Source organism: Sorghum bicolor, chromosome 2 (genome assembly GCF_000003195.3).
Source record: "Sorghum bicolor cultivar BTx623 chromosome 2, Sorghum_bicolor_NCBIv3, whole genome shotgun sequence".
NCBI classification, from domain to species: Eukaryota; Viridiplantae; Streptophyta; class Magnoliopsida; order Poales; family Poaceae; genus Sorghum; species Sorghum bicolor.
In genome coordinates, this window is record NC_012871.2 from 64,624,013 (window position 1) to 64,900,455 (window position 276,443).

The window sequence follows — 276,443 nt, forward strand, 5'->3', positions numbered from 1 at the left end:
CATGTTTCTTTCATGCTTCTAGGTACCAACGGTTTTTAATTTTAAAAAAAATGCTACAAAAGTCGATCTTGACATGACCACCAAAAAAGTTGCAAAACTTGCACAAGTTCAGTACTAATAAGCTAGCTCCACTGCCTATAAGAACCCCCATGGGGCTTCGAGACAAGACCCATGCCTCTGAAATCTACAAGCAGCTTGTCTCATCTATAGAGCTACAAACAGCTTGTCTCATCTCTAGAGCTCGCAGATATAGCATATACTATCCACTCATACAAAGCTTCAGGCCACAGCAACTCCGGATCCTAAGTAAATCCTTTTGACAACCAGCTTCATATAAGCTTTCCAAACATCAAATATGAGGATCAGCAAAAGTGCCCCAGATCTCCTGAAGAAGGCGGTGACTTCTGTTAAGAGCAAGACTGACGCTCTAAGAACAAAGCTCATCATTCTGGCCTCTGTGCGCCGAAGGTTAGCGATGGTCCATGCGATGTCTCGCCAGATCCATGAGCTTGTCGCGTCGGACCGCCGGGAGAAGCCGGCTAGTAGGGTGGAGCACCGCAGCAAGGCTCTCATGATGCCCATGGCAATGGTGAAGAGCGAGGAGCCAACTGGTGATCATGGTGCTAGGGCTCGTCCTGGTCTGTTTGAGGTGGCCACGTTTGAGGAAGATTGCCATGGTCACCCTGACTGGATCAATTCCCTCTTGGAAGATGACAACTGTTACAGGGATGAGGAGGATGGCCACCCTGACGATGACCATGACGATCTTGATATTCTTGATCCGCTTGAAGAGCCATCGGTCATCGAGATCATAAGGAGCAAACGGGAGGTTGAAGGTTTGGAGTTCAACATGGACCATGACATCGACGAGGCTTGTGACTTGTTCATTAGGAGGTTCCGAAGCCGGATGAACCGGAGCTTTAGTGATCTTTGTATTAGCGAATAGTACTGACAAAATTGAGTGACTATTATATAGAAGGGTGGATGAGATACTTGAGATTTACTCCTACGTAGAAGTGGTTAACTGGGGAAGCATGGAAATAAACTTGAATTGGTTGTTTTTTTTAACTCAGTACATAAGCTTATTCTGGAGGGAGCATGTGCTTCACCGTTTTTAGGGGGGGTGTTTGGCACTGCTCCACGAACTCTGCTCCATAAACTCCACTATGGAGCAGCTCCACAAAAAACTGGAGTTCGTGGAGTACCTCTTTAGGTGCTCTCACAACTCCACCCTTTTTCTCGAACTGAGTGCGTGGAGCTGAAACCGTTTGGCTAAAAAACTTGGAGCGGAGCTGAAAAACGTGGAGCAGAGCAGTCCCATACACCTCCTTAGTCTTCAGCTACCAGTCGTTCCATCAGTATCATAACTGCTACTCCGTGTTCCAAATTGTAAATTGTGTTAGCCTAGAGTCAAATTTCATAAAATTTCATAACTGCTACTCCATATGTTCCAAGTTGTAAATTGTGCCTTGCTCTAAATAAAACTTCTATAATTTTAACTAAGTTAAAAGATATGTATATTAACACCTAAAATATAGAATAAATACATCTCATGCTGTACCTAATAAATTTGTTTGAAATTGTAGACGTTTATTATGTATTTTTTCTATAAACTTAGTTAAACTAAAGAAATTTGACTTATGATAAAACTAAAATGACTTATAATTTAAAACAACAGAGTGGTTATCTTAATACATGTGGACCTGATGACTATATACAAATAAGCATTTTTTATGTGGTTTGTTCCTACATTAATATATCTGTGCTAACATAAAAAGAGTCCTCTGTATCTATTTTAATTGTTAGAAGTGATAGTACCCGAAAAATGTAGAAGCATTAGACACCATAAAAAGGAAATACACAAGCGCAAATGTTATAACAACAACTACATCATCATCTAGGTGTTCACGTGGCCTCACCGCCATCAAAAGCAGCAGCTAAGTCATCTCATGGTTACAAAGATTCTCGTATTTATGTCTCTCTATGATATAGAGTTCGGTTATAACTATATCTTAATTGCTAACCCCTAAATTTTTTTTCTCGACCATACCACGAGGTACGTATTTCAGTAAGAGGATGGCTAACCCCTAATAATACAATTTAAATCCAACTATATGTACACATATTCGGCACATATCTAACACTAATAGCTCTAACATTAATTAACAGCTCTAGTGCACTTCTACAAATATGGTTTTAAAGCCCTCAAATTTAAGTTTCCAAATCCCAAAATACTACAAAACTTGAGTACTTTTTTCATTTAAGAAAAGTTGAACTATAAAGAATGCATTTATCGTGAGAAACGTGGTCTCACTTTCCATATATATACTACTGGCGTATTTATGTCTTAATTAACCTTGCGGCGCCGTCCCTGTAGCTTTCCCGGCCGTCAGTAATATGGTGTTCACCACCAGTGATTATTCCCTTTCAATAGTCTAGCATTGGGTGTCGCAGTCAGCTGCCACAGTATCCGCGCTCGTGTATAGTGAGTCGCCTCCACAAAGATACTTTGAGAGTGCAAGGGCAGGAAGCAACGGCCGGCATGATGACGACGCTCAGCTCCTATCCTAACCATGCATCTCTCCATCGACGCGATTTGATTTTCTTTTTCTGTTGACGAGAACAACCAAAGCGCCCACTCACGGAGAAGCACAACCACATCAAGCATAGTATCATTACAAAGCTACGTCTAAAAGCTAAGGGCACTTGTAGTTGTAGCCTCTCTTTGTGTATGAATCACACGGAAGCGACCACGAAAAGCGTTTTGGTTAATTGTGGGGATGCACATCACCATTCACCAGCCGGCTACTTTTTTTTTTAGATTTTCACCAGCCGGTTACTGATGCAAAACCAACGACGGATTTGGAACTTGAGAGCCGGGAGAGCCAATCATCACCATGCGGCAGGTGTTGATTGGAGTTTTCTTCAAGGTAGAAACCTAAGTTCTAGAAAACTTAAATTAAGAGTAAAATGCACTGGCTGCCCCTAAACTTGGTAGAGAGAGTCATCTACCTAGGTCCTCAAACTCCTAAAATATACATCCATATCCATAAACTAGGCACATGATACGCCACAGGTCCAAATGGGTTCAGGCTAACATGGCGGTCCATGCTAACACGAGCGATGCTAGACCGGCCTTTAAACTTGGCAGAGTGTGTCATCAACGTCACTAAACTTTGAAAATACACAACCACATACATGAACTAGGCCTACACTATGTCGCTGGTATAAATAAATACTTCATTTCGCTCTATAATATTTTTCGAAAATACTACATCAGATCAAATGAAAACCACGACGGAGGCTCCGATGAACATCAGTAAGTTGGTCTCACTTGTTGATGCTTCATTATTTATGTCGTATCTTTTCGCTCTAGACTCTAACTTTGATGTTCCTGGACTTCTACGAAAGCTTTTGAAAATATTCACATGTTTAACCTAATGTAATAGCAATTTAATCAATATAAAGTAGTGGGACAAGTCCAATTCAATCCTCTCTTTGTCTCGTCTATAATTCCTTTCCTTTTGATTCCTGGCATCCTGGCACGCTCGGTTTTGATGACAAAATCAAATATAAAATTATGTGTGTACTCAGGAATTAGTCACACACATAAGATGATAAATTGCATTATATCATCACAAGTGCTTACTATATCATGAATAATAACCCATTACAAAAGTGGAAAATGAGATAATTAATCCTTAGGAAACTCAGCATAACAATCATAATCTGTTACTCATCTAGAATTTTTGTCTAAGTAATAAAAATAAACAAGTATAAGTATATCTCGTACTCCACAAGGATAACATGGGGTTCATGAGGCTCAAAAGGTAGACACTGATTTAACTGCAGTTAGCTTTTATGAGTCAAAATTTTAAGCAACTCAGTAGCAACAAATTTACCAGAAGCCTATATGAACAAATGATTAGGTAAACATAAATAATGAATAGCATAAACAAAATTATCATTAATGATCATCTATTCCATAATAAGTCCAAGGCCGCTCATGTCCGTGAGCACGATTGATATACCAACTTTACACTATGTATATAGGTTTTATACTTTCACCATGAGCCGTGATTTACCCTTTCGCCCAAGGTCACAAGCTTCTTGACCCACTTCCAAGGAAGGTCGGTAGGGTTCATTGTGAAGTCTTTCATAGGTTTGTCTAACTAGTAAGTAGCCATTGTAGGTTTCAACGACAAGCAGATACATAAAACCTCTTTGGAATGCCACAATTCCATCTCGACTATACTCATAGGAACACAAGTTTTCTTCATTGCAATATATTGTGCTTGTGTTGTTAAGTTTGTAGTTGTTATTTACCGCTTTATCACTAGTATATGTAGGAGCTCCGTTGCGCTTGCTCTTGTTCTAGTTGCTTAGATTGTTTAATCTTGCCAACTAGACTTGTGTACGCGAGCTCCCTTTAGCTCGGTACCCTTAGTTGCTCTCTAGCTTAATCTTTTATAAGGGTGCTAGCAAATTTAGATAGAGAGATATAGTCGAGGCTGCACTGTTATTTTACTTCTGCATTTAAATTAGCTAGCTCTTGCGATTAATTTGTAGAAATGACTATTCACCCCCCTCTAATCGGCCATCTCGATCCTACATTAGGGCGGTTGCACGGACTGAGATGAGTCGACGAAGGCATGGGGCTCGGTGAAGCGACAATGACCTTCCTGTAATGGTCTGACAGTTAGACATGAGCAAAAGCGAGAAAAAGGGGGAAACGACGCATAGAACTTCACTACCACACGGAGAAACTTGACAATGGGTCGAAGACAATAGAGAAATGCCGAAATGGTGGACCGTGTAGCAATGTCGCTGGCTAGGGTTGTGAGCGGCACTGCGAGGAGTAGGTGAGTCGGCGGTGGCTTGAAGATGGAAAAAGGGAGAGCGTAGGAGGCAGCAGCTTAAATAGAGTGTCCTAGCGTGGCGAACATGCCCAATCTCTAGAATCAGGATTAGGGATGCTGGATTTGTCCCAGTCGAGTCTGGCTTGGGCATGAATTGAGAAAGGAGGCGTTGACATGTGGGCCAAGCGTGGCAACGAGAGAGAGAGAGAGAGAGAGAGAGAGAGAGAGAGAGAGAGAGAGAGAGAGAGAGAGAGAGATGCGGGACCTGTCTGGTAGTCAGGCAGAGAGGAAGCAAGGGGAGTGGCGTCCGTGTGGTTTGGGTGCTGGGCTGGCTCACTCAAGTGGGCCTACGGACTGGAGCGCGGGCTGCAGAAGGAGCAAGCCAGGCTTCTTTGGACGAGAGGGGAAGAATGGCTGGCTGGCCAAAATGGAGCAGAGAAGGAGACATGAAAAATAATTCCTTTTTTTATAAAGCTATTTTTCAAATGGATTTTGAATTAATTTGATTTTAGAACAAAAACCAATTCGTAAAGTAAAACAAATGCACCTGCATGTATGCATCAACATGTATCTAGCCTTATGATTGATTTTAATTTAACAAAAATTATTGTTTTCCTACAATAGAATGCTTACATAATTGCATAATTAATTCAATTTAGACTTTTTTAAAGAGATACAGAATTGAGGGTGTTACACATCCCTATAACGTGTGAATGCATCTTAACGCACATGTTAGTCCTATTGTCATCTAAATCACTTACAACAAACTTGATCATGTGTATAGGCCACATAATCCTTACAAGCTTTTATCTCATCAGCATTAGACATCCAATTTAAATCACTATTAAAACCCTCTAGTACTCGGGTATAGTGAATACCAAAATCATAGTCCTTTTATATAGAGTATCATTCTCTCAATAATTCACCAATGATCACTCTTGGGTAAGAAACAAGCCGACTTACTTTGCTCAAATAATGAGATAGACCTCATATAGCTAGCCAAATGCATAAGTGAGCCAATTATATGGGAGTTTCTCAATTGACCCCTTGTCGTTTTTAGTGGTCCTCAATAACAGTAGGATCATATAGTGTTGGAGTAGGTTTGCAATCACTATATCGAAAGCAATACAAAAACATTTTGCACGTAGTGCGATTGCAGGAGTATCCTGACCATCACCTTCTCTTAGAGTAGCTTAATGTGAAGAATAATACTAGCCACACCAAAATCTTTCATTTCAAAATTTTGATAAAAAATCCTTGACTTCCTTAATGCCATTAAGTTTTGTATCAATATGTCATCAACATACAAGCGCATAAGATCAATCCCCTCCCCAGCGTAGCAATATACACATATTTTTACCAAATTCTCATGGCATTACTTAAGTTCTTGCTGAAGACATACAATGATTTTGGTAACTTACACACTGTAATACCTAAAATTTGATTTTCAAGTAATAGGATTTAATTTGATTTATTTGAATATTTTGTGAGCATTTAAGTTAGTAAACAAACAAATTTTGTTGAAATTAAAATTCATCATAATTTAGAAACATGAATTTGCATTCATGCTGGAGCATCTTTGTTTGATTGAGCTGTTGTCATTTGTTGGAATTTATTTGCTCTCAAACTTTATTCAAAAAGCCTTTTGGAAATGGTCTTGGAAAAAAAAAAAAGAAACCCCGGCCGAACCCCCCCTCTCACCCCTCGGCCCAGTCTCTTCCCCGGCCCAGCAAGCCCACGCGCGCCTCATCCTTCTCCCCTCTCTCCGTCTTTGGCTGACACCCGGGCCCCGTCCCACTCACCCGCTGACACCAGGGGCCCACATGGCAGCGCCGTCACCCTCCTCGCGCGTGACCGAGAAGGATTTCCTTCTTCCCCGACCGACTCAATCCCGTAATCCGCGGGATATTCCTTGCCTAATGCGTCAACCGAGCGCTATAAAACGTCCTCCCCAATCTTGCAGCTTCCCCTTTGCATCTCCGCACGGTCTAGCAACCTTAGCCGCCGTTTTTTTTCAAGGACGCGATCTCGCCGAGAGCTCGGAGCTCGCCAACCCTCTCTGCTCCTTCCCAGGCCGAGCAACGACCCCAGACGTGTTCGCGGTGAGCCCCTCTTTCGCCTGATGTCATCCTTTTGTTCCCTAGTGCACGGAATCGCGCGACCCGCGGTCTCCGACGAGTCCTGGGCGGCGCCCATGGCGCACCGCCGCGGGAGGCTCTGTCCCGGCGGCCGGTCGGCCGGGCTCGGCCCTGGAAGGAACACCAACCGCCCGATCGGCGATCAAGGGCTCAGAAAGAAGCGTACCCCTTCGGCTGAAACTCTTCATAAAGAGTCCCTGGATAATTCTACAAATTGCCCCGCGGTCCTTGGCGCCCCGAGCGGGTTTACGCTTTCCAAATTCAGAAAGCGTATTCTCTGTCGGTTAAACGAAAATACGTTTTCAGCTAATTACAGAACTGCCACTGAACTTAGATTGCTCATAAAATATTCATTTTAACTCCGTTTTGGTCCATTCAAATTCCGTTGGATTCGTATTTACGATCTCTACATGTTAGAAATATTAGATTACTGTTTTGAAACTTTTAATTCTGCAGTAGCATTTAATTAATTATTCCTTTATAGGAAATCTTAGAAAATTCATATCTTTCACGTTTTAATTCCGATTTTCGTGAACTTTACGTTTGTGTGATCGTAGCGCTGCGTAGAATATTTTGATAAACTTTTATATTTGTTTTACCACTGTTTGGTGTAATGTTCTAATTATACCTTGTTTGCTTGGTGTATGATTGTCTCCATTGGATTGCGTGTTGTTGATTGATGTTTGGGAAATAGACGGTGAGCCGTACGTTGGTGATCAAGACCAGGCTTTTGAGGACCAGCAGGCTCAGGAGAGCTTTAGTCAAGGCAAGTATAACTTGGGACCATCCTTGTTACCTATTCACTTATAACTACATATATATATCATATACATGCTATCACCTTGTCGACCTTAGCAAAATCATAGATGATTGTTACCTGTATTCCTTGCTACCTACTTGATATGCATTTGGTATAGATGTGCTAGTGCTTGATATAATCCATGATCTTGTAAGATGATTAATAGCTATGCAATGAACATAAAAGAATGACAAATAACTGTATGAGATCTTGTCTGTAAGTGATCACCGGGACAACAGTGCAACCATGAGGGCTATAATGGCTCTGGCTTTAGCTCAGTATGAAGCACTTTTCTAGCTTGTTAGAGGTTACCCGAAAGGGCGGAGGGGCTGAACCGTTTTGGGTATAGTGTGGCCTCTGTCTGTATGAGTATAGGCTGCGAGTCATTGTGCCATCGGAAGGGGGGCTCTATATCTGCGCGCAAAGGAAACCTTGCGGCCCTAACATGTTAGACGAACTTTTGAAAGGCTTCATAGTGATCCCTGCCGACCTCCCTAGGAAGGGGGTTAAGAGATTAGCTACCTCGGGCGAAAGGGTAAATCATGACTCATGGGTAAAGATGTACAACCTCTGCAGAGTGTAAAACTGGTATACTAGCCGTGCTCACGGTTATGAGCGGCCTTGGGGGTTCTTGCTGCGCCGACGATGAGCTTATTAAGTTGTTATGTTCATTTGATTATCGTTTATGCTATGGGTTAATTATGCTTACACTCGATCATGTGATTAACGGATTATTTCTTCTACCTTGACATTTGCTATTTAACTCTGAACATGCTATCCACCATTAAAAGCTAAATGCAGTTAAACCAGTATCAGCTTTTTGAGCCTCATGAACCCCTGGTTATACTTGTTGAGTACGATATGTGCTCACTCTTGCAATTTCCCAACACCTCAGGATATGATATTGAAGATGAATGGAATGAGGATTACCGTAATGAGTACTAGGTTTGGAGTCAACCAGTCAACAGTGTCCCTGTGTGGAGCTTCCGTCGAGAGCGTTGTTTACATCTTGCTATCATTTATGTATAAGACTATGTGATTTCTTATGTTTCGCTATGTAATAAACACTGCAATGGTACATTTGAGATTTGTCTACTTATTTGTGCGACTATTCCTGGGGCACATATGAGTCTTTTATGCATCCTATTTTGTTCTTAAAATATGGGTGTGACAAATTGGTATCAAAGCTTTGTTGACTGTAGGATGCAAACCTAGTTAGCAATGGTTGAAAATTTAGGCCCTTATTTTACCTACTTCATGCTTTCCACTACGGCCTTGTTATTTGCTAAAAGTTTTATGCTTCTCTATCTTGCTCTGTTGTGAAATTATTGCATCCATCTGATCTATGTCTAAAAACTTTTTGTAGATGCCGCCCCGCACCCGTAGTGCTGCACGCATGGCTGCTGAGGAGTACCGTGCCATGTTCAACCTAGGAGGACAGCATGTGGATGGAGTTCCTGAGCTGGAAGATGAGGAATCAAGGGTGGAAGCTCAGGAGGAAGTGCCTGAAGATGAGGAGATGCAAGATCCACCTCCATCACAGTCTGCTAAGGCAAGGATGGGATGGACTACTGAGCTGTGGATTCCAGAAGCAGATCCCAAGGCCTTCTTCCATGAGAATTTGGTGTTAACATTGAAATACCATTACCCGGATTTGCAGGCCACACTGGAGTATAACTGCACTGAGCACAAACACCCGCTGAGGAGATCACTTTGGGTTGCAGAGCTGATAGTCAAGACACTGGATGCCACCAAGGGGATTCGAAAGGTGGAATCAAAACACATCGCTCGAATCAGCCGGGACACGATGGGAGAGAGCATGGCAGATGCAGCTTACCAGGCCTTGATCTTTTACCGTGGTAGACGCTTTGAGGATGTTCAGTACAATGCAACATACCACTATCCTCGCTTTGTACCAGAGAAGATGACTTGGGCCATAGAAGTTGCAGATGCTTCACAACCAAAGCTTCAAGCACAAGTGGAGTTGACTTATGAGCTGACACTCAAGGTGATAGAGTTGGAGAATGAACTACACCGTGAGAGGAAGCTGCTGGAGAAAGAGCAAAGGGAAGCGGATGACCTCCGAGCAGAGTTAGGCCGCCCCAAACTTCATAAGAGGCTGCATGTTGAACCCATCTTGAAGGATGCTGCACCCGAGGAATAGAAAAAAAAACCCATATGTAATAGTAACGTTAGTAGTTGCGAGTTATTTCGAGTCTTTTGCTAGTGTGGTGTGAACATGGTGTGCTTGCTGATTTGTTATTCTGAATATGTGTGATTTGGATTTTTGTAATGAGTGCTGGGAAGTTGTGGGCATGTCCACAAGTTCTCTAATTAAGAACCTTAAGTAAGAACATGAATAGATAGTAGTTTGGGGTCATATCCTGTTTCTGTCTTGTGCTGTTTTCTGGAGCAGTCTGCAATAATTCTGGAATAAATCAAATTCTGCTCGTGCAATGTCCATCAAATTTTTCTGGGAACAAGTAGACTTCCATATCTTTCCAATGCCGCAAGAATGACCATATCATCGATTATGAGCTGAGAGTTATGACTGTTTCAAGTTGGGGTTTCTGCGCAGTCTGGAATTCTGGAACAGTTTCGGTTGTACCCAGTTTTTGGTTAACCTCACGTTGGAATCTGGTAATATTATCTAAATGAAAGTTGTAGACAATTTCTTTATCTTTCCAACGGTGTACAGCATGTATCCTTTTGAATTCTGGAACTCGAGATATTACTGATTTTCTGATCTGCTGATGTTGGATGTTACCTAGAAAATTTCAGATTCGGTTAACTCTTGTAATTGTCATGTTGGACATTACTAAGATGTGTTTATATACCTTGGAATGCAGATGGCAGCAAGGGGAAGAGGCAGAGGCAGAGGCCGTGGCAATAGTGACAATGCCCCAATTACTGTGGAGGAACTTATGCAAACTCAGAATCAGATGATGCACGTCTTCATGCAACATCTACAACAACAACCTCCACCAACACCACCACCTGTTCATGTGAGAGATAAGCGGGGGGAATTCATGAAGGGAAGACCTCCAGTATTTACACACTCAGCGGATCCCATGGAGGCGGATGATTGGTTACGTGCTGTGGAGAGGCAACTAAACATAGCACAGTGCAATGACTTAGAGAAGGTGTTGTATGCTTCTGGACAACTTCAGGGAGCAGCTCAGACCTGGTGGGAGTCATATCAAGCTGCTCGTCCCAACAATGCTCCTCCTGTCACTTGGTTGGAATTTTGCAGAGACTTTAGAGCTCGACATATAAATGAGGGAATGATGGAGCTCAAACAAGAAGAATTCAGATCACTCCGGATGGGCTCCATGACTGTGGCAGAATACCATGACACCTTCGAACAGTTGGCTCGCTATGCTCCAAACGAGGTCAGAGAAGATGCTGACAAACAACGTCTCTTCATGAAAGGTCTTTACTATGAACTCAGATTGCAACTAGCTGGAAATACCTACCCTACCTTCCAGGCTCTGGTGAACCGTGCCATTGTGTTGGATAACATGCGCAAAGGTCAGGATAAGAAGAGGAGGATGCTAGCACAAGGGTCTGGAGGCAACAACCGCCAACGTTTCAATTCTCAGCAGAGCAATCAACAGAGGTTCCAGGGACCAGTTAGTCAATGGGATCGCAACCAACAATCTCAACGTAATCCTAATCATCAACAGAGTGGACAGCAGACTTCCCGCTCCGGAGATTCAAATGCCACCTCTATGAAGAGAAGTGCTTCCAACACCCCGACTAGGTGTTTTCGCTGTGGGAAAGAAGGTCATATGTCATACGATTGTCCGGAGAGATTCAACCAGCAGAACAACAATCAAAAGTCTAATTCTCATGGAGCAAAGGTGAACCATGTGGCTGCAGAGACAGTACAAGAGGGACCGGAGATTATGATGGGTACGTTCAGTATCAACTCCATCCCCGCTACAGTTTTATTTGATTCTGGAGCTTCGCATACATTCATATCACAAGCATTTGTTAGAGTTCATAGCATACCACCAGTTGCCATGAAAACCCATATGCTAGTAAACTCACCGGGAGGGACTATACCAGTTTCATATTGTTGCCCCTCAGCAAGTCTTTCTTTAAGGGGGGTAGATTTCCCGGTTAGTCCCATGGTTATGAGAACCTCAGGCATAGATGTGATATTGGGTTTGGATTGGATGAAGAAATATGCTACGGAAATTAAGTGCAAAGAGAAAGTAGTAGTGGTGACAACACCCAAGGGAGAGAGAATCAGTGTGGATGTAGCAGTGCAGGCTCCACCCACCGCCACAGTGAATCATTTAGAGGATGATGGTGTTGATCTTCAGGACTGTGTAGGGAATAAATTTTCAGATAAGTTACGAGGTATGTTACCTGGTTAGAGACATTGAAGTTGCTAGTACAATGGAATTGGTATTTAGAGACACAAGCAACTTGAAAAAAAAAGAATGTTTAGAGAAGGACATATCCATAGTGGTTTGTTTATGCACCGTTCTATCTCGAGGACGAGATTCTCCTAAGGGGGGTAGAGTTTGTAATACCTAAAATTTGATTTTCAAGTAATAGGATTTAATTTGATTTATTTGAATATTTTGTGAGCATTTAAGTTAGTAAACAAACAAATTTTGTTGAAATTAAAATTCATCATAATTTAGAAACATGAATTTGCATTCATGCTGGAGCATCTTTGTTTGATTGAGCTGTTGTCATTTGTTGGAATTTATTTGCTCTCAAACTTTATTCAAAAAGCCTTTTGGAAATGGTCTTGGAAAAAAAAAAGAAACCCCGGCCGAACCCCCCCTCTCACCCCTCGGCCCAGTCTCTTCCCCGGCCCAGCAAGCCCACGCGCGCCTCATCCTTCTCCCCTCTCTCCGTCTTTGGCTGACACCCGGGCCCCGTCCCACTCACCCGCTGACACCAGGGGCCCACATGGCAGCGCCGTCACCCTCCTCGCGCGTGACCGAGAAGGATTTCCTTCTTCCCCGACCGACTCAATCCCGTAATCCGCGGGATATTCCTTGCCTAATGCGTCAACCGAGCGCTATAAAACGTCCTCCCCAATCTTGCAGCTTCTTCTTTGCATCTCCGCACGGTCTAGCAACCTTAGCCGCCGTTTTTTTTCAAGGACGCGATCTCGCCGAGAGCTCGGAGCTCGCCAACCCTCTCTGCTCCTTCCCAGGCCGAGCAACGACCCCAGACGTGTTCGCGGTGAGCCCCTCTTTCGCCTGATGTCATCCTTTTGTTCCCTAGTGCACGGAATCGCGCGACCCGCGGTCTCCGACGAGTCCTGGGCGGCGCCCACGGCGCACCGCCGCGGGAGGCTCTGTCCCGGCGGCCGGTCGGCCGGGCTCGGCCCTGGAAGGAACACCAACCGCCCGATCGGCGATCAAGGGCTCAGAAAGAAGCGTACCCCTTCGGCTGAAACTCTTCATAAAGAGTCCCTGGATAATTCTACAAATTGCCCCGCGGTCCTTGGCGCCCCGAGCGGGTTTACGCTTTCCAAATTCAGAAAGCGTATTCTCTGTCGGTTAAACGAAAATACGTTTTCAGCTAATTACAGAACTGCCACTGAACTTAGATTGCTCATAAAATATTCATTTTAACTCCGTTTTGGTCCATTCAAATTCCGTTGGATTCGTATTTACGATCTCTACATGTTAGAAATATTAGTTTACTGTTTTGAAACTTTTAATTCTGCAGTAGCATTTAATTAATTATTCCTTTATAGGAAATCTTAGAAAATTCATATCTTTCACGTTTTAATTCCGATTTTCGTGAACTTTACGTTTGTGTGATCGTAGCGCTGCGTAGAATATTTTGATAAACTTTTATATTTGTTTTACCACTGTTTGGTGTAATGTTCTAATTATACCTTGTTTGCTTGGTGTATGATTGTCTCCATTGGATTGCGTGTTGTTGATTGATGTTTGGGAAATAGACGGTGAGCCGTACGTTGGTGATCAAGACCAGGCTTTTGAGGACCAGCAGGCTCAGGAGAGCTTTAGTCAAGGCAAGTATAACTTGGGACCATCCTTGTTACCTATTCACTTATAACTACATATATATATCATATACATGCTATCACCTTGTCGACCTTAGCAAAATCATAGATGATTGTTACCTGTATTCCTTGCTACCTACTTGATATGCATTTGGTATAGATGTGCTAGTGCTTGATATAATCCATGATCTTGTAAGATGATTAATAGCTATGCAATGAACATAAAAGAATGACAAATAACTGTATGAGATCTTGTCTGTAAGTGATCACCGGGACAACAGTGCAACCATGAGGGCTATAATGGCTCTGGCTTTAGCTCAGTATGAAGCACTTTTCTAGCTTGTTAGAGGTTACCCGAAAGGGCGGAGGGGCTGAACCGTTTTGGGTATAGTGTGGCCTCTGTCTGTATGAGTATAGGCTGCGAGTCATTGTGCCATCGGAAGGGGGGCTCTATATCTGCGCGCAAAGGAAACATTGCGGCCCTAACATGTTAGACGAACTTTTGAAAGACTTCATAGTGATCCCTGCCGACCTCCCTAGGAAGGGGGTTAAGAGATTAGCTACCTCGGGCGAAAGGGTAAATCATGACTCATGGGTAAAGATGTACAACCTCTGCAGAGTGTAAAACTGGTATACTAGCCGTGCTCACGGTTATGAGCGGCCTTGGGGGTTCTTGCTGCGCCGACGATGAGCTTATTAAGTTGTTATGTTCATTTGATTATCGTTTATGCTATGGGTTAATTATGCTTACACTCGATCATGTGATTAACGGATTATTTCTTCTACCTTGACATTTGCTATTTAACTCTGAACATGCTATCCACCATTAAAAGCTAAATGCAGTTAAACCAGTATCAGCTTTTTGAGCCTCATGAACCCCTGGTTATACTTGTTGAGTACGATATGTGCTCACTCTTGCAATTTCCCAACACCTCAGGATATGATATTGAAGATGACTGGAATGAGGATTACCGTAATGAGTACTAGGTTTGGAGTCAACCAGTCAACAGTGTCCCTGTGTGGAGCTTCCGTCGAGAGCGTTGTTTACATCTTGCTATCATTTATGTATAAGACTATGTGATTTCTTATGTTTCGCTATGTAATAAACACTGCAATGGTACATTTGAGATTTGTCTACTTATTTGTGCGACTATTCCTGGGGCACATATGAGTCTTTTATGCATCCTATTTTGTTCTTAAAATATGGGTGTGACACACACAATTTCTTTTTAACCTGGCACTATAAATCCATCTAGTTTATCTATATAGAACTCCTCTCTAACTCTCCATTTTGAAAAGTTGCCTTAACATCCATATAATGAACGAAAAGATTGGCTATGTGAGGCATCCAAGGAAAATAGTACTCAAATTGTGATCAACTGGACAACTAGTGAGTAAGTATCTAAAAAATATTTCCTCTCTTTTTGGGTATAACCATTGGCCACAGACCTAATAAGATCAAAAGTAGAAGCACTAGGGTTTGAGGTTAACACATCGATAAACAACAAATAAGATTAGAAGCTTAAAGCTAAAATACAGATTCATTAAAACAAAAAGATATTAAAAAGGCTACAATATAATTTAAGCTAAGTTCTGACTCTTTATATTAAATACCCATACAGATGCAATGAATAGAACTAAAATACATATAGAGTAATTGGTAAATTATCACGATTGGATATAAATTGTGGAGTATCTAAATGAGTATTGTGTTGAAAATGAAGAGAGGGAGAGAGAGGATGACTAACTTTAGTTGTGCATACTAAGGTCTTGTTTAGTTCGTGAAAATTTTTGGGTTCAGCTAAAGTAGCACTTTCGTTTGTATTTGATAATTATTGTCCAACTATGTACTACCTCTATCCCAAAAAGGATGTAATTCTCACATCCTGAGAAGTCAAAGATTTTTAATTTTGACCAAATATAACTTGAAAAATATTAATATTTATAATGTATAATAAATATCATTAGATTAGTCATGAAATATATTTTCATAATAAACTTGATTGGAGATGTAACTGTATATAATATTTTATATAAACTTGGTTAAACTTAAAGATCTTTTGACTTCTCGGAAAACGAGATTTACATTCTTTTTGGGATGGAGGGAGTACTAACTCGGCTTAAAAGATTTGTCTCGTAAATTATAGGCAAACTGTGGAATTAGTTATTTTTTATCTATATTTAATGTTCTATGCATGCGTCTAAAGATTTGATCGGATGAGAAATCTTAAAAAAATTAAGAACTAAACAAGGCCTAAATCCATCAAAAAAAACTTTTAATACTTATTATGTGATGTAATAGCAGCACAAGTTGATAGGTTAGTTATAACGGTAAAATAAGATGCAGCGACAAGAAGACATTTTTTTAGAACTAAGAAGCCAAAACTAGGTCTTGTTTGTCACGGCTCCAAACGGCTTCGGTCCCAAGCCAAAGAAAATGATTTTATTGACTAGATAGTTTATTTTGAGAGAAGAGATCAAAACAGTTATTTATGACACTCAGTCATGCTTCTCATGTTGCTTACGTCAGCTCAGCAGCAAAATGCAGCAGACGGAGGAGGAGCATGAGGTGAAACCAGCCTTTAACTCCCCTGCATGCCGAACCGCCAATTTGCCATAGGAAGACACAAAAGTTTCCATCTTGCACACAAGCTGATTTACTTTTGGTGCTGACAAGCAGCAAAGCACACGCGCACACAGACACATAGAGGAGCCGTTGTCAGTCTAGTGTACACCACTGCAGTCTACACTATAGGGCCTTGTTTAGTTCCGAAATTTTTTGCAAAATCGACACTGTAGCACTTTCGTTTGTATTTGACAAATATTGTCCAATCATAGACTAACTAGGCTCAAAAGATTCGTTTCGTCAATTTCGACCAAACTGTGCAATTAGTTTTTATTTTCGTCTATATTTAATACTCCATGCATGCGTCTAAAGATTCGATGTGACAGGGAATGTGAAAAATTTTGCAAAATTTTCTGGGAACTAAACAAGGCCTAGAGAAAAAGCTAACGGCACCGAAGACAACTTTGAGCTAGCCTTCCCCATTGGGCATGAATCACACGGCCGCTTGTCCGTTAATTTACAAAGAATTTGATTTTTTTTTTAATCATAGGGAGCCAATCTTCACCCTGGGGCATGTGCACTTTCATTCGGTAGCTTGAGTACACTTTTTTCTTCATGTCCTTTTTTAAAAACCTTTTTCTTAGGAACGCAGTACATATGCTCACTTAGAAGTGCAGGCCTTCATGGCATCGGCACATATGAACTCATGTCGTACATATGCATGAACTTAGGTGCAGTTTGGTTTAACTTTTGGGATTGCAACGGTAATGCAATCAACTCACATACTGCTACCTTTTTTTTGTGCGAACACACCGCTACCTGTTACACTGCAATATTTAGCAGCTTTTGTTTGGGCCTTGTTTAGTTCCAAAAAATTTTGCAAAATCGACACTGTAGCATTTTCGTTTGTATTTGATAAAAATTGTCCAATTATAGACTAACTAGGCTCAAAAGATTCGTCTCGTCAATTTCGACCAAACTGTGCAATTAGTTTTTATTTTTATCTATATTTAATACTCCATGCATGCATCTAAAGATTCGATGTGACGGAAAATCTGAAAAATTTTACAAAATTTTTTGGAAACTAAACAAGACCTTGGTTGGGACGCCAGCTTTTGGCCTTGTTTAGTTCCGAAATTATTTCAGATTTTGGTACTGTAGCATTTTCGTTTTTATTTGACAAATATTATCCAATCATGGACTAACTAGGTTCAAAAGATTCATCTCGTGATTTACAGTCAAACTGTGTGATTAGTTTTTGTTTTCGTCTATATTTAATGCTTCATGCATGTGCCGTAAGATTCGATGTGACAGAGAATCTTGAAAACTTTTTGGATTTCAGGGTGAACTAAACAAGGCCAAATGTCATGGAGCGCATCGTAATCATTAACTCCGGGAGATGGGCAGTATCGAAATTCTACGAATTAGAGCTTTATTTAGGCCTTATTTAGTTCTGAAAATTTTTAGTTTTCGATATTGTAACATTTTTGTTTTTATTTGATAATTTATTGTCCAATTATGGACTAACTAGACTCAAAAGATTTATCTCGTAATTTACAGATAAACTGTGCAATTAGTTTTTATTTTTGTCTATACATGCATGTGCCTTGAAAAGTTTTTTGATTTTGGAGTGAACTAAACAAGACCTTAGTTCGCTTCAAAATTTAAAACTTTCAAGATTCTCCATCATATCAATCTTGTGGCATATGCATAAAGCATTAAATATAAACGAAAACAATAACTAATTACATAGTTTATCTATAATTTATGAGATAAATCTTTTGATCCTAATTAGTCTACAATTAAATAATAATTATCAAATATAAATGAAAGTGCTATAATATTAAAATTCAAAAAAAATTCATAACTAAACAAGGCCTAGGTACTACAGCAACCGGATACAGGACGTCTGAACCAAACAACAAATAAAGTGATGAGGTGCCGGTGCCGCTCTGAATCGATAATCTCACTCCTAAAAAGATAAAACAGGAGACGGCAACACCAATTCAACGTGCCCTTAGCTTCCGTGTCCCCGTCTAGCAAGCTACGCCGACAGGTGGGCTCCACGCACTCAACTGCGTACGTAAGTTTTCTTTTCTCTTTCTTTTTTCTTTTTTCTTATTTTCTTTTCTCTTTCTTTTTTCTTTTTTTCTTATTCTTCTCATGTACATAAGTTTTCTTATTTTTTCAACTTTATTCTTCTTTTTTTTTCATATTTTCTCATTTCCTTCTTTTTTTTTCTCTCTCTTTTCCTTTCTTTTCCTATCTCTTTTTTCTTTCCGTGCTTCATTTTTTTCCTTTTGTTTTATTTGATTTTTTATTATTCTTTTGATTTTGTATATTTCTTTTATTTCCTTTTATTTCTTTCATTTTCTTTTCATATTATTTTGTATTTCCTTTTGTTAATTTATTTTAGTTTTTTTGTTTCATGTGAATTTTTTATTTTTCTTTCCAACTTTTATATCTTTATTTATCTTATTTTATTTTTGCTCGTACTTTAATTATTTATTTGTATTTTTTGTTTATTTTTTATTTTACATTATTCCCTTCATTTTTTATATATCTTTTTTGTTTATTTGTATCTTTTTTACATTATTCCCTTCATTAATTAATTGTTTGTATATTTTATTATTTTTCCTTTTCTTTCTTTACCCTTTTTATCTTTGTCTTTATGTATTTTATAGTTATTTTTATTTTATATTTTATATTACTTAATTATTTATTTATTAAATGTTTATTTTTAAATTTTTGTATTTTATGAGATGTTATGTTCATATACTATACATGATGATGTTTTATGGTGTTTTTTTGCGATGTTCGCGTAATATACAGATGATGTTTTATGATGTATTTAGTGATGTTCGCTTAATATATACAATGTTCTCTAATTTATTTAGCGATGTTACAACATCACTGACTGATAATGGGGAACTCGCAGTTATTGACTCATCAATGATAGTATTGCATCACCCACTTTCTTCACCCAAACACGTTGAACCATTTCACATAATTCCAATTCGTTTCAGAAGGTCTCTATAAGTTTCAGCAAACGGCAATTAGCACACAGCCCAGCTACCGAAACAACACGCAAAGCAAATGTTACAGACCTTCTCGACAGTGGAGCTGGTAGCGTCTGACTGTAGCAGCGTGACGGTGAGCGAGCGGGTGCCCGGGCCAAACTCGAGCACGACGTCTCCAGCGCGGTGGGCGTTGGCGAGACGCAATGAGACACCGGGGTGGGCCAGGGCAGGCGGCGGCCAAGAAAAAATAAAAAAAGTACATATTGATAATACATATGGCGAATTGATGATTTTTTTAGTATGTTGATAATACATATGGCGGTGCCTTTTTATTTGCAAGTAGATCAGAATAGTATGTTAGTCTATATATTTTGACTCGGCATAGTTTTTTATATTATTGTGCATTGAAATTTTACTCCCGTAGCAACGCACGGGCATATGCTAGTGCAGGAAAACATCTGAACCACACGCTAGGTTAATTTTGTGATATTTCGATGGACCCACTCAACTTTGTTTGTGCCGGTGAATATCATTCAAATATGGTCATTTAATTTGTTGCAGGACACATAATTATTTACTAAAACAATATTTTTTTCCAATTATGGATGAGGAAGGGAACTAGTGAAAATACGAACTTTCCATTGTAGTCACATGCTATGTATCATTAGACTGTCTCCAAACAAAGGAAACCCAAATATGATACCCAAAACATACTTTCTCCAACAACCAAGGCAAAAGTAGAGCGAACGCAAAAGCAGTAGCTGACCTACTACGCCGCGCCGGTCTCTCCTCGTCGAGCTGGCTACTGTCGTGGATCTGCCTCGTCATGCCGACCGCATCTCGCCGTGGATCCTCCTCGCCACGCTGACCTCTCCACCTACGACGAGCTCGACCTCCAGCCACACAGCACGGCCTCTGCCCCTACCGCCGCCAGCCAAGAAGAGGGGAGAAGAGAGAAGCGCACGGGCGAGCCTGAAAGGAGAGGGCGCAGGATTTGGGTTGAGGAGAGAGATAACGGAAAGAGGACCCATAGGTTCTCTTTCCTATCCAAAATAGGTACTCTCTTTACCTATTCTATTGGAGGGTATTTTTTCACTGTGTATGATGCAAAATAGGTTTGGGTAATCATATACATAGCTTGTTGGAGACAGTTATTGGCAGGATCCGGTGATCGGCCCAAAGCGACGACCAAATTTGAATAGCCTGGCCTGGGTATCCTACAGGAAATTATCAGTTTTTAAGAATATTCATTAGCAAAGACAATTTTAAGTTGTGTCCATCGACAAATGCTACAATTAAATGGTTTCCACCAGTAAATTTATCCATGAACTTACACATATATGCTAGCCTTATGAGCCCTAGCTTGCTTCCACTATCGATATATTGTTCTTAATTCGATCCAGTGCTTACTCCACATACCAATTAATTTCTCCAAGTGTTCTTTTCATGCTTTGAGCTAGCTGCCAAAAGGAGTAAAGTCCACCACCGGTCCCTAAACTTGTACTGTCGTGTCATCCCGATCCCTAAACTTACAAATCGATCGTTTAGGTCCTCGAATTTGTTCGTCTGTGTCATCTCGGTCCCTAAACTTGTTCAGTTGTGTCATTCCGGTCCCTAAACTTAGAAATCACCCATTTAGGTCATTAAATTTGTTCAGCTGTGTCATCCCGGTCCTTGTGGGGGTATAAACCCCTATACCCTCATGGGCCTATATGGGCCGCACCATCAGAGGTGGCTCGGCCCACATGATGAATACGTGCGGCGCACGACTGGTCGGCGTGCACCGCAAGGCTACAAGATATTGTACCAAATAGGATACTTTGCTTGTAACTCTGTCCCTTCACGATATATAAGGAGGGGCAGGGGTCCCCTAGAGGACAGGTCATACACATGATTATTCTCAATCCAATACAATCAGACGCAGGACGTAGGTATTACGCCCACCCGGCGGCCGAACCTGGATAAAAAGCTTGTCCGTGTCTTGCGTCACCATCGAGTTCGTAGTTTGCGAACCGTCTACCGATAAACTACTACCGTGGGTACACTCCAAGGTAGACTGCCGACTAGCTTTCGTCGACAGTCCCTAAACTTGGTTTTGAATCTCTTGGGTCAAAACAAAGCGATTTAAAATCTCTATATCAAAAAATAACTCGAATAAAGACAAACTTTATACCAAAGTTATAGTCCTCAGCACAATCTACAACTTTGTAGTTGAAAAGTTTTTTAGTTGAAGTCGTTTAGTGTTATAAAATTTAATTTTAAATTTTAAATTTCAAAATCTATAAACTTATAAAAAATATTTTAGGACCCTAAATGATTTTAATTTAAAAACTTTTCAACTGCAAAGTTGTAGATCACGTCGCTGCCTACAATTTTGATATAAAGTTTATCTTTATTTGAGTTCATATGAAAAAGTTATGAGTTATTTTTCAATATAAAGTTTTTAGATTCGTCCTGTTTTGACCCAGATGAGACTTAAAAACAAGTTTAGGGACCGGGATGACACAATTGAACAAGTTTGAGGATCTATATGGGAGATTTTTAAGTTTAGGGACCAGAATGATACAACCGAACAAGTTTAGGTACCTAAACAGTCGTTTTGCGAGTTTAAGAACCGAAATGACACACACAAACAAGTTTAGAGACCGCTGATGGACTTTACTCCTGCCAAAAGCCTGATCTTGACATGAAGAGAGAGCAGCACAGTTCGGCGTTTAGTGACCACCTAACTAGCTCTTGGCTATAAGTACACCTCATTTGGCATCAAGGCAAGGCCCGTGCCTCTAAAACCTAATATACTATCCCCATACAAGTCCTTTCTCTGCAACTCACTACTACTCATGCAAAGCTTCAGCCACAACAGAGCCATAGAAATCATCCTTGATAAGCAGCAGCATTGTTATTAGCTCTCCACCAACTCTAAGATGAGGATGTGCAAGGCCCCCGAGCTGCTGAAGAAGGCGGCGACTGTGTTCAAGAGCAAGACTGACACCCTAAGAACAAAGCTCTTCATCCTAGCCTCGCTCCGCCGCAAGATGGCAACTGTCCGGACAATCTCTCGCAGGATACATGCGCTGGTGTCATCAGACCGGGAGAATCAGGCCAGGTTGGAGTATGGCGACAAGACGCTTGTCTTGCACAAGGTGGCTGCTGGCATCCAGGAGCCAGCTAGTAATACTGATCATGATCAACAAGATGGTATGATTGATCTCTCTGAGGTGGCCATGTTTGTAGAAGATGATTATGATGACTACCCTGACTGGACACACTCATTGTTCAATGACGAATATTGTAACGATGACGATGATGAAGAAGAAGGCCACTGTGATGATCACGGTACTCTTGATGCGCTCGACGAACCCTCCGTCATGGATATCATCAGGAGCAACCGGGAGGTGGAAGGTTTGGAGTTCAACCTGGATGATGAGATTGACCAGGCTTGTGACATGTTCATAAAGAGGTTTCGGAAGAGGATGAACAGGAGCTTCTAGTGATCTTATTTTCTGTAAGGACACAAAGAGAGTGCTACTGACAAATTGAGTGACAATAGAAGGTGGATGAAATATATACTGTGATGTAGTAATAACTTGATATGAGTGAACATGAAGTTCTGGTGAATGCAAGCATCGCCGTTTGGTGTAACAGAGAGTGTTTTTTCTCAAATGAAAGTATGAAATACATGAATGCTTCTTCCATTTAAGCTTAGAATGGTTGCTGACTTGCTGTTCACTTGTACTACCTTACCTGACTTCACTTCGTTTCTCATTCAGTACCTAGAGTATAGAACCATAAATAAACTTTGCACACACAAATGAGAAAATCTCATGATTTTAGCTAATTTTTTCGTTTAAGGACTAAGGATGTATTTAGTTTACAATGCTGACGTGGCTGTCCATCTAGCTATTTTCTTGACTGAATATATCTGCAGCATTCTACCATTTATACCATAAATTCTGCGGAGATGTATCTTCTAGTTCTGTGATGGTTCATATGTTCAACATTATCTCTTTGTGCTTCAGTTGCATGTGAAAACTACCTTCATTCAGTCCTCAGGTATACAATAGGTTAGGCAAAATAGCGGCTCATTTTCATTTCATAAAAACATAGTTCTGAGCGTCCTTTTGCTGCACCGAAATGCGTATGCAATTATCAGCTAGTTCGTGAAATGTGATGATGCTTCATATATTTGTACTTTAAAAGTCTGATTTGACTACTTGCTGGTCAGCTCTAAACTTCCAGTGGCCCTATGATGGTACTGCAGATCAACCCAAGCAGGAAGTGCTTGCCACACTACTTATGTAGTGATGGGTAAGTTGCTCCAACCGTCACTTACATTTATTTAGTTCAAAAGGCTTATAAAGTTTGATATACAGCCTTACACGGACGATTAGCACTAAATGGGACAACTTCGGTAAAAGATTTAGTACTATATTATATGAATACTGAAAGTAAAGTTCTTTAGCGAACCAAAGAGTATAGTAACGCAGGGTGCCATATAAAATAATGATTAACATAATTCAAGTGCCCGTCAAAATCACAAATAAATCAAACATATAGTGCTTCGAGTTTTCCACAACACATTTTCTGGAGACTTCGTTTTGTCGCATTTCATATTTCAATATTAGGTCGACATATACACTAGTAGTAGTAACTAAAATCAAAGTAGAGGAACAAGGAAGTGCATGCTCAATTCAAAGCCAAAGCAAATCCTTTATGTAGCTTCGTTGGGCCATCGTTTTTCTCTCAACAAATATTAAAGCCGGCCGTTGCTATCGACTGTGTGCATTTCTTTACTTCCCGGTAGCAAGTTCCTCTCAGCTATACTATAAGTCGAAAGCAGTGTTTATGTGCGCCATGGACTAAGAGCAACTTGAGCAGGACCTCTTACTTAAGTCCCAATAGTTAAATTTGGGTGTCTAGGCCAAAAATATTACTCCAGCAGGCTCCTACTCCAGACCTCATATTTGGTTGGCATCAGTGGCGGACCTAGGATTCCCTCAAGACTAGGGCCAAATTCTCCTAGCGAAAAGTTAAAAACTACTCCCTCCATTCTATTAAAAGTGTCGTTTTAAACTTTTAGAATTCTTATTTGACTGATCCTTTTATTCAAATTTTTTATACAAATAGTAAAATAAATAAATATTATTAAAATATTTTTATTGACAAAACACTTCATAACAAAATAAATAATATTATGTAAAAATTTTAAATAAGAGAACGGTCAAATAAGAAACCTTAAAATAGAAAACGATACTTTCAATGGTTAGAGGGAGTACACCGTAATCTTTATATATGTGTGGTCCTATAGTCTGCGCATAGATGAATCTTAGAATTTTACGCTCATTTCTTTGTCTAAGGATAACCAATACACCATCAGATGAAGCAGTCATCTTGTGGCCATGACGTAGGGATGGATTCATTAGCTAATAGGCGTTGGTTGTCGCCTACTCATAGGACAATGACACAATGAGGCACTACAGGCAATGGGCACCTGCTACGAGCGGCGACGTGAGTGAGCAAGCATCAAAACGAGAGGGTTGAGATTAAGACTAGGACGAAACAATGAGAGAGGCATCAGTTCCTTATCTATTTGGGCTGGTTGCTAGCTTGAAAGTTGTTAGAATGCACTCTGATAAAATAATAATAATAATTTTTTAGAAACAAATGATAACTATTATTAAAGTGTACCTAGATTATATGGATCATGACTAGGGCCTTGGCCCTAGTGGCCTTACGCCTAGATCCGCCAATGGTTGGCATCCAATTCATGGACGAAGCTAGTGGTGAGGCTAGGGGGGCTCTAGCCCCCCCTACCGCTGCTGATTCAGTGGAGCTTCTAGTGTTTTTCTTCTAATTTTAGACACAAATTTATAAAGTAGGGTGGGCTGAGACCTTTATTTTTAGATATATTTTGTGAATTAATATATGACTACTTCAAGCTAATATATTTTTTCTATTGTGAGAGGTTATAGTAAAATTAGGTCGATGTAGCAATTTTGTTCAGCCCCTCCTACAATTTTTTCTGGCTTCATCCCTGATCCAATTAGTTCCTCCCCTAGGCCCCATTTTCGTTGGCCCACTAGGATAGCTCCATCCTCTATCGCGTGTCCTAGCCACATCGCACGTGCTCTCTCTCTCTCTCTCTCTCTCTCTCTCTCTCTCTCTCTCTCTCTCTCTTCTCCTGCATAACAGTGAGCTCCAGTGGTACCCTCCCCTCTAGCCACGCGACAACAATCTCCAATGGTGTCCTACTCTTTGCTGGCGCGCTGCTCCAACTCACGGGCCTAGTCCGCCATGCAGGCGCTGCTCCAGCGTGCTCGCATGGAACCAACACAGATCCTGTCATCCCTCTCATCCCCTCCTTTCCTGGCGACTGTCCCCATCGACAGTGCTTGCAGCGACCACGGGGTGCAGGGCCCGCGTGGGCGCGACACTCGAAGGTGCGGCCTGCCATGGATCCCGTCTCCCCTCCTCTCCCCTCCCCTCCCCTCCCAGCGCTTCACCCAGCAACCCTACACTCCGGCAATGACCGCAGCGACCGTGGTGGTGCAAGGCCCTGCACGTGCACAACACCCTACGGTCACCGGCTTGATCCTCCAATTGCGTCCTTGTCCAAAGGAGAAGAACGAGGAAGAAGAAAGACACAATGACAAGTGGGTCTCATCTGTCATTCTCTACCGGAATAGGTTTGGAGACCCAAATTTGGGTTCTATTGTTGGAGTTGAAGAAAAAAATGAGCCCTAAGAAGTAGGAAGAGCACCCAAATTTAAAATAAGGGGTCTTGTTTTCGGAGCTACCGCTGGAGTTGCTCTAAGAAAATTAAGAAAATAGGCCTGCACCACTCCAGTCTTGGGGGCACGACTCTGACTTGGGTAGCGACTCCAACACACTGCCTCCCCCACTCTATCGTCTTTGTCTCACCTTACTATCGCTTGAGCAGGCCGTCGAAGGCCTGTGAGGATATCAAACATAGACAAAGCTAGCTAGGTAGACATGTGGTCTATAGACCATTCTAAAATTTAGCTCAAAATCAAACTATGATAGACGAGCTCTTTGAAATTATAAAATTTGCACATGAACAATTTTATAATGTGGCTTTACATTTAAGGTGGACCATCCCTTGCTCTAGATCCTATAGCTACACTACTGTTGGCAAAGGCATAGCTACTCACTCCTTCTCCCATGCATGTGGTCTCCAGCAATCGGGAAGGTGGCAACGATGTGGCGGGCCAGATTCTTATCATGGGATGGTGGATCTAGTGAATCGGCACTCATATCTTTCAGTTTTGGAGTAGACGTGCACCCACTTGGTGGCAATACACGAAATAAATTTTGGCGTCTCCAGTGGTTGATGTGAGGAGATGAGACCCTCGTGTGTTCTCCTTTGAGTTGACAAGAGCAAGGTGTGGATTCCATGAGTTGTTTTCCTAGTTTTCTTAGGGTGTGGTGCTACAATAACACTGTTGTGAAGAGTCACATACAGCATACAGCATGGCTTTCTCTGTGTGTTTCAGTTTACTTCATTCAGATTTTTTTTACAATAAAGAGTTTCGACTGAAGCCTTTGCTGACCACTTGCACTAACCTTGAGAAGGACATCGACTTAGTGTCATGGTGGTGTCGGCCTTGCATAGCGGTGGCTATTTCAGCATGCATATAGACATTTTGGCGTTGGTGTCGCTAGGATATGGACCGAAGGATGATGGAATGTAAAAATCTATACATACAGTAGCAGGTTATATTACTAACTTGCTCTAGGACGTCCACAATAGCAATTTACAAATAGTTAGCTAGGTGAAATATAAAAATAATAAAAAAATAAGTATTGTAGTGGAGAATTATGTGAGCTATGAGAGAGATATTTCTAAGAGATCGAATTAGACTAGCTATTTGGGAGTCGTTATATATTTGATCTCTCTTTAATAGCTAAGAAAATTCTTAGACTAGTAGTTATTTGGAAATCATTGGGAATGTCCTAGGAGCCTAGGGATCTAAACCTATACTGTCTGCCATGCTCGATGAAGGTATCCTGCACATCCAAAGTCCGAAACTGGCCACTTTAGGCCGTCCCTAGTTATTAGGTCATTTTCAATGGAAGTTTTAGTCCAGTCTCAATGGAATTTCATTAGAGTTTCATGCACATTAAATATACTGATGTAGCACTATATTAATAAAGAGAGAGATAATAAGAATTTTATGTGAGTAGAGAGAGTTTCATCCCCATGAAACTCCTATGCACTATTTCCAAAATATTGATGTGTTGGAAAATGTGTCATGAAACTCCCATTGAGGATGGCCTTATGATCTAGTTTCCAACATATTTATATTTTGAAAATAGTGCATAAGAGTTTTACGAGGATGAAACTCTCTCTACTCACATGAAACTCTTATCATCTCTTTCTTCACTAATATAGTGTCACGTCACCATATTTAATGTGTATGAAACTCTAATAAAACACCATTGAGACTAGCCTGACATGGATAGTGAAAAGGTAGGAGAGAGAATATGCACTAATAACGAACAAATAGTTGATCTATTTCATGCAATTCAAGAATCTATAAGAACATATGGGTTCAATAGTCCATAGAAAAATGAGATTATATAAAATAGTCTTTGTTTTTGTCTCTCACCTCCGCATCAGCTAGCTACTTTCTCTGTCCCTTTAAAAAAGTCATTCAGGGATTCAAATGTTGTCCTAAAAAAACGTCATTGGGTTGTGTTACAGGTCCTAGACACAAAGTATCATACGAGCAGTAGTCTATGTCCACTGACAAGCGGCCAGCTCCCAGCCTATCCCTTGGCTCCTGCCATTCAAATCCTAGTGTTGCTTGTACTACTAGTACTACTTTTTACCGGCTATAATCATGGATAGTAGGGGTATGCAGGTACTTTGCCATCTTCCTTAGTACAAGAGCTTTGCTCCCAAATAACCATATTTATAGGACAAAGGGAGTACATAGCTAGCACGGGGCGGTGCTTCCACCAGTAATGGTCGATGACCTTGCTGGCTATTTCTTCGAATCGGACGACTTCTCAGACAATTGAGCATCTTATGTGATCTACTAGTTGATTATTATTAGTATACCTTGCTCAGGTTCCATTTTCCCTAGTCCTTGTTTAGTTCCTCAAAAATTTTGCAAAATTTTTCAGATTCCTCGTCACATCGAGTCTTTAGACATATGCATGGAATATTAAATATAGATAAAAATAAAAACTAATTACACAGTTTGGTCGGAATTGACGAGACGAATCTTTTAAGCCTAGTTAGCTTATAATTTGACAATATTTGTCAAATACAAACGAAAGTGCTATTATTCCTATTTTGCAAAAAAATTTGAAAGTAAACAAGGCCTAGCTAGTGAGAGTGCTGTTCTTGATTATCTACTATATGGATATGACTTAAGTTATCTATCTGCATCAGGATGATGTCAGACTTTTAGTTAATATTACCTGTAGCATTGCCATCCATGGCATGGTAAGCAGTGCAATCTTGTCCGCTGCAGTTCAAAAATGTTGCTCTTTTTATTATGTTTCCTCTTATTTTGTAATTTTCTTTGCATCCGCTATGCACGGTACGGCATGACGACAAGGTCTTTGTACTTTACGATGGGCAATATTTCTTGAGTTTAAAATGTTGGTCGAGCACTAATAGTGAAGCATGGATTCCGATTGTCACTTGTACGGCTAGATAGCTGGATTGGAGGGGTCTCTATCAGGGCCATGGCGCCGACGCTGATGAATTTCGTTCCCAAGTGCATCGCCAATCGACTGACAGTTGCGGAGGCCATGCCCGGACACCACTGGATACAGACCATCTCTGGCGGGATCACCGTCCCAGCAGCAGAAGAATATCTGCGGGTCTGGCACGCCACCCGCGACGTCGAGCTCAACAATGACCCGGACCTCCTGGTATGGCGATGGAGTCCAGACGGGAGCTTCTCCGTCAGGTCAGCATATCAGGCGCTGCACATCGGCTCACACCCCATCCCGGGCTGCGTGCGTGTCTGGGAAGTGTGGGCGCCGCTTCGCGTCAAGCTATTCCTCTGGCTGACCTTGCGCAGACGCCACTGGACAGCGGATAGACGCCGTCGCCACGGACTCGAAGCTCATGACGCCTGCTTCCTGTGTGACCAGCAGGCAGAAACGATTGATCACATCATTGTCCAATGTCCCTTCGCGCGACAGCTTTGGGTCGAAGCAGCGGCGGCTCTGGGAGGTCAGGTACAGCAACAGCCAGATGGGACCATGGTCGAGTGGTGGGGAACTTGGCGGGTGCTATGGCCGACGGCCTACGTCAAGGGAGCGGACACCATGTTTGCGCTAATAGCATGGGAGCTCTGGAAGGAACGCAACGCGAGGTGTTTCCGCGGAGCAACGACTCAGCTAGACGCGCTCAAGGCACTGATTAAGCATCAAGCGGAGCTTTGGATCACGGCCGGCGCTAAGCACTTAGGGAGGTTCCTACGGCGAGTAATAGCCTAAGTCTTTGTAAGGGGGGGACAGGGCGTGCTCTTGTTCAAACCGCCCACTTGTACTTCAACTGCTTTCTCCTTAATGAAAATACGCGCAAGCCTTTTGCGTGATTGAGAAATAAATAATTAGGCGGGAGCACTATCGTCATACTTCAGACACTCAACATATTGCAGTCGCCAAAGTTTGAGGCCGCTTGATTGACCGGTGATAAAGGGAGATGAATTTGGGAGGACTGCTCCCTCCCGCGTGTGCTCGAACATCGTGTGCGCGCAATTAGCTTGTCTAATTTTCATTGTTTTTCTCTATTAGAAGCTTTTTAGTGGTGAAATTTTTATTGCAGTGTAAAATTAAAATGAGTAACTTACTAAATTTTGTAGGATTTTACTGAGCACATCATTTTCTACAAAAATGCACTAGAGGTTCCACAAAATAAAATATACTGTACATGGAACATTCAAATTGTAACATGTGTTTGGTCAATTCTATGCTATATTTCTAGTCGAAAGGAGCCTAACAAATTTGAATCATGATTTTCTGATTTGATAAGAAAAAAAAGAAGCTAATAAACAATTTTATGTTGGGAACCCTGAACATTTATGTAAAATCATTTGAACAACTTTTACTATTTATTTCTCTTATATTACATTTTTCACTTGGATCCATTTACTTCGTATTCTTGTCATTAGCTCCTTGCTAAAATAAACCAAAATGAACATGGGTGCCGGATGCAGCGCCGTTGCCGCGCCGATCACCTTCATTCTCGTGTGCCAACAAACGACGAGCTATGGCCAGCCGCAGCTGCTATGGCGGGACGCAGCGCAGCGCCGCGCCTCTCGTCCTCACCTTCCCGTGCTGGTACGCATCGGACTCCGATGCACGCGCGCATAGCGGACCGTTGGTGAAGGTGCTCTGAGTCGATAGCTCTTCTACAACGTGAGACGATGTCGTCAATAAACGTTGGAGCACGAGCCAGCATCACCATCCTTTCGTGAAGCGACGAGAGGCTGCTGTCTCTAAGCTTTGGCAGAGGGTTTCGTGAAAAAAAAAAAACAACGCATATACAGACGAGATGAAAAGACTCGTTGTTCATGCTCTAATAACGCACTGGGCAGTCTAGCCCATATAACCGTGCCCCGATCTCCTCAGAGTCCTCTCCATGACCTCCAGCCCCACCACAATCGCGAGCTCGACCACTTGGAGTAGCTGAGTTGTTGACGCTCAAATTTGGCTGTTTAGATCAAAAAAGTTTTTAGATTTTGACACTGTAGCACTTTCATTTTTACTTGACAAACATTGTCCAATTATAGAGTAACTAGGCTTAAAAGATTCGTTTCGCGATTTACAGTCAAACTGTACAATTAGTTGATTTGATATGACGGGAAATCTTAAAAAGTTTTTAGTTTTTGAGGTCAGACGTAAGTTTGCATTTAACGTGGACACACGAACACGAGTGTGCACGAGCATTTTTTTTTTCTAAATAAAAACATGTTCTATACCACCCAACGATGCCCATGATTATTCGTGCTCTGATCACTAGGAATCCTTCTCGATCGTACAGTCTGATCACCGGTAGTACGCTACGCCCTGTCCAGCAGAGCCACCGGCCTGAGCTCTCCACCGTGGAGGAAGCTGGAGTACCACCGCGCTGAATGCCTCTGGTACCTAGTTCTCGCCGACGAGCTGAAGTCAACACCGTAGAGGCCGAACCGGAGGCGGTAACCGAACAAGAACTCGAACATGTCCAGGAACGACCAGACGAAGTAGCCACGCACGTTTGATCCGTCCCTGGGTGCAGAAAGTAGAGTTGGTTATATTTCAGACGACCAAGGATGCCAACCTTTTTCAGAAATTGCCTGCCTGACACAATTGTGACGAAAACTTCAAAAAAAAAAAAAAAAAAAGAATCCCGAATGCAGAGTTGACTGAATGAATAGTATTTCTAGTTTGGTACCTGATGGATTCAAGAGTGGCTTCGATGTAATCCTGCAAGAACTGCGACCTGAACTCGTCGTCGTAGCTGTTTCCACCTGAAGGATCAGGTCGGTCGGCAGCTCCTGATAGGAACAAGGGAAATGCACAAGATGAATACAATACCTCATGATGTGCATCTGCTGCGAAACGTTGTTCATTTCTTGTGAGGGAGATTCATTACAGAATTGTGGCCAAGTTACCATTTTCATGAATCATGACTGGTGGGTTCTTGTATTTCACTCGAATATGCCTCAGCAATTTCTTCAGAGCCCAGGGTTTCGATGTCTTGAAATCGATCGTCAAACTGTTCAACCTGATCGGGAACTGATTGCCTGGCATCAAGAATCCTACTGCAAAAGTTCAGTTCATCCATGATTCTGGCCTACTGTAGTTAAGTACTTCGAAGCATTATAAAAATTTTATAAGGTCTTTGGGTTCTTACTATCAAATTTCACAGCTGCATCACCCATGTAATCTCTCAGTTTCTGTTTCAGCCGATTAAGATCGGCTCTCACATGGACGACAATGTAGTGGTTAAATCCAACGAAATCGAATGAGCCCTTTACTTTTTTCCTTTCTTCATCAGTGAAAGATGGCAGCCTTGGCCCGACATTCTTCTGCATCACTGGAGGGTAGTCACCGTAGACTATAGGATGCATGAACCTAAATCATAAACAGACATTTCACATGCAGTTACACAGTAAGTTGTCTGCCTGAAACCTGAGAATAATAATGCAACGTAACTAACCATCCAATGTGGAATTCCTTCATCCTTTCAGCTGCTGCTGCATCATCCGGAGTTTGTGTTGCGGGCTCAAACTACCAAGCAAGCAAAGTCAGTCCAATTTGTCCTCCTTGCTCTGCCTGGTAAGCAAGCAAAATGTCATATCTGTGAGAATGACTCATCCAGCAATGTCAGGTTTGATTTGAAAAGAGATGGTAACATATCAAACCTGGTACTTCTCTCTATACAATGACACTGCTGAGGCATGTGCAAGCAAGAGGTGGTGGGCAGCTATGTATGGCTCTGTGGTGGAGTTGCCACCGTTGCAAGGGAAGCCGAATGGCGATGAACACCGCCGTGGCGGCAGAATTCCTTCATCGTATCCACCAACCGTTTCAATGTTAGGCTCATTAACAGTGGTCCAGTACTTCACCCTGTTGCCAAAGTTCTTAAAGCATACATCTGCATACGCAGTGAAGTCCTCTCTACACAAAGGCACAAAATGCAAAAAGTAGTAAATAACCCTTCATCTCTTTGTTCATGTGGTTGCAGTAAGGTTAAGGGTTCGGAGATCATGTACATGAATTTACGACTAATCAGCCCATTGTATTCATCTTGAAGTGCCTGAGGAAAATCGAAATGATATATCGTTACATGAGGTTGTATTCCTACATTAACAGCAAAAATAAAAGATGCATCATACATAATTGCACAGTTGGAGACTCAAAGTACCAAATATGATTGACAAAAAATTCAAAGAAAAGATCAAATACCATAGCTCAGAAGTTCATCTATCAGATTGTTGTAGTACTCCAATCCCTTTGGATTTACAGCTCCCCGACCATCTAAGCAGAGTAAAAATGTTATATAAAAAATCAGTAGAGTCGAACCTACAATTGAATTCTGAAACTCACTAACGGACTTTTTGTTCAGTTCAGTTTATACTCTGTCTAAGGTGTTACCGGGAATAAGTCGAGGCCAGGCAATCGACATTCTGTATGCATCGACACCTAATCCATGCAAAAGCTTTACATCTTCCTGTTATAACATGTAAAATAACAAATTGTTGTGAGATTGAAACCATGATCTTCATCTGAAAAAATTAATTAGCAATTTTTTTGCTCAAAACCTTGCCTTGTACTTGTGATACTGATCTGCTGTTACATCGCCTGTAGCATTGTCAGAAGAATGGCCTGTGGTATTTAAGTAGCACCTTCAGAATTATGAAGCTGAAATACACTAGGATTAATTACTAATCAGCATTAATGGGATCATAACCTTCATGTGTGAATGTGTCCCAGATGCTAGCATTTCTTCCATCCTCAGCAAATGCACCTTCAACCTGCACAAGTCAACAGATGCTCGTCTAGTCATCTCAGCAAATAACCAAATTTTGGGGAATTTACATTTTGTATGAAGTGACAGTTAATTTTTGCGCCCTGATTATACTACTCTTCCAGCCTTTGAACATCTAAATATCTAATGTACTGTAGTTTTCTCACAGAAAATAGAAGGGATCGTCTCAAGAACATGAACAATCCAATTGCAGAGGAAAAACATTACAATATCAAACACTGTATTTAATTGTAAAATGATTCAACTTTGAAGAGTAAAAAGTGTAACCCCGGCCCCACTTTTCCAGCACCAGAATTTCAAACAGCATGAGACTTTATTGCAACGAACAGGGGGATTAAGATAGATCCACAAAATTAAAATGTCAGACAGCGATGTATAGTTAGGGCAAGACTAACTAGCAACACATAGCCATCTAGTTGAACAAAGGCAAGGAAGTGGCACATTATTTTTCTGAGGAAACTGGAGGGGACAGAGTCCCTACAGGAAATTTATTGAAGTGAAAGAGGAGTTCACTAGTACACAACAACAAGATTGTTTGTGAAGTAGATTACTAGAGCAAGAGGGGCGAAAGAAAAGCAATATACACATGTTTCTGTCAGCACGAAGATGATGAACTCATGTGGTTGCTTCAGAGATGACACCGCACGATATAGGAATTCAGCTTCAAAACCTTCAGTCGGTCGGTTACTCCACCTCCTGGGTTTCCGTTGACGAATTTCCGGCCTTCCTAGCGCTCGCATGCTGGGAAATTTGGAAAGTCAGAAACGCTAAGGTTTTCAGGCAAGAAAGTGTCTCAGCGGTCCAACTTCTCAACCGCTGCAAATCCTCTGCTCAGCTATGGAGTCATAGATTCTCAGCCAAGAAAAGACACATATCCCAGTCTTGGTGCAGCTTTTTTGAAATGGCTAGTTCAGGCCAACGATAGATAGATTGTTTAGAATGTGTTGTGTTGTGGTTTTCACAAACACCCCCCCCCCCCCATATCACCATCTAGGTGATCTGTAATCTGAAAACGTGTATTACTTCACGGGCCGTTTTGAGGCCAATGAAATAAAATCAGGTGGGGAACGTCTCTCCCCCGTTGCTTGTCAAAAAACAAATTCAAAATGAGGCGGGTCTCCAGAATCTCGTGTGATCGCTTCAGAAATTTCAGGTCCATGACTTTTTGTTCCTTACTTTATGTTACATCTGATAGCTTCTTCACTTGGAATTATTGAGTTGCATTTATTTTTAGGAAAAGCGTACTCAGGTACTTTATGAGAAGAGAAAATGACTAGACGAATCCAAGGCACAGTAGCTTGGAAGAAAAAAGGTGAAAGAGACTGATTTACTAGAAAAAAAAAATCTTATGAAGCAAAATTCTTGTTCATCAAAATTACTTTGGAGGAAATTTCACTATGATGGATACACTCAAATCTGTTCGACTCTCCAGCCGCTAAGTATTTAGATTCGTCATACTCAACGAAAGTAGTTTCTTCATCATCAGAAACAATCTTTTATATGTACAAGAAAAATTAATGGCCAAGAAGGGTGTCCATTAAAATTTTTTTATGTGTATAAATTGGAGTATTGGACCGGACGGAATGGCTTCGTCGTGTAGTTTTCTAAACACACATTCACCTTTCGCCATGGGAAACATGCATGCATACCTGGTAGGCGGAGGAGCCCGCGCCGAAGACAAACCCCGCTGGGAAGTCACTACGGGTTATCGAGGCCGCCGGCGCCGCCGCCAGCACACCGGCCAGGAGGAAGAGGAGGGCAGCATCATAGGAATGCGTCGTCTTCGCCGCCATCGTACGTGTTCAGTGATCCAGCGCGCCGACCTCCGCGGCGCGGGTCTCTCTTGGCTCTTCAGCCGGCCGACCGCGCGCGCGACAACGTTGCCGTCCGCGTGACCAGTGATCGAGTGGCGCTGGCGCATATGGTGAGCGCGACACCCCCTCCCAGCCTCCATGGGCTCCAGCATGCATGCGTACGTGGAGCGCGGGCGGCCGAGCGCACGACATAGGCAGCAGCTGCAGTGAAATTTTTCCATTTTGGTCTTTTTTTGAAATTTTTTCTACAAATGTACCCCTCGCGAAACATTTTCTAAAAATAGACCATTTTTCGGCGTGATGGGACACGACGCCGAAGCTAGGCACATAAGCGCGCTGTCAGATGACGCCGACCTTATGCCACGTCAGCGACGACTCTGGTCGCCATGCACCATGGCCCACACACGCCGGCGATAAGTGACCGTACGCCTTGTTTGAAAGTTCGGCGTTTAATCAGATGACGCCGAGGTTTCGTCGAACAGCCCGCCACGGCCCACGTAGGCGGAGGGCCCAAAAGCTCGGCGTTCAGTCCTTTAACGCCGAGCCCAATACTTCGGCGCTGGCCGACTCAACGCCGAACTTCGGGTCTATAACCCGTCGCGCGCCCCCCTTCTTCCTCCTCCCTCCATTCTTTCCCCGCCGCCTCCCTCTGTTCTCTCTCAAACCCGAGCGCCCTATGAACCCTAGGACCTGAAACTCGCCCTAGGAGGCCAGATCTCCCCCATTGGCGCGTGCCCAAGGTAATACTTCTTCCCCTCTTCCATTCTATCCAGCTATATTTAGTTGCATTGGTTATTTAGTTGATGAACCCTAGAATGTTGGTTTTAGGGTTTGTTTTTGTCATGTAGGTGTGCAATGTATGATTTTGACTAATTGGTTCACGTTATTTGTACCATAGTTGCTTGACAGTGAATATGTATTGCTTCACATTGTGTTGTGGTTAGGTTTTTATGTAGTATTGGTAATTGATAAATTTTCATGTTATGTGTAATAATGACTGTGGTAGTTCATGGTTTGTATAAGTTTTGTTGGGACATTTCTGTGAACGATTTATATAGTGTTGTGGATTAGTAATTATGGAAATTGAAATTTTACATTCTTATGTTGGTTAAAAAAATATATTTTGTTATGTGACAACAAATGTTGTGTGTTGGCTGTAGATGGATAGATTAGTGAGGTTGCATCATGGAGGCTGTGTTGTTAGGACAAGAGATGATAGTTTGCAATTTGAAGATATGAGTGAGGAGCTGCTTATTTTTTCTGAGTCACCCTCTTTGTCCCAGTTAGTGGAGGCATTGAAAGAAAGGTTACGATGGAATGTCGTAGATATGCATGTTCAGTTAGAAGGGGTGATAGATGTGGGTTCGTCCAATGGTCCAAGGATCAAGCGTTTGCTCAAAATTAGTACTGAGGCTGAATGGAATAATTATAAGGCAGTTGTATTGTCCTCTGAAGTTCGTTCCTTGGATTTAGTGGTTAGTAAGGAGTCCGGTGTAGGAAATGACCACAATGAAGCATGCCCAACCTCCCCCGCTCGCATAGGTAATGGTCTTTCATTTGAAGAAGAATTAGTTCTCACACAACCCGTGTACGGTGGTGGTGACGGTTTAGTATCACCCGACAAAGATGGCTACGGTGATTGTGAAGGGTTAGGATTGCCCGAGCATGGTCAAGGGTGGTTTGAGGCCGATGAAGATGATAATGAGAACACGCCCGCTGATTGTGAGTTAGACGTAGATAGTGATGACGAGGATGTGTCTTATGCACCCGGTGATGTTGAAGAAGGTGTAGACGATGCGAGCGGAGATGAATCCATTGAGGATGAACTTAGTGACGAAGATGATCTTAGTGGTGAAGAAGATTTTGGTGATGCTACGGCTACAAATCGGGTTCATATCGATGTAGCCGGAGATGATGAAATATTTGTTGATGAGATGGCTGAAGACTCTGATGATGATCGTCATGTTCGTCGGCTGAATGCTAGGGAATTAGATATATTGAGGAGGGTATTGCCTGGGAGAGATCCAGTAGTTGGTGATTTCGAGGACCTTAGCCATGGTCATACGGCAGTAGCTGATGGAGGGCAAAGTGATACAGTCCCTGATGTTAGTGGTTGTCTCATCATACGGAAGGGTCTATTATTTGGTACCATGGATGAGTTAAAAACCTGGTTGCAAGAGTACTCCATTCTCCACCACCGTACTTTTAGGGTCATTAATTCCTTCAAGGAAAAGAGGTACACTGTTGCTTGTGAAGAACATTTGTGTGGTTGGAGAGTTTGTGCTAGAAAGACAAAGGCCGGAAAATGGAAGATTACCTCAGTGAAACAACCACATGTTTGTGCCACTGCTGAGGCAGAGGATAGCCATTTGCAGCTTAATTCTAGGTTCATTGCAAGACAATTATGCCCCATAGTGAAGCATATGCCAACCATTACGGTGTCTGCGTTAGTTGAGACAATATTCCAACTTTACAATTACTATGTGAAGTATGGGAAAGCATGGAGGGCAAAGCAACGTGCACTTGAAATAATCTTTGCAAATTGGGAAGAAGCATATGAGCGCTTACCCGTAATGTTGAATGCAATGAGAGCTGTCAATCCAGGTATGCACTTTGAGTATTTACCTAAAGAAGGTGAAACAAGGAATGGGAGCCTGATTTTTGGTAGGGCCTTTTGGGTGTTCGGGCAGAGCATCGAAGCATTTAAGCATTGCAGACCTGTTGTCTCAATTGATGGGACATTTCTTACAGGGAAATTTGAAGGCACAATGCTTATTTGTATTGGGACAGATGCAGAAGACCAGCTTGTCCCTTTGGCCTTTGCGATTGTTCGGAAGGAGGACACAGATAGTTGGTGTTGGTTCCTGAGACTAGTTAGAAAACATGTCATTGGAGTGGGGCGTGACGTTTGTGTCATATCAGATAGGCATGCCGGCATTATGAATGTTGTAGAAGAAGAAATGCCTGGTTATGGCCAAATACATCACCGGTGGTGCACGAGACATCTTGCTCAGAATCTTATAAGGCGTGATCACACAAAAGACAACTTCAAGTTATTTGAGGAGGTTTGCAGACAACGAGAGGTTAAGTTATTCAATGCGAAGCTGGAAGCACTTAAGTTAGCTACAAATGTTGATGGGAGACAATTTTTGAGTGACTTGATATCGTCGAAGGAGAAGTGGACACTTGCGTATGACACCGGAGGTTGGAGATGGGGCTTCATGACTAGTAACATGGCAGAGATGTTTAATAGCCTTCTGAGAGGTTGTCGTGGTCTACCTGTGACTGCTATTGCCTCATTCACCTTCTATAAGTTGAATTCTTGGTTTGTTGCGAGGAAGAAGCATGCACGATCTCTATGGACGGCAGGGAAACCTTGGCCACTTTTAGTATCTCAAGAACTATCTTTCTCAAAAAGGAAGTCCAAGCGACAGAAGGGTACATGTTTCGATCCAATCAATCATGGTTACGAGATTCTAGAGGGTGGTGGAACTAACATCGGTGGTGAGGACCGTGGTGCTAGAAAACATAAAGTAATAATCAATGAGAACAAATGTTCTTGTGAGAAACCGACCATATACCATAGGCCTTGCTCCCACATGATTACAGCTTGTCGTCTTAGACGTGTTGACGCTGAGATCCCTCCCCGTATGGCTGTGGAGTTCTCTTTGAGAAATCTTCTCAGCACTTGGAATCCTCAATTTGAGCCCTTTCTAGACGAGAGCCAATGGCCTGCTTATGATGGCCCGAAGTATGTGGCTGATCTTGGTTTACTATGGAAGAGTAGAGGACCTCGGCGGCGCAAGCGGTTTAGGATGGACATGGACCGAGCAATGAAAGGTAGATCAACCATGAGTAAGGTTGGCACACATTTTATAGAGGACACCCAAAAAAGTCGTTGCTCCAAATGCCATAAGCCCGGGCACAATAGGCGAAGATGTCCTGAATTACTTAGACAACAGGTAGCGTAATAGTATGTAACTATTAATAATTTGTATCGTAATAGTTCTTTGTATCATTACAAACTTGCGAATGTATCATATGTTTTGTTTAATTGATGCCTACTAATTCTATGTAATTTTAAATACTTGCAGGATGGATCGGTACACCCTACTTGATGCAAGGTTCGATGAGCATCATCGGGCTAGGAAAATCGAGAATGGCGAGGTAATCTTACAGGACACATAAAGCAACATGTACATGAGATTGTAGCATTGATTTTAATCTTTTAATCATGTTTAACTATGTCTTCCTTTTGATTGTGCAGGTACTGAACGTACTAAGGCCAATGACACATGAGGCCGCGACCACAATGATTTATGACGACCGGTACACGCCCCTGCTGAAGCGGGCGAACCTTGCTACCGTCGCTCGAGTATGTCGTCGTGGGACACCACCATTCAACCCGGCGGCCCTAACAGCGATGATAGACCGTTGGCGGCCAGAGACACATACCTTTCACCTACCGTGTGGAGAGATGACGGTCACTCTTGAAGATGTACAAATGATCCTTGGAGTAAGAATCCGAGGCATCCCAGTGACAGGAGACACGGAGTCAGAAGGATGGGAGAATCGGGTGAGCCAGTTCTTAGGACGTCCACTACCTGAGCTTGAGGCAGGCAAGAAGAGGCGCACAAGTGGGGTGTCTCTGAGGTGGCTGCGAGAGCAGTTTCACCAGTGCCCTGCCGATGCAGACGACGCGACCATCACCTACTACTGCAGGGCGTACGTGCTACACATGTTCGGTACAGTTCTATTCCCTGATGGCACTGGAGACACAGCGTCGTGGATGTACATCCCGTGCCTTCTAAACTGGGACGACGCCGGCAACAGAAGCTGGGGATCTGCTATACTGGCCTTCCTGTATCGGCAGCTTTGCGAGGCTTGCCGACGTGCAGGAGGATAATACTCTACAATGTCAGGATGCATCACACTACTGCAGGTATAAATGTTAACTTGTGTCACTGAGGCTTGCTGACCCTTTATGTCAATGATTAACATGGAAATTCGTAATTTTTACAGATTTGGATGTGGGAGAGATTTCCAGTTGGGAGACCACACAAGATCCAGCAGCCACGGGCTTGGTTTCCTCAGGGAGACCCAATTGTCGCTCCAACCGTGGCACACATCTACGAGGGAGCCCATGGAACTTACCATGTGTCACGCCACGCGTACATCAGTTTCACAAACGAGCTGGACACCCTACTACCTCACCATGTAAGTTTTGCAAATCTGTAACAACCTTGTTCCTATGTGGGCATGTGTGAACCAAAATTGAAGACTACAGGTTGAATGGCGCCCATATACTCGCCCTCAGATTACAGCCCTCAATTTGAGCACATTATGCACAGTGGACCAGGACCTGTGGACGATGAGGTGTCCTTTAATTTGTTTCTATGCAGTGGAGTATCATCTCCCTCATCGTGTCGCACGTCAGTTTGGTAGGCTGCAGCCTTGTCCACCAGAGGATTTCTCCACTTCTTGGCAACTGCATAAGTAAGTAATTTGCTCTAGTACCACGTTCAATTAAAATGAATGCACTGCTGTAGCGGAAATTGATATTACTTCACGTTGCTAAAAACTTGTAGGTACAGCCGACAAAAGAAGAAAAAGATCACCGATTGGCAGCTGGAGCACCATCGCTACATCGATGAGTGGAACTTGATGGAGCAGAACAACATGCGCATCTTCGCTGTCCATCGTGACAACGCTTTCCGGGAGTACCTTGCATGGCTTGCTGAACGAACAAGGCTTCAATTGAGGCCGGCTTGGACGGAACAAGACATTGCTGACATTGCGAGTGACGAAGAAGGTGACAACCCATATGACATAGCTACCAGAGGTGGCCGACAGGTTGAGATCGCCCCGGCGTTAGCAAGAGCGGTGAGTGTTTTGTATTTGTAACCAATTCAGTTTCTTTACGTCCATACTTGAGGGGGTGTCTAAACAATAATTATTAAACAGGGTACTGAGATCATGAGGACAGTGGCGGAGCAAGGAAGGGCACTTATGATTCCGGTGGGAGATCCCGACGAAGCCAATTTGCTACGCCAACACATTCAGGTAGTCGCCAAATCTAAGTTAACATGGTAGCGTGCCAAATCTAATGTTACCCCAAATTGCAGCGTGCCATGACGCGCCTACGCAAGGTTGCTGCACGGCTCGGTTGTAGACGTGAACCCGATGTCGTAGTCCCACACCAGGTTGGAGCCGGTACCAGCCAAGGAGCAGAAGCTGCATCTTCCCACGGCCCAACTTTGCATGAAGCTGGAGGTTCATCTTCCCATAGAGCAGGAGGTTCATCTTCGCATGGAGCGGGAGCTGCAGGTACGGAAGATGAGGACGACTACTATGATGAGATGGGCATGTCGCAGCTCGACGATGCACCCCAAGCGACTCAGGAAGGTGAACGGCCACATAGGACTATCCGGCCGGTGGACAGGTACACTCCTGGTACCTATGCACTTGGGCGAGGGAAGCAGCGTACATATCACCGCCGTGAGCGTTAAGTGATGAAGTGAACAACTGTTGCAACTTCCCAATATGGTGTATGGACTTGTAAATATTATCTATGCACTTCTAAATACTTATTGTGTATGGAATTGTAAGGACTTGTGTGTATGGACTTCTAAATTATAAATATTATGGTGTTAGTAACGACTATGGCATGTATTGTTTTCATATGTTGCATTTTATCTTCAAAGTGGATGTTGGCAATCTGGTGAAAAGCCTTCGTGCAAAAACCAGTCCAAGTGTTTTAAAATCAACATTTACATGACCTCGGCGTTTAATCTTTTAACGCCGAAACCTGGTCTTCCCTGGAACTGAGGGTTCCGAAGCGCCGATGTGAGAAAGCTCGGCGTTTAGTCCTTTGACGCCGACCCCGGGTTCTCCCTGGAATCGAAAGTCCCGAAGCGCCGAGAAAGCATTACATTCACGATGGTGAAACATAACCAGAAAGAAGATCCTCGTCCGATGACGACGCATCCTCCCTACAAGGAGACGGGTTAATCACTGGGACCGTTTTTTGCGCCGCATACGCCTCCTCCATCGCATCTGCTACTTGCGAATCAAGCTCGTCGTCCATCTCCCCCCAATCCAATACATTTGTTGCCTTTTTTTGATAGTACTCCGCCTCAGCTTTGGCCGCTGCTTGGGAAAAGAGCTCATCGTCTACTTCATCTAGCATGTGATGTTGATTGACAAAATCTCCAGGACCCAAAGAGACACCATGGGGAACATCATCCACAACCTGCTCCACAACAACGGGATCACCAGCAGGACCCGAAGCAAGTTGCTGGGACAACAAGGACCGACCCTCATCCAACTTTCGTTTCCCTCGTCTAGCGTCTGCCAATTGAGCAGCGTGCTGACTTGTGTCCATGTCACCTACACAAGTGTGGTACTATTTAGTAAAAAAAATACTACCAATGATCAATACTCTAATTATACTAATAGGTTAATTCGAATCACACCTTCAGAGGTAGGAGGAAACTTCTCTGGGTTTCGTAGACGGCTTTCACAAATCAAATTAGCCAGCGAACGAGCCTTCTTCTTGCGGGTCATAATATAATGATCCAGCCAATTATCTTTAACCTTCAGCCTAGCCTCCACCTCGTCTTGCTCCCAATATTGCTCCCAATCACATTTCCGAGTACTCTGCAAAAAGATAAAAAAAACTATGGTTCTTGCAACAACATGATACAAATATTTGGTTGTACAAATGGTGAGAATGTCACTTACAATATCACGGTCAACCGTATGACCACAATACAGTCCTACACCAAGCTCCGAGGGAACAAGGCCATATTTTGCCAGCACACCACAAGGGCAGTTCCTTTTTACACGACGACATTGTGGTGCTTCTAGGCATTCTTTTTTTGGCATCTAAATAAATGTGAATTTCAATTACCACACAACAAACACTAATCCACCAATACATAACGAAAACCATAAACGAAACACTATTAATATCCACAACAAACATACATTTGGGTCATAATCATTTCATACAAACATTCCAAACATGGCATCAAGAAAACCATCAATGACAAGTTCCATGAACAAACAACACATGCAACCAAATCCAAACGGATAGAATGAAAGAGGGGAAGGGGGAGCACCTTGGCAAGTCGTCCTAGCCCTCGATCTGGCCTCCCTACAGCTGCATTTAGGATTTAGGGTTCGTGGGCGAAGGGGGAGAGAGAGAAACCTGATGAATAATGGATGGAGGAGGAAGAAGGGAGCCGTGGCTGGTATTTAGGGGGGCCATAGCTCGGCGTTGAGTCCACCAGCGCCGAACTATTGGACTAGGCGCTAATGGATTCAGCGCCGAGCTCGTGGGCCGTGCTAGTCCGTGGGCCGTGACCCCTAAACCTCGGCGTCAAATCACTAAGCGCCGAAATGTGCGGCTCAGCGTCGCTTCACTTATCGCCGACATGTGTGGGCCATGCTGCATGGCGACCAGATTCGTCGCTGACGTGGCACATGTTCGGCGTCAACTGACAGGGCGCCTAAGTGCCTAGGTTCGGCGTCATGTCCTAACACGCCGAAAAATGGTCTATTCCTAGAAAATGTTTCGCGAGGGGTCTATTAGTAGAAAAAGTTCCAAAAAAGGTTCAAAATGCAAAAATTTCACGCAGCTGCATGCCTGCATGCACAGAGCGAGTACGCGGAGCTTCTGTTCTGTGTTTCGATGGGAGTATCAGCATGCAGAGAGATGTCACTTCCATTGACTAAGTCATCGCCGATGTCAGTAAGGAGAATTTGGTTCCATTTTCTTTAAGGCGGGGTATTCATTTTCGTTCATCAAATGGTCCAAGACCAAGGCTCCGTTTGGTTCCTCTTGCTAAATTTTAGCTACCTAAACTTTAGTCACTTTAGTAGTTTAAATTCCAAACACGTTGACTAAAAAGAGCTAAAATAGTTTAGTTTCATTAGTCATCTAAGAGTAGCTAAAATAATTTTAGCTAGCTAAAATTTAGCAAAGAGATCCAAACAGAGCCCCAGATTCGATTTTACGTCTGAACCAGTGTTTTAAATAGCGGCCTAAGATATTTAGCAATCTCCCTCCTCAAACAACACTATGAACTTTTAAAATAGTCATACTTTGCTACTCCCTTTGTCCCTGAAAGCTTTAATTCTTAAAATCCATACTAGTCTAACTTTTTAAGTTTGACCAACTTTATAAAAAAAAGCATCAATATATATAACATAAAATACGTACCTTATGAAAATATATTCTATGATAAATTTATATACTAATTTAATACTATAAATCTTAGCATTTTTTAGAAATTCGGTTTAAATTTAAAAATTTTGACTTAAGATAACTATAGAAATTGAAGATTTTAGGAACAGAGGGAGTATTAAACACTGCATAGTCGCACTTTACTATTATAAACACAGTTTTAGCCCTCAAACTATGTCTTCCATTCTGAGAATATAACCCACGTTGTTATTTTTTTTTCTCATACTCATTAAAAACAAATAAATGTAACATTACGGGTCTTTAAATTGTTGACCCTTCCCTAATAAAAACAAAGATTTCTACCACCGAGTTGTTGATGTGCTTATAACTTATTCAACTTGGATCAATAGATGGTCTTCTAATGAAACAATTAGATAATAAGGAACTTAAAAATATGATACATTTACAAGAAAAAAAATTCTATGTACATTATGGCTATCATAAGATAAATTGTAGCTTTTAAAATTTAGAGAACAGATAAAATATAAAATAAATAAATATGCTCTATAGTCAATCTCCTATATCTAAATAGGAGATCCCCCACTATTAATTTTGTTGTGATTCTAGAAAGCCACATCATCTATATATGGCCCAAACTTCTTTGTCCCTTGGTTGAATATGAGACCTAGAAGTTTTTCTTCTTTATTACCAGTCCATCAGAACCCGCGACGTCGGTGTATCCGTCAGGTTAGAACGACCCGCGGCCCCGGCAGCTCGACTTGCTCTGGTGCGAGCGTGGATCTTTCCTACGGAGACAGCGTACGGGCAAGCATGGCGTTTGGCGTGCCTCCCGTCCCGCCCGCGCTGTCACCTCCTCGCGTTCGACGCGGCCCCAGGGCAGGGCACGGCAATCAGGCCTGGCTTTACGTGTCGTGTCGTGTCGTGTGGTCTCGGCGGGATCCCCTGTGCTTGCCGCACAGCGTGAGCCGCCCACGAGGCGTTTCGGCACAACATCGAGCGAGCCTACACAGCTACACTACACGCCCTCACAAGGACAATTTCGGCCTCGCGTTCTGAGGACGACGGTACGTCACCCTTTCTGCTCTGTAACTTGTAGTAGTTCTGCTACAGCTTTGTTACTCTTATATTTGTTTTTTTAATAAAGCTTCTGTAGGCCTCGGCTGATCCTCGAGTTTCTTAAAAAAAACGACGGTACGTCACGCGAGACTACGCCTCAGCAGTGGCGAATCCAAAAACGGACTAAGAGGAGGCTAAATAACATAGCTAATTTTTTTTGCTCGTTCAATCCAATACACTAATAAATATAGCTAAGATTGATAATTCAAAGTGCTCAAAAACAAAGATTCATAAAATAAATATAGAAAAAATACTAAATACATGAAGTCTTTTGCTAAAAAGAAATCTGTTAAAAAAAAATTTGAGTCCAAGAGGGGGGTTGCAGCCACCCAGCCCCCCCCCCCCCCTAATCCGCCAATGCGCCTGAGCATACCAGGGCCGGGTGCCGGGAGCGGCAGGCGTCGTGCACTGCCATCAAGCGCAAATGAGCGTACTTTAACGTCATTATTGGCTTATTGCTCTGAATGGCGGGCCATTATTTCACAGATAAGCAATACTGTTGAATAGCTGACAGCTGACAGATTCGACAGATAAGCTTAAGCGAAGAAGCTTAAGTGTGTTGCTATGTCTTTATCAGTCCACAAGTGTTTTTTTTTTTTTTGAAACTGGTCCACAAGTGTTTTCCTATATACTATTATTCTGAAATTTCTATTTTTCAGTGCTATCCAAGTTCCAACTGAATGTTAAGTTCAAACGGTTACTGATGTCAAAACCTCATCCCATCCTTTCGTACAGCAGTATTATCGGCCAATTGTTTCGAGTGGCTAAGGGCACTCACAATACAGACTCTATCATGGAGTCTAAAGTTATTTATTACCTCGAACAATGTAGACTTAGAGTCTAAATAAGACTTGGAGTCTTAGTTTTTATACCTCTTTCTTCAATAAATATGGTACCACATCAGCAAAATACCATAAATAATATATAATTAATTGTCTTAGACTCTGTGATAGAGTCTTGCATTGTGAGTGCCCTAAAGCTCTATAGTTCTTATTTGGTACATAGACTAAAGTATTGTATTTTTATAAAATCTCCGCAGCAACGCACAAGTATTTTCTAGTTTTAGGAACGATTGATAGTTTTTCGTTACAGTACACGGACATATTTAAGTACATATACAAACACACAGAGAGATATTAATTATTTGTATAAGCGTAGCGAGCAGGATAGGTGAGAGAGAGAAAGAGAGAGAGACAGGAACGGGGCATGCTGATGCATGAACATGCAGCCGGATACACGCAAGCCAACATCAAGCGCTGAAATCGATGGTGGCGGTGGAAAGGATGTTGTCCCCGGTGGTGGGGTGCACCGCCGGCACGTCGTTGACCACCGCAGCCCCCTGCTGCCACACGTTGGTGAACTTGCTCCCCTTCCCGGCCGGCAGCGCCAGCGTCGCGTACACCACCATCTCCTTCCCGTCCGCGTACTCGGCCGCCACGCCCGACACCGGGAACGCCAGGTCCCCGGGCGCCGCGGGCGCCATGGACGGCGCGTAGCTGTCGAGCACCGTCGGGTACGCGACGAGGCTGCCGTTGGAGCTCTGGAACGCGACCACGGCCTGCGTGCCGACCATGCCGCTGCGGCCGCTCGGGTTGATCCCCCACGCCACCCACCCGTCGGCGCCCTTGCCCTGCGGCGCCCGGAACGCGACGGCCACGGTGTTGGTGGCGGCCGTGTAGTTGTAGTGCAGCGTGGCCCCGAGGCGCGGCAGGTCCGCGCACGACGCGTAGGATTGCTGCTCCCCGCCGGTGCCCGAGAAGGTCTGGCTCGAGCACGGTGCCGCCTTGGCGGCGGTGCTGGTAGGAGGAAACGACGAGCAGGCGACGACGACGACGGCGAGGACGATGGCGTGGGAGACGGAGGCGCTGCTGCTGGCGGAGCCACGGCGAACAGTGGCGGCTGCTGCTGCCATCCCGATCGTCTAGCTCAGGACACTCTCTGGCTTGGCTTGCTACGACGTTGGTTGATCGGTGGAGTTGATGTTCATGTGTGATGGTGAAAGGAGCTGCGTCGTGAACATACATATATAGATGGGTGTGGAAAGAGGGAGATGGGGGCGGGTAGAACACGGTAGAAAGTTTGGTTGGGAGGTTGAGAGCGAGAGCAGCATGGAACGTAATTAAATGCACGTAAAACGCACGACTACCTGGGTTGGTAAGACGCTTTGTGTGGTTTGTGTCTCTAGTGGTCGTCCGCGATGCAGTTACGACGGTTGTGAACTCTGCTCTACTCATGTCAAGTCGATTTGTGTGCATATGCCGGATTTTAATTCTAGAAGCACTAGTCGATTTCATAATTGATTGACAAAATCGGTAGGTCATCCAAAAAAATTTTGATGACCTGTCTGACGTTGCAGGTTGAGAGCTCAACAACACTCTCAAGACTCGAGAGCCTCTTTGGCAGGTTTGGTTGGGCTCTCTGCTATTGCAACACTATACTGTCAGCCAGAGTCGCTGATAAAGCTCTGAAAAATATCGCTTCATCAGCTCCTGCCGTTCAAATAAATGCGTTATCAAAGTATTTTTCATAAATTCATACATATAATTTAATAAAATTTATTCACGAACTGAACATAGATACGTTAGTTCAGTTCCTTGTGTTGGAACTTGTCTACTCGGGTTTAAATCCTCGACTTATATACTCGCATTTTTCTAAATTTATTCTAGAATTTATTGACGCTTTGGTTTCAGTGATAGGCGACGTCTCCGTCGACACCGGGGTGCCTATGGTAACTTCATGAATATCAAGATCTATTGACTCAGTTCTTTGAAGATGCTCATAGAAGGGTTAGCATACGTGTATTTACACATATGAGTGTGCGTGCGTAATTGGGCGTCTACATCGTACCGTGTAATTCTCAAAAAAAGTATTCAATAATATAAATTTTGTTGTATTTTCCTAGCACAAGTGCTAGTTTACATGGGAGATGAAAACAGTACGGATATTTTCCGACCGTATTCGAGACCGAATTCGTTTAGAAGGGTTCAAATCTGTTCGTATCTGAGTCCGAATATCCAACATCCAATACTGTATCTGCATCCGAATACTTAAATCGTATGGTGTCGACATATAATCATATCTTATCCGACATGGTTGACATTATCCATATTCGAATCCGAATCCGACCAAAAATATAAAAACAAATATGATATTAGTTATATTCGTCCGTATCCGATCCGTTTTCACAACTCTATAGAAACAGGCTTACCCAGTTTGGAGAGTCCGTCAGACCATTCTCTTAGGTTCCGCCGCACAGAAAGAAACGAGAAATATCACACTTACATGATGAAGAGATAAGAGGTTTATAAATAAACCAGCAAAGGTTAGTCAATCATGATTGTTTTTTTAGAAAAGGAGGTTTCTTCTGCTTTACTGATATAAAGCAAACGGTATCAATGTTTACAGCATATGTGTATAGGCGCTCCTGCCAGCCAAAAAGGTTCTAAATCACTCTATGATCAAACACATTGTCCACAAGTAAAATTAAATCAGAACTCGGCTGAATCACAACGTTGTAGGCCGACTCCGAAGGCTGAGATCCCGATGTTGTTGGATTGGAAAGGTGCCAACCTATTCCAGGAGGCAGCACCACTCTTTGTTCTATCTTCTGTGTCACCACCATCAGTTTCTCCTCTACCATTCCAGTGAACATTGGTCTCCATCTTTTTAGCGTCTTTGAGATCCATAGCATTAGCGGCTTCAGTCCTGTCCAAGTGACTCCTTGAAAGCAAACACTGTTACGCAACTTCCAGATACACCAAAGAGCAGCAGCAATAATAACATTTGTTAGCAAATTTTCTTATTCGCAATCTAGATCCAAACACTGAGAAAGCTCAGACCACATAATCTTAGCTACACAACAATCAATGAACAAATGATGAATAGACTCAGGTTCAGAACAGAAAATACAAGACTTATCATCCACATTCCTTCTTTTAGCTAAATTATCACGAGTAAGTAATTTGTTCTTGGACAGCAACCATAAGAAAATTTGCACCCTTGAGGGTATTTTAAGCTTCCAAACTGCATGGACAAAAACAGGTTTCACCTTATGATGATTAATGACAGCATATAACGACTGCACTGAATATTTCTCCGTAGAACTAAAGCTCCAGATAATTAATTTGATCAGTCAATCATGATTGTGTGACGAAGAACGGCTCATTTCTAGAGAAACTAATTAAAGGAGCCGTCCAAGCCAATGCCCGAAAGAAACCCCGTCACGTGAAGAACGGCTCATTTCTAGATAAACCAGTAAAGGAGTTGTGTAAGCCAACGCCCGAAAGAACCACGAGGGTATGGACGTCTTCAGGTCATCCTAGATCGCTAACAATCCTAAAACGTCATCCTTGATCGTCGAATCAAGCAATGAATAACATCTTGCAGAAATGAGGTCAAAAAGAGATAAAAGTAAATTGTAATTGGACCGATCGTGTCTATTGGACACTTCAATCGGCCGTGCTCTTTATATTCTCCTACAACTAAAAAGACTAAAGAGTGGACAACTTTTGGTGCGACATTCTCCCCTCTCGCTTTCGTCCTGCCTCCTGCGAACACGCCCCGCGCGGATTCGTCCTGCCCCCCGCTCCCTTCCATCCGGCTCCCCTTCCATCCCCGCCTCGCTCCCCTTCCATCCCCGCCCCGCTCCACTTCCATCCTTGCGCCCCGCTCGCCAGGTCGCCCGTGCTCGCACCCCCGATCATCCGGCTCCCCTTCCATCCCCGCCGTCATATCGATCCCTGCTGCCCCTGCACCAACGCCGAGTCACGCAGCGAGGATCCCCGCCGCCAATCGTGGTTGTGGAGGCAGGCCAGGCAGCAGCGAGATCCAGCAGGGCGCTCGGCCCTCCCCGATCCGAGCGACCGCACGGCAAACCCAGCCCGCCGCCATCCTGGTCTTCGAGGTCGTGCTCTCCCTCCCCAGGCCAGGACATGATCGCTCAAGCCTCGAGGCAGGCGGTGTGAGGCCAAGGGCGGTGGCACCTCACCAGCAAGCGCCACCTCCTCCCACAGATCCGTCGACACCTTCAACCCCTACGCCCGTAAACCTACCACCCCCGCCTCCTTGTTTCTCTGTCCATCACTAGGGTTTGCGTTGCTCAGGGTGCACAACATGGATTGATCTGCTCTCCCCAGTCATGCCGATCTGTGGTAGAATCTTACACTCTCGGATCATTAACTTGTTGAGAATGTTGATGAAGATATGGTCTTCCTACAATCTCTGATTGAACATTCTGAAGCCTGCTATAACCATTTTTCACTTTTGCATTGCTACCTTGTTTAGTTCTTAATAACCCAGCTTCACTATTTTTTGATGCATCCTATATAGTTTGGGTTTTTCTTTATGTATCAACACCTAGGTTAGTACCTAAAGTCAGAAAATGAATACAGTGGAAGGTGGAACCAATACATGTTACAGATACATGTGTACTGCACGGGTTGCTATTTACTTATTTATTTAATAGCACAATACGTGTGTACAAGTGAATGGGAATATTGATATCGATTTTGGTTTAGAATATTGGTTTAGTAGAACAACTGTCTTTAAGCATTCAAAACCTGAAAAGGTAGGCCAATTTTAAAGATATGAATAGCTAAAGAGGTGAGTTTTGATATTTGGGAAATTTACAGACCAAGCATGAAAATCAGACTAATTTCTTTAGTAACAGGTTAACACATCTGGTTGTGGTACATGCAATCGTTGTTATTCCCTTATGATATAAACTTTTGCTTGCAAAATAGAGTCTGACAGTATGCTTTGATTCTACAGATATTTCTGAGAATTGCGTAACTGCATAATCTTAATAGGGAGTTCCATTTTGGGGTATCACCACAAATTATTTGGAAGAGGGGTTCAGTCGAAGAACTTAGGTTATACTTCGACAAAGAATAGAAGGTGAGTTCCCATCTTGTTTTTTTCCTTGAACAACTCCTAGCAATTTGTTGCTATGAAATATTATGGCCATGAGTAGAACCATTGTTGTGCACACAAGTTACCATCAAAGCAGATATGTTAATATTGTTATTCCTACAAGATCAAAATTTTGTTTGCTAAAATTTGGATGGATCTGAAAATTTTTATGTCCAATGTATATGTGCTGAACGACCCTCTAGGCGATGATAAATTATAAATATGATTCATGAAACCTATTTAAAGGACTATACTTCAGTTATATCGGCTTCACAAAGTTTGGTTATCTCCTACAACTAAAAAGAAAGAAAGTAAGACCATCATTTTGTGCGACAATTGTAGCTCCGTCGGTCCACTTCACCCCCTGCGACCTCCGTGATTCTACCACACCCTAGCCAGGTACCACATCCAGAGAACCAGGTACATTGTGTACCTTGTTCGCACCATTGTAGCCTGAACCCTGCCCCGCCAGGCCGACCATAACAGGTATTACCTCATTGACCAGTAGCTCATAACAGCCTGGACTGGGACAAGGATTTATTTTTCTTCAGACTATATGGTCTGTCATAGTGTAGTGTACATGGTCTGGCAATAAGGAATATAATTATTTGCTAGGATGGATGCCGAGTTGTTTACATGTGTGCGGGCTGTCTGTTTTCTGGTTATGACAAGGCTTATATGCAGACATGTGTTCTTTTGGTGGTTTTCTTGAGGTGTTGAATTGATAAAATATGATTTGAGGTGTCTTCATGCATCAACCAGTCCCTAAATTTCCCATTGCTAATAAGAAACAAAACACCTAAACACAGATCATGCATTGGATTCAAAATACTTGTTCATACTTGCGGCCAAGCCTTTGGTCTGTGGTTTAATTAATCACTCTATAATTTAGTGATTTAATATATGCAAAATATATTCTGCTGCCACTACTTTTCATAAGGTATTCCCCATGTCCAATTACACAAATGGATGTACGAGTGGCACAAACTTCTTGAATAGACAGGAAATAGAAGAACAACACTAGAAAATTTTGTCTCACTTGCCTTGTTCTCATGATGAGTTTGTATTGGAAGTTATATATTTGTTTCTTCAGATGCAGTAAGTATGTTTTCAAGTAATTTAGTGTCATTGTTTTTTACAAGTTGGCTTGAAAGAACTTTCTGGCTACATTTTGGGCACTGTGTAATTTTGTGCCACCAGCATTGGCCTATTTAGTAATCTCTGGTGTTAGAGACCATGGTCAAAATTTGACTTGTGATCTGCTAGGTTATAGACCAAATTCATAAATTCAAGGATCTGAGATTTCAGAAAAGAAATTAAAGGATGTGCAGGACTTCTGATCCTCTGTGCCATTATTTGAGAATTCTTGTGTGATTATCTGAGAATATAGTTATAAAGTTATAATGATTCTTGTGATCTGCTATTATTAAGTCTACTTATAGGCCAGCTGAAAAGAATTATAGTTGCTTTTGACCAAGTCATTCTGGGATCTATTTTTTTCTTAATAGTTACTAAAAATGACTTGAAGTTAAGTGCTAATAAATCATTTTATTACCAATTGCTTAGTTGAGGAAAACATTTACTTACAAAAATCTGAGCTAAAGTTGGGCATTTGTGATTTTAGTGATCCTTTTAAACCATCATATACTTTATCTTAATGACTGAAGTCAAACCGTGCTGCGGCTCCTTCGAACCGGACACCAACAGTAACGAGCTACAACATTGACAGATCATTCTTATGACTCCGAAGGTGGTCTCTGGTTTTAAATTCAAATTCATATATATCTTATCCCTTAATTTAATTATTTTTGAGAAACAAATGGATTTAAAAATATGACAGCAGACAAAAGACATTACATATTTGACTGGGCTATGGAGATTTTCTTCCTGCCACCATATGAATTGTGAATCTTTTCGTATCATTTTTTGTGTAGTGTGTACTGCTTGTGCAGGCCATGATTTTTGGCCTGACGCTCGACCCAAACCTGGTATTTCACGTTTTGGTTTTTGGAGGATTGGAGCTACCTCTATACAACGATGCTCTGATTAGAGTTCTTAAGGTGCACAAGCTCAATAGGCTGGGAGGCTGGAGGTGTCACATATTACTGTAACAATCTCCACTATAGGGAATTTAGTACAGCGATGCACACTGCAAGCTGATATAATCAGGCTACCTGCCATTCATACATATTGAATTGGGTTGTCATTCTCGGAGTAGGAGCGTTGTAAACTGGCTTGCCATGTTTGATATCATTTGTACCAAAGAAATAAGAAAATGACATATTGAGATCTCAACATAATTATCAAGCTCTGTTGAGCATACTGCTATTGCGATCATATCTGAGTATGCTACTGCTGTCAGCATGATGTTTTTCTATTCATCACTGAGATCATGTCATGTTCAAATTTTGTCACCCTCCATAGGATTTTTCTTTTGTGATCGTGTCTCAGGGAACATGATATTTGTTATCTACCTGGCTCCTTGTGAATTTCTACCTATTATGGAGTAATTAATCCTGTGCTTATGTCTTTGGTTGTTGCTACACTTTTCTAATTCATTGTTTGTACTTTGCAGGATGAAACCTAGAAGGCTAAATAATTTTGTTGATATTTGCCGAACAGAACACTCTATTTGATCATGATCTCTACATATGATTTGCATTGTTTCTTTTGTCGACAATAGCATGGCCATTATATTATGTGAGCCAGCGCGTTTAACACTGTCATCACTGCAGAGAAACTAGAACATTGGTGCTGCTCAGGAGAATCGTCAGGACACTCTTATCGTCAAGAAGTTTGCCTCTCACAATTGTCTTGAGTCTTGACGAGGGTGATCTGATGGCAGCATGCTTACAACCTAGATAGTGCCCCTCAGGCAATTGCCTCCATGGATGGTGTGACCTCTGCAACTAGACATTTCATTCTAGAATCCCCAATTGTAGTCGGATTTATTTATTTTTCTTGAGATTTATTCTTCTCCTTATTCTCCAGCTAAGGACAAAGTTGATTTCTAGCTTAGAGGTTTTCATTTCTCCTATGTAGATCGTGGTGCAGACATGGTGTTAGGGAGGAAGCAGTTGGAGCGATTTTACCTTCACTGCTGATTGTTGAATTCCTACAGTGTTTTTGTTTTGCTTCATATTTTAAGATACACATCTACACTTCAGTCGACTGAAATCTTGGAGGCATTTCAGGCATCAAGTTTGGGGAGAGGATATCCATGGCCATTTTCCGTTGCCGGCAACCTTAGTCACCATAGCTCGGTTAGCCCATGATGGTGTAGTTGACAAACACTTATCAATTATAAGTTGTCAGCCGTCTTCTCTTCAGCACTGGTATGGTAAAAATACAGCACATTAATACTCAAATTATTGAGATATTGATTTTTTCATTGCAACACAAACTTTTTTTTTCTAATTATATAAAATAGGTGCATCATGGAAAGGTATACGGTAGAGTTTGTGAGCCTATGACATTATGGTCTTCATGACGGTTAATTTCACAAACTTTGTCTTCTGGATTAAATGTCATTTTAATTGTTCGTATTTAATTTTATAGTACTGTTATTTTATCATGCGATCTATGTATTTTTAATACAAAAGTTTAGATATCCCGTAGCAACGCACGGGCACGCTACCTAGTATAGGCGAGTAAAGTTGAGCATGCGGCCCGCGGGTCGAATGCACGGCTCAAAGCACGGTGATTTAGCCCGGCTCAAGCACGGCACGGCCTGATCTAACCAGGCCCGGGCCGGTCCGAAGCACGTAACGGGCCATGCTTGGGCTGACCCCTCGGCCGGCCGGGCGGCACGGCACGGCCTGCTTTTAACAGCGTCACGGTGTCAGCCCGGTATCAGAAAATTTGTGAAACTTGAAGTATCGTTATGTGACTTGTCAAACTTGTAATTTTTGACAAGTAAAATATGATCTTTGAGTATATTATGTTATGTGAATTATAAAATATTAATGTCTATGAATTGGATGTGATTTACTTATGTTTTTTAAATTTTGTATTAAATTTGGTATTTTTTATATAGCGGGCATGGGCCGGCCCAAAGCACTATTGAACCTCGTGCTTTTCGGACTGATCCGGCCCAAAAATCGGCCCACGGGCCGTGCCTGGACCGTCAGACAGGCACGATGGCCTATGGAGGCATGGCCCGATGGCATGCGGGCCATACAGGCCCGTGCCCTGTCGGGTCGTGCCTAGCATGGGCTATGCCGTGCCAGGCCGGCCCGTTGATCATCTTTTTAGGAGAGTATGGTCTTATCCCTTGCAAAACGGTCCAAATACAACTTAGATTTAAATTGACTTGTAAAAACCCGCCTGGCTGGTTTTTATGAGGACACAAAATCTTTTGAAAATCGTAATTAATGCACATATACTTCAAATGAGGCTATCAATATATGTTTCTCGATCAGATTGATGAGATAAATACAATAATACAATCCCTTTCTTTTATTTGAGAAAGTTGGAAAACCGCCAAATCTTTGGGGATTGGCCAAAGCCGGTTTCAAGCCAACCAAAAAGCTGTTTTTTTTTGTCTACCCACTCTGTCCTGTGATACAGTGAATTATATGGATTTTAAGACAACTTAAGAAAATACTCAAATAATACATGTACACATAGATTATTCTAATTATAGAGTTTCTTCTCAAATCTAGGCTTCCTTTTTAACAAAGCTTGTCAAATCGAAACATAGTCATTACATAAAATACATTATATTTTAATACAAATTTTAGAAGTCACAATGCACTTTATTTCAACACTTTAGCTCCAAATGTAATGATCTAAATATGCTTTCTGATCGTGTCAACAATAGAAACATTAGAAACATAACGACGGAATCCGTTATAGATTTTGGATAATTTTATGTGCCAACAGTACCATTACATTATCACAGTCTTTTGTCCTTTTTTCCTATAAACGGCTGACTTTTCCATCTTAAAACCCCAATAAGCACCCAACCACACGCTAAAACCAGCTTATTTAACTCGTACCATATTTACCCAAGGAAATCATATTTAGGCACTGCTATATATACCACCCAACTAACCGTGCTTATACATTCTCTATTCTTTCCACCCCAAGAGTGTTGATCACCAATTTACCATACATTGCCATTCAAAAAAATTTACCAGATATCCCCCTTGAGCTGGAGCGTGTTGTTGATCACTGTGAATATGCTCCCTCAGGTAGAGCCACTGGCCTCAGCTCGCCACCACGGAGGAAGCTGGAGTACCACTTGGCCGAGTGCCTCTGATACCTTGTCCTTGCCGTCGAGTTGAATTCAACGCCACAGACACCGAACCGGAGGCGGTAGCCGAACAGGTACTCGAACACGTCCAGGAATGACCACACGAAGTAACCTTGCACGTTTGATCCGTTCCTGTGAACAATTGAGATCAGTGTGTGATAAGGTTTCAGTCTTTCAGAGCAAACAATGGCACCAATTTCAGATAGCTTATGGTATCAATTTGAGAAGGTAGCATGCATGACCATCAATTGCAAAGATGAATGCTAGTAGTTGCTGTACCTGATGGATTGAAGCGTGGCTTCGATGTAATCTTGGAGATATTGTGACCTGAATTCGTCATCGTAGGTGTTCACGCCGGATGGATCAGGCTGTCCAGCAGCTCCTGAAGTGACCACGATGAATGTGACACAAGCTCGAGTAGTCCATTTCTTGGGACAACATATACTTTAGGGTATCGTTAGTGGCAAGTTACCGTTTTCATGGATCATCACTGCAGGGTTCTTGTATTTCACTTGGAGATGCTTCAGCATTTTCTTGAGAGCCCAGGGGGTGGGCGTCGTAAAATCAGCCGTCAACCCCAACCCGAACGGGAACTGGTTCCTTGACTTGAGGAACGGCACTGCAAAACAAACTAGGTCGTCATTCGTTGTTCCAATTGTATTCGGGAGCATGATCGCTAAAAGTAAAGGCCCTAAGGTTCTTACTGTCATATGCCACAGCTGCATCAGCCATGTAATCTCTCACTTTCTCATCTAGTCGGCTAAGATCAGCTTTCACGTAGACGGCAACATAGTGGTTGAATCCGACAAAATCAAAAGATCCCTTTACCCTTTTTGCCTCTTCATTCGTGAAGGATGGCAGTCTGGACCCAACATTCTTCCTCATCACTGGAGGGTAGTCTCCATACACCATAGGATGCATGAACCTGCATTATTTGAACCCATGTTTTACATGTACTTTACACAAGATTTTGTTTGTATGAGACTTGAGATTTAGAGTGGGCCAAACCATCCAACGTGGAAATCATTCATCCTTGCAGCTGCTGCAATATCATCGGGAGTCTCCGTTGCAGGCTCATACCACCAACCAAGCAAGGTTAGTCCAATTCGTCCTCCTTGCTCAGCCTGATCAGTGAGGAACAAATAAAGTATCACATCTGCAAAAATGCTTCATCCTGAATGAGAGTTCTGCTGGGAAGGTATTGCAGTAGCTCAAACCTGGTACTTCTCTCTATATAGGGACACTGCAGATGCATGCGCAAGTACAAGGTGGTGTGCTGCTATGTACGGTTCTGTGGTGGAGTTGCCTTCATCACAACCGAAGCCGAAGGGGGCTGAGCATCGCTGTGGTGGTAGGATTCCTTGGTCAAATCCGCCAATCGTTTCGATGTTAGGTTCATTGACAGTGCTCCAGTACTTCACTCTGTCGCCAAAGTTCTTGAAGCACACATCTGCGTATGCTGTGTAGTCCTCTCTGCATTAACGCCCACAATCCAAAAGAAAATTTCACTATATCTCTTGTGGACGTGGCTACAGTAATGTTGAGAATTTGGAGGTGATGGGGAAGTACATGAATCTAGGACTAAGCAGCCCCTTGTACTCATCTTGAAGAGCCTGAGGAAAATCGAAATGATAGATCGTTACATGAGGTTGTATTCCTGCATAAACAGAGAAAATCACATCATATAAATCTGCACAGTTGGATGCTTCAGTGAACAGATCAGACTGGCACAAGGTTCTAAGAAAGATCGAATACCGTAGCTAAGGAGTTCATCTATCAGATTGTTGTAGTACTCCAGCCCCTTCGGATTGACAGCTCCTCGGCCATCTATATATCGAAGTAACAATTGAACAACACATCCAGAAAAGTCACGCTGTGTGCCAATTTGAACTTCCAAAAAAGAGAACACGTGGAAGAAACAAACACCAAAATTTTCTGAACCACATTTTCTAACACATGTTGCTGTTCAATGGTTTTATTGGTACTGTATGTAAGCCATTAATTACCAGGAATAAGTCGAGGCCAGGCAATCGACATCCTGTAGGCATCAACACCCAGCTCATGCAAAAGCTTTACATCTTCCTGTTATTAAACGTAAATTTTCTCTATCTGTTAGTTGAGGCTTATTATCTTAATCTCTAATCTGGAAAGTGCGTTTAGCAGCACTGTTGCTCGAAAGTCACCTTGTACTTATGATACTGATCCGCAGTTACATCACCTGTCGCACCGTCAATAGAATATCCTGTGAAATTTCAACAAGCTCCTGTCATTAGAATTAATGAAGAAGCTGAACAGCACCACAGATGTAGAATTGCGTACCATTAAGCGACCAAACTAACCTTTATGTGTGAATGTGTCCCAGATGCTAGGCTTCCTTCCATCCTCTGCAACTGCACCTTCAACCTGCACAAGTCAGCAGGTGCTGAAGTAATCAGCTAAAAGTAGATTTTAGTGAAAGAAATGAGATAGTCGGTTATTGTAAATTATGTAGTTTGCCCTCAGAAAATAGACACACGTCTCATCAGGAACAATACCCTATACAGAAAACATGAACTATTCCAAACTCCATTCAATACAAAACAGTGACTGGCGAGAAATAAGAACCGTAACATAGTGCAACTTTTCCAGAACCAGAATTTCAGTACACGTATGCTGAAGTCTTTCAGCTGGCATGGCGATTTCCCTATGTATATGGCCGGATTATTAAGACAGTTCAACAAACTGTCAGGCACAAACCCGTAGTCAACAAGACTAATGATAAGGGGCCTGCCGATGTCATGTAGCTGAACTCAAGGAAGGGGGAAAAGTGCTAAGAAAAGGACATATCGTTTGTGAAATCCAAAAGGGAAAGACTTCTCTTGGCACTTTTCTGAAATTCAAGGGATTTTCCCGGAAAGTGCTAAGAAAATGACATCATTTTGAAATCCAATGACAAACTTGTCCTTGTTTTTGTTCTGGTAAACTCCAAAACTGTTATTGTCGATGGAAAAAGAAACTTCCTAGTGGACGAGCAGTAACCACCAGCAGGCGCAGACCTGCCTTGTATCTTGTGGGAGCACGGCTCTGGTACAAATACAAATTACAAATGCGTGTCCCAGTCAGACTGTCAGAGTGCAGCTACTAGGTCTACGGCTCTACGCTTCTAGAAGGAGCATGGGCTCTTCTTGTGTTGCATAAGAAGCGCAAGTTGCCATTTGCAATCGGCATATAGTTTATTTAGAGACCTGATGAGACTAGAGATGGAGCAAATGATTTCAGCTGCTCCGGCTTCCGGCTTTGATCTCTGAAAGGGAAGGTATACGTTAAAAACTAGGGTAAAGTCCATTTCTAACATTCAACTTGTATGCCAGTCCAATTTTCACTCAAAGTGGGCACGGGTCCCTGCAGGTGTTGAAACCAGATGGATTTGCCTGTTTGATGAGCTTAGAGCATCTCCAACAACTTGGTATTTCAACATGCTATCCTACCAAATTTGCTAAAAGCATAAAAATCCTCCTCCAACAACTCCTTATCTCAACTTGCTAAATTTCCCAAGTTGCTATCCAGAGGTTTCTACTGCCGAGATTTGTCAAGTTGCTATCCCAAGTTGCTATCCCGAGCGCAACTTGTTGGAGACACATATTCTTTTACCAAGTGAGCGGGTCTCATCTGTCATCCTCTATTTTTACCAAGTGAGAATAGCAACTTATTGGAGACACATCCTTTTTTCTTTTGCTAAACAAATTAGCAACTTGCTATAACTCAAGATTTGACAAGTGAATTTTACCAAGTTGTTGCAGATGCTCTTAGGCTAGTTACTAGTTGAGCTAAAAAAATAGCTCAAATTAGCCAATGTTCGCTAGCTAGTTGGCTAACAACTAGTTAAAGACTTGTCTAAAAAAATCAGCCCACCTATTAGCACTCCAGTTTGGATGCACTGGAGCTAATTTGGGCTTTTTTAGCTAGCTAGTGGTTAGCCTTTGTATGGAAACAGGCTCTTGGTCCCTTCTGTGCGTTTTTAAAGGTGGTTTTCTATTTCTTTTAATTTAATTTAAATCAGAAAATCCTCGCAAAAAAATTTTAATCAGAAAAATATGAAACTAGTAAGAATATTTTTTTAAAAATGTTATCAGTCGGTTGATAATTTGACCTTCCCTCCGCAAAAAAAAAGAGGTTGAAAACTCGGTAGGTTAACAAATAGACTTAAAGCTACACCAATTGCCTGTGAAGTGTGAACCACAGTTACAGGTTCAGAACACACATCATATGTTCCGTGTGCTTTAGGTCCACCCGTCCACCACGACTGGAACTACTCGCTATATGGAATCCTAGAGACCATCACTTCTTAATTAAAAAAAAAAAGAAAAGCAGTTTACAAAACAAAACCAACTTAAAAATTGATTCTAGAAATAAAACTCAGTTGTAGAAATAAAAGGTCACACTCATATCATATACTACTATATACTATAAGAAAATCCTCGTTAGTCAAAATGAGCGCGCTCTGCGTGTTCTAGATTACAATAAAACTGACATGGGAGTTGGTACTGTCGAGATTAGGTACGACAACACTCCTGCTTAATGAATCCCGTGCAAAGTGCACGTTTGAGAAAAAAAAAAAGCTAAAGTAGTGAACAAAATCCGAGAGCTAGCAATCCCTTGGGCTATATGGACTAAATCCCGTGATGGCAATCATCATATATTTCATATACATGCATGTATATATATTCAGCAGAGCTTAGATTTGGTTTGCTACCTAGGCACGCTCCGAGCAAGTGAGCAACCAAAACCAAGGATTCCGCACTGGACAACCTTATCCCAGATTGGGCGGTGACGACGGCACACACATCTAATCCGCTAGGGAAACTACCACGAACTCAAATAGTTTCAATCGTGGGTTTCTTTTGGGCACAAAAACAGCGAATAAACGGCAAGCGAAGACACAACTACAGTCCGAATCACGGACCATGCCACCACCATGGGAACCGGACAACATGGCGCCGCGACGTACCTGGTACGCCGACGAGCCGACGCCGAAGACGAACCCCGCGGGGAAGTCGGCCCGGGTGATGTCCGCGGCAGAGGCCCCCGCCGCCCCGAGCGCGGCCAGGAGGAGGAAAACAGCAGAGCCGACGAGCGCCTTCCCCATCATGCTCCAGTTAGCGCGCCGGCCCGCCTCCTCCTGCCTCAGCGAGTCTCCTCCTCTCTGTTCGCCGGCCGGCCGCGCTCGCGGGGGTGTGGTTTCTATATATTTGAGAGCGTGGGCCGGGGCGGCCGGCCGTTCGGGGTAAACTAGGAAATTTCCGCCCCGTGACCGCGTGGCGCGGACGTCGTCGCTGACGTCGCGCGCCGCGCGGGCGCGGCTTTCGGCCTCGCGCCGGCCGGAGAGGTCTGCCCGCCCACCCGGTTTCGTTAGCGGCTCTGCACGTGGCGGCGACACCGTTGCGTCGCCGTCCGTCCTCTCGTGGGCGTCGGCCGCCTTGGCGCTTTGCTTAGCTCGATCGGCGGCGCGGATGGAACGTACGTGTACCCGCGCGTGAAACTGTGTATCGAGCCGGAGCCGAGAGGCCTCAGCGGCTCAGCCAACGGACCGTCCACCGTCCCTGCATATCGCTGTCGTCCTGTCCACGTGTGAATACTGAACAGGAACCCGGGCGATTGTGCAGTGCAGGTGGCGCCGCCCCCGGTCTCTTCCAGAGACAGACAGGAAGCCAGCTCTGTCGGGCGTTTCTAGTCCACTCCTCCCTGTTGTTTTTTTTTTCCCTGATCGAGACTTCACAGTTCACACCATTGAAGAGTATCTATCTATCTAGAAGACGGAGTACAATTTCCCCTCCCTCAGCGTCACTTTTGACTACACGCCGCTAGTAGCTGCTAGGTTTTCAACTAGGGCCTTGTTTAGTTCACCCCAAAAAGCAAAAAGTTTTCAAGATTTTCCGTCACATCGAATCTTGCGGCACATGCATGAAGCATTAAATATAGACAAAAGCAAAAACTAATTACACAGTTTAGCTGAAAATCGCGAGACGAATCTTTTGATACTAGTTAGTCCATAATTGGATAATATTTGTCACAAACAAACGAAAATGCTACAGTACCGAAATCCGAAATCTTTTCGGAACTAAACAAGGCCTAGGATACGAATATTCAAGCCATCAACGACAAAAACAAACCTGACTTCGCTCTTGACTGAAACAGCAGCAACAACCCCAATTGTAAGAATGTAATTCTTCAATTTCTACGAGTCAAATCATTCAAACTCTAATTAAATTTAATATTTTTTATACAAAATAAACATCATTAGATTACTTACATAATATATTTTTATAATAAAATTATTTAGAGATATAAATATTAATACTATTATACGATAAACTTCGAACTCAGGGGTATTTGGTTGGATGTGTTAAAATTTAATGGCTACTATGGTTCTTTTGTTTTACTTGGCAATTAGTTTTAAATCATAGACTAATTAGGTTTAAAAAATTTGTCTCGCAAATTATTTTCTAAATCTATTTTATTTTTTAAATAGTCTATATTTAGTATTCTATGTGCCAAACATTCAATGTCATGGATATTAAAATTTACTGATGCAAACCAAACAAAGCGTTAAGCTCAACTAACCAGCATGCCAGCCCTAGCTCCCGGCGCCGCCACCCCCCGAGGATACGAATATTCAAGCCATCAACGACAAAAAAGAAAAAAAACAAAAACTGACTTCACTCGTTACAAAACAGCAGCAACAGTATAAAAAACAGCAGCAATATCCCCAATTTTTACTCCATCCGTCCAGAATGTAATTCTTGGGAGGGGTGAATCGTTTGGACTTTGACCAAATTTACATTAAAAATGCAAAAATTGTTATACAAAATAAGCGCTATTAGATTATTTATAAAATATATTTTTATAATAAATTTATTTAATTAGAGACATAAATATTAATACTATTTGTGATAAGCTTTAAATTTAATCTCAATTGACCAACATAGATACTACAATTATATTGTTTTATGAATGGAGGAGTACCGTACTACTATAGTACTATACTTCATCTTTACTTGCATCTAATCGTAGATTATATATTGATGGCACTACTATATAAATCTTAACTGTGACAGAAAAAAGGATTAACCAAGGTGGTTTTTGCAACCATCTCGGACCAAAAATCACGGTTAATCGTGGCAGGCGATTGCAATGACCGTCTCGGTTAATCAAATAAAAAAACAAAAAGAGAAAGCCCGTGGACAAGCCTAATGAGCCCATCCACCAGCCCAGTCGAGCCCATCCACATGGCACCGCTACTCGGCAGTGATGCATCCTTGTCAGATCATCGAGATCCGCATGCGTGCCCGCTTCTAGATCTGTCGCTCGCTGCCAGATCTGGCCGCACGCTATCTCATCGGGCCAAAAGCCACCGAGAAACTGCCGCCTGCTACCGCATCTGCGAGCCAAAGGGTGAGAAGGGGAGGAGTGAAGCTAAATCTGGAGGAAGGGCGCGGTTGCAGCCCCTATAGCCATCGCGCCGCCGTCGGGAGGGAGAAGTGCCGTTGTGAGCTCGTGCCGCAGCGCTATCGCCGGGAGAGGAGTGGAAGAGCGCCGCTCACCGCGCCCAACCCGCATCGCCGCGCTGCGCCACGCCTAGCCCGCAGCACTGCGACGTGCCCAGCCCGGACATATATATATATATATATATATATATATATATATATATATATATATATATATATGTATATATATGTATATATATATATATATATGCGCTATTCTACACTCTAGGTGTAGAATACTATTCTACACCGAACTACTATGCTGAACAGATTTCAGGATCATTCAGTATCTGTGTTTTAGTATTGTTCATATATATATACGGCAACGCTATTCTACACCTTAGGTGTAGAATATTATTCTACACCGCAAGTCAAAACCGAGTAGAAAAAATACTGAGTAGTACTGGAGAGTGTTCAGTATCATCTTGTCTAACACCCAAGACCACGAAAAACTGAACAATACTGAATTTTGCTCAGTATAATAGTTCGGTGATATATATATATATATATATATATATATATATATATATATATATATATATATATAGAGAGAGAGAGAGAGAGAGAGAGAGAGAGAGAGAGAGAGAGAAGGGCATTGTTGTGCGGGGGCATTATGGAGGCGTGTCGCTGCAGAGTCGAGAGTGAAGCGTGTAGCGTGACTGAGGGAGAGAGAGGTGGGGGATGAAGTTAGGGTTTGTTATGCTCATAGTACATATATTAAGAACACGTTACTAGACCTAGCAGATAGGTTGTTTGGGCCTTATATTTACCAAGACAGGTCTTACAGTATGACCGTCGAGACGGATTTCTTTACGGTGCACGCCTTAATCAATATGCATTAACTAGATATTTTATTTATAGTACTAGCCTCGGTTTAGATTAACTGAAACCGTTGCTAGCCTAACCGTCTGGCCTCGAATAAGCGAGGCGGGCAACCAGGCCAACCGTCTTGAAGCCTCATTTAGAAACGTTACCTAAAAGATTTTGTGTAGTTCTGTGGTTCGTTTACATTTGTATAGTTCCATCAGACACAGGAAATGCATGTCGTCCTCCACACGGATCGAATGACCTCGTCCACTCGTGTATAGTTACATCAGACAACAACGTAATTACATAACAGCGCGCGTCTGCACTAGGTAGATTATTTTCCACCGGCTGATAACAACAAATGTGATGTCGTCGTCGCTTGAGGGGGAGGTCGTACGTACGTAACGCGGCGTACGCCCTGACGTCGTCGGGAGCGGCAGCTGGCGGCGGCCGGAGCTCGATCGCCGCTGCGAAGGAAGCCGGCGTACCAGCGTGCGGAGCTCCGCACGTAGCGCGCGCGTGCGCGCCCCGTCTTTCATGTCAACGCCGTATAATCAAGATGAAGGGGAACAATTAGGCCTTATTTAGTTTTCAAAAAAGTTGTACTAAAAATTTTTAAATTTTCCATAACATTGAATCTTGCGGCACATATACGGAGCATTGAATATAGATTAAAAATTATTAATTATATAGTTTATCTATAATTTGTAAGACAAATCTTTTAAGCCTAGTTAGTTCATAATTAGACAATATTTGTTAAATACAAATAAAAGTATTAGAGCATCTCCAATAGTTTTGAAGAAACGACTTGGCAAATCTAGTGTTTTAGCAACTCGGAAAAACAAATGGCAAGTCAGAATCTAAGCAATCTCCAATAGTTTTAGAAAAACGACTTGGTAAATTAAAAAATGGAAGGGTCCACCAAATAGTTTGTTGACAGATACCAGAGAAGGATCGCGCCCCCTTCGTCCCCCTACCACGGGCGCGACTCTTCCCGTCGTGATTTGTATCACTCGCCTCGTCGCCCGGCTAGAGCACCGCCGCCTCCTGCTCTTCTGCCGCTATTCTCCTCCCCCAGCCATGTGTTCACCGGCAGTAGTACTTGTAGCTGTGTTCATTGGCACTTGTATGTTGCATGTGTTCATTGGCCAAGACTACCTTGCACTGGTGCATAGGTCCTGTTTTTTTTTATCGGTGCAGCTCTAGTGCACAGGTTCTGCTGCTGGTCGACAGCGATTGGGGCAGTAGTACTGACAGCATCAGCATCATCAACTTGTCTACCGTTTTCATGGATCATGACCGGATGGTTGCCGTAGTTAAGCCTCGATACGGCCATCAGTACGTGTCGGTATCACATTTCCTTCATCAGTTACAACTTACAAGTGGGTGTGCTTCAGCTGTTGCAAATTTCCTCTGCGTACCTCCGCAATGGCCACAAGTGGATCTGTGCATCAGAGGGTCACAAACGACGGTTCAGCTATATATGTAACGCAGCAATGCAAGTTCCTCTTCAGATACTGCACCTAGTACATCGTATCTGAGCGTGCATATGGATGCAAAATGACTTGATGTGGTTTAGGATTCAGTACTCTGAACGGCCGCATCATCAACGTAGTAGTCCCCCATTCTCTGTCCGGAGTATATGCTGTATTTCTTGATTTGTCGATTTCATGTATGCGGATCTGGAGGAGCAACGAAATCTCAGGGAGAACTGCTGTTAGTGTCACGCTAGATCCTACTCGGAGGACCACGGGTGGATCACTCTGGGCGTTCGGGTTACCCGATCCGATCGGGTCGGGTAATTCGGGTTTTGGAAAGTTCGGGTAATAGAAACTGGAACCCGAACTCAGTCCCAAAAACCCATTACCCGCAGCCGCGGGTACCCGCAACTTCGGGTTCGGGTTCGGGTAATCCCATTCTACCCGAACTCTGTAGAATGTAAGCAACCCCTTAAACATCATATAATTTGGCATAGAATTATAAATACATAACTACATAGAATTATAAAATGGCCAAGTGCAAACGACACTTAATACATAACAGTATATGAGTATAACACTTGACACATTCACAAATAAAATTTAGTCTCACAGGCTCACAGCCACACAGAACACAGGTAAGACTTGAGTAACAGCTAACAGACAGTCATAGAAGTCCAAAGAAAACAAGATAAAACAGCAGCGCTGCAGCAGCCAGCAGGCTAGCAGTTCAGTCCTTCCGGTCTCCATGGCACTATGGCAGATTGGCAGCATACAGCAGGCCAGCAGGCAGCAGCAGTCCAGTTCGTCAGTTCTAGTCCAATCCTTACTGTGCGATAAATATGATGGTTGAAAACAAGTCAACACTTAATACATGTTCTGATGTTCATATGATATGCGGGTTCGGGTTTTCGGGTACCGGAACCCTAAACCCGAATTACCCACAAAAATTGCGGGTTTTGAGATTCACTGCCCGAACTGGAATCGGGTATTGCGGGTTCGGGTTTTTCGGGTTCGGGTGTGGGTTTTTCGGGTTCGGGTAATGGGTAGCGGGTTTTATGCCCAGAGTGACGGGTGGAGGTACCTGGAATGGCTGGAAAGCCGATTGAGGACCCAGCGCCGAAGACGAACCCCTCTTGGGCCCGTTTAGATGTGGGAATCGGATTTCTCTTGGGCCTTGGGCCTTTTGGACGTGAGAATCGAATTCGAATCGAAATCAGAAGAAACGACTCCAAACGTGGTTGCATTGCAGCGCGTGGAAATTGCTTTGACTCGGGATGTTTTTGACGAACTTCAACCCACCTCCTAAACAAGTCCCTATTCTAAATCTAGAGACTTAATAAAAAATCAACTTTAACCCACCTCCTATTTAGGCTCCCATTTTCCATGCTCTCCTAAATTATAGTTTCAGCCCCTCATATCTAGAACCCTCTATCCTACTTATTTAGGAGGTGGGTTGGAGTTGGGTCTTAATTTGAACCCCTACTTTTTTATCATAACATGTAAATAAAAATTTAAAGGCTTAATTTAGGGACTTGGGCTGGAGTTGCTTGGATTCCACTAAGCGCACATTTCGTTTAGGGTGGAATGGGACCTGAAACTGTTCCAGCTGATGAATCTTATACTTTGTGAACTAATTCAGCTAGGAATTGTTCCAGGCCTTCATTCGAAGAAACAACAAGGCCACATGGTTTTCATTTCAGGACTTATTTAAATACATTTGTGTTTATCTCAATCTACCATCTACATGTGTTCAAGTGTATGACTCTTGATTTTTAAGCCACACTTCTTTGCAGATTGCCACACTTGGATTGTGGCTAAGAACCAAACAACCTTTATATGTTTCTCAAACACGAGTTGCTATCAACTTGGTATTGTCATATTGGTCGACAAGCTCCCTCTTAGCTTGCTGCTATATATGTTTTTTGAAGTAATTGCTGCTATATATGTCACTACTTCCTTTCAAATCCCCGTAACTTCATCCTCCTGCACAAAATATCAAAACAAAAATGGTGTTGCGTGAAACTCTACGATGACATCCACGGTGCCATTGCACGAATTCACCCAAGAAAACATGTGGATAGGAAATGTTTTGATAGAATTGAAATTTTACATAGGTCAATACTTCCATAGCTAGTTACTCCCATATCACTTTCTTTCCGCTGTGGAGGCCGGAGGGGACGAGGAAGCAATTAGATTAACTCACTTAGGTAAGCAATTGGATTTACACACTTAGGTTCCACGGAGGATTATACAAGATAAGCAGTTGGATTAACTCACTTAGGTTCCACGGAGGATCAACGTGATCATGAAAACCATAGCCGCTCAATCCCCCCTCCAAGTCTCTAAAAACAATATGGACTCATGTTTTAACAAGTATCTGCAGGAGGGGCTTGCTATCGTCAGTGGCTGAGGGAAGGGGGCAAAACCCCTCTAAGTTCATACATTTTTTATGTTTTTTTTAAAAAAAATTGATCAAGTCTTCAAAAATCATACAAATGATCCTAGCTGAATGAAGTGGGCAATAGTTTTTTTATTTTTTTTTCTTTTCGTACTAGTTGAACATCGATACGCCTAATAGGTCTCCCAACCCAACACGGCCCATCAAACCTGTTTGTCAAAAACTTTTGAGCCTATCATATAAATTTTTTTCGTGAGACAGGCTACACGTATACAGGAACAAATAACATGAATCGAAGATCAAAAACTTTTTAAAATTTCCCTTCACATCGAATCTTGCGGCACACGCATTGAGCATTAAATATAGATAAAAATAACTAATTGTACAGACAAATCTTTTGAGGCTAATTAGTCCATGGTTAGACAATAATTGTCAAATACAAACGAAAGTGCTACAAATACAATCAAAAAAAGATTTTGAATCTAAATAAGGCCTTATCAGCACGACTTTATCAACTATTGTGTAATATACTCCCTCCATCCCAAATTGTAAGTAATTTCAAGAATCTTAGAGAGTTAAAGCATCTCAAATTTGACCAAATTTATACAAAAAATTACAAAATTTGTAGCATCAAATAGATATTACTATGAAAATATAATTAATTAAGAGTCTAATGATGTTTAGTTGATATTATAAATGTTATTATCCTATCATATAAATTTGATCAAACTTGAGATGATTTGGCTTTCAAAATTTTTAGAATGACTTATAATTTAGGATAGAAAGACTATTTTTTTACAACAAGTAAATAATATCAGTATAAATAAAATTTCGGCAAAGCTAACAAACAGGAACCAACGCCTACACTCAACCTACGAACGAGCGGTCTAATTTTGGAGCCCTCCAGCGTCCCGGACGTGATGTCACCCGACCAATGGGAGGCGCCCGAACACGAATCTCCGGGCCCACTTGCATAACCTCTGCAAATTCATCCCTGTAAATCGTCAAAAATTGAGATAAGTACCTATCAACATGCAAATATGATCTCAATTGAAATACTTGAAAGGCATGTACTTATCCAAAAACTATTTCCTGAACCATATATATAAATCCAGGAACCACCCCCGTGATTTCGAAAATCCAATCTCGAGCTCCCTTTCCCTCTCCACTGCGGCGCCGGCTGCTGCTCCAGTCGGCTCTCGAAGCCTCTGTCCGTCTGTCGAGCCATGGCGAAGGGAAGGGCTCACCATTCGAAGCGACCCACCCACCAACTACTCCTCGCGGCTGTCCTATCCGTCTCCGTTCTCCTCCCGCTGTTCGTGCCGGCGGCAGCAACCGTGGCGGTGGCGGAGGGGGACGGTGTGTCGGCGCTCGGCGGCGGGAAGCCGTTGGCGGTCGGGAAGGACGAGGGGAAGCTGGTCGCGGAGGGGGATGCTGGTGGAGGCGGGTCGGTGGAGGAGGACGAGTTCGCGGGTGGCTTCGGCTCCCTCGACAGCATGCTGCAGTGGGCGATCGGTACGGAAAACCCAAGGCCCCCTAATTCTGCTGTACAATCTTTCGATTTGCTTTAGAATTTCAATTGGGCAGAGAAATGTCTCGTTAGTGGAGCCTGCAAATCGTTGTATAGCGCTAGGATGGCTTCGAGTTGATGATGCATTTGCTCTGTACAGCTTGGCTGGGTTTGAGCCTAGGAAGGCATGTCTATATTTTGCTGAATTCTAATTTCTGACTCGTCTTGGTGGGGCAGGAAATTCTGACCCAGAGAAACTGAAAGAGGAGGCGGCTGATGCGCAGAAGTTATCTGAAGATGAACTGCTCAAGCGGCGTCAGGAGATCAAGGTAACAAATGCTGCTTCACTGCTTCAGCGATCTGACCTCTGGTAATTTATTATCAGCTTTATGGCCTGTTATATTGCTTCATCTTAGTTGTTTTGCTAGGCAGTTGTATCACTTGGGCTACATACATAAGACTTTGGCATGTCTGGTTCTAGATTCTACTAGTGTTTTTCTGGAGCACTCTGGTGTGCTGTACAGCATATACCTCTAGCAGGTGACTCAATTCTTTTGTGGTTGGACCTTGCGACATGATTCCTTTTGTGGTTGCTCTGTCATTTGGACTACCACCACATTGACGAACAAACTTTGATCTGTCACGGTTGTTGTATACTTGTATTATTTCTGAATTCTCAACATCCTTATTCCTGGAGTGTCTCCAAGTTATTAGCATGTTCTGGGTAGTTGTAACTTTGCAAATTTGAATTTTGCTCCAGACATTTGTTTGACTGCAGCCAGTTATTGGCCAAAGAAAAGATAAAACTTTTGCTATTAGTTCTTATTTGTATCAGGACAAATTGGGCATGCAAAACAAAGCTTAAATGTTTTTTTTTGAAACATAACAAAGCTTAAATGTGGTTGTACACTATGCTGAACCCGTGTATACTTTTTGCAGGAGTTGATGGAGAAGTTAAAGATGCCATCAGATGCTGACTTAATGAAAATTGCAATTGATGACTTAAATAATTCCTCCATTTCACTGGAGGATCGCCAACGCGCACTGCAGGAACTTTTAGTTCTTGTTGAGCCCATTGACAATGCTAATGGTAAGTCTGCCCTTTTTTAGTCCATCTGTGTGCTACTTACTGCTCTGCATACCAACCAAAATATGCTTATATATAAAACTGCTCTGCATACCAACCAAAACTGAGGCATCTAATGTATTGCCTTTAGAGTGTAGGGCTTTAGGCCGCTGACATAATGTAGCCGCTGTTTTAGACTTGTATTGATTTTATTCCTAAGATGACCCATGCTTGAAGCATATGTACAATTCACCACTTTCCAGAAAAAGGCATTCTTTGAAGAGGTCACTTGCATTGCATTTCTGAAAATGGTCAGCATAACCATAACACTTTCAAAGATACCTTTCAGGAAATAAAATAGGGCATGGCAGCATGCTAAATCTTGTGTATTATTTGATATTTGTGAGTGTAATTTCTTCTAAGAGATACTATATATTGTTCCTACACATTCTTAGATCTTGACAAACTTGGGGGCCTCCTTCCTGTGATTCAAGAGCTTAGTAACGCAAATGAAGAAATACGGACCACCTCTGCATGGGTCCTTGGTACAGCCAGTCAGAACAACGAACTTGTACAAAACCAGGTAATTGCATACATCATTCAAGAATGCATTCTGAATTCTGATTCCACTATTATGCCGTTTGTATTCAGAGAATGTGCATTATTATTCATTATCTTGTACAAGTCTGTGCTGATTGGTCGGCTTCCAATTCTTGCCCAACCAAAACAATGGCATGCCAAAATTTGTAGTCATCAATTGGTTCATGGCCAAAGAATTGGCATGCCAATGTTTATGGCCAAAGATTTGGTAAGTCTCTAGAAAGTTCTTAAATTGCATAAAAGAGAAAATTGGCAAGCCTTGATTTTGGCAGTCAACCAAATGTACACCTATATTTTTTGCCCTAGCTTTGGCAGCCTTGATTTTGGCAAGCCTAAGTTTTGGCTTGCCATAGTTCTGGTTGGGCAAAAGTTGGTAGCCAACCAATCAGGCCTTTTGAATGCCAAATTTGCAGAGTCTGATTTGTTTGTTTGGTTGCCAAGCTTTGCTATGCCAATCATTAGCCATGCCATAGTTTCTTTGGTGGAGTGTTTGTTTCACTACCACAATTGTGGTTTGCTGCTTGCCACACTTTGCCAGATGTCATAGACATGTTCTTTGGCCAGATCTTGCTAAGATTGGAAAAGAAGTGTGGTAACATGTGTAAGACAACAAAAAACATGTTACTGTGATTAGCTTTATAACTTAATTACATGTGTTTGAAAATGATGTTTAGCCTGTGTGTCATTTCACTGTTGCAATTGTGAATGCTTTCCCTTTTCAATATTTGTATCGGTAAGTGATCGCTAGATTTCTTACTAACAATTGTTTCCCCCCTGTGTTTCTGCTCAGATCACAGTGGTGCCTTTCCATTGAAAGTACTTTCGAATTTTGATCATCACTTTCTGCTTCTAGTTGTGCAGTATGTCCTGATGTTACGTTTAGGCATTTAGCTGTTCTAATACTGACTGCTTCACCCTTGGCTAGATCCTTGGTTACGGAGCTTTGGCAAGGTTGGTGAAGATGGGTTATTCCACATCTGCAGAAGAAGCTGCAAAAGCATTGTATGCTATATCATCTTTGATCAGAAATAATGTAAATGGTCAAGAGGCATTCCATTCAGAAAATGGCAGTGCAATGTTGCAGGTAATGACAATTTTTAACTTCAAAACATAGGCACAGAATTGGCTGACATCTGACAACTTCACCTGTTTTGCAGCACATATTGGTCAGCAACAATATTGATGTTAGGCTACAGAAGAAGGTAGTGTTTTTAGTAACAGATTTGGCGGACTTTCAGCTAAATTCTGGAATTGTGCAGCTTCCTTTCTTGAGTGAACGTCTTTTTCTGAAGTCAATAATGGATATGTTATCAAGGTTTGACCTAGACCTTCAGGAAAAGGTAAGATTGGAACTGCTTCCAGTTCCTATTATTCTGAACATGCTTGTTCTTTTGCATAATAATATTGTCATTTTACCTAAAAGTCTCATTTTTTGGAAGCTGGTAATCTTGGCAGTACATGATTAAATAGGCATTTTTGGCGATGCAACTAAATTGTGTTGTCATTGGTCGTCGTTGTCTTGAAGATATGCATCGCATAGATGCATATGTTACTACTAGACTACTAGTACCTGTAACACTTTGTTCATGGTTTCTGTTTTTACGGGCCTTTGCAAACAACTTATTTTTCTTAGGTTGTCATACTGTTCTCCTTCAGTCATCTATGCCTCAGGCACTCATTTATATCTGAATCTCTGATTGGGAAGGTCTAGGCTGCAATGTGTCTAGTCGTTCAGAGATAGTGGCTAGTTGGCTACTGCACTTCATGAGATTTATATTTATATTGTCCATAAAAACCAGCCTGTTTCACCTACTTAGTTATCTGATCCTTTCCGTGCAGGTTTTATTGGCCATTAAGAATCTATTGAAACTTTCCTCAACTGATGTGGAGGATTTTGAGTTCTGTGATCTCAGTAATGTACTGCTCAGACTAGGGGTACAGTTGGAGGACTTGACACCAGAGGATCAAAAGGAGTTCGCTGTGGAGGTTGATGCCCTCCGGAGAGAAGTTCAAACGCTCTTCCAACAGAAGCTCAAGCAGGCACGTAGTTGACCTTGTACCTTAAACTGAAGTCCAGCTCCAGCAATTTGTTAAGCTAACTTGCATTTCTTCTGCTTACAATCAGGGTAAAGCGACCGTGGCATGATATGCGGATGACCACCAGAAGATTTGCCCTTCTAAATGGAAATTTAATGGATCATCTTTTGTGGGATACTACAGTTAGATGGTGGGCTTGGGTTTTCTCCGTGCAATTTTCAAGAACCATTCAGTCGAAGGGGTCGGGTGGATGCACTTCGGCAAGGTTGTGTAGTATATGATGGCATGACAGGTTAGGAAGTAAGGCACGTGCTTATGATGACTCCATTTTGGCAAACTAATTATGCTTCTCACAAAGTTCTGTGATATGGGCACTGCAACGAAGCATTTTTTTTTCCTTGTTCCGTTGCAGCGGTAGCTTCGTTTTGAGAATGATTGGATTTGTTGATCAGATCATTTGCGATGAATCTAAATTGAGATCTCTGTGTAAGTGTCTTAACAGGGGAGCGGAGGATTGGTTCTGAATCCCTGGCTGTATCTAGTCTAGCTTCTGTTTGCTGTATCACACGTGTGTCATAGCTAGAAGTGCTGGAACAAAACAGTCCATGACAAGCATATGCTATTACTATTCGCTTTGGGTCTTGTACTCTTGTTGCCAGTGTCAAGAAATTGGGTACTTGACGGTGATGTTCACACGTGCGACGAATAGTGTATGCGGACCACGATGTTAACACGTGCGACGAATAGTATATGCGGAATGCACGGTGTATACACGTTTTGGAAGGGAGGCCATTTCTCACGCACGTGCGCTTTCAGCGTGTTTCTGAATCTCTGTATACCGTTGTAATAGAAACAGCCTAAGTTTATAAATTTTTGACTAGCATTTCTGCCACGGGGTTTTTTTTTTTTTTTTTGCAGGCGCTCATTCCTGGTGCAACGAACAGGCCCTAATGAAACTTGGACCCGGAGCCGGCGAGATCCAGCAGGGAAAGCAGAGGCAAAAACGATGAAATAAAGCCACTATTATGGCAAATTAAAAGTTGACAACCTGCCAAGCCAGGCACATGTGGTTCCCCGGTCAACTAGACAACTATCTACTCAACTCACCAACACCATCAAGTAGTGGGCAGCTGAGATGGCCACGGCCTTATCGCCTTCCCGCACCCATCCGAACACGCCACCCCTTTTCTCGGCAGCTTGTGGACCGTGACCGGCGACCGTAGATCACACCGGCAAACTCCGCCAAAATGGCAGTCCACCGCCTTTGCCACCCAAGCCTCACCAACCCCCCGCGAGTCCGCGACGCTCCCCCAGAGCGGCCAGCGCGGCAGCGCGTACGCGGCTAGTTGGCTGCGGCAGACGGCTCCCGCGCCGCGCGCGACCCACCACCAAGGGACAGGGACCAGGCCCCCGCGCCGCGCCGCGCGCCGAGGCGAGCGGAGCGGTACAGGTAGTAGGTGGCTGGGCTCGCGGGGCCGTCTCGTCGTCCCGTCCCATCCCTCCCAAAACCGGGGGCCCTTCTTTTTCTACGGCTCCCAACCCCGCCCCACCACCAAAGCTCCTCCCGTAGTCCCGTCCCACCCTTCTGCGCTCTGCGCCAACGAACTCGTCGTCCGTCGTCGAGTCAAACCGCGCCCGGAGCCACCAGCGACCAACCAACCAACCGAGCGCATGGAGGCCGCGGCGGCGACCGCGCTCCCGTTCGCGGCGGGGTCTGCGGCGGCCTTCCCCGCTGCCGCGGGGAGGGTGCGGCGGGCGGCGAGGTGCGCGCGTCCGCGGACGCGGCGGTCCGTGGTGGCGAAGCTGGAGGGCGGGCTCGGGAAAGGGGTGCCCACAACCAACTACGTGGTGCCGCTCGACAAGGCCACCGGGATGACCCGCCCGCTCGTCGAGATCCTGCGGGACCTCAACAAGCGCGTCCCGGACAAGATCATCGACCCCGACACCGACACCGTCCACTGGTGAGTGCTGCTGGCGCCTGGCGCCTCGCGACGACGGCCACCGTCTCGTGCGTGCCGACTGCTCGCTTTCATCTGTCTCGCGTCTGGTTTCACCTTCACCCGCCTGCCTGGTCACCCAGTTGCTCGTTTTAGTATTAGATTAGAGGAGAATGCGTGATCCGTTGCTCTTGCTCCCTTGGAGGGTTTTTTTTTTGGACATAGCAACCTTGCTGTCTTGCTGATTCGATAGTCAGAATCGTCTATGCGAATTTGCAGCTATTTTGCCTGTCGATGATTGGCGTAGGTAATGCCGCTGAGAACACGCATTTGATGGATGCAACGGCTTTGCATTGAATATATATGGTGATATGTCATAGGATTCCAACTGTTGTATTAACTAGGTTGGTCAGCCTTCTTATCAGTCACTAGTGGCTGTAATTTGTCGTGCCTTCCTTCTAAGGGCACGTTTGGTCAGGTTGGTGGTGGTGTTGATTGCTGCTGTATTGTCTGCAGATTCAAGGCATCCATCCATTCGACCATTCCGATGGATTATCGGAAGTTTCCTGTGTAACTTGTTCTTCCAATAAGCTTTTTTTTAGAGAACATGCGCGTAGTCAATGGTCAAATGTTCCGTAGTACTTGAATGAGTTCTGAACTTTAAACAAGTTGGGTCGCTGTTCTTTTGTTTAGTTTATTAAAAGGGGTCTCTCCAACCTTGGAATGTGTATAACGGATAAAGCTTCTATGGATCCATGTTGGCATCTAAACTCTAAAGCCTGGTCATATCGACTTTTTCAAATCAACCTACCTGGATTAAAGCTGGATCTTTTGGGGTTGGTATTAAAAAAAAAAGAACCATGTCTTCATTGGATAGAATTTTATGCATACATATCTCAGCTTATTTTTCTCATTTCACTCTACAAATTTTAATGTGATACCCTATAATTACAGAAGCCTAATAATTATGCCTTAAATAAAATTAGCTCGATATAAACTATCCTACTCAGCGCTGAAGTACTTCGAGATTAAATTGGGTAGAGTTGCAGTAAATTAGGTAAAGTCATGCAGTTCGACCTCTTTATCTTGGTCTAGTCATCAATCTTTTTTTTAACAAATAGTTATCAATCTCTTGAGCCAGTAAAATAAAATAGTACTATATGATTCTGCCTTGTTTCATTTCATAACAATGTTAATATGTAGATCCTCATTCTCCACGCTGAACCAGTTGTCCTGCCTACTCATGCACAAGATTACATCATAGCATTTCTTCTGTCATGAGTGTCAATTTGCCAGATGTGTAATTACTTTGGTCATCCAACACTGCTTCTATTCTCTTGATATGCAATGTTGCTTGGTTATGATCGCAAGTGACTGTTCAAAAAATGAATCAACACACATTCACAACACCATCATTTACACCTGACATTACTTGTGCTAAGTATTAGCATGACTTCTCTCTTTGTATACAAGAAATCTTTTAACATGGCTTCTCTCTTTGTATACAAGAAATCTTTTAACATTACTTGAGAGATAAGCATCAGGCAAATCCTTAACATTACTTATTTTAAGGATTTGCCTGATGCTTATCTCTCAAATTCTCAATTGATATGCAAGAATGTACCATGCTCGAGGATACTGATATTTATTGCATCTTGATCCTGCAGGTACCATGCCAACAGAATGCTTAGCTTCTATGCACCAGGTGAGTTCTCTTTAGGATTTGAAACTGTTCTATGATCTCTTTTCAGTGAACAGAATTTTGATTTTTTTTTTCATGGATGCTAAGTTGAATTTAGAGTAGTTTTTAAGTCTTGCATATGGGTTCTTCAAGCTTGTATTATAGATGCATGTTTTGTTAGTCTGTTCATAGATTTCATGTTCAGCTGTACAAATAACCAGCTTATAGCCTTATACCATGCCTCACCTGTGTTGGAGAACCTGAAGATAGCTTACCTCACGTAACAGACATTGTAGATATGTATAGTATAATGTTTTACCCCATTAAGTCATTGTTTCTCTTAATTGTTGCTTTTTATATGCCTATCTGTTAGATATGAGTTATTATGCCTGGAGATAATGGAATAACAAACATATGTGCTCTCTCTAAAAATTCTGCAGCTGTATAACTAGGTGTTGGTTTCTTGCAAAAGCACCGTCTGTGTGCAGAGAAGTCACTAATGATTCCTATTTTCAGGTTGGTGTGGAGAAGTTCGTGATGTTATCTATTCTGAGAATGGAACTGTAACCGTGGTATATCGGGTGATACTTAAAGGAACTGATGGAGAGGTATCCTTTCTCAATTTTTCTCTATGGAATTGGAAGTGTACTGATGCAAATTTAAAGTGACACTTTCAAGTTACATGGTTCACACCGACTTTATCATCTTTTTTTTCCGCCTTTTGAGACCAACTAGAATTCATTTAGGAAAAAAAACATATCTATTAACTAGTGTACTTGCATCTATGTGGGTGTAGGCATACAGAGATGCCACGGGCACAGCACAGGTCCATGAGGGGCGCAGAGAAGATGCTGTTGCTGCCGCAGAGGAAGCTGCATTCTGCAAAGCCTGCGCACGGTTCGGTTTTGGCCTGTACCTGTACCACGAGGATGATACTCATCACGAAGACCACTTCCATTGAGGCTCAGTCTGCATCAGAGTTGATCATAAGTTGCAACGTGCGCAGGATATGCACCAGGAGAACTTCATGCCCAGAATCAATTTTTGCTCTTTGCGTAGTATCATATTCACAAGCGACAAGGCATGCTTCCACCTGCATGTGATTGTAGATACAAAGAAGCCTGTAACTTGTTTTTGTTGCTCTCGCTGGTGGCTCGGTGCCATCCTGCAAGAACCTATGAACCTATCCAGATAGGAAATCAGTATGGAAATTCTATTGTTGCCTACTTACCTGATTGTAGTATTCCTTCATCTCATGTGGTGTACTAGCTGTGTAGGTGCATTTCTTCCTTCTTCCATGGCGCTATATTCTACTTCCTCCGTCCCAAATTATAAGTCATTCCAAGAATCTTGGAGAGTCAAAGTTTTTCAAATTTGACCAAATTTATATAATAAAATAATAACATTTTTGGTACCAACCAAGTATCATTAGATTCTTTGTTAGTTATATTTTCATAGCGTACCTATTTTATGACATAAATTTTTATATTTCTCTCTATATTTTTAGTCAAACTAAATATTTTGACTCTCCAAGATTCTTGGAATGACTTATAATTTGGAACGGAGGGATTATTTGCTTGTCTCGTTGTGTGCACATGACACCTAGCTGTTGATGTTGCGGACTCCTGCCTTTTCCTTATCGGGCGGTCATATTATATTACTATTATTATTATGTGATCGCCGGGCACCGTTGCCATTTTTAGTATGAAGTCTGGTTATTCAAATGAGTACATTAGTTTTGTGATTATGATACTTTACTGCCTCCATTTTTTCAAATTATAAGGGGGGTGTTTGCTTCCCCGCTACATCCTGCCAGCCTCAACTGTGGCGCGCCATCTGTAGAAGCTTGCTGTTTGGTTCTTGGATGTGGCAGCCACGTCCTTTTTCAGTTGAAAAACGTGCCACGTTTGCAGCGCTGATTTCTACCGCCACATCTTAGGTGCTGCCGCACTCGCATGGTAACGTGTGGCTATCATCTAAACTCGTCCTAAGGTGTTTTAGTTTTTCTAAATATATTGTTTTTACTCTATATCTAGACATGGTGTATATTTAGAAAAATCAAAACGTCTTATAATTTAAAACGGAAGGAGTAGTACTGAATTACAACACAGATAGATGATGAACATTAATCCATTTTTTGGACGTCTCCAAAAGCATGCTCTTTTTTCCTTCTATACAGTTTGTCCCTCTTTGAGACCAAGGTAAGAGGATTATGTTTGTAAGACGAATGAGTTTGGATGGTTAAACAATTGCTAGTGATCCCATCATCGTTCTGTAAAACGGTTTAAATTTATCTTTTGGCTTTGCTCAAAGTATTGAAGACTTGTTTCTAACTCTAAAAAAATTACTCAATCCTTTGTGTATTATCCATAATTGATTCTTAATAAGGCTTTGTTTGTTCAGCTTTATGCTAACTTCTGTCAGCTAGGAACCAGAAGCTGAGAAAATTGTTGAGTATTTTTGTAAAGCTAGAAAATTAACTACCAAGAAAATGAACTAAAACTGGAAACATGCCGAGAAGAACTTTTCTTTCTTTTAGTCTACGGGGAAGTTAAAAATTTATTACAAAAGTCAAAATCAACAGCTAGAAGTCAAAACCAATAGAATCAACTTTTAAGCTAAGCTTGAAAGATAAGAGTTCAACAAACGAACCCTGATAAACATTAGAGCTTACTTAGCTTAATTGTTTTTCTAAGCATCTCCTGAGAAGCTTTATAAAATCTATGGATCTAGCCTCGGATCAGGTTTCGATGATTTTTTTTAGATCACGTGAAGCTTCGAAAAAAAATCTCCCAAACAACCCTTAGTGGCAGCTCACGGAAAACCAAGAACCAAGAACCGAATCAAAAAATACCGAGAACTGAGTTCGAAAGTACCGACCTTGTTCGATTCCTAATTTTCAGAAACGGAATTTACCAAGGTAAATTTGATACTATACCTCGGGTAACCGCATTTACTGAAATGTGCTAAGTTTGAGTATTAGTAGCACTATTTTAGTCTATTATATTTTATATATGTGGTACTCTGTTCATATAATATTGTGAACTTGTATATGTATGTATTTAGCGCTACTATTTTTTATGAAATCATTTTTAAATTACGTCAAATTATTTTTTTTAAACATGTTATTACGTATTCATACGATCATTTCGGTATTTTTCGAGTACCAAAATCGAATTATCTTGATACTAATTTTTTGGAAGGAACCAATTAGTACTTATTTTCTGAGGAATCAAATTTCTATGACAACTAAGATACTGAACCAAACCAAACCGAAATGAAGTATGGAATGCTAGGTGGGTGGCAGGCGAGGAAGCTACAGCGAGCGCGAAAGCTCATAAGGCTAGGGCCAACGCAGGCAGCAGCAATCGTATGCTTTAGAGTCCACCTAGACCTAAAGATGACAATAGGGGCCCGCGACCCGCGACCCGATGAGTATTTATTCTATTAGGGTATTAATATAGAGTGAGACCAGTACCTATGGGTACACAAACGGAGCAAACCTTTCACCCATGGGGTACGCGGGTATGGGGACGTTCTAGTAGTCCCCATACCCATTTACCCATGGGTGAAAAATACCCAACCCAAAACTAAAGAAGCCCACCAGCCACCAGTCCACCGGCAGCCCATACACTGAACCCTATATAGTGTTAGCAAAGTACTACTCTCTACTATGTGATTTGTATGGACAATGAACTATTATGGTGTTGTGACTAGTGGTTGCAGCAGAAATTATTATGTTGCTATTTGCTAGGTATATGGTGAGGTGGCTATGTGACGATGCTTGTGAATGGCTATGTGACGATGCTTGTGAATTGCTACTACGTGACTGATGTTTGTGAATTGCTGATGTTTGGCGGGTATGGGTGACCCGTCGGGTCTAATTTACCCACCCGGGTATGGGTCTGGGGAAATTCTCCCACCCATCACTGTATATGGGGATACCCGTGGTGTTATATTGTTGTCACGGGGATGGGTCTAAAAAGTTTTCAAGATTTCCCGCCACATCGAATCTTTCGGCATATGCATAAAGCATTAAATATAATCAAAAATAAAAACTAATTATACAGTTTATCTGTAAATCATGAGACGAATCTTTTGATCCTAGTTAATTCATAATTGAACAATATTTTCACAAACAAACGAAAATGCTACAGTACCGAAGTCCAAAATCTTTTTCTTAGGTCATAGTGCATACAGTGAATCTCCCAAGGGAGGCAGCACTTTTCCAGAGCTTTTGTCAGCTATAACACTGTCCACTTTGCCCACTCTGCAGCTTTTTCTCTCTCTGGTTCTACTCTCGCTTAGGCCTTGTTTACTTCCATCCAAAATCGCAAAATTTTTTAAGATTCCCCGTCACATCAAACCTTTATATACATGTATGGAGTATTAAATATAGTCGAAAATAAAAACTAATTGCACAGTTTGGTCGAAATTAACGAGACGAATCTTTTAAGCCTAATTAGGCTACGATTGGACAATAATTATCACAAACAAACGAAAGTGCTACAGTGTCGCAAAATGTTTTCTTCCACGAACTAAACACGGCCTTAAAGAAGTGTTTCGCGTTTTTGTCAGTTGAGGCCATGTTTATTTGGTGTATGAAAAAAATTCGCCGTATCGTAGCACTTTCGTTTGTTTGTAGTAATTATTGTCTAACTATGGACTAACTAAACTCAAAAGATTCATCTCGTAAATTTCGACCAAACTGTATAATTAGTTTTTATTTTTATTTATATTTAATACTCCATACATACGTCTAAAGATTCGATACGAGGGGAAATTTTAAAAAAAATTAGCTTTTTGGATGGAAAGTAAACAAAGGCCTTGTTTAGTTCCAAATTTTTTTGCAAAATAGGAATAGTACCATTTTCGTTCGTATTTGACAAATATTATTCAATTATGGACTAACTAGAGTCAAAAGATTCGTCTCGTCAATTCTGACTAAACTGTGTAATTAATTTTTATTTTTGTCTATATTTAATACTTCATGCATGCGTCTAAAGATTTGATGTGACGAGAAATCTAAAAAATTTTGCAATTTTTTTTTTAGAACTAAACAAGGCCAGCCTGAAGCATATGGATGTTGTTCGGGGTGACATGGAGCCATGGCTCCTACGTGGAGGCCGAGGCAGCTGTCCAACCTGGTGCGTTGGGGACGGCCTAATCGGGTTTGTTTGGGCCCAACTGGAACGCTCTGGCCCCTACGGGAAACCGAACCCTCCACAGACCGAACCCCACGCGCACAGCATAAAGCTAGGTCAGCTCATCGCGCACGCGTCCAGGCTCCAACAGCGCGACGCAACCGACCCCACCGCCCCCTTTACGCGAAGCTTCACCGCGGAATCTAAAACTCGCCGCTGATCCGCGAGTCGTCCTCTTCGTCTTCGCTCGGCGATCAATCGAAGAGTGGGGAGGGAGAGATGGCGGAGAATCCGCAGCTGTTTGGGAACGGGATGCCGGTGCCGTTCTACGGCGAGATGTTCGTCCTCGCCCGGGACGGCGTCGAGTTCCACGTCGACAAGATCCCGTCGTAAGCACCCTCCCGCCCGCTGATTTTGCGATGTAGATAGGGATTCCGGTTTCCGGATGGGGATTTAGGGATTACCGGACTAAGTTTTTTTTAGGTCTTATTGGGTGGATAATAGTCGTGCAATCGATTCCGGTTTCCGGATGGGGATTTGGGGAATACCGGACTATTTTTTTGGTGGAAAATAGTCGAATACGGTGGATCCTAACATCGAGGGTGGGCGGGATAGATGCGCTAGAGGTGGCGTGGTGGCCGGCCTGAATTGAGCCCTCGGAGGGGGGTTTCCGCCTGGCAGGTCGTGCCGCGGATGGCCATTGGTCGCCGGGTGGGAAGAATTGTTGTTATATGAGAAAGGGGCGACTGTCTATCTTCGTATGGTTGATCTTTAACTAATCTTTCATAGGCTACAACAAAAGTACAAAAATCAGTAGTAAAATTGTTTCTCTTCTTACTTGTAAGATTGAGCATCATTTGCCATCTCAATTTGCCCATTGCCCACTTGATAAGTGGATGTAATTTCTGTATAACTCTTAAACCTATGCTTGTATTGGAAGCTTCATATTTTCAATAGTTGCTCTGGGCAAAAGTATCTAACCATTTTTTTGCGTACTGCTGCTTCTCTTGTTATTATCAAATCAGAGCTCCTGGCGGTCATGTGAAAACAAAAGGCACAATTTACCTGTCTAATATAAGGATGGTGTTTGTTGCCAACAAGCCTGTTGGCAACTTCTTTGCTTTTGATATGCCACTGGTAAGTAATGCCACTCTGAAAGTTGGTTCTTTGTTTCTGCTCTCATATAATTTGAACAAAATGCATGGGCAAAAGCACAAAAGAAAAAAGGACAGGAAGAGAAGTGCAATGATACAACCATCACTAACAATCAGCATAGAAGTTGTACTCCTATTCTTTGTTAACTCGTATTTTTGCGCATATGATGATTCACCCTTTGTTGTATGGAATAATTCTGTTTTAGAAAAAGGTTCCCAGCATATGCTAATCCCACCATGTTATCTTTGTGTCTTTATGACTTGTACTATTGACCAAATTCTGCATTTTTCTCAATCAGATTTGCTTGATAGTGGAGGCATTTCACTATGTTATTACAAAGAAAATAGTCTCTCCAATCCTGTCCAAAGTGCCTGGAGGCAAAGCAAAACCTATAAGACAGATTCTTATGTGTGCTCAATCAGAATCTAGGTGAACGTAGTATCTTGCTAGCCAAGTGAAACAAAGAAATGGAACAAGCTAAATGAGTAAAAAAGAAAGACGCTGTTGAGTCTAGTTCAATTTTTTAGCTGTAAAGGGCTCTTCCTTAAAAAGAGGTGTCTGCTAATATCACATTATATTGCTATATACATGGATAATCTCATCGCTGAGATCCAAAAGACATTTGAGAATATTGTAGCGATCAAGCATCCATCAAAGGTGGTGCTCAAGTAATATGATGTTCCTCGAATGCTTGATAGTTTTTTATTGGATAACAATTGTTTGTATATCATTGCAATGTGGGATTTTAGCATATGCTTTTTTAAATGAAATTACAACTGTTATGACACTTCTTCACTAAATTTAGAAGGCCTTTTTTGGCTTGTTGTTGCTTCCTTACCTTGCAACCTGGCTTTTGTTGAGCTCGTGGGCTGTTACTGTGTCACTGCCCTCTAGGTGAGTATCAAGCAGCATGGGCAATCTGCCGATATAGTGTGTATGGTTGTGGTGTGACTGGTGTTTTGCCTGATTCAGGGTTACATTACATGTTGGGACTCTGCAAGAAATGGTTTCTTCGCAATATCAGTCTAAATGCTCTTGCTTAATTTTGCAGTTGTTTGTGCACGGTGAGAAGTTCAACCAGCCCATATTTCACTGCAACAACATCTCTGGATTCGTTGAACCAGTGAGTATGATAGAATGCTTGACAGAGAATACATCTGAGATTCGGTCACTAACATCGAATGTTCCAATGCAGGTTGTTCCAGACAATCAGAACAGGGCCCTGTACTCAACTCACACCTTCAAGATCTTGTTCAAGGACGGCGGGTGTGGTACTTTTGTTCCTCTCTTCCTGAACCTGGTTGCATCTGTGCGGCGCTACAACCAATTTGAAGCCCAGTCTGCTGCTAACATGGCACCGCGTGTGGACCCTCTGCAAGCTGCGCAGACTCCTGTTGATGACATGATGCGTCATGCGTAAGTGCTCTCACAATCTAACAACTTTTACTCTTGGCTATCCGCTGTGAACTCATGTTAGTTGATACACGTGCACAGGTACGTTGACCCAAATGATCCTACCAAGATTTTCCTTCAGCAACCTGCGCCAGAATCCCAGCTGAGGAGGAGAAACTACAGCGGCCCAGCTGATGCGAATTAGCGCTTGGTTGGATTGGCAAAACTCATGCTCAATTAACTGTTGTGTCCATTTGAGCATCTCACCTACCCCTGCCGTTTATCACAACTGACTTGCATATTTGGGTGTCCCCGTGTCTAGTGACCTTACATCGTACATAATGTTGTGAGTTCTCTCAATAAGTGATGTACATAAGCAGAGGCGTGTTCAAATATTATTGCTGGAGTGATATAGTTGCTGCTTGGTCTATTGGATGTGGATATTGCTGAGGCAACAACTATTGCTGAATTGCTGGTGCTTCATGTTTCTCTGAATTTATAAGGTCGGCATCAGTGGCGGAGCCAGCCAAAGAAATGAGGTAGGGCAAATTGCTATCTACATATAGTGAACTTCACCGATATATCGGTCTAAGTATGTGTACCATATATATGTTGGTTTATCACGTAGCAATTATATTCTAATGTTTATTTCAGCAAACAATGGTGCAGAAGAAGTTGGAACACGGTTACCTTTCATCGACACAAGCAGAATTTTTGTTCCATAGTCTTGACAATTAACCATGTCCATACATTAGATGATAAAAAAACATAAACAACCTGTAGATAAAATAAAATTAGTAATGATTAATGAATATGTTTAAAAAATCAGACATAGTAGGAAAACATACCGATCCTAAAACTCTAAGAACATCGAGGCCGCTTTGGAGGTAAACTCATCTTCCGATCTTTCATGGATTGAAATGTCCTCTTAATTTTCTCAGGATTAAGTTCTCTAAAAATCTCCTTCTCAATATAGCACAAAGTCAAGTCCTTAAGCCATTCATCATTCATTCTGTTTCGCAAATCAGTCTTGATTATATTCATAGCTGAGAAAGCTCTTTCAACTGATGTTGTTGCCACCGGAAGAATCAATGCTAGCTCAATAATGCGATAGACCAATGGAAAAGCAAGGTGTGCCTTATTCTCAACCAACTTTGCAGCCAAACTTGTAAAATCATGACAAGCTCTATAATCATCAATTCTTCGCACATGTAAAATGAATGTCTCAAGTTCATCCCTTATATTAGAACAATCAGCAATTGAAAAATCTTGATCATAGATGGTTGTTAGACGAGCAATCTTCTCCAAATCAAACATAGAGAATGAATCTCTTGGATCAAGACAAGAGAAGCAAACAAGTAACTCTGATGATACCTCATTGAAGCGATGATCCATCTCAGTGAGAATAGCATCAAGTGCAGCCAAGAAAGTGTCAACACGATAATGATGTTCTTTACTTATTAAGTCATCATCAAGCCTTGATCGACCCCATCTTGGTCTACGCTCACTGAAATCTGGCAACTTTATCTTTTTGCAACACAAAAGGCTTTAACGTCTTCAAATAATGGAACCCAACCTTCATTTCTCAAGTTTAACAAGCGTGTTTTCACATCCACAAGCAATGACATGGCCTGAATTATATTTTGATCTTTCTTTTGCAGCAAGAGAGATAACTCATTAGTAATACGAAGCACTTTCAACATCAACTTCATATTCAAAACAAAGGTAAAGCTCTCCATTTTCTTCAATAAACCGGCTGCTCTACCAGGATTGCGTTCATCCCCATGAACCATAGACAATACCCTTGTCATAGAATCCCACATGTTCTCAATACGGAGTAATGTGGTGAAATGAGAACCCCATCTTGTATCACCGGGTCTAACCAAGCTAGTTCTTTGATGCTTTCCTTTTCCAGAAAAAATCTCTCCACTATCCAATTTCTCTAAAATTGTATTACGATGCTCAGCAATCAAGATATCTTTCCTTCGACAAGATGAACTAGCACTAGTCACAATCAAACTCACATAGTTGAAGAAATCAGCAAATGATGAACAAGAAGTTGTAACAGCGACAATTACTAGCTGCAATTGATGAGCAAAGCAATGCACATAGAAAGCATGTTGGTTTTCATCACGAATTTGTTTTTGCAAACCGTTGAATTCACCTCTCATATTAGAAGCCCCATCATACCCTTGCCCTCGAAGTCTAGCAATAGATAAACCATATTCAGCAAGAACATCAAGTAATGCCTTCTTCAATGATATAGATGTTGTGTCCTCCACATGTTTAAGGCCAAGAAATCTTTCCACTACCATTCCTTTATCATTGACAAACCTGCAAATCAATAAATACACTTAAATGAGACTGACATGTAGTATGTAATAATTATTATCAAATTAGCAATTAAATATTAACCAACCTAACAATCACAGCCATTTTCTCCGCTATTGAGACATCACGAGATTCATCAATTAGAACTGAAAAAAGTTTATCACCAATCTCCTTTTTTATGGCTTCCTTTATCTCCCTTGCAAAGCTTGCACAAAGGTCCTTCTGAATTTGGTGAGAAAGCATTTGGGCATTCAACAGACATAATTCCTCAAATGCAAGCCGTACCTCCTCGTTCCTTTTTTTGTGCCACTCAATCATTTCTAAGAAATTTCCTCTGTTTAAGGAAGAGGGAGATTCATCGTGACCTCGAAATGGATGAGCTTGTGCAATGAGAAAGCTTGCAACATCTAATGAAGCTGTCACACGTGTTTCATATTTCTTTTCTGCATCAGCACTATAAGCCTCAATCTTATGTGAGACGCTTGCCCTTCGATTCCTAAAATTTGCACAAGCTGTCCTTGCTCTATTGTGGCAGCTTGTCGGGCCACCAACATGAAGAGGAAAACCATTATATGCATTTTTCCAATTTCTATAACCTTCTTTGCTGAATGCATCATGGCCAAAATGTGTTTCTAAGGGCTTTTGCTTGAATAGAAAGCAATAGAAGCAAAATGCTGCATCCTTAGCCACACTATATTCCAACCAATCATGCTTTGTTAACCAAATCTCTAGAAACACCCTCTTATCATTTTGCTTTTTAGGAAAATTATAGCCAAAAGGTTTGGTTGGGCCCTTCACCAAATAAGCTCTCCTAACATCATCTCTAATGTCTGGATGGAACTGATTAATTGCTACACGAAGGCCTGGATCAGAAACAATATGAACATCTGGGTTGAAAACCTTAATACTTTCGACTTCAACATCCTGTTCGACACTTTGTACTGTTTCTACTAGATCTAGATGTTGCTCTAAATCTCCTACCTCTTGTTGTTCTGTAGATTCATCAACATTACCGCTTTCACGAGTGCTAGGGGACGAGTTACTTCCACTTGCAGAAATTGTACTCATAGTCGTAGTGGTATAGAAGCTTTTTAAATCTGCATAACCATTTAATTTAATTGCTTTCAGTAATCAGGATGATCAACTAATGAAGCCAACAATTTCCTAAAAATCTATGGCAATACCTAGTTTCTTATATCGCTTCTGCTTCTGGCTCAATGGAGTTGGAGCAGCTGTCGGCCTCTGCCTACTCGTGCCTCTGCCGGCTCCAGCTCCAGCTTCATCTCAATCTCCATCCATTTGCAGGCTTGCAGCAGACCGGCACGGCCGGACGTCGGCAGTCACCGTAGGCCGCAGTTCGGTCGGCGTGCGGCGCGTGCCGAGTGCAGACCTGCAGGGCGGCGGCCGGTGGGGCAGAGCACAAGCAGGCGAGCAGGAGCTGGTGGGGGCGTGGCCGCGTGGGGCAAAGGCACAGAGCACAGGCACGACCGCGCGGCGCGCCGCGCGCGCACGGAGGCGGATGGCGGCGCGGAGGGCCGGAGGCAGTGCAGCAGCTGGTGGGGGCGGATGGCGACACGGAGGCAGCGCACGGAGGCGGATGGCGGCACGAACGCCGCGACGGGATGGATGGGAAGCGAGCCGTATGCAGTATGCTGCTTGGTGCTTGCCCTACTGCCTCTGGGCTGTGCGATGGGTGGTCGTGGGCCTTGTTCAATAGACTGCCTGTCGACGAAAGCTGGTCGGCAGTCTACCCTGGGGTATGCCCACGGTAGTAGTTTATCAGTAGACGGTGCGCAAACTACGAACTTGATGGTGACGCAAGACACGGACAAGCTTTTTATCCAGGTTCGGCCGCCGAGTTGGTGTAATACCTACGTCCTGCGTCTGATTGTATTGGATTGAGAGAATAATGTGTCCTAGGAGGGGTCCCTTGCCTCTCCTTATATAGTCCGGAGGGCAGGGTTACAGATCTGGAAACTAATCCTAGTCGGTTACAATTGTCATAGATAGTTCGATATCAATTCCTATTCTAACCGACTAGAATCCTGCTTGATCTCCACGTCTTGTTTCCTTGCACGAAACTCCGAGCTGTCGGATCAAGCCTCGAACTTGTCTCGTAATGGGCCAAGCCTCCTGGCCCAAGTCTAGGCGTAAGGGTATAGGGGTTTATACCCCCACACTGCCCAACAGTCAGCAGACGAACTCCCTCAGTCCCTCTATTCGCTCGACTCGGAGGAGAGGTAGGGCGGACGCCCGACCTCGCCATATAGGTGGCTCCGCCTCTGGTCGGCATGCAGGACCTCTCTCCCCAGCCTGATGACAACTGTGATGCATGGTGGGCAAGAACAAATTCTGGGGTTGATGACCAGGCAAAAAAAAGGTCCCAGTTCCATCATCATTTTTGTTGTTTGGTGCATTTAGAATCATCGCAATCACTGTGTGTTTAACGAGATTCAATTGAGCCTAAGTAAAAGATGTGTTTCTCCTGTGGTGTTTGGCTGGAGCCTCGGTGAATATCCAATCTCCTTGCTTTAGAGTCAGCCAATGTGTGAGAGCTAATGGTCTTGGGTCAAGTTTGAAATTTAAATTTGAGGTACAACATTAGATGTAGAAGGGTGTGTGTGGCTCTATGGGGTTTCTAAATCCACTCCTTTATTCTTCTTAATGCAGTGATATCTAGCTCTCATGCGTGCGTGTTTGAGAGAAAAAAGAATGTTACCTCTAAATCTATCCTTATTCGGGGCTCGGAGCTTGTTGGAAACTGTATTCGTTTATATTTTTGATAGATATCGTGGTTTGACAACCCAAAACTGTTTTTTCTTTCGGTCGCTAATGTCCAGAAACCGGACATGCATGTTTTTTGATCATCATCATATTACCGATGAGGCTGGAATGCCGGCCAAATGGCCGTTGTGCCAGTTCCGCTCCTCCGTCCCTAAAACCCCTACTCCCCGTCGGCGGCTATCGCCCGTTGTGCCAGCACACCGTTGTCTGCAAAACCTGTGCGTGTGGGTCTGTGCGAACTGCGAAGGCCGTGGGCGTCATTGCCTGCCACTGTACCGAAGCGGCTTGGGCCCAGATCACGATTGTTCCTGCACGATCCATCACTGGAACGGCCCGCGCCACCCCGACACTCATGGAGGCCCGTTGGGGTTGCATCCAAAATCTATTTTTTTAAAAGATTTTTATATAATTTACAAGATAAAATTTTTAGACAATAATTATTAAATACAAACGAAAATACTATACTGTTTAAATCTAAAAAGTTTTTAATCTAAATAAGACCTTATTTTACGTTGTTGTATCCCCTTAAAATTTTTTTTGCAGCAGTGTGGCACAACTGCACGTCCTTTGTTCGCAAAAAAAAAATGCACGTCCTTTACTCAAAAAATAAAATAAAATAAAATTGCACGTCCTGCCCATTCAATAATAATAATAAAAAATTGCACGTCCAGCCCATCAATAATCATCTCCGTCTTCTAATAAAAGGCAAATACCCTAAAAAAAACAAAATTGTACTGTATCCTAATCAGTCCTCGTGTTGTCGCCAAGCTCACCAGGATTTTCCTCTCCGAGTCCTCCCTCCTTCGCCTCTCAATCCCCCACCACCCTCGCAAGGATCGCCTCTCGCCGGCCCGGCCGATTCCGCCATGGCTTCCGGTAACTGCTACCCCCGAGCGCCCCCAATCCACTCCTCACCACCGCTAGTCCCCGCAGCTCTCGCTGCTCTCTGTTGTGGTGCTTTGTTTGGTCGCGTTACTTGGTTGTCCGTGTGATTCCTTGGCGCGCTGCCTGCCAGCTTAGATCCGCACAGGGCTCTACGTTTTTAGTTCTTTTTTTACTTGTTTGGGGCATTTGATTTGTATATGGATAGGTTTTATTGCCTTATTGGTGCGGCAGGGGAGGGAATTGCAGGGGACAACGTTTCTGGGCCGGGGAATTAATCTGCGTGCTGAATCAGTAGGAGGGATCGAGGGAGGGTAGTTGGCATCTGGTGGTGGATGTGGGATTTACCTTGATGCAAATTTCGTAGGTCATGTATCGGTTTTCGTACATTACATGTTCACTGATTGCTTTATGAATAATGAGCAATTTTTGTTTGATGATGCGTACACAGAAACTTATCAGTGTGCTTAGTGACATGGAAGCTTAATAAAGTTGCTTATATCCTGGTCCTCAATACAGGCCTAGTTGGGGAAAAAAACTGAACCATTACAAGAATGCGGGCATTGTTTGCTACAAGTTAGGATTGTTGAGTATGCGGATTTGGCTGTGTGAATGATTAGGCTACAAGAAGTAATTATCGTACGTGTATTGTTTCTAATAGATAATTTTATGGTCTCAAATCCTCCCTTTTGGTCTACCCAATTATCTTTCAGATGAGAGCAAAAATTCGAAACCAGAGAAGCTGTCTTCAGCAGCTGGTGCAGGCCTCCCCAATCCTTTTGATTTTTCTTCTATGAGCAGTTTGCTCAATGTAAGCTCTCTTGCTATTGCCTTAATATGTTTTGTTCAGATGCTTATGTTGTAGGAGTACAATATATTTTCTCCTGGCTGAATCACATTCCTATTTATTCATCTTGTTTCTTTTCTCGAAAACTATTCATCCATTTTGTTAATTTTACAATACTGTTATGCTCGTCATGTGCAGGACCCATCAATAAGAGAGATGGCGGAGCAAATTGCAAGTGACCCTGTGTTCAACCAGATGGCTGAACAACTTCAGAAAAGTGCTCAGGGTGCTGGAGAACAGGGTATCCCTGCATTGGATCCTCAACAGTATATGGAAACAATGCAACAAGTCATGCAAAATCCTCAGTTTGTGTCAATGGCAGAGCGTCTTGGGAATGCTCTTATGCAGGTACCATGCTTTGATTTCCTCACTTGTTACCAGGGTTGTCCCCAGATGGTGATTTCCCTTATGTTCTCTCCTTTTGTGATAGGATCCTGCTATGTCCAGTATGCTCGAGAACTTTACCAGTCCAGCTCATAAAGAGCAGCTTGAGGAGAGGATGGCCCGTATCAAGGAAGATCCATCCTTGAAGCCAATTCTTGATGAGATAGAGAATGGGGGTCCATCTGCAATGGTGAAGTAGGTGTTTTTACTCATGTTTACTATTACTATCCATGAGATATGGTAGTTTTAAATTGCTGAGATATTTTTTTCTTCTAAATTTAGGTATTGGAATGACCCTGAGGTTCTTCAAAAGATTGGCCAGGCAATGGGAGTTGGCCTTCCCGGAGATTCTAGTGCATCCACTGCGCTCTCTGGACCTGAAGAGACTGAGGAGGAAGGAGGGGACGATGATGAGTCCATTGTTCATCACACTGCAAGTGTTGGTGATGAAGAGGTAATGGAGTTAAAAGTGACTTTAGATCTGACTTCTAAAAGGATTGAAAAAGCGTTGACATATTTGAGTTAGGGCCCGTTTCTCTAGATGGCTTTGTGTTAAACTAGCTTTGTTGGGCATTTATCTCTGAGTCTTGCTTCTAAATGAGCAATTGGAATCCTGTTTATTTGGTGTGGATCCTGCACATCAGTCTTATTCCTTCAATTACAGTAGATCCTACTTATGCTTTTATCTGATAAATTCAGTTCTTTCCTTTTTTTGAATTAGGAAGATCGGTGGTTGAATTATGAAAGAACTTTTCATTTGGTTAAACAGTGTTTGGCCTTGGAATGGATGGATATTTTCCCTGAACATTTTTTTATTTTGAAAAAACTATCAATATTTTATATGACCCCGAGGGGTGTCCTTTAAATGGCTGTACTTGTTCTTTGTTAAGGCTGCATTTACAATTCTGATGACACAACAGGGTCTGAAGAAAGCTTTAGATGGTGGAGCAGACAAGGATGAAGAAGATGCCGAGGGAAGAAGGGCTTTACATTTTGCATGTGGCTATGGTGAGGTAAGTGAATCTGTTGAACTTTCTTAAACAGAAATGGATTACACAACATGCCAGCTAATGCGAATATCCTTATGTAGCAGGACTTCCACTTTTTTTTCTTATGTCACTACTATCAGTTGGATCCATGAGTTGTGCAACAAACATTGTTTGGTTTAAATTTTATTTTTACCAGGGCTTCTTGTTGCTGCTCAATTGTTTTATTTTGTGTATGCAATTTCTTCCTTTTAACAAATGTTTTGTTTTATTGTAAGGAATTTTCTGCGCTTTTTGGTCCTTTGTTGTGGTATTTCTGTGCTGTTGTATAGTTTTAGATATATGTAGTGTTCTGATTTAGTGGCCACATGTCTAATATAATTAGGTTTTACTGTGTGATCACAAATACAGTCTGGAGCATGCTGTAGTGCTGCATTTCTGTTTGTTTATTTGCATATTTTAGATATGTTTATTTGTGGCAACGAATTGAGTGATGTTCTGTATATTCAGTTGAAGTGTGCGGAAATCCTTCTGGAGGCAGGGGCTGCAGTTGATGCGCTAGATAAGAACAAGAACACTCCGTTGCATTACGCTGCTGGGTATGGTCGGAAGGAATGCGTGGATCTTCTGTTGAAGTATGGTGCTGCTGTGTAAGTCAACCACCTGTTTTTCTTATTTCTTAACATTGGCAACTCCAATCTGTCATTTGTGTTTGACTTGTCGAGACGATTGCAGCACGCTCCAGAATCTGGACGGGAAAACACCCATCGAGGTTGCCAGGCTCAACAGTCAGGATGAGGTTCTCAAGTTGCTAGAGAAGGACGCTTTCCTATAGAGAACCGCCAGGCTAAGTCAAACTATTGGTTTTACATTGGTTTATTTATCTCAGGTTTGGTGTGGTTGTGTCTGTAACTTGTGATTTTGATGTTCTTTTCATAGCGAACGCCTCCGTTTCGGCTAGTCCATGGGTAAGAAGTGCCTGGGCTTGTTCTTGTGCTCCATTTGGATCTGTCGTCACAGTTGTTCGTTGTTACAAGAATCGATTCGAATTTACAGCCATTACACTCATTCTGAAGGCTATTTTTCTCAATGTTTTCTTGGGTTGGGACCGTGGGGGGCCAAAGGACTGACTGTAGTAGCCCCCCAGGTCCTGAAATCAAATGGTGCAGTACAGCTGCAGCCTGGCAACAGTTTTTAAGTACAGTACAGGCAGCTTACAGCTTTGGTGCAGCATCAGCGATCAGCGATTGTGGATTAGTTGCGTGTAACTGATGCGTGCTCCTACAGAGCTGTCAAGCTGCACTGCACTGGTATGCAAATGGCGACGGATATGTCCTACAAGCTGTCAGCTAGCTAGATCGTACAGGCCGCCTCGGCTGTGTCGTCTCCGTTAACGACGACGTATACAGGCGTATCGGATCGACCAATCGGCGGTTCTTCGTCGCAGGCACGTACGCGCCTCGCTATCGATATGGCCATCTGCCACGCGGCCCGTTGGCACGGCCCGCAGCCCGTCGATTTGGCCCGGCACGGTACCTAACGGGCCACGGGCGGCACGGCACGGTGGTCAGGCCGTGCCATGGGCCGCCACCCCAGCACGTGGCCCGGCACGGGCACGGCCCGACTAAATGATGTGGCACGAAGGCGGCCGACGCCCAATGGCTAAAAATGAGCCCAGCCCACGCAGCACCCCACCCGGCCACCCCCACCCTTCCAAACCCTAACCCTCTAACCTCTCAGTCACATTCCCCACCCCGCGCCGCAGCCCACCGCTCTCAGCCGCGCGCCCGGCCGCAACTCTCCCAGCGCCGCACCTCCTCGCAGCACCGCCGCCACGCCTCGCGCTTCTCTCTCGCAGTCTCGCGTCTCGCCTCTCCCAGCGCCGCGCCTCTCCTCCCATCTCTCTCTGGCCTCTGGCGGCGCGACCATCTTCCTCGCGGCCGACGACCGCTGGCGCGGTGGCGCCCTCTTGGCTCGCGCGAACACCCCCTGCAACGAGCGCCGCGACTCCGTCCTCTTCCCCGGAGGCCGGAGCCGCAGCGGCGACGTCGAGCACGCCGACGGCTGCCGCCACCTCCCGCGGCTGCCTCTTCCCCACGTGCGCATGCTCGGCACGGCGTGCTCTCGGCACGACCCGATGGCCCATGGGCCGTGCCTTGGGCCGGAGGCTAGGCACGAGCACGGCAGCGGCACGACACGGCCGGCACGGTGGCCCGTTGAGGCACGACCCCGCGTCGGGCTGGCACGGCCCGATGGCCATCTACGTAGGCGTCACTTGCGCGGCATCATCAGCCCAGGCAGTCTGCTCAGCTGAACGTCGAGCCGTGCCTGCTCTATGCTGCTCGCCTGCTCGGCCTGCGCATCGGTGGTTGCACTCCAGGCAGACTTGACATGATCCAGCTGCCTATTGCTCCATCCATTTCTGTTTTACCGTTTTCTGTTTGCACCGTGTTTCACAATTTGAAAAAAGGTTAGATAATCCCCTTTGAATTATAGATAACCCAGATCATCGGATTCCGTTATTTAATACCTCACATATGCGTATAATCAGATTTTGATTATCGGATGTATAAGGGCCTCTTTGGTTATTCTTCTCTAAAATTTAGAGCTAAAATTCCAAATTTTAGCACACCTCATATCATATTAGAGCATTGGATCTCAAATCTGAGTTAAAGTGCTCAAAAAATTTTAAAGCTCGAAAGTCTACAGAAGACAATCCAAACAGACGCTGATAAAAATACTAAGGGCCCCTTTAGAACGTAGGATTTTTGCAGAAATTATATAGAAATTTTACAGAAATTAGTTAATTTTTAATTTTAATGTAAAAACATAGCAAACGGAAAGGAATCCCGTAATCCAAAGTGACCTAAATTTCTTCTTTTTATTACCTGTTCACTTGAGCTTGTCGCTGAATCTGAAATTCTGAATAAATCAGTTTCAGCCACACGGGTAATCCACACAACATCGTGCCTCTGTCCTCTGAAGGCCCAATCAAAGCCCAGCCCATCGCTACCTGGCTCGGCTGCTCTCCTCCACGAGACCACGACACGAAACCCTGGACTAAACCCTCGTCCCTCCCATTCTCCCCCCTCCCGCCTCCCGGCGCCGGAAAAGCGAGTTCACATTCACAGCCCGCCTGTCTCCCTCCCGGCTCTTCGCCATGGACCCGAGCTTCCGGTTCGACCCGGACAGCTCCGACGACGAGGCGGCGGGTGCCCCAGCGCGGGGCGGCCCGGCGCAGTCGCCGTGGGAGTTCTCGTCGTACGCGGAGTCCGTGGCGGCGGAGCACGCGCGCCGCCGCACCACCTCCATCGACGAGAAGATCTCGCACCTGCGCCAGGGACGCGGGAAGCCCGTCCTCTCCGATGACTCGGAGAGCGACGTGAGCGGCAGCGGGGAGGATGACAGCAGCGACGACGAGGCGATAGAGGGGGAGAGCGGTGACGAGGAGGACGAGCTGGAGGAGAGCGAGGACGAGGAGGGGGTCGACGGGGGCTCCGATGTCGAGGAGGACATCGAGGGGAGTGGCGATGAGGAGGCCAGCGGCGATAGGGAGGGGGATGAGGACGGGAGCGACGAGGAGGGAGGAAGCGAGCTGGGAGAAGAGGAGGATGCCCATGAGGTATGCTTGGGTGGTAGTTTCATTCCTCACCCCAGCCCATCTTTTCTGTTCAGTTTAGCTGCTGAGGCTGTGCTCTTCACATGACGAGCTATGTAATTCGTTAGGATGGCAAGCAATTTAGACCATGATGTTTATGTATCCATCACCACTCCATTTGTATTGTCTTTGAAAGTGTAAAACGCCTATTAATCTGTAATAATGTAATGGCAGGAAGAAGATATGGCCGAGCAGAATGACACGAGTGGACCAGTTGATCCTTCTAAATTCTTCGCTTCTTCAGAGGGGGCATCGTTTCATGCAAATTCGTTCCTTGAGCTTAACTTGTCTCGTCCACTAGTTCGAGCTTGCGAAGCGCTTGGCTACCAGAAGCCAACACCGATTCAGGTTTGCACTCGCAACTCTTTATTGTTAGGTCATGTTTTAAATTAATTATAGGTATCAAATGCCCAAATCTGACTTCCTTGAGATATTTCAGATTCTCTAACCACCAGATATTAACTGTAAGATACTACTCCAATTGCTAGTTTCACATGTTAAAAGCTTACTAAAATCTAAAAAAAGCTTCACCCATATCTTTCTTGTTGTCATCCTGTTGGTTAAACTAACTGGAAGTAATTTAAATATAGACTTCTAGTTTTTGAAGTATCTTGTTCTGTAGTTGCTCTGTAGGAACGAGAATTTAGAAGGGACCGGTGATATAATTTTTTGGGTCAACTGCCACCAATTAATCTATGGAGAGGTGGCGGTTTAATGGGATTTGTTATCGTGATGGATACTCTTATCCCATTGTTATGATTTGAGCTGGCACATCTTGTGATTGTGAAATCAACCCTATAGTTATTCAAATATTTTTGCCAAATAACGTGAGTAAAAGAAAAAAAACAATTTCCTCCCTGATCCCATAATCTCTCTCCCTTACAGATCACAGGAATTACTATCTTTTTCTTTTCAAGGGAAACATAACTATCTTAAGTGCCTAAAATTGTCACAGATTGTTTAGATCCATTCTTCATTTTCAGAATGAAGATGCTATGTTCCTGTGTCATAAACAATGGGCATGAGAATGATTTAATGTTTGACACTGAATTTTTCTTGGCATTGATCTCATTAGTTGACCTTTGGGTCTGTATATGTTGTTCACCTGTTCCTAATGTCAAATATCCAGTCATTGTAACCCTGCTTTAAAAGTTTAAGTACTGGCCTTACTGGCTCTATATGTATTGGCCACTTCATATTGAGTGGAACATTGTAACAGGAGATACTAGTATGATAACACTGAGCTTGTTGTACCCAGGTCAAACTTCCATAACTGCTACATCCAATAATGGTTGGTAGTTAGGGTCAAACTTAGCAAAGTTTTCTTTTGACCACATTTTGGTTACATGTGTTTATATTATATCCCATTGTTTAGTCAAATACGATAACTATTGAAACTTGCAACGTAATTTGGTTTCAAATATCATTTTTGCTCAACTCTGTTCATATTCCAGGCTGCTTGCATACCTCTGGCATTAACTGGAAGGGACATCTGTGGTAGTGCTATTACAGGATCTGGAAAGGTATCTCAGATGAACATAAATATTATTTGTGTGGTGTTTTGAGGTAGTATATACATAGGTTGACTAATCTCTTTAAGTTAGACAGCTGCTTTCTCGTTGCCTGTGTTGGAACGTCTACTTTTTCGTCCAAAGCGTGTACCTGCAATAAGGGTGCTTATTCTTACTCCAACCAGAGAGTTGGCTGCTCAGTAAGTTCTATAAATTCATTGTTTGATATGATCATCTTTCGTCTTACTTCATTGTGTTGTTAGCTCTTCAGACATAATTAAAACTACACTTGTACTCCCTCCCTTGCAAATTATAAGTCGTTTTGACTTTTCAATACATTCATTTTGCTATGCATCTAAATATAATAATATGTCTAGATGCATAGCAAAATGGATGAACCGAAAAAGTCAAAGTGACTTGTAATTTGGAACAGAGGGAGTATTATCTTAGCATGGTCCATTTCCTCTCTTTCATTGTTTATCTCCAGGCTGCCAATGTTTTCGTGGTGTGTTATATTCTCTGAGTATGAATGCTGGATTTTTTTAACCTTGGTCTTAATATTTTCTGTTGAAACTTTGCTCTTTTGGTCCTTAGATATATTTTTTTATTTTTTCATGTTACTCAGTTATTCTTGATCAACCCTTCATATGCTATCGACTTTAGGTTTATTGGGCTATTTGCATATCTGCAACTTTACAGCTTTATTTGGAACCTTTTATTATTTGTGCTCGGCATAGTGCATCAGTTTGATATTTGTGAGGAGAGTTTTTCTCAATAATATTTTGGAGTAAGTGGAAAAAGGGAAAAGAATGGAATCAGATACTATTTATGTTTGTTCCTTTTGCATTGTATAGAATATTAAATGAGAATATCAACATGCTAGCAAAACAGAGCTGCTCTATTTTTCTTTGTTGTTCACTTTGCTGAACTGCTATAGAAAGTTGTCTTAATTCATTATAACAAGTGTTTTATTTAACACTCAGTAACGTTATTTTTTCTCCAATCAGTATCAGTTACCATTTACTTAATTACTAACATTTGTTCCCCTACATATGCAGGGTCCATAGTATGATCGAGAAGTTAGCCCAATTTACGGATATCAGATGTTGTCTCATTGTTGGAGGTCTTTCAACTAAGGTTTCTTGCTTGCGTCGAGTTCTATTGAGTTTTTGATGTTTTCATAGGGTTTTAGCCCTATAGCGTTTGATATTCCTGTTCAGAACACAATGTTTTCAGTGCTTTAGGGTGTGTATGTACTCCAATTCTGTCTTAGTTATGGCTGCATGTTAAGCTAGTGTGGTTGTCAGGTATACTCTATTTGCTTGCCCTTCTATTTGCGTGTAAGAAGGATATGGATCTGATCTACTGTAGTAACGGTTTACTTCTGTTCAAACTAAGAAAACTTGGAAAAACAGAAAAAAAAATCTTGCTTGAATTGCCCTCTACCATCATGAAAGTAAATTTCCTGAATAGTCATTGTATATAGTAGTATTTCTTATAGAACTTACAGGTTTGACATCTGGCTTGCTATTTCCAGCACTCTTATCAATGTGTTATAGCATGTTGTGTTGCTTTATGTACAAGCTTCCTTTATTTGATTTGAATACTACAATCTTTCACTTCTGTGGTCATAACTTTCATGTTTGCATTCTTCTGTTATTGCCCACTACTATTTCTTTTAGTTAAATGCTTCCTGATGTTCAATTTTATGGTCTTGCTGATGAAATGCTGTACTCAGGTTCAAGAAGTTGCTCTAAGATCAATGCCTGACATCGTTGTAGCAACCCCTGGGCGCATAATAGACCATCTGCGCAATTCTCTTTCTGTTGGGCTTGAAGATCTAGCTGTTGTGATCCTTGATGAGGCTGATCGCTTGCTAGAATTGGGTTTCAGTGCTGAAATTCAAGAACTGGTAACTGTTGAACTCTGGTTTTGCTGGTTCCTTGTTGCATTTGCTTTTGTGGTAGTATTCATCATTCAAACAAATACTAGAATTGACACTAAGAGTGTTTTTCTTCGTGTTGTTTTCATTCCTAATGCACTTTTGCCTAATAATCATTGCAGATTCGTATGTGTCCTAAAAGGAGGCAGACTATGCTTTTCTCTGCTACAATGACAGAAGAAATTGATGAACTTATAAAGCTTTCACTAAACAAACCTGTACGACTTGAAGCTGACCCTTCACTGAAACGGCCTGCAACGTTGACTGAAGAGTATGCTCCACCTCTATAGCTATTTCTCTTTAGTCCTCCCTGCCCCCATGCCCCCGCGGCCCCACCCCCACCCCCAAAAAATAAAATAATTTTTTTTATGATCTGTGGCTGTTAATGTCTTGTGAGTTTCAACATTTTCATCTGCTCAATGATATTTTACTGAATATATATAGAACTCATATATATAGAACTCACTATAGTGTCATGTTTGCTCCCAATTTTACACAGGGTTGTTAGGATACGGCGAGCACGTGAGTCAAATCAAGAAGCTGTTCTTCTTGCACTCTGTTTGAAGACTTTCAAGCGAAGTGTTATCATTTTTAGGTCTGTTTTCTTTATAACTTGGTAACCTTTGATTTGAAGATTAGGGATCCTTTACTGGGGGTACAGTCAACATTAACTGTTTTACTCCTTATTGTGTTAACCTTGAATATCTAAGAATCATGTTGAACTAGTGTCTATGTCTAGTATTGTGGCTGAAAAGATAATGCGATGAACACAATATATTCATTCATGCAACGTTGTCATAGTCCATCAAGAGGTTTGATGCATGTGTATGTATGTCACAATTTTATTTTAATACCGCACGTCGGTTCAGCACCCATTCATGCAATGTTATCAGAGTCCAAGGGATTTGGTTTATGTGCATGTATATCATGATTGTATTTTTATACCACACATCAGTTCAAGCACTCCTGTGTGCTGTTGTTACCCCTGATTTTTATATTATTTATTATTTGGATACATGTTTGGTGATATTTGTTAGTCTATTTTACTGTTTGTATTGACATATTGATAATTCATGTCTTACCCCCCCCCCCCCTCCCTCTTGCAGTGGGACAAAGCAATCTGCACACAGGTTAAAAATAGTATTTGGTCTCTCTGGCATGAAAGCAGCTGAACTTCATGGCAACCTTACACAGGCCCAGCGACTTGAGGTGATTTTATTTGTTATAGGTTTCCCTTGGTTTTGTTTTCGGTATATGATATCAATTGTAATGTTACAAAATCTGTTATTTCAATGTGGTCACTCGAAGATGTTGGATAACTGTTGTAATGCTATAACTTGTCATATTGTGTATGAACTCTCATTGGTAAAATCATCTTACATGTGATTTACGATCCTTTTGGCTCTAGCTGTAGTTCACGAAATGTGCACACCTCGATTTACGATCTTTTGGCTCTGTAGTGCACGTAATGTGCTCCACATCTCAGCTTATTGAACAGTTCTGATGGTAAACTTACAGTGTGATGCAAGATAGTTGAGCTTAATACCTTGATCTGAATTATGCTCAGCTAACTTCCTAGGATTGTAGAACCAAACCACATTACCTCAACTTAGTGAAGAAAATCTCCACACTCTTGACTTTGACTCGCACCACATAGATATTTATAATACGTATGGTTTCTCCAATAAAGGAACTGCATAAATTGATTGCTGCCACTGTTTAGGCCCAACTGGATGCTTTTGGATCACAGCATGGCAATCTATTACCAGGGATCCAGCATATATTTCTGCCTGGATAGTCTAAGCTATAAGTTGTTGAATTGGAAGATTTAGAATGGATGTTACATCCGACAACACACATGTGTCATTTTTTTGGTTACCTCTTATAATGTTTACATGCATCCTGCAATTCTGAGACTTTGTGTTAATTGAATCTAATTATCATATATCTTTTCACCAATCTGATAGAGAATTATGTTGTTTGATTTATTACAGGCTCTGGAACTTTTCAAGAAACAAGAAGTAGATTTTCTGATTGCAACTGATGTTGCTGCTCGTGTAAGTGACTTTGTACTTCTTACATTGTTATTTTTCTTTTACTTTGTTGAGATATTGCACTGTTTGGTGCTAGTAATTTAACAAAAATGATCACTGTATTGTAATGAATGATATTAAACAATAGAAGATATACAAATCACTATTTAAAGGATTTATTGACAAATTGTTGGTTTAACTTTTAGGGGATTGATATTGTTGGTGTTCGGACTGTAATAAATTTTGCATGCCCAAGAGATGTGAAAACGTAAGTGATACAATTGACCTTTTTCCTGTAAATCTTATTCTGATTGTTGCTATTTACTTGGTTCATGTTCAAGCTTCCTGTCCTAGGGCAAAGTTATTGATGAAAACATTGTGCAATTGATTATTGAGTTGACTGTCGTTCATTGTTCACTTAGAAACACTGCATCTTTAGTATATCTATTGTTACTGGAGTTAGGTGTTGCTTTGCCATTTTTCAATAAATATAACCGGAAGTTTTAGTTAAGATTCTTTATCAACTTTTCCAATATGCACTATCTAAGCCCTTGTGAAGTTTAGGTCACCTTTAGTGGCATGTCTTCTAGTTCAAATACCAAAATTTTAGTAACCAACCTTCTCTTAAATTATTCCATTGATGTATTTATACAGAAGTTATGTTTATATATTATGAACTGTTTAATGAGAGAGTTGATTGTTCTAGAAATAAGTGTATTTTGTTACCATTATCTGTTCTCAAAGTCAAATTCTCTACTATAAAACTGTTTTTCATGGTTCCTAAGGTGTCCCTGCCAGTTGGTCTTGTCTGTGCGGCATGTTTTTTTTCTTCTTATTTTTCTTATCACATTTTCTGCCATTGTTCTGTTTGCACCATGTATTTTCTTTTCTTTTCTTTTCTTTTCTTTTCTTTTCTTTTCTTTTCTTTTTGTTTATGTTTTCTACATGCAGACTTGCTTGACCTCATTCCATAGCCGCCACCTTTTTTGTTAAAAGAACTTTGAACCGTGAATTTTAATAATGCCACGTGTTTTTGTGGCTTCTAGTTCCAGTCGTATTTACTTTTGATTTTAGCATACTATTTTGTAAATTTGTACATTGTTTATGTTGCTGCAGTTATCTTCATCGTGTTGGCCGCACAGCGCGGGCAGGAAGAGAAGGCTATGCTGTGACATTTGTAACCGATGATGACAGGTCCCTCTTGAAAGCAATTGTAAGTATTGTGTGATATGCTAAAATCTGAAAAATGTTGTAATTCTTCAGAATAGACGTGCTCACAGATATGTTGTACTTCTTTTAATCAGATTGCTTAAGCAACCTTCTAATTAATGGAATTGCAACCTTTTCCAGACTTAGCCTGCCATTAACAATGTTTTTTTTTAAAACTTCATTCTAAAGCTTCGTTATTTGTGTAAAATAAAAAACGGGATATTTCCATGTGCGCTGTGGGCATTTTCATCACGACTTACCTATTATATACTTGTATATGGGAAACATATCAAACAGGTTGCAGAGGCTGGTTCCTTGAGTCACATGGCTTTTAGTTATTTCTGTGCCAAACTAATAACAGAAATGCACTCATCTATTGATCTGTGGGGCTCTTCGGAGTGTTTTTGCCTTGGTTGTTGCTTAATGGTTTTATTTGACTTACCTTTTAGGCCAAGAAGGCTGGTTCACAGCTGAAAAGCCGTATTGTTGCTGAGAAACCTGTGGCTGAGTGTGCACAACTGATTGAGCAACTAGAAGGCCAAATTTCTATCATCATTCGAGAAGAAAGGTTAGTTTCATGCTGTTATGCTCTTAAAGCTGCTGTGCTCTTTTGTAAGTTCCATCCATAATGTGGATGTTTATGCCCTTTTTAGGGTGGAAAGAGAAGCGAGAAAAGCTGAAATGGAAATAGCAAAGGTTATTTATTTTTAACTTCAGTTTTACCTAAATAAATTATCTTCTTTCCTGTGAATTTCAATTACTTAACAGAGCTGTACTTCAGAATTCTGAATACATTTGTACCTTTGCCATTACATATTTGAATATACAAGGCAGAAAATATGATAGCCCATAAGGATGAGATATACTCACGGCCAAAGAGAACCTGGTTTGCTACTGAACGGGAAAAGAAGCTTTTGGCAGCAGCTGCTAAAGTAAGCATATCTGAATTTTTTTTTAAATTCTTTAGGCAAGATGTTATGCATTTCGTCTTCTAATTTATATTTTTGCCATTGTACTTTCACACATATATTTTATGTGACTTCTACAATTTGGTTCTGATTGGATTGTTATTTGTTTGCTCTCATTGCTTTTCATTTTCAGTTGCCAAATCACCTATCTTGTGCTTGAATATATTATACACATGGGATTTGATGTCTTACCATGCTTGTAGTAATTTATTTATATTGAAAGAGACTGTTGATGTTTCCTAAACAAAAATACTGTTGTAGATGACACATCAGTGGAGCATGGTGCCACCTAGTTTTTGGAGTACATGAGCCCATTTCTTGATCGGCTCACATGCTAAGATGAAACTCTGAAGAGCCACTTGCTGGCCCCAAGTCCATCCCATTCCTCCATTCTCCACTCACTATTCGACAGGCACATATCCATCACATTCCCTTGAACCTGCCAGTTCCATGCTGCTTCACTTTGCTTGGAGCAGCGGAAGAATCTAGTATTTTGGTATACAAATTGCACTTTGGTATGGGAAGAAGAGAAGCCCTCAAAGACCAGTATTGCCTACGCCCAACCTAAGTGCACTAGGAGGATATCCACAACTCCACATTGGACCACTTGCAAGTTGCAACAACTTGGCCTGCTTCGGGCTACTATCTGAAGGATAAAGAAACAACGATTACTTGCCATGCTTCAACTTTTGGTCTATGGGGTATCCCCAGGTCACTTGCTTGTAGTCACCGCCGATTATATCCATATGCTCATCAGATGCACCGGTAGACCTGGCCTTGCAAATTTCTATGGAAATACAGTGTTCTTAATGCTATCTTGTTATTGTTAAAATTTCCTTTCTTAAAAGCAAGAAGATTTTTCTTTTTCTTCCCACTTAGATGGGGCTGAAATTCTTTCTTTATCCTTAGTTTGAAGATATCCATAAATCATCTACACATTACTATATCACTGACATGGCTTTGCTTTTTTTTTTCATCAAGGAATCTTTGGATCAAGGTAAGAGTACCTCTGGAGTTATTAGTGCTAAGCAGGCTGAAGACCTCCGTCTGAAGGAGAAAAAGAGACGAGAGCATGAGGTTTGCAATATGCTTATGAAGTGATGTTTGGATAATGTATTAATAATGTGCATGTGATTTGTTTATACTGACATTCTCTTCTCATCTTTGTTTTACAGAAAAATCTACCAAGGAAGAAACGCCGAAGATTAGAGGCCCAGCGAGAGATGTTGGAAGATGAGGATGAAGATGACGAGGAAGCAAAGGTTCAGTTCTTTGAGTTATTTTGTTATCGGCCTCTGCCGGTTGCTAATTATTCCTATGGATTTGATGCGAGTAACTACTGAATTAATTAATCGAACCATGACATTGATGTTACACCAGCATTGTGATCACATATGCCCCATGGGCCAATATACAAATAGGTGTCTGTGTGTGTACACTTGTGTGTAGAAGCCCCTACATAGTGAAGGAAATGCAAACAATGAAACAAATACATGTACATAGGTCATGCTACAGTTAACTTTGGTATTCTGGTCCAGTTTGCAGTTGCTGTGTTATGGTTCTGTGCTGTGGAGTCTAGTTGTTTAAGCCCTTGCTAATTTAGTAATACATTCATGTCAATGCTTCGAAAAAGATGTTTTCAACTTTCACTTTTCGTGTCACCCTACAAAATAAAGTCCCAACTCTTTCTAAAAAGAATTGTGCAACACTTGTGACAAATTCGTGTGTGAAAGTGTCTTTTAACTGTATACATAGAAACCTAATTGCCTGTGAAATAATAACATAGGAAGTGTTTCTTTCAACATGGTCTGGTTTCAGTTCCATTTGAATTGACAGTTAGTTTGGGCTGTTGCATGAACTTCATATTGCATTTGCCATAATCTGAAGATTTAGTCATTTAATTATCATCTGTATCCAGAGGTTGGTCACTGTAACTTAATTTTCTTTTATAATGAGAATTGGATGTTATGATCAAAAGCTATACTTCAGAAGGCACATTCTACTATTCTAGAGGTTGATTCATTTCTAGGTAGCACCTCTTTTACTACCTTATATAACAAAATTAGATTTTCCATGGGGATGTCATTTTTATTCTTTAGGTCTTTAGTTTCATATGAAAAGAAACTATGTGCTGGTACATGTGGTTGACTGCATTCAGTTCTAAGCATTGAAGAATCTCCTACAGGAAAATGATAGAGGGAAGAAACCAAAGAAAGGCCAATCTCTAGTGGATGCTGCTTACCGAAAGGCAAAATCATTGAAGGCAGCCAGCAAACGGGGTCCTGGTGCAGGCAAAGGAAAGAATGAGAAGAATGCAAGACAACATTCTGAGAAGACTCCGAGCAGGCATGAAGAGATGCGTGAGCTGTTCGAGAATGATATGAGTGAATGGAAACAGGGACGCTCCTCAAAGAAAAACAACAATTTCGCGCACAAAAAATCAAAGAACGCTTTTAAGAGCAAAGCAAGGTATGCAGTAATGGTTTGAATTAGAACTGTTTGCATTGCCAGTCAACTGGAAATGGAAATGGGTAAAATGACCTGATTGAGCACTTGTGACTACATGAGGCTGCCTAATAATTTTTTGCATGTGATGAAAATGACACATTTGTGATTGAGTTTTTTCCCCTTCATTTTTGGCAGGTACAAGCGCAGGAAGTAGAAGACTGGGCCATCTCCGGGCTTGTATTACATTCCCTTGTCTCAATTTTGACTGACTGATCCTGATGTTTCCACTCACATTGCGTTTGCTTTTTGTAAACTTCTCATATCATGTAAACTCACCGTTTTCTGATAATGTCTCTAATGATCTCGCGACAGTTGTCCTCAGTTTCGACATGTGTCGTTGCTCGTATCGTAGTTCGTACTTACTATATTAATCTTTCCTGCCATACGCTGTTTTGTGGACATCGACCTAGTTGCTATGTTCCTGTTCCTGCGACTCATATGCAATGCCAAGTGCTTGTTCGCTGGTCTGACTGAAAGTACTGTTTGCAGATAAGTAAACGGAAGTTTACACTCTATATTCCAATGCAAGATTTTTCTGATGTGAGGTCCATCTTTCATAAAGCCTTCATGTCTAGGGTGATCGAGAAAGGTTTTTAAATGAAGTGCCGTCATCTATGTGCAGCGACGGAAATTATTCATCATCTGCCCTATGTCATTTACCTAATAATTATGGCACTGAGACGTGTAACCTTGTTGCCGACGTTGAGCTCAGGTTAAGAAAATGAAAGGATACCTCTAGGGGTCTATATGTGAATATTTGTCAAAAAAAAGGGCTAAAACTAAAAAAATGGCCGAGAGAAACTTCCAATGGCAACGACGTCGAGCTCAGGTCAAGAAAATGAAAGGATACCTCTAGGGGTCTATATATGAATATTTGTCAAAAAAGGGCTAAAACTAAAAAAATGGCTGAGAGAAACTTGGCCATTTATGTATCGTTGTCAAGTTTCTCGATTAAACATAGAGATAGTGTTCTAAATGAATACCGTGGTTCTACTCTAGTTTAATTTAATGAACTAAATAAATATTTTTTCTCTTATTTTTTTTTCATTTAGTGCTGCAGAATCCAATGGTGCAGTATCTAATGTACTACTCCTACCTATTTGAAACACCATCTCGGTCCTTACTCTCGATGCCTGGGCCTTATCTAGTGCTGCAGTATCTAATGGGCTTTTCTATTGTTGCCTGGCCCATACGGTTTACCTTCGTTCTTGTGTCTTCTTCCTCGACTCGAAAACACACAGGCACTCCGAACAGTACGCAGGCAGAGACAGGCGGCGGCGGAGGCAGGATCAGGTTCCTCGCGGCCGGCGTTAAGTAGGGCGGCCGCCTTACCTCGTACTACTGGTAGGTCCTCCACGGAGCCGCTGGAAGGAGGCTTTGCGGCGATGGACCGGGTCGGCGGCGGCGAGAAGCAGCTGGAGGATTGCACAGTGGCCAAGTCAGTGATCTCCCCGCTCTCTCTCCCTCTCTCTGATTCATGGATTGGATAGTTAGGCCCCTCTCTCTGGGCCGAGATTCGCAGAGCTAGGAACCCATGTCGATTTGGTGACTACCCTCCCCCTGCTGGTAGTAGGTGCGTGACCGAGATTTATCTGTGCTTTGCATCGACCGTCTTGCTTATTAGGACGCTAATTGCTGTGGAGGCAGTAGCTTGGATCCGTACATATCCTATAGGGCTGGGAGCGTTGGCTTCTGTTCGAAATGTTTGCTACGATTTTGTAGCTTGCTTGTACTGATAGATGCAGTCTTGTGCACTGTGCTGCGTGACTGAAAAAAAAAACTGACAGCCCTTTGCAGTCATGCCACTGGAAATATATATTTTCACAAAGATATAGCTGAATTTTGTTTGTGCACCTCAATCTCCTTGCGTGAAAGACATTTCGTTCTGTCAAGTGCCTTGTGAGCTGACTAGCTGAGAGGGGACTTATTGGGCTGAATGTACTTTTGAGTTACAAAGAGGCAGGGCGCGAACCAGTGTCACAATCCTCAATGGAAAATTAGAAACAGGGCCATGCATATTGAATCTAAAGCATTGTAAGATGTATGATCTAACATTGTCAGGTAAAAGAAATTTCAGTCGCTTTGCAGTAATGTGAGTCTGCAGAAGGGGTAAACACGCCCCTGAAGCAGAATTTATAATCAAGAAACCAGTAACATGTTTGATGCATTCTTCAGAATGAAACTGAGGTTGATATCAGAAATGGCGAATGTGCACCTGCCTGGTTTTATAGATGTTTTCAAGGAAAAAATGTTGAATTAGAGTAATATAAGAACAGCAATATCTTATTTTTCTTAAAGAAAAAAGGGGCTGTATTCTGGGCCATATGAGTTCCTCAGTATTGTTTGATTACTACAGAAATACAATTCAACTTCATTTCTCTACTTCTAAGTTTGGTAAACCTTTCAGCATTTTTGCTGATTGTTAAGTACTGCTGATACATCCATGATAGTTTACTTAGTAAAAGTTTGTCTACAAGTTTACTTGCAATATGAGGTCTTCAGGCTGGATCCCAGTTTGAATTGGCGTAGGTGGTTTAGTTCAGACTGCAAATTCAGTCATTCTTTACTAAGGCATGTTTATCTAAATTCAGTTGGGAACTGCATTATATTCAAGTTTTCATGTTGTTCACTGTGTGGGGAATTTGTTGTTGCATGGATATCTAATAATCAATTGGCAACACATTTAATGTGCTATGCTCCTTCAGGCTTGGTGGGGTCAGCTTGTAGGGAGGAGAGGTTAGATCATAAATAAGATTGTTTTTTGTTTATTGCTTTTCATGAATTTCAGTGGGCATCTTCCCCTGAATAGAGATTGGTCACACAAGGCCTCAAATCAATATCCATTCGTCCTCGAATATAGTGTACTGTAAAGATTTTAAGATAGATTAAGAGATATGTAATACAAAAGATGCAGGTACCCTCACTTCATTTTCAATCAATTTAATTCCTGCATGTATGGTGCTACCATCTTCATGATTAAAGGGGGAAATGCTTGATTAATGGTCCCTTGTATTTGGGTACAACTTTCTAATGCTTCGGTACACTAAATTCCAGGATGGGGGGAGTATCAGCTAGGCATGCATGATAGATATCAGATATGTAAAGAGAATATGAACACATATATCCCCGTTTGAATTTGAGTTTGGTTTATTTATGTAAGTTATTTTTCCCCCTTCTTGTTGGTGGGTCATTTTGGGTTTCAATATCTGTTACCCCAACTTGCTTGAGACTATATGGCTTTATTATTGCTGTTCAATTTGAGAATGGTTTATTTCACGTCTTGTGCGAAAAATTCTAATTTGTTTACTCCAGTCTCAAAACACTCTTCTCATGCCCACTGCAGTGCTCTAGGAACTTGGTTCTTCTCAGTTGCGGGTGCTCTTGTTGCTATTCCTGTGGGCATAAAGAGGAAATCCTTAGCTCCACTGGTCTTCTTTGGAACCACAGGAACCATGCTGGACATTATCACGGGCATTAGCCAGTGTGAGCGAGAGCATGCTGAGCGGCAAATGAAGCTTTTGGAAGCCCAGAAACTTTCGACCGATGCTTCAGCTGGGGGTGAAAGCTCTGATTCCTTTGGCAGTGCTGATAAGTGAAATACTTCTCTTGCATTTCCTATTGATTAGGGTTCTTGCTCAGATGCAAATTTTACACCTTTTAATTTCTGAATATACCATTCCTACTCCCCTTATAACGTGTAATTGTGTATTTGAGCAACGATCAGTTGTTTTCGCCTCATCAGTACGTGTCAACTGCTAGTAGCCTAGTAGGGATTAGGCAACGATGGGTGCGCTACTTTGTGTTTGTGTTCAATGCTGAGATTAAACACAGATACTGGAGGTGTCACGGCCCCAAGGTATAAGAGATGCTGAGACTGCATGACTTATTGACTTGGTGTAATCTGTAAGCTCTATGTGATGAAGCACAGATGTTGAGTTTCATCCCATACTCCCATCCCTCGGATACACGAGGTTGTATCCACTGTTTTTTTAATAATGTCAATTGATGAAAATATAGCAGGGTTCAATCTTGGTCTTCAAGCAAAGCTTACCACCTGGAGAAAAATAGCCCAATCCATTGTACGGCTAGGTCTTAAACTTTTCAAATAAATTATATATATATATATATATATATATATTTAAAAAAACCTTGTGGATGAATTTCTTCTTATTCTTTACCAAGTCGTTTCCTTTATTTGCTTGCTCAATCGCCTTGGTTGCATGCTTCATCTGTGATTTCTGTGGCTGCTTGATGCGTGCACGGTGCACACTAACACTTCCTTATTCTCACGACTCACATGCCACGTTCTCATCATTATCGTCTGCTCGAGTTGCAGTGCATATAGGTATACGCTATATTTATGTCTAAATACATGTAAAATAAAAATAGATAATGTACGTAGAAAAGTCAAAACGTCTTAAAGTTCAAAACCGAGAGAGTATTTGCTTGTCCACTAGTGATATGTAATCCAGAATTTGATTGCTAAGAAGTGCCGAGAAGTGTTTGGTTTGAGAAACCGTCTCACACTAGTCACAAGGAACGCCTCTCTTTCAAATTTGTTGAAGTGACATAATGTATCAACTCGTTCTATTGGGCAAATACATTGTTATATATTAGCGGTCTCATACGGTGTCACTTAGGATTTTTGCTGATGTAGATGAAAGAGAGAAAGGCCTTGTTTAGTTCCGAAAATTTTTTGGTTTTCGGAACTGTAGCACTTTCGTTTTTATTTGACAAACATTGTCCAATCATAAAAATCATAGAGTAACTAGGCTTAAAAGATTCACCTCGCGATTTACAGGTAAACTGTGCAATTAATTTTTATTTTCATCTATATTTAGTGCTCCATGTATGTGTCGTAAGATTCGATGTGATGAAGAATCTTGAAAAGTTTTTGAATTTCGGGGTGAACTAAACAAGGCCGAAGATATTGTTGTTTCACGAAACAACCACCATGAGATAAAATTTAGGAATATCATACAACTATTATATCATTGTATGAGTTATTGTTACCATATACTCCTATTCCTAAAAGTTTTAAATCTTAGAGTTGTTTTAAGTCAAACATTTTAAATTTTGACCAAATTTTTATGAACAAAAACGCTAAAATTTATATTATCAAATTAGTATAATTAGATTTATCATAGAATATATTTCCATGAGATACTCATTTTATATTATATATATTGATGTTTTTTATAAAATTAATTAAATTTAAAAAAGTTTCGCTGATATTAATTCTAGGAATTAAAGCTTGGCTGGAGAGGGACGACGTGGCACCGCATGAGTCCATATTTAATATGGTCCGTACGTGGCGCACGTGTTTGCACCGCTTGAGTGCAGTGGCCACTGGCCAGGCTAGTAGTCCGGTCAACGACTCAACCCAACCAATAGCCGCCGCCCAGCGGCGACAAGGTGTCCGGCCCGGCCCCGATCGCCGCGGCCCAGCCTGGCCTGGTTTAGTTTGTGAAAAAATTATAAAATGTTATATTTAATAATTATTGTTTAACTATAAATTAACTAGATTTAAAAGATTTATCTTATAAATTATAAATAAATTATATAATTATTTATTTTTATTTATATTTAATATTATATACATATGTCATAAGATTTTATATGATGAAGAATTTTTGCTATTTCGCAGAATACTTCGAAAAGTAAACAAGGCCTTAAAAACTGCGCCGAAGGGGGAAAAAAGAGGAAAGGCAGGCGGTCGAAATCGGCCTAGTAAAGTCAGTAGGCGACAAGAGACGAGGAGTAATTAAAGAGTGTGGATAGCTGCTAGTGCCAATGCAATCACACGTGCCCTCAATATGTCTTCCAAGATTCATTTTATTACTCTTTTATGTTTGACTTCTTGTTTTGGGGGTGATATACAGCGCTAAAGTTAAGTGCTGTACTCAAAGTATCACGATTCACGAAGCCCTTCCCAAAAGTTTTATCACGAATTGTGGCTCTTAATCAGACACTATGGTCTTTGGTGCACCATTGTAACACACCATCTCAACAACAATATCATTTCAACATACGAAGGAAAAAGGAGTAGGCAGTCTTGACGAGTTAGAAATGGGTGGATTCTCACTATACCACAAACAAACTATAGCATTGGACAACACTCACTAAAACTTGCTATTGGTATAAATTCATAAGTTGTTGACATATAGTTACTGGTATGAGTAATATGCTCGATCGGATGAGGCTCTTGATAATCTAGCAATGAAATCTGTAGAAGATATCTTTCCACTTCCAGGAGAGAATTGGCAAAGGTTTCAGATGGTCGACGTCCACTTGTAACACATCTTACACTTGACTATGTAGCGAGCAATTTTACAATATTAATTAAAATTAGAGGAATTTGATTTATGATAAAGCTAAAGCAAACATAATTTTGAAAAAAAGGAAAATATATTCTGTAAATAGAGGGAAGAGGAAAGCAATTGTTTCTCTTCTTAAGCTTATCCCTCGCTCGCGTTGGTTGACTCGTCAACTAAGGCCCTGTTTAGTTCTCTACCAAAAAAAATTTCATCCATCCCATCGAATCTTTCAACACATGCATGGAACATTAAATATAGATAAAAAATTAAACTAATTACACAGTTTGGTTGAAAATCGCGAGACGAATCTTTTAAACCTAGTTAGTTCATGATTAGCCTTAAGTGCTACAGTAACCCACATGTGCTAATGACAAATTAATTATAGTTAATAGATTTGTCTTGCAGTTTTCTGGCGAGCTATGTAATTTATTTTTTTATTAGTTTCTAAAAACCCCTCTCGACATCCTTCCGACATATACGATGTGACACCCAAATTTTTTTTATCTCCAATCTAAACAAGCCCTAAGGGTGCCAGGTAGATAGATGAGTCATTGTCCTATAGTTGCGTCACCGTCTGAATTACTACTACTACCTCGGTTCATTTTAACTGGCGTGTGCTGGTTTTTTATTTTGGTCACAAAAACTACTCAAAAGTAAAGCCTTGCATGCATACATGGTCATGCATCGAAGCATAGCAGCCACTAGTTTTGTGGGCGATGCATTGGTTTGCGGGCACGGACGTTAATCATGAGGCTGAGTTAATATAAGGCCTTATTTACTTCCAAAAATTTTTACAAAATAAAAATAGTAGTACTTTTGTTTGTATTTGACAAATATTGTTCAATTATGGACTAACTGGACTCAAAAGATTTGTCTCGTCAATTCCGATCAAACTGTGCAATTAGTTTTTATTTTCATCTATATTTAATACTCCATGCATACGTCTAAAGATTCGATGTGACGGAGAATCTGAAAAGTTTTGCAAAATTTTGGGGAACTAAAATTTTGGTAAATTTTCCATGCATACTCCTAAGCGCGTTATTTGGTAAATTTTCTTGGTAAATTTTCTTGGTATCTGGAATCAAGCTCCTCACGCCAGTTAAAACGGACTGGAGCGGGTATTAGCAAGTGCTCACAAGAAACGTCGACTCAGCAGTGGCCTAGAAAAGAAAAGAGGAAAGAGAGCAACCATGGCGCTCACCAGTCAGCGATGAGTTTATACGTCAAATCTATTGATTATTTATCAATTTTTTTATTATAATTTAATAAATAATATTTTTAGTTATAACTTTTCAACCAAACAAACAAAACCGTCACGCCATCCGGTGTGGTGTCCCGTAGGCCCACCGAGAGTGTTACAGGAAAAGAGAATATACCTCTCCGATCCGGACAGACATCTCCCAACGCTGGGGTCAGAATGTCAGTCAGTGCGCTCGTACGCCCGAGTAGCAGCGTCCGATCGCCCAAACCAACGGATGGGATCGCTCGCCTCTCCCGACCGGTCATTCCACCGACTCCTGTCGTCGCGCGCGGCGAGCCGGCGAGACCGGACCAGGCGAGGGTCCACGCCTCCACGGGCCACGGCCGCTCTCTCGCTCGACGCGACGGCTCGAGAGTCGAGAAGCCTCCTGCGCCCCTCGCCTCCCGCCCATTAATACCACGCGCACTCCGCTCCGCTCCGCGCTCGCCCCCCATGCCCGCCTCGCCGCTGCCAGTGCCAGTGCGCCACCATGCTCGGCGCGGCGCTCCGACTGCGCGTCCGCGTGCTCCGCCGCCGCCGCCGCCGCCTCCACCGCGGGCGCCGCCGAGGCAGACGGGTCGGGGATGACGACAGCGAGGAGGGAGGCCGGGAGCCGGTGCTGCTGGTGTCCGGGATGGGCGGCTCCGTGCTGAACGCGCGCCGCAAGTCCAACCCCAAGTTCGACCTCCGGGTCTGGGTGCGCATCCTCTTCGCCAACCTCGACTTCAAGAAGTACCTCTGGTCGCTCTACAACGCCGACACCGGTGGGTTGCCTTGCCTCATCCTCCTCCAGCTGGAACGCCCCAGCTGAGTTGCTTGTTCCTCCGCAGGGTATGTGGAGTCGTTGGACGACGATGTGGAGATTGTTGTACCGGAGGACGACCATGGCCTGTTTGCCATCGACATTCTTGATCCTTCCTGGGTGAGCCTATGTTGTTGGTTCAATTGCGGCTTGTTTTTTTTGGTCATTAATTAGTTTAGTGGGAGGTATTAAAAAAAAAGCCTTTTCTTGGTTTCTAAGCATGGTATATTCTTTTTTGAGACCGGTGGCCTTACGATATTTGGAGTGAGTGAGTCGCCTTGCACTGGGTCATTGGGAATAGGTGAGGATAGGAAGGGGACATGATGAAACGGCCATATAGAGGAACTAGTGATTGTTATCACTGCCATAAGAGCACCCTTTTCATCTTTTCTCCTTGTTGAAAAGACAGGAATAGACATTTGGTAGACGTGCACTATAAATACTTTTGGATCATGGACAGACAAAGATAGATATCTAAATCTGATATTAATGCCTAAATTAATAAGATTAGGGCATTCAATGAACTTTATGAAACTTTTTGTTTCTCTCTTTTGGAATTCAGCCCGGAGGAAGATTCTATCTTAAAAAAAGAGGGTTTTATTGAGCATCGAGGAACAAAAGAATTTAGTCTAAAATACCAAAAAGAAGTAGATCGGTTTTTAGTGCATCCAATCATGCTTTTGGTGCCCAGAGTGTTAGTAAACTTCCCAGGGACACATACCCTGGGAACTGGGGACATCTAATCTATGCAGCATATGTGGGCTTATGTGGAGTACTGGCAACAACTAGAGTAGTGAGACAGTGGTAGTCATGCCTTGCACATGAAGTATACATGAGCACATTTAAGCAATTGATGGAATCAATACAGCTGCTATATAGTTTTTTGTTGTACTGCCACTGACTAAAATGATTGATAGTACTTTTACTTTTCTGTCCAAATTGATGCTCAGAATCACATAGAATCTTGAACTTTATGTGGTCTGCCCCTGAAGAGCTCAAGAGCATAGATTTTCAGTGACATGTTTTTTTCCTTTTATTTTATGCTTCAGTTTGTAGAACTTCTCCATCTGTCTATGGTGTATCACTTCCATGATATGATTGATATGCTCATAAACTGTGGATACGAGAAAGGGACCACACTATTTGGATATGGTTATGATTTTCGCCAAAGCAACAGGTACTTTCCTATATATGGATCCCTTTGTATGCCGTTGTGTGTTGAATTGGTAACATCAATATTGAGTGGACCAATAGTTCACTGTCGACCTGTCCTGCAAGCACAAGATGCTGTAACAGTGGTTTTATCTGGCAGGATAGACAAAGCGATGGCTGGTTTGAGAACAAAACTTGAGACAGCTTATAAGACCTCTGGAGGGAAAAAAGTTAATTTAATCTCACATTCTATGGGCGGATTGCTAGTTCGCTGCTTCATGTCTATGAATCCTGATGTGAGTTTTCATGTTTGTTATACTTTTTGCTTATGCATAAACATCCATGTCGTAATTTTTTCCCCATTTTCTAGGTATTCACTAAGTATGTCAACAAATGGATTTGCATTGCTTGTCCATTTCAAGGTAACTTATTGGACATTTCAATTGATTTATTCTATTATTGCTGTCCTTTGACAGACTATCTGTTTTATATTAGTAAATTTATCTTGCAGGTGCCCCTGGATGCATCAATGATTCTCTACTTACTGGATTGCAATTTGTTTATGGTTTTGAGAGCTTCTTTTTTGTATCTAGATGGGCAATGCATCAACTGGTATTTCTTTACCATGATTTTTAGAACAATTTCTTCACCATGTTCTAATAGCCAACAACCTCTACAAGACTAAAACTTTGCAGTTGTATTAACCTCCCCTTTTTAATCTATTCTATTATATGCAGCTTGTTGAATGCCCATCAATCTATGAAATGTTACCAAATCCGGAATTCAAGTGGAGGGAAAAACCAATTATTCAGGTTTGGCGTAAGGATCCTGAAAAGGATGGGATTGTGGAGCTTGTCCAGTATGAAGCGACTGATTGTGTGTCCTTGTTTGAAGAAGCTTTAAGGAATAATGAGGTAGATTCTAAGATAACAATGTTTTTTTTGGATCATATTATATTTCTGGTGCATTTGTTATCAGTTATTACATATATTATCAATGCAAAGTGACTTTGGTACTAAAAGTTAAGAATCCCACACTTACAGCATAGGCACTGAAATTCATACCCAATGACTATGCATGTCTCCTAGTATGAGTAACTCTTTAATCCACTGATACCTGATCATTCCATTTTCTCATGTCTCTGTAGCTCACGTATAATGGAAAGAAAGTAGCGCTACCATTCAATATGTCAGTCTTCAAATGGGCCACCAAGACCCGCCAGATCCTAGACAATGCTGAATTACCAGATTCTGTGAGCTTTTACAATATATACGGGACATCTTATGAAACTCCATATGATGTATGGTGAGTATTATGATTTATGAATTTATGATGGCAGTTGATAGTCGCATCATGTAGTTTTTCTTTCCGCTCTAGATTTTTATTTTGATATTCATCATTCTTATTTGAACTATCTGTAGGCTTATAGGTTATCAACATAGAAACTTCAAGGTAGAGAAACTTTAGGATCTAGTTGAGACGGTTCAATAGAAATAGCCAATATGAATTATGATCAAATAAAAATGAGGCAGTTCCTTGTCAGTCGTTTGTCCAAAGAGATTCACATATTCTAGCTCCACAGCTGGAGCTGTAACTTGTGTTCAGAATACTTTTTTTTTTCAGTGAGGATACTTTAAGAATTGTTTTGTTGAAAATACTCTAGTGACAAGTCTGCCAATTGAAATATTTTATTTCATTCCTCTGGCTCTAAGTGTATTATTATTATTGCTATTTTCCACAGCTATGGCTCAGAAAGCTCCCCGATTGGAGATCTGTCGGAAGTGTGTCACACAGTGGTACTGTACCCTCTTGCTTGAAATTCATCAGGTTCTGGCTGTAAACTTCCAATGGCTTTTCATGGGAATATGACACATGGGTGTTCCATTTTCAGCCGGCATACACTTACGTGGATGGAGATGGCACAGTTCCCACAGAATCGGCACGGGTAAGATGATAACCATCCTTTTGTAATTGCATGTATATGCTAAGCACTGCATTCATAGTTTTGCTAAAGACACCTAGGGCCTTGTTTAGTTCTCGAAGGAAAAAATTTCGCGACACTGTAGCATTTTCGTTCGTTTGTGGTAATTATTGTCTAACTATAGACTAACTAGGCTCAAAAGATTCGTCTCGTCAATTCCGACCAAACTGTGCAATTAGTTTTTATTTCGTCTATATTTAATACTTCATGCATGTGTCTAAAGATTCGATGTGACGGAGAATCTTGAAAAATTTTGGGTTTTTGGGTGGAAGTAAACAAGGCCCTAGTTCAACACAATCCCCATTCAAATGCCAGACCAAAATATCAAGAAGTGAAATTCTTTTGGCCTAGGAATGGTTTTTGCATTAAAGGTTGGACATATGTAGCAATATACACACCTGGTCAGTAGTAGTTTTAGATACTTTTAGATGCCTTTAAGTTCATTTGGAGGAGGCTTTATAATGGCATGTCTCTTGCTTGATTTCTTCAGCGATCACTGATCAGTCACAGAAGCAGGTTTACGTGTACTTACCACATATGTGTGTTGACAGGCTGATGGGTTCTCTGCGAAAGAAAGAGTTGGCGTCGAGGCTGACCACCGTGGCCTGCTGTCTGATGAGAATGTATTCAAGCTTCTCAAGAAATGGCTCGGTGTGAGCGAAAAGTCAGAGTGGCGTTGCGTGTCAAAATCCAAAGTGGTAGACCTTTGCACCTAACTGCGTTGCCCTGTAGATGTCATCGCAATCTCAGGAGGACTGTTATTTTGGCCTTTTCCCTGAAGAGAAGATGAAACAAAATTCTGGTGATTGTATATATTTGTAGGCCTTGTTTAGTTCCGAAAAGATTTCGGATTTCGGTACTGTACCCAGTGGCAGAGCTGAGGAACTTTCACGACTAGGGCTAATACTATGAATTACCAACATCGATCACATGCTAATGAACAAAAGTAATGCTAATATGTAGATTTAGCTGAAAAAAAAGCAAAAGAAATACTCTAGTATTTTTTCCACGCCTAGGGCCATGGCCATATTGGCCCTAGGCTTATATCCGCCACTGACTGTACCACTTTCGTTTGTTTGTGGCAAATATTATCCAATCATAGACTAACTAGACTCAAAAGATTCATCTCGCGATTACAGACAAACTGTGTAATTAGTTTTTGTTTTTATCTATATCTAATGCTTCATGCATGTGTCTCAAGATTCGATGTGACGGGGAATCTTGAAAAAATTTTGGATTTCGGTGTGAACTAAACAAGGCCGTATTGTACATGCCTGCACGATGTAAATCCCTGCAGGCAACAAGGGTAATCCACTAATGCCCCTCGTACGATGTATCCTTGCCAGGCAATTTCTTTTTAAAGTCTAACTAGGGTCATATTCACTGTCCCTTCCAACTATGGAGCATTCTAAAAGAATAAATAAATGAAATCGATCATAATTTCATAAGTATTCTGGATTTGGATGAGCGTGTTAATTTGTCCATAACAGTGGGACGCATCACTCTGTGTTTTTACGTCAGAAGAACACTGCATCTCACAAGGAAGCACAAATTCTGATATCATGGTAGCTCTAGCAAGAATCATGGCAGAATGGCACTAGAGCTACTATAGTAAGACTTATGGGCCATGGCACTAGTGCTCATCCCAAATCCAGAATATGTGCTTCCTTACGACGCTAGCGCTAGTACGGCATATCTTCTAGTATCGGATTGCTTTATCAGTTTTCACACCAAGAAGGAAAATATCTGAAAAATAGCTGAATAAGTCACAGTAGAAGGCATCAAAAGAAATATCATGATGCAAAGAAAATGAGCAAGAAAGAAGAAAAGAAGCGAAACCTCAATCACATCAAAGTGCACGCCTGCATGGAAATGGAATACTCTACCTCAAGTTGTTCACTTGAGCTTATCAGCCGAATCTACCATCCATTCAGTAATATTTTTATCTTACAAAAAGTCAGCAAACAATACTTTCTGTTATGGCTTTTCTGAAATGAAGAGAACTTAAACAGTGTGGCGTCCGATTTGCTAAAATTATCGAGAAAATGGATAATGCTCCTATGATTTGCTTTGGAAGGGATGTGTACTATTAATGCTAAGATTGATATTATTCTAAATTTCAGACAAAGGCTGTATTGATGCATAAATATGTTGTGACTATTATGCAAGGACCCAACTCGGTTTGGTTACCACAAATTGCTTGAATTGTTTAATGGGTGCTTTTAGGGGCATTTTTGGAGTCTTGGCTCATTTTTGGAGAATGATTTTCACATTATGTATCAAAATTGAGTCAAGTTTGAGGACGATTGTTCTATATCCAAAACCAATGCTATCTCAGTAACAAGTATCGATATTGCTCGGTGTTGCTTGCATATACTTCTTCTCGGGCTGTTTTGCAAACATAATTCTAGACCGTTCGTAAGTCAGATTGGAAACTTACTCCATAGACTCACCAGATTTTTTCCTGCAAATGCTAATTGCAAGTCCATAATGGTGAACCATCCATCATACTACTTATCTGGACAGTTCACTGGTCATTTTTTAGCACAACTCAACAACTGTGTCATCCCATATGATTAGCTTTGATCAACTTGAGCACACTTCAACAGCTTGTTGATTGATTTCAAGAGAGGTGGCGCATACAGGAGGCAAAACGCAAACTGGTCTTAGAATGGATGAAGACGGTGAAGATGATGAGTAATATAAATCAATTATCAAGCACTTGATCAAGAGCGGAAAGAATGGACCATTGATTCTTATTCCAGTATAAGATGATGAGTAAATCAATTATCAAGTTTGAACAAGGCGTCTTCTTTTGTCATTTAGTATTTACCTTGTCCACAAGCATCAAACAGTCATTTGGGTTCATATGCTAGAGAAATTGGTTATGTATAAACTGGTATTCAAATTTCTTTATATGGTCTATATAGATGGCTGATAAAAGAAAATATTTTACCTCCTTTTGAAATTCTTTTTGCTGCAAATAAACTGAATTATGAATGTATGGATTGGATCTTAATTTTCCTAAGCTTCAATCCGGACTCCCTGCAAGACATGTGTTGTATGTCACAATAGTTGTAGTTTTTAATCTAGACTATTAATTGAACAATACATTTCCATTTCGTATATATAAATTATATCGAACAAGGAACTATATTATACATGTACTTCTCCTAGCTCCTAACCCCTTCTCTCATATCTGATAGCAAAACATCACTCACAACCAAAGGCTTGTCCAACCGTCTACATCAACCACCACTGTATACATGTTCTTGCAAGTCTAGTTTTGCAGCCGGTTGCCGACTACCTTGAGGCAGTGGCAGCTAATGAAAAGTCCTTGTTGGAGGCTGGCCCACCATCTCCGACACCAGGAACTTGTGCTGTGCTGTTTGCCGCTGCGGCCTCCTCATCCATGGCCTGTGTAACCTGTGCTGTCTCTTCGGAAATCTGCTTTGAGCCCCTGCTTGCAGCAGTTTAAATTTGTGAGCCGTAACACCGTGCAGTAAATAGCTACTCTGTACCTATCCATGTTCGGGGCCAATAGAAACTGAAAATGCACAGTACCTGTATGAGTAGATGACAAGGCCAGTTGCTGTGCCAGCAAAAGCAACGAAGTACATCCAATCAACCTTCATGTGCAGAGATTGCTTCCATCGGATCAATTTATGAATGGCAAATGTGTTAAGCGAATAGAGAAAGGAATCCATGTGCTCGTACCTTCTCATGGTAAGCAAAAATACGTATTAGAACAGCCCACATGTCTGAGGTCAGGAGTGAGAGATTAAGCATGGTTGCACCACATATCTGTAACAATCAAATGCACACTTGTGTATTTTTTTTTCTCTGGAAATCATGATTTTCTCCTTAGATAAAGTGATTTATACCTTGAGTATAATTGGTACCGTTGAGTAGAACAAGAACATTGCCAATGCAAACCCTATGAAGGGAAGGATCTGAAAGGTATAAAAGTACATATAATAGTAAAAAAGAATAATAACTGACAAGGTGACTATCTAATGTAACATGCTTGACCTCAAATTATTGCCCGAGGCACAGAGATATAAGGAGACTCACCGCACCAGCAGTCCAGTGAGTCGATCTGAGCTCTTTTTGCTCAAGTATGCTTCTATATCATTGTCAAGGAAATGGAATGTGGGATTGTAGAATCTTGCTATTACATGTGGCAATGTGAAGTCAAAAGAATTCCCATTTCATTCAGGTAAAAACAAAATCTTGTTTCACACGTTCCTACATCATACTTATGAACTTATTTTAGAAGGGAGATTCTTATAGTACTGATGATCGTGTAGAACCAGTTATGAGCAAGTGTTTATACTGCTGTATTGCATATCAGCAGAAATATGAACTACTAAAAATCTGTCTAGTTCAAACCATCAAGCACAAGTGTTGATGACTTGATATACTTGAATTTCTCAATAGCTAATTATTTCTTTTGTTTGTAGTAGAACTGTAGAAGTGTTGCAGACGAAACTACTATGAATAAAAGAAACTAGGAAAAGAAGCTTTCAGTATTGAATCAAGCTAAGTTATTGGTTTAAAAGGCAAAGGATACATCTGTATACCACTTATAATTGCTCCAAAAACACCTAGCATTGCCATCACCTCAACTCTGTTGCTTTTCTTGACAAAGTACTCCTGAAATATTGTAGACAGAAATCCTTGAAGTTTCCAGGCATATATTTATATGTTAGGAAAGAGAATGAGACATTTGAGGGTTAAAATTGCAGAAAGATTTTCAAAGCTCAACCGACACAAATATTCATTTCACAAACATGGAAAAAAGTGGTAACAATCAACTCATGCATATGCTAACAAGAATCAAGTCCAGATGGAAGTATGCTGAAGGAGAATTGTATTGTCATCAGTTTGAGCTAAGTGTAGTTGTTTCTACCTCGGTAACATTGCTGATGGCATAAAGCATGGAGCCTCCAATGACAAGCAAATCACCTTTCAAGGGGTTGGGTCCTTCTGCAAGACAGTCCAAAGTGTAAGGTAAAATTGAGTTGGAACATTACACTACTATCTTGGGATAAATTCAGCACTTTTTCTCCATTTTCCATATCCTAGCAGAGCTCAGTGTGAGGAGATCAGACAATCAAGTATGAGTTTCTAAGGTCACAAACACCCCCCAAAAAAACTGAGAAATAAATAGCCAAATTATAACTCAGATATTTAGTACAAAAACACTTTGTGCACTAAGGATATATCAGAACTGTAATAGTGCAATTCCATATGTAGAAAAAATGAAGCATGTTCTTACTTGCTCGATCAGAAGAGTGCACATCAGAAAATACAACCAAAATAAGGCCAGCCACGCAAACTCCAACACCAATGAACTTTCTCAGCCCATATTTTGTCTTCAGGAAGATCCAAGTGAGCACAATGACACATGGAATAGACCAACAATCCAGGAGCATCACACTGGTCAAGGACGTGTACTGATAAGCCTTCACAACTGTGTGAATAAAAAACAAGTCAACTTAGCATATACACAAGAAAAGGAAATGAAACTACAATTCTGAAAAAAAAACACCTTCTTTACATTCACTAGTGGAAGGTGCATACCAATATAGTTAGCTTCGACATCAACGATGCCTAGGATCAAGTAGTAGTACCATTTGATCTGCAGGAACAGAATGTGGAAAACATTTCAGGCTTTCCTTAGATAGTAGCATTAACATTACTGAATCATCACATAACATAGTGGCGACGAACAGCCTTGAATAACTTATAAAGAACAGAATAAGAATACGCATAAATACACTGGTGGCCATTGGTCCTGGTTAGCAGTGCACATACACTGAACGTGAAATGTACATGCATCAATCATACAAGAGAAACAGTACCACACAAACTTCTGGTCCATGGGAATAATTTAAAGGCTGGGCATGTGCTCAAACCCAAAAATAGCATCTCAACTTTTGATCCAAACAAGACTTCTAAAGAGATTGCTCTCGTGTGTCCTGAAACCTAAAATAGCATCTCAGCAGGTGATCATAACTTTTGAGACTACTTCAGTATGTTATTTTTTATTCTACTGTATGAGTTGAGTATAGTATAAGTGATAATAATAGTTCATGATTAGTATCTTTTAGAACGAACAAAATTTAAGATTAGCTTCGATTTACCCAGTTTAATAATTTACCCAAGTAGCCTTCAAACATTTCCGTGAGTGTGAAAAGCAGCATCCAGACATACCGTCATATGTTGCCTTTTGTATAGCAGTGTTCCACCATAAACAAGTGCAAGAAGGATGTAATTCAGCAATGACTGTGATGTAGGTGCATTGACACCTGAAAAAAGAAACCCTCATGATTCAGCATTATCTTCAGAATTTTTCAATCCACACAATTCTAAACCATTCGTCATCTGAATATGGTCATACAATTTTGTTTTTTTTTTTCTGAACACAGAAAGAAATGGGACAAATGACAGGTCTCAACCTAACACGAAGAAGCTGTGAACCAAAATCACGGCACAACTGAAGACATAGCTAACTGGAAAAAAAAATGCCTTTTATATTCAGAACGATAACATAATCCAGTAATTTTGCAGCAACGTTGTGTGCGGACACGCAGAGTGGGAAGGTCCCTTCCATTTTCTAAAAGGAAAAATTGCAGCAGTGTTGGTCCGCCAGGAAGTTCTACCCTAGGAACGAAACAGGTTGCACAGGACGTCGTCGCCGGCGTAAGGGAACAGAAAAGACAGCGGGCGGCACAGCGTACCTCGGCGAGCGAGCTCGGAGGAGGCGAAGCCGGTGGAGGTGATGAGCAGCGAGACGAACTGACCCAGCGCGAGCCCCACGAACACCTCCCGCCGTAGCCACCTCGGCGGCGGCGCCATTGCTTTGCTTTGTCCGTTCGAAGTGTCCGCCGAACGCGAACAAACCAACGACGGCGTGTGCAATTATTTACTTCATTTTATAATATATAATATATTTATATTATTACCAGCTGGTCAGCATCGCGGCTTGTGGGCCCCGGTGCCGCTTAGGTGCTGACTCGTTGAGCTAGCGACTACCGGGCGTTGCTCTCTGGTCATTTTGAATAAATATATTATGAAAATATATTTTATGATTCATTTTATGATATGTTAGTATTTTATATTAATTTAGTTAAATTTAATAATATTTAACTTTTCAAAGAACGAGAATTTTTTTGTACGAAAGAGTAACATTTGGCACCGATGGCATCATCATATGCTAAACTCTCCTTGTACACGCTTCCAATTTTGTTAATTTTGTTAATGTGGTCTTGTTTAGTTTCAAAATATTTTAGGCAAAATGCAATTTTTTTTGCTATTTTGCATTTTGGAAGTAAACATGCCCAAAATATTTTGGTCCTAAACTTTTTGCAAAATTAAATAGGGACATTGGCCTTGTTTAGTTCCAAATTTTTTTGCAAAATGGACACAGTAGCACTTTTATTTGTATTTGACAAAAATTGTCCAATAATAGAATAATTAGGCTCAAAAGATTCGTCTCGCAAATTACATATAAACTATCCAATTAGTTATTTTTTTATCTATATTTAATGCTTTATACATGTGCCGCAAGATTTGATGTGATAGGGAATCTGAAAAATTTTGCAAAATTTTTTAGGAAGTAAACACCAAAACTAAAAAATTTTGGTGTTAGAATTTTGGTGGGCTGCTCAAGGTTTTGGGTTTTTGGATTTTTTGCAAAATACTTGAGGAACTAAACGGCCGTAATGTAAGGGCATTGGCCATCGAATCGAGAAGGGATTTGTAGGAAGGAATTTAGTTGGCCTTTGTGCTACATTTGCTGTTGTTAATACAACATCAGGATTGTACCTTTGGATGGAAATGCACGATGGTCACTCCCCGCCGACATCACTCAGTGTAAATTGTTGACCAACTTATATTATCATCATTTCTCAGAAAATGGTCAAGAGCTATGGTGTCGACTACGAGATATTGAGATGGACGCCAAGCTATAATCTCTTCTATTTGATGGCGACGGGTGGCTCTTTTTGTTTTCTCTCCCCATAACTAATCGCACCATGTTTTTTTTTTCTTGTAGAAGTTCTATGGATCAAACTTAACCCCTGTACATTGGATTGCATCAGGATAGAATTCAGCGTTTATAGGATTTGCTCGGGAAATTTTGGTAAAAACAGGCCTCCTTGTTTTTTGTTTTTTTAGCAGAACAGGCCTCCTTGGTGATGTCCATAGACAGCCTGTGGCTCTTCTTCACGCCATCCTCGAGGAGGCGTCGCTTTGGTGGCAGCTGGTTATAGGCCGTTGCGGGAGGTTCTCGCCCTATGACCCCGCTGTCTCCCCAACTGGTGCAAGCTTGCTGTTTTGTAATATGTAATCTTTGCTTCTGCTTTGGCTATGGTCCGTTGAAGCTCGGAGGTAATCTATGGATTACTGGCTAAGTATATTGTAAGACTCTATTTCTCTGCTTAATGAAATACATGACACGCATATTAAAAAAAACACTCCGGTGGATAAGCTCAGCCCACACTCCGTTATTCGCAATCTGACCTCCTCGCCGAGATAAGCCCACAGCTCACATACTCCGTTTTTTTTTTTTTCCTTTGACAACACAGCCCACGCTCCGTTATTCGCATCGCCTCGTCGTCGGCGTCACGAGCCACCTGACCCACCTCCTCGTCGGCGTCGACATCGTAGACCACCGTCCCATCCCCTCCGGCCCTCCCCTATGGGTTCCAACGCCCAGGTACGGCGGAGAACAGCCGAACAGGCGCGATCCGACGCGAACCAATGCGACCACCTGCTGCTACGCCTCCCGCGCTCTCCACGGGCAACCGGAGTGGGCTCCGTTCGCCTCGACCGCTCGACTCGTCGTCGCCCAGCCGCGATTCTCTTTCTTCTCAACGGTAATGTATCTCCTCCAGTCCCCAGTCTCCACCTCTGTGATTATCATGTTTCTCGTTATACTACTGTCGATTCGGAACCGCTGCGGTGCCAAACGGTGAGTGAGCGGCGCGGCGGCGTGCACCCGGTGGCTGGGGGGCGCGTGGTTCAAAGCAAACTTCGGTTCGCATCTCGCCGGTTCATAGGCGCGTTGCCTGTCGTATCTTAGTTGGAATGGACGCTGGGTGTGTGAGGCCCTTAGCACTTAGCAGGCCGGGTCAATCTGCTAGTTCTCAGATGGTGCGCTATCTGAGCACGCAGGATGGCCATGTCCATGTGGCATGGTCTCCTTCATGCTTAGACACAAATGAGTTGTTTGTAAGTGAACACCTTTTCTCATAATTGCTAATACGAACATCATAATCTTTATTGAGGTGGGTAATATAGGAAGATGACCTCCAAATACTGTGTTTGTTTCATATGATACGAGTCAATTACTCTAGAGCTTAGCTGCCAACTAACATCTCATATATTTTCAACTGTTTTGTGGATTAATTTCTGAATTGTGAATGTTATTGCCTTGATGTTGATGTTTCTCTGTATCTGTTCTTCAGCTTGATCCCAGGAACCTGTTAAATCAACAATAAAATATTGTTAAGAAATGGTAAATGTCTAACAGAACTGTTCTCCTAGAATAACATGCCTGATTTCTCGTGTAAGTGTAGAAAGAACACAAACAGAGGGAGGGGTTGTTGTGATAGTGAATTTATGTGTGCCTCTTTCTTGTATATGGCAAGGAGGTGGAACATGATCTTTTTGTACTGTTTGTGTTGTTTTTTTAATTTTTCATAGGCTTGTATCGCTTATTTCTTAAAATAGCCATTGTGTGAAGTGATGGACAAGCATTTCGTCACTCATTTAACTTAGAAAGAGACCTTTTCTTTTTATTAGCAATTAGCAATGCTAGAGGCACTGATTGAGATACATAGCTTGCTTATGGCCTGCAGCACCTTAGGAAAGAACACTCCTCTCCTAAAAGGCATTTGTTCTAAACCAAGGATATATCATGTGAGGAGAAGTATTTCTTTTAGATTTTGAGTATTCCTCAATTTTGATACTTCGACCTTTTTAGACTTTGTGCTTGGTGTTGGATGACTTGTTAATGCCCAATGCTCAACCATTGTCATCTATCTAGAGAGAGGACCCTTTTGGATCTGAGAGATTTAGTGTCTATTTAACATCTACTGCTATATTTTTCTAAAATATAAAGTTTCTGTCCTACCTTCTGCCACCAACACCGCTTTCCTTTTGGCAGTTGAAGTATAATGCAGCAACTGGTGCTCCAAGATTGTAAATTGCTGAGAAGTCTCTGATGTTGAAATTTTGCCGCCATCCTGGTGCATAAACTGTTTGTCTTGCTTGCTGTTTGAATAGCACAAAAACAATTCGATGAATTCCAGCTGGTGGTCTTGGGCTTTCATAGGGGACTATTTCATTGCCTGAAAAAGTGTGTATTCCTTATTAGAATGCTTTGCTGTAATTTGTAAGGTGAAGGCTAGCACTAGCCATTTTGTACTAATGACTCTTTCTAACTGTTTTTCACATTGAAGTTATTGCTATAGGTAGCAATAGCTTCATCATCCCACAGAAAATACCATGATGTCAGATCCTCAACTTGAGGTGCTGTTGGACAAATAACAACCGTGCAACTGCTTAACCTGCATCAAAATAGGTGCAGTCACATATTAGAGTGGGGTTCATCCCCCTCTCTCTAAAGTGCTTTGCATTTGATTCGTAGGTATGCATTATTAAAATGAGTCTCTGTAAGTGTAGTCTTCAACAAGGTTATCTAATTGTATTCTCTCAATTGCTGAATGATGCTTAATCCAAAAGGTAGGAGATTTTATGAAATTGCATTCAAAAGAGGCAAGCTGTAGCTACTATGGAAATTAAGGAGATTGAACCAAACCAGAAAGTCTGATGAAAAGATAATGCCAGCTTTTTTCTTGAACCTATTAAATTCACCTAGCATGCATTTGGCCAGATAGTATTTGATGCAGCTGTCAGATCCTGGTATTTTACATGACACCACTTGTCACTAATGTCGGAAAAATTTGACAGATTTAGTTCAGTACAAAATTCTTGAACTTACTACAAGTCCATGCGTGCATGTTTCTTCAAATATTGACATCATCTGTAATACTAAGCATGGATGCCAGGCATAATAACTTGCACACAACATAAGATAAATGCATGAAGGGTTTTGGAAAGTTTTACTGTAAATGATGTGTTACATAGCATCTTTGAAATGAAATTCATATGACCATTTGCTGACCAAAGCAGTTCCTTCATCAAAGCCTTGTATGTCTTTCATAGCAATTATTATTGTCAAATTCTACATGTTACATTTGCAATTGTGGTTCTTACATAGTTTCTTGAATCCTTTAATATCATCAGATGTTTTGCCATTTGATATGCATTTAACTGACCACATGATTTGTTGCATTTCCAAGAGCAAGGTGCTGGTGACACATTTAAATTAAGTGGATGATGCCACGTATCATGTATATTTAATTATGATACAACATGATTCTGGAGTTATTTGTGCTGTTGTGTGCAACAATAATGTTTGAAGATGCAGCCTAAAAAAAGTTTAAAAAGATCCATGTGTTAAATGCTAATTCAGTAAGAAGAGGTTACGTAAGGCGTTACCCACCAAAACGTATGTCTCTTGCCTCTGGTATATCTGTCACCAACCTGTAGAAAATAAACAAGATGAAAAGAAACAAGAGCCTGTCTTTAGATCTTTGATTGCAATCAAAATTCTTATGCACTATGTAGATAATTAAGTAAATGACTATAATCGATAAAATTAAGTATACAACTATGTAAAACATACATGACATTGGAAGATTGATGTTCATGTAAGAGGTAAACTTGAGTGTTTTCTATTAACAACAGCTGATGTGCTAATTCACAAGTCACACTAATAAATATAATCTGTTATATGGATTTTTATATACACTCTGGTGGTTGATTCCTAGTAGCAAGTAGCAATATAGGATTTGATCAATTAATCAAATGAAATACTTCATTGCTGCAAATGGCAATCATGTTACATTATTCTCTTTGTAAATTAAGCAATTATAGTTGTAATTTGAGTGTGCTAAGTAGTATGCTAGCAATATAAGTCAATGTCACCATAGTATAACCAGTATCAATACCACTTGGTTCTTTTGATGAATTCTTTGAACTCTAGTCTAAGCAGTGTAAGCCTTTATCCCCATAGTTCCAGACTATCAAAATAAGCGTAAAACTTTAACTTGATGCATGCATATGCAATATCTTTCATGTCGATCTTGTACCTAATGCCTTATCTGATTAAATGCTATAGCAGTTTACCTTATTCTGTTTGATAATTGTAGCCACTGAGAATTATAATATTAAAGTGGTCAGGTTACAATTTGGGTCGATGACTGTTCTCTTTAATTCATCCATGAAATAGTTAATTGACAGATTTTTATATATCACCGTACAGAGCATCTTGTCCATACAAATTTTGTAAGATATCTTCTCGACGAATTTAGAAACTAAAAATATCTGCAATTACTCATTTTATTTCTGCAATATTACTCATTCTATTTCAATACTACAGATATCAATTCAACTTGAAACTAATATTTGTTCATAATAAAATGATATTCTGAACAACGATACTTAGGTTAAGCGAACTATGGTGATAGAAAACAAAAGTTACACTATCGCAGAAACTGTGCTTTCTTACCCAATAGCATACATAACAAGAGTTCTTCAGATGTTGATGGATGGAAAAGAAACACCCCCCTCCTTTTTTGAGAGGGCTGCATCCAATCCTGCAGGTTATCTAGGTAAGGGGTTCTTGAACTACAAACATAAAAATAATGTGCCAATTGCCAAGCAGCATTCATTTGTTTCTTTCGGAGAGGTGGTGCTATCCAGAGTTTGGGAAAGATGCAACTCAACACAGTACTTGAATAACAAATATAATAAGCTCACCAATGCAGATATTCCCTGTACTCTGGTTTGCTCGGACTTGGTGCATCAGGATCCACCATAACCTTAGAAGAGATAAGTTTGAACTTTAGCATTTGTATTTCATGTGTTATAAAGGAGCCAAGACTTAATTCTAGAGAGCAAATGGTAGGGGTTTAAAAAAGAGAGTGCTTTTGATGACCTTACTGGAAGGTGAATTTTTTTTAACCAAAATCAGCCATAAGTCGCGATAAAGCACAAGTTGTTTAGCACTTACAGCCATGTTCTGCATGTGCAGCATATGTTGTGCGTGCACAATGTGTCTGTGAGCAAGCTAGAGCTGTACGGGTGTGGGAGTAATTTATCTGTGACTTTCCTTAGTTTTTTTTTACCATGGATTTAAAGAATGTTCACAGGCAGAGGCAGTAACATGAGAGCGTGCCATGCAACGAATGTACTTGTAAGGGCATACCAGAGAGTACAAGCAAGATAGGGTGCAGAAGCATATTCTAAAATAGTATGTAGGGTACATGAGCTTTTCATCAGCAAAAGGATTCAGTGTGGCGTTCTTTGTACAACCAACAAATACCATTCAGTGAGATACTCTGTTTTTTGTTCTCAAAACAACATTCTGTTCAACCTAATCAATAATTCATAATTGTTGAAAGTTATACATATTTATATAAACCAACATTTGTGCAAGTTTTATTGCTTATTCTAAGTATGTCTATGTTGTATTTTTTTTCTTAAAGAGAAAATACATGAAAAATAAATTAAAGTTTGGGTGCATGGATCACTCTAAGAACTACTCTGGTTATAGTATGCGTTATCTCTTCTCACATGAGAGTAAACTTTTTAGTTGAACCTTTTCTTGCAATCAAAGTCATGTTTCACCTTACACAATGCAATGCGAAAACACATGCACACTACATATCAGGATCCTGCAATCTACTATGGTCACTTACAAGTGTGTAGAGCTTTGTTTGGTCGTGGCCTTCAATCTCAACATGTGGTGCATTGAACACAGCAGATGCTCGTAGTCCAGTGCCATTTGTGATCTCCTTGTCACCATAATTAATCCTCATTGTTGCTGACTTTATGAAAGGATCCAACACATCACCAATTACCTGGCTCAATGCCAAAGGATCCCTTCCTCGTGACATAGTTCAGTACAAAATTGAGTTGATGGCTATAGAAGAGAGCTTTGTTGATCCACTACTAGGTGGAAATTATAGTGTGGTGGAAGGGCTACCAAATGATATTTTTTCTGTGGGAAGAACAGAGCAGTTCTTCGTAAATTTATATTAGTTTGGAAGCATCCACTTTATGTTCGCAACATTCCATTGAGCACTATAAGAAGATAGAATCTTGCTTTTAATATTATATTATCATTTTCCCTTATAGTTGCTTCTTTGTTGCATGGACATGTAGAGCACCTATCAACCTCCAGATGGCCTAGTTGTAGTTGAAGCTGTACGATCTTTGTGAATGATATCTATGGTCAGTTTTTCATGCATATATTCTCCAAAGATCAGGGTATGTTTAAAGCTCCAAGAGTTAGCCTCCCCTGCATGGCACCTTGCCTGGGCTTGGCCAAAGGTTCACAATGTGTCATTTCATGTTCAACGATGCTTCTCTGAGTGGTGAGCACATAGATGGAGAAAGATTCTTTGGATCAGCATCACAATGCAGCAGTACGAAACCTGGGGAGGTAGAGTCAGGTCATTAGCAATCTTGTTTCTTCTCTTTCTTTGCTTTTCCTTGACGGCAATTGAAGTATCGAGCACTTCACTCTTCAGCTTTGATTGAAAACTATTATGTGGACTTGTTCCATAAGACCCTAGTTCATGTTCTTAACTACAATAGCCCCCATACATGCATGACTTCTCTGTTCATTTTCAGTTTTAAATTTCTATTTTTATGTTCTAACGTGTTTTTCCATTTACATACCTGTGGCATTTTCATATATTCGTATGTTGCTACTTTGTCCCTCGTCCGCAGAGTACAGATGTATACATGTAGAGGATTATTCGGACCAAATAGGAACCAAAGATGCATCTCCTGGCATGAGTCGACGCATCAATGTCTTAATATCATCAGATGGACTTATTCCAGATTCCTCACAGCATTTAAAATGCCTATGCAAGAAGAAATTACACTTTCGATGGCGCGAATGGGCATTTAGAACTTCTGAGAATAGTCATATCAATGCCATGGAGCTTGCATTCAAGTTGTTCCAGCCAGAACACATTCTGCCTCGCCCCTCTACATAAGCGTTAATATCTGCAACTGCTAAAAACAATTCATGCAGATGTGTTTTTTCGTCCAGCAGGGAATAAAAGGTGAGGGCCACTGCCTGCTAGATCATATACCTTATACTCTACTTTATACTCTAAACAATATCCTCTACCTTATACTCCACTTTGTCATCGGTTTCATAATAAGTACACCGTACTGTCCCAGGCTTCTTTCACCTTTTTCTGAACAGCATATAAATATATACTGGAGTACTGGACTGTAAGCAACAAATGTATGAAAATCAATTACATGCATATGCATCAGGGTTCTCATTTTGTTCCAGCACTCATAACTGCACAGAGTGCAATCTGGTTTAGATAACTACTACATAGTTTGCACGTGTACTCTGGCAGAGTTGCTTGAAGACATGCAAGTTTGTTGTGAGAACACAAAACCCTTTTGAAGGGAATATACTCGACGTCTAACAGTCTCTTGGAATAAGGTACTGTCTTGCAGATCAGATGGGCATCTCCGCCAGGACGTTGCAAGCAGAAAGGTAGAAGATCACCTTTGAATTTTGAAAGTTCTGACATCCCAAGGGGGCGAAAGGCACCAGGGAATTTCCCCGCACTGCAAACAGCCTACACCCATACCCAGCTTCTGTGGATGAACTCTTGCCATGCCAACCGTTGGTCCTCCCTCGGCTCTCTCTAGATTGTTCACCAGCCAGCTGGAAATGCTGCTAAAGTTAGTACATCATTTCTAGGTAAGAGCTGAATTTATTCTACCGGTGGGCAATCTTATCATTCTGAAAATCTGCATCGAAAAGATGCTATGTAAAGCTTATAGCACACTTTTGATTCGTGTTTCAGCTGCTAATAGCTAATGCTCCTGGGGCCCTATGCTTGTTTGCTGTCTGCAAATGTATTTGTCACAAGTTTACAAGATTGAATTTTGGCATTGAATTGGATGATTCACATCACCAATTCCTCGTGTCAATTCTTCAAGGCTGAACAATGCATGATGGTTCTAGCTTAGAGGTAAGACCTTTGCAATATATACGTGTGGACTGGTTGATCCAGATTGGTTACACTTCATTTCAGGGTTTGTTTAGACTGGTGGCCCCTGGCAAACGTGAGACATGAACCTCAAGTGAAGACGAAGTGGTAAGATTCTGGGACTTCTTCTTGCAGCGAAGTGAATGAAGACGAGGTGAACGTCTGCAGTCCACACCAAAATGAACTTGGACAACGTGTGCGGAAAAGGACGAGAGCTCGCTTGCACTCCATCGGTACTATGTGTTCCGTACTCCATACAGGCTAGTGGACAAGAACGAGGCCAAAGGAAACGCCAAGCAGCAATGGCTAGTGTCTGATAAAATGTCGATTTGATAGAGAGAATAATCAATCTAAAAACGTTGATGTGATGTGATGCCAAAGTAGAAAAGGCTATAGTTGCCCAATTTCCATTCGGGGCTATTTGGACCGGGTGGATTCGGCGTTTGGGCCCAATTGTACGCACCAGGGCCGTAAGATGATGGAGCCATTTGGAAATATTTGCATGTTTTTATACGTATAAGAATACTTCTGTCCGTTATTTTATACGTATAATAATACTCATTCTAATTTTTTCTAAATCAAAAAATTTTAAATTTAACTAAAAATTATAATATGAAATAAATATTATTAGATTCATCATGATATATACTTTCATGGTAAATCTATTTGGTACTATAAATGTTGATAATCTTCATTATAAATTTGGTCAAATATAAGATACTTTCATTTAGAAAGAAAAACTAAGTGTGCCTCTTTACGTGTCAGAGGTAGTATACTAAGAAAAGCAATAGGTATTCATGATTAAAAGAGTAGAGTGCGAATCTTCCTTACTGATATCTAACCTTTATATATTATAAAAAAACATCAGCCATCTAGACCTTGTTTGGATGCTAGTATCCTACTAAAATTAACAGACTAAGAGCTACCACGGGCTAGCAGCACTGGATTTTTTTTTTATCATCAATGTCTGAATGCTCGTTACCCTTGAGTTTTTATTAGGACAGTTCATGCATCACCCTTAAGTGCAGCATCAAGATGAGCACAAGAAGATCTTGTTGTCTAAGGAGCACACAAGGTTACAACTAAATTGGAAGCAGGATTGGATTGGAGGAAAAACAAAGAAATTAAGAATCACACGAGGACACAGGTTCATCGTGCTTGAGAAGATGAACTGTTCAAAAATCTACTTATGGCCAGCTCCTCACGTGGAACAACATACATATAGTCTTATACTTCATCCTTTTTCGCGTAAACAGAAGTGCTACAATTGTAACGAGAAAGATTATAAGCCAGTCCAAACCTATTTAAACAACTAAGGCCCCGTTCGGTTCTGCAGGATTTCATCAGGAATTATTCCATTTGATCAATACTTATATAAATTTGCAAAGCAATTCTAGTAGGATTCATTCTAGGCAATGATTCCATGCCAAACGAACGAGTCCTAAGGTGGAACTAATTCCATCATAAGACAACACATGGACCACAAACATGTCAAAACTAGAACACCAAATGAGGCAATTTATAGAAACGGCAACCAAGATAAAATAAATCATGAGTGTAGCAACAAATTGGTCTAATTGTGCTTTGTTTGCTAGGCTTAGGGCATGTTTGTTTGAGCTGCAACTTTTGAGTTTTTTGCTAAAAATGGCTTTCTAACTTTTGGTCTTTTTCTATGTATAAAAGTCAAGAAATTCTCATCGAATATTAAAAAATTGTACATATAGAAAACTCTAAAGGAATAAAAAAGGAGACTCATGCCATTATTTTTAAATATTTTAAAGTAATATAAGTTTTATGATGAGGATAATTAATTTAGTCATTGTGGTTGGACTTTGTTATGGATTTCTAGCCACATTCTGCTTAGGTCCTTCTTAGTGGTCATTTAGCAGGACTCCTTACAAATTATTCTCCATGAGAATCACTCCTCCCCGAGTAAGGAGGAGGCAAGAATTACTTCTTCTCCATTTGCACTAGGAGAGAGGGTTAAAAAAGCATGTTCTCCACTACTCCCTATTCAAAATCCACAATAATCACTCTAGAATCAATTCTCACGTACTCCCCCACCATAATCAAGTAGAATCACTCTGCTAAATAATCAAGGAGCGGAGTCAAAGAATTTAGGAGTAGAGCTCTGCCAAACAGGCCTTAAGTCTTCTTTATCAAATTTTAGGTTAGAGAAGAAGGAAATATTTTATGACTACTGCAGTTTCATTATGGGCAGCTCATGATCTTTATATTGATCTATTATCCACCTCTACATCTATTCTTTCTTAGCTAAACAAATGGAAGATCCATCCAATTTTGTTATATCATGGACTCGAAGACAAATCAGCTTTTGACTCTTGGATAACAGAAGCTAGATAAATATTGAAATGAATAAATGACTAAGTAATAATACTGACAATTCGCTTGGAGGCCTTCAACTTTTAGAGGCCAAATACGGTCATTTAGGATGAGCATGTTGTTGGTCTAACACCTCTCTCTCTCTCTCTCTCTCTCTCTCTCTCTCTAAGGGCTCCTTTTGAATCAATCATTCCTCTCATTTCCACCTCAATCCCCCAATCCCCAATGGGTGTATCCAAATTCCAAAGGAGCCTTAAGGGGCTATTTGATTCAACGTCCAAGTAACACTGCCTCAACAGACAACACTCCTAGACATCAATTTCAATCTTATGGGGTAAGGATTGTTGCCTAGTCGGTAGTGCAATCCAAACTCTCAAACACATCGGAAGTGTCACGAAATGGCACATAAGGGCACCAACAATGCATGAATATGAGTTTGTGCTTTTAAGATTGGTCCCATAATGATAAGACGTCACCTAATATTTCGCCTCCAATGTATAGATACAGGCTGTTCCTTTAGATAGATCTTTTGATCCCCGCCACTGATTTGAGAGAAAGAGAGAGAGGAAGATGAGAGCGGGTACCATGGATAGGAGCGGCTTTTTCATAGATTCGAGTACATAGCGTATGGAACCAGGGGCTATACTTGCATTTAGTACATAGAATCAGGATAGCCGCACCCATTGTGGATGCTCTAAGGTTAGAAGGGAGTATAATTTCTAGTTCTTTTTGGGTCTGTTTGGTAGCTCTAACGTTTGCATGCATGCACTGGCTCATTTGTATATTCTCTAAGTTTGGTTCCCTTGCTTGGCTTGGCGGATCAGTTACATGCGTGCATGTAGCATCGCCATCGCGCCCAAGGTTAATGTATCTACCTAGCCAGGCTGAGCAGATGCAGTAGCTAGTAGTGCACCCACGTGTTAGACTCTGAGGCTAAGGCTTTGTTTAGATTCATTTTTTTTAGGTTTTGACACTGTAGCACTTTCGTTTGTATTTGACAAACATTGTCCAATTATGGACTAACTAGGTTTAAAAGATTTGTTTCGCGATTTACAAATAAACTGTGCAGTTATTAATTTTTTTATCTATATTTAATGCTCCAGATGTGATGGAAAATCTTATGAACTTTTAGGTGTTTGAGTGTATCTAAATAAGGCCTAAGTGGATTGCATCCATTCGTCCATGTCGTTTTTTTATCCGCTCATATATAATCTCACTAAATATTCTCTTTTCTAAAATACAATTCTACTGATGCGGGATCTCCTCTTCCAGATATACGATGAAAGTTTCGTTCGGCCACCAAATACACTCCATCTGTTGTTTCCATACCTAGCTACAAATCTCCTCCACAATACATTATTTACAACCATCTTCTAGGCAGGGACAGCAATGGTCTCCAGAGACGTGCCTGGCACCTGCAAATAAATGGCACGGAGAAATCGTCAGAAGCTGTACTGATGTATGTATATCTGCAGCCGCCGCAGCGGGAAACGGCATGCCTTCACCTGCGTATCGCAATTCGCAAGCGAAGCAAGCGCGTTGGCCAAGGAGTGGCGGAATAAATAAAAAAAAAAGAGAGAGGAAAAAAAAAAGCCATGGCGTAGTGCGCAGGTAGTTATGTCTGGTAAACGCGGGCGGCACACGGCACGCCACGGCACGCGTCCACGCGCGGCCCCCGACGGCTGTCACGTCGCGTGGGCTCGGTGGCTTCGCGCCTCGACTGCCCCGGCCCGCGTTCCTCGTCATCAATCTGGAACGGAACGAAACGGCCCCAGGCTCTGGGCTCTGGCCCTCTCGTCTCGTCCCTCTGCTTCTGCTTCTCCCCACGCCACCGAAGCAATCCAGGCCAGGACCAGGACCAGGACAGGGTGCCACAAAACCAAAACCAAACCCCACCACTCCGCACGAGATCATTTCGCCAGCTCATCGCCACCGCCCTCCACAGCCCCCGCTCGGCTCCCGCGACTCCTTCTCCTCGTCGCCGGGTGAGTGGGTCCACCTCTCGCCGCGCCCCGCCGTCGACCCGCCTCAGGTGAGCCCTGCCTCTACTCTCTCTGTCTCTGTCTTCTCTCCCATCGTCTCGCGCGCGGCGGGGTTGTTCCGGGCCGCGGGGCATGTTCCGGCTGGCTGTGGTGTTGTGCGGTGCCGATAGGTCTTGGCGCTTGGGCGCCGTGCCGGTGCCCGCTTGGGGTGGTGGTGGTGGCGGCGGCGGCCTGACGGGTGGAAGCCGGTGCGGCGGGGTTGAAGGTGTTCTCCGATGCGATGTTCGAGGGTTTGGATGACTCAATTACGGCCCGATGCAGTTTTTTTCGCGTTGCTTAGGCTCGCCGTTCGCGGCCTGGGTACGGGACCGGGACGGGGACGGGGACGGGGCTGCCGTGCTTGGCGCGCGCGGGTGTTTGTTGGTGAAAACGTCGGGTGCGGTGACTCTGTTTGTTGCGATTTGCGTTGCCTTGTTGCTTCTGTCGATGACATAGATAGGGGAGTATGTTGTCAGCACTCTGGATTTATAAAATACCGGCCGTACAATACATATAATATGATTGTACATGTGTATCTATCTACCTTAGTTAATTATCCTTGTACATGAATCTGTTTATTTGTTTGGACATGGAGTATAGTTTTGGCAGCTGGTCATAGTTATGTGATCACCGTATATAACTTACAAGGAAACCAATGGTAGATGGTTTTGATAGTAGTTCACTGAAAGGAACGGTTGGCACTTGGCAGAACCAGATGCTGCCAGCCTAGAGCTCTTTTGTTTTGGTCAGTGGAAGTAAAATTTTCCTTATGAGGCTTGGGAATGCTGTTTTCTTAGTTTGAATGTTACCATGTAACTGAAGTGACACTTTTAGTGGAAATTGTTGTACTGTGGCTAACTTGTTCTCTTTTGTTTGCATTGATGACATAGAGGCAAAGATAAGTCAAAGGAGAGGTCGGTATGCGCCGGTGGTTTTGCTGCACGCAGTTTAATGCTTCATATCGTGAACATGAAAATGAACGTCCCATCAGTCCGGAGGAGAAAGAAGGTACTGCCTTCTTCCTTCTTAGTCCCTTTTTATCCTTCTCGCGTTAGATCCTTGATCTTCAAGGATTGATACAAGTCCTATCTTCTCAGAAGATTGAAAGGATTTTGAAACTTCTGTGGAAAACTGAATTTGCCATATTCATATGTCACTCTTGGATTCTTCATAAGGATGTTGGGTATTTTCAATAAATTTTGTACTAAAGTATTGGCACTTCACACTTCTTTTATTTCAAATTGTATCATTGCTTGTGAGGCGAACTTCAGGATGTAGGATATGAAGTATCAGATACTAGTGTTCTCTGAACAATAAATCTTTCTCTATTAAGTTCAAATTCTTATAGGAAAATGCATGGGATACACCTAACCTGACTTTTTAAAAGGCAACAAGTACGATTACCAAAAATATGTAACATATGATTTTCTGTTTCAAGTGAAGACACTGGTAAGAAACTAACACTGTTCTCTTTGGTGCAAAAACAATTTGTATAAGCAATTCAGATTGTTCTTGCCAATTGAATTCTGTCATAGACTAGTTCATTACTGGTAGGTTTAATATATTATTTCCATTGACTAGATTTTTTTTTTAAAAAAAGAATGTGTTATTGCTTTGCTGCTGGTCTGCTGTGCTTCGGCTGCTGACTAAAGTTATTTGTCATTACATGGCTATCAGGAAATGGTTTTGCTGTTAAAAGTGATCCCATCAAGGTACCACCTTCCATTGAAGTCCCTGAATTATCATTTGAAGAACTGAAAGAAAAGACCGACAATTTTGGGTCAAAGGCTTTGATTGGTGAGGGATCATATGGAAGAGTGTATTACGCTATTCTGGACAGTGAAAAACATGTTGCTGTTAAAAAGCTTGACGCTTCAACAGACCCTGAACTCGATAATGAGTTTTTGACACAGGTATGGTTCTATAGTTATGTTCACATCTTACCAGTTGTTTGTCCATCTATATTAATTAAGCTTTTGTTATTGACCGTTTACTCTGTCCTCTCCTTCTGTGTAGGTATCCATTGCCTCAAAACTAAAGCATGATAATTTTGTGGAGATGCTTGGATATTGTGTGGAAGGAAATCAGCGTCTAGTGGCCTATGAATTTGCTACAATGGGTTCTCTGCATGATATCTTGCATGGTATGAATACTACTGTATCACAGTAAATGCATATAAGCCCTACAATATTACTCATATTGTTACTTCAATGTTTTAAAGTTGTTGCCTGTTTCTTTCATAGCACATCATGCTCCACAAATTCACTGCAATAATGACCTGGTCTGTTTTGCTTTCACCTTTCCTTTCATATGGAAGGAAGAAAGGGTGTTCCAGGTGCACAGCCTGGCCCAGCACTTGATTGGATGCAGCGGGTTAAGATTGCTATTGATGCTGCTAAAGGGCTAGAGTATCTTCATGAAAAGGTGCAGCCTTCAATAGTCCACCGGGACATACGGTCTAGCAACGTTCTTCTGTTTGAGGACTACAAAGCGAAAATTGCAGATTTCAATCTTTCCAATCAGTCTCCAGATATGGCTGCTCGTTTGCATTCTACTCGTGTCCTTGGAACCTTCGGCTACCATGCTCCCGAGTAATTATTCAACTCAAATTCTTCATCATTATTTGGGCTTCCTGATTGATTAAACCAAGCAATCAATTTATCTTCGTTTAAAATGCAGGTATGCCATGACTGGCCAGCTAACTCAGAAAAGCGATGTATATAGCTTCGGAGTTGTTCTTTTAGAGCTTCTAACAGGAAGGAAACCAGTAGATCATACAATGCCTAGAGGTCAGCAGAGTCTGGTTACATGGGTAAGCATTTGGTTCCTGTCGAGCCTACTATTCAACTTAAGAATTTATTTCAAACTAAAGCTTAGTAGTACCATGCAATCCAACTGTTTGTGGATAATTGCTCTAAACAAAACAAGGAAAACATGTGTAAACAAATGAACAACAAGAGGTGGTTCATTGACTAGATTTTTCAAAAGCTATTTCAAAATCTCAGATATACAAGTCACACCTGTCTCTCAGAAACCAGTGTTGTTCATCCTAATAGAAAACAATCACAGTTTGGTGTTTATTTTGACCTGTACTATGGTCTATGGTTGTAACTATTATAAAGTCATGCAATAGCTAGTAGCTGCCCTTCTCATTTCATACTGCTTTATATGGAGATGTTACCACCAAATCAAATTTAGGTGATCCTTCATTGTTAATTATAGTTTTTTATTTTGCTGTAATAAAGTCATCGTTAACTATCTGGATTCATGGGAACAGTTTGGCCCAATTCATGGCGATGTCTTTGCATGTTCATAGCATCTTGAAACTTTTGGTACAAAATTTGCATGCTAATGTATTGGGAGCTACTGTCCAGATTAATGACTACTTTATTGTATATTTTATCATTTTTTATTCAGGCAACACCTCGATTGACTGAGGACACAGTGAAACAATGTGTTGATCCAAGATTAAAGGGAGAGTATCCTCCAAAAGGAGTTGCCAAGGTCTGGCTCCATTTCTTCTATCCCTTGTGTGTGCATGTTTCCATGTGTTGGTTACTGCAATCTGCTAATACCAGTAAGCAACATTGTTGTTTAGTGTTTACACTAAAAATGGTTCTCTTCTGTCTGTTGCAGCTTGCGGCTGTGGCGGCACTCTGTGTGCAATATGAATCTGAATTTAGACCCAGCATGAGCATCGTAGTTAAGGCACTCTCTCCCCTTCTTCAACATAAACCGCAACCACCACCAGCCACTACTCCTGATGCAACAGCACCTTCAGATGCCTGACTTTTTCAACAAGCTATGAATCATGAATGTAAAGAGAGCCATTTCCTCTTCGGTGCGTGCGCTGTTCTGAAGTACTACCGTGTGCCTGTGAAGTGATCAGTGTCACACAAGTAACGGCATTGTGGACTAATGCATATGCACACCTTTACATAGGTTGGTACAGACAGGAGGCTCCCCCCCTTGTCATTACCGCGTGCTAAGCTGAGTCATGTCCTGCCTTCGTTGGCCGGGTGAGGTGTGCTTGTTGGCCAGCGGTCGTGATCACCTAATTACCGTGTTACTGTAACATGTGAAGGTTCTAATTTTTTTTTCAAGGTTTGTTTTTCGTGTGCATGTCTATGCGTGAGATTGTGATGACATTATGCGCATTATTTTCTTTTACTGGAGATACGCTGGAGAGCTAGATTGTGCACTGATGCTGTTCGTTGTAGCATCTGTTTGTCCAAGTCAAGGGTGACGTTACTGAAAGATGCGCTGGTCAAAGGAAAGCTTAATATCACCGAATATATATAGGGGATCTCGCGAACTATATAAAATAAACAAAGGCACCAACCATCTTGCGGGTAAATAAACATAGGCACCAACCATCTGCGGGTTGTAGTGTAAGCTTATTTGTTTTAAAACAGTTGATACTCTATCTGTTTTATAACTAAAGCCACAACTATTTTGGGACGAAGTACCTGCCAACTGTGATGTGGTTGGTTTGGGGTACACCTGATCACTTACACCCAAACTTATTTCTTTGTTTCCATGGAATTGAATTTTTATTTCATGAATTAAGAATCGCATTCCATTTCTGATCTTAATTGAAGTGTTGTCGTCGGTGAAAGCTCGATGGACAGCAATGAGATTCCTCCATAAAGGCCTTTTTTTTGTCTGAATTCATAAGAGAGAGAGTGAAGGAGATCGGTCCACCGGGGTGGTGATGAATCTCACTTTCCGTTTCTATCTCTTTTCATTTCTTACTCTCTAAATTTGACATAGATCTATACTTAAGATATAAAAAGTGGTGGAATATCAAATTCTAAGCGAAATATCCTAGTTTATGAATTAGATTCTTATTCAACCCAAATGATTCATAGCTCATGCTCTAATAGGTACCATTCTCTTTACATCCAAATGGCCTCTAATAGTATAGTCCATTCATACCCTCTCTGAAGTTACCATGTCTTCCATTTGCCCATAATCATTGGATATAACTTGGGGTAGTTTGGACAGGCCTGGGTCCACACTCCACATGTAACGTACGTCTTGTTCACTGGTCTCCACATCAGAGTCACAGCCTCACAGGCTGAGTTGCCCGCTGCGGCTCGCTCCTGGAAGATGCGGCCTCGTGGACGCTGTGCACTGCGTTCCTGCAAGCAATGACCATATGACTGCGTCAGACCAATGAGCAGCGACCGAGGGCTGTCACAATTCACAACTCACAACATGATGAAGGACGCACATGTGCTCATGGAATGATTCGTGGCCGAGCGCCCTTCACGCTGATCTCTAGATTGATGCTCACTATAAAGTTTCTCATCAAAAAATCTAAAAATTCGACGCCTATTTAATGCCACGTCTAACCCAATTGCGGAAACTCGACTTCGACCAGAAAGGATAAGCGAGGCTACCTCCTCTCAAGCCGTAGAGGACTTTGTTATCCTCGTATCTATCTCAATTCACATATGACGAGGTATATTGGGGTGGAACTTAATTAAACTAATCTACGCTCAATTTCACCTTCAGTCTTGGATTTGTGGTTAAGTTGAAGGGCAGGAAGGACCACATAGTATAGTCAAACTTCAGAAGGAGCATTTGAGCAGACGGCCGGATATTAGTAATCCTGAATTCTATCCTATATTTTTCTCAGAATTCGGAATCGGACACAGATCATGCTGGATACGTCAGATTGATATATCAGAAATCCGATTTTAGTATTCAAATTTGGATACGGTACATATATTAAATGTTTGGACTCAGATAAGAACTACTTATATAGGGTTTTTGACCCTTTCGGACGGAATAATATTGGGAAATAACTGCCCTGTTTACCCGTTGCAAGTTTGGCATTTGCTAGTATACCCTCTTCGAGCCTTCCTCACCATTTTGCTTTGCACTTTATGTTTTGTAACGGACTGGTGGACTTAGACTTTCTGGTTGTTTAGGCCAGTCCTGAGAGTTTCTTGTGAGTTTTATTTGCATAGATATTTTTAATAACATGATAGTGCATTTTATAAGAGAGAGAAGAAAAGATGAAACTCTGTTGGCATGATTACCAACTATCTATGAGTCATGAAATTAAATAGTTATAATACTATAAAATGAAGCTTTGAATTGACAGTGTGTGTTTCATCTAAATTTCATTATCTTGAAAACAAAGTCATGAAACTATTCACTAAGATGAGATTGGCCTTAGCAGGGACGGTGACTTACGAATTGGTTGGGACAGGTTAGTGCAAAATAAAAAGAGATGTTGCGATTCTGAAAGTCAGCACTCGGCATGAGCCCTTATATCATGCAATTATAGGATCCATGCTAGTCAAAATAACTCAAGTTTGATTGAATTTGTAATAAATAATATTAGCATTTATGTCTTCAAACAAAATATATTATAAAAATATATTCTATAAGTAACTAATGATACTTAATTTATATTGTTAATTATATTAATTTTTTATATAATAAATTTATTCAAAGTTCAAACTGTTTGACTCTTTGGAAAGGAAGAATTGTATTTTTTTTATTGGACGCAGGGAGTCTGATGAGCTGTAGTTTTGGGCCCTTTTTTGATAACACGGGCCCTTAATTAGGGGACCCTTGCCAGAGGGTATAAGGCCAAGCCCAGAACTGTAGGACTTCGGGCCCAGCCCAACTCTATCTTTACTGCGACCCATCAGACAAACGGGCCGAGCCGAGCCGCCCGGCGCACCCCATCTCTCCTTTCGTCCAGCTCTCCACCGGCGGCAGGAGGCGCCGGCGCCGCCGCTAGCCCGTGGCGAGATGAGCGGCGGGAGCGTGAGCGCCGTGTTCTACGCGGACAAGTACCACCCGATCCAGGCTGGCAGCATCGACGGCACGGACGTCGCGCCCCACGACAACGCGGTCCTCCGCGCCCTCATCTGCTCCCAGGCCGGCCTCTGTGCGTGCGCGTCTCCGCTATCCCCCTCTCCGCCTACCCCCTTCCGTCTCTCTCTCTCTCGCTCTTACCTGAAACCCTGGGTTTCCCTCTCGTTTCTTTTCAGATGACCCTTTCGGCGACCCCAAGGCCTCCGGCGACCCCTACTGCACGGTCTTCGTCGGCCGTCTCTCGCGCCAGACCGACGACGACACGCTTCGGAAGGTGCGCCCCTTCTGCCCCGCCGCCTGGTGTTCCTCCTGTGGTTATGTGCTGGGTTATTCGTGATCCTCATGGTTGGGGCGGTCGATTCTCCCTTTTGCCGTTTGTGCAGGCGATGAGCAGGTATGGGAGGGTGAAGAGCATGCGGCTGGTGCGTGACATTGGTGAGTGATACCTTGCTCCGTTGTTTTCTACAGCATAGTACTAGTGTTGTAGTAAGCATAGCGGCAATGCAGTATTCCAATTGTCCATGCGAATTGTGTGGTTCTGAGAACATGAAGAAGCATACCACAACTGCTTTATAAGCTTCACTTCAATGTGGAATATCAGCTTTCTTATTAAACCAGTAGCATTAGTTTGCAATTTTCTTGAAAATTTGCTTAAGTTTGTGGTTTTATGTTGCCCAAACTGTTTCTTTTTGCAGTTACAGGTGCTTCTCGTGGTTATGCATTTGTTGAGTATGAAACTGACAGAGAGATGCGTCGTGCCTATGAGGTATCTGCTATTTATGGTTTGAGTTCTGTACTCTTGTTGTTTTACTGCATTGAGTCTGTGTTATATCTAAAAGAAAATTATACATCACTGCCTTTGCCCTCAAGGATGCACACCATTCAATTATTGATGGCAGTGAAGTGATTGTTGATTACTACAGGCAACAGCTTATGCCTGGGTGGATACCAAGGAGGCTAGGTATGTACCCTGCTCAAGTACTGTTTAGAGTTTCTTGCTCAATACTTTGTGTTGATCTTTCATGTTACTTCTAATGGCCTTTTTTGCAGGAGGCGGGCTTGGAGGAATGAAAGAATCTGGACAGCTTCGCTTTGGAGGCCGAGAGAGGCCATTTCGTGCTCCTTTGTATGATCACATGATGCCCCATTTAGTGTATCCAGTATTTTTGCCTACATAATTCATGATAATTGATGACAAATGTGCTTTGGAGTTAAAGGTTTTTGACATATCTTTTTTATACAAAATAGGCGACCTATTCCTTATGATGAACTGAAGAAGCTTGGGATCCCACCACCACCTGAAGGGCGATATATGACACGTTATCAGGTAGTTTACTGTATTTTTTTTATTTCTAACTGTTAAATGGGAGAAGTGCTCACTGTTGTTATGAAGTACTCCCTCTGTTTCAAATTGTAAGTTGTTTTAGTTTTGTCTTGAGTCTAACTTGTCTAACTTTGACCAAGTTTATGTTAACATCTACAATATAAAATAAATGCACTATTAAATATATTTCGTGGTGGTTCTAATGAATCTTGTTTGATGTTTGTGCATTTTTCTATAAATTTGGTCAAGGCTAGAGAAGTTTAACTAAGGACAAAGCTAAATCGACTTACAATTTGGAATGGAGTACTCCGTCTGATGTTCTGTGATTTAAAATTTGTCCCATAAAAAATGATGTTCTGAGTTTTAGACACGTTGTTGGCCCACAGATCCGACGCCAAATTATGCGCTACTGTTTATTGCCTGCCTCGGATCTCTACATGCTTGCATGCAGCGCATCTTAATTAGGAAGTAAATCACGCGCATCCCTTCTTTTAAGGGAATCATGTGTGACATACTAAGGATATTAGGGACATTTCTCTTCTCCACTATTCTGTCTGAAAAATCATAGAACATCACTTTTTTTTTGGACAGAGGGAGTACTATAGTGGCACTCTTTCGGATATTTCACTACAACATCCATACTTTTCACCCTTTAAAGGGAAAATGATTTGTTATGACATATTATTATAAATTTCATTCGCCATTGAGAATAGTGGGCAGTTTGAAACTTAGAATATTTGGTCAGGAGGAACCTTGTTTCTAATTTGCATTTTTTATCTGTACTAGCCGCTTCCTGTGTCCATTACTGAACCACATAGGCAGTGCCAGACTGGAAAACTAGTGCCTAACCATGGCACCTGTGTGCGTTCATACCGTGATGAAACTGTTATTTGCTTTATCTGCTGTCCCAACTACCGTCATGTTTTAACGAAAAAAAAACGCCATGTTTGTGGGGAAGGGATTTTGGCTATTTAACGGCCTGTTTGGTTCCCGGCCTGACAGGCAGCTTGATTGCCAGGCAATGATCCTGGCTGTCAAGTGACTGGGAGTGTTGCCTGGCTGTGAAGCCAAACACGCCCTTATGACATAACTGAAATAGCATTGCTTACCCTACTACCACAGGTTCCACCACCACCAAGGCGGAAGAGCAGCAAGGTTGACATTGAAGATTCACCTCCTAGGAGAAGATCCAAGGACGGTGCTGGGGTTAGTACCTACAGAAGGCAAATAAGTTCTACTGACGATGATGAAACCCCTCGTAGGAGGAAAAGCAGCCATGACGGGCCAGAAGAATCACAAAGCCGGAGGAGCACAAGATCATCCATTACCAGGGAGGACAACAGGTACAGCCGTCAGAGGAAGTCCAAGGGACATGACGAAGGTTATCACATGCACAGACGAAGCCAAGAAGCAGGAGAAGTATCTCCACCAGAGGAAGGCGGTAGCTACGAAAGGGAGAGAACTTCAGAAGAACCAGGTCGCGGCACTGATCGGTACCATCACCATAGGCATCACACGGAGGGTACATATGAGAGCAGATACTCACACCACAGGGGTCATCGCAAGCGCAGACGGAGCCAAGAACTGGGCGAACTATCTCCACCAGAGGAAGACGTTAGCTATGAAAAGGAGAGAACTTCAGACGAACCTGGTCGCAGCCCTGATCGGTACCATCACCATCGGCATCACAGGGAGGATACATATGAGAGCAGACACTCTCACCACAGGGAGGATACATATGAAAGCAGACACTCTCACCACAGGGATCGCCGACGCCATGGGGACCGGCATCACTCCAAGAGAAGCGAAAGCCGAGATTACAGGGACTAGGCCTCCAGTTACCTATACTACATCAATGTTTCATTATGTAAACTCTGATCTCACAGGTATTTATGTACTCCTTGATCTAGTAAGGTCTGCTGCTACTTGTAGGCTCTTTGCCTTATAGAGGAGAAAATGAGAAGATATGAATCGTGTATTCGTGTGTCGAATTATTTGTTCGGTTTTGTTGTCAAAACACCTCCTTTTATCTCTATATTATTATCTACCTGGATGACAGGAGAGAATATACGAATGAAATACTAAGTACAGTAAAAAAAACATCGTAGCGCAGAGCTTACTTTATCTATACAAAGATGCAATTCTCACTTTTCAAAGAGTCAAATAATTTAAATTTAATGAAAATTGTATAAGAGTACTAACATTTAGGATATAAATTAAGCACTGTTAAATTAATTATTAATTACGAAATATATTTTCGTAGTAAATCAGTTGAAGACATTATAAAATTGGTTAAAGTTAAGTTAGCTTAACTTATATTGTATAAATTTTGTAGCTATATAAACTTGGTCAAAATTAAGCTAATTTAATTTAGGCCTTGTTTAGTTCACCCCGAAAACCAAATTTTTTTTAAGATTTCCCGTCACATCAAATCTTGGAGCACATATATAGACGAAAATAAAAACTAATTGCACAGTTTGCCTGTAAATCACGAGATGAATCTTTTGAGCCTAGTTAGTCCACTATAAATAATATTTGTCAAATAAAAACGAAAATGCTACGGTGCCAAAATTCGAAATTTTTTCGAAACTAAACAAGGCCTTACACAAATCTTATGCGGGCAGAATGAGTGTATGCAATGAAAAAACTTTAATATTATAGACCCACCCACCCACACACAGTTTTTTTATAGCAAGTATATATAGAACATTACATGGAATATAAGAAACATCGAAACACCTCACATATCGCCAGCAGGCCAGCAACGTTGCGAGACCGTTGACTCGTCACTCCGTCCGTCCACCCACTGCTCTAGTTCGCATCGCCAGATCACGTGGCCGGCCGCCGGCCGCCGGCCTCCGGCCTCCGCTTGCAATGGATGCTGTCATCGCGTTCACCTCAGGAAGCCCTAGCCCCACGCGCTTCTACTACTCAGCTTCGCCGTCGATACGCGTCCCCCAGAGCCTCTCTGTCTGCGGCCCATGGCGCGGGCGTGGGCGCCCCCTCCTCGCGCTCCGGCATCGGTCCCAGACCCAGGCCACCGCAGCGGCGGCCGGGGCGGCCGAAGTATCCCACCACGATGTTGTAGTTGTGGGCGCTGGGATCGTCGGGCTCGCCATCGCGCGCCACCTCCTCCTCCACACTTCTCTCTCCGTTGCCATCGCCGACGCTGCCGTCCCCTGCTCCGGTGCCACAGGCGCAGGTACGCTTCCTTCGGCGCTTGCGTTGATGGTTCGGTGCTTCAGCCTTCATGGCGTTGGATGTAATAAATCCTTGGGCCTCTTCCTTGGGTGGGGTTCGTTGTGGGCAGGGCAGGGATACATATGGATGTCGCACCGGAGGCCGGGGAGTGACACGTGGGAGCTGGCGCTGCGGAGCAAGCAACTTTGGGAGGAGCTGGCGGCCGAGGTTGACGGCCAGGGAGGCGGCGGTGCACGGGAGAGATTGGGTTGGATGAGGACAGGTAGAACCACGCTGCCGCTATTTTGGTGTTTATTACGTGTTGCTGTTATGGTGATTGATTAGTCTATGAATAAATTGCCATTGTCTCTAAACACTAGCAAACGAATCTGAGTAGTAGAATCGCTATGATATTAGTATATTACTTTTATTATGAATGCTACTGCACTGCTGCTAGTGAAACATTATTACCATCTCCTGCAGCCATGGATTTGATGCCACTCCTGCTAGTCCTTGCTGTGCTGATAGTCTGATTCTTAAGTCCATCCATCCATTACTCGAGTTTACTGATATCGTTTTTTTAGATGTCCTATCATGGAAATTACATGCTCTGTGCTGTATTACTCTGTGTCATTTCTCAGTCTCAAAACATGATTTTAAACAGAATGTAACATGTTGCTATTGAGTTTGTTAAGGAAGCTTGCTAGTTGGGAGAACTTCGGAAGAGCTGGACACATTGGAGGAAAGGACCAAGGTTCTGTCTCAGGCAGGCATACATGTGGAATTCTTGTCAGCCTCTTCATTACATGCATTAGAACCGGCACTCAGTGTAGGGAAAGATGGTGGTGCTATGTTCTTGCCACAAGACTGTCAGATTGATGCATTCCAGGCTGTCTCTTTGATTGAGAAGGTTTTTTTTTCCTTCAGGAGTTTGGTTTTGTTCTGCAATGTGCGCTGTTAACAGTGTCTCACTGATATTTCTTGGTTCATTTTCTTATGCAAGACCAATAACTCATATTCCTCAGAAGGAAGGTATAGGGAGTTCTATAATGATCCTGCCATGTCATTAATAAGGTATTCAAGTTTCTTATTTTTAGACAACCTTTGTTCATTAATTGAAGAATACTTCCAACTACCAGGCTTGTGTTATCTATCTGTTAGGAATTCAGATGTTATTTTCTAATCTCAAAGTTATTTCCCTTTCTCCGCATCACTGATAAATAACAACTGATTTTATTCTATGCAGATCGGAGGTTACTGGAACAGTTGAAGCTGTCCAAACTTCCAGAAACATATTGTATGGCAGAAAAGCTTTTATAATTGCTTCTGGCGCCTGGACTCGATCCTTATTGCATAGTTTCTTAGAACCAGCTTTGATGTTGGATATTCCTGTCAAACCACGAAAGGTATATCTGAAATTTCTTGGATTGATTTTTGTTCTGAAAGTTTTGGTACTGACCACTCAGCCATCTTCATATTATTGGTCATCATATGTTTACCTGATATGGAAAATAACAGAGTGGATTGGATTTTATGTATTCTTTCAAGATTTGTTGTGTATGTTTACGTGAGATGCAGCACAGCCAGTAATACTATATTGGATTTGGGCTCTTGAATATTCCTTTTGACTTGGAAACAATGCTACCTGATTATAAATAAGAGTTATGTAAGTGCGTAACCTTTTGCATGAACTAAGGCAAGGAGTTGACAGTCAAAATGAGCCTGTGAAAGTGCCATGTCAGACTGATCTGTTGACCAATGACCACAGCTTGACATTTGTCCTCTAATAGATCTGTAAATCCTCATATGTTATTCCTTGCTACATATAGCATTTATAAATTCCTGTTATCTAATCCAACAATTAACAACATAGAAAAGAAATAATCTCACATATTTCCTGTTCAGGGCCATCTTCTTGTGTTGGAGAAATTTGACAAGGTTAAGTTGAATCATGCCCTGATGGAGGTAGGATATGTTGACCATCAGATTGCTAAGCCAAATAGCACACACATGGCTTCAGAATCTAGTGAAGATGAGCTTGGTGCTTTATCCGTATCAATGACTGCAACCGTAGATACAAAGGGGAATTTAGTTCTAGGTAATTTACGGAGCACAGTCTTCTCCTGTTGCTCCAAGTTCCAGTTTCTTCTTAGGAGCAAAACAAGAATTCCATTTTAAGTGACCTACAGGAAATAGTTGAATATATGGCATGTTTATACTACAGGAAGCAGCCGGGAGTTCAAAGGTTTTTCGAGGGAGGTTGATAGATCCGTTGTTCAGTGTATATGGGAACGTGCAGGAGAGTTTTTTCCTGCAATGAAGAATGTTTCTTTTGATATTGATCAGAATACTCAAATCAGAATAGGGCATCGCCCATACAGTAAGTTTCTTAACAAGAAAAAGAGAAGCATAGTCTGAATTCTTCATTACAATGCTATTATCTTTGTGCCCTTATCTGATACTAACAGAAACAAATACCTTATCTGTTTCAGTGCCTGATGGAAAGCCAGTTATTGACTTTATTCCTGATCTGCCAAATATTTTGATTGCAACAGGACATGAAGGAAATGGACTTACTTTGGTGAGTCACTGATCACTGTATCAATTTTCTCCAGTTGCTAGTGTTTCTGTGTTACATTATTTTTCTGTTTAGTTAGGCAGTTGAAATGTAGGTATTGTGCCAGTGGTTCTGTCATTAGATACAGAGCGATCTTTCCTTGAATGGGACTAGGAACTCTTTTGTGGTATAGGGGTGAAGGGTGGAGAGTTCCTGGATCCAGTTCTTTGAGCACACATAAATCTGTATAAGCATAATGTACCCTCACACTCCTGGTCAACAGTAGTTACAGAAAAACTAGATAAGATAGATACCTTGTTTCCTGGTGGAGCTGATTCATGGTAGTTGAATTACTTTGCGTGAGGGCTGCCATGTTCCTGATTCCAAATAAGATGAAGCTGTTTCATGCCAACAGGGATGCAGGCACTCTGCTCTCTACTATTCTACTGTCATTTTCCTTATAAGAAGATAGAAGAGTTAATGTTGTTCTGCCAATTTTTCTTTAGGCACTAGGCACTGCTGAAATGGTCACCGATATGATTCTTGGGAATCCTGGAAAAGTGAGCCACTCACCTTTCTCCATCAAACACAGATTTTCAGGTAATTTTGGTAAATAGGTCCGAATTCTGCTTCTTCTTCTTTTTTGGAAAAAATATTCATGTTTTTGTGATTCAGACTTTTTCTTGTCTCCAACACAGTTTAAAACCAGGACTTGCTTTTTTATGCCTTGAAAGCTAATTTTCAAGACAACTTTCTTTATTTTGTTTATGTATTCTAGCTCTTTACTTGCACACAATGTGTTTTCAATATAGAACTACTGAATTGGAGATCAAACCAATTTATTACTCAGCTTTCAAGTTGTGTCGTTTACTCGAATTGGTGTTTTACTAACTTCAGTTTGTTCGAAATGGTCAAACATAGGTTGCATACAATTCCAGGATCCTAACACCTACCGGAAGCTTTAAAACCTTATGACCGATAGTGAAGTGAATCACTTCTTTTCCTTTCCTTTTGTTGCAATTACAGTGTGATCAATATTTTAGTGATTAATTAGTTTACTGAGTACTAACCTTATCCTTGTCAACCTCACGAATAATGTCATTAACAACTTGCTCATTAGGCTTTAGTTCACCATCGCCTAGAGCCTCCATCAACTCAGCCATTTGAATAAAACCACTCCCGTCTTTGTCGAAGAACTTGAAAGCTTTAGGTAGATACTCATTATTACTCATCTTTTTAATGTGAAGAAGACTGTTACAAATTCCTCACAATCTAATGTGCCATTTCCATGTATGAGCATTGATTTCATAACGCAAATTACACTTTTAGGTTTGTGAATGATTGGCTGCAATTACAGATGGAATTTACCTCTTTGACTCCATTCATTGTAGTTCAGTTGCCAATATCCCAGGCATCCTAATACTACATTATGTAATATAAGAATAAAAAATGGTAATCCTTGCACTCACCGCTTGTAACAGCATCTTTATCTCTTCCTCTGGAACAGGATGACCGTTTATCCGGAACCCCTCCTTCAGCTCGTCAAGTGACAAATTACCATCATTGTTCTTGTCCATGGTATGGAACAATTGATTTTATTGGTCAATCTCTTCCCTCAGTAAATTCATGGCGCCCACCTGCATTCATCATTGTCAGAAAAGATCAGTCAGCGTGTCACTTGAAGGAATTAAGGGTAGTAACAGCAAGTTATCTGCAACTTACTCCCAAGTGCCTTGTTCTTAAACTTGTTCATAGATGAGACTGCTTAAGCCTCGACTGAACAACCGCTCGAGTGACACATTTTAGGCCTTATCAGCATTCTTGAGCCAAGGATGCTCTGTTTTTTTTTTTTTTCAAAAGGAGAAAAGGTGCTCGTATTTCAGTATACAGCATTCTTAAACCACTTTGTTTTTTTATTTCCAACAATGGCAATAACAGATGAAAAACGTGCTCACTGTCGAAAAAAAATAATGACAATAACAGTATAGCACAACAGAGTATATCAAATTCTTTGTGCTTTTTTTCTATAAACGGATGCAGCCTGCCCTTTCCATTTGGTTTTCAGTAAACTTATTAAGATTGGACTGAAGACTACTAACCAAGAACTTGCTTTGCCGTCAACTGTGTACTAGGATCTGGGTCAAGCATCTTCTTGATAAGATCTTGGGCCATGGATCCTTCTGTAAGTTAATTACTCATCGCAGTATCGATTGTGCAATTTTCTCATCGGAGTCTGCAGTCGTTGAAACAAGCAGCATCGCATCAGTAGTTCAGTACTACTGATCGGTGAATGAACTATGAGAACGAAAAGAGAGCAGCATTCACCTCCCCAGAATGGAGGGAACCCGCAGAGAAGGATGTGCTTGAAGTAGACGGAAAGGCCGAAGTCGATGGCCTTGAGAGGCGACTCCTCTGACTTATTCACCAACAGGAAGTTCTCTGGCTTCAGGTTCCTGTGCATCACTCCGTTGTCGTGGCACAGCTGCGTATCGGATTTGTACATGACAGGGCAGGAACAGCGACTGCGTAAGTATCTGGCGAATTCATGCAGCCTCGCTCGGGCCCTCGGCATGGTCATGGACGACGAACGGTTATATGCACGACCTCGACGATGGCGCCGGTGAAGTAGTGCTCATGCTCGAAGATGCGGTCAAAGAGCTCGCCGCTCTCGCAGAGCTCCATGATGAGGTGCATGTCGTCGTCGTCCTCGCACGCACGCCTCGTGCAGGGACACCACCTTGCCCCAGAGCCTGCTTCCGACATGCGCCGCGTGATCTCCACCTCGCGCTGCACGTCGTCGTCCGCGTCGGGCCTGGCGCGCCAAAGGAGCAGCCGCTTCCGTCGGAGCGTCTTGCACGCCAGGGCCTCCCTCGGTAGCGGTGTCCACGCACCGCCGCGTGACGCTGAACTCGCCGCACCCGAGCTCTGCGCCGAGTCGGCCGGTACCGCCACGAGAAGTCCGGGTCGACGGTGCCGGCGTCGCCCAGGATGGAGCGAGGCTTGGTTCCTGCCCTTCCTGCCGCACTTCTTCTTCCTCTACTTGCCGGTGATGCTATCGTGGTCGTGGTTCATCAGGGAGCAGCACGGACCATCATCGTTGCTAGTGACTGGGAGGACGGTAGCGGCACCATGGCCTCCGCGGCGAAACATCTTCAGCTTGGTGGCCATAACGACGGAGTAGCAACCACCCATGGCCACTGTAGAGATAAATCCTACTAAGCTAATTCTCTTGCACTTCATTGCGCCACGTCATCATCCACTTCCCTTGCGGCATGGAATTAAATGTCCACTCACAAATGGTTTCAATAGTGGATGCAACTACCTATACATAACAACGCATGCATACTGCTAGCAATTATTCACTCGCGTGACCTCCTCTCTAAAACTATAATGTTATAGATGATTCGATAGACTATAGTGAAGCCATATTTATATTTTTTCTTTGTATCCGTGGCAACACGTGGAAAATTCTCCTAGTTATATATATAATAGTAGGTCGAGATGTACTACTATGAGCAAATAACTTTCTTTCCATGCCAAGGACGATGATCCTTTTGGTTTAATTAAAGATGACTACTATGGACTACACGACTTTTTATGATTTACTTATAAGTTTGGTTTTAATTAGAGATGACTATGACTGTTTATGTGTTATAAACTTTATAGTATGTTTAGTCTGATTTCTCTAATGAAGGGATGAAACCAGATGTTTAATTCCATTGCAAAAAAAAGTGCGGCAAAATAACCACCCACTTACTTACATCCGTATATATGCAATGCCTTTTCATATTTTTTTAAAAAAATTATAGTTGTTAAACTAAGTATCTAAATTAAATTGTAGGTGTTTCTTGCAATAAACTCTTTAAAACAAGACCCCAAGAAAGACAAAATATTTTTTTATTGAGTACAATTGATGTTCTAGATCTAAGATAAAATGGTTTATATTCATAACAAATGTTATAAGTTCAGAAAAAAACCATGATATTATAATATCTGAAAAATAGAAAAATTATAAATGTCAAAATCTAAATATATATAGAAATAGATAAATAACATAAATAACATAAATAAAAAACTATAAAATATAGAACAAAGTATAAAGGACAACAAAAATAATAAGTTGTATGTAGATAAATGCACAAACTATTTCTATACTTAAGTAACGTTAAATGTTTTGTTATGTGACATAACTCGCAAATGTAGAAGACACATCGCAAAATGCTAAGTTATTTATATAGTTATAAGCAAAGCCAATTAGCCAAATGTTTTGTATGTGATGTAACTCACACGGATATATATAAGGCACAGTACAAATACACAATTTTTTTGTATACTTAAGCAAAGCCAAAATTTGTGGTATGTGATGCAACCCAAAATATAAAAAAGGTACATCACAAAGGCACAAATTATTTCAATAGGTAAGCAAAGCCAAATGTCTCAGTATGTGATGTAACACACGTAAATGTAGAAGACACATAGCAAATACACAAATGATTTCTATAGTAAGCTAAGCCAAATGTTTTGGTATATGATGTAACACACACAAATGCAAAAGACACATCATAAATGCACAAATTGTGTCTACAATTAAGCAAAGCGAAATGTCTTGGTAGATGTAATCTACACAAATATAGAAGACACACCATAAATGCACAAATTATTTTTGTAGTTAAGCAAAACAAAATGTTTAGTTTGTGATATAACTCACGCAAATACAGAAGACACATCGCGAATATACAACGTAACTCACACAAATGTACAAGACATGTCATAAACACACAAATTATTTGTATAGTTAAGCAAGCCAAATATGGTATGCGATAAAATCTAAACAAAAACAAAAGACACATCACAAATGCACAAATTATTTCTATAATTAAGTAAAAGCAAATATTTTGGTGATGTAACTCACATAAATATAGAAGACACGTCACAAATGCAAAATTATTCTATAGTTAAGCAAAGCCAAATATTAGAAGACACATAACAAAGGCACAATATTTCTATGGTTAAGTAAAGTCAATGTTTTGGTATGTATGTAACATATAAATTTAGAAGACACATCATAAATACACAAATTATTTATAGTTAAGCAAATCCAAACATCTTGGTATGTGATATAACCCATACAAATGCAGAAGAAAAAATGGAAAAAAAAGGAGGAAGGAACATTGAAAATGAAATGAAGAAATAAAAAATTAATGTAAACTTGATATATATAAATTGAAAGGGTAAGTAAAATACAAAAGAAGAAAACAATAAGATAAAACATTGCACCAGCAGTGACCTACAACACACATCCACCTTCCATCTCCATCACACACATACATGATACATGCAGTTGTGCCTAGTAAAGAAATTAATGACCCAACAAAGAATCATTAAATGCTTGTAGTGTGTAAGAACGAGTTGGCAGCACCGTGCTATGCTCCGAGCGCTCGAACTCGACGATTAGCGCTATAGAGCTTCTCTTACTAATTTACTATATGAGGCCTGGTTTAGTTCGCGAATTCTTTTGGATTTCGCCACTGTATCACTTTCGTTTGTTTGTGGCAAATATTATCTAATTATAGACTAACCAGAGTCAAAAGATTCGTTTCGCGATTTACAAGCAAACTGTGTAATTAGTTTTTGTTTTCGTCTATATTTAATGCTTCATGCATGTGCCGCAAAATTCGATGTGACGGGGAATCTTGAAAAATTTTGGGAACTAAACAAGGCCTGAATACACAAAGACGTGAAACATCACATTTATATTATATGTTGTCAATAATCTCTAGTTTATTCTCTTGAGCTTATCAGTCAAATCTATCAGTCATTTAGCAGTATTTTTCTCTTACAACAAATTAGCCAATAGTATTTTCTATGTCTTGTTCGTTGGGCTGATAAGCCATAATAGAATAGCCAGCAGATTCGGCTGATAAGTCTAAACGAACAAGTTCATGATTTCCGTGCTACCTTCCTTTCTCCCTCGACAAACACATTCCGCAGGTCCATGCCTAACCCCTTTGGATCCAAGACCGATGGCGGCAATGAAGAGGCTGTAGTTCTCTTTCTGCCATTCCATATTTCCACGGCATCCTGAAAGGTCTTAATGGGTAGAAAGGGTAAATAGGCTAATAAAAGTTTCTATAACAACACTAAAAATACTTAATTAGTATATAAGTTGATGAAGCGAATTTGACACTAGCTTCATAAAGAGATGATGCAAGCGTCGTACCCAATGTAATTTTTATAGTCTCTAAAAGACTATATCACTACTTATCTCTAGATAATAGGCTAACACAAATTATTATTATTTCACCACTATGACTACTAAACCCTGACGTGGAATTTTGTTTGTCTCTAAGTTTTTTTTATGAAACTGAACTGGTTCTATAAAATTTATACGAAATTAGTCTAACCTATTTACTGGTCTCGTAAAAGTACTTATTCGCTAATTTGTGAGAAAAAAATCAGAAGAAGTACGGACAAGCGAAGAGGCTGTCGTTTTTTTTTTTTCTTCTCTCTCCTAGTCGCTTCTTCTTCCTCCCGAGTCCCGAATCCCGATCCATCCGCAGAGCGCCGCCTGAACCCGTCTCGTTCGCGGCCCATCTCCTCCCTCCGCTCGCCGCGCCGCAACCCGGAGAAGAGACCGCGCTCTGTCAAGCACTACCTGGGGCCCAGCATCCTCGCGACCCGCTCCGGCGCGGCGCCCGCCCTCTGCAGCCCCGGTGTCCCGGCTCCGGCGCGGCCGGCACACAGCTCCACAGGTAGGTCTCCGTCCGCACAGGCGCACAGCGCCACTATCTTCTCTCTCCTTCCCACGCCAACAGCTCGTCCCTCTCCGTCTGCTTGATTCTGCTCCAGCCTCAGACCGGCCCTCGCTCTAAAAATGTCATTTACGCACCCAATCCACTTGTAGCTGTATGCTGCAACCCTACTCTGCCTTGTCTTCTTCCACCACCCTAAACATGCGCGCAACCCCCCACTACCAACGACTGGGCCGGCCGTCACTGCTGTCCTACTTCGCTACCCGCCACCTTCGCCGGCGACGAGCACCACCAGGCTGGTCTTCCCTTCCTGCTGTGCGAAGCCGTGCGCCCAAACCCTAACATGCTATTCGTAATCCGATCTGAATCTGATTTCAAGTGTATATGCATGTATTATGCCTACTAACTTCGATTGCTTTGCAAAAATTATTGGGTGTACATGTGTACACTCTGTGTCCACCCCTGTGGCTGGTGGCTGTTCCATGAAAGGAACACGAAAATTAATTACCTTAAGTTTGAATCTCTGTGTGATGTGTGTTAAAACTGAATCTTTATTGATCTGTGTTGATACCAAAATGAATCTTGTGGCTGCACACCACCGCATTATGTTGATGTGGAAAATAACAAATTAACCTGGCAAACTGAAAAGGACAGAATGATTCAAGTATATTAATAGTGTGCTTGAACAATTGTTAGGCAACATTATTTTTATGTCCGCTGTGTTTTTTCACTTATCTTGCTGCTGACTTTTCTGTTTGTAGATTTGAAAAGCACAATTACTTGAGCTATTTGTATTTGTATCTGCTAGTTACAGGTGTAGTACACATTTAGTATTATGCCTACTAACTTCCTTTTTTTGGCAAAAATTATCAGTCAATTACCGGGTCCAACCCTGGTGGTCAGCTGGACTCATCGCACATGGAGCACGCTAAGTCAGGCCCCAGCAGTTGGCCGGAACTGGCCGATGTGGTGCCGGTGCCGCAGGACGACGGGCCTAGCCCCGTGGTGCCCATCGCCTACCGAGATGACTTCCGTGAGGTCATGGATTACTTCCGTGCCCTTTACTTCACCGGTGAGCGAAGCCCCCGTGCTCTTCGCCTCACCGCCGAGGCCATCGAGCTCAACCCTGGCAACTACACCGTGAGAATTCCCTTCATCCTTTTTTCTTGGCCTACTTTATTTTTATGGGGTTATTTGAAACTTAAGTTTCTATGGTCAAGTAAGAATGATTTTTTTAAGGGAAAATATACTACTTTTACTATGGAGGTTCAACCATTTAGTTTCGATTTTGACTTGAAACCAAGTGTTAGTGATGAGCTTCAATGCCTACAATGGAGACAATTTATTATCCACTACTCGTCTTGTTCAATTATGAGTATGCAACACTGCTACAGAAGTAGAAAAAAGCAGTGGACGTGGAGCCAGTTTTAGAAAGTTGGAATTTTTCCATGTAAACTACCCACTCTAGCCTGTAGCCAGTTGCAGCTTTAGAAAGTTTGTACTCTCATGTTGACACTGTCTATCATTCAGTCATACAGAATACTTTTATCATCCTCCATGATTTTTTGTAGAAGGCAAAGGCATACCGCTTGGTCATAATTTTCTCCCTGTGCTATGTTTCTTGCAGTATGCTACAAAATTCTTGAACAGCACTCATGCTGTGTAGTAACAGAGAATTACTTTTTATGCTGTTTCTAGCTTATTACCATGTTGTTTTAGTTTGAATCGTGTATTTCGTTTGTAGATCAGTCATCTCTTTTGTTTGTAACTTTTTTGACATTACAGAATAATTGTCTACTTGATAGGTTTGGCATTTCCGGCGCCTTATTCTGGAGGCACTAGATTTTGATTTACTGGAGGAGATGAAATTTGTCGGAAAAATTGCTGAATGTAATCCAAAAAATTACCAAATCTGGTGAGTTTCATTATACAAAATCTTTTTTCACATTTAGTAATTCACAGAAACTAACTTCTCTTTGGTGTCTGGAGGTTTTGCATGAACAATTGGCAATATCTTGACTAAATATCTTTCATACTGTAGTTTTTAACTTTGTTCATCTTTTTTCTTTGCTCTGGAAATCATGACTGTATAGAATCACCACACACCCTATGTGGGGTGGGAGCCTTTCATATATATAGCCAATAGGCATACATGGAGAGTACAAACATGGTAAGCTATTACCTGTACAAGGAAACTATCCTAGGCTATACACAGAAACAGCCTATCTAGGAAACTCTCTAATTGAGCCTAATTGATCCTGATATATACATATCCTAATACCCGTCCGCAGTCGTAGCGGAAGAGTCACGGATGCAGACTGGTCCGAAAATCATTGAAGAGCTGGACGGGCAAAGCCTTGGTCATGATGTCGGCGAACTGATGTGCGGAGGGGACATGAAGCACTCGGAACTGTCCCATAGCAACCTTTTCGCGGACGAAGTGGATGTCGATCCCGATGTGCTTTGTGCGGTGGTGGTGGACAGGGTTGGCAGTCATGTAGACTGCACTCACATTGTCACAGTAGACAACTGTCGCAAGCGGGATGTGGACGTGGAGCTCCTGGAGCAACTGACGCAGCCAGCAGCCCTCGGCCACAACATGTGCCACTGCACGGTATTCGGCTTTGGCACTGGAGCGAGACACCGTCGTTTGACGCTTGGAGGACCAAGACACTAGGTTGTCACTGAGGTAGACACAGAAGCCGAAGGTGGAGCGGGGCGTGTCAGGGCAGCCAGCCCAGTCAGCGTCGGAGTAGGCGGTGAGCTGATCAACGGCGCTGGTGCGCAATTGCAGACCTGCTGACAGTGAGCCCTTGACGTAGCGCAAGATGTGCTTGATCAACGCAAGGTGCGGCTCACGAGGGCCGAGCATGGAGAGACAGACCTGCTGGACAGCATACGCCAGGTCTGGTCGTGTCAACATGAGGTACTGGAGGGCACCAGCAATGCTCCTGTACTCCGAGGGGTTGGCGATCGGGGCGCCCTCTGAGGCAGACAACTTGGTCTGGACATCCATAGGTGTAGCAGTCGAGTGGCATTCAGACATGCCAGCACGCTGGAGGAGATCCACAGCGTACTGCCGCTGGGAAAGGAACAGACCACTGTTGTCCCGGGTCACCAAGATGCTGAGGAAGTGGTGGAGTTCGCCAAGGTTTGTCATGGCAAATTATGAGTGAAGCTGGGAGGTGACATGCTGGAGAAGTGTCGTGGACGACGCGGTGACGATGATGTCGTCGACGTAGAGGAGGAGGTAGGCCATGCCGGCGCCGGCCTTGTAGATGAACAGGGAGCATCGGACTTGGAGGTGGTGAAGCCGATGCTGCAGATGTAGGTGGAGAAGCGCTGGTTCCAAACTCGTGGTGCCTGCTTAAGTCCATATAGGGACTTCTGCAGCAAGCATACAGAGTTAGGGGCAGCAGGGTCCACGGAGCCTTTCGGCTGCTCACAGTAGACCGTCTCCTCAAGGTTGCCATGAAGGAAGGCATTCTTCACGTTGAGCTGGTGTATGGGCCAATCTCGTGAAGACAATGCTAAGGACGGTGCGGATCGTGGCAGGCTTGACGACCGGACTGAAGGTCTCGTCGTAGTCGACGCCGGCCTCCTATGAGAAGCCGCGGACAACCAAGCGCGCCTTATGTCGGGCAAGGGAGCCGTCGGAGTGAAGCTTGTGCTTGAACAACCACTTGCCAGTGACAATGTTCGCACCAGGTGACCGAGGGACGAGGCGCCAAGTGCCGTTGCCGATGAGCACCTTGTACTCTTCAGCCATCGCAACGCGTCAATTGGGATCGGCGAGGGCACTGCGATAGTTCGCCGGGATGGGCGAGGCGACGGAGGTGGAGAAGCCGTAGCGCTGGACGGTGCGGAGGCTGCCGGTGGCCGGGCCATTGGAGCTGATGGAGGCCCAACAAGTGGTGCCACCGGGGGGTGCTGGAGGGGGTGCCGGTGCCGCTGGTACAGCAGGGGCCACGAAAACAGCTGCAGGGGCCACTGCCTCTGTGGTCGGCACTGTAGACTGGGCGCGGCGAGTGTAGACGACGCCAAACCGCTGGCCGGCCAGCTGGGCCCGCTTGCAGGAGCAGCAGCAGCAGGGTGCCCACCCGCAGGGGTAACCACGGGGTCCAGCTGGAGGATGGCCGAGTCTAGGGCTTCGGCGACGCATCCTGGCTGGAGGCGGCATCCGCGGGCAGTGTAATGGTGCTTGCTGGTGCCGCCGCGGAAGAGAGTCCCTGCAGCAAAAAAATCAAGTGAAGACGGCATGGAAGCCGCCGATGGTGCTGCTGCCGAGAATGGAAAGACGGACTCATACAAAATGACATGGCGAGAGATGATAATGCGACGAGTGGCCATGTCGAGGCAGCGGTAGCCCTTGTGAGAGGATGGGTAGCCTAGGAAAACACAGGGGGTGGATCGAGGGGCGAGTTTGTGTGGGGAGGTGGCTGTGAGGTTGGGATAATAGAGGCATCCAAAAACTCGAAGCGAAGTGTAGTCTGGGAGGGTGCTGTGAAGGAGTTGGTGGGGTATGTTGTTGTGAATGGAGGAGGGACGTCTATTGAGAAGGAAGGTGGTTGTGGTTAGGGCGTCAGCCCAGTACGGAGGTGGCATGGATGCATGAAGAAGCATGGTGCGGATGGTGTTATTTGTGGTGTGGAGCATGCGTTCAGCCTTGCCGTTTTGTGGGGAGGTATAGGGGCATGAGAGGCGGAGTGTAATACCATGGCTGGTGAGGAAGGTAGTAGTAGTCAGATTAACAAACTCAGTCCCGTTGTCAGCTTGAATGGATTTAGGTGTGGTGCCAAATTGTGTCTGAGTGCAGGCAATGAACTCAACAATGTGGCGGTGCACCTCAGATTTTTGTCTAAGAGGAAAAGACCACCTATAATGAGAAAAATCATCCAGCAAAACAAGATAGTATTTAAATCTAGAGATGCTGAGTACGGGAGATGTCCACACATCACAATGAACTAAGTTAAAAGGAGCATGGGTTACAGCGGTGGAATGACTAAAGGGGGAGCCACACATGCTTGCCAAGTTGACATGCATGGCAGAGACATGGCGAGCTCTTATTGTAGGAGATGACCGACAGGCTCTGTAGTGTGGTGAGGCGCTGGTGCCATAGGGACGAAGTGATGGCAAGGTTGCAGTGGTGTGCTGGCATGGAGGGGAAGGTGTAGAGGTCGCCATCACTATTGCAGCGAAGAGTCACGCGCCCCGTCTGTTGGTCCTTGACAGAAAAACCACAAGCGTCAAATTCAATGGAACAATTATTGTCACAGTCACAGGTGAATTGATGAACAGAAAGGAGGTTGCGCACTAAATCGGGGGCAACCAGAACATTGTTAAGATGAAAAACAGAGTTAGGGGAAGATAGTATGGATGTGCCACGGCTGGTGATGGGAATGATGGTGCCATTGCCAACTGTGATACCTGAAGGAGGGGGAAGACGGGACAGAAGTATACCATCCGAGGATAACATGTGAGTCGTGGCGCCGGTGTCGAGGACCCAGGGGACGGCCCCTGGAGAGACATCTGGTTCAGAGCGGCGATCAGGTCGGCCTGATCCCAGCCGCCTTGCTGCTGAGGAGGTGGAGCAGGGGTCGCAGTGCCAGTGCCGGAGAACTGGGCGGGAGCGAGCGCGGTGTGGGCTTGGGCTGAAGGGAAGGCGCGGAGGACCCCTGGGCCTCCCCACGCTGGTGGGCGCCATGGCTGCTGCTGCACCTCGGCTGCCCAGGGAGGATAGCAGTACCAGGGGGCCGCTGACGGTGCAGAAGGCCTGTGCCCACCCCCGGATTGGGCGCTGCCCCTGCCCTTCTTCTTCCAATGACCGCCACTGCTGCCCGGATTACCACCGCTGCTGGAGCCGCCGTTGTTGCCGCCCTGGCGACCGGTGGCGAAATTGCCGCCGGTGGGACTGGAGATGGTAAAGCAAGCTGTGTCGCACGAGGCGTGGAACGCGGTCTGGGCAGCAACGGTGCCCTCATTGGCGAGGCGGAGCTCCTTCAGCACGAGCTTCTCGCTAGCGGTGGCGAAGTCCAGCAGGGGTGCGAATCAGCGATGTTATCGGCAGTACCAGTGAAGCGGGGATTGAGGCCGCGCAGGAAGTTGAGGACGGGCTCCGAGTCGGTGATGGTGCGGCCGACATCGCGGAGCGCATCGGCGGTGGCCTTCATGCGCTGGGCATAGTCGTCGATGGACGAATCACCCTAGGTCATGGAGTGGAACTCGTGACCCAGGAAGATGGCGCGCGGAGCCTTGTTGGCCTCGAAGAGGTGCTTGATGGCGACCCAGAGCTCGCGCGCAGTCTGGTTTGGCGCCGCAGCAAGGCCGAGGACGTCCGGTCCAGCGGATCCAAGGATCTGGCCGTGAACGCAGGAGTCCGCGATGGCCCAAGCAGGGTTAGTGGGATTGGCCTCCACCGTGCCATCCACGTGCGAGAGAAGACCAAATTTCCTGCAGAGGGAGGAGAAGAACGGCTCCCACTGGTTGAAGTTGGGCTTGGCCAGTTCCAGGGTCACCGGGATGTGGTTTTAGATATCATCGCATAGGGGGCAACGAGGATGGCCGGGGCAGCGGAGGTGCCTGTAGGGGCCATGGTGCCAGAAGATTGGCTGGAGCTGGGGGCAGGGGAGGTCGACATGGCGACCTGGGAGGAGAGAGGTCTGGGCGTGGGAGGGAGGCCTAGGAGGAGATAGGGCTGGACGTGGGTGGGAAGGAAAGAGGACCTAGGTCTCTGATACCATGTATAGCATCACCACACACCCTATGTGGGTGGGGAGCCTTATATAATAGCCAATAGCCCAATAGGCATACATGGAGAGTACAAACATGGTAAGCTATTACCTGTACAAGGAAACTATCCTAGGCTATACATAGAAACAGCCTATCTAGGAAATAATTGAGCCTAATTCATCCTGATATATACATATCCTAATAATGACTAACCCTCCAGGGTCCAATTTTATTACCAGGCATCATAAGAGGTGGCTTGCTGAGAAATTGGGACCTGATATTGCAAACAAAGAGCATGAATTCACAAAGAAGATACTTGCTATTGATGCAAAAAATTACCATGCTTGGTCTCATAGACAGGTATATGAGTACTAAGCTAAGCTGAGTATCAGTAAAATCTTCTACTAACATGATTGCTTAATTACAATTGTTGTAGTGGGTTCTTCAAGCGTTGGGGGGATGGGAGACTGAAATGGAGTACTGCAACCAGCTGCTTAAGGAAGATGTCTTCAACAATTCAGCTTGGAATCAGGTCATGCTCTATTCTTTGCCTCTTAAAATTTTCTAGTTTTTCCTGCGTGTTTGAGATTTTTTTTCTAGTTTCATGCAATTTAACTTACACTGTATTCATTATTTTAGTTCATAGATCATCCCATGTTAATTTCATCCAATTAGTCTGGATAACAATACACTTGATCTGATTTACTTCCTGTATTAAGTCTATGGCATTATAGAATTACACAGTCGCCTATGTAAACATTTTCTGTCATTTGTAAAAAAATGTATATAAGCAATTTGTTTGTACCATGTCCATGTAACCAACACAGGTAATGTACCTATCGGTCATATCTTGGCAAAATTGATTGTATGATTATTCTTGACATTCATATTGCCTGTTACATTCTGCTGTGTCCTGTGCTGCTTCCTAAGTGTTTTTTTTTCTGCTGACTAATTGGGATCAGCTATTTAGCTTGCACTGAAGTATGTTTAACTTGTTTTCCAACAGAGATACTTTGTTATAACAAGATCACCGCTTCTTGGTGGCCTTACAGTGGTGCGTGATTCAGAAGTAGACTACACAATTGAAGCTATTCTAGCAAACCCTCGGAATGAAAGCCCCTGGAGATACCTCAAAGGTCTATACAAGGGTGAGAATAACTTGCTAGTAGACGATGAGCGCATCTCTGGTGTTTGTTTCAAGGTCCTGAAGAATGATTGGACTTGTATATTTGCTTTGGGTTTGCTGCTCGATCTTCTCTGCACTGGTTTGCAGCCTTCAGATGAACTTAAATCCACCCTTGAACCGATAAGGAGCTCCCATCCTGAAACCGCAGATGCTGATCCTGCAACCGTTGTTTGCTGTATCCTGCAGAAATGTGATCCCCTGCGGGTAGAATATTGGTCTTGGTTCAAGGCCACTATTTCTCAGATGTCCTGACTTCACATGGGTTCACCCAACCGTTGTTTGCTGTAAACCTGCAGAAATGTGATCCCCTGCGGGTAAATTATTGGTCTTGGTTCAAGGCCACTCTTTCTCAGATGTCTTGACTTCACATGGGTTCACCCCTTTTTGTCCTCGTTGGGACGGACTCTGAGATAGACATAGATAGTTTCATTGTATCTGCATGATGCAAACCCAACCTTCAGTGTGACTGAAAGCAATACTTGTAACGAATTTGTTTAGTAAAATTTATCAGTGTTACTGTCCCAACTAACACCTTGTGCAACCAATGTTTGAATATTTCACATGTAAGCTTGAATAAAGGTGGGCTTGTTAACTAGTATATTACAACTGCCATGCGAGCCTGCATGACCATAATCACGTCCACTAGAGTAACCATTTGCTTTGATTTTCAATAATTCTGTGGCACAACCTTTATCAATGTTCATATTATTTAAAAGCGAATATTGTGCAAGTGGATGTGTGACTTTTATTGTACACTTGATAGTATTATATTGTTTCATAGCCTTTCCCATAGCATTTCATGACTCGAGTTAAAAATCGAGCCAAGTCTTTTCTTTCTTCTTAAAAATGATGCCATGGCATATAAATATCTACGTGCCACCCTATTAATATAGATAAAACTCCCACTAAAAATAATCTAAACTTGTGCCATTTCGAGATTGCAAACTCTATACAAATTCACTCCTTCCCACAGGCCACAACCCCCCAAGTGACATGTGTCGCCACTCGTCCTATCACATCCTCGCACCTATGCCATTTGACGGCCTCCTTGAGACAGGGCATGCTCCCACCCCACGAGCCAGCGATAAGGATGGCAATGAGTTGAGTAAGGTGCATGTAGAACAAATACTCATTCATGAGGATATCCGAAATATCAAATCCTACCTATATTCACAGAATCTAGCGGGTAAGATTTTATACCTAATACCCACCCCCGCACCTAGTGAATTGGCATTACGATTGCATCAACATGTGTAATAACAAATTTCACACCTATAATTCCATCTAAACAATAGGCAATGATAAAACTAACAAATAATTAAGCTAATTTTACGGTTCATAGCTTATATAGTAACGCTCATGTTGAGACATGTAATTATGAACATGAATAGTAATTGTAGTTCAATGCTCATAATATCCTCACAAAATTAATTATAAGAATAGTATCTCGAAATAGATTTATTATAAAAATATACATAATGACACGTGTCATAAATATTATTAATTTATACATATATTTGAGTAAATTTGAGACTATTTGATTTTTCAAAATACAAGGTGAGTAAGTTGAACTCAAACACCCCTGACTTCCGAGGTAGGTATAAATATTGCGCATGCGCCAACTACCTTGCTTCTCAAAGAGTCAATCTATGCATAACTACCTTGCTTCCAAAGAGTCTCTCCACTCCATCACTTGAGTGTTTGGGTGCCCAAAACACTTGATTTCTTTCCTTCATGTCTACTTCCTCCTCCAACACGCCACTGTCACGCCCACTGCCAACGGCCCCATCACGGCGTGGTAGGGTGTCGCTGAAGCTCCACATACGTGGAGTTTCGACGAGACCCTACCGTGCCCGCGGCAACCTCCTTTTTCCCCTCCACTGCTGCAGTCATGGCCATGCTGCCCTCGTCCTAACCTAGCCTAGACACCTCCTCCGCTGCCTGCTCCAGCAGCATCATCGTCGCCTTCGCCTCGCCGCCGTCTCTACCGCCCCCACCGTATGGCATGTTTGTCTCCCAAAAATCTCTTTTAAGCCCACCGGAGATAAAAAAAAGAGAAAAAGAGTCATGAGATGGAGAAGAAGATGAATCTAAGGCCAGTCTCAATGAGAGTTTCATGTGAGTTTCATTTGCATTAAATAAGTTGTCACATAGGCTTTTTGATGACATGACGGTGTATTTAAGAAGAGAGAAGAAATGAGTTTCATCTAGATGAAAACTCTCTTGGCACGATTACCAACTCTCTATGAGTCTTGAAATTAAATGTCTATGAAACTATGAAATAAAACTCTCCATTGAGAGTGGGTGTTTTATCCAAGTTTTATTTCATTTCACATGACATGGCAATTATGGAAACAACGTGAAACTCCCCACTGAGACTGGCCTAAGAGCAAGTATTATAGCAGGCTATAAGCCGGCAAAATGCTAAGGTGGAGGAGAGAGAAAAGGAGAGAGAGTAAAAGCGAGCTGTAAGCTTACAGCGGCTCAGATACAAAAACCAAGAAAGTTTGTGAGACAGACAAGTAGGCCATGTATTAATAGTGATGAACTAACCATTATATAAGTGGGCTACAAGAAGGTTATAAAGAAACCTTACAGCCAACAGCTGGCTATATTATTAGCCTTACTCTAAAGCCAGTCTCAATGCATGTTTCATGAGAGTGTCATGCACATTAAATAGGGTGTCACATAAGCAAAATTACTAACTTGACAGGGTCATTAAATAAAGAAGTTTCATCAGATGAGAGAGGACTTTCATCCTCATAAAACTCATATAGCTCGATTAGTCGTAATAACTATGTCATAAAGTTGTGCATTGAGACTGTCCTAAGGGCACTCACAATGCAGACTCTATCATAGAGTCTAAAGTTATTTATTACCTCGAACAATGTGGACTTGGAGTCTAAATAAGACTTGGAGTCTTATTTTTTCTACCTCTTTCTTCAATAAATATGCTGCCACATCAGCAAAATACCATAAATAATATGTAATTAAGTGTCTTAGACCCTGTGATAGAGTCTTGACTGTGAGTGCCCTGACTATTCCAACACTCGATTGAGGTGTAGGGTTACTGTTTTCAATTAATTTCCATGGGAAACTGCTCAAAACTCAAAAGCCAGATCTTCGCAGCGCCCGCCGTACGACCTGAGCTCGTCCAATGATGATCCGTGGAACCTGGAGCGACAACTCAGACAAAAAGCCTGTCCCAGTAGAATCCAGTCGCAAGCACAAGGCCAGCCGCCGCGGCCAACTCCTCGTGACGCCGCCTCGGACGGTCCCGATCCACCAGGTCCGGTGTTGGACGGCGGATCTCGCCCCCCTGCGCTCTCCGCACACCAACCGTTTTCCTTTTTCACGGCTTCCCTTCCTGCTCGATCGCGCCTGCGCCTTCCATTTCCTGCCATCCCACTCCCTCGTCGCCTCGTCGGAACAGCGGCCGCCCCCTGCCCTTCCAAGGAAACCCCAGCCCCCGCCGCGCAAAACCCTAGAGGCGGCGCGGGACGCTGCTTGGGTTCTGGTGATGGAGGAAGAAGGCGGCGGCGCCAGTGGCAGCGAGGACGAGGTGGTGCAGCTGGAGGACGCGGTGGAGCTGCTGGTGGAGCACCTCGTGGTGCCGGTGCTGCCGCGCGGACAGGTCGACCGGGAGGTGGCCCTGTCGCCTGCGACCCAGGAGACCGTGGCGCGTCAGGTGAGGAAGCTCTTGTGCTTGACCCATTGCTCCTTTTCGTCAGTCGGTTGTGACGCGGTTGCGCGCGGTGGGGTTTCCTGGAGGGGTCGATCGGAGTTGAGGAACGGACGGAGCATGGGGCTTGCGCCTCCTCCCCGTGCGATTCGTTTTGGGTGTGGATTTGGGTCGCGCGGCGTGCTACGTGCTTGCGGCATTCGGAATTCGCGGCTTCTACGGGTTGATCTATAACATTGTTCCGCTTAGTGTTGATCACACACTTTTTTTTTATTTGGTTGCAATTGCCGATCGAGCTGCGGCTTTCGTCGCGGCGCCATCATGGAGCGTACTGCGGCTTATTTGTTTCGTGCTTTGGGCTTTTGGGATTTGCTTTTGTTTTCTCCGATAACTCGTCTGCCACTTACCTCACTACGCCTCTGCCACTTACCTCACTATGCCGCCATGGATGTGGTTCTGTGGTTGCGCAGGTCCACGCGACGGTTCTCCTGTACAACTACTACCACCGGAAGCAGTTCCCGCAGCTCGAGTTTGCCAGCCCCGATCGGTTCTGCATGTCCGCGTCCCTCACCGTCAGCAACAAAAATCTGCTCATGTACCTGAACCAGGCGCAGAACCGCCTTGGCAACGGAGTGGGGGCGGGGCTCTCGGTTACTGACAAGGCAATCATCGACGCCTGTGACATTGCCGAAGTGCTCGACCCCACAAAGGACTCCCCTGAGATGATCATGTGGCCGATCTCCAAGGTCGCAGTTCTGCTTCTAAATCGGACAAAGAAAGTGTGCTTACTCGAGCATGGATCCAAAACCAAGGGCATCTGGTCAATATTTGAGAAAGATATCAAGACGGCATTAGGTGGTTCGCTCAGCGGTGACATGCCATTGCAGGGGTCGAATAATAAATCCATGGCACTTCCTTCTGAACCGTACGTGCTTCAGCAGATTGCATATTCAGAAGTGGAGCTCAAAACAGGTTAGTGCTATACTCCCTCCGTCTCAAAAAGACCGTTGTTGTTGACTTAGACATCTTATTTGACCATCCGTCTTATTTAAATTTTTTATATAAATATTATATATTTTAATATGACTTATTTGATCATTAGAGATACTTTAATAATAATTTATCTATTTTAGAATTTGCACAATAATTTTAAATAAGACGAGCGGTCAAATATAATTAGTCAAAGTCAACAACAACGGTCTTTTTGAGACGGAGGGAGTACACTTCTACAGTTTTCTTCTTGAACTTAGACTGCATTATATGTATGCACCCTTATTCTTTTTTTTCCTTACTAGAGCAATTAGATGCAGCCTTGTGGCTAGTGGCCACAGGTCCATGCCTGAATTTGTAATAGCATTGTAGTTCACCCACAAGCACAGGGGCACAAATATGGTCACTTTGTGGATTTAGGGTAGCTGGTGTTGTTTTTGCTCCTCTCATTTAATTTGATTCTATACAAGTTGTTTGCTACTAAAACATGATTTAATATGGTCTTGCATCCACTGGCACATTAGGGGCGCGATTGGTTGCATGTACGAGGTTCTACCAGGCTTGCTAGATGCAATATATACGTATTGGTTTCCTGGTCTAGGGTGTCGCCAGATTGCATTGCACGTATTTGAGGTTGCCTCTTGTGGAAAAAAAAAGGTTGTTTCCACGCGAGTAACCAAACATAACCCTCCTGCACGCACATCCAGCATGGCTGCTGAGGCCTGGATGACTAGAGCGAGCCAAGCTTGGCCGGGAAGCCAACCAATCGCGTCCTAGAGTAACTTAGATTATGTACATGAGCTGATAGCACTCAATGTTCTTTTCGAAATTACACCTGATTGTGTGCTCCATACACAAGTTGCTTCGGAAGTGGAATTGTGTGCTTGATTTTATTGATTCTGCAAGTTTTATGCTTGTGCACCTATCTTTTGTATGTCTTAATAGGTATGTCTCACACACTTTTGTTTTAATAGGTATGAAGCGTACAAATTTGCGTTTTGTTGAAGAACATCGAGTGTACTCACTGAGTAAGAAAGGGAGAGCTACCATGTTGTTCCTTCTGCACTATGATGAGACTGTCGATAGCAAGCTTAAGGAAATGCCTTTAGATGCCCTGATTGAAAGGTTTGTTTTTCCACTTTGCCTACTTTGTACCATTGCACGTTGCAGACCTATTAAAAAAATGTCAGCAATGGTTAATTTGCTTAAGTTCTTTCCACCCTTTTCAAGATACCCTGTTTTATGTGTATATGACATAATTGTTAATTGTCCCTCCTAAATGTGTTGCTTTGCTTAGTGTTAATATGCAATTTTCAATTGTAGTAATTTATAAAATTTGTCCCTATTGTATTTCTTCCTTTCCTATGACAGGATGAGTGGTCCTATATTTGAAAATGGTCTATACCCAAGAACGACATCCGTTGTTGAATGCTACCATTTACTGCCATATAAAGAGGTCTTGTTAAATGTCCTGAACAGGTATACATAAAGATTTATTTCAGCTGATTATGCATGAAACATTGATAACAAAATGTGTCTTACAACGTTTTTAGGTTAATAACTAAAGATTACTCTTGACATGTTGCAGGGACTGGCCTTTGGGTTCATCATTGAGTGCGCCAAAGGAGCAGGTATTTCAAAATGGGAAATCTTCATCCCTCTCTGAAATAGATGAAAGTTTGAAGGAACAAGAAGCTAACAGTAATAGCAAGTCTAAAATGAATGTTTATGTGTTAACGTCAACTTAAAGAATTAATTATCTTTCAGACACCAGATGTTGATCCTGTAATTAACGACCATGCCTTGAAAAACCAAAAGGAGAAAGTCAATGAAAAGTCTGGTAAGGACAATCCTATCCAAGAAAAAAGAAATTTCTTTTTTCCTATTATTGATTACTTCCATATTGATGCTTCCAAATCTTTATCTGCATATTTCAAATTGCATTTCAGGTGGCATCACAAGTAACATGGATGTTCAAAAGTATGCGGCACTGCAATTACTTAGGAAGATGCGAGATGATACAGTATGTTACATATTGCAATTTATTTCTAAAGTTACAGTGATGCTTGTTGATCATAATTCTTCTTTTCCTCGATAACCTAATGTGTACTCATGTTAGTCTATCTACGTTTCAGCTCCGTGAGCATTTTGTGCTTGGAGATCGAAGTGCTGAGTACGAAATGGAAATTCAAACAATCTTGACAGGTATTTTACCTTTTCACAACTAAAATCTAGATACTTTTTTTTTCTCAAATATGTAGGAGAGCTACATATCATTGCATTATGAGAAGAGGATTTAGGCTACAAAAGCCAAACAACACACACACATACACACACACACACACAACATAGAGGACAGTGCTCCGGATGTGGAAGGCCCCGTCGTGCGAGCTTTTCTGTTGTCCAACAACGATTGTGAGCAAGTGGCCACAGGAAAAATTTACATTTCCTTTGAGCTCATGTCCCCCAAATCAGCTTACTCGCCGCAAAATAGGTTGACCCGTGAAAGATGGCCTCGAATGCTGATTTGGTAGAAATCTCACCCGAGGCTTCAAAACTCCATTTGTGGATATCTCTGAACTCCGGTTGCAAGATCACATCCTGTACCAAATCCCAAATGTCCATGAAATCAGAGAGTACCGCGACCGAGTAGTGGCCCTGTATGTCCTCGAGCCACTTGTTGTTTGTCAAAGCTTCGTGTACAGTTCTCTTGCTGGCTCTCCTTTTAGGTACACAAGTAAAAAGACGGGGGAGCCAACAACTCGATGGAGCATCCATTTAACCATCTGTCAGTCCAAAATTTTGTGGATGCAGCGTTGCCAACTTTTGAATGTATAGCAGTAGTAAACAGGGTTTGAGCACAACTATGAACCGGGACTGGGAGAGCGCTCCATGGTCTTTCTGGTTCAGTTCTGCCAAGCCACAGCCATCTCACCCTAAGAGCCCAACCAAAACGAGGTAAATCCAAGATACCAAGGCCTCCCAGTTCCTTAGGCCTGCTGACCTTGGGCCATGCTAGCAAATGCCCTCCGTTAGCTTCTTTTCTTCCTTGCCACAAAAGGTTTCAACGAATTTTGTCGATGGCCTTTAGACACCAAGGGGGGCAGATCCATGGCAGTAGCAATATAAATCAGCATAGCCATGAACACATGTTGCACATATATGGCCCTACCCGCATGGTTCATCAGGTCCGCCTTCCACCATGGGAGTTTCTCCGCAATTTTGTCAATGAGCGGCTGGAGTTGTGCTTGTATCGAATTTCTGATGGAGAGAGGGAGTCCGAGATATTTGCAAGGGAACTCCTAGACCTCGCAATTGGTTAGCTATCAGTTTAGTAACCAATTTGGCAAAACTGCGAATGAGACTAATTGGTCTAAAATCCTTGACTAATACAACATTCTCTTTTTTGGACAAAAGGGTCAGGAGGGCTGTGTTGAGGAGTTGTAGGTTTCTGAAATTTCCACATTGCACCTCAGCCAAGGTGCCAACACATCACATTTGATGATAGACCAACACGTCTTGTAGAAGTGACCAGTATAAAATGGACAATAACAGTGTGAAATCAAATGATCTTGTCGCAAACAAATTGTCTTTCCATTCCACAACGTTACTAAACATAGCACGAGGGCCTTGTATTCTTAGGCTTCGATTTATATATGTTAGCCTTAGTCCCAAATGATGGAGTTGGGCGTCACCATCCCATCCATACAAGACTGCAGAATACAATTGTATGAACATTATTTAGCCTCCCAAGGACAAAAATAAGTTCAATTCCCGTAGAATAATTGTAGACCTATATATATCAACATATCTTTTCAACTGTGTGAATGTGTGATTGTTGCTAATCAACCTCGATCTTTTACCTTCAAGTTATATCAAACCAGTGCATATCATTTTCAAACCATGTGCAGAAACGGAGATGACACCTAAAGTAACGTCAATCCTAAAGAAATATGAGAATAGTTGGAAGATGATGGGAGTTGTCAATCCAATTAGCTCTGTAGAAGGATGCCAAACCATGAACATAAAGAGGAAGAAACTGAAAGAAGCCATCCTTCTACGGAACAGATGCCAGGCAAGACATCATCTGATGTAAATTATTATCATGACTGCCTCTACAATCCTCTGTCTGACATAGTCATTGCAGGAACTGGATGACATATGCCGTGAGAGCAACTGGATTCTTCCAAGATACAAAGTACTTCCTTCAGTTACCGGTGGTATGTGGTTGATAATCACTGGTTTTTAAGTTCCTGCATAGAGTCCTTGGACCATATAGGCATCAGAATAATCCAGTCAGATTTAGGCTTCACAGTTTGCTCTTCTTGAACCGTAACTGTAAAACTGACACATAGCATATAAATAAAGCTGCAATAAAGTCGGACTCTGGTAGGTGCTTACACATGTTCTAATACCATACCATATGCATGATCTTAGAACGTATACATCCTAATCACAATTTGAATTAATCAAATGTCCGCTGGTAAGTATAATCGGAATCTCTTTTTGCTCTAGCTTGGGCAATCTTTCTTATAACTTTTAATTCCTACATGTTCGATCTTTTACAATTTGTACTCCTAAATTGGCAGATATGTACCAGGCAAGTGTCCACCTTACGGGCCCAGATTTCAACTTGAGTGCAGATGGTGATATGAAGGTCACCCCTCATGAGGCACGAGACTCAGCGGCATCCAACATGCTGTCTCAGCTTCAGCAGAAGGCAAGGGAAGACTAGGAGAGCAGCATGTCTCCACACAACCCCTGATGCTGCATCCTTGCTGGGTATCGACTTCTGAATAAGGAAGCGCGCATGTGACTGGAAAGAACAGCCATCACAGCTCAGAAATAATGAAAATGCTGGGAGAAACATGCTGTGATCTCCAGTGATTATTGGTGTTTAGCACTGTGTTTAAGTTTCTGGATATCATTATGTTGTTGCTTTTGCGAGTTCTCTAGCTGTAGCGTGCATTATTTGGTTGTGAAAACAAAAATATATCTACTTATTCGAACATACTAATTCTGGGTAGATGGTGTTTGCTGCATAAGCCACAACTTTCTGCACGTGTGGTTCAGTCTGCAGTATATAGCTGTGATACTAAGGCCTGTTCGGCAACCTAGCAATCTTTTTACAGCTGAAATTTGTTACACCTGTAATTCCTTGTACACCACAAACCGCATGTATCAATTTCCGCCTGCGATGTATTGTTTGGAATACGAGTGGTGCTTCAGCCATCTAGTACCTAGTGGACTACAATATACTGCAAAAGCAGATGATGATCGTCAATACAGTAATGCAAAGTTGATGTCAGTTTGGTACATAATTGAATTCTGCAGGAATTACCAAGATCTCCTATCGATTAGGAGTTCTTCTAAGATGGTTGATGAACTATGTGACGTGGCTGAAGAGATACGTAGTTCTTCTAAGAAGGTTGATCACCTAGGTGATATGGCTGAAAGCACTAGGACAGTTTTAAGTTGATCACGGTCTGATCACTCTGTTGCCAGAAAACATGTCCGTGTGATCTTATCAGATTATGAATCCGATGAGAATCCTGAACTCGTTCAATTAAAGAAGGCATTAACTAGTCCAGCAGATAGTATGTCAGTCTCAAGTACGGCGTTGATTAGATTAGCATTACATATTCATATATTTGAATGGATAAAATTTACCTCCTAGTTGTATTGACGCCTCATTTTCATGGCCAGCAGATCATGGAGCAAACAGCAGCAGAAACCAGGTAACAAAACACTAATGATCCTTCAGGCTTATGTTCTTGACTGGGAATTGAAATATAAGCCATGTTTGTCAGGGATCGAGCTCCCATGGCATAGAGTTTGTAGGCCTAATACTCCCTCTGTCGACAAAGAATACAATTCTCACATATCGAAAAAGTTAAATAGTTCCAATTTTGACTAAAATTATTTTAAAAAGTACTAACACTCTTGAGACAATAAGTAACATTAAATTAATTATAGAATAGTTTTTCATAACGCGCAGAAACCCTTCTAGAGGGGCATCAACACGCTAGCTGCATGCAGCAGCCGCATCGCATTGTCGGCTGCCACTCCAGCAAGACTTGGAGTCTTATTTTTTCTACCTCTTTCTTCAATAAATATGCTGCCACATCAGTAAAATATCATAAATAATATGTAATTAATTGTCTTGGACTCTGTGATAGAGTCTTGCATTGTGAGTGTCTTTACCGAGCGTAGGCTGAAGCTGTTGTCGGCCCTCATCGGCGCCCACAGCAAACGTTGTTGGTTGCTATCGAGCGCACATGCCCCACCACCATGGCGCCTCCTCTAGCTCATTGGGCTACGAATCTGGCCACGGGGATGGAGAACTCGGTGCCCCAGCCTTGCGTAGCCGCCCCTACCATGGTCGACAACATCGTCAACACCCCTGAACCTAGGGATGCTGGCCGGATCCGGCGGCCCAGGCCAGCCCCGTCGACACCGCCATGTGAGGAAAGGGGACGGTGGAGGGGGAGTCTAACAAAATTATATTTTATATGTTATGATTTTTTTCTATAATTTACTATAATTTTTTAAAATATTTAGCCGAAATAAATAAATAAACAAAATTTTTATAGCAAAAACTTTGTACTAAAGCATACTATATTATATATTTATTGTGTAGATCTACTTATGTGGAGTCTAACAAAATTAGATTTTTTAATTTTATGATTTTTCTATGATTTACTATGATTTTTTTAAAATTCAGTCCAAATAATTAAAAAAAAACAAAACCACTGGCACCGTAGCAAAACCACCATTCGTTGTAGTAAAGTAGACACTGAAAGGTTGGGGAACCGTTTTTTCTCTCAAAAAGAAAAATGAAAGGCAAGGGAACAATTTAGGGCATGTTCGGTTCATGCAAAATAAACACCGGGATTAATTCCAACCTGGAATCTTTTGATAATTTGTACTATATTTTATCTCCTAGAATGAATCCAAGTAGAATGAGGACAAAACGAACAAGCCCTTAGGGAGAAAGCCGAGAATATCATTAGGATCAATTTCAATACATTTTTACAAAGATTTACAATTTCATCGGAATTGACAGACTATTATAAATACCTCTAAATTCGCCTCTGTCAAAGGTTCGAATGAAGATGATGTTCAGGATTCAGTTGCTAGCCATTATAGCCTTAATAGGGGTACAAGTTTAATGGAATCTGCTGTTCTGCTCCATCAGAGAAAAGAAAAATAAATTTTCGTTTACCTAATTGCGGAGATTAAAGCGATCAATCACCTGAATTGAATAAAAAATAATAGAATTAACTACTAATGTAGTAATACTACACAGTAGCGTGAACCACTTCTCTTCAGGAAACAAGCAGTGTAGACAATCAAAACCTTAACGGCCAGGTTCCTGAAAGGATGGTGTTGAGGAACGACGATGTGGAATGTGGGACGTCACTTTTAAAAACCATGGTACGAAGGGCAAAAGGGGTACACCTATTTGTATGAATGGCGGAAGGGATACACCTCTTTTGCATTGTTCCTTGGTTATATTTTCATCTAGTACTAGTATCCATACAGCATTTACACGAACAAAACATGGTACAGAATCTAAATGCATGAGTACAAGTTTGGTTCCTCCACTTTGTACCTTTGATTTGGATCATGGGAAAGGTTTGGTTCCTCCATTTCATACCTTTGATTTGGAACATTTACCACTGCATTTGGAATGGTGTTCCACGATATTCCTATTCCTCGTTAGGAACAAAGTTCCCCGAAACGTGCACTAAGACCATGTCCACGTTCGCGGCTGATAAGCTCAAACCTCTCATTCTATTTGTCATCTTCAACCTCCAGGCACTCAGAGACGTTCTTCAAATCGCGTCAGAGCACTATGAAAAACAACTACTCTTTTCAACATTCAAAGAATTGATTTCAATAGGCCTTGTTTAGTTCAAAAAATTTGCAAAATTTTTCAGATTTTCTGTCACATTGAATCTTGTAGCACATGCATGAAGCATTAAATATAGATAAAATCAATAACTAATCACACAGTCTAATTTGCGAGACGAATCTTTTGAGCCTAGTTAATCCATAGTTGAAAATATTTATCAAATACAAATGAAAGTGCTACAATACTCATTTTGCCAAAAATTTTGGAACAAAACAAGGCCTGAGGTGGCGAGCAAAATACACTCAGTGACAACTATTTGAAGTTATGTGGACAGAAGAACATCATGGCAAAGTTCCAACCTCCAAAGCTCTGAACACAACATTTGAATGGGGGAATTCGTGTCAAGGCAGGTTGCACAACCAAAGACTATGGAAAAGAAATATCCAAAAGTATGATCCTGCAATGTTGACCTTCCTTACAGAGAATATGTGATAACAAGCCATTGCAGTGAAGGAAATGGAGCCAAAGTGACCTTGAATATAACAGTAAACAGCAGCCCAACCTCGAATATCTAAAAGAACATGATCAATTGCCACAAGCAAGTTCTTTCACCAACTGTAAAACCGAATTAGAAAGACATGCAAACGATTCTAGTTGAAAGTATGTTAACTTAACCTCCTAAAATTAGCGCATTACATAATATCTGATAAACATAATTCCTATGCAATCCTGTTAAATAAGACATTCTGCCGGATATTGTAGACTAAACATTCTGAAACTTTAATAAGCTTATATGTTAATTGCATTACGTTGGGTCTCGGTTGACGGTAACAACCAATAAGAGTTTGATCACAGATAAACAAGCACCAAGGGCATCAAAAGATTTTCAGTTTTGGAATATGAGTTATTGAGTTTACTCTACACATATGTGTAGTATCTTGCTGCTACATCAAGAACTCTGAAAGAATATAGAAAATCATTTTGGCACATGCTTATATTGGACCATTTTTTTGTATTCTACCATTGCTCAGCATTTTTTTTTCTGAAGATGGAAATGCAGAGACTAGATCAAACCATTCATCACAATGTACAAAACTTCAAACCATGAAACATTAAACTGCGGTAATTGCAAAGGGATTCCACATTACAGCATTCATATACTCCACATTCAAAGGAACAAAAGTTAACTAATGCCAAGGTTTTGCTCATCAATCATTATTCTTGATCAAATCCGTAACATAAAAGGGGATGGCACAGCTTGACCGAGCCAGGGGAATGAAGGAAGGCTCACAGCGTCAAAAGCCGCACGTATGTGCCTTGCCTTTCGTCGCGGCAGGCCATTACGGGATGTCCCACGGCTTAGGCTCGGGGACAGCGACGACCATCCCCTGCAGCTCCGGCGCGAGGACGACCTGGCAGCCCAGGCGCGCGTGCTTGTTGAGCTCGCGGTTCCTGGACGCGCGCGTGAGCACGTACCGCTCCTCGTAGGACGGTGGCGGCAGCTTGTCGAGCCACTCCTGCGCGATGTGGACCTCGCACTCGGCGGAGCACGCGTCGATCTCCTCGAGGCGGTGGGAGGCCGGCTCGATGAGCCCCGCGTTGGCCAGCGCGCGGAGGAGTGTCTGCCCCGTGAGGCCGACCACCTCACGGCGCGCCCCGTCGGGATCGATGGCGAGGACGCGCACGATGCGGTCGGCGACCTTGGCGGACGCCGCGGCGGGGGCTGGGGCGGCGGCCGGGGAAACTGCGCAGAAGGAGCGGGAGATCGAGGGGGAGAGGTGGAGCGGGAGGCGGCGCAGGGCGCGCGCCGCGATCGCCATGGCTGGTGTGCTCGGGTAGGGTTCCGGTGGGAGATCTGGGGAGACCGAGAGAGAGACGAGGTCGATGAGGACCTGGGGACTGGGAGGAGTGGAGGCTAGGCCAGAGCCCAGAGTCGCTGAGGGACTGAGGGGTGCTGGGTCGCTGAAAAGTGGGCTTTCAGGGCTTTGACATAAAACACTTTGGGCCCAACTGTGCCTGTCGATGCGAAACGACCTCAAACTTTTTTTTTTTGCAACTTGGCCCTTCTTTTTTAAGAAACTTCACGTCTACATCTTATAAAAAAGTTAAACTCATCTTTGGACGCGCCGAGGTTACACGTCTCAACATTATGAAGCTTCGAATTCGTAAATCGCGTGACATGCTGGCCGAGCTTACGTGGTAGATACCTCAGCAACATAGATCATGGCGCTGAGCTCGGCGCCACAGATCACGGCTCAGCATGGCGCCGAGCGACAAATATATTTGTGTCTCTTCTCCAATATCTCTGAATGTTCTACATCCCACTCCTTCAGTCTGTCGACGAAAGCTAGTCGGCAGTCTACCTTGGGGTATACCCACGGTAGTAGTTTATCGGTAGACGGTGCGCAAGCTACGAACTTGATGGTGACGTAAGACACGAACAAGGTTTTTATCCAGGTTCGGCCGCCGTGTGGGCGTAATACCTATGTCCTGCGTCTGATTGTATTGGATTGTGTTGAGAGAATAATATCTCCTAGGGGGGTCCCTTGCCCCTCCTTATATAGTCCGGAGGGCAGGGTTACAGATCTGGAAACTAATCCTAGTCGGTTACAATTGTCATAGATAGCACAATATCAATTTCTATTATAACCGACCAGAATCCGGCTTGATCTCACGTCTTGTTTCCTTGCGCGAAACTCCGAGCAGTTGGATCAAGCCTCGAACTGCCTTCATGATGGGCCAAGCCTCCTGGCCCAAGTCTAGCCGTAAAGGTATAGGGGTTTATACCCCCACACAGTCCTTGTAGAAACCGCTTGTCCGACTCCTTAATCTCAATATCGATCCATTGCTCAAAATCACAGAGCGGTGGAGGGGTTTGCAACAAAGTCAATTGTTACAAAACAAATAAATATGCAAGGCTTCATATGACAAAAAAATATACTAATGGACAGTACAAAGTTCTCACAATAAATTGATTGTGGCGCTGATGCTCTATAGTCCCATGCAAAATTGGGACACATACAATACCTCTGCCTATAACTTTTGCCTATAACTTAAACTCATCATTAGACTCTGTGGGTCGGCGCCATGATTCAAGACCTCAATGTGGGTCATCACCAAATTGTAAAAGTGAATTTTCTTAAAAAAAAGACTAAACTACAAAAAATTGGGTGACCTCAGTGTGTTTTATGGATCTAATCAACTAATAACCTACATAACGGAAAATCTACTGGTTTAGAATTTTATAACTTCTTGGATGTAATCCAAATTTGTAGAGCTTCCACTAATTACAACACTTGCAAAACTTGCCTTGGATGCACGAGAGACTTGGTGGGGTGAGCGGAACACTGTAACTAGAGGAAGAAATGGTGGTCTAGAGATCGTATTTGGTGGAGCTCTAACATGGAGTATGGGTTTTAGGCAACGATACCATATAACAATTGGTTCATCTCTAGGAGTTTGTCCTCTATAGCTCTTGTTATTTATTTACTATGTTTATTGCTTTCGCTTATACATGTTTTGTATGACCTTTACCTTCCTAAACCGTTTGATAGGATTAGCTCTATATTGCTAAATAGCTTGTGGGGGTATAGAGTAAGATAGAGTGCACTTGAAAAAAACCAAATACACATCTTGCTAGAACTAGTTTATATTTTTTCTAGTAGTTTACGACCTAGTGTGCATTTCCTTGTTATGCATGAGAGCATGTTGATTCAACAACGGTTGATTCAACAAGGCTACCATCTTGCTATAGGTGATAGTCAGCAGGAGGCTGGAGAAGATGACACACAACAATACAAGAAGTGGGACACATGAATTTGATGAAGACCTTAAGCTAAAGTCTCCACGTTGAGGAAGTGGAGAGTGTTTGATGTTTAAACGTACTTGTTTGGACTATTATATTAAATTTTAGTTGTCTAGTTATAGGCCATTCAAATGGGTAAACTTAAAGGTGGACTAATTTTAATTCAATCAACTAATTGTTAGTTCCTCTCACTAGCCCGTGAATCCAAAGAGCATATGATTAATCTTTTAGTCGCCTAAAGTTGAGTCACTTAGGGAGTGTTTGGGACTGCTCCACAAACTCCACTATGAAGCAGCTCCATAAAAAACTCGAGTTTGTGGAGTACCTCTTTAGGTGCTCTCACAACTCCACCCTTTTTTTCGAACTGAGTGCGTGGAGCTGAAACCGTTTGGCTAAAAAACGTGGAGCAGAGCTGAAAAACATGGAGCAGAGCAGTCCCAAACACCCCCTGAACAAGCCCCTAAATTTCCATCTAAATTGTAGTTGATTAGTGTGGGGGTATAAACCCCTATACGGCTATACCCTTAGATGGGATCTTGCGTCAACCTGATCAAGCCGCACCATCGAATTTTTCCAACTCCTACCGACCAACTCGTGTCGTCACACACGAACACCTGGGGATGTCTCTGACGATAACCTCCACCCCCTCGGGACGGTCCGTCAAAGTCAAGGCTGATCCGGAGGAAGGTTATCCTTGCGGTCTGAACAACTCGGCTTCTCTCTACTCACGGCATATCCAATCCCTTTTTAACGAGGCGGGTTGGCTGCCAAAGTGGAACGGCCGACCAGCTCGTCACTACGTCAACATGGTGACGATCCGAGAACTACGGGACGGCCAGGCTTCCAATACAAATTCGAGCACTAGCTCTGTTCCTACTGAAGTCATAAACTCCGAGGATGAGGACTACGACCTGGATCTGCCTCCATATCCTCCGGGTTTCTCTCGATTCCCGATCTTCCCACCCCAGCGGGGAGATATCGTTTTCAACGTCAGCGCCGACGAGCCGGCCGTTGATGGAGAAACAGACGAGCAGAGGTAGCTCCGCGAGCAGCGCAACGCCGACCGCGCCCGACGACGCGCGGACGAAGAGCGCCAACTCCCGTCGCATAATCTCAGCGACGCTTTCGATATGGTCGTGGATCAGTCAGTCTACAAAACGCCAAGCGCCAATGTGGCCGTCACCATGGCCAATTTAGATCGACTCTCTGATACTCCCGAGTACCAGGGCGTCCGATCCAGCGTTCGAGCACATCTAATCGCCGTGATGGGACATACGACAACTCTGCTCAAAAGAGTCCAAGTCGTTTCCTATACAAAGGCCTCCTCCGACCAGACCCACCGCAGCCGGACCTCACCACAGCCCAGCGGGCACCACCGCAACCGTTCCCCCAACAATCATCGAAAAGACTCACGGCGTGGCGATGGCGGTCGGGATGCCGGCGGCCATCGCGAGCAGAATCACGGGCGCGGTCAGGAAGTAAACCAGCACAGGGATCTTCGATACAACATCCCTCCTAAAGACGCCCGAGACCGCATCAACAGGCGCGCCACGGAGAGAGCAGTCCACGAAAACCTGCGTCGTATTGAATACGATGCAACACACGGCCCCCCGGGCCTAAGACAGTTCTCTTCACACCTCCGCCAGGTCGTCTGGCCCCGCAATTTCAAGCTCGAGAAACTCAAAAAATACGACGGCAAGGAAAACCCAAAGAACTGGATCACTCTTTACGAAATCACCGTCCCATCAGCAGCAGGAGACGAGCACGTCATGGCCAACTACTTCCCAGTAGTCCTCGACCAGGCTGGCCACCAGTGGCTCCTTGGCCTGCCCGAGGACTCTTTCGACTCTTGGGAAGAGCTACGCCAGGCTTTCATCGACAACTTCATCGCCACATGCGAGCAGCCTGGGAACAAGTACGACCTCGAAAGGATAAGGGATAGGAAAAACGAGCCTTTGCGCGATTACATCCGACGATTCTCGGATATGCGCCTTAAGATCCCGAAGATTTCCCACGACGAGGCAATATCTGCTTTCATCAAGGGGCTGCGCTTCCATGAAGCATTGAGGAACAAGCTGTTGCGCAAAAGGCCAACAACGATGGCCGAGCTCCTCGCCATGGCTAAGAATTACGCCGACGCCGACGACGCAGAAAAACTCATCCGGGACGATGCGAGAGGTCCCGATCAGCCTCCTCGGTGAGATGATAGCCGTGGTCGCTTCGACAACAGGAACCACCGTCGCCCCGACCATCGCGATCACAGGGAAGGTTGGGACAGGCGACGCGACAATCGCGACGATTTCAGAGGAAAGCGCCCCCGCGACCACGACCACGAGGTGAATACAGTCAAGTGCCCCAACGGGCGGCGGGACTATCAAGAAGACTACAACAAGACGTTGAAGGGACCGTGCCAACTGCATCCAAAGTCCAACCATACCATGGAGGAATGCCGTGTCCTCAAAAACATCTATACGCGGCGGGCCGCTCAAGACGACTCCACCAAGAAAAACAGGAAACAAGACAGGCGCGACCACGAAGACGAGGACGAGGACCAAGATAGGGACCCACGACACCAATACGTCAGTCCCACTGACGTGGTCCACTCCATCTTCGGGGGCAAGGTCTCCATCGAATCTAAGCGAGAAAGAAAGCTCTTAAAGAGAGCCTGCCTCAACATAGACAGCACGGACGGCCTGATCGCAGACCCAAAATTCCCCCCTGGTCACATAGGGAAATCTCCTTCAGCGGGAAGGATCAGTGGACTGCTATCCTAGAGCCAGGTCGCTTCCCTCTAATCTTAGACCCTTGCATCAACAGCATCAGATTCGAGTGAGTACTCGTGGACGGAGGAAGCTCCATCGACATCCTCTTCCGCAACAGCCTGCCCGCGCTCAAGATATCTCCGGCACAGCTAAAACCCTACGATGCTCAATTTTGGGGAGTCCTGCCAGGACAGAGTTCAGTGCCCCTCGGACAGATAACATTGCCTGTCCAATTCGGCACATCCGGCCACTTTCGAACAGAGTTCGTTAACTTCGTGGTCGGCGACTTTGATGGGACTTACCACGCTATACTAGGCCGACATCGCTGACAAAGTTCATGGCAGTCCCGCATTACTCATACCTGGTCCTCAAAATGCCTACGGAGAAGGGCGTCCTAACCGTCAGAGGCAATGTCTACACTGCGTATACTTGCGAGGAGGAGAGCTTCAAGATCACAGAAGCAATTGATCTCTCAATTCGCATGGCAGAAACAGCAACCCAAGCTGCGCAGCTACCTCCCGACCAGCTCCGACTACCCGAACAGGAGACCGCTAGGAAGAATTCAAAATCCAAGGAGTACAAGAAAGTACAGCTGGTCGAAGGCAGTCCCAAGAAGACGGCCCTCATCGGGGCCAACTTGGACCCTAAATAGGAAGACGCGCTCGTCAGGTTTCTAAGGGACAACGTAAGCGTTTTCGCATGGAAACCCGCAGACATGCCCGGCGTCCCACGAAACCTGATCGAGCACTCCTTAAATGTCTCGAAGACTGCAAGACCCATCAAGCAAAAGCTGCGACGGTTCGCTCGTGACAAAAAGGAGGCTATTAGGACAGAAATAACACGGCTTCTAGCAGCCGGATTCATAAAAGAAGTGTATCATCCCGATTGGCTTGCCAATCCGGTTCTTGTACGCAAAAAGAATAATGAATGGAGAATGTGCGTTGATTACACTGATCTCAATAAACACTGTCCTAAAGATCCTTTTGGTCTCCCTTGCATCGACGAGATAGTCGACTCAACGGCCGGATGCGAACTCCTTTCTTTTCTAGACTGCTACTCTGGTTATCATCAGATTTCGCTAAAAGAAGATGATCAGATCAAAACGTCTTTCATTACTCCCTTCGGTGCATATTGTTACACGACCATGTCCTTCGGACTCAAAAACGCCGAAGCCACCTATCAAAGAGCCATCCAGCAATGCCTCCACGACGAGATTCGTGATGACCTCGTTGAGGCTTATGTAGACGACGTCGTCGTCAAAACGAGGGACGCAAGTACCCTAATCGACAACTTAGACCAAACCTTCAAGGCACTAAACAAATATAAATGGAAGCTCAATCCCAAAAAATACATCTTTGGGGTCCCTTCCGGTCTACTACTCGGCAACGTCGTCAGCCGCGACGGCATACGACCGAATCCCTCAAAAGTCAAAGCAGTGCTTGATATGCGACCACCTAAGAATGTCAAGGACATTCAGAAGCTTACCGGATGTATGGTCGCCCTCAGCTGCTTTATCTCCAGACTAGGGGAAAAAGGCCTCCCCTTCTTCAAACTCTTGAAGGCGTCAGAAAAATTCTCCTGGACAGAGGAAGCTGACGCTGCGTTCACCCAGCTCAAGACTTTCCTCACCTCGCCACCTGTTCTCACAGCACCTCAGCCCAATGAAGACCTACTTCTTTACATTGCAGCAACCGACAGGGTCGTCTCCACAGCACTAGTGGTCGAGCGAGACGAGCCAGGCCACGTCTACAAGGTCGAGAGACCCGTTTATTTCATAAGCGAAGTCTTAAACGAGTCCAAGGCCAGATACCCTCAAATACAGAAGCTCATATATGCCATTCTAATAACGTCAAGGAAGCTAAAGCACTACTTCGACGGCCATCGAGTCTTGGTAACTACCAGTTTCTCTCTTGGGGGATATTCTGCGCAATAAAGACGTCAACGGCAGAATTGTAAAATGGGCAATGGAATTATGTCCATTCTCTCTGGATTTCCAGAGCCGCACCACAGTCAAGTCTCAGGCCCTGGTCGATTTCATCGCAGAATGGACGGATCTCAACGAGCCCCCTGTCTCCGACGTCTCCGACCACTGGTTAATGTTCTTCGACGGGTCCCTGAACATCAACGGTGCCGGCGCTGGGATACTTTTCGTGTCGCCTAACAAGGACAAACTGCGCTACGTCCTTAGGATCCTCTTTCCGGCATCAAATAACGTCGCCGAGTATGAAGCATGCCTGCACGGCATACGACTAGCCGTTGAGTTGGGAGTCAAATGTCTCTACGTCTATGGCGACTTCGCCTTAGTTATCAACCAGCTCAACAAGGAATGAGACGCAACCCATGAGAAGATGGATCTCTACTGCAAAGAAATCCGCAAATGGGAATCCAACTTCTACGGCATAGAGTACATCCACCTGGTCCGGGATAAGAACCAAGCAGCGGATGCGTTGTCAAAGTTAGGGTCATCTCGGGCCCAGATCCCGCGAGCTGTTTTCGTCCAGGACCTCCATGCGCCAAGTGTGGGCACAGGATTGGTCGAAAAGCAACCTACGGTGGCAATGCTCATCGACGACGCTACTCCGACAACCAGTAGCCATGATTGGCGCACCCCGTTCATTAGATATATAATGGATGGGTCAGGCCTTCAGGATAAAACAGAGAACGAGCGCCTCATTCGACGATCAAAGAATTACATACTCGTGAACGACAAACTTATGCGAAAAAATGCAAGTTCTGAAGTGCTGCTCAAATGCATATCCCAAGATGATGGCATCAAGCTCCTAGACGACATACATGCCGGATCCTGCGGCAACCATGCTGCCTCCAGAACGCTGGTCGGGAAGGCTTTCCGAGCAGGTTTTTACTGGCCAACCGCGGTCACCGACGCAGAAAAACTGGTTCGACATTGTGAGGGCTGTCAGTTCTTTGCCAAAAGGACCCACGTACCTGCTCACGAGATTCAAACTATCCCGTCATCTTGGCCTTTCGCCTGCTGGGGACTCGACATGATCGGGCCATTTAAACCGGCCCCGGGCAACTTCAAGTTCGTTTTCGTATTAATCGACAAGTTCTCAAAGTGGATCGAATACATGCCACTGGTCAAAGCAACCTCCGAGAAAGCCGTGGAATTCCTCAATCAAATCATACACAGATTCGGGATCCCCAACAGTATAATCACCGACCTGGGCCCTCAGTTCACTGGCACTACATTTTGGGACTTCTGTGATGACAGAGGCATAGTAATAAAATACGTGTCAGTTGCCCACCCACGGGCAAACGGTCAAGTAGAGCGCGCCAACGGCATGATCATCGATGCCCTAAAGAAAAGGTTGTACACAGAGAACGACAGAGCACCTGGTCGATGGATGAAAGAGTTGCCGGCCGTGGTCTGGGGTCTCCGAACACAGGCTAGCCGGAACACGGGGGTGTCACCATACTTCATGGTTTACGGCACCGAGGCAGTACTGCCGTCCGATATAGCCTTCGGGTCTCCAAGAGTTGAAAACTTCGATCAGTCAATGGCCGACAATACCAGGGAGCTCGAAATCAATTGCATGGAAGAAAAGCGTCTAAATTCATGCCTTCGAACAGCAAGGTAGGGAGCTCGAAATCAATTGCATGGAAGAAAAGCGTCTAAATTCATGCCTTCGAACAGCAAGGTACCTCGCAGCCATCAGACGGTACCACAACAGGAACGTCAAGGACCGTTCTTTCGTGGTCGGTGATCTGATACTCAGGTGGAAAACAAACCAGGAAGGAATGCATAAGCTATCCACTCCCTGGAAAGGACCCTTTGTGGTCGCCGAAGTCACACGTCCCACATCCTACAGATTGGCGTATCCAGACGGGACACGCGTGCCTAACTCTTGGCACATAGATAAACTGCGCTGTTTTTATCCATAAGTTTCAATAACTTTTGCTTGTAAGTTTCTTATAATTAGCAATAATAAAAGTTTTCCTTTTTGGCTATACTTTGTTCACACGCAGAGCTTTCGACGGGAGCTACAATGTCCTCTGCGATGGAAATTCTTAACGACTATCAGTCAAACACAGTGATTCATCACTTAGATAACTTTACAGCGCTCAAAATAATGGCCATGGCAAAATCAAACTTTATTACAAACTTTACATACAAAGTTTACAAAAACACCCTGACGGGCGGTCACTAGTCTATTCCTACAGACTATCCTACTGGCCTACTGCTCAGGCTGATCACCCGCCTGGCCTTGCTGTCCGGACGAAGGGGTCAGGGCCACCGGCGCCTGGCTGGTCGAGACCGCAGGCGTCGACCGCCCATCTCCGGCAATAGACGCCCCCGACAACTCCCTGGCCGACCTGTCTGAACCCGGCTGGTCGGGGGGAGTGGCTGTCCCGCATAGATTGATGTCGCCGATCACCGTCGACGACAAGTCCAGCAGACCGGTCCGAAGCTCGTCCGCCTCCTGCGGGCTGACTTCCTTGGGGTACCCCTTCTCCAGCCTGGACAAGTCGACTAGGGGGTAGTGGGCGCGCACCATGCTAAGGACATGCGCGCCAGCGAACTCCCCGGCGTCCTTCACGAACTGCTGGAGTCAGTCCCATGCTTGTTGCGCCTTTTCGACTGGCGTCAGTCTCGGCGCGCGGGGCTGGCTCTCTGGAAGCTCGGGGCTGATCAAGTCTAGGACCGGGGCTACTTCTTTCCAAATCCTAATACAATTAGTCTTCCAGGAGTCCCGATCCTTGACCAGTTCGTAGTTTGCGCACCGTCTACCGATAAACTACTACCGTGGGTATACCCCAAGGTAGACTGCCGACCAGCTTTCGTCGACAATTAGCAACAAATCCAAGTAACCCAAACACCAAACATGTCCTAAGTTTAATTTGGTGAACCAAAGCTGACATTGACTCAATGACTCGTTGGCAAGGTCCCACCATCAGAAATTCAAATTCAAAATAAAAACCAAGGAGAGAGTTGAGTCGTGGCACCAACGACGGGCTCACTGTTATTAGAGTCCAAAAAGCCCAAGCCGTGGTCCATCCGACGGGGCGCAGACCCAACGTCACCGGCCCAGACCCGCCCGCGCGTCCGGCACCCCCGCCCACGGAGAAAAACCTACACCTACTACTCCTACGCTGCGCACCTGCCCGCTCCAGCCTCCAGGCTCCAGCATCCAGCAGCACTGCACCAGCCACCAGCAGCCTGCGTGGGAACGCTTGTCCCGATCTCCGCACCCTGACCGGTGACCGCCTCTATTCTCCCGTCCCAATCCACCGACCGAATTCCAAACCTGCCTAGCCTAGGACCTCGGCGCCGCTCGCCGCACGTCGGCCACGTCCGCCTCCGCCGTGAGTAATCCCGGTGCCTAGCCCCTCTCTTCGCTTTCTCGCATGTCCTCCAGTTTGGATTTGACGCCGCCACCGCCGCCTGGCGGCTGGCGCCACGATGACCCCCTGCCGCTCGGCACTCCCGGCGCCCGCTTCCCTTCACCCCTCTTGGCGGCGGGCGGAGGGCAGGGTGGCGCCGCGGGAACCTGCGCTCGCGCTGCTGCTTATGCGAGCTTGGTTGGTTCCGGTGGCTCTCGTGGATACGTGGGTGGCCTGTGGTGGCTTTTCTGCTTGCTTAAATCTGGTTTTTCCTCTCTCTCCCTTTTTTTCCCCTGAGCTCCGGTGCAAAACCTCGGGCGATTTGTTAGTGTTGGCATGAGGAGAGGGGCTTTGCTTGTTCTTCCCTATTGGACCATGCAACATATAAGATCTCTTACAAGTTACAATTATGACGATCTACCTTGAGAGAATTATATCATTCTGATGTGGTGTTATGTCCTATGTTATGTCAGTTCTCTTCCTCAATTATACCCTGCCATGGGTTGTGTGGTGAGCAAATCGGACGGTGCTTGTAATGTTGGTGCTGTGTTTTGTAGGTGTTTTCCAGTTGTCTTAGTTTTCTATCCTATTTATGGTGGGTACTGAGATGAGTAAGTCAGGGAGGTCCTTGTCTCGTTTGAGTGTCATGTGGTGTACTCTGTTTTTACTTTTGCATCAAGTTGAATGCCGAACTTGTTTGTGCGTGATTGTTGTGCTCTCGTATGCTTCAGAGATCCTAGCCCTTGTTTCTGATTTCACAAAGGTTGCCTTATGACTGATTTGTGACTTTTAGTGCCCTTGCAAATGCTGTCAAGTTTTTCCCCTTGTGCAATAAATATCTTTGCGCTATGAATGGATGGAATGAAGTGGGCCATGTTGTAATGTCTTCTTCGTTTTCAATAGCCAATCCGATGGGGTACGAAGAGAGCAAAAATCATCTCCTCAGTCTCAGTTACCCTGAGCTGCAATGTTTGTGCAAAAAGTATAACCTTCCTGCTAAGAAGACCCACTCTCAGTTAGCAAGTTTGCTCGCTTCGCTGCTTGAGGTAAGCACTTTTACTTCAGAGTTCGCCACAAGTATGAGCTAGTTTAATCATCTATTTAAATTCAGAATCTGAAAGGTTGTAACTGTTTTATTCTACACAGGCATCTCCATCTCCTACTGCCCCTCCTGTCCAATTAGCAAATATGAAAGAAGCATCCACATGTATGAACAGAAACTTTTTATGTTAAACTTAGTTGGCGGATTGTTTATGTTTGCACACTGGTTTATTTTGTTGGACTCTTTTGCTCTGAAAGATGATGCTTTAGGAATAATTGACAGCTTAATTAACTGCAGGCAACCTTGTTAACAACAAAAGAGGCCCATACAGTGGCAGGGATGATGACATACCACTTGTGCACACAAAGCATCAAAAAGGATATCAAACAACTGTTGATGAAACATCTAAAAAGGTAAGAAACTTTAACCATTGTTTTCTTTTCTTGTTTCCCGTTTAAAATTAACACCTGTTATTATGAATGGGCCCATCTGTTATCCGTAACTATTTTGCATGAACACTGCAGATATGCTTTTCCTTATCGATTTATTCTTTTTTACTCAAATTGTCTGATATTTGAAGGTTAAGAGAAGTATAGCTAATGCCCCCACCCCAAGCACATACACACCAAAACACATGCACACAACCAAAAAGCAAACAGAAAAGAAATCAAAAAAGATTTCTTCCTAGTAAAAACACAAGGATCCTAGTTTTGATATTTTTCAGGGATCCTTTCATATGATTTTATGCAAACTGCCAATGCCTATTTAGGAATCATTTACACACTTCCTGTTGATCTGGGTTGCACCTGGCCATCCTAAATATGAGAGTGGCACTTCTTCTTCAGGTGCCTTTTGGATTCTGTTATTCTATTTTTACTCTGTTGTGTGCCACTCAATTGTTGATATAGATTACATTAGTGTTTTTCTGTTTGCCAGTTGCCACAGTAGTAATTTGTTGGTTTATTTTCACTTGAAATATAAGTCTGTTTCACCTGTATCTATGAAATGCTTTGCCCATTTGTATGTGTACTGTTTAAATGGATGTCTTTACAATCCTTTTTTTCTCTGTAGCAGGAGATTGGCACTGGTATGAGTATAACTCCAGTTTCTATGAACCATGGAAGACCAGACTGTCATGGCCATCCATCTTCTGACCTGGGGACTGCTCATAATTTGCAGTCCCGAAGTGATGTGGGTATTGCAACTAAGACAACAAATCTAGAATTTGTTGGCAAACATCATTGTTCACCTGCTAACATAATTGATCAAATCTGTCCCCCTATTATTCAAAAATATCCTTCTAATGGTAATGGTCAGGCTTCCACTCCATTTGGCCATATGAATGATAGCACAGATAAGGATTGTCGGCTGTCTGATAAGATATCAGCAAATGCTACTCCCATTCAATTTTCTGTAATGTCAGATGAGGGCATTGATCTTGTTGTTGATCTGAACTCCAGTCCAGCAACATGGGCCAAGAACTTCATGGCTGAAATGCGTGTTACCCCTCCGTCTGAACATGGGAATTTCTCTAGCTTCATTAGCAGTTTGGCAACTAAGGATGATCATAGCACTGCCTCACCATCTGGAAATATCATTGTTGACATTCAGAACAAGGGGGCTGAGAACATCGTTCCTTCCACTGATTCATCACTTGCTTCAGATGTTGGTGAGAACTCCCGTTCAGTGCTCTATCCAGTTGACACTACTGCTGTGAACTCGGTGTCATCCACGTCTACAGTGGCTGGTACCCCAGTTGAACTTTCTGGGTATCAGGAGGGTGCTCCAGTGGTATCTTCTTCATGTTTAACAGCTGATGTCCAGAACAATGTGACATCTGATATGCCAGGTGCTTTGGATAGCGAGGTGCTTCCTCCAGAACCTGCTGATGTCTTTATGCAGTCTGAAAGAATCACTGCACTGGCAGTTTGTGCTTCAGTGCAACCAATTGGCAATAAATGCACAATGGGTCCCGGTAAAACCAAAGTTTTTGCAAGATTTGTTGCACTCAAAATGTTTCAGTTGCTGATACAGACAATTTATCTACCTTTTTGTCAGGGGATGGGGTTAGAAGTGACTCCAATGAAGACTCCTGTCCAAAATCTTCAGGAAAACAAACTGGAGATGTTCCCGCAAGAGATCAGCCTGCTCACAATGGTGGCACTCATGAAACCCTAATGGAAAATGAACCTGTGAAGGCAGTGGCAGTGGAAGAAAATATAGGTCGTGATGACAGTTTGTCCATTTCTTTTCAACTAGCCAGTAAGACAGTAGCAAAACTGCCAGTTACAGATGCCCAGTCGCCTTCTAGTTCTGCTGGTCATTTTATTCCTGGCAATTTTGACCACACACATCCAACATCTTCTGCTGCTTCGGTAATTTCTTATACTTGACTTGATATAGTTACATAATTTGATATGCCTTAATACTTTAGCTAAGGAAAATGTGTTTGTATTGGATGTTACAAATGCTATGCTATGTGTTTCTTAACCAGCCATGCTTTAGTTTGTTCTCATGGTTTTCTGGGAGCATGTTGTCTTGGATGTAATTTACCATGATGGCTTGTCAGTAGCAAGTGGTCAAGTTGGCGATTTTTATATTGTTTCACAAGTTAAGGTTCAGTCATCATATTTCACTGCATATATGGTTGGATGCAAACCTCATGATTCAATTCTAGTACATATTTCAGTTCAGGTTCCCAGCTGTAATGTAGGCAGATGTTTTGGAGTTTGGACAAATAGCTATGGGCCATTGTTTGTTACGCTTGAATCAAATGCCATCCTTTGTAATTATGTGATCTCTGATGGACAACATCATATTGAAGACTATGGAGGTCAGGGGACTGGTTCGTTGCAGGAAGATTGTAGCTGAAGTTGGTAATAGGCCAGGGGAAGGGATGTTGTCGGCAACCCATTGTCGCCGACGAGGAAAGTGATGTCGTGCACGGACAGCAGGGAGGTGGCAGCACTAGGGAGAGAGATGGAGGGGCACGAGGCCAGAGGCATGGGGACTTAAAACTTGACCCCTAAACAAGCCTATAGATGGAACCTTATGGATTGGATCCATCCTTGCCTAAACAAACTCGACTTCCATATCACTGTTTTCCAAACCTGTCTTAAAGTCTCTTAACCAAACCCAAATCTTCTAAAATAAATCACTGGTGGACATGGTATGAATGAGGAGAGAGAGAGAGGGGGGGGGGGGGGTGTCTCGTACTACTGTCCTCATTTTAGATCCATTTAGTTGCAGCAGGAAGGTTGGCTGATTTAAGAGGAAAAGGGAAGAATGGGGAATAGTAACTAGACAAATTTCCCATCTCTAGGATTTTAAAAAAACTCAACCGGATGGTTTATTTAATAAAACAATAGTATTAACATCACAGAAGACATTATATTTATAACCTCAAAGTACAAAAATAAGTGGGTTACGAAGTACTAAAATAACATGGAATCCAAATTAGGGTCTGTTTGGGTGCTGCCATGTGTCAGCCCCTCCAAGGCGCCGCCCGGCCAAAATTTGGTGTTTGATTTGGTCGCCCATGAATAGGCCAAGCTTGGGCAAAAAATGAAACTGCTCGTGGGCACATGAGTCAGCGTAAGGGAAATCATGACTGCTATCCAAACGACGCCCTTGCCCATGTCTAACGACCGAATTTTGTCCAGGCTGCTCGGAGCACCCATCCAAATGCACCCTTAGTGACCTTTTTTTTTACGTTTGCCATAAATGGTCCCTTCTCCATCTTGGATTCTTTTTCTTCGTTTCTTATGCCATCTTACAGTTTACGAAGACAAGACTTCTTTTTCTGTATGTCTCGTAGTTTTCATAGTTGATATATGTTGTTATTCATTTTCTAACTATTTTCTCTGGGTCAGAAGAACTTAAGCAATCATAAACTTGTCCCTGAATTCCCCATGTCGCTCTGATAATTGTGATCCGTGACTAGAAATTGAACCCCTATTATGTTGAAATTCTGGTTGAACCACTATTATGTTTACCATGACAAATGTTGTCACTTGTCAGATTATTCATTATCGAGTAGGACACAATAGCACCACCTCATTGGCACATTAGTCATCGCTTGCTGATTTGTAGCAACCACAAGGTTTGAATAAATAACATGAACTTGCTGATTTGCTCTTGAACCAGGGGATTTTAATGTCACCCTAAGTGTCACGGTCTCCAAGATGAATTGGTTCTTTAAACCTTTAAGCAACAGCATTTAGGAACACCACCATGAGAAATTGTTTCCGAGTTCTGCACAAGAACCAGTCTTCTCAGCATGCTTGGCTTCTAAAAGTGCAGGGTGTAACCCTACCGTATTCCCCTAAATAAGGCAAAGTGTGTGTAGATAGGCCTTATGACTATGCTTGCTGACCATGGACTTGGAGATCTATTCTCTTCCTAGATCCCACATGTATGTTTAAATAGAAAATAGGTTGAAAGAGCAAAAAGGGTAAACTAGATTAAGCCCTAGGCAAGCTTCCATCAGGGGATTTCATAAATTGGTAAATTGGCAATTAGTCAAGTGCTACTTTAGTCTTGTATCATACCCACTCCATGCTATCTTCGATCCCAAATGTAAGTCCATTTAGGTTTTGTCTTAAGTCGAACCTTTTTGGCTTTGATCATTATAACAGCCTAAAAGAATTCTCTATAATAACTTATCATAAGGTTGATGTTACTAAATTCATAACTTATATTTCATTCTATTTGAGATAATCAGATAATAGATTTTTATGTATTAATATTAGTCAAAGAGCCACATATATTTTATTTTCCTCGAACAATAAAAAGTGCCACATTGGAGTTTGGAGGTTCTGTTGATGTTCCTAATGTACTCTATATTTATAATTAGAGGTTTGGATGGACAATTTATGAATAAAAAAATATGAATCTGAAAAATGAATGGATGGAGTTGAAATCAAATATGTAACATAATGTAGCTCCAAGATTGACAATGTCCTTTTATTAACTACATCAGCATTGCATGCACTCTTATTTTAAGCCATAATTTTTGACTTTGTTCTGACTTACTAAAATCACTGTGTCATCCGAGCACTCGGTGTGGTGAGTTCCTCCGGTTTAGCCAAATCACGCAACACATGTAATAAAATTTTCCCTATATCACTTTTTTCCTATACCTTTTAGAAACACAAATGGGTCACTACATGCTTGTCTATATTCAACTAATCTTAAGATGTTTTTGTCTGTTTTCTGTAGTCATGGACGTGAGGGTCACTTTCAACTAGTTATAGTGTCTGCTCTTACAAAAATAGTAAATGCACGACTGACTAATTTTACTGGTTTGCACTTTGTAGTAAAAGGGGGAGAGAAGGAAAGCTGGTAAATATATTATTTTGGTCCATGGGAAAGTCTACATGTCCCACTTTTAGCTCTGCAACTGCAAACCTGCTTATTTGGTAATTGATATTCCACTGACCTCCTTAGCTGGCATTTTTGGTATTAGTTACCAATGCCTTTGTGTACTCTGACTGGCAAAACTTACAGCACATTATACATTCCGAAAGCCAGGAATGATTTAAGAAAGTAGATTTATGAACCTCCAGTGCCGACTTTTATTTTGTTAAATAATCTTGCACTGACTATGTTTGGGGGAAAAAATCTCCATTTTTGATATGGCATTCCGTTTATGTGACTCCCTGTTCGGTTTATGATGGTCTGATGTTTTCTGTGCATGATGAAAGGTGTTTTATTATCGGAATGCTTTGTTGTGCCAAGTTTATGGTGTTTTGGTTGATTTATGCTTGCTAGTATATAATGATGTATAGATCTTGGTGTCCCCAGAGCAATTTACTAACTTACTTCTATCATCCTGAAGGACAATGCTATTAATTCCCCGACTCCAAAGTTCGGTGCAGAGTATGTTTCTATAAACACTGTTCATCTTCTGTTTTCAATTACTAGTTGCATGCCTAAAGGGTTCCTTTCTTCTGTAGGTCAGCACAAAGTCATGATTCTATGGACAAAAAGGGACAGAATGATGCTGAGGAGCTTGAGGAGAGTATGACACCGCCAGCCTATAGTGAACCTCCCAGAAATATACAACTTAGCTTACGAAGTGCTTCCGCTAAGATGAAGCCTTCTACATTACCAAGACGATCAGCAAGGCTTCTTCCTAAGGTTTGTGTACATTGTCATTTGCTGTAATCACCAATACTATAGTATAAGCTCGTGTTGTCACTCTCATGTAAGGATGGTAGACTGATTAAGAAAATCAATGTGTGTTGGATCATGTGCTTATTTTTGCTATTCTCTCCGCCCCAAATTATAGGTTGTTTTGGCTTTTCTAGGTTATAGCCTTTGCTATGTAGATAGATATATGCTATGTCTAGATACATAGTAAAAATCAAATTGACATATAATTTGGAATGTGGGTAGTATGTAGTTTTGATTCCTGTAAATAACATAACATTTCTGGAGTTTAATCAACATACTTTGTTTTCTTGACATGCAGTAACCGCACTAAATGATACAGATGAGATCCAGTGTGAGAATAGCCTCACTACCGGCTTAGTCAGATTCCATGAGGATGGAGTGATAGAAAACAGTTGTTAACAAGCTTAGATTCTAATTTTGTCTGTTCTTGTTAATTCTTTTTGTTCCAGCAACTGAGTAGCCCTTGGTTTCCAAAGCTTAGGCTGTCAGACTTTTTTTCCTTGTCTCCATCAGCATCTGTAACAGTTACACTCGTACTGTCGAGCTTTCATACACCATTGTACAAACGACTCATTTTTACAGCATCTGTGTTTCCTCTGGTCTTGTGTGATTTATGTCAGTGCAATGTAACTATTGGTGCAGGAGTAGCTTGTTTAAAATGAAGAAAATAAGTGTTGTTTATGTTCTAGGCAATGATGTTGTGAATTTTTTTAGGCCTTGTTTAGATCCAATTTTTTTTGGATTTTGACACTACCACTTTCGTTTTTATTTGATAAACATTATCCAATCATAGAGTAACTAGACTTAAAAGATTCGTTCCACGATTCAGAGGCAAACTGTGTAATTAGTTTTTGTTTTCATTTATATTTAATGCTCGTGCATGTGCCACAAAATTTGATGTGACGGGAAATCTTAGAAGTTTTTGATTTTTTAGGTGAACTAAACAAGGTCTTAGAACAATGATGTTGTGAGTTGCTTCTCAAGAAATGATTAAAATGAATAAAAGACTTTTTGGATGCGTTTTATGTCAGTGCAATATAACTATTGGTGCAGGATTAAAACGATTAAAATAAACGTTGTTTACGGTGCAGGCAAGGATATTTTGAGTTGTTTCTTTTATATAAACAACGGTTCTTAAATATAAAAAATTAAATAAGGAAAAGTCATGCCCCCACGCAGGATCGAACTACGGACCTTCAGTTTACAAGACTGACGCTCTACCACTGAGCTATAGGGGCTATTATTATACACAAGTCGCAACGAACAATATTGTTTGATTGTGCCTCCACCTCCTTGGTACAATGTTCAAAGAGCTGAAGCTAGAAAATGAAAAACCTTTGAAGTCAATTTTTATAGCTTCATTGGTTTTCAATTAATTTTGCGGAGATAAATTAAAAATCACTCCTCGCTAAAGTGTACAATACAAGATTCCTAGAAACTTTTTGAAAAGAACACTCCTCAAACGGTTAAAAATCACTCCTCGCTAAAGTGTACAAGATTCCTAGAAACTTTTTGAAAAGAACACTCCTCAAACGGGAACTAACTTGTTATAACTAATAACTTTGGAGGAAAAACCAAGTAATGCAATCCTACGCGTGGATATGTGGATTCACTTGCCGATGCTTGAAATACATACTTTTTTTTACTTGATCGTGCGCCTCCATATAAACCATAGTCAAACTCCCTTTTTTATCTTGTCTTATAAAAAATCTCAACTCAAGTTTTCTGTCTAAGAGAATTTTAAGACTTGCAAACAAAACCAAAAACCTTTGAATACCTTTTGGGTTCTGAGCCAACACCTATTTTGGACTAATAAGATTTTCAAAATTATCGGAGGAATTGTTTTAACCATATTTTGGAAAGTTATGTCTAAACGTATGCTCCATACAAGAATGAGTAAATAAATATTTTAAAATACTTAAAGTTTGGATTTGAGCTCCCGCTCATATTCAAACTATATCTTCTTATATTTTTAAAACATATTTATTTATGATAGTATGCTTAAAAGATTTTGTAAAAATGAAACCCTTTTAGGAAATCTTTGAATTAAATGTCTTTGCCAAATTTAACGTAAGTGTATGCATATTTTATTTCCCTAAGGTAATAAATGTGTTTTCTAGGATTAGTATGCATGTTTGAAGTGTTAGACCGTTATTTGGTTTTCATTAAATTTTAATTGATTGGTGAACTGAGCGTAGCTCAGCTGGTTAGGTTCCTTATGGTGGAACTTGCTCACCCGGGTTCAAGCCTTCGACTTGATACAGATGCTCGTATTTTTCTGGATTTATTCTAGAATTTAACGGTGCTATTCTTTTAGTGGTAGGCGACATGTTCGTCGACAACAAGGTATCTGTGGTGACTTCATCAATCTCAAGATTTATCGGTCCACCTCAGTTCTTCAAATGTACTTCATCAATCTCAAGAGTGACTTCATCAATCTCAAGATTTATCGGTCCACCTCAGTTCTTCGAATGTACTTCATCAATCTCAAGATTTATCGGTCCACCTTAGTTCTTCGAATATGCTCATAGGGATAGGGTGTGCATGCGTGCGTTTATACGGGTGAGTTCAAAGGTGCTTATAAAAATAGGAAATGTGTGTGTATCAGGTTCTTAAAGATCACTCGGGATTGCTTGCACCAGAGCGATTCACGCGGTCGCTCATGGCTCGGCATGCTGACGCGTGGCAAGTGTTCGGCGGGGCGACACTCGAGCGATCCATTATCACCGCTGGCAGGTGGCCCTGCTCTTACGTGAGCCCACAGGCAGTGACTGAGGGCAAGCATCCAGCTAGCTGGGAGAGTGGCCTCGGACGCGAAGATTTTATTTGGTTCAACTCATAGCTTTTGCATCCGTCGATCCACCAAATCCATCTATTGCTGTTGCTCTCGGTCTCTCCGGCTCCTCCATTCTACCTTCTTCCAGAGATGGTACAGCAATGCGGAGGTCAGCGACAAGCTGCGGCGGCATGTGAAGGCGGCCTCCCCGAATGCAGATGCAGCATGAGGTGGGTCTTCAAATTGTCGCCCTCCTCTTTTGCATTGCTGAGATCATCTCGTGCATCGGTGCATGTGAACGGCCAGGTCCTCAGCATGGATTTCTTTTTTATTTAAAGCTTCGCAAGGATTTGGACACTGCTGGATTCATACCTTGCCTCCACTGCACCTCCTTCACCACCGATCTGAACCCCACCCGGTCGCCCAGCCACCTAAACCGTGAATCCAGATGGCCCTGTTGGTGCCTGTTGCTTGATGAGGTTCATGGATTCAGCTTCGACAGCGTTGTTGGCGACTTGCGTCAATGGTTTCTTGTACTCGCGAATGTACCTTTGATTAGATTGCTTTATCTCTGACAAGTATTTTACCTAAATTTTCTGGTTCTTGGTTCACTGCAGGTTTGACAAAATAGGATCTGGGCTTTGTGAACCTGATGAGGATGACACTGGAATAGAGATTGTCATAACATTTCTTCTTCCTTCTCGGCTCAGTCTGCCTAGGTGCATTTACACACAAGTGGCTGGGAATTGCACAATCCTATCGTAAGCACCTCAAACACGTGCAATCCCATTTTGAAATCAAATGCAGTGCCTTTTTCCTTAAGATGTTAAGATGATTGTACTTTTATTAAGTTCATTTTGGCAACTTTAGTCATCATGCCAATGTTCAGTGTTTAGATTTTTGTCAGTTATTATGATAGTGAAACAGAGGATGAATGACCCTTATATATGTTTAGCTGAACATTTATCGGTTGGATAATTGTAGGATTTTAGAGTGAGACACAGCATGCATGCGTTACCCACCTCCATGCAGGTCGGAAATTTCTGTACATTCCTATAGTAGTACCATTAAGGTAAAGGTATGCAATATGCCTTACTTTCTATTTCTATTTTTTCCTTAGTCTGAGTTCTTTGTGTGTGGCTATGGTATGTTTGACGAAATTATGAAAATTCCCTTTCCGTAGAAAAATGGTTTGCTTCATATGTAAATATATCTGACATAGTTAAAGTTCATATGGTTTTGAGGCAGGAAAAGGTTTGTTAGTTTACTTGTTTATCTTTAATGCTAAATGATGTGGCCGTAGATGCTATACTTGGATATGTTCGACCCTTTGATCACAGTAAGAACCAGCAGATGGTTACCTAAAGCTAGATCCCAACAGAGGATTTGCGTAATTTGATTCTGGAGATTGTCATTACTATTTTCTGTATTGCCATGCAGATGCATGTCGATTTTCAAATTGTATAAACCAATCAGTTATCCAATATGTTCTGGAAAAAAATGTGTTCCTCGTTGGCATGCCTTGCTTAGTTGCTATCTGCATAAGAATTCAAAGTATGATAGATAGATGGATCTGTTTTAGCTCACACATATTAGTGCTGGAGTCAATTTTGGTCTTTGCACCCATGATAATAGGTAGCTATATCTTTGATGGTGATAGACAGTTGTGGGTATCAGACTCAATCTCAGCTCAATCACTCTGAACCTTTTGTAGCGCAGATGTTCAGTGGACATTAGCATGTACTGGTTATCCATACCAACAGACAAGCAATCCAGTCTCAAATCCACCCTCTCCTGTTTAGTATCATTTACTCCCTCCGGTCCTCTATATGTGGCGCACACCCGTTTTTTGGTTTGGCCAGATTATCTGGCGGACTGAGGAGAGCTAATTAATTATGGAACCGGTTAAACAAAGCGTCGTGGGAAATAACCGTTGCATGCGTGTGTCCCAGCCATGCAGCTCGGTTGCCTTTTCCACCTATCAAGTGATCAGATACGAAGTGTTTTCCGTTGCCATGCCGCTCGGTTGTTTTTTTCACTCGAGGGAGTTAAGCCTTAGTCGGAGTTAATACTAACCGATACACTTCCCCAGACGGCGTGGCTGTTAGGCCAGTCTCAGTGGGAGTTTCATATGAGTTTCATTCATATTAAATAGGCTGCCACATAGGCATTTTTGATGACATGACAGTGTATTTAAGAAGAGAGAGAAGAAATGGGTTTCATCTAGATGAAACTCTTTTGACACGATTATCAACTCTCTATGAATCTTGGAATTAAATGCCTATGAAACTATGGAATGAAACTCTCTATTGAGTGGGTGTTTCATCAAAGTTTCATTTCATTTCACATGACATGGCAACCTTGGAAACAACACTATGAAACTCTCCATTGAGACTGACCTTAGCCTACTACTCGGAGTAATACTTGTTTTGGTCTCTGAAATCAGCCTACCCAGGCCAGATATAGAGGACCGGAGGGAGTATTTTCCATTGTCTTTTACTCCCATCACATGCAAGCTAGCTGTTCCTCCACATACATATATATGTAATAATTGTCAGTATCCTATGACCAGAAAGGCTGGATAGTAATTGATGGTTGGCCTACTAATAGTAGTTGCTAATCAGTGGTTTTCTGTGCAAATTGAAAAGACAAAAGTAGTTCTAAGTACACTTGAATTATTTCCTTAAATATTACAAAGAAGCTACATGCCTAGGATTTGTCGAAATGAGGTGATAGCAGCCTTTAGTTGTTATATTAATTTAGAACCAAACTTTTTTTAGTTTGGCCTTTTATAGTGTATTGATTATACTTTTCTATGTATTGTGCTAATTGGCTGATACTTTCATGTATTACAGGCTTCCACCTCACATCAAAAGCCAACAGACGTGATATTCTGACCACTGATGCAGTGCTCCCTTCAACTGATGGTCCTCCATAGCTTAGCTTATCCGTGGCGAAATCCACCAGACATGTAAGCAGACATGAGATATATAGGGAAGTCTTTTGTATATGTGCAATCACCTAAGCGTTTGGTGATAAAGGAACCTCTGGCTAAATAATCAATTGGATATCATTGTGAACATAACATGGTTGCAAACCATGAGCCTTTTTTCCCCATATTATGAACCGCTTTAGTGCTTTGGATGGATTTGTACCAGTATTTTAAACTGTTGAGGTAACGATAAATTCTGATGTTGGCATGTAATCTGTATGGATATATATATATATATATATATATATATATATATATATATATATATAGTGTGTGTGTTCTACAAAGATTCATCTCGCGATTTACAGGCAAACTGTACAATTAGTTTTTGTTTTTATCTATATTTAATGCTCTATGCATGTGCCATAAGATTTGATGTGATGAAGAATTTTGAATTTTTTTGTTTGTTTGTTTTTGAGGTGAACTAAACAAGGCCTTACTTCACAATAGGACGTTGTAGGGCGCCTGGAAGGGCGCTTCCTTTTCTAGTGTTTATAGGACTGAGTGTGTGTTCGTGTTTATGAACGTCTGCATCTGCAACTAAGTCTCGCAAAAAAAAAATTGAAGTGTTAGGCAACCAAAGTTTATGGTGCACTTTTAGAGAAGATGCAAAAAGGTTCCAAACTTATCGAAGTCATCGGAGAAGTAATATCGGGAAAGACTCCTTCAACGATCAGCAACAACTAGTTAACATGGTAAGGCACTCTGGTGGTGTCACTAGACCTTTTGATGATGTTTACAAAAAATGCACATGGCCACCAATAGCTATATTTTGGAGTAGAGGCTATATGTACCTCCTTGGCTGGGCATTTGAGTTGCGTTGGAGCTAAATAAAATGGGGCTAGTAAGTTGAGATTCATCTATATGCTCTAGTCACCAAAAGTGCTTAACGAAATATTAGAAGATTATTGCTTAGGTTATTTAGACGACACAATTAGCGTTTTGTTATATTCTTAGGCTTAGTGTTTAGCAAGGTTTGTGTACCTCTTGTGTCATGAGCGATCGTGACATGATCATTTACATCATGTTGTAACCATCATTTGCAATTTAATTTAGTTTTGGAAGACTTGCAAATGCACCAAACTGAATTTCTCAAGCTCTCTTATGTCCCCGAGACAGTCCGGTGCGCTATTGGATAGTTCATGAGAACATGCCCACATACTTAACATTTTTCATAGACAATGTGCCCGGACGGACCGTCCATGATCACTTAGGATGTTCGACATATCATTTCATGTACAATAATGTGTTGTCCTTAGCTCGGCACTTCAAGCCTACATGTCAGGTCGCTTGTCTGATTTACATGGAGTCATGATTCCCAATAAATCAAACTTCCACTCTCTCTCTCTCTCACTCTCCACATCCACACCCTTTGACATATTAGCGGCCTTATTCCATCTAAGTTCATCCCTCTCACTCCCTCTAGAACCCTCCAAGAACACAAGGATGAAGGATCACCCTCGTTATTCTTATCCTCTTTGTTAAGTTAAATGACTCAGAGTATCTACGACTTTTTCTTAAATCCATTATCTAAATCACTATTTAAAGATATTTGAATAAAGTATACTATTCTAATGATTTTTTTAATATTTTGTATGTTAATCTTGTTCTTCATCTTTAGTTAACGAGAAATCCAAATAGAGGATAATAATATTTAGAGGTATAATCTAATTAAAAACTGTTTGAGGATTTTCTTTGTCACCAAAATTTATATAAAAAAATATATAATGACTTGTGAATTTGATGTTACAAAAATTGGCATTAACAAGAAGCCTCTTCGTTTGGGCCATCAATATCCAAAAAAGTCGTCCTCGCGCCCCTCCGATAAACGAGACAGTTCCCCTTTGGGTCCGGAAAAGGCAAAACTCTCCTCGGCAATCTCCATCTCAAAATTCTCTCGCCTGACCACCCAAGCTCAACTCCAAACCCTAACCCGCGTCCCAGCTCGCCGTAGGCATGTCCGCCAGGTTGCTCCGGCGAGTTCTCCAGGAGCGTGAGGCCGCCCCGCTGGACACTGACGTCGCCGACGACGACCAGCCGGCGGAGGACGAGGCCTCTCCTCCACGCTCCTCCGCGCGGAACCTCTTCGATCTCCTCGACGACGGCAACGGCGACGGCGACGAAGAAGATAAAGAGGTGCGTGCCTTCCGGTCCACCGATGATCATCTCGTTAGGGTTTATACTTGTTAGGTTGTAGTAGTAGCACTTTTTGCAATCGCCCCCAATGTGCTGAGCTCGTAGTGTCCGAGAGATATCGTACGTCAATGATAAAACTGTTAGGTGCAAACAGAGAAGGTCCTTGTATGTGAATTTCACGATTTTGATTTCAGTGTTGGGGAAGGAGGAAAGGGAAACAGGTTCCAATCATGCGTATATGGTTGATTGGAGGATATATATACTTAATATAACTCCAGAAAAGGATCAGAAAAGGCTCAAGGCTGCACAGTGCTAATATTTAGAACCATTGGCAGTGTATTTACTTTTTTGCACTGTGGTGATGACTTTCTCGGTCTCATTGGAGCTGCTACTTGTCCACCTTTTAGCATCGAGTAAGTTGTTGGATGGGATCTGAGGTTTGTTTTATTTCTTAAGAGTTGGGTAAAGTGCCGTTCTGTTCTGCAAATGAGGAGATGGCTAAGTATACATAAAAAATACATACCTGGTTAAGCTGGTATCCCCGAGCCCTTCCTGTGAACTGTCAATGCTTTCTATAGAAGCTGAAGGTAAACATGTCTATGGAAAAGATACAAGTAGAAAGGAATTTTCTGGTAAAGTATGGATTTCTACTTCATACTTAAAAGAAATATTATTTGGCTTGCTCGGATTCATTCAATGTGTCAGGACATTTGTTTTCATTTATTTGTTGCAGGTTATGTTCTGTATTTTCTTGTAATTGTGATCTTAAAGGTGTAATAAGAAACAAAAATAACTATGGTTATGAAACCTTTGACCCACTTTTCATGATGTAATCTTGCCTCATTGCTTCATATCATAGCTCAGCTATCATGTTACAGTCCTCACCAGGGTTCAATAGATCCTTGTATTAATCAGACTTGATGTTAATGTTTTGTTCTTGTTCTGCAACAGGAAGATGAAACAGAAATAATTCAAGCTTTGAGCTATACAGAACAGAAACATTCTGTGCAAAAGAAGGCAAATGTTGTTCCTGAAACAAACAAAAAATCAAAGAAAAAGAAAAAAAAGAGCAAGGCAGAGCCATCATCAACAAAGTCAAAGGATGCACAGTCGTTGGATTCAATTCTGGAAGCTATTGAAAACAATCCAATACAACAAAGATCTTATCAGAGTGACAGGGCAGCTGGAAAGGAAATTGAGACAAATGAAGCTACTCATGGGGCATCCTGTGTTCTTGCAATAGACCCCAGACATCTAAAGGGTGAAAATGAGATGAGACGCATTTTTGGATCAAAGGTAGTGGATTCATTTGAAAATCAACGGAATATGCCAAGCAGTTCAAGGCAAGTACGTGGTGCTAGGCGTGTTGTCCATAATCCAAGAAAAACTCTTCTTGTGTCTCCACCTAGCTACTGGCCACCATGGGATAAGTCGATATCAATGGATCTTCTTGAGATGAAGAATGGTTTGAATTACTTCAGGTGAGGTCATATCGTATCTGTTCTTGTGTCTAATATTTGTATGACACCCTCTTTGCATGTGGTATATTGTCGTAGCATTGTAGAACATCTTAAGGCATAAACAAAGTGCAATTTCGAAGATGTGTGTGAATCTGGAAGAAGTCTTAGCTTCCTAGTTCCATATATGTGTTGACCTTTTTAATAACAGCTCTTAATTGTTTGCAGGTACACATATGATCCTTCAGTCAGCCATGTGCAAGAATTATTTGAAGCTGCCAAAGCAGCAAATGATCTCAATGCTATTGCAGCTATATTAGGGAAATATCCATATCATCCAGAATCACTGTTGACATTTGCTGAACTTTTCAAATATTCTGGAGAGCATCAATCATCAGCAGATGCAGTGGAGAAATGTCTATTTGCATTGGAGTGTGCTTGGCATCCTTTATTTAGCCCACTTCAGGGCAACTACCAGTTGAAATTCAGCCATGACACAAATAAGCCACTGTTTACAGCACTCTTTAGTCACATGAAAAATCTGGATAGGCGTGGCTGCCACCGGTCTGCTTTAGAGGTCTGCAAGTTTCTGTTGTCACTGGACTCTGATGATCCAAAGGGTGCTCTATTTTGCATTGATTACTTCGCTCTAAGATCACAACAGTACAAATGGCTGGAGCAATTTGCAGAAGAGTACCAGTGTGATAACTCCTTGTGGTTATTTCCAAATTTTTCATTTTCTCTTGCTATTGCACGGTTTTACCTTGAGCGCGATGCAGCATCAGAGTGTTCTGATGATGCTGACAAGTCAACATCTCTTGATCTCATGAAGCAAGCTCTTATGCTTCATCCTATGGTGCTTCGCAAGATAGTTGACAAGGCTCCTCTGAAAGACTCATCATGGACCCAAATACTCAGAAATGTGTTCTTTGGATCAGCAAAACCGGGAAGCCCTTCACTTGAGCATATGATCAATATATATGTGGAACGTCATTATATCATGTGGAGATTCCCAGAACTGCAGAACTTGCTGAAAGAGGCTGCTCTTTTGGTGATTGAATCACTAAAGCAAGATAACAGGGAAGCCCAGGACTGGGCATGTCTTAGAAAGGAGGCATTCTCATCAGAGAAGAATGAGTAAGTTCCTCTGAAATCTGTGCAAAATCAGAGTTCACATGACTGTTCTTATCCATTATGCCCTTTGTTTGCATAATTTCGCATTGCTTACGACTCTTTGGTAGCAACAAGAGTTGTTGATTTTGCCTACAGTTTGAAAGGTTATATGGAAAATATAGGGTTGATCTAGCATAGCTATGCTATCGCAACTTAGCAGTAGTTTTGCATCTGTGGTGTTTAGAAAATTGTGGTACATGTAACCTTCCTAGTTTCAGTGATACTCAATTGACTGTGTATTATTGTATAATACAATGTTTTTAGAAATTATACTAGACTACATTCCGAGTAGAGTTTTTCCTGAGGTTGCCCCCCTACCTTGCAGGTACTCTCATCTGCTTGTTTCAGACTTCTCTGACACAACGCCGTCCCTCCCACCAGAGGAACTACGACCATTCATGGTCGGTCCAGGAATGGTGCATGAGATGCCACCTGTTGAACAAGAAGCTGGACCTGAGAGGCTCCGTGCTCCCCGTGAAGTCGCTGGGCGTAATCCTGCGGTAGTCTTCCTTGAATCACTGCTCCCATGGGTTGACTATGGTGACAATCATCACGATGCGAACAACGACAACGACGACGATTGATCAGTTGGACGTACAAAGTGGCAAGGACTCACAATTGCGCCTGAACTATTGAATGTGACACATGATTAAGAAAAGTTGCTGTTGCTCATAGGGTCACCTCGGTACCATCAATAACCACCTCAAGTTCACAAGCCAAGTGGTCTTGTTTTTTCCATGGTGTTGTTGAGGCCTGAGGTTAAATATGTAGTATAGCTCATCTGCTAAATTGGCAAAACATACATGCCAAATTTTAGGGATCGAGTATTATCCTTGTCTGAGACTCGAGTTTATGCTAATTCTGCAACTGGTCTTCCATTTATCCTGTCTTTTAAACGTTCAGGTTATCCGACTTTGTAGAAGGGTTTAATACTGTACGGTGCTGTTAGAAAATTTATCCAGATGCTGCGATTCTTGGCAGCCAGGAAGCTTCCGCAGGCCAAAAAGGTCTGGGCACTATTGCCGTCTTTGGAGGGGGCAAGTACAACAGGGTGGCCGTTTGGTGGTTGCCTACTTGTCTGAGCTCAGCGGCGGATATGTCGTACTGTCTGGTTGTGACTTGACGGCGACTATACAGTTATTAGTACGTGAGATTTCTTGTCACGGGCTCTATACGGCCGGTTGGAACCATACGTTTTTCTACATGCTGAAAATATGAATCGATGCACCGATTTCTCTCCCTCGTTGATTTTTACATCTACATAAGACTGGCTCTGAAAATGTGGGAAGTTTTCCTCCATTACAGCGAGAGAAATTGTCAAGGAAAATCATATGCACGAGAGAGACCCTAAAACTAATGTTGCCAGTTCCTTCTATCCTGGTTTGTCTTGGATAGCCTTTATGAGTTTTCACCATCAATTATCTTAAAATATAAGTCTATCTAAGATTGTCTTGGAAAAACCTTTTTTAGTTTTTACACCATAAATATCTAAAAAATCGTGTATAGATTTGAATTGCTAGATTCATTAGAGAAATACTTTCATAATCTATAACTTTTTTTATTTAAGGACCATGCTCCTAATGGACTATATATTTACATGAGGAAGTATAATAACTTATACTGATGCTAGACGCTATTGGCTTTTCTTATATGCTTGTTCATATCATAAGGTTATCTTCCATTGGTTGCATACATTTTACTATCTCTAGTCAAGTGATGATGGAACTACGCAACATGATTTTTTTTTCAATGTAACATAATTATAAGCAATACTAAACAGCTACAACCTGTGCAAACACACAAAAGAATCGAGTATAAATATGGAGTCATCCTCCTACTATTTATAAACAGTAATTTAGATCCATAAAGTTAGAAATACGAGCTTCATACGATATTTAGGCCTTGTTTAGTTCCGAAAAGATTTTGGATTTTGACACTGTAGTATTTTCGTTTTTATTTGACAAATATTATCCAATTATGAACTACCTAGGCTTAAAAGATTCATCTCATAATTTTACAGACAAACTGTGTAATTAGCTTTTGTTTTTGTCTATATCTAATGCTTTATGCATGTGTCCCAAGATTCGATGCGACGAGAAATCTTGAAAAATTTTTGGTTTTCGGGATGAACTAAACAAGGCCTTACTATCCATGATTTCCTGGCGATTAATACTCATGCCGCTTTCCCATTAATTGTATGCAACATACTTCCTCTGTTTTCCCGTACGACAATACATGCATGCTGACCCTCCGTTTTTTGAGTAGGCAGAGTAATGACTAGTTCACTCGATACTCTCTTTCGCGCCTGCTATTGTGGCCAAACCAAAAAACGCTTGCACGTCTGGTAAAAGGGAACAAAGAAAGTTTTATAGATTGATATTCTTGTTCTTTATTTTTCTATTTGTAACTATATATTTTTTATTGTCTTCGTGATAGGTTTCACATATACGGTTGGTTATAGGTTTAGAAAATCCTAGGGCAGAGGAAGACAAGAGAGACATGTAGACACCCCCACTCCTACTTTAAAATGTGTTCTCTCCAACGGTACACGAGTCCGTTAACACATACCTCCCCATAAACCTGGAAAAACATCTCCACCGTCCGATCTCCATCCAACGCCTGGGAAAATCCCACCCACTTATCCCCTCAACCATTTAATCCCAAGTCAGACTTCCTGTACCCACTGCCACCGGGCCCGGAGATACCATAACGCCCACCTGTCAGAAGCCGCACCCGCTCTAGCGCCATGTGAACGCTGCGACCGAGGCGGCCTCCCAGTCACGTGCTTCGCGCGTGCGGCCGTGGAGAGGAAAGAAACCCGAAACCCTTTGCGTCGTCTCGGCATCTCTCTCCGCTTCGAAACCCCGGCCGGACTCGAAGGAAGATAGGAAACCCTCGCGAGTCGCGTTGCCTCGCCTCCGTCCCCTCAGCTGCCCCGCCGCCGCCTCGAATCCGCCCGGGCTCGGAAGGTCCCGCGCCCCCACGGATCGGATTCGTGAGGTTAGCACCCGGCGGCGACGGACTCTGGATTTTCCCCTGATTTTTCGCGCTGATTTTGGTCTCATTTCCGTGGGGTTTTAGCTCGGACATCTGGCGTGGGGTGGATTTTCGTTAGCTTGTATGAATTTTGGATGATTCGTGATTGGCTGACTGGAGTTTGGTGGGGGCGGATTCGTATTTTTGTTCATGTGTTTGATTTTTTCCTCGGTGTTTTTTTTTTGGGACTGCTCAGTGTGGAAAAATAAACAGCAGGTTCCATTTTGTAATGCACTAGCGGTAAATTTGGTATCGTTTGATATCTTATCTGTGTATATGCAGGTTGGCGGATTCGGGGCTAGGGTTTGGGGATTGGCTGCAATCGTGGGGCTTTTTGGCCTAAATCTGAGGAGCAATGGGCAGCATGGTCTGGAAGTGGACCTAAGGAGGACGGACGGATGGTGGCGATGGAGGGTAAGGGGGACGCGTCAGTGACGCCGGTGAGGACTAGTGACCGGCTGCGGCAGCGTCCGAAGTACTATGGTCGTGGCTATATGTACTACAAGCCACCCATGAGGAAGAAGGTTAAGTCTAAGAAGCGAACTACTGCATCACAGATTGTTAAGAAACTGCTTCGCAAGCCAGCTGCACGTCCGCCACCTGCTGATGTAAGCTAATTTGTCTGCCTATGCTTAATGAACATCTATTCTCACATGTTCTTCGTGGTGATCTGTTTGTATTGATAATTGCATGTGTGGGAGTGGCAATGTGTGCATGCATTTGACAGTAAGTTAATATTTATGCATCATTTGAACTTTTGAAACTTGTGTGTAGCTGTGAATTCGGTAGCCTTGATGGGCGTGCTTTATGGTCTATTATGCACAGGCCTAAATATCTGATAAGCACACTGTTTCTATGCTGAACTGTTGGATAATTAATAATTTGGAGGTCCTGCATGCCCATGGCATTTTGGTTGAATGGTTGCCATCTCTGTCTCATTTCTGTAGTTTGTGCTGTGTCTGATACAATTATGCATCACAATAAATCATGTAACCTGTGTACATGCATTTCTTCTGTAGTGGGTTTTCAATAAATCATGTAACGTCTCTGTTTTCTGTTTCATCAATCTTCTAGAAACCAATTTTAAAGAGCTTTTTTTTTGGGGTGGGCGTGTGTTTCTAGAAGAAAAATTGTTTCAGTGTGGATTTAAGGGTTGATGACGTCACTATTTGTTGCTCACAGAAAATACTGCCTCTGTTCGTCATTTTAGTTGTCCTATAAGTCAAACTTCTCTAGCTTTGACCAAGTTTATGAAAATTGATTGAATATTTACAACATCAAATTAGTTTCATTAAATGATTAAATCTTCCATGCAATATCTTGATAGTGTATTTATTTGGTATTGTTGTTTTTAATATATTTTTCTACAAACTTGATCAAAGCTAGAGAAGTTTGACTTAGGACAAAACTAAAATAGCTTACGTTTTGGAAAGAGCGAATTATTACTTAATTAAATCCAACAGTTGGAGTTGTCATGATTATTATATTTCAATCTGTTTTAAATTCCTATCGCTCATGTAGCGGTTTTTGTTACGAGGTATATTATGCTTTTACAAAGGCTGCATGGTTGCATGTTTGCACTGGCTGTTGCCCAAAAAACAAAAAACCAGATTGTCAATAGGCTTTTATTGCTAGGGTACATGCCAACGTTAACCAATTGTTCATCTGCTCCTTTTTTAAAAGAGTAAAGTCCACCAGTGGATTGCTCAAGATCCAAATCTAGCTAATTACTGTTTGTCACCTAATCAATGTTAAAATATCACTGTGGAGCCACATGTCATTTTGCAACATCATCTTATTCCTCTCTCTCTCTCACACACACAAGCAAGCATATGCTAATTAGTGATATTTTGACCTTGTGTGGCGTAATTAACGAGTTCAAGGACCTGGATTTGCAAATTAAAAGTTTAGGGACCTAGGTGACACAGCCGAACAAGTTTGAGGACCGCTGTTGCATATTATGAAGGATGGCTGTCTGTTTGAAAGGACTCCATTTTTTGTGCTCAGCTGGCTAGCTTATGATAATTTCCTTTATAGTCTATTGCAGCAAATTTGCGCCGTTCAACGCGAAAGCGAAGGATTTCTGTAAATCTGGAGGGCTATGATACAGATAGTTCCAGTACGGGAGATCATGATCTTATGGTGAGTTTCTACAGTTCCTGAAATGTTGTTCACATTAGTACCCCCCTGTTCCAACTGGCAACTAAATTTACTGGTTATTATTGAATTATCTCACATTTTTCTTTACAGAGACCTAGATATCGATCTTCAAAGAGTAAAGGGGGAAACAATGCTGCACATGATGAAGTGTCAGCTAGGCCAAAGCGCCAGAAGTTGTCTAACTCCATGCCTCGCCGCGAAGGTTTACGGCCTAGAAGATCTTTGCGAGGACAAAGACTGCATCCATACCATGAATCTGAGGATGACCAGGAAAGCTCTGAAGAACAAGGTGCAGAAGATCAAAGAGAAAATGGCAATGAGATTGAAGAGGATGTTGGTGATGAGGAGGTTGATGGAGGTGATGAAGCTGAAGGAGATGGAGATGATGAAGATGGCGAGGAAGAGCAAGAAGGAAGGAGGAGATATGATTTAAGGGAACGTTCAGAGGTTCGTAGGCCATCCCCTCGTAAGGAAGGAAAGCACAGACCCCAATCTCCTCGTAGAGTACTAGTTCACGGAATTGGTCCAAAGAACAGCAAGTATCTAAAAAAAGGTGGGTCGCGCATGCATAAGCGCCCTCGTTTCTCTTTGCCAGATGATTCAGATGACTCCCTTCTTGTGGATGAGCCAGACGAGGGTCCATCCATGCCATGGATGCGCAGTGGGAGGGGAGGTATGCCATGGTTGATGGGTGGGTTGGACATGCATAGTCCAGCAGCATGGGGCCTGAGTGTTGGAGCATCTGGTTGGGGTCATCAGGGCGACACTTCTACTTCACTCATGCCTGGGGTGCAAACTGCTGGACCAAGTTCTAAGGGAGGAGCTGACATTCAGCCTCTGCAGGTTGATGAGAATGTGAGCTTTAAAGATATAGGTGGACTATCGGAGTATATTGATGCTCTGAAGGAAATGGTTTTCTTCCCATTGCTGTATCCAGATTTTTTTGCAAACTATCACATCACTCCTCCTAGAGGTGTTCTGCTTTGTGGCCCACCGGGCACAGGAAAAACATTGATTGCCCGTGCCTTAGCTTGTGCTGCCTCTAAAGCTGGCCAGAAGGTCAGTTTTTACATGCGCAAAGGAGCTGATGTTCTTAGTAAATGGGTGGGAGAGGCTGAAAGGCAGCTAAAGTTACTTTTTGAGGAAGCTCAAAAGAATCAGCCGTCAATTATATTTTTTGATGAAATAGATGGCCTGGCGCCTGTGAGGTCTAGCAAGCAAGAGCAGATTCACAATTCAATTGTTTCGACATTGCTTGCTTTGATGGATGGCCTTGATTCACGTGGGCAAGTTGTTTTGATTGGAGCAACTAACAGAATTGATGCCATTGATGGGGCATTGCGTAGACCTGGCCGGTTTGACCGTGAGTTTTATTTTCCTTTACCTGGCTATGAGGCTCGATCAGAAATACTGGATATTCATACAAGGAAATGGAAGGATCCTCCACCGAAGGAACTAAAGATGGAACTTGCTGCTAGCTGTGTGGGCTATTGTGGAGCTGATTTGAAGGCATTGTGTACAGAAGCAGCTATTAGAGCATTTAGAGAGAAGTATCCTCAAGTCTACACTAGTGACGACAAGTTTGTCATTGATGTTGATTCGGTCACTGTTGAGAAGTACCACTTTTTGGAAGCTATGTCTACAATAACTCCTGCTGCGCACAGGGGATCTATTGTGCATTCAAGGCCACTTTCAACGGTTATCGCTCCATGTCTGAAGAGGCATCTTGAGAAAATAATGGAACAAATTTCTGATATTTTCCCTTTCCTTTCATCCATAGATTTTAGCAAGTTCTCCGCTCTTTCCTATGGATCTTCCATCCCCCTTGTTTATAGACCTCGCCTTTTGATATGTGGTGGTGAAAGTGTTGGACTGGTAGGACTGTTCCTCTCAATAAATAGATAGTATCATATTAAGTGCTTTTCCTTTTCACTTTCTGATGTGTTTTTGGCTTAGCAGGATCATGTGGGACCAGCTGTTTTACATGAGCTTGAGAAGTTCTCTGTTCACTCTTTGGGATTGCCATCTCTTCTCTCTGATCCAAGTGCAAAGACACCTGAAGAAGCTCTTGTGCATATTTTTGGGGAAGCCAAGAGAACAACCCCATCCATTCTATACTTGCCTCAGTTCCATCTTTGGTGGGAAACGGTCAGTAGACTCTAGACATGCTGTTTTAGTTATTCAAAGTTTGTTGCTTTGGCATGATTCTGACGATGTTTAATAATGATCATTTAGTCAAGTACTTCATTCTTTATGTTACAGGCGCATGAACAACTCAGGGCTGTGTTATTGACTCTGTTGAATGAGTTGCCCTCCAACCTTCCAGTTTTATTGCTTGGAACATCATCAGTGGCTTTCACTGACCTCGAAGAAGAGTGTGCTTCTATATTCTCTTCTCGCAACGTGTATGTTCCTTGCCAAATGTTTTCTTACTTTTCCTGGGTTGTGTTGGCTTGTGCTTACGATGTAAGCTAGATATAAAGTGATCATTGCCTACCTATTACTTAGATGGATTAATTCTCCATTATTTACTATTTCTTTGTTACTGATCTTTTATTATTAGTTCTGTACTCGACTCTTGATCTCTGTAAATGTTATTGCTCGTTAATTTTTTTTAAAGCAATCTACTTTGGCCTAGGCACTAAATATGCTGTAATGGTAGGCACATAATTGAGGAAATAGTTTGTTTTCTTTTCATTGACTTTTGGACTTTAGTTCTTTATATAACATTTTATTTGTGAATCTGTCACCTGCTTCATGTCATGTTCACTGAATTTCCTCCTATCTTATCTTTCACCAAGAAAATAAAAATCTTTGTGTGATATAGGTATCAAGTGGATCATCCAAGTTATGACGATAAATTGAGATACTTCAGTATATTGTTTGAGTCATTGCTCTCTTTCCAATCGGAGGAATCAAGAAACAAGTCAAAGAAACAGAAGTCTGCTATTGATCTTCCCAAAGCCCCGAAAGAAGTGGAGGGCCCTAAGGCTTCTGAGCTAAAGGCTAAGGCAGAAGCTGAGCAGCATGCTGTTCGTCGAATGAGGATGTGTCTCCGAGATATCTGCAACCGGTCTGCAGCTTACTCTAATTATAGAAGCAATTAGTTGTGATATTTCAAAATCATAAAATCTACCTTCTTAACTTTGGTTTGAAAAACAATTGCTTCTGTTGGCAGCTTTTTTCCCCCCCTTTATCCCTTGCAATCTCATCACACTAGTGTTCAATTGGCTTTTGAGACCTGATAGAGCTAATAGTGTGACTGCTTATCTTTTCAGCATTTTGTACAACAAAAGGTTCAATGTATTTCACTTCCCGGTATCAGAAGAGGAGGTGCCTGACTATCGATCAATAATCCACAAGCCCATGGATATGGCTACTGTTTTGCAGCGGGTGGACTCTGGACAGTACCTTACCAGGGCAGCATTTATGAAGGATATTGATCTTATTGTCTCAAATGCAAAGGTACATCTTTTGGTGAACTTAGTTTCTTGATTCGTGTTTGCATATGTTTTGGCCCTACATCGCATAAGTGCATTACAATAAAGTGGTGAGAGTTTTGAGGATGACAGCTTAAATAATGCCAAACTTCCACTTCTGTGACCTATACAGACTTACAATGGGGATGACTACAATGGATCTAGGATCGTCAGTAGAGCATGTGAACTCAGAGATGTGGTATCTTGTTTGTTCTCACTTTCTCCTACATTGGGTTGTCCACAATGCCTCTACAGATTATCATTCTTATGTCTCTTTTTGTCCAGGTCCAAGGTATGTTGTCACAGATGGACCCATGTTTGGTGTCCTTTTGTGATAAAATTGCTTTACAGGGGGGGCCACAGCAGGTTGTGGATGATGAAGATAGCTCTATTCTTCAAGCAGCGCCTGTTGCTCAGCTGGTTTCTGGTACTAGAATAAGTGCAAGGCTTCGCAATGTACTGCCCGAAGTAAACCTGTCACAAAGTTATGAAGTGCTAAAGCGGCAAAAGAAAAGTGCTGAAAATGAACAGAGTCAGTTTTCATGATCTTAACTATAACCATTTCATTTTCTTGTTAACTGTGATTGCAATAATTATATGGAAAATGTTGATCTGTTGTTTCAGGCATGACCAAAGATGTGGCAGCTAGAGATGAAAAGTCTCCGGAAGATGTAGATTTGTCAAAGCCAACTGACCCAGAAGAAGCTGCAAAAGAACCAGAGTTAAATGGCACAACGAAAGAAGCCAACGAATCACCAGCCGAAGAACCAGAAGTACCTACTCCTGAACCCATGGAGTCTGACAACGTTCAAGTCGCCACTACCGTGGCTACTGGTGACGACTTGCTAGGACAGCTAGAAGCCCTAAAGCAACGCTTCATGGAACTCACTGCAGGCTACGGCGTGCCACAGCTCGAGAGGCTGTATTCCCGGATAATGAAAGGAGCAATAGAGTTGACAAGTAAAGAAAGCAACGAGGATCATAGACGGTTAGTAGTTAGGTATTTGTTGACATTCGTTGAGAACAGCAACAATTTTTAACTCCGGCGCGCAATAAGATTCTTGTTTTTCCTTGTACATCCTCTTTGGAACGAAAGAATAGTAGTGGTTCATCTGGGGAGCTTATCCCCCTTGTAACAAATCTGCCAAATGCTCTAGTGTCAGTGACACAGTTTTGCCATGAATGATGTAGCAAGTGCACCCTTTGTAATTTTGTCATGTACATTCCTCAGCGTTTGGTGTACCTCAGCTTGCATAACATGTGGTTACTATACTTGCTATATTAGTTTTCTCATCGCGCTTTCTCATCGTAGTGGTAGTTTTGGTATCCGATGCAAGGTATTGCTTTCTCATCGTTAAAAACCCGTTCGTTTGTCGGCCTTGTTTACTTCCACCCATTTCTCATCCCATCGAATCTTTAAATGTATACATAGAGTATTAAATATAGACGAAAATAGAATCTTTAAATGTATACATAGAGTATTAAATATAGACGAAAATAAAAACTAACTACACAGTTTGGTCGAAATTTATGAGACGAATCTTTTAGGCCTAGTTAGTCCATGGTTGAACAATATTTGCCAGAAACAAGTGAAAGTGCTACAGTGTCGCGAAATTTTTTGGTTCAGAAACACTGTAACACTTTCATTTGTTTGTGGCAAATATTTTGCGAAAAAATCGATACACAAGCCTTGTATCGATTTAGTTCCGAAAGTACTACACAAGCCTTGTTTAGTTCCGAAAAATTTTGAAAAATCGATACTGTAGCACTTTCGTTTGTATTTGACAAATATTGTCCAATTATAGACTAACTAGGCTCAAAAGATTCGTCTCGTCAATTCCAACCAAACTGTGCAATAAGTTTTTATTTTCATCTATATTTAATAATTCATGCATGCGTATAAAGATTCGATGTGACGGAAAATGTGAAAAATTTTACAAAATTTTCTAGGAACTAAACAAGGCCTAACACGGCCTAAAGCTCAAGCGAACAAACTCTCATACATCCGTACTTGGAAAGCTTTGCCTACTCAGTTTGCACCTCTACTACATTCTACCATTTGCACCTCTACTACAGTCTACCAAGTGATGGTCATCACTCGCAGTGCAGAGTCACCGTAGAAATCAGAGTTTGCGCACCGACGACAAGACAAGGGGCACCTACCTATACTAGTTTAGCATTTCAAGTTTTCAACATAGCACAATCAGCACAACAACGGCAACTGAGAACGCAACCGCACAATCCATTTTTTCACATTCACAACAATTGACCAAACCCTGGAATTAAACTCGCTGAACCATAAGCATGTCATACAAGCAAATGCAGAGTTCCAGTGATGTTCAGAACAAACGTCGACAAAGGATTTAATTTCAGCAGCACAGATTGTTTTCCCCTAAGTTCATGGCATGATTCGTGGCGTGCACGGAACATAAATCTACCATGATCCCACAGCGCCCTGGGCTGGGTTTTCAAAGTGAGTGAAGCCCCAGTAAGTCTTCAAGGAGTATGGTGGATAGATGGTTGATCCTTCAGTTGTGATCTTGGCAATCTGTAATTCAACTACAGGTTAGATCAATCTGTAACCATAAAATGAACTTTTGTTGAATGTTTACATGTTAGAGCAATCTGTAACCAAGATCAATAGGTTCATACCTGGAATTTGTTGATAGATGACCTGTCACGGTACAGCAAGACCAGCAAGCACTTCTCAACCAGCTTAACAGCTTCTTCAAAAGTCATATCCTCGCGCCATTCAGCACGAAGTATTGGGATCGCCAGATGATTTCCAAATCCAGTAGCCACATGGTTTTCCTCAAAGTGGGTGCCAATCATGTTAACCTGCACAGGCCAAGAATTAGGCATAGGATGTTCACAAACCAACACCAACGAATAAGTGGTAGTATCATTTGAAAGAAGACCCTACCATGCCAAGATACTTCTCATCTCCCTTTGGACCCTTTTTCACTCCACCAAGTACAAGTGAGTTCCAGAGAGGATCAAACTTGTTGCGTCTGTTGTACATCACTCTTGTCAAATAAGAGTGGATCTCTTTGGGGCCCAGGGAGTTTCCATCATCCCACATATGATCAGACAGACTGAAAAGAAAGGAAAAAATGAAGAGTTTAAAATTTCCATAGCATTAGAGAGAGAAACATGAGTTCACCATATAATCATTATGAAGTTCCATATTCACTCGTTAGTGATGGAATTTACGTTAGTTCATCCAGATAGCGCAGGATCTCCTGGAAATCGCTGTACTCTCCACTTGCTCCAATGATGCTATGCTTGCCAACTGCCTTAATGCGTTCCACACTCTTGTATCTCAAAGTTGATCCATAGGAGGCTGCGAAGAGAACATAAGATTAAGTTCCCCATCGAGATAATGGTATTTATCTGTGCAGAGAAACTGGGACCAACCTCCAGTGTCACATGCCATAATCACACCATCCTTGTATTTCAAGGCAATGACTGAAGTACCAGTCACATACGGGTACCTGTTGTGAGACAATGGCAGGAGTAAATCATGTGAATAGATAAACTTATCAAAAAGTGAAAGCACTATAGATGAGTTGAATAGGAATAGAAGTGCCACACTACAATAAGCTTGGAAACTGCAACCAATCTTAAAAACATCAAGCAAACAATTTCATATTGCCTTAACAGAGAGGGCAAGGGAAACATAGACAAAGACTACACTCTGAACATAGCATACTGTAAAAATCCGGTTGTACACTTTCCACAAAAGCATACAGACCAAGTAAACTAAGTTCAATTCTAATTTAAACGATGCCATTGTATCATAACAATAGCTCTTATTTGCCAATTCATATGTTGGATTAATAACTGGAGACAGGAAAAGGGGGGAAAACTAATGCTCACACACTTATAACCCCTCGGGTCTTCCAATTCTATTCTATTCCGACCTATTTCATAAGTAGTGTTAAATGTCACTACTCAACCATATGCACAATAACGTGCAATCCCCACAAGCTAATCCACATCGAAGCATCCTTGATAACTATGAACATCTGAATGTCGAGTTGCTAATAGCGCAATGAAACATCATTAACCCTAATCCGCAACAGCCCACCGCGGTCCCAATGAACAAAAGCCTATTTTTCCCCCAACAAGATGTCACCGGGGGAAAAACCAAGCCGACGGAAGATGAAAATTTCGCCTTCCGTGTTAAATCACCCTATAATCGACAAATAGTCCACCGCAAAATTTGCTCAGATCTTCGCCCGAAGAAGTGGGGGCAAAGTAACGCAAAGTCGCGATCTGAACCGCGACCGGAAGCACCGAAATCTTCACCCGAACGAGGTGGGGGCAAAGTAACGCGAAGTCACGATCTGAACCACGAACGCGAGCACCGAGCATAATACGACAGACTTACTGCGTCCGCTGCGTCGCGCCTCCTCCGGCCGCCGCCTGGCTCCCGCCCGCGGGGTGGGATCCCGCCGGAACGCTAGGGCCACCGCCGCCGATGGTCTTGGAGAGGCCGTCCATGACGCTGAGCACCGGAGGTATTCGGGATGGGAGACGGTGGCGTGCGTCGGGTCGGTGCGTGGGCTAACCGCGCTCGGGTTGCGAGAGGCGCCGAGCTGAGAACAAAAGGGAGCAGCAACGGCGGCGGCGTGGAGTTAAGAGAGGTGTCCTTTTTTCTTTCTTGCAACCGAAGCCGAAGAGGAGAGCGCCCCGAGAACGAGTCGGAGCTTGGGTTCAGATCCAGCCCGGATCGAGTAGTTTGGACTGGGCTGGGTCTTGTGCCAAATTGGGCCTGATCGCCTGATCGGTTTGGGCCGAACTAGACTGAGCGTGTTTTTCCTGTATAAAAATGGTCATTTTTACTCATAGTATTACGGTATTAGGTAATGATGATGAAATTTTCTCAAAAAAAGGTAATAGAAATATTTTCAGTTTTATACATCGGAAAGTGGATGTATTAGGCCATACTTATATTTTTTTTGAGAATCATTAGGTCATACTTATATATTATTTTGCATCTATCGTGTAATACTGTACTGCCAAAACATGCTTTAAAAATAGAAAAATCAATGCCAAAATTTCAAAAGTATTTGGTTATGACGACCTTAAATAAAACTATTTTGTTAGTTCGGTCTAGACTGAGACTAAACTGAAATGACGAAAATTGCAACATCTTCAATATTATGCAATGAATTTCGGTCTACATTTTATAGATAACCAAAACCTTTAAAAGACCGAACCTAACTGCTGCCAGCAAAAGTCTATCTTGAGCCGCCAAAGCTCGAAATCATCCTTGGCCAGCTTGAGATCCTTGGATTGCTCATCCAGCTTGGTGACTTGGAGGAGCGTATGGTGCTCGTGTGCCAGGATTTAGGCTAACCGATACCAGATGTTACCATACCGGATCCAGGACTGTATTTAGAACGGGAATATCTGAGTAGTGTTTACAGCAACGATGGTAATGGTCGCCGCCGGCGAACTCTGAGCCGCAGGCCGCCGGCAACAACCAAGACAAGTCTGAGTATATTTTTCTCTTTTTCTTTCTGAAAATAAGACAAGTCTAATGAGTTTGTTTATCTCACCCTCTCTGATATAGCGATTACAGCTGTTGGGTACAGCAGTCTCCAGACGCAGCTGGGCTCTAACTACTTACTCCATTCTGGGCCGGTGACTCGAGTATTGGGCTTCTTCAGTCTCTTGCTTCCAAGTCTCCGACTCGATGCTGGGCTTGACTCCACGTCCATGTCAATGACCTGCATGTATCATCCTATTCGTTTATTTGTACCCGATAGCTGCAGCAATTTGTGCTCATGGTCATGGCCCAGGGCAGCAATACTTCTGAGATACGTTGCTGGTCCATTGTATTACGAGTTCATGTCGTCAGCCCGTAAAAGGCATACTGACCTCAACTACAACACGATTACCTGAGACTGGCTCTGGAAAACCTCGACCTCTAGCCTTATGGATGCCCAGACATGGTTGCATCGCCTGAGCTTCTCATTCATGCGAGCTATAAACGATTTGGCCCATACTTCTTCATCACGCTTCGTGCTCGCGCCACAAGGAACTGAAAAACTGGCAACCATACTACAGCTAGTTATAAGACGCCAAATAAAATTCCACTCCCAAAGAAAAAAAGGAAAAGAGAGGAACTGCCGAGTGGCCGAGTGGGGCTGCTTATGATGCACTTTACCTCATCAGTTCCTCTTCTGACTGTTTGCCAACTGACCGATAACTTCTGCGCACATATACTCGGTAGATATGCAGAGAGTGCCTTGAGATATTCTGTACGCCTGCCCCAAAAGTTGCATTGCGGACCAAATACGTTACTGGATAACCTAAAAGCCACCTGCAGATATTCAAACATAAACATGTCATTCAGAGAGCAAATCATATGTCAAAACTTAACCAAGATAGCATCCATAACAATGGTAAAAAAATATATGCACCACACTTCTGTTACATGTTACTAGAACTATCATATAACAAATAAATTTGCCATTTTTACAGAGAAGATACCGCCCATGCAAATGTTTTTTCTACCAAGTGTTCAAACAATGGTTTCATTGAACCAAGAATCCCATGGTTACAGTTTCGATGACACACAGAACCAGAAATTACCCATTCAGAGAAGGCAAGGCAATTTGTGTGTTCTCAAGGAAGGTACTCAGATCAACGACCAATAAGGTCCTGTCCTCAACGTGATTGTCGGTGCACTCTGCATCAATAGTACTCTGTGGAATTCCTGACATTTGCTTTGTTATTCCAGGTCCAACAACAGACAGATCTACAGGGAATTTGGCTGCGAATTGATCTTGTATAGATACAAGCTCCAGCACAGTGTCATTGTCTTCTATGGTTGTAAGCAGCTGCATACAAACAACTTTTCAGTAATAACAAACACTGACATATTCACTTTACTGTAGACAAAATTACAAAAGTATGGTCTAGGAAGGTAAATACACTGCAACAGCTTTTCTCTAGGTCCACGAAAGCTAGCCGTTGCTGCGACCTTGCATTTGGTGATGCATGTTCAGCAAGTCCTTTAACATGGATCAAGTAAATCATATCTCCAATAATCATCACCCGGAGTGGATTCAATATGCTTGTTTCCTGCATGTCAATCCAAATAACCTCTAGTAAAGATAAAGATAGTAGATCGGTCATGAAAACAGTTCGAAACTGAATGGGTCACAGGTTTGTTTAAGCACAACATAACAAGAAGTTAAATATGAGGACTGTTTAAGCAAAAGAAACAAAATGGCATTAATATATGTTGTAAATGTAACTGTTGGATGGCAGAGCAATATACAAATTACAAACTTCTAGTCACTATCAAGATCCAAAAAACTTATGTCTTTGAACAGGGGTTTGCCAGGTGAGTCAAGGGGAAAGACATATACAGTGCTCATGTGTGTGAAATTTCAACAGTGACCACGTCATTCTGATGCACCTGCAAACACTACAGATGGCAGTATTTTCCAGAGATCGTTTATTGTCAGTCTTAGCAGTGGAGAAAATGATTCATATGCAATACCTGATTCTGTGTTGAACTATTACAGAGAATTCAAATACTTAATACATCAAAGTCATGAAATTACCTGCCGGGCATGACGCAACAGGCTACAGAGGTTTTCTTGTAGCTGAGGCATTGTGCCACCATAGTCAACCAGAACCACAGGCCGCAAACCGGTGCAGAGAAACAGGATATCTGGCAAAAACTGGGTTTGTTAATCAATTTACTTGTAATGCTATTCGGCATGACACCATTCACTCTCCTCAAATCAAACTCTTTAACTTTACAATCAGTAAATTGTCACTAAACCCTAAATCACTTCCTAGTTGCAGCTACTGACCAAGTCCGGGGTACAAACTTATGAACAAAGGTAGATCATGTGCTGGTTTAGTGGATCAATTGCCTTCTGCAATTGGATTGAGCTAACAATTCATCCACCAACCACCAAAAATAAGTGTTTTTAGCAGCAGAAAGACAGCATGGCGGCAGCGGATTAAGCAAGTAACAGGACTATTGTCAACAGCAAATCCTAAATAGAGATAATAATGGCTACTAAGAGCAAGCCAGTGGGCACTGACCGTTGAGGAGGCGGCGCTTGGAAGCTGGGCGGAGGCGCCACCGGATCCGGGCTGCGCACGTCTCCACCACTTGCAGCATCTCCTCGTACGGCCCCGCCCCCGCCGCCGCTGCCATCTCCGCAGCGAAAGAACTGAAGCCGCTCACGGAGCCATTTCCCCCGTCCTATATGGAAACCAACGGCTGGGATGGATCAAGGTGCGAGACAACCTCAAGTTAACCGTCCGATCCACTCAGAGATGGAGTAGGGACGGGACCGGGGCTGCTGGGAGTTGCGGCTTCAGCTTCAGCTGCTGCTGCGAGCCTGCGACCTCCGAGGAGGCGGAGCAATGGAGTTATCCACTCCCATCGGGAGCTCCCTTGCTAGAACTGCGGCCATGGCCCTCGTCAGCCCCAACCTCAAGGTGAGCGGTTCTCTCAGTCGGATGCTTCTCTGCGTGGTTGCAAGGATAATCTCGATTCAGTAACGCTGTCTGGGCAATTCTGCTAGAATGGTTCAGATTAGGCCGAGATATTTTTGGCCATATATCTTGGTCTGCTCCGCAGCTAAGCTCTAGTTTTGGGTTGGGCACTTTGTTGCCTGTTTCTTCTCGGATTTGGGAAGAAAATTAGGGTTCAGTCTTCGCTCTTCAGCGATTATCTTGCTCGTGGGATCGTGTGTACAATAACTCAATGAGGACTTTAACTGAGTTCTGACTTTCAGAAAAATTTGGGTATGTAGAATCAAACTTGGAAAGCGGTACTGATATCATTTTATTCAGCTCTAGTGAAAGGCTTATACAAGTCTAAAAACATGTTCCGACTTCAGACTGGCAAATGTTGTTGCAAATTAATTATGTATATGGGAATTTGTTTTGGAAGATTACTAAATGAAGGGATAATTTAGCATTACGTCATCTCACTTTTCATCTCTTAATATTACCTTTTCCTTATTTAGCTCTTCTCTTGAGAATTACAATTTGAATATGCAGGTTGGTCTGCAGATAACCAATCAAATGTGTGTGAGGGGGATGCAACTTCAGTGCCAATTTTCTCATAGACTACCATCTGTATCTTGTTCAATGTTGTTAAACACACAACCTTCACAACGGTAGGTTGTTTTTGGTGCTTTCTACTTTTCCTTTTGGCATATACAGTTCTTTTTATCTTAAAACTGTAGTTAGGGATGATTTGTAATGGCCAAATCAGTGATTGTTGCCCAATCTATTTCTCTTGTGCTGCAATGTATCATGGAGGTGATATCCAGTGCATAATGGTAATGAGTTAATCCTTTGGAATTGCTTATATAATTTCTCTTGCAGAACCAACCATAAAGATTGTGGTTTGCTTCAGGTGCAATGTACGGCTCCCCTTATCAATTCCTTGAAACTGTGTATGTTCTGAAAATCCTTGTGTATTGACCTCGGTCAATAATTTGAATTATCAGGTACACAAAACCTGATGCAGTCGTCAGTATCTTTCAGTGACTTCTCTGTTTCAGTGTGTACTAAAGAGGATGGTCTGATAAAGGTTAGCTAGAATTTTGTTCTCATCTCTGTGTGGAAGGTGTCAATGAATCCTTAACAGTTTTGACCAATGTCTTCTTGATTTTATCTTTCCATTGTCTTTCTTACAAAATGCAGCTACAGGTAAATGTATCTGGCACAATGACAGATTCTATCTTCGAGAAAGTTTTCACGAAGAATGTTGCCGCCGCACAACCCCTTCCTGGCTTTCGACGAATGAAAGGCGGTATAGTTCTAAAACTTTTACAACCTCAGATTTCAGTCCATCATTTGGCAATTTCAAATTGCCTACAACTGTGCTCATGTGATTCGTACTCTCATCCTGCAAATTCTGAATTCACCTCGGATGTACTTGATACGAGTTCAATATGTCATATCAGTTAAGCTGTATAGAAGACGTTAATGTTTGGTTGACTGTATATTATACTATACGTTGTTTAAATTTGTCAGATGAAAACTAACACTGCTTACGATTGTTGACATTGTCTTCCACATGGTGCTATCTTAATCATTCAGGGAAAACTCCAGATGTAAGTTCCCATTCAAAAGTAATGCTTTCAGTTTATATCAGTTTGAACTCATTTGCATATAGGTAGAAGCTGTTTTAACTTCTAGCTTACTAATTAGTAAATTAATCTTTTGTGGTGCTGAAGATTCCAAAAGAAGTCGCTCTACACTTAATTGGACCATCAAAAGTGAAGAAAGAAACCATCAAGAAAATTATAAATAGCACGGTTGCTGAGTATGTTCAAAAGGTATCTGTTATTCTGTAACTCTCTGAATCTAAATGTAAAATTGTTAGTTATGCTTCCTAGAGGCTATTTTATATGGGGTTCAGTATTATAAGGGGTTATGCAAAGGCAGTTTCTGTTGCCAACTTTTTGGGCGATAAAAATAAACTCAATTGCCATCTTTTATTGTTGTAGCCATTTCTGATCATGAACCATTCATTATTACTGATTAATTGTCTTTCCAATGACAACAATTTTTTGTAACGACGTGTTAGAGGAAGCTATCTTACATTTGGAAGAACTAAGCTGCAGTGATTAGGCATGTATTCACGCATGTTTACCTGTTTCTCATGTATTACAGGAGGGCCTGACTGCATCGAAGAATCTGAAAGTTCAGCAGAGCTATGAAGAACTTGAAGCAGCATTTGAACCAGGGAAAGAATTTTGCTTTGACGCAACAGTTCATTTACAATAAGGCCTTGTTTAGTTCCCAAAATTTTTCAAGATTCCCCGTCACATCGAATCTTGCGGCACATGCATGAAGCATTAAATATGGACGAAAACAAAAACTAATTACGCAGTTTACCTGTAAATCACGGGACGAATCTTTTGATCCTAGTTAGTCTATGATTGGATAATATTTGCCACAAACAAACGAAAGTGCTACAGTAGCGAAATCCAAAAATTTTCTCAAACTAAACAAGGCCTAAGCTGATGATGCATCACTAAGATTGATAACCAGCCTTCTCCACCATTATGACCTCATTAGTAGTTGTTAAGAAATGTTTTCAGGTGAAACAAAAATAGGCAAAATATCATGGTAGTCTTCGGTAGAGGCACGAGCGTGATGTATTTTCATGGCAGTAATTCATAAACAAGGTGATGCTCTCATTGATACAGTGGATCAATATAAGTGAACAAAGCAAACAAAAATCTTTCACACTTATAATTTGGAATCGAGGGAGTTTATAATAGTATCCAAATGCTCGATCAATCATGTAGAAATCTTTTATGGGACGTTTGGTTTGAGGAATGACTCTATTCTAGATGAGGTAGTGTACCGTGAGTCTATTTCTCAAATTTAGTGGAATGATTCTATTCCTCATACTAATATAATTCTTAGCTTACGAGGAATGAGGCGATGATAGATTGACCCATTCCATTCTGGTGATAAGACGAAGGATTAACTTGTTCCTTAAACCAAACACTCTTATTAGTGGCCTGCTCCATGGGAGCTAGGCTGCAGCCTGCAGAACCAAAAACTTTAGAAGCCAACTACAGGTTCATGCATATATGAGGCAGCAAATTATAGCATCAAGAATAGCAACAAACCATAATGTAAGCAGTGGCATCTTTATTTGCATCTACTTTTCGTTGTACTTGTATGTAATTTGCTTGTCTCTTTGTTGTGATAAAGTTTCACCGACTACAACTTAACTCCTTGCATTACGCCATTACCAAGTGCGAAACTATATGCATCCGTACTGCATATATATATATATATATATATATATATATATATATATATATAGTGCATTTTCTATACTCCCAGGAGTAGTTACTCCCACTAGGCTTATTGGATATATGTTCACCATCAAAACCCGTTTACTCCTACTCTTTTGGGCTGATTGCAATGCATGTTTGCATGCAGACGAAGAGGCCAGTAGATGTTACACGTTCATATTTTGTGGCGTGAGTTTATTAGCTTCTTTTAAATAAAGTGGATACTAAATTCTTTACAACCGTATATATTTTTGTGTGCATAAAGTATGGATAAATTCTTTACAGCCGTTTATTTTTGTATAGCTTGCACCAAGTATATCCATATACTCAGGGAATTATTTTTGTATATCCATGTATAGTTTGAGTGTATATCCATATACTTAGGGGATTTTTTTATTATATCCATATACGTAAAGGATTATTTTAGTATATCCATATACTTGGGAGTATATCCATATACTTGGGAGTATATCCATATATACTTGAGGGATTATTTTATAGTATATCCATATACTTTGGGAGTATATCCATATAATGGCATTTTTTAGAACAAAAGTTGATACAAGTATGTGTATATACCCAACTGTTGTATATACCTTGTAGTTGTATGGACTAATACTATCTAGTATAGTACTCCCTCTGTCCCTGAAAGCTTCAATTCTTAGAATCCGTGCCAGTCAAACTTGTTTAACTTTGACCAACTTTATAGAAAAAAACATCAATATGTATAACATAAAATAAGTATCTTATTAAAATATATTCAATGATAAATTTAATGATATTAATTTGATACTATAAATCTTAGCGTTTTTTTCTATAAATTTGGTCAAAGTTTTAAAATTTTGACTTAGGACAACTCTAGAAATAGCAGCTTTCAGGGACGGAGGGAGTATAATAGTATGAAGAAATACTACATAAGTATGAATTAATACTGCTGTACACCAGTGAAACTGTCTCTTGCCGCACGTGCAGTCCATGCGTCCATGAGATCGATCTGTTCTTTAACTTGCCCATACTTGATTAAATGAAACCATGATGGTGATTTTCTGCACCCAGATTAGAACAAAGAAAATCAAAAGAATCAATCTAAAAGGTATATTCACCATTGCTACACTCAGATTAGAAGAAAGAGAATCAAAATGATCTTTACAGCCCATGGTTTACAGACCCCTGTTTAGATGCATTCTTCCAAAAAGTGTACATTTCTCCAAAACTTTTTGGTTTTTGGGTGCATCTAAACAGGCCCTAAAAGGTATACTCGCCATTATGTAGTCTTTTAGCGGATCAGATTCACGTTTACCTGATTGGTTGGTGGGCAAATGATATCAATATGGAAGATCACGTGAGATCTGCACGTTAGTTCTAGTACATACCTTGCCCACTGAATCTACACATTACATCCTGCTGGAAAGAATGGCGCCCGACTACAGGAGATGGAAGAGAGACGCAGTTGTGGCAGCTGAAGGATGGCGTGGATGTCTGCATCTCAATTTCTGGATAGTGGCGTCGCTCGGCGAATAGAAGAGAGAGACGGCGCACGCAGCAAGCTCCATGCGGTCGTTTTCCGCTCCATGCAGCGCCGCAGGCCGGCGGCGGCGCCCTGCCTCCCTGCCGCCGTGCGGTAGTGACGACGAACTAGATGAGAACGGAGGCTACGAAGCAGATATCATGGGATATGAATGAATTTGAATGGAAGGCTAGCGCATCCATCGGAGGGATAATTAATAACTAAGAATAATTTACTCGGTGGATGGCTGGTACGGTAGACCGTATATACGCTTTATCGGGTTTATTAATCGCTTGTGACCCGCTAAGAGTACTGCCGTGTGGGCAGATCACAGGGTTACAAGGAGGGAGTAACTACTCCTAGGGAGTAGCAAAAATTTATATATATAGCAGCAATGTCGGTTGGCATCGAATGTATAGAATAGAAGCGAGGAAAACGCTAGTGTGAGCCATCGTCGCCATCGGAATGGAAGGCTTTAGGACTCACCTAAGAATTGTGCGTTGCGCTCGCAGAGTCGCAGAGCTTTTTTTGGGGTCCTACTCCTATGTCCATACTACAGAGCACTCAGTCGGATCCAGCACGCTTCGCACAAGTACTTTTTATATCCGATTGTCTGCGAAGTTGCCCCGTTCGGCAGCGGCCGGACCAGGATTCGTCTCTGGCCAATCTACTCCAGTTTTCAACATGGATGGCTCCGTTCCATCCGGAACGACTTCCGGAATGGCCTGTTCCCGGAGAAACGAACGGAGGCTTAGGCGTCGTGAGTCGGTTCTGCATTCTTGGAACATCTTGTGTCCATGAAAAGGCAGCTGTGATTGTCTATTTAGTGTTCACGCTTAATGTATAGTTAGTAAAATGTTCTTGGTGTCATGATCAAACGTGGGGCATGCAGAGCAGAATAAAAGGCCAAAAAGGCCAAACCAGCTAAAAGCATGAGTTTATTATTCACTTATAAAGTTTGTACTATTCATGTACGTGTATGAAAAGGTGGAAGAAACTACTTGGAAGAAAGATAATTTTGTCTTATTCACGTGGTCAACAATTTCCTAAGTGATGACCAAAATGCTCTTGTACTGAACAACCCATAAGTATAACAGCGGTCAACATAATCTTATCTTTTAGAGCTGGCTCCAAAGTTTAGGATTGCAAAATCTCCCTCCTCTATTTTTGCAACATTTTCCTTCAAGTAAGCACCAATTGAGTGATTTGTAGAGTTGTCATGAAGAAGAAGAAGAAGAAGAAGAAGAAGAAGAAGAAGAAGAAGAAGAAGAAGAAGAAGAAGAAGAAGAAGAGGGCTTTCTAGGGAGTAATTTTTAGGAACAGTTCACTAATAGGACTGAACTTGTGAATTATTTTTTAGGATGGTTCTAGTAAGAGAATTGCCTCTAGAAATGTCTTGTAGGGCCAGTTCTCTTGACAAGCCTGACTCTGAAAATAGCATTCTCAGACCTGTTCTCTTAACAAAACCACCATAAAAATGAATAAATATCCAGGGGTGGTTTTCTTAATTGAACCACATGTGAAAGTTGATTTCCATGGTTGGTTCTCGAGTATATACTACCTAGGCAGTTTCTTATGTGTACGTACCATCTCTATAAGAAAAATAAATTTGTGTGACGACCTAATAATCCACGGCCAGCAGGCCGCAACATTTCCTAGCTTAGTGCGAATGTGCAATATTATAGTTTCTGAAGTGCTAGCATCTAGCATATGAGGGGAGCAACCAGCTGGCTCCTCCAATGAATGAGAACTAGAGATAGGTCACTTAAGGGTTAAAGATTGCACCAGTAGACTTGATCTGAGTTTGTACCATCTCTTTGTTTGTGATAACGTTTCACCCACCACAACTTTATTACTACTTGCATTATTGCCAAGTGCCAACTGTATATATATATATATGTACGTACCCATACTGTACATGTTAATTTCCTACTAGCATCTGTGATCTGCCGTGTCTAGCCATATATACACACAAACACCACTCTCTGTTCCTCGACCGTTCGATTCTATACACACGCGCAATGGCTTTGGGTCCCGTCCCATCCTGTATACTTAGCATGTTCCTGTAGCATAGTCTTGCATGATGTATAAGCGCAGCGATGTGCCAATGCCGATTGGCACTCATGCAATATATATTATTGCATTGCATAGAAGGAAAAACGCTGGGGAGCCCACCGTTGCTATTGGAATGGAAGGCACCAGGAGAACTCGCCTAGGCTGGCTGGAGACCTTTGTGAACCCAAATCTAAAATAGGTCTTTAACATAATACCTATAACATCCAATATAGTATTCATATGGAAAATTCATTTTGGATATCAGGAGAGACATAACTCAAATCTAAGTATCCTCTCTCCTGAAGACTCATTTGAAGAAAAGATTATTTTTTGAGTATTGTTGTTAGAAAAGACAAAAAATAGCTAGTAAACCTTGTCTATAGCGCTACCAATAGGACTTAGGTCACGTTTGTTGGAGATCTTAGGAGTGGACGTGCATAGCGCTGGAGGAGGTTTCACTGCGATGCCATTGCCAGCCCTTTCTAATGGAAGTTTTGATGTCTGTACCAGTAGGCCCTCTTGCATATATGTCTGGAACGCTTGCTTCTCAGAGGCGTATGGATGGGACAAGTGGCGCTGGGGTAAGCGGAACGAGATGGTCTGTCTGCTGCTGGGTCAGTGATAGCTAGGTGGGCCTGATTGCAAAAATCAAACCCATCTGATAATGGAAGAAAAAAATACTTTGTTGAAGTTGCCTGACTTTATTTATAGATGTTCGTGATCTTTTCATGGGAGAAGCGCTCATTGAGATCCTGTAGTTGCAGTGAGTGAAATAGGAGCAGCCTAAACAATGACCAAACTTCAGAGGAACCATTTTCAGTGTAACATGGTGTGGTGGTCTTTTATGGCTGTCTTCTTGACGTCGATAATGTATGTACGGCATCATATTTGTTTTTCTATTTGATTAATTGGTAACCCACTTTCACCCCCTTTGAATTCACTAGTGCCATTTAGAATTTAATTTATAAATTTTCCTAGGCGTTACTTCAAATTTTGAAAGGACAGTGATGGCTATTTAGCTATATATTTAGGCTTCACGTTTTCAGAAGTGCAGGTGCGTCACGTACGGTGAATCGTTGAGTATGCACTTGGGACATGTTAGTGAAGAGGAGGAAGAAAGGCCGAAAGCTAAAGCATGAAATTATTATTCTCTTGCACTACTTTTTGAGCGAGGTGAAAAATGAGGGACACAATACCATTTCGTATCCCAACAACATAGTTTACTATGCATGGCCATCTGTAAAATTTGAACTCTCACATCGGCAAATAAACATTGTAAATGAGTTCAGTATTCATATATAGGATATGAAATGGAATGTTGCATATATGAAAATGATTAGATACAAATACATTCTAAATGAAAATATGTCAATTATCTTCAATATTCGCACTGCAGGCATTAGTGCATTCACATTCAGTAGCCACTACCACATCTCAGATAAAATGCAGATATCTCTCCATTAATAAAATAGAATTAATGTACCCACATTCAGTAGTTGCTTTCACATGCAGTAGGTGCTTTCGCATTTACGAATTTTCACAACTGAGGCACATTCCATAGCTGCTTTCACATACATTAGGTGCTTTCACATTCCGTAGCTACATTCACAACTCAGATAAAATGCACATATGCAACAAGTTTTACAACCTTGCAGTTGCAGGTATGCAACATTTGTTACAGCCTAAAGTGTCAAGCTTTTCTGCATAAGCTTCTATCAGTTTTTGAATTGTTGCACAACTAACTGATGCTACCCTTCAGAATTGTGATGGCCAGAGATCTGAGTCCAATGAAAACTTAAGAAATGGAGAGATACTGTTAACCTGTTTCCATAGATTTATATTTGCAGTCCATCTGTGCAAGCATAAATCACACAAGCATCTCAAAAAAGAAAAAAAGAAACAAGAGACAATTATCATGCATGTCCATCTGATCTGGCCACTCATCCTACGCCTTGTGGTGAGCTTGCTGTTGAAGCACATGAGGCGTGGAAGCTGCTGCCAGTGCCACCTGCCAGAGGTGCAAGCGACGCAGCCGCCGGCGATGGTGCAGACGAGGAAGACAGTTGCAGCGGTGCGGACAAGAAAGAAGGCAGCAGCAGCGCAGACGAAGAAACAGGCAGAGGCAGCGCAAACGAGGAAGATGACACCACAGAAGGTGGCACATGCGAAAAGAGACCGGAGGGGCAGGGAGCAGGCAGGAAGGAAAGGGAAATTTCCTGGATCTACCGGAAACAAGAATTTCCCTTTCGGCGCGACACTGACAGAAAAAATGTGAAACACCAGCACTGAAATTAGGAAATTAATTTTCTTATTGGTATACCGACAGAAAAATGCAGACAAAATAAAGTGTCAGAAAAAAATATAATTTCTCTATCGGTTGACTAAATTTCCCATGTCTTTGGTCGCTGTTATTCGCCTAAATGGTTTTTTCTGTCGTTATGAGCCTAACTCACAGAGAAATACAATAATGTTTCTGTCAGATTTATCCTGTCGGTTTCTAAGTTTCTCTGTCGGTATCGAATCCCCGATAGAAAAAGTTTGTAATTTTTCAGTCGGGTGATCTTAAACCGATAGGAATTTTTTGTTTATAGAAGTTGCATATGGAAAGGAGACGACGAGAGTGAACTTTGCCGCACGGGGCGATAGAATGATTATTTTTTCTATAGTCCCAAACAGTTTTTTTTTTTTTGAAATTGCACCTCATTTAATACCCATAAAAAACTTGTACAAACCGCTGTTGAAACTGTGTATCTTGTCATGGGCTTTTACAAGGGCAAGATGTCCCCTTTACTCCTTACCCACTCTCTTACCCATCGTACACACTGGCTTCAATTTGTCTATAAAATATATATATCCTGCTATACATGCTGCAATCAGGTGAGTGCATGATTCTTTCTACAGTACGTACACTCGCGTTGATTTGAGTAATTGGATAGTGAACAAGGTGATGAACAAGTTGCCAGCTAGTAGTGCAAACGGTGCTTACATACAATGGGGTTGCACAACAGTAGGTAGCCCGGTGACGATGAGAGCAAGCGAGTCTGTCATTGAAATGGAAGGCATCAGGAAGACTCATCCTCGGGCACGCCTTTCAAGTCGTGTTTACAATCCAATTCTAACCCTCGCCTTCCTTCACAAAAACCGCATGCCATATGATATCTGCACTGCAGAGACGAGTGGTTCTAGTATATATATATATATATATATTCTGTATGGGGCCGGCCGGGGAGCGATCGAAGCAAGCTGGCAGTGCTGCTTCGTCTCGGTTCGTTTCCGAGTAGCCTAGCCCGATCGATCTCTCACTCTTTGTTGGGGTGAAGGAATCTACACCTCCTTGATTATTATTACTCTCTTAATTACACAGTTAGTTTCTGAGGTCAAAATGCGAGTACACTGTAGAAAAATTTAGCACATAGTTAATTAAAAAAAATGACAATTTTTCGCTTCGCTTGGTTGTCAATTATTTGACTAGCGACCAATACTTTTGTACTGAACCATCCACAAGCTTGCAGCCATACCTTGTGATAATCTTTACACTACTAGACAAAGGATTAACAAAGGTGGATGATTTTCATTTTTAGAGGCGAGCATCTCAGTTGTCTCCACGGAATGATCTATGTTAATTGGCTATTTCCAAATGAGATCTGGCTGTCCGACTTTGTACATCTATTAACAAAGACGGCTGGTTTAAAGTTACTTCATTGACCAAGGACCATTTGCCTCCATTACCAGATGCCTAGCTTTAATTTGCTATAAACACCCTGCATTCTGTTCAGTAACCACACTAGAACCGCCCCTAGAAATATCTAACTTGTAGGGCTGATTCTCTTAACAAGTTTGACTCTGGAAATTGTATTTTTAGGACGGTTCTCTTAAAGGAACCACCCTGAAAATGAATAAATATCTAGGGTGGCTCTTAACTAAACCACATGTGAAAATTGATTTCTAAGATCGGTTCATGAGCTAAAGTGCTCCACGTTCTAGTTAGAGGCAGTTTCTCATGTGTATTGTCTCTATAAAAAATCAGAGCTATTTGTAAAAAAAGATCCGTGTTTCACAACTCTCAACATAATAATCTGCGCCCACTGGTTACTAAAGTCCCTGGTGTAGCGCGAACGTGCTATATTATAGTTACTGAAGTGCTATCTAGCACATGAGAGAGTAGCCAACTAGCTCCTCCAATGAATGAACCTGATCGAGAGTGGTCACTTATTAAGAGTTAAGATTGCACCAGTACCCCTAGTTTGTATCATCTCTTTTTTGTGACAAAGTTTCATCCACCAAAACTTTATTACTCTTTGATTGTCAAATGCCAACTATATATATATATATATATATATATATATATATATATATATATATATATATATATATATATATATATATATATATATATATACCCATACTCTATAACCGTATGTAGCAAGAAAGAAAAAAAATGGGTTCAACTTAAAACTACCATTGCAATCAGTTCCATCAGATTTATGGCACTAAGACGACTAGCTTCAGTATATATGGATTTTGCAATCCATGAGTTCCTTACTCTTAACTTCTTCACCTGTGGAGATATACTTCATTTTTCTTCTTTGGTCGCTGTTTTTTAAATAGTAGAAATTTGTGTGGTGAGGCCGTCTCAATCTAAGATCTACCTGAACTGCTGTTGTTGGGCCATCTGTCGTCCATGTGGAGAGTAATTTTGAGGAAGACAGTTTTTTTACCCTTAGATCAGTCTTAATACATATTTCATGAAAGTGTCATGCACATTAAATAGGGTACCACATAAGCAAAATTGCTGATTTAGCATGGTCATTAAATGAAGAAGTTTCATCCATAAAACTCATGTGGCTCGATTACCTTAGTTTATAGTCTTGGTAACTATGTCATGAAACTAAGCATTGAAACTCACAGTGCAAGACTCTATCACAGAGTCCAAAACAATTAATTACATATTATTTATGATATTTTGCTGATGTGGCAGCATATTTATTGAAGAAAGAGGTAGAAAAAATAAGACTCTAAGTCTTATTTAGACTCTAAGTCCACATTGTTCGAGGTAATAAATAACTTTAGACTCTATGATAGAGTCTGCATTGTGAGTGCCCTAAGGGCACATGCCCTCACTCCCTCACCCATTGGACTCACTTTGAGAAGTGTGCAAACACACATCTCAAAGCAGTTTTGCATTAAAATATGTGTTTGCACACTTGTCAAAACAAATCCAATAGGTAAGGGAGTAATGACACATGCCTTCAAGGACAAAATAAATTTTAGGTGATTTTGAGCCCAAATGTAGCCCACGGGCCCAAATTTTGTGAGTCATTGATTTCGATTGGAATCAACTTGAGCCGTTCCAGCTGTACCAGCATCACCCGTGTGGCGGTGCTCATCTCACCATTTCGACGTGACTGAGGGCGCACACGTGTAATGGACAGGGGAAGGCGACGATGGTGCGGCATCAGTGGAGAAAAAAATGAGCGGTTGTTTTCACCAGACGAATTGAACTCATCGCAGGCATTGCATTGCACTAGTGAGTGAATGGTACTTGCAGGCGGTAGGAAGGCATGGCTTTCCGAGTTATGGATGGCTTGTTTAATTGGACTTGCAGTAGCCTGCACGAACGAGCACAGCTATATATTCAGCCGTGCAAGTCGACAATTCTTCCGGATGATTTGATATGTCTGCTATTTCTTTCCTTAAGCTTCATGTTTGCTTCGCTGAAATTTAGCTTATGTTGCTGCTTATATTAATTTATTGTGAGAAAAAAACATCGTTCTTTGGCTAAAAAATACTGTTGAAGTAGTGCTTAAAGGAAAATAGGGATTGCACGCACGCGGGATGTACTGAACACCCGTTGCATATTGCCGATCGATGCATCATGAGCACACAACGAATTAACAGATATGAGCGTCAACTAGCACTGCGCTAGCCACATTATAGGCTAGAGTTGTTTGATTTGAACTGATTTCATTTTCACTTGTGTTACTATTCTACGGACCAAACAGCTAGTGCAGTGGGGATTTGGGCGCTTGCATATATAGCAGCTATCTAGCCAGAGGCAATTAAAAGAAGGCACGCATGATCCTAGTTGGTGCGTGTTGAATTCTGCATTCAGCAGCTGTTGCTGACCGTAAAGCTAAGCTCCTGCACATTTGTGGCGTGCTGTTTCTATCTGCCGCTGTCATTCTTTAAGAAGTTGCTCACTCAACAATTGCACATTATGGATTGACGCACACGAAGGAAAAACGAAGCACAAGTGGAAGCAACGTACGAGCTCAGCATCCACATGGAGATCAGATCAGATCATAATAACCAGAGTACATGCATGCTTGAGGCAGAGTCTAATAAATTAATAGACGTGCAGTGTTCAGTGCTTGGCCCATTTCGTCTTTGATATTGATATATATCCCTGTTTCGTCATGCATCAATGCCGTGGTCAGATTTTGGCCATTCTTGATTCTTCAGTATGCATGTGTGTGAACTCACAATTTGACGAGCGGAGGCGGTTGCAGGTTGCACGTCATCAAACAAAGCTTCACAAACTACTCCACTACTAATAACATACTCTCCTATATATAGAAGCAAGCAGAAGATGAAAGAGACATGCATGTTCCATTGACTAGAAGAGCAGATACATCTCTTGTTCATTTATTTCATCAACAGAGAAGAAAATTAGGCACACGCGGCACTTGTCCTTATGAAGGAAAAAAGATGCAACATTGTTTCCTTAAATAATTGCACCTTAATTCATCATAATCTCATTTAAACAGCAGATGGTACAAAAGAAAAGTACAAATGGAAGTGTTCAGCAGTCAGCACACAGCCTAATGTATACTTCTACTAGTGTCTAGTGGCAAAGGTATCAATCAAAGAATCATATATAATAATTGTGTATACTACGTGCTCTTAGCACTTTAGCTAGCGGAGTATACATACAATTTATATAACTAGTATATACTAGTATCATGGCCGCCCACAGAGACGATCTATACACAGGCTCGATCCGTACGCCATCTGTTTCGTACGTGTCAACGCGTACGTACACCGATCCGATCCGATGGCCACGATACGTACGCTAGTGGCCGGGGCCCTTGGGGCTGGGCCCGGCCGGCAGCCTGGCCATGAGCATCTCCACCGTCTCCCTCGCCTTCTCCACCACCGCCGCCGCCGGGTACATGTGCAGGTACGACGCGGCGGCCGCCGTTGTGCCTGTGCCCACCTCCTCCCCGCCGCCGCACGCTGCCGGTGCCGGCCTCGCGGCGCTGGCGACGCCCGCGCACGCGAGGAAGAAAGCGAGCGCGAGCGCGATCATGGCGAGACGAACCGCCAGCTGCCTCGACGACGAAGCCATATCGATGACGATCTCGATCCAAAGTAATAAGCTAGCTAGCTCAGAGAGACAGGTGGTTGCTTGATCGGTGCGTGATGTGTTTCTGGCTGGAATGGAATGTACGCGAGTGTTGCCAAGTTCGGTGGCGCGGGTTTATTTGCCGGTGCTCGGTCCATCGGGGCGTGGCGGACGCGCTACTTATAGAGAGAGGCCGGGGGTCGTCGCCGGTGGGTCGGTTGGATTGGGATCCGGCCTGACGCGTTTGCTGAGGCATGCACTAAGCTAGCTAGCCTAGCTACACGGTGGAAAGGAAGGGAGGGGAGCCGTACGTGTGAGCGCGTGGATCGATCTGCCGAGGCGACGAGACTGCGGCGCGGCGAATGTCGCGTCCCGTGGACTAGGCAGCTTCGCAGTGACTGGTATACTAGTGGTAGAGTGTGTGCTGTGTGTTGACCTTGCATTGCATGCATGGGATGGGTGTGGTTTGGTGCGCGAGTCAATAGAAACTGGGCACTGGGTGGGAGGAGGACGGAGGTGGTTGCATTGGTCGATCACTTGGACTGCATCCATTCCATCGGCAGATACGTCCGTACTTGCTCACAGTTGCGCTCGTCGCTGCTTCCACATCCGAGTTTGGCATATGCAGCGTACTTATACGTCTTTGATTTGGCCAACGAACGAACACACATGTCAGAAATTCAGAAAACTGTGTGCTTATTATTGACTGGTCGTTATGAATTCAAAAGATCGAGTCGGTGTGTGGTGGGTACGTACCTCGTGGTCGTGGGGATAGATTTTCAGTCTGGGGGAATCGGATGTCTTCCTTTTGTTAGCAGCAAATGGGGTTGTGTTTCAGCGTACTTCGCTTCGTTACTTTCCCGATTCCCCTGCCTGGAAAGAGAGAAGAGAAAAAGGGCGTACGTGTGATCACCTCGTCATCACTCGGTTCGGTGCTTTGGTTTTGCATATGCATATGCGTGATTCTTTTCCTCTGCTCGCCGAAGTGGCCGCATCTAGCGTAGCTACGAACCGAATAACTTTTATCGACCGGCGGAGCAAGGACGGACGGAAGTATCGAAAGTTCCGGGAACGCTCGAGGACGGATTTCATTTCGATGTAGATGCTTTACTTCTTCTATTAAGATAGCAGGCCACTTTTCATCGACTATTATTTGCCCACAAGGTCCCATTGTTGTTCTTGGCCTTAGCCTTCGAACATCAGGCAGTCATTCAAGCGAATAGAAAAAAAAAACGAACAGGACGGAATGGGTAAAATGACGAGATGTCTATTAATAATCTGTTTCTCTTAAACCAGTCTCAATACATGTTTTGTGAGAGTATCATGCACATTAAATGCTTCATGAGAGTGTCATACACATTAAATAAAGTGTCATATAAGCAAAATTGCTGACTTGGCAGAGTCATTAAATGAAGGAGTTTCATATCCATAAAACTCATGTGGTTCGATTATCTAGTTTATAGTTTTGATAACTATACCATAAAACTATGCTTTGAGACTGGTCTTAGGGGAATTATTTATACACGCCTGTAGGCAGACGCTAATACCCTTGCAACTAATACATATTTCAACCGTACTGCTTTGACTCAGACGTCCGGTTGTTTCCGAACATGGCGCCCGCTCACTCGGCTTCGTGTCGACTGCCGCTGGCGCCTGTCCACATGCGGCTCTCCTCATCCACTCATATCAAAATATCCACCGCATGGCTCTCTAGTAGTACCAAAAAAACCTACATAAAAACATATGTGACATTCTTTTTCGTGACTGAGAGAGTACATATCACTACTATAAAAATTATTTTGCGAGACCTTTTGAAATAGGCCTCCGAGGCAGGCAATATTTTCAACCACCTCGGTTAATGCTAGGCATTAATCGAGATGGACATTTTTTATTAACCAAGGTACAAAAATCGCCTCGCAAAATCGATTAACCAAGGCGAGCACCTTAAAATACCCGCCTTGGTTAATATCGATAAACCGAGGCGGTTGTTCTAATACAAACGCCTTAACCGAGGCGGGCATCTTATAAGGCCCGTCTCGGATAATAGTGGCCCATCTCGAAGCCCAAACAGTCCATATCGACCCGTCCGGGCCCGATATTTTGCTCCGAGTATATATTAGCGATTTAGGGTTTTAGTCCGCTCCTCACTCTTCCCTCAGTCGACCGCCCGACACCTTCCCTCCCTTTCACCCGACCCCTCCCCTCCCTTCTAAGCCGGACCGAAGCCCCTCTCCTCTCGGCGCTCCTCTAGGTGAGGCGAGATCCATCCGGCGCCCTTCTCTCCCATCCCCACCCTTTCTCTCCCAACGACATAGAGACCAGCGGCGCGTGCAACACCCCTCTCCTCCCCTCTCGACGAAATCTAGTGGCACACGCCTTCATTCCCGGCCCCTAGACGAGGCCAGATCTGACGCCCTGGTGACCCACCCCTCCGTCAGCCATGGTGGGCGGCGCAACCCTCCATCCCCTCGCGGCCAAGCCCACAGCAACCCCTACTTGTCCTCCTCCACCTTGTGGGCTCTCTGCGACGAATCAGAAGCGGTGGCGCCCCTAGCAGCAGATCATGGGCACTGTCGTCCTCCAACGGAGGATCTAGGGAGGTGGCGCTCCTCAGCGGCGGATCCAGGGGTTGGCGCCCTGTGGTGGCGGATCTAGGGCGTCGTCGTCCTTTGATGGGCTCGGCGGGCCCTATCAACGGGCCTAATTTTTTTATTTTGTTATTTATCGAGGCGGACATCCTAACCACCTCGAAAAAGGTCCGATTTACCATGACCTTTCATCCAAGGTATTTTAGATGTCCGCCTTGGTTAACCTAAAATACATGCCTCCGAAATTATTGTTTGTTTGGCTGATAAAGCATGACAGAAAGTATTGTTGGCTGATTTGTTGTGAGAGAAAAACATTGTTGAATGACTGGCAGATTCGGGTGATAAGCTCAAGCGAACATTGATGAAAGTTGCTGGTCCTTCTGCAAGAGACTCCATAGAGGTCTGGTACAGATGTGGACTGTGGGTTTGGGGCAGCACTCCACGCTTATCTAGATATTTGATCACTCAACTATCTGCGGTGTATTAATAAGGCACATGGAAGTAAGTTCTTGGCATAGCTAGTACTCCCTCCATTCCAAATTGTAAGTCATTCCAAGAATCTTGTAGAGTCAAACTTTTCTAATTTTGACCAAATTTATATGATAAAATAATTATTATTATGATACCAACTAAGTATCATTAGATTCTTCCTTAATTATATTTTCATAATATATTCACTTTACGTTACAAATCTTAGTATTTTTCTTTATAAGTTTAGTCAAACATGAAAATGTTTTGACTCTCCAAGATTCTTGGAATGACTTATAATTTGGAATAATGGAGGGAGTACAACTTATCTTGATGATCTTGGAAGTAAGTTTGTTGTGTGGCATGTTTCCTCGATCGTTCCAAGCTTATTAATTATTAGAAGAAGAGCAACAGCAGCACACCAGCATTAGTAGCCGCTCCAAACTGCAATCAACGCAAACATAGATGACTGAACCTCCCTGAACCAACCAGTAATATAATGTAGCTAGACACAAGAATATACAGGATATACACTAGCTAGAAGTGTTAACAGTTCACTGCTTGTTTAGTTACCACGTTCTGAGATCAATACCAAGCGCCATGGTAGGTCGTCGAGGCGCCATCAGTTCTTGGTGAATCTTGTTCACGGACAGCGTAGAATAATGTAGCATCCAATCCGAGTCCGAGCGCACCACCCGTAGCAGCGGCGACGAACCGCCGTGTGGAGAGAAAGGCGGCGAGGGCGACGGGGACGGTGTGAAGTCGTACCTCTCGAGTCCCGGCCCGAAGCTGACCGGCAGCGGCGACGGCGGCGTCGGTGGAGAGGACGACGAAGCTGAGGCCACGCTGCTGCTCATGGGTCTTCTCGGATCTCGATCTTGCCACGTACGCCGGCCGGCCACAACGTCGCCGCCGTCGGCCGTTCGCTAAAATGCGACTGTGGTATGAGCTAGCTTAGATGTGATGAGGAGAGCAATGGAGAGGTGGTCGTTGTATTCGCCAGTACTATGATCGTGGAGTGGCTATTTGTGCTTGGCAGGTTTTTAGGGCCAACTACGAGTCAAGATCGCTGGTGCTTGCTGTTGCGCACGTGAACAGCAAACTTTCTGATGGCCCATCCTGGCAAAATTTTGGTTTCTTGGGCAGAAGCTAGTGACTTCATGTGGCAATGTGCAGTTTGTTCCGAAGAGTAGATCCATCTGTCGGTCAGACTCGGACAAGTATATGTTCCCCACCGCTGCAGCCTGCTGATCCAAGTGTCGAGAGGTTCAGATAGGTCATTAGACACTTAGGCAGCAGATAGTTCATGTTTCAGTACAAGCAAAATCGGTGCTTATTGGAGAGGTATATATATATACTCATCCATATGACCATATATATCTTAAATATACGATCTCCTCTTTGATAATAGGTTAGGTACGGCTGGTGGTACGGTAATCTTAGCGAGCGAGGTGTGAATCTTGCTTGGCGTATGAAGTGAAGAGGTTTGGTTGGAAGTTGGAAGCACCGGCAGTGACTACAGGCACAAATGGTACGGCACCAAACATGCTAGTAGATGCATTTCTCAAAATACTACTTACTCCCTCCATCCCAAAAATAAATCTCCATCTCATACAAGAAGTCAACCAATCTAAACTCTAACCAAATATACATTAAAAATATTAATATTTAATATACCATATAAGCATCATTGGTCACATCACATTTCCATAATAAACATATTCGAAGATATAAATATTGATATTTTTTTCTACACATTTAGTTCAACATGAAATCGACTGACTCCTTCAAACGTGAGATGAAGACTTATTTTGAGATAGAGAGAGTAGACAGGTAGCTGGTAGCGCACAGACAGTGTGCTAGACACTGCACAAGTACACAGTATGCAGTACGTAGCAACAAATCAATAATATACACACTATACATACGGTATACACCACGGCACATGTGCACACGTTGGCACTCGAGAAAACCAAGCAGCCGCGTAACGTAGTACCAGTTGCATACACACACACACACACACACATCCTTGGTCGATGTGAATATGCTATGCGTCACGCGTAGTCGTGCAGGTAGTACTTGTGGGAAGAGCCGAAGCAGCCGAGCAGCGGGTCGGCGCGGGGCCTCCAGCCGCGCCACGCCCAGGCGAGCCCGGCGCCCACCCACCAGCGCGCGCGCCCGGCCGCCCTCGCCACGGCCCCGCCGACCTCGCGCAGCCTCCGCGCGAGGCGCGCGCCCAGCCACTCCGCCGGGCCCTCCTGCCGCCGCTCCACCGAGAACTGGTAGCTCTGCAGGAACAGCGCCCGCCGCCGCCGCTGCCGCTGCCGATCCACCGCGCCCAGCGGCGCGTACCCCGCGGGCGGCTCCGGCATCGCGTGCGTGAGGAGAGTGCCGTGTGGTGCGGTTGCACTGCACGGTTTGGAGGACCACGCGGGTGACGGCGGCTATATGCTGCTGGGTCGGGTCGGGGGGGGGGGGGGGGGGGGGGTGGTGTGAATTGTGATAGGACTAGTGGTTGAACCAGAAACGGTAAACAAGGGGTTGTTTGGTGCCGATGGGTGCACCCGGCGCGCACCAACCCGACCCCAGGATATTAGTCGCGTCGCGTCGCGTCCCTTTTTTGCCGAAGGAATTGTTGCGTTTGGTCAGCGTCGGTAGCGACGTTTCCCTCCTCCAGGCTCGGCAACCTGCGAACATTTGCTTCGTAGACACGTGGCAGTGTGGGCTAGTAGTAGTAGTAGCTCCAATAGCAGAGCGCGATCCTAAACTGATGATTATATACCTGACCAAAGTGAAGTAGCAAGTTGAAAAAGATGCAACCAAATTACATCCGAGACTCTCGACCGCTCTGAACTGAACTCGCAGCACGGCAGCAGTACTGCCGATAGCTACATATAGGTAACTGAGTTACCCATAAACTGAATCTAAGATACAGCAACGATGCAGCCTCACCGATGAACCATGGTAGTTGTTCTGCTAATGCAGCTTGATGGCTCTCACTACTGTTCAAGCATGCTTGCTTGTTGTGCGGTTCGTGATTGCTGCTAATATACATAGCGTTGGTTAACATCTAGTCAAGTAATAAGCTGTGCAAAAGTGAACGGCATCCTAAAATGACACCACCAAGGTAGGCTACATATCTAGAGGTAATACATTTAGAACCTGAGTACCTGACAGACGGGAGATTTCATCTGAAGCCCTGAAATTCCAACCATTTTAACCCTTAAACTAGCAAAGAGATACAAACAAAATCCAACAGATAAACATCTGTTACCATCCGAGTTTCTGAACTGAAGTACGTTGCAGGTGAGCTGAGCCTATAGATCACCGAGTTAACGATAAAACTGAAGCTGAACTGAGCCTATAGGTAGATAACTGAGTTAACGATAACTACACTTGCACAGCAACATCACCAAAACAAGGGATCTCCATTCCTAACCACCACGTGCACCAAAATATTCCAGTGCCAGTAAAGCTTAGCTGCCACTGCTCCCAGACTTCCCATCGCCCCACTGGCCTTGGCCGGCCAGATGCGCTTTCATCTTGAGGTCTCTCGCCACCTGCTGGAGCTGCTGCGCCTGCAGCGAGTGCAGTTGCTGCTGCTGTTGCTGCGCCTGAATCGAATGCAGTTGCTGGTGCTGGTGCTGGTGCTGAGAATGTTGCGACTGCTGCTGAGGCTGGGAGTGGAGCTGGAGCTGCTGCAGCTGGTGCGTTGCCAGCATGGATTGCATCGCTTGGTTGTTGTGGAACATCTGCTGGTTGCCTCCAAACGAGCGTGGCATGGCACCAAAGTTCATCATCCCTCCACCACCATTGGCCACCTGTCCTGTTGCCACCTTCAGCCGCTGGACCTCTGCTTTCAGTGTGTCATTCAAAGCTGCACCAAGAACAGCAAACACTAGTGAACTATGCTCATAAGTCATAATATATTTCGCACGCACACAGGTTCTGGCATCATGCATAGGAAAAGTAGTAGTGTGCAAAAAAAATGACTGTTACTGCAGTAGACCTAATAACTAAAATGTTGGACAAGGTAAAATCCATCAATCATAAGGGTCGGATGAATTTTACCATCTTGTAAGTGGACTTGCTGTTCCATGGTCTGCAGGCGAACCTTCAGCTCACTATTCTCAGTTGTTAGTCCAGTGGTGTCTCTCTGACATATCGACACAAGTAGAATAACAGTTAGTAGAAAAGAGCAAGGCAAATGAGCAGAATAACTGTTATTGATCGCATGAGCATAGTGAAGCATCTAGGTGTGATCCACAAGTATTTTGTATATTAATTGGTAGCTCCAGAAAGGAATGATGCTCCATAGAAATGAGAAATTGCTAAAGTTGGGACCTCATTTCACTAAGCTTTAGATGTCAAAACTTTTGTAATACGGCATACTTTTCTTTACACAGCATAGATCTGGCCAATCATTAAGATAATATGACAACGAATAAAAAGATCACTTGTGTGACATAAGAAACTAGTATAAAGTATACCCTCTCTAACAATATTTTTTCGGAACATTATATCCATCTAGGGAACACCAAACACCTCCAATTACTTAGATAACTATGTGAACGGTATAAAGACCTAACAAGGGATAAAGGCTGTCTCACTCATAACAAGGAGGAAAGTAATGCCCACAAAACCATCAAGCCATTCCAAAACTAGCATGGCATTATGGCCTACTTTGATTAAAAGATTCAAAACCACAGGGATATGAGATATCGCAACTTAGAAAATCATCCTTCCAAGATATATCTCATCACATGTGGCTCTACTGTAGTAAACCACATGAATGGTGTTTTGTGCATGCAAGGACATGTCTCGATGCCACTTGTGTTTGTACAATTGTACAGATATTACATCTTTCATTGATGGAACATCATTTGGTTCCATAAAGAAAGCAAATATACTCAATACTATTTTATATTTAAAAAATGGCAACATCTGGGAAGAACCATGATACAGTCTATTGGACAGATCAAATGGTTCTTAACATATAGTTCTACTTTAGCAGTCTTTTAACAGAACAGAGAGCTGGTTTACACCCAAAAAGAAACTGGCAGCTGGTATGACATAAATATGGAAGGATTCAAGGATCAAACCCCTGATCTCTCCAAAACTCCCAAGTTACCACCCAAAAAAACTAGCTATGGTTATGAGTTATGACAATGAAAAAGCTATAACTTCACCTTGGATTAAAATTAAATAGCATTTAAGCATTTTGCAATCGAAGACTATGCCTAACGCCCAAGCTCTGCTTATCATGCATATGGCAAGGCAATAAATAGTATGGATTGAAAGTCATCAATGTGGACTACAGTAGATCCCTAAAAACACATGTTGAAGAGAGCAGGAAGTGCAGAACACAGGTCCTGGGTTCCCGTGCATGCAGCAGCAGGGAGCCAGGAGCCGGGCTGCGTTGTATGGAATTATATTAAGGCGTCTAACATAATTTGAACCGCACATAAACTACTCAACTGCAGGCCCGAGCAGACTGAGTTCCAGCGACTCGTGGCCAGTTTCGTTTCTTGAATCATGCTTCTTCAGTATACATTAATTGTCTATCAGTTCCTAAACCTTGATGATCTCAGGAAGAACCCCAGCAGCCAGTTCAAGACTAACTTCAAAAGCAGAAAAATCCATAAGGGAGCCCCAGAGAAATAGTGTCTACCTGCAGCAATGCTAGCTGAGCCGACAATGTTGTGGCTTCTGTTTGCAAGGTTTGCACCTTGCGCTCAAGTTCAGCAATATATCGCATCTTCCTTTCCTTCGATCTTGCAGCAGATTGTCTATTAGCCCAAATCCTGTTAAATGATACAGATATCAGTATAAGCATGATTATTCACAGCATAAAATTCAATTTATCTTGAAGGATGATCATTCTGAAAGGAGGCAATGGAAGGACTCTAAAACTGAGGGAACAAAGCGCATTTGCACTCTTTGATTGTTTGGCCGTCTGAATGTGATATTTCTTATTCATCTTGCCTGCCCATGACCTATCTTTCTTGTAATATGACCAATATTTCTTATAACCTGCCCACTCTATGAAGCAAACCTTGATTGCTTATACCATTTCCATTCATTCAAAGTTCCAAACTAGTAATTTTCCCTTAGCAAAATATCTCAGAGAAAGATTTCCAGATGCAATTGTCTGATGTGAAATGACCAACAGATAATGTAGTCATTCAAAGTAAGACTGGCCAACCGAACTGATTTGTATGTAAAAGGACTATATGTAGAAGAAATTTCACAAGAACAAACATGAAGCTCTGGGAATCAGACATTTTCACCCTCAATACTACTTGTGCAAAGCATCCCTCAATACAGTCTTTGGCTCTTTGAACCTAAGAATCAGATTCTTAGTTGAAGTTCACTATGTAATTCTGCTTCAGTCTCAACTACCATCTTACTGATCCACCTTGCCTCTCACGCAACCTGTTCTGTAAAAATGTTCAATAAATAATGCACTAACCTCCCTTTAGCTACGAATATAGCAATTTCTCAAAAAAAAAAAAGCTAAGAATATAGCAAAGGCAGATTTACTGATGCAATCATTTGATATGAAAATGATCAACAAATAATGCAGCCAATTCCAAATCATCATCGCCAAATCTGTTCTAAAAATAAACCTGGCCAACTGAACCAAGTACCCAAAAGAAAATGCATAATAGATGAAATTTCACAAGAACAAACATACAATCTGTGAGAAAACAGACCTTTTAGCCCTCTTTGGGTCAACAAGAGCAAGCTCAGCAAGTTTTGCCGCAGACACTGCTTTCTTGGCCTCTGCAGACGACATGCCTTCCATCCCCGGCGCCCCCACCAGCTGTTCCGCCTTGATCGACATGGACTCATCCATGGACTGGCTATGCTGATGCCTTGGCCTGGGCGCGTGGCCCAGCTCAGCCCCCTCACCGCCGCCACCCGCGGCGGACGAGGACTCAGCCTCGGCCTCCGACGACGCCCCGCACGATGAGTTCAGCTTGTCCACATCAAGGAACATGGAGAAGAGCTCCTCGTCGTTCTCGTCCGACAGCGATGGTCCGTCGCCGCCTCCGGGAGCGCTGAGGTCGAGGTCGTCGGGGAGGCCCAGGATCTCGGAGTGCGCACGCCGGTGGCCGGTGCTCCGGGTTGGGAAGTCCGGCATGCGGCTGATGTCGTACTCCGGTGGTGGGGTTGACGACGAGGGCGGCGCCCCGGCACGGCGCGTGGACTGCGGCGGCAAGCCGTCGCTGGGGCCGCCATCTCCCGGCATCGGAGCCTTGTCCTTGTTCATCTTCTTAGCTACGAACCTACGACCCAAGATTCGGGTGAAGACTGCGCCGCAAAAGAATTTCGGGGCGGAATTGCTAAGCGGCGCAAGAACAGAAATTGGAGAGCTTGAGGATTCTCGGCCAAGAATAAGATCTACGCTGGGCTGCAACCGAGCAGAAGCGAGAGGAAATGACGAGAGGATTGGAGACGGAAGGGCTGTCTGTGTCGTCTGTCTGTCACTTTATCCCTTGGGCATTTTTCGGGTGAATGCAACAAGCGAAAAAATTCTACACTTGAAAGTACGTTGTGCAGTTTGCTCGTTTTTACTCTAGTCCCTCCGTCAGTGGTAGTTTGCGCTTCTAAAATATAACTAAATATAGTAAAAAATATTAATATTTATAGTACATAATCAGTATCATTGGAAAATCTTTAAATTAGTTTTTTAACAAATTTATTTAAAAATATAAATACCATATGTATTTTCTGTAAATCGAGTTAAACTTGTGGCATAAAAACCGAAAACGACACTTTTTTTTGAATGAGGTGAGTAGTTGTCTATGTAAAAACTTTGATGTAGGTTTAGTAGACGAGATTTGATTGTATTAGATAACGCAGGTTTGCACACACCTAATCGTTAGATAATGCAGTTTTACACGACCCTTAACCTAGGTTTACACAAGTCGACGCGTATATAAAAATAAAATGTTTTCATCTCTCAAACTTCTATTAGAAATATAATACCTCAACTAGAACATGAAGATGATTGTAAGTTTGCGACCTTTGTCATCAGGAGCCAAAGACGATGGACCATCTGCTTGTTGCCTGCGTTTATACGCATGAGATCTAGGCCAGGCTTCGTGCTACCTTGGCCATCTAACAATTGGTGCTGGTGGAGTTTGTTGTTGATTAGTGCTCTCGTTGTTGCCGAAGGAGGTACGACAGGAGGGTTCTGATTGTTGGTTCTTGTTGGTACCTTGGTTAGTTCGAAAAGAAAGGAATAGTTGCGTGTTTGATAGGTTTTGCAACGATGTCAGATGATGCAAGTCTTTGGGCTGCGGCAGATTTCATAGGTTAACTTCACTTTTCGTTTGTTGGTCGCAAAGTGTGACCATGTAATTACAACTTCAGTCTCCCTAGCATTTGTTTTCTATGTTCTTTTGTGTTTCTCCTTCAGTTGGGCGAGTCATGGCTTGCCTCGTATACCCATGTTGCACCCTCTTAATGAAAAAATGTGCTCCTTGAGGGTGGTCGCAAAAAATGGAAGATGAATACACGCAACAAAATGTAAACAACCAATATAATTTTATCAATGTGGTTTGTTTGTATAGATAAACCAAACAACAAGACACTACATATATTGATGTTGGCTTAAGTTGTGTTGCATAAGGATAAATAGAGATAAAGGCTAATGCAAACAACCAATAAAGACCTATAGGCTCGAGCCCTCGGCCTAGGCGCAACATAGAGCCCTTCCTTTTGGGTCGGGTCGGTTCAGTTTGCTCATCCAACTTAGTGAACCCGTGCTAACACGGTGGAGCGGTAGTGCCAAATATGTGCGCCATAGGCCATAGCTTGAGCAGCTTGGAGGGACAGTGACGGCTAGATCTATGTGGCTTATACCTTAAGCGGCTGGGTCCTTAGGCTTGAGCTCCAAAGCTCGAGTGACTATTGAGTTGCAAAGGACGTGGAGCTCTTTGGCGAGTGCAATGCTTCACGGTTAGCGTCAACCCTAGACGTCCCACACGACTACACTCAAAGGAGAGGAATGGAGGTGAGACCCCTAGAGGATACAAGTGTTTCAAAATGATGTATAAACCCATAGATTAAACTCAATTATGATGTTCCTCATCAAATTATAGTTTCTAAATCCAAACTTTGCTAAATCTTGACATGGACACCACATAGAACGCATAAATCGTATTATATTTCAGTAGAAACTTTAGAAGCCATAATCAAAGGGAGTATTATGTAATCCGAAAAAAAGAGAGAAAAGCTTCCTAAAATGACAAACAAACAAAAGTCCTCCTAGTTGACTTTAGGGGGGAAAGGTCGTTGTTGTTGCCATTTCTGGTGTCTCTTACGATTGGACCATTTTTTTTGCAGTCATGCAGTCTTATGATCTTATCCATGCAGTGTTGCGGAGGTTTTTACAGTTAGGCCCTGTTTAGTTCGTGAAAAGAAAATTTTTGGATGTCATATCGAATGTGTCGGAAGGATGTCGGGATGGATTTTTAAAAACTAAAAAAATAAATTACATAGCCCGTCTGAAAACTGCAAGACAAATCTATTAAGCCTAATTAATCTATCATTAACATATGGGAGCTATTGTAGCATTTATAGCTAATTATGAACTGATTAGGTTTAAAAGATTCGTCTCACGATTTACAACCAAACTGTGCAATTAGGGCCTGTTTGGTTCCCCTTGCTAAATTTTAGCTAGCTAAAATTATTTTAGCTACACTTGGATGACTAATAGGACTAAACTATTTTAGTTTATTCTAGTCAATGTGTTTGAAACTTTAGCTACTAATAAAGTGACTAAAGTTTAGCTAGCTAAAATTTAGCAAAGGGAACCAAACATGGCTTTAGTTTTTTTTCATCTACATTTAATGTTTCATGTATGTGTCCAAAGATTCGATAGGATGGATGAAAAAAAATTTGAGTAGGAAACTAAAAAGGCCTTAGAGAGCGCGAGGCATCGAGCGAACGTACCGACTATGGCTATGGAGCCATGCGCAAGCGCATCAGCGCAGCTACGCGAGTCATGACTCCACTCGAGTCTCTGAACAAGTTCCCCTTCTGTTGGAATCAGCAACAGCAAAAGTACACAGCACAGTACACAACAGCATATGGCAATAGCATATGGTTTCAAAGGAGTAAATAATAATATAACACGAGGCCATGCCAACATACGAGTACAAAATCCAGGCCGGGTTATTCTTCAAATACATGGCAAAAAAAAACAAGGAGAAAAGAAATTGTTTTCTGGTAATGTCTGTCTTTAAATAAAAAAAAAGGCAGGACAGGGGTACGTCGGTGTAGGCTAACGGACTGACACCATGGGCCGCTTCGTTTGTGCGCTGCATCCTTGTCTGAAACCGGCGGCTGACATGAGAATTGACGGTACCTACACAAACGTTTTTGTCAGGAATATGACGCTGAAGAATCTGATTTGCAGGTGGATAATAAATGACGAAAGGAGTATTCAACGCGTATAGGAGTTTGCATATTATCTAATCGAGTCTAGTGCTGGAATCGCATCATAGAAGTTCCACTACTGCCAGACTGAGGCCTCTCAGTCATTTTTTAATTCACAGGTTCAGGCGCTATTTCGAGGGTAACCGTCGAATGAGAAATTGAAGCAGTTTGTGTTTGCCTAACAGAAAATGTTGGAAATCGGAACAAAATCCTAACCGTATGGGTCGAGCGACCAGCCCAGCTTGACTTTGGAGTTTGGACCGCCGAGGACCACTAGCACATCGGAGAGAATAAAACTTTCAGCGATAAGAGAGAACGAAAGCGATTTCTAGAGAGGCTGTTATCTTAACTCTATTCCATCTCCTCTACTCCTTGTACCCAGTTATTAATAGAGAACGAGTCTATCATTTTACCCTGTTCGTTTGAGCTTTACCGCTGAATCTACCAGACACGCAAGTAAAAGAAAACAAACAGAACAAGTAATAAAAGAAAATGAGTCAACAATCGACAACGTATCAACTCGTCGCGTCGTCATCGTCCACCCAGACGCCGACCAAGCGTGTATATCGACCCCGAGAGTCGAATAAAACGACGTGCCATGGTTCATTGGCCATCGATCAAACAGCAAACGTGTACGTGTCAGCATAGGTAGAACGTAGATGTTCGCACGAACGAGTAGCGGAAGCGAAGCGTATCAGTGATAGCCCGCTTGCAGAACGTGTAAGAATGTGTTCAGCGAGAGAAGCCGGACCAAGTATTTCATCCTTACGTGACTTAAAATATAAACATCGTTGAATTCTGTTTGGTAGCCGGGGACAATCGAATCACCCTACGCTGCACGCACTGCGCACTGCATTGTTTATACGCACTGCAGGCCTGGAGCGAACGAACCCGCGCGACAGATTCGAAGATTTTATAGCTCACCCTGTTCGTTAAGGCCAGCGCGCTTTAGGGAATTGGGACCCATGGCACGAGCTAATATTTAAAGCATTCGCGGTGGCGTCGAGACATAAGTGTCAAACGCTATAACCATAGTTTTGCTTCATTTCCTAGGGCGTACTCGGCATCGATGAGTGAGGCACTGAAATCCATACGATTTAGACCCAACGATTAATACGTTTGTATTGACAAGCTCATTATGGACAATCGCCTGTGCGATCGATGCTTCATTATACTCCGTTTAATGCAGTTATCCTACGAGCCCATCGATGCTCAAATAAACTAGCTACGTACATGAAAACACAAGCAGGCAAGTGATTGCAGCTGGCGCTGCGGGCTGCTATCAAATGCCACATGCCAATTTGCATGTAATCACAAGCAGAAGGTATGTCAAAGGGGAATTGGAGAAATCCAACGCAGCTCACTGGGTCAACAAAGAAATCGCTAGCAGCCAGGCAATTTCAGTCGATGTTTAACCACGATGTTCACCATTTCATTGTCGTTTGGTCTGTGAATGACAGTTTTTTTGGTTCGGCTGAAACGAGGCTTGTGGCATGACAAGGATGAATACTACCGGGCCATGGTTACTTGGATAACAAGAGCATCACTGTAAGGCGTTGTTGAGTGCTTTATTATTTACGAAAGATGTCCGATGCTACATAGAAGAAAGCAGCAGAGGGTCTAAACTGAGTCTGCAGAAGACAGCAGGGTTCGCAGTAGACGAATCACCATACTGTAGCATGGTTTCTCATCGTATTGTGAGAAATGGTACTCCCACTTTACCACGAGAACCAAAAACTGCGTTAAAGCTGGTGAAGAAAGCTTTTTGTTTCATTTTGTTTCAAGGAATCCTCACTGCTTCTCAAGTATAGATATCATAATACCATTACATTAAAGATGTCCATACATTAATCAATTAGAGATCTAATATTGCTTCATGTAAGCAACGTGGTGTTTTAACAGTGATGACTACTTTATCTACTGTTTTACTGTAATGCTGAAACTCTCACTAGACTACCAAGGAACTGTGCAGATCAGATATAGCAAGGCAGTCAAGAAAGAATACACAGATGTCAACATATCATGCAAGCAAACTGGCAACAGATGTGTTATGCAAGCAAATAAAATTAAAATCAAGTGCACATAATGGCCTTACTTGGCTAGGATAAGAATGTTCTAATGTTTCAGTGTTAAATTGTGTGTTGTCTAAATTCTAAATCTAAACCAACCTAACACAATCTTGAAATGGCAAACAATAGTCATTTTGTTTAAAACAAACTCATTTCATTGAATTACATTTTGAAGTTACCAAATGCAAGCTACTGTTAGGATTAGGTTAACAATGATTAGATGAACCAGAAAAGATATAGCAAACAACAGAAAATATTAAAGGAAGAGGTGCTCTTACCTGAAGAAATAATTAGTCTCAGGATTGATTTCCAGATCCGCGCTGCTGTATCTGAAGCAGTAGGTTTTGAGCTAACTGGAGTGTCGCCTGGTACTTCTTGCTTTTATCCTCCTCAGGGGCTTGTGCAGCACCAGGACCAAGATTTTGCTGTTGCAACTGAGAAGAGAAATCCTGACTTGCTCTATCAACATGCAGTGGCATAGAATGCTGGAGCTGGGCCAAATTCCCAATCTGATTCGTTGGAGGTCCAGGGTTCACTTGTGGAATGGCAGGGGTGGGGTTGTTAGTGTTGCTGATTTGAAGGTTAGAATGGCTAGCTGGAGCTAATGGACCATAGTTGCTTTGAGGCACATAATAATGCTCTGGCTGATAAAGTTGGTGATTTATCTGTGTGGGCAAACTGTGTCCACCTTGAGATGGTAATGTAGCAGAACGGTGTGGTTCTGTCGGAAGTGGAGGTGGTGGTGGTAAGTTCAAAGCAACTTCAGGGTTGTAAGCAGTATGCTGTATTGAGCGCTCTTGAGCACTCACCATGTTCCCATAGTTTGTCAAATGAGCAGCTGAAGCTTGCTTGCTAAACTGCTGTCCTGGATGCTGAACATTAGCAATTTGCCCAAAGGATGAATTTGAAGCAGTAACCTGGTTTTCAGGAGTCCATACTTTTGAAAGCATAGATGGATCCTGCATCTGTGATGGTCTTTCTATGGCATTCATCTGACCACTAACCAGTTGTGATGATTGCACACTAGGCAGAAGTTTTGCTAAAGTAGCCATAATGTCAGGCTTGAGTGAAGATTGCACTTGCAGCCCAGTTGCTTGGTTAGCAGGAAAACCTGCAAGAGCTGGCTGGACTGCTTGGCCTTCATCCACCCGAGGCCTTCCAGGAATATGCCCCAAACGTTGCATTGAATCCTCATGCAAAGATGCCCGATAATCAGCATCAAGGTGGCCACTGCCATTAGGAGAAATGATACTATACTTTCTTTGTGTAGGCAGAGTTTCCCTTTCATCATAGTAAGGTTGCTGTTCTGTCCCAGTTAACTGTGGCCTCAGTGCAGCAGCAGCAGCAGAGATTTGTGGAATGTGCAATACCACACCATAAAGGCGCTCTGGACCATCAACTTGTAACACATTTGTTAAGAAATCTGATGGTGGCACCAAAAATAAAGTAGTAGCTGCATCAACTTTTACAACCCCTGCCCGGCTTTTTGAGCCCAGGTAGCGCAAGAACTCAGTATAAGAAACAAAGTCATCTTCACTATCTGGTAAGAAAAAGACAATGTCAAATCCAGTGGCATCCGCATAGTGCTTCGCCAGCATATCCAATCCAGTCCGAGCTGAGCAATTCATAACGTCCGGTCTGCAAAGTTTAAATGGCAGAGTAAGATCCTTAACATACACAATTCAACTTTATACAGAACAAATATTTGTGCAACGATGTTTGGACTTACAGAGGTATGTCACTGCCCTTTGTTATAGGCAAACAACGAGCACGACAAACAGGGGATCCACCTTTGGCAATACTGCCACGCCAACAGTGATCAATGTATGATGTTCGATGCACTGTGCCACGGACTCGAATAACAGGAGTTGAGCTTCCCTCAGCATGCACAGAACTGCCCTGCTGACGGTACCCAGCAGAATAAAGACCTGCACTGCCTGCCCTTACATCGTAAGGGTCAGCACCAGCATCGAGCCTCACTCTTTTTGCTTCTCTTGGATCAAATGGTTCAGGTTGAGAAAGGATGCCACCTGGAGTAGGCACACCCCCATAATCGTAATATCTTGATCTTCCTCCTCTTGGTGGATCATACCCTTGCAAAGTTCCACTGCCAACACCAGGGCCTTGACGGCTATCACTGGAATACATTTCTGATCTAGGAAATCCAGCAACTGATGTTGGGTTATCCAATTTGTTTGGTGCGAGCTCACTGTTTGAGAAAAGAATCTGAATCCTGGGATCATTGAAAAGATGACCATCTAGATTCATCTTAGCATTATAAGCTTCCGCAACATTTGCAAACTCAACAAAAGCATACTGCCTTGTCTGGAAAATTTTTATGTTCGTAACGACACCAAATGCTGACATGGCTTGCTTAAGTGTATCCTCACTAATGGCTTTATAAGAACCTGGAAAACCAACCCAGAGAACATTGGTAGGCTGTGCTTCTCGCATCCGTATTCCAGCAGAACCCTGCCAGGTAAACAGAACATGATAGTAGGCAACATCAGCAGATAAAAGAGAATCACAAACTGACACAACAGATGAGAACTATATATCTAAACAGTGCACCTTTGGAGGGCCACTGCCCCTCTTATCACCCACTGGCCCTGATACTCTACCATTGAAGCTGCTAGCGTCTGACCATTCCTGCAAAAATCAGTACAAACAAGTTGTAACAAGAAAATCCACTATAAAATTTTAACAGAAGAAATACAAATCCAGCCAACACTATGGATACACACCGCTCTTCCCTTGGACCTCTGGAAATCAACACACAATTCCTTGCCACCTAAAGTTTTTCCATTCAAGGATCTGTGAGCAGAAATTGCATCTTCAAGCTTCTCAAAATCAATGTACGCCGAAGTCTGATCTTGGGAGAATGCAACACCTTCAACTTTTCCAAACTTTTGAAACTCCTCCTCAAGCTCCTCCTTTGAAACCGATGGGCTAATGCTACCAACCCACAGATTCCTAACAGCTTTAGCCTGTAATAAAAACCAAAACAACAAACAAAATCCTATAAATAAAGGCATGGCCACATGGTACTCAGTCGCCAGTTCCAACAAAAACATGGAAACACAGCCATAACAAACACATTGCACACTGCATCTTCAAAACACGTGATCCTGAGTAGCATAAAACTGCACCATCCTGCATTTTTTGCATGAATCATCGAGCCGAGCACTACTGTGTAAGAAATTTGCAAGGAGCATCTTCTAATATAATATATAATAAGGACCTAATCAGCAAGATTGCAAATAGATAAACATGGTAATCGACCAGTATCCTGGACCAAAACTGTCGGTGTAGCATTTTCATCAGCAGCTACAAAATCCAGATCGATATCTACCACCACAATAAATAGGCGCACCTAAACCCTAGTTAGCGGGAAAAAATCACATGGCATCGCGGACACAAATCGCAATAAGCAACGGGATAAATCTAGGGCGGTAGTTTTTTTATTTTCATTCAATCAAAGAAAAATCTAGCGCGGGAGGGAGCAGATCCCAGCTTGGGGGCAGAAGGAACTAAATTACCGGCCGCGCGAACTCGGTGCGCATGGCGGCCCCCTTGACCTTTTCACCCCGGGTGGCCTCGACGGCAGCGCGAGCCTCGGCTGGGGAACGGAAGAGGAGGAACGCGTAGCTGCGAGATCCGGCTCGTGCGAGGGCGCAATCGAGCGCGCCGTGCGGCCCGAACAGCGCCAACAAATCGCCCTCGGTCACGTGCAAGGGCAGGTTGCCCACCCAGAGCGTGTTCGTCTCCGGGCCCCCCGCAGCGGCGCCGCCCTCAGTGCCCACGGCGTCCTTCGAAGGGGAGCCGGATCCGGATCTGGAGCCGGAGGCGGGCGCGTCAGGTGACTCCGTGGGCGGAGACTCCGACGACATCACCGGAGCGGCGGAGGGGGGTCGCGGGAACCCTAGCGGACGGGGAACCTGGGTTGGATTTGCAAGCGACCACGAGGGCTCTCGAGTCTGGGCTCTGTACGGTGGATTTGGGTGATTCGGTACTTATTCAGAGCACAAATGTGTTCGAGCCGAACCGGGTGCCATCGTGTATTTTGATCGTACCAACCCGACGGGAAATCTAACTTTATGAGAAAAAAAAAACGTCCTCTTTCCAGTCATCACTAATTCACTATACGGTTAATTTTTTCCTAATATAATTGTGAAAATTTTAGTCAGATGTATCTTTATATATCTGTTGATCTAAAGATTAATTAAATGATACTCCTCCTCTAAAGTGATTGGTACTATAACATAAATTCGGAGGATTAAAAGAGATCAAAATTTGCAAGATAAGCTTTTCCAAGTATTTGTGCCTATGAGGCTTATGATCATGAGTGCCTATTGCTTGTGTCACTCTAAAATGTAACCATTAACTCTATAATGGTTCTAACAGCTTCTTGTTGTTAATTAATATATCTAGGTTTGTAAAAAAATCACCAGTTCTTCTTTCTATATCAAGCTTACTTGGACAAAAAACTCGAAGCTTGTTAGCTCGTTCCGTTTGTAGCTGGCTCGGCTCAGCTCGGCTCGGCTCGTTAGGATAACGAGCCGAGCCGAACTAAGATTGTAGTTCGTTAGCTATAACGATCCAACTCGAGTCAGCTCGCGAGCCAGATGAGCTACAATATTATAGAAAAAATTATCATAACTTATACTAATTTTGTATTACTTCATATCTTACATTTTATAAATGATTGATATGTTAACTCATACGAATATTTTGTTAGACTTAAGACAATTGGATATATTACTATTGTATTATTATTATTTTTAAGCTTTAGATAAATATAAATATTATATTTTTTATATCTAGCACGTGAGTTTAACGAGCTAGCTCAAGCTTTTAACGAGTCGAACCGAGCTAGCTCGTTATCCTAACGAGTCAAAACGAGCCGAGTCGAGTTGACTCGTTATCCAGCGTGGCTTACATCCCATAAGGTCGGCTCCAATGTAATGTAAGCACTTGATTTTGAGCCGGCTCGATCACAAGTACTCTCAACACCTCTTTTCCACTAAAGTGCATAAGTTTGTATGTGACCTACGTCTCTCATCATCCATTACCTGTGCATAAATCTATCTCATAATCTGTATCTGATCCAGGCGTACACTAGCCACGCATGAATCTTTATTTGCTATTAATTAGTAGGCTCAACGTTTAGCTTTTTTTCACCCTTTGTCTATATCAATCCGATGTGTTGCATATCCTACTTAGGCTCTGCTTCACTTCATTAATGAAGCTGTTTTGGGGCTTTAGCTCTATGAACAATTTTATCGGTGAAGCTAGAGTTGTTTTGGTAAATCGTTTGGCAAAATAACTCTTTTCTTAAAATATGCTCTCACAAAAACACCATATAAGATGAGGTGAAGCCGAGAGAAGCCACTATTTTTAGCTCCTTCACACTCAAAGCTCTATGAGAACACGTTTTTAGGGTCTTCATCAGTGAAGACATTTCATTTTACCCGTTTAGGATAAAACGGCTCCAAATGGCTCTTGAAGCCGCTGGAGAAGTCCTTCCAAACGGGGCCTTAGACTATCTCCAAGAGACTCTCTATATCCTTCATTAATGCTAGGGATAGATATTTCTAGTGAAAAATTATCCTTCAATAACTTCTCTAAATGGTTATCCAAATATAGTTATCTTCTACTCCAGATTTTTCGCTAGCTAAAAATAGAAGACGAGAATAATTCTCTAGAGTATGCAAAAGATACAGAAAAATTATTGGACAGTGAAAAGATATAGAAAGCGACTTTCATATAAATAGATTTTCAAATGATGATTTAGAGAGTGAGATTTAAAAAGATTCTTAGAGGTACTCTTATTTACATACCCCTTTGATCTCCTCTCTAAATCGTTTTTCTCTTTTGCGTCTGAATTGCAGCAACACATTCTCGTCATCACAGATCGACCCTAGTTGGCATCGTACACACTCATTCTCGCCCCGTGGTCTCCTTTTACATCATTGCTATCGACCCAAACGATGGCCATACATCGGTGATCTAACACATCTGCGTGTTGTTGCCCCCTCTGTCACAATCTTGCTGCCACATAGGGATGCATACTCTGGGTCCCTCTATTCCTTGTTCATTGATGGCTCGTCACGTCGGTTTCTATCAGACCATCACCGAGAAGCTTTTGTTTAGACAGTGCAATATTGTATCGACACATGGATAATGGATTAGTACAAAGATATTACAATGATGGCTATCAAAAGTTAGCATATATACAAATGCTTTGCTTCCAGAGCTTTACTATTTTACTTATGGTTTTCAAGGATGAAAGAATTGTTTGCTCCCGTGCAGCTGAACACAATTTGAACTTGCAATTGGCCCCACCGCTCACTAGCTGTGTTAATTTCCTATCTAATCTAATTACATCCGTGATATTGATGCCCATTGATCTCTAGAAGACGATATTGTCTATTGTGAATTTGTGATTATTTTGGTCGAGTTTAGGACAGGTACCATGCTCACTAGAGTATTCTGATGTTGTGGTCTCGAAAAAAAAATATAATGGTGAGGGTAGGTTTATAAAGCGGTTATATGCTCAACCGCAAGCATTGCGTCGCATGTTTATTGGCTAATTTTGATCTTTTTCTCAAGACCCATGTGGGCAGCTATGAAATTTCATTCAGAGTGTTAGTTATTGTGTTTACGTTCACAAGGATTATTTTTTTGTTACAATACCCGACATATTTTCCTACATTGCAGCATGCTCCTCGGATTATACGCAATATGTCCAAATTAGAAAGCACAATGTATCATTGGATAACTCTATAAACCTCTCCTACCTATACGAAAGTTTGATTCCAAGACGAAATGAAACACATGATAACATCAAAAAATTTCCAAACCATAAATTGTCTATGTAACCACACAAGTTGTATATTCTGTTGCATATTTTCTAGTAAAAGAATATGTTTGATGATTTGGTATCGACCAACAAAAGATTGTCCGTAACGAGGTGGCTCACCATAAGAGCCCAAACTTCAGCACGGAACCACAAATGTTTAATACAGAGTAATAATTCCTCTTCCCACCTTAGACCAAGTTTATAGAAAATATATTGACACCTACTCCCTTTGTCCCTAAAAGACTCAAGCCGAGTACAGGATTAAATACATACACTGTAAAAATATATTCCATAGTAAATCTAATAAATCTTGCTTCGTGTTATAGAGATTTATGTATTTTTCTATAAATTTGGTTAAAACTAAAGAAAACTGACTTAGTAGTTTGGTACCCACGCATGAACATAAAACACATGCTATGCCAACTCACGAATTGTAAAAGGCGGCAAGAAAGGATCCCCACATAAAGTGAAACTTGAACAAAAATATGAAAGTGTCAGTCAAACATTTGGGTAAATCACACAGGACATGTTAGCTTAAACGAGCTAAGATTTTTACAGATAGGAGCACCATTGCTAGTTGGCGACACATCCTTCAGATGTCTCCTCTAGGCTATATACGCCTTCAAAGAGGCTGGCAAATTTCCAACTACTCTATCTATTAGCCAGTTGATTTTGACTGAAGCAATTGCCACCAAACTGTCAATTTCTTCCTCGCATTGTTCATAGACAATGAAGACAATGAACATGGATGCCAATACTGCATACAGGAGAGGAGAAGCAGATGATCAATTTATTTTACAACACTAAATGATCAGTTGATCATAATGTTTAAGTGGCAAAAGAAAGTCCCTTACCAAGACCCATCAGAATTCTGAACTGAAAGCTCAGCATTAGTTTGATGCTGTACAGAAATGCAAATACCTGTAAAATAGTGAAGAAACTATGGATCAATCATTTGTAACTTGATTCTTATATGGTCATGACTTCATTTTAGCTACATTTTCCCTGTCATGTCAGGATTTATTATTGATTTGCAGTGAATTTCAACTTAAAGCCTTATCTTTTAGTTGAGGAAAACTTTAGTCATTTTTGCATCATTTTAAACACTGTGAATCGAGCAGTATTTTCTTAACATGGTAAGTTATTCACCGACTGAGATGGAATGATTGATCCCTTATTACAATCACTAAACTGAGAGTAACCTACACACATCAACGCAACATGACATAAAAAATTGATGTATTTAAGATACAGAAAGACAGTAACCTCATATAAATTATTTCTAGTTCATGATCAACTAAAGCCAAAAGGCCCAAAAGTATACCAAGCTAACCAAAGACTTCAATCACCTAACATGAGTGTAGAAACATTTTCATCAATAGTAATAGTGTGTGCACATTAAATTTTATGAAAACAACTATATCTAATACTATAACATCAGGGGGGGAAATGGTTCATGAATATGCTAGAGATAGACCAATCACTGAAGTAGATTAAATCCAAACGGCATATGTGGGCTCAAGGAGCCAAATTTAGTAGGCAGCACCTAATGGAAAACAACCTCATATTGGGTATTTTTAATGAACAAAGCCCCCAGCCCCAGGAGACACAAAGCTGAACACCAACCTTCAAAAGTAAGCTCCAGTTTTCACCTTCTGCTAGAACCCTTAGTTTATGAATGCTCCCATTCCATGCAGAAGCCAGAGACATAAGTGAATTCCTCAATGCTAAGTGTGATACTTCAAAATGCTCAGGTGTAACCTTCTCAACTGTAAAACCAAACCTGCAATAGGGGTTCAACTTCAGTATTCAAACATAGCACAATACAAAATCATTTTGCAAGAACTGGGGAATATTAATTTCAGATTATTGTACTCAAAAGATAGCTGAACAACCAAAACACGTACACTTCTGAAGGCAGCAAACCATGGATAAAGAGACCAAGGGAGAGCACTAGAAGAAATTTGGCAGCCGATGAAACAAAAGTTCTGTCTGAAAGCAGGAACCAGTAGAAAACCAGAAACAATACTGTGACAAATGAAAAGGTTCTCTTTTCATCCCTCCAAAGAAGAATATCAGCAGCTGCAGTGGAAATGGAAGATGTCAACAGTGCAAAACAAATATTTATCATAACCGAGTGATAGTAAGTAAACAACAATGAAAAGTGTTCTACACAACTATATCAGAAAAGTTTGGTGTCCAAGGCTCTTGTTCATTCAATTTGGTGGAAAGCAGAAAACACAAGAGAGACATTTTCTTATAAAAAAAAGGATTATATCACCTGTTCCACTTCCTAGCAGCTTATCTACCTTCGATGATCCGCAGGAGCCTTGTTTTCTTGACAACCCCAAATTATCTGATAGTTCTGTAAATGACCCAACAGTTCTCATAATTCCATCCTGATACACGTTAAACATTAAAATTTATTAATTATCAACATCTGCATTGCAAGAAAAAGAAAGCCCTTGAAGGGGCCTATGCATGTGCCTTTACACGGAACATATCAAAACATGGGCATTACCAAACAAATGATGGGAACATATGTGATTGCAATATAGCAAGGTAACAAAACAAGCTCACCTCCAATGTTACAATCGGGTGGTATCCAAGTAATCTTCTGGCTCTTGAAGTGTTAAAGGTTCTAGTGCATGACAAGAAGTATATTGTATCTGAATGGAGAAGAGGGGTGGAAAGCATTTGAAAACCAAGCCTGTGATGAATCATTTTGGAAACCAAGGCTGCAGACGTTAACATCTTGGCAGGAAGATTAATCCTGGGCCTAAATGGATGAGAAACCACAGCACATGTTAACTTCACGAGTTGCCTTCAAAGAGTAGAGAGGAGCAAAGAGGGAGGGAGAAATACCTCTGACAACCCATGGCTTCCATAATGCAATTCATAAACTCCCATGTTTCCATAGGTTCATCATTCGTAACAAAAAATGGCTGTAAAAGTTCAGTGCAGAATTAACCATAAAAGTAATATTGCTGAACATAGCCCTTTTACCTCTAAAAATGTACCTTGCCAGCTACGGAAGCTGCATTCGAAGACAAGGCTTGCTCAGCACAAATATTGGCATGGGCCACATTTTCCACATAGGTAAAATCAGACATGTTACTGCCACTGCCTATTACAAACTGAAAAGAACTACATAAGAAAACTAGTATTTCATAGTTTGAAGAAGCATGGGGAAAATTTCCAGGTCATGTTTTATAATAGCAACTTCCAGATGGTTTATACTACCTTGCCCAAGGGAGACCTTGCATATCCAGCAACAAACCTCACCAAGCTGGAATCGCCCGGACCGAAGAGATTGCTCGGTCGCAGCACGCATGTCCTCATCCCGTCCACCCCGTCCGCACCGAGCACCATCATCTCTACCTGCGCCCTCAGCTCGCTCACCGCATTTCCAAACTGCGCCCATAGCCAAAACCCAAGCGGCCCGTCAGACCAATGGCAGCTCCAAACCCAAGGATCCCAAATCCAAGCGGATCACGATGGGAAACACAATGCCGCGAGTAACCAAACCTTGTCAGGGTAGGGCGCGGAGTCCTCGTCGGCGTTGATCACATCGCGGGCAACAGAAGCGACCACGTCGGCCGAGCCGGTGTACACCAACCTCTCCACGCCGGCGGAGCGGCAGGCCGCGAGGAGCCGCCTCGTGCCCTCGACGGCGAAGCGGTGCAGGGAGAGGAAGGACCCGTCGCTCCCGGAGGCGGCCGCGGTGGTGGCGTCCACATGGAAGACAGCCGCGGCGCCGGCGAGCGCGGAGACGAGGCGCTCGTGGTCCGAGAGGTCGACGTCGTGGTGGTAGACGAGGTGGGAGGCAGACGGGCCGGGCGCCGGGGACGGCGAGGTGGGGGAGGAGGGGTCGAGGATGGCGACGGCTGACCAGCGGCCGGAGGCAGCGAGCGCCGCGGCCAGGTAGCGGCCGAGGAGGGTGCAGCGACCGAACGTGACGGCGCAGGCGGGCTTCGGCGGGGGCGGGCCGGGCTCGGCGGTCGCCATCGGTGGTGGGGTGGGAGTGGGGCGGAGGTGGGGTGGGGGACAAGAAGAAATGGGGGAGAGCACGAGGGGTTTTCGTTTCACAATCTTGGCTGCTTTTGTTTTACCTTTTTTTTCAAAAAAAATAAGGCCTGTTTAGTTCCCCACCCAAAAAATTTTCATCCATCCCATCGAATCTTTGGACACATGCATGAAACATTAAATGTAGATAAAAAAATAAACTAATTACACAGTTTGGTTGAAAATCGCGAGACGAATCTTTTAAGCCTAGTTAGTCCATGATTAGCCTTAAGTGCTACAGTAACCCACATGTGCTAATGACAGATTAATTATACTTACTTGCAGTTTCCTGACGAGTTATGTAATTTTTTTTTATTAGTTTCTAAAAACCCCTCCCGACATCCTTCCGACATATCCGATGTGACACCAAAAAAATTTTCATCTTCAATCTAAACAGGCCCTAAAAATAAGTAAGCACTGCATGCTGGAACACTGAGAGCTTCCTGTCGACATTTCTGTGTAGTTCGATCTTACTTTTGCGAGTAAATAGTTTCGACCTTTGGCAAGAGATTAAAGCTTGACGATAATGATGATAATATGAATTTTCACAAGTTTAGGATCGAATCTCTATTCAATGAGCTTTGAAATGATTTCTTATGTATACATCATTTAAATTACTTGACTAGAATAAAATGCTATGAAATTTCTACATGAATTCGAGCTTAATCGAGTCGAACTCGAACAGCTCATGGAATCCCAAGCTTTCGTTTTGACAAACCAAAGAACAGCTGGCCTGACGGCATGTTATTAGCGAAAAGAATAGCTCGCTGATTAAACTTTCCACCTGTTCGGGGTATCAACAATTCGACATGTCAATAGCTCGCTGATTTAACTTTCGGCCTGTTCTGGGGATCACAATCAGCACGTCAATTGGACAATTTGGTTAGCAGTAAACTTCCATAGTACCACGAGCTCAAAGTTCAGCGTGACAGGATCATCCAGGGCGTTCAGATTACCAGAGAAGCTTCGGAAGAATCATGGCACATCATGCTAATGCTTACTCTTTCGGGTCGGTGACGCATCACATCGACCATGATTGATGATTGAGCGGCAATCTTCCAAAATGTGACGTAAATTCCAAGCCTGGCATTCATGCCATCAAGCAAAGGACCCCAATAAGCACCTTTCATACCAGTACCCTACAAGTACATTTCGAAGCATTGCACTGTTGATACCATATTCATGCGGCTAACAAACATGGATACATGCAAATTGAAAGGCAATGTATCCAAGTTAAAGTATTGAATAAGAACTGAAGATTGACTATGAAACAGCTAAGTGGTGTTTTTTACAGAGAGTAGATGGTAGCAGAACACGCTTATTTGTAGTAGTAAAAAGAATCACTGATTGCTATAGACAAGCACTGCCCAAGCTACATACACTCGACATAATTTTGCCGAAGCATTTCAAAATCTAGCTCAAACAATATATACCTTCCTTTCCTCCTATGTTTCTTGTGACTTAGAGGTTCTCTGTCTGAACTTTAACAAGATATAGGTCATATGTCACGAGAATTTCCTTTTGTTAGTCAGAAGTTATCTTTTGCTCGACGGACAACTTCAAGCACCCGATCTTCATCGAAATGATCTGGAATGGACAGTGTGCTCTTAATTTCTGGATTGGAGGTCCGCAAGAAAGGATTGCATTCCTTCTCCCTTCCAATTGTTGTTGGCACCTGCAAACATGAAATTTGGATTAAGGATTTAAGGTCAGAGTAAAATGTGGAAACATTCTCAAGTTAAGTATTGCAGAGTGTGAAATGTTCACAAGAAAGAATGGAATCAAGGACTTTTAAAGTAAACAAAGCTAGAAATGCATAATTTCATGCTTAAGAAGCATTAGCTTGTCAGAAAGACTGAGATAATATTACCGTGGGTATATTCTTATTACGCAACTCAGCTGCATTTGCAGCATATTCCTGCAATGCTTTATTTCCTGGTTCTACACTCAAGGCAAACTTTGAATTACTCTGCACAGAGGAACATCAGGCATTAAATAACAGATCCGATGCAGGAAACTGGAAATGAAATGAAAAATTACTCACCAAGGTATATTCATGCCCACAGTATACTTTTGTATCATCAGGTAGAGCTGTAATTTTCTGGAGTGAGGAATACATCTGCAATGAGGCAGGCTGAAATGGTCATGTAATCTCAAAGATAAGGAGAAGTCACTAAGCCATAGATGATAAATAGAACTACTAAGAGTTCACAACCTTCTAGATTTCTATTAAATGATTAAAGTCCATCATATGAATAATTATTAGATTTAATTACAATTATCCCCATGTTCAAACAAATGAAAATACAAATACTGACATAATGTAGAACAAACTCAGTCATTCAAGTTCATAGACCATTTTTAAACTTTTATATACCTATCTTGCTTACTCATGCTTAGACGTTCTAATAGTTGCAGTGGAGAAATAATTTAAGTTTGATTAAAAAATTCTGAAGCTCCAACAAAAATGTTTGTTGTTCAAAATTAAGAGACTTCTTTGGTGAAATAAAAGCACTACAAAGGAGTGACTTGTCACGGAAGTCCAGTCTTCACACAACATACATGTATATGAACATATTTGCAAGCAAGTAAAAAAAACCTGCTGTGGAGTCCCTTCGAAAAGCTTTCCGCATGATAGATTGAACAAGGTGTCACCTGTAAATATAGCTCCAGAACCAGCGAAATAATAGCACACATGACCTGATAGAAATACATGGAAAGTCAACGAAAAGCCTTTGTGTGCACTCAAGGAGTTAATCATTCAACTTTGAATGCAAGAATGAATATAAGATGAGTCATAAGAAAGTTTCAATCAAACACCTGATGTATGCCCAGGAGTTTCCAGTACAAGAACTTGATGGCCAGCAAACATCCATGTGTCACCCTCCTTAAGGGTGATGTCAATACCAGGTATTCTGTCCTTATCTTTCTCAGAACCAATTACCTAAAATGTATATGATCATCAGAATTCAGAATAAATCAGACACACCAATCTTCATCTATATACAATTAACATTATGTGTTTCAGGTGGCAGAAGCAATCCAGTATATAAACAATGAAAACTAAAGGAAAGACTTGCATCAAACAGTTCCTTCAAAACACCTGAAAAACATCAAAACTTAGATTTGATACTGTAGGCACTAGGCAGAAATCATGCCCAAACTTGAGTCATAGCCATTAGTATATGCTCTGTTTTGAACTTCATCAGTTATATAATTCAATCTCAAAAACTAAAAATATTGTTGAATTTAACAGATACTTTATTGATAAGAATAATATATGCTATAAAAACACTCATAATAAGTCCATCCTTGCGTATAGCCCTATTGGTTTCACTTTAGCCCATAACAATACACATTTTGATTGTGTCACTGTCACATACTGTATCAGAGTCACTGAACGATACAGGAAAAGAAAGAACAAAGAAAAGGGCCCAAAGCTATACCTTTGCACCATATTTTGCCTTCAATTCCAAGTTTCCACCAGTATGATCATAGTGATGATGGGTGTTCAGTATATAAGTCAAGTTCTGGTTCCTCTTTTCCAATGCATTGATAATAGGCATAGCCTCAGAAGGATCCACAACTCCAACTGTTCCAGTATCAACATCATGCAGGATATATGCATAGTTGTCTCGAAGGCATGGTACCTGCATATTTGACCAGGACAGTTGCTGATGAATATTAAGGACACTCAGTAGTCAGTAATGTGATTGAATGATAAGAAATATCTACAGATAGGAGGATAGTTATGTAAAGAGCAACAAGTTTGTGGTAACAACTGATTATAAGAAGTCATTCAAAAAATGTCATATTTATTGTTTTGGCTATTCATAACAATGTCTGCTTTTTCTTTATGATATCCACTATGATGATCTAGGACAGGAGCCAAGCTGTTCCATCAAAAGAAGTTTAGTCAATTGTGTGGAGGCAACTGTGAAAAATTAATGTCCAAATTATGTGGGCCGCCAATGTATGCTTGAGCTTGACAGTGTCAATCTTAGAGTCTAAGGGGTCTGGTCCACAAAATCATAGTTAGGTATAGAACAGAGGAAACAACATAATGCCAAGCATGAGTAAAGCAGTGAGAGTGGATCAAGAATGAGACTTCTTTTCATGGACACCAGCTCTTTCCAACTAAAAATGGTCTTATGAGTTATGACCTTGTATTTTCTTTCTACAAAGCATTGACATCCAATTGTAAGGAACTCATCACAACTGATTGAAATAAAATAAAATCTGCAGAACTAACTGTCTTCACTGCTGGCTTCTCTCCTAAAGAGCACCACCATGTCGATACAGAAACAGGGTGCTTACATCGATAAGCATTAAACAAATATCAATAAGCATCGAGTCTTAAGCACCCAATAGCTAGATAGAAGTCATGCAGGTATTTCAGACCACTTACAAGCTCAATTTGCAGCGACGAAGAGACGCTGGTCATGTTGCAGAGGAACCGCCCTGCGCCAAAAACACGACCCACTCCATACAGTGTCCTCAGTGGCATGACCAAGAGGGTGCCGATTCCATACAGCAGTGGCTTCCCGGGCCATTGCTTCCGCACGCTTGGCAGCAAGGACGGCTGCCCCCTCATCTGCAAAATAACAGAAGCAGACCAAAATAATTTTGTCACAACCAAGAATTCACAGAGAACTACTCACGCAACGGTGCACTAACCCCACCAAACCCGTCTCCATACCGCGCAAATCAACAGAAAAACTAACTAGCTCGAGTGAAGGGAACAACTACAGAACCGATAGACAGGTGGGCATCTCCGCAATAGCGCGGGAAGCCAGGGGCTGTCGTGCGAAACGACCCGTTCCGTTGGAACCGAGGCAGTTGCAGACTTGCAGGCCACCGGCGATGCGCCGCGACGGAAATCCCCAACCCCAGATCCAAACCCCTCCGCCGAGAACCACCGCGAAAAGGGGACGAGTCGATGTGGAAGGGGGAGAGACAGAGAGAGAGGGGCGACCGTGGGGGCGGCGGAGGAGGAGCAGCGCGGGAGGGAGGAGGCCACGATCGAGCACGCCTTCGACAGCATCCTCATCCCCGCTCCCTCCCTTCGTTGCTCGCAGCGAGCGCTGCCGCCTTCAGAGGAGACGAGACGAGACGATGCGCTGCGTGGCGTGGCGTGGGGAGCGAGGAGAGAGAAGAGGGGGGAGGGGACGGCACGGCGAGTAGAGGAGAGTAGTGGGAAAGGAAGGAAGGCAGAAGAGGTTGGGCGGCTGTTGATGGCGCTGGCTCGCCCGTGCCGGACCCACACGGACACACGGGGCCCCCGAGGGTGTCTCCTCCGGTCCTCCCAGATCGCGAGCCGTCCGTCGGGCGATCGACGGCGCAGATTGCCGCGAAGCTTGGTGCGTGGCGGGGGGACCGACGTCATGCGCTCGTGATCGTTCCCAGTGGGCGGAGCCGCGTGTTCCCATTTGTCAAAGTGGTGCACGGCCGGCCCGGCGCGTACAAACGCTTTTTAACGCCGCCTGGCGCTTGCAAGTTGCAACCAAACCCAGCATTTTTTTTCACACGAATTTGTGACGATTCTCTTGGATTTCAACCTCATCCCGCGCACACAAATCTGTTGGCGCTTGTTCCTAAAAGAAATAGCTCTCTCACGGTCTCACCCTAACACCCCGTCAAGATACGCCGCTTATATCACTTGTAAAGAATAAAAATATTAAACTAGAATGAATTTCAAACAATACGAAAACCAGTGTCGAATCAAGAACAAAAGTAGATGTTTTCTATGTCCATTAATTAGATGGTAACGAAGCAAAATGATGATGTGGCATTGGAATTAAAGAAGAGCAATGGTTTTTTGAGACCGATTGCGGTGGGAGTTTTAGCTGCATTCAATAGATTGTTATGTAAGCATTTTCATGATATGAGAATGTTTTTAAGAAAAGAAAGAAGTGAGTTCGATGGGGGATGGAACCCTCTTAGCTTAGTTTTCAACTATAGATGAGTTATAAATTTAAATGTCTATGAAATAACGAAACTATACATCGAGAGTGATTGTTCCATCCATGTTTCATTACATTGTGTTTTTTAAAAACAATGCCATGTAACTCTATGAGATAATAAACCATGTCTACATAAAAACTAAAATATAGAAAGACGTCATAGATGATGAAGAGAGAAATATGTAATTAGACAGAAATCTATTTCTAAAAAAACTGTCTATTAGAAATGTAGCTACTATATATTCCATAATTATAAAAACCAACTATAATTTCTGTGATGGGACTGTTCTCGTTGAATATTTCTTGTCCTAAGTTTTATTAAAAGCATGTTCCGTGCAAGTGGTTGACATTTGACTAATGACTACACAGAACAGCACGTGATAGCACAAACAGATTTTCCTCGGTTACTCCAAAGGTCAAAGAAGTTTATATGGATTAGGAGAACAGCATATATACCCGTAGTACTAACGAACAGTCCATATTCTCTGTCAAAAGAATCACTTTCCAATCTCGAAAAATCAGAAAATCATCAATGGAGCAATACTCCGTAATTCAGAGCCACCCAGTCGACGTCAGTGATAAATACAGGTCAAATTTTCACCACCTTTTCTTTCTTTTGTGACCATGATAAGAAATAAGAGAAGCTGAAAGGCTCAAAGCCCAACAAAGAAACAACAGAAACGAAGCCTACATTAGCTAACCCAGCCCATTTCTGGCCCAATCAAATTCCACACTATTAACGGCCCAATTGGGACCTCCCATCCACGCGTCACCCCTTCTTCCCGTTCGTCGGCGCGGCCGCCCCGCCGCCTCCGCCACCGCCGAGCATTGCGGCGGCAGAGTCGACATTGGTGAGTAGATACTCGTAGATCTTTTTTCTTAGCCGCTCTATTGTCTCCTCGGGTACGCCGCAGCCGCCGTTCGCGGGGACAGGGGCGGTGCTCGCGGTGGTCGCCTCACCGTCTGCGTCGGCCGGCGGCAGCGACGGAGTCTCGCTCCGCTTCCCGATCTCGCCGAGCCAGTCGTTGACGCGCTTTAGCTGCGGGAGCATCCTGGCCGCGCGCTCGCGGTCCCACGGCGCGGACGCTGCCACGTCGGCGTCCAGGAACCGCTCCACGAAGCCGAGGAACCAGCCCCTTGACTCCTGTCCGAGCCGCTTCGCCAGCTCGCCCCTCTCCTCGGCGCCTCCTCCCCTCTCCCACTCCGGCGGCGCGGGCGTCGTCGTCAGCGCCGCTGCAGCCGCCGCAGTGCCCGTCCTCGCCTTCCCCTTCGCGGGGGACAGCCGCGACTTGGGCGACGGCGATGATTTGGTAGCCGTGGCCGCTGCCACCGCCGGCTTCGCAGTCTCGTCGACGACGACCACGGCCAGCGGCGAGGTGACGGTGGTGGGGACCGGTTTGAGGTTGTAGATGCCGAAGGCGGACAGGTCCGTAGCGAGAGCGGCGCTCACCCAGGACGTAGCTCGGCGCCGGCGCTCGGCTGTGATGGCAGCGGCCTCCTCGTCGGTAGCGGAGCCCACCGTTCCAGCGTCGCTGGCTGCCGAACAATCTGGCGAGGTTGCAGATGTGGCAGACTTGGCGAGGGTGTCGGTGATCACCGTGGCGCGCGAAAGCGCGGCGTGGAGGGTGAGAAACTGCTCTACGGCTGCCTGCGGGTTCTGCTCCTCTGCCGTGGAGCTCACCTCCGCGTACGAGCTGCTCCGGCCAATACAAGGCAGATATGGTCAGTAAAACACTGGTAGCAAAAAAATGTAAATAAAATAAAAACTAAAAATGCATCGTGGTGCAACTCTTGCCGTGA

At 42.5% G+C, this 276,443-nt stretch overlaps 32 protein-coding genes, 1 long non-coding RNA gene, 1 other non-coding gene and 1 pseudogene across 70 annotated transcripts in view; 19 read left to right on the forward strand and 16 right to left on the reverse strand.

The window, feature by feature from the left end:
- On the forward strand, positions 22,311 to 22,877 carry LOC8058987. Its single transcript, XM_002460462.2, has one exon. It carries the CDS (start codon positions 22,311 to 22,313, stop codon positions 22,875 to 22,877), a length of 567 nt encoding a protein of 188 aa, XP_002460507.2.
- On the reverse strand, positions 31,240 to 35,836 carry LOC8058989 (annotated as a pseudogene).
- On the reverse strand, positions 42,418 to 43,926 carry LOC110432181. Its single transcript, XM_021452132.1, has 4 exons — positions 43,848 to 43,926; positions 43,468 to 43,611; positions 43,200 to 43,383; positions 42,418 to 43,113 (listed from the first exon to the last, which is right to left on the reverse strand). The coding sequence occupies exons 2-4, from the start codon at positions 43,609 to 43,611 to the stop codon at positions 42,659 to 42,661; spliced, it is 783 nt and encodes a 260-aa protein (XP_021307807.1). The 5' UTR covers positions 43,848 to 43,926; the 3' UTR covers positions 42,418 to 42,658.
- On the reverse strand, positions 47,071 to 48,063 carry LOC8058990 (cytochrome b561 and DOMON domain-containing protein At5g47530). Its single transcript, XM_002462608.2, has one exon. The coding sequence runs from the start codon at positions 47,961 to 47,963 to the stop codon at positions 47,301 to 47,303; it is 663 nt and encodes a 220-aa protein (XP_002462653.1). The 5' UTR covers positions 47,964 to 48,063; the 3' UTR covers positions 47,071 to 47,300.
- On the reverse strand, positions 56,774 to 62,446 carry LOC110432520 (beta-glucosidase 31-like). The gene is made up of 12 exons (XM_021453126.1): positions 62,206 to 62,446; positions 59,558 to 59,621; positions 59,402 to 59,460; positions 59,225 to 59,300; positions 58,974 to 59,045; positions 58,788 to 58,875; positions 58,436 to 58,691; positions 58,227 to 58,342; positions 57,923 to 58,143; positions 57,691 to 57,837; positions 57,498 to 57,600; positions 56,774 to 57,350 (listed from the first exon to the last, which is right to left on the reverse strand). Exons 1-12 carry the CDS (start codon positions 62,344 to 62,346, stop codon positions 57,134 to 57,136), a joined length of 1,560 nt encoding a protein of 519 aa, XP_021308801.1. The 5' UTR covers positions 62,347 to 62,446; the 3' UTR covers positions 56,774 to 57,133.
- Positions 70,566 to 75,268, forward strand: LOC8054806 (hsp70 nucleotide exchange factor FES1). Its single transcript, XM_002460465.2, has 8 exons — positions 70,566 to 70,942; positions 71,175 to 71,266; positions 71,877 to 72,027; positions 72,459 to 72,586; positions 73,529 to 73,687; positions 73,761 to 73,943; positions 74,443 to 74,643; positions 74,729 to 75,268. The coding sequence occupies exons 1-8, from the start codon at positions 70,654 to 70,656 to the stop codon at positions 74,747 to 74,749; spliced, it is 1,224 nt and encodes a 407-aa protein (XP_002460510.1). The 5' UTR covers positions 70,566 to 70,653; the 3' UTR covers positions 74,750 to 75,268.
- On the forward strand, positions 75,796 to 79,512 carry LOC8058991 (DNA repair RAD52-like protein 2, chloroplastic). Its single transcript, XM_002460466.2, has 4 exons — positions 75,796 to 76,601; positions 78,245 to 78,282; positions 78,775 to 78,866; positions 79,055 to 79,512. The coding sequence occupies exons 1-4, from the start codon at positions 76,312 to 76,314 to the stop codon at positions 79,217 to 79,219; spliced, it is 585 nt and encodes a 194-aa protein (XP_002460511.1). The 5' UTR covers positions 75,796 to 76,311; the 3' UTR covers positions 79,220 to 79,512.
- Positions 83,465 to 86,418, forward strand: LOC110432315 (UPF0664 stress-induced protein C29B12.11c). The gene is made up of 5 exons (XM_021452448.1): positions 83,465 to 83,791; positions 84,428 to 84,539; positions 85,609 to 85,680; positions 85,753 to 85,973; positions 86,052 to 86,418. Exons 1-5 carry the CDS (start codon positions 83,682 to 83,684, stop codon positions 86,152 to 86,154), a joined length of 618 nt encoding a protein of 205 aa, XP_021308123.1. The 5' UTR covers positions 83,465 to 83,681; the 3' UTR covers positions 86,155 to 86,418.
- Positions 91,783 to 95,231, forward strand: LOC8058992 (ankyrin repeat domain-containing protein 2A). The gene is made up of 8 exons (XM_002460467.2): positions 91,783 to 91,940; positions 92,660 to 92,757; positions 92,932 to 93,141; positions 93,224 to 93,372; positions 93,460 to 93,631; positions 94,098 to 94,190; positions 94,674 to 94,813; positions 94,899 to 95,231. Exons 1-8 carry the CDS (start codon positions 91,931 to 91,933, stop codon positions 94,996 to 94,998), a joined length of 972 nt encoding a protein of 323 aa, XP_002460512.1. The 5' UTR covers positions 91,783 to 91,930; the 3' UTR covers positions 94,999 to 95,231.
- LOC8058993 (DEAD-box ATP-dependent RNA helicase 28) lies at positions 97,213 to 108,338 on the forward strand. The gene is made up of 19 exons (XM_021454350.1): positions 97,213 to 97,785; positions 97,996 to 98,169; positions 99,276 to 99,344; positions 99,426 to 99,532; positions 100,391 to 100,469; positions 101,071 to 101,244; positions 101,397 to 101,545; positions 101,774 to 101,869; positions 102,381 to 102,483; positions 103,269 to 103,331; positions 103,514 to 103,575; positions 104,424 to 104,520; positions 104,966 to 105,084; positions 105,170 to 105,212; positions 105,347 to 105,448; positions 106,466 to 106,561; positions 106,660 to 106,746; positions 107,670 to 107,953; positions 108,128 to 108,338. The coding sequence occupies exons 1-19, from the start codon at positions 97,324 to 97,326 to the stop codon at positions 108,144 to 108,146; spliced, it is 2,385 nt and encodes a 794-aa protein (XP_021310025.1). The 5' UTR covers positions 97,213 to 97,323; the 3' UTR covers positions 108,147 to 108,338.
- Positions 109,179 to 112,019, forward strand: LOC8058994. Its single transcript, XM_002460469.2, has 2 exons — positions 109,179 to 109,430; positions 111,336 to 112,019. The coding sequence occupies exons 1-2, from the start codon at positions 109,378 to 109,380 to the stop codon at positions 111,586 to 111,588; spliced, it is 306 nt and encodes a 101-aa protein (XP_002460514.1). The 5' UTR covers positions 109,179 to 109,377; the 3' UTR covers positions 111,589 to 112,019.
- Positions 115,891 to 120,474, forward strand: LOC8058995 (phospholipase A(1) LCAT3). The gene is made up of 11 exons (XM_002460470.2): positions 115,891 to 116,313; positions 116,380 to 116,471; positions 117,401 to 117,528; positions 117,664 to 117,799; positions 117,874 to 117,925; positions 118,015 to 118,115; positions 118,241 to 118,417; positions 118,651 to 118,808; positions 119,245 to 119,299; positions 119,395 to 119,448; positions 120,036 to 120,474. The coding sequence occupies exons 1-11, from the start codon at positions 116,040 to 116,042 to the stop codon at positions 120,198 to 120,200; spliced, it is 1,392 nt and encodes a 463-aa protein (XP_002460515.1). The 5' UTR covers positions 115,891 to 116,039; the 3' UTR covers positions 120,201 to 120,474.
- Positions 122,547 to 126,417, reverse strand: LOC8058996 (solute carrier family 35 member F1). Its single transcript, XM_002462609.2, has 11 exons — positions 126,231 to 126,417; positions 125,704 to 125,798; positions 125,071 to 125,128; positions 124,766 to 124,960; positions 124,397 to 124,473; positions 124,058 to 124,140; positions 123,559 to 123,610; positions 123,369 to 123,437; positions 123,202 to 123,288; positions 123,049 to 123,113; positions 122,547 to 122,944 (listed from the first exon to the last, which is right to left on the reverse strand). Exons 1-11 carry the CDS (start codon positions 126,346 to 126,348, stop codon positions 122,788 to 122,790), a joined length of 1,056 nt encoding a protein of 351 aa, XP_002462654.1. The 5' UTR covers positions 126,349 to 126,417; the 3' UTR covers positions 122,547 to 122,787.
- LOC110433051 lies at positions 127,061 to 136,164 on the forward strand. 7 transcript variants are annotated; one of them, XR_002450429.1, is made up of 3 exons: positions 127,061 to 128,369; positions 133,789 to 135,361; positions 135,468 to 136,164. It is a non-coding gene; the product is annotated as an uncharacterized LOC110433051 (long non-coding RNA). The 7 variants fall into 7 exon arrangements; XR_002450427.1 differs by having other exon boundaries at positions 133,789 to 134,699; positions 135,098 to 136,164; XR_002450428.1 differs by having other exon boundaries at positions 133,789 to 134,699; positions 135,112 to 136,164.
- LOC8054807 (protein FLOWERING LOCUS T) lies at positions 128,383 to 133,782 on the reverse strand. Of its 9 annotated transcripts, none has more exons than XR_002450425.1 (6): positions 133,323 to 133,779; positions 132,382 to 132,443; positions 131,063 to 131,103; positions 130,002 to 130,064; positions 129,629 to 129,845; positions 128,962 to 128,975 (listed from the first exon to the last, which is right to left on the reverse strand). XR_002450425.1 is itself a non-coding variant. In XM_021454649.1 (6 exons), the coding sequence occupies exons 1-6, from the start codon at positions 133,518 to 133,520 to the stop codon at positions 129,839 to 129,841; spliced, it is 459 nt and encodes a 152-aa protein (XP_021310324.1). In that variant the 5' UTR covers positions 133,521 to 133,781; the 3' UTR covers positions 129,709 to 129,838. The 9 variants fall into 9 exon arrangements, 8 of the variants coding, with proteins under 8 accessions (XP_021310322.1, XP_021310326.1, XP_002462655.1 ...); XM_021454649.1 differs by lacking the exon at positions 128,962 to 128,975 and adding an exon at positions 132,131 to 132,218 and having other exon boundaries at positions 129,709 to 129,845; positions 133,323 to 133,781; XM_021454650.1 differs by lacking the exon at positions 128,962 to 128,975 and adding an exon at positions 132,131 to 132,218 and having other exon boundaries at positions 129,721 to 129,845; positions 130,022 to 130,064; positions 133,323 to 133,781.
- LOC110432955 (PTI1-like tyrosine-protein kinase 3) lies at positions 139,822 to 144,220 on the forward strand. Its single transcript, XM_021454275.1, has 8 exons — positions 139,822 to 140,028; positions 140,910 to 141,025; positions 141,695 to 141,930; positions 142,034 to 142,160; positions 142,335 to 142,608; positions 142,697 to 142,829; positions 143,435 to 143,521; positions 143,654 to 144,220. Exons 2-8 carry the CDS (start codon positions 140,938 to 140,940, stop codon positions 143,804 to 143,806), a joined length of 1,098 nt encoding a protein of 365 aa, XP_021309950.1. The 5' UTR covers positions 139,822 to 140,028; positions 140,910 to 140,937; the 3' UTR covers positions 143,807 to 144,220.
- Positions 146,714 to 150,214, forward strand: LOC8054808 (U11/U12 small nuclear ribonucleoprotein 35 kDa protein). Its single transcript, XM_002460471.2, has 8 exons — positions 146,714 to 146,930; positions 147,034 to 147,131; positions 147,241 to 147,292; positions 147,553 to 147,623; positions 147,728 to 147,818; positions 147,908 to 147,983; positions 148,106 to 148,184; positions 149,304 to 150,214. Exons 1-8 carry the CDS (start codon positions 146,792 to 146,794, stop codon positions 150,009 to 150,011), a joined length of 1,314 nt encoding a protein of 437 aa, XP_002460516.1. The 5' UTR covers positions 146,714 to 146,791; the 3' UTR covers positions 150,012 to 150,214.
- LOC8058997 (glycine oxidase) lies at positions 150,903 to 155,918 on the forward strand. 4 transcript variants are annotated; one of them, XM_002460472.2, is made up of 10 exons: positions 150,907 to 151,383; positions 151,492 to 151,644; positions 152,057 to 152,271; positions 152,365 to 152,435; positions 152,608 to 152,767; positions 153,267 to 153,459; positions 153,586 to 153,741; positions 153,854 to 153,942; positions 154,425 to 154,518; positions 155,426 to 155,918. In XM_002460472.2, exons 1-10 carry the CDS (start codon positions 151,056 to 151,058, stop codon positions 155,428 to 155,430), a joined length of 1,464 nt encoding a protein of 487 aa, XP_002460517.1. In that variant the 5' UTR covers positions 150,907 to 151,055; the 3' UTR covers positions 155,431 to 155,918. The 4 variants fall into 4 exon arrangements, with proteins under 4 accessions (XP_021310659.1, XP_021310660.1, XP_021310661.1 ...); XM_021454985.1 differs by having other exon boundaries at positions 150,905 to 151,644; positions 155,426 to 155,911; XM_021454986.1 differs by lacking the exon at positions 155,426 to 155,918 and having other exon boundaries at positions 150,905 to 151,383; positions 154,425 to 155,403.
- LOC8054810 (protein farnesyltransferase/geranylgeranyltransferase type-1 subunit alpha) lies at positions 160,384 to 169,183 on the forward strand. The gene is made up of 6 exons (XM_002460473.2): positions 160,384 to 160,670; positions 161,544 to 161,810; positions 162,476 to 162,585; positions 167,639 to 167,759; positions 167,836 to 167,931; positions 168,406 to 169,183. The coding sequence occupies exons 2-6, from the start codon at positions 161,589 to 161,591 to the stop codon at positions 168,835 to 168,837; spliced, it is 981 nt and encodes a 326-aa protein (XP_002460518.1). The 5' UTR covers positions 160,384 to 160,670; positions 161,544 to 161,588; the 3' UTR covers positions 168,838 to 169,183.
- On the forward strand, positions 171,743 to 178,411 carry LOC8058999. Its single transcript, XM_021453566.1, has 11 exons — positions 171,743 to 172,273; positions 172,738 to 173,239; positions 174,232 to 174,382; positions 174,629 to 174,736; positions 174,846 to 174,888; positions 175,025 to 175,097; positions 175,207 to 175,280; positions 175,393 to 175,462; positions 177,169 to 177,332; positions 177,405 to 177,477; positions 177,847 to 178,411. The coding sequence occupies exons 1-11, from the start codon at positions 171,743 to 171,745 to the stop codon at positions 177,990 to 177,992; spliced, it is 1,935 nt and encodes a 644-aa protein (XP_021309241.1). The 3' UTR covers positions 177,993 to 178,411.
- Positions 182,202 to 183,074, reverse strand: LOC8059000 (putidaredoxin). The gene has a single exon (XM_002462613.2). The coding sequence runs from the start codon at positions 182,933 to 182,935 to the stop codon at positions 182,456 to 182,458; it is 480 nt and encodes a 159-aa protein (XP_002462658.1). The 5' UTR covers positions 182,936 to 183,074; the 3' UTR covers positions 182,202 to 182,455.
- On the forward strand, positions 192,811 to 200,858 carry LOC8054811. Of its 8 annotated transcripts, XR_002450201.1 has the most exons (10): positions 193,014 to 193,290; positions 193,929 to 194,071; positions 194,172 to 194,232; positions 194,365 to 194,480; positions 195,139 to 196,042; positions 196,126 to 196,442; positions 199,386 to 199,487; positions 199,907 to 199,947; positions 200,025 to 200,208; positions 200,543 to 200,858. XR_002450201.1 is itself a non-coding variant. In XM_021454124.1 (9 exons), exons 2-9 carry the CDS (start codon positions 193,874 to 193,876, stop codon positions 200,543 to 200,545), a joined length of 1,824 nt encoding a protein of 607 aa, XP_021309799.1. In that variant the 5' UTR covers positions 192,811 to 193,007; positions 193,819 to 193,873; the 3' UTR covers positions 200,546 to 200,858. The 8 variants fall into 8 exon arrangements, 5 of the variants coding, with proteins under 5 accessions (XP_021309799.1, XP_021309800.1, XP_021309801.1 ...); XM_021454124.1 differs by lacking the exons at positions 193,014 to 193,290; positions 199,386 to 199,487 and adding an exon at positions 192,811 to 193,007 and having other exon boundaries at positions 193,819 to 194,071; XM_021454125.1 differs by lacking the exons at positions 193,014 to 193,290; positions 199,386 to 199,487 and adding an exon at positions 192,811 to 193,007.
- Positions 201,411 to 201,482, reverse strand: TRNAT-UGU. Its single transcript has one exon. It is a non-coding gene; the product is annotated as a tRNA-Thr (tRNA).
- LOC110432313 lies at positions 203,065 to 206,220 on the forward strand. Of its 6 annotated transcripts, none has more exons than XR_002449741.1 (5): positions 203,065 to 203,250; positions 203,359 to 203,499; positions 203,638 to 203,781; positions 204,005 to 204,098; positions 205,876 to 206,220. XR_002449741.1 is itself a non-coding variant. In XM_021452445.1 (4 exons), exons 1-4 carry the CDS (start codon positions 203,233 to 203,235, stop codon positions 205,907 to 205,909), a joined length of 384 nt encoding a protein of 127 aa, XP_021308120.1. In that variant the 5' UTR covers positions 203,069 to 203,232; the 3' UTR covers positions 205,910 to 206,220. The 6 variants fall into 6 exon arrangements, 2 of the variants coding, with proteins under 2 accessions (XP_021308120.1, XP_021308121.1); XR_002449740.1 differs by having other exon boundaries at positions 203,068 to 203,250; positions 203,359 to 203,553; XR_002449738.1 differs by having other exon boundaries at positions 203,069 to 203,250; positions 203,359 to 203,546.
- Positions 207,969 to 211,784, forward strand: LOC8063885 (transcription factor 25). The gene is made up of 4 exons (XM_002460477.2): positions 207,969 to 208,148; positions 209,100 to 209,629; positions 209,834 to 210,742; positions 211,104 to 211,784. The coding sequence occupies exons 1-4, from the start codon at positions 207,969 to 207,971 to the stop codon at positions 211,360 to 211,362; spliced, it is 1,878 nt and encodes a 625-aa protein (XP_002460522.1). The 3' UTR covers positions 211,363 to 211,784.
- Positions 213,588 to 220,734, forward strand: LOC8059003 (ATPase family AAA domain-containing protein At1g05910). The gene is made up of 11 exons (XM_002460478.2): positions 213,588 to 213,778; positions 214,097 to 214,422; positions 215,852 to 215,956; positions 216,065 to 217,849; positions 217,934 to 218,122; positions 218,237 to 218,379; positions 218,802 to 219,047; positions 219,253 to 219,439; positions 219,587 to 219,652; positions 219,739 to 219,985; positions 220,078 to 220,734. The coding sequence occupies exons 2-11, from the start codon at positions 214,213 to 214,215 to the stop codon at positions 220,491 to 220,493; spliced, it is 3,594 nt and encodes a 1,197-aa protein (XP_002460523.1). The 5' UTR covers positions 213,588 to 213,778; positions 214,097 to 214,212; the 3' UTR covers positions 220,494 to 220,734.
- LOC8059004 (proteasome subunit beta type-4) lies at positions 221,676 to 224,125 on the reverse strand. Its single transcript, XM_002462615.2, has 6 exons — positions 223,847 to 224,125; positions 222,871 to 222,947; positions 222,667 to 222,796; positions 222,377 to 222,548; positions 222,106 to 222,291; positions 221,676 to 222,001 (listed from the first exon to the last, which is right to left on the reverse strand). Exons 1-6 carry the CDS (start codon positions 223,957 to 223,959, stop codon positions 221,888 to 221,890), a joined length of 792 nt encoding a protein of 263 aa, XP_002462660.1. The 5' UTR covers positions 223,960 to 224,125; the 3' UTR covers positions 221,676 to 221,887.
- Positions 224,831 to 227,783, reverse strand: LOC8063886. 3 transcript variants are annotated; one of them, XM_021454732.1, is made up of 7 exons: positions 227,533 to 227,783; positions 227,040 to 227,149; positions 226,402 to 226,551; positions 226,060 to 226,307; positions 225,632 to 225,787; positions 225,363 to 225,513; positions 224,831 to 225,191 (listed from the first exon to the last, which is right to left on the reverse strand). In XM_021454732.1, exons 1-7 carry the CDS (start codon positions 227,645 to 227,647, stop codon positions 225,084 to 225,086), a joined length of 1,038 nt encoding a protein of 345 aa, XP_021310407.1. In that variant the 5' UTR covers positions 227,648 to 227,783; the 3' UTR covers positions 224,831 to 225,083. The 3 variants fall into 3 exon arrangements, with proteins under 3 accessions (XP_021310407.1, XP_021310408.1, XP_021310409.1); XM_021454734.1 differs by having other exon boundaries at positions 225,069 to 225,191; positions 225,343 to 225,513; positions 227,533 to 227,681; XM_021454733.1 differs by having other exon boundaries at positions 224,831 to 225,513.
- Positions 227,757 to 230,270, forward strand: LOC110433095 (trigger factor-like). Of its 4 annotated transcripts, none has more exons than XM_021454735.1 (8): positions 227,757 to 227,934; positions 228,502 to 228,620; positions 228,832 to 228,869; positions 228,957 to 229,039; positions 229,153 to 229,261; positions 229,552 to 229,565; positions 229,689 to 229,790; positions 230,128 to 230,270. In XM_021454735.1, exons 1-8 carry the CDS (start codon positions 227,860 to 227,862, stop codon positions 230,239 to 230,241), a joined length of 654 nt encoding a protein of 217 aa, XP_021310410.1. In that variant the 5' UTR covers positions 227,757 to 227,859; the 3' UTR covers positions 230,242 to 230,270. The 4 variants fall into 4 exon arrangements, with proteins under 4 accessions (XP_021310410.1, XP_021310412.1, XP_021310411.1 ...); XM_021454737.1 differs by having other exon boundaries at positions 227,786 to 227,934; positions 229,564 to 229,565; XM_021454736.1 differs by having other exon boundaries at positions 227,804 to 227,934; positions 229,159 to 229,261.
- LOC8059002 lies at positions 241,451 to 242,323 on the reverse strand. Its single transcript, XM_021454646.1, has one exon. It carries the CDS (start codon positions 242,177 to 242,179, stop codon positions 241,904 to 241,906), a length of 276 nt encoding a protein of 91 aa, XP_021310321.1. The 5' UTR covers positions 242,180 to 242,323; the 3' UTR covers positions 241,451 to 241,903.
- On the reverse strand, positions 248,347 to 252,733 carry LOC8063887 (transcription factor RF2a). The gene is made up of 4 exons (XM_002462617.2): positions 251,949 to 252,733; positions 250,904 to 251,036; positions 249,304 to 249,388; positions 248,347 to 249,109 (listed from the first exon to the last, which is right to left on the reverse strand). The coding sequence occupies exons 1-4, from the start codon at positions 252,506 to 252,508 to the stop codon at positions 248,709 to 248,711; spliced, it is 1,179 nt and encodes a 392-aa protein (XP_002462662.1). The 5' UTR covers positions 252,509 to 252,733; the 3' UTR covers positions 248,347 to 248,708.
- Positions 255,329 to 261,756, reverse strand: LOC8063888 (flowering time control protein FPA). 2 transcript variants are annotated; one of them, XM_002462618.2, is made up of 6 exons: positions 261,293 to 261,756; positions 260,498 to 260,740; positions 260,325 to 260,402; positions 259,483 to 260,225; positions 258,032 to 259,391; positions 255,329 to 255,613 (listed from the first exon to the last, which is right to left on the reverse strand). In XM_002462618.2, the coding sequence occupies exons 1-5, from the start codon at positions 261,641 to 261,643 to the stop codon at positions 258,050 to 258,052; spliced, it is 2,757 nt and encodes a 918-aa protein (XP_002462663.1). In that variant the 5' UTR covers positions 261,644 to 261,756; the 3' UTR covers positions 255,329 to 255,613; positions 258,032 to 258,049. The 2 variants fall into 2 exon arrangements, with proteins under 2 accessions (XP_002462663.1, XP_021308883.1); XM_021453208.1 differs by lacking the exon at positions 255,329 to 255,613 and adding an exon at positions 257,208 to 257,400.
- Positions 265,052 to 268,686, reverse strand: LOC8063889 (3beta-hydroxysteroid-dehydrogenase/decarboxylase). 2 transcript variants are annotated; one of them, XM_021452207.1, is made up of 10 exons: positions 268,144 to 268,686; positions 267,859 to 268,029; positions 267,636 to 267,752; positions 267,481 to 267,560; positions 267,196 to 267,394; positions 266,897 to 267,014; positions 266,523 to 266,697; positions 266,268 to 266,398; positions 265,470 to 265,536; positions 265,052 to 265,372 (listed from the first exon to the last, which is right to left on the reverse strand). In XM_021452207.1, exons 1-10 carry the CDS (start codon positions 268,621 to 268,623, stop codon positions 265,336 to 265,338), a joined length of 1,575 nt encoding a protein of 524 aa, XP_021307882.1. In that variant the 5' UTR covers positions 268,624 to 268,686; the 3' UTR covers positions 265,052 to 265,335. The 2 variants fall into 2 exon arrangements, with proteins under 2 accessions (XP_021307882.1, XP_002462664.1); XM_002462619.2 differs by having other exon boundaries at positions 266,242 to 266,398.
- LOC8063890 (probable hydroxyacylglutathione hydrolase 2, chloroplastic) lies at positions 269,831 to 273,875 on the reverse strand. Its single transcript, XM_002462620.2, has 8 exons — positions 273,656 to 273,875; positions 273,089 to 273,274; positions 272,127 to 272,330; positions 271,501 to 271,624; positions 271,280 to 271,380; positions 270,725 to 270,799; positions 270,551 to 270,649; positions 269,831 to 270,355 (listed from the first exon to the last, which is right to left on the reverse strand). Exons 1-8 carry the CDS (start codon positions 273,728 to 273,730, stop codon positions 270,209 to 270,211), a joined length of 1,011 nt encoding a protein of 336 aa, XP_002462665.1. The 5' UTR covers positions 273,731 to 273,875; the 3' UTR covers positions 269,831 to 270,208.
- Positions 275,109 to 276,443, reverse strand: part of LOC8063891 — a 6,281-nt gene continuing 4,946 nt past the window's right edge. Inside the window, exon 5 of the mRNA XM_002462621.2 lies at positions 275,109 to 276,337. Within this exon, the coding sequence (XP_002462666.1) occupies positions 275,413 to 276,337 (925 nt within the window). The 3' untranslated portion in view covers positions 275,109 to 275,412. The remainder of the gene's footprint in view (positions 276,338 to 276,443) is intronic.

What these genes read in the sequence shown, in the direction of transcription:
- LOC8058987 (XM_002460462.2), top strand. Translation starts at nt 22,311, where the DNA reads ATGAGGATGTGCAAGGCCCCCGAGCTGCTGAAGAAGGCGGCGACTGTG.
- LOC110432181 (XM_021452132.1), bottom strand. Translation starts at nt 43,611, where the DNA reads ATGCCAAAAAAAGAATGCCTAGAAGCACCACAATGTCGTCGTGTAAAA. An exon ending in ATACGGTTGACCGTGATATT is followed by an intron (nt 43,384 to 43,467) that starts GTAAGTGACATT and finishes ATCTTTTTGCAG; the next exon opens with AGTACTCGGAAATGTGATTG. An exon ending in GTTTCCTCCTACCTCTGAAG is followed by an intron (nt 43,114 to 43,199) that starts GTGTGATTCGAA and finishes ACACTTGTGTAG; the next exon opens with GTGACATGGACACAAGTCAG.
- LOC8058990 (XM_002462608.2), bottom strand. Translation starts at nt 47,963, where the DNA reads ATGGCAGCAGCAGCCGCCACTGTTCGCCGTGGCTCCGCCAGCAGCAGC.
- LOC110432520 (XM_021453126.1), bottom strand. Translation starts at nt 62,346, where the DNA reads ATGATGGGGAAGGCGCTCGTCGGCTCTGCTGTTTTCCTCCTCCTGGCC. An exon ending in GGACACATTCACACATAAAG is followed by an intron (nt 59,461 to 59,557) that starts GTTAGTTTGGTC and finishes GAAATTTCACAG; the next exon opens with GATATTCTATTGACGGTGCG. An exon ending in GCCACGCTTCAATCCATCAG is followed by an intron (nt 57,351 to 57,497) that starts GTACAGCAACTA and finishes AATTGTTCACAG; the next exon opens with GAACGGATCAAACGTGCAAG.
- LOC8054806 (XM_002460465.2), top strand. Translation starts at nt 70,654, where the DNA reads ATGGCGAAGGGAAGGGCTCACCATTCGAAGCGACCCACCCACCAACTA. An exon ending in GCCCATTGACAATGCTAATG is followed by an intron (nt 72,028 to 72,458) that starts GTAAGTCTGCCC and finishes ACACATTCTTAG; the next exon opens with ATCTTGACAAACTTGGGGGC. An exon ending in TCCAACAGAAGCTCAAGCAG is followed by an intron (nt 74,644 to 74,728) that starts GCACGTAGTTGA and finishes GCTTACAATCAG; the next exon opens with GGTAAAGCGACCGTGGCATG.
- LOC8058991 (XM_002460466.2), top strand. Translation starts at nt 76,312, where the DNA reads ATGGAGGCCGCGGCGGCGACCGCGCTCCCGTTCGCGGCGGGGTCTGCG. An exon ending in GCTTAGCTTCTATGCACCAG is followed by an intron (nt 78,283 to 78,774) that starts GTGAGTTCTCTT and finishes TCCTATTTTCAG; the next exon opens with GTTGGTGTGGAGAAGTTCGT. An exon ending in TTAAAGGAACTGATGGAGAG is followed by an intron (nt 78,867 to 79,054) that starts GTATCCTTTCTC and finishes ATGTGGGTGTAG; the next exon opens with GCATACAGAGATGCCACGGG.
- LOC110432315 (XM_021452448.1), top strand. Translation starts at nt 83,682, where the DNA reads ATGGCGGAGAATCCGCAGCTGTTTGGGAACGGGATGCCGGTGCCGTTC. An exon ending in TCTCTGGATTCGTTGAACCA is followed by an intron (nt 85,681 to 85,752) that starts GTGAGTATGATA and finishes GTTCCAATGCAG; the next exon opens with GTTGTTCCAGACAATCAGAA. An exon ending in GATGACATGATGCGTCATGC is followed by an intron (nt 85,974 to 86,051) that starts GTAAGTGCTCTC and finishes ACACGTGCACAG; the next exon opens with GTACGTTGACCCAAATGATC.
- LOC8058992 (XM_002460467.2), top strand. An exon ending in CAAGTGTTGGTGATGAAGAG is followed by an intron (nt 93,632 to 94,097) that starts GTAATGGAGTTA and finishes ATGACACAACAG; the next exon opens with GGTCTGAAGAAAGCTTTAGA. An exon ending in TTGAAGTATGGTGCTGCTGT is followed by an intron (nt 94,814 to 94,898) that starts GTAAGTCAACCA and finishes AGACGATTGCAG; the next exon opens with CACGCTCCAGAATCTGGACG.
- LOC8058993 (XM_021454350.1), top strand. Translation starts at nt 97,324, where the DNA reads ATGGACCCGAGCTTCCGGTTCGACCCGGACAGCTCCGACGACGAGGCG. An exon ending in AGAAGCCAACACCGATTCAG is followed by an intron (nt 98,170 to 99,275) that starts GTTTGCACTCGC and finishes TTCATATTCCAG; the next exon opens with GCTGCTTGCATACCTCTGGC. An exon ending in ACCAGAGAGTTGGCTGCTCA is followed by an intron (nt 99,533 to 100,390) that starts GTAAGTTCTATA and finishes CTACATATGCAG; the next exon opens with GGTCCATAGTATGATCGAGA.
- LOC8058994 (XM_002460469.2), top strand. Translation starts at nt 109,378, where the DNA reads ATGGACCGGGTCGGCGGCGGCGAGAAGCAGCTGGAGGATTGCACAGTG. An exon ending in GAGGATTGCACAGTGGCCAA is followed by an intron (nt 109,431 to 111,335) that starts GTCAGTGATCTC and finishes TGCCCACTGCAG; the next exon opens with TGCTCTAGGAACTTGGTTCT.
- LOC8058995 (XM_002460470.2), top strand. Translation starts at nt 116,040, where the DNA reads ATGCTCGGCGCGGCGCTCCGACTGCGCGTCCGCGTGCTCCGCCGCCGC. An exon ending in ACATTCTTGATCCTTCCTGG is followed by an intron (nt 116,472 to 117,400) that starts GTGAGCCTATGT and finishes TTTATGCTTCAG; the next exon opens with TTTGTAGAACTTCTCCATCT. An exon ending in TTCCCACAGAATCGGCACGG is followed by an intron (nt 119,449 to 120,035) that starts GTAAGATGATAA and finishes GTGTGTTGACAG; the next exon opens with GCTGATGGGTTCTCTGCGAA.
- LOC8058996 (XM_002462609.2), bottom strand. Translation starts at nt 126,348, where the DNA reads ATGGCGCCGCCGCCGAGGTGGCTACGGCGGGAGGTGTTCGTGGGGCTC. An exon ending in GCACTCTTCTGATCGAGCAA is followed by an intron (nt 124,474 to 124,765) that starts GTAAGAACATGC and finishes ACTGTCTTGCAG; the next exon opens with AAGGACCCAACCCCTTGAAA. An exon ending in CGGTACCAATTATACTCAAG is followed by an intron (nt 123,289 to 123,368) that starts GTATAAATCACT and finishes TGATTGTTACAG; the next exon opens with ATATGTGGTGCAACCATGCT.
- LOC8054807 (XM_021454647.1), bottom strand. Translation starts at nt 133,520, where the DNA reads ATGTCACGAGGAAGGGATCCTTTGGCATTGAGCCAGGTAATTGGTGAT. An exon ending in TACAGGGAATATCTGCATTG is followed by an intron (nt 131,104 to 132,381) that starts GTGAGCTTATTA and finishes TATTTTCTACAG; the next exon opens with GTTGGTGACAGATATACCAG. An exon ending in GGCAAGAGACATACGTTTTG is followed by an intron (nt 129,846 to 131,062) that starts GTGGGTAACGCC and finishes ACACTTTTTCAG; the next exon opens with GCAATGAAATAGTCCCCTAT.
- LOC110432955 (XM_021454275.1), top strand. Translation starts at nt 140,938, where the DNA reads ATGCGCCGGTGGTTTTGCTGCACGCAGTTTAATGCTTCATATCGTGAA. An exon ending in CAGTCCGGAGGAGAAAGAAG is followed by an intron (nt 141,026 to 141,694) that starts GTACTGCCTTCT and finishes CATGGCTATCAG; the next exon opens with GAAATGGTTTTGCTGTTAAA. An exon ending in TTCGGCTACCATGCTCCCGA is followed by an intron (nt 142,609 to 142,696) that starts GTAATTATTCAA and finishes TTTAAAATGCAG; the next exon opens with GTATGCCATGACTGGCCAGC.
- LOC8054808 (XM_002460471.2), top strand. Translation starts at nt 146,792, where the DNA reads ATGAGCGGCGGGAGCGTGAGCGCCGTGTTCTACGCGGACAAGTACCAC. An exon ending in GTGGATACCAAGGAGGCTAG is followed by an intron (nt 147,819 to 147,907) that starts GTATGTACCCTG and finishes CCTTTTTTGCAG; the next exon opens with GAGGCGGGCTTGGAGGAATG. An exon ending in AGGCCATTTCGTGCTCCTTT is followed by an intron (nt 147,984 to 148,105) that starts GTATGATCACAT and finishes TATACAAAATAG; the next exon opens with GCGACCTATTCCTTATGATG.
- LOC8058997 (XM_021454984.1), top strand. Translation starts at nt 151,056, where the DNA reads ATGGATGCTGTCATCGCGTTCACCTCAGGAAGCCCTAGCCCCACGCGC. An exon ending in ATTGGGTTGGATGAGGACAG is followed by an intron (nt 151,645 to 152,056) that starts GTAGAACCACGC and finishes GAGTTTGTTAAG; the next exon opens with GAAGCTTGCTAGTTGGGAGA. An exon ending in AAGGAAATGGACTTACTTTG is followed by an intron (nt 153,943 to 154,424) that starts GTGAGTCACTGA and finishes ATTTTTCTTTAG; the next exon opens with GCACTAGGCACTGCTGAAAT.
- LOC8054810 (XM_002460473.2), top strand. Translation starts at nt 161,589, where the DNA reads ATGGAGCACGCTAAGTCAGGCCCCAGCAGTTGGCCGGAACTGGCCGAT. An exon ending in ATGCTTGGTCTCATAGACAG is followed by an intron (nt 167,760 to 167,835) that starts GTATATGAGTAC and finishes CAATTGTTGTAG; the next exon opens with TGGGTTCTTCAAGCGTTGGG. An exon ending in ACAATTCAGCTTGGAATCAG is followed by an intron (nt 167,932 to 168,405) that starts GTCATGCTCTAT and finishes GTTTTCCAACAG; the next exon opens with AGATACTTTGTTATAACAAG.
- LOC8058999 (XM_021453566.1), top strand. Translation starts at nt 171,743, where the DNA reads ATGATGATCCGTGGAACCTGGAGCGACAACTCAGACAAAAAGCCTGTC. An exon ending in GGAAGATGCGAGATGATACA is followed by an intron (nt 175,281 to 175,392) that starts GTATGTTACATA and finishes TCTACGTTTCAG; the next exon opens with CTCCGTGAGCATTTTGTGCT. An exon ending in AATTCAAACAATCTTGACAG is followed by an intron (nt 175,463 to 177,168) that starts GTATTTTACCTT and finishes AACCATGTGCAG; the next exon opens with AAACGGAGATGACACCTAAA.
- LOC8059000 (XM_002462613.2), bottom strand. Translation starts at nt 182,935, where the DNA reads ATGGCGATCGCGGCGCGCGCCCTGCGCCGCCTCCCGCTCCACCTCTCC.
- LOC8054811 (XM_021454122.1), top strand. Translation starts at nt 193,050, where the DNA reads ATGTCCTCCAGTTTGGATTTGACGCCGCCACCGCCGCCTGGCGGCTGG. An exon ending in TAAATGCACAATGGGTCCCG is followed by an intron (nt 196,043 to 196,125) that starts GTAAAACCAAAG and finishes CCTTTTTGTCAG; the next exon opens with GGGATGGGGTTAGAAGTGAC. An exon ending in ACTCCAAAGTTCGGTGCAGA is followed by an intron (nt 199,948 to 200,024) that starts GTATGTTTCTAT and finishes TTTCTTCTGTAG; the next exon opens with GTCAGCACAAAGTCATGATT.
- LOC110432313 (XM_021452445.1), top strand. An exon ending in GTTGGCGACTTGCGTCAATG is followed by an intron (nt 203,547 to 203,637) that starts GTTTCTTGTACT and finishes GGTTCACTGCAG; the next exon opens with GTTTGACAAAATAGGATCTG. An exon ending in GGGAATTGCACAATCCTATC is followed by an intron (nt 203,782 to 205,875) that starts GTAAGCACCTCA and finishes CATGTATTACAG; the next exon opens with GCTTCCACCTCACATCAAAA.
- LOC8063885 (XM_002460477.2), top strand. Translation starts at nt 207,969, where the DNA reads ATGTCCGCCAGGTTGCTCCGGCGAGTTCTCCAGGAGCGTGAGGCCGCC. An exon ending in AATGGTTTGAATTACTTCAG is followed by an intron (nt 209,630 to 209,833) that starts GTGAGGTCATAT and finishes AATTGTTTGCAG; the next exon opens with GTACACATATGATCCTTCAG. An exon ending in TTCTCATCAGAGAAGAATGA is followed by an intron (nt 210,743 to 211,103) that starts GTAAGTTCCTCT and finishes CCTACCTTGCAG; the next exon opens with GTACTCTCATCTGCTTGTTT.
- LOC8059003 (XM_002460478.2), top strand. Translation starts at nt 214,213, where the DNA reads ATGGTGGCGATGGAGGGTAAGGGGGACGCGTCAGTGACGCCGGTGAGG. An exon ending in CACGTCCGCCACCTGCTGAT is followed by an intron (nt 214,423 to 215,851) that starts GTAAGCTAATTT and finishes TTTCCTTTATAG; the next exon opens with TCTATTGCAGCAAATTTGCG. An exon ending in AAGTGCTGAAAATGAACAGA is followed by an intron (nt 219,986 to 220,077) that starts GTCAGTTTTCAT and finishes CTGTTGTTTCAG; the next exon opens with GCATGACCAAAGATGTGGCA.
- LOC8059004 (XM_002462615.2), bottom strand. Translation starts at nt 223,959, where the DNA reads ATGGACGGCCTCTCCAAGACCATCGGCGGCGGTGGCCCTAGCGTTCCG. An exon ending in GGCGCGACGCAGCGGACGCA is followed by an intron (nt 222,948 to 223,846) that starts GTAAGTCTGTCG and finishes GTCTCACAACAG; the next exon opens with GTACCCGTATGTGACTGGTA. An exon ending in CATCTATCAACAAATTCCAG is followed by an intron (nt 222,002 to 222,105) that starts GTATGAACCTAT and finishes GTTGAATTACAG; the next exon opens with ATTGCCAAGATCACAACTGA.
- LOC8063886 (XM_021454732.1), bottom strand. Translation starts at nt 227,647, where the DNA reads ATGGCAGCGGCGGCGGGGGCGGGGCCGTACGAGGAGATGCTGCAAGTG. An exon ending in TAGAGAAAAGCTGTTGCAGT is followed by an intron (nt 226,308 to 226,401) that starts GTATTTACCTTC and finishes GTTTGTATGCAG; the next exon opens with CTGCTTACAACCATAGAAGA. An exon ending in GCCTTGCCTTCTCTGAATGG is followed by an intron (nt 225,788 to 226,059) that starts GTAATTTCTGGT and finishes GAATATCTGCAG; the next exon opens with GTGGCTTTTAGGTTATCCAG.
- LOC110433095 (XM_021454735.1), top strand. Translation starts at nt 227,860, where the DNA reads ATGGAGTTATCCACTCCCATCGGGAGCTCCCTTGCTAGAACTGCGGCC. An exon ending in TCGTCAGCCCCAACCTCAAG is followed by an intron (nt 227,935 to 228,501) that starts GTGAGCGGTTCT and finishes TTGAATATGCAG; the next exon opens with GTTGGTCTGCAGATAACCAA. An exon ending in AACACACAACCTTCACAACG is followed by an intron (nt 228,621 to 228,831) that starts GTAGGTTGTTTT and finishes TTTCTCTTGCAG; the next exon opens with AACCAACCATAAAGATTGTG.
- LOC8059002 (XM_021454646.1), bottom strand. Translation starts at nt 242,179, where the DNA reads ATGGCTTCGTCGTCGAGGCAGCTGGCGGTTCGTCTCGCCATGATCGCG.
- LOC8063887 (XM_002462617.2), bottom strand. Translation starts at nt 252,508, where the DNA reads ATGAACAAGGACAAGGCTCCGATGCCGGGAGATGGCGGCCCCAGCGAC. An exon ending in CTCAGCTAGCATTGCTGCAG is followed by an intron (nt 249,389 to 250,903) that starts GTAGACACTATT and finishes TCGATATGTCAG; the next exon opens with AGAGACACCACTGGACTAAC. An exon ending in GCAAGTCCACTTACAAGATG is followed by an intron (nt 249,110 to 249,303) that starts GTAAAATTCATC and finishes TTCTTGGTGCAG; the next exon opens with CTTTGAATGACACACTGAAA.
- LOC8063888 (XM_002462618.2), bottom strand. Translation starts at nt 261,643, where the DNA reads ATGTCGTCGGAGTCTCCGCCCACGGAGTCACCTGACGCGCCCGCCTCC. An exon ending in GCACCGAGTTCGCGCGGCCG is followed by an intron (nt 260,741 to 261,292) that starts GTAATTTAGTTC and finishes TTTTTATTACAG; the next exon opens with GCTAAAGCTGTTAGGAATCT. An exon ending in AGAGGTCCAAGGGAAGAGCG is followed by an intron (nt 260,403 to 260,497) that starts GTGTGTATCCAT and finishes TGATTTTTGCAG; the next exon opens with GAATGGTCAGACGCTAGCAG.
- LOC8063889 (XM_002462619.2), bottom strand. Translation starts at nt 268,623, where the DNA reads ATGGCGACCGCCGAGCCCGGCCCGCCCCCGCCGAAGCCCGCCTGCGCC. An exon ending in GCTGCTAGGAAGTGGAACAG is followed by an intron (nt 266,698 to 266,896) that starts GTGATATAATCC and finishes TTTCCACTGCAG; the next exon opens with CTGCTGATATTCTTCTTTGG. An exon ending in CAGAATTCTGATGGGTCTTG is followed by an intron (nt 265,373 to 265,469) that starts GTAAGGGACTTT and finishes TCCTGTATGCAG; the next exon opens with TATTGGCATCCATGTTCATT.
- LOC8063890 (XM_002462620.2), bottom strand. Translation starts at nt 273,730, where the DNA reads ATGAGGATGCTGTCGAAGGCGTGCTCGATCGTGGCCTCCTCCCTCCCG. An exon ending in AACTCCTGGGCATACATCAG is followed by an intron (nt 271,381 to 271,500) that starts GTGTTTGATTGA and finishes TATTTCTATCAG; the next exon opens with GTCATGTGTGCTATTATTTC. An exon ending in TCGAAGGGACTCCACAGCAG is followed by an intron (nt 270,800 to 271,279) that starts GTTTTTTTTACT and finishes GCCTCATTGCAG; the next exon opens with ATGTATTCCTCACTCCAGAA.